This window comes from Orcinus orca, chromosome 1, assembly GCF_937001465.1.
Source record: "Orcinus orca chromosome 1, mOrcOrc1.1, whole genome shotgun sequence".
NCBI classification, from domain to species: Eukaryota; Metazoa; Chordata; class Mammalia; order Artiodactyla; family Delphinidae; genus Orcinus; species Orcinus orca.
Window position 1 is genome coordinate 39,500,252 of NC_064559.1, and position 256,560 is coordinate 39,756,811.

At 36.2% G+C, this 256,560-nt stretch overlaps 1 protein-coding gene across 1 annotated transcript; it reads left to right on the forward strand.

Moving 5' to 3' along the window:
- Window positions 1–86,850: 86,850 nt before the first annotated feature.
- On the forward strand, window positions 86,851–243,122 carry SYT14 (synaptotagmin 14). Its single transcript, XM_049701418.1, is given in 7 exon segments — window positions 86,851–87,637; window positions 87,640–87,777; window positions 91,366–91,581; window positions 161,311–161,582; window positions 166,116–166,565; window positions 229,516–229,705; window positions 233,548–243,122. Coding segments are annotated over 7 exon segments (2,367 nt in total). The 3' UTR covers window positions 233,862–243,122.
- Window positions 243,123–256,560: the final 13,438 nt, after the last annotated feature.

The window sequence follows — 256,560 nt, forward strand, 5'->3', positions numbered from 1 at the left end:
CTCCATACAGCAGGATAGATACACTTCTTATTGTACCACTATATCAGGTAGAGTATCCACAAATGGGAAGTTATTACTGTTCTCCTCCCACCAAAGACATTACAGTTTATCCCACCAAGTAAGTGCCTACTGAGCGATCTCTGGCAGTCCCTCCCTGAACCCCACCATGCCATTTCTGTAGCTCTAAGGCTGTGCTGTTTGATACAGTAGACACTAGCCACATATGGCTAGTAGCCAGTGTATTGCGTAGCACAAATATAGACAGTTTTCATTATCGCAGACAATTCTTTTGAACAGTTCTGCTCTAAGAGAACCTCAGGGAAGTGTGTTGAAGTACAGTACCCTTGCAGGCATCACTTAAGTTTTCTCTGTCCAAGAATCCCTTTCTGGGAACCATTTTCCTTTCTCCCCCGTTCATCCGTATAGGTCCCATGGGGGCCACTGTATTCCTCCATGACCCTCCCATTATGGCCACAGAGGTTTTGTCAGAGGTATGCACCCGACCCAAGCTAGGCTAATTTTAGTATCTGGCTTCCTAACTGGTATGGGGTAGGTTACCTTATTTAAGTAGAGCTAATGACATCCCACCTTTTTTGGAATTTATGGACTTCGGGCACAGAAATGTGGCAGAATCTGTGAGCTGTAAAGCTTGGAATTTCTCAGGAGTCATGTTTTCCACCATAGGGATAAAGTTAGCTTGTGGTGAGCAAGCAGAAAAACCAACATGCAGAACAGGTAGAGATAAGGAGCAGAAAATATTGTGATAGCGTTCAGATTCCCGAGATTGCTGATACTGAGGCCCAGCTTTATGTCTATACTTATACCTTTATAATTAACTTTCCAGTTTTCATAAGCTAGTTCAAGTTGAGTTGCTCTGATTGGAAAAAGTTCCTAGAATAAATAACTAATATATAAATGTTTCCATGACATTGTGATTCATGAAAGAAATGCAATATTAATGGTTTTAACTAGATTTTCATTAGATCCTTATATCTAGCCACATCTTCTCAGATAATTGCAACTGCTAATAAAGCTTAAAGTTTAAAAATGTCTCTCTTATGCAAACATTCAAAATCCCTGGATAACTAACACTTATTAAATTTTCCAAAATGTAATTTTTGGTATAGGTACTTGTTAAGACTCCATTTTTATATATGTAATATATAATACTAGAATTAAGCATATATTTAATTATATATACTAGAATAAAATATATATTACTAGATAGAATTTTTGCTCCATTCTTTTAATGGCTTTGGACTTTTTCAGTTGAATAGCTTAAATTAAATACAGGAAGTTTCCAAATTTAAAAATCATTTATTTCTTAAAAGTACATTGGGAACTTTTGTAACTTGGAACATACTCTTCCATAAAGATAGTATTGCTATTAATAGTGGTAGGTTATTTTGTTTGGCACATGAAAACTACTTAACTAATGTAGGTGCAGTTACCTTTCACTTTCCCTTTGAGCTGTTCTTTCCACATGATTCACCTTCAGTGCTTTCTTTTTCTGCCTTCTGATGTTTCAGCTATACCACTGGATAATTAAGCATTGTGTCCTCCTGTAAGTCAAACTATCATTTTAAACAATATGTCTATGAAATATTGAGTTGAAACTTAAAATACCAAAAGCACATTTCCATTTCCTAGTCATAAGAAAAGGAGTTACTTTGACTTCTTTTATTTTTCTTTTCCTGTCTCAGCCCCTAACTATCCACAGCACATGATGGGAAAATTGGGTAATTGCTTGAACTATATGTTTGGAAACTATTTTTCAAATAATTCATTAACAAGGAAGAATGAAGAATTTAAAATGAAGCATTTCTTGAACATCCCCTACAATGTAAAGTTGTATAGACTAAAGATTATTTAGAGGTATATGGTCAAAATTACAAAGACGTCTTGTCCTTAGGTGGGATGCATAACTGATAAAATTTAAAAATATTTAAATTATAAATAATTGACACTCCTCCAAATTCAAAGTATCAAACCCATGGCATACTTTAGAAATAAGAGTATATAAGAAGTTAAATCTCAATTCCAAGTGGCCCCTAAGCAAACTCAGAAGCCATATGAAATGTTGTAAAGTTACGTTAAGCCATATGATATCGTCCAACAGTAACCATAGAAATTTCCCAACTAGTATCTGGACAGCATTTTTTTTAAAAAAGGCAATATTGGTAGGGAGAATTATGCATTCTAATCTGGGGGGAAATGTCATCAGTATCGAGTAGCCTTGGCCTAAATTCCCAGATTTGACAAGTTTGAAGCTCATGTTCGCCACACACACACACACAAATTCATTTTCTGAGCAAACTGTGATATTAACCTGAGTTATGGGAGCTCAAATAACTTGGACCCATATATGATACTTAGGTAATTGATGATGTAAGTATGATTTTTTTCTTTTGGCTTTCAATATAAAATTCTTAAAAAGGCTGAGAAGAGCCAGCCAGAAAACACAAACCCAGAACTGTGGTTTCAAGTTCAAACCAATGTCTTGGAGTTCAAGACTATTTTAAGGGAGGTTGCTTGGAGAAAGTACCTTTGGCATTATACATATTTTACCTGAATCTCACGGGTATCTATGGTAAACATACACACACACAGAGCTTTCCTAAAACACAGACATTTTAATATTTTCCGGTAGGACAGCATTTTGTTTGATCTTTCAATATCAACTCTTGTTTGTAGCTAGCTTTTAGCACAGTTCCTGGTTTGATAAATCTTCACGGAACTAATGAAAATGGTAAAGAACGAATGTCTACTGAACATAAACTGTGACTGAGGGAGAGATTATATAAATGCAGTGAAAGACAATTTCTGCTCTAGATTTACAGTCCAATCTCACTTACATAAGTGCAAATTTTTCTTTGTGTCAGTCTCCAGTAGAGCTATTTTGCGCTAGGAGTAAGCATTTTCTCTGCAAGGAGAATCACCAACTCCCTATTCCTCCATGTTGTTTATGCCGTTCATTGTCAAGGTCCTCGAAGTACCAAATGAAGCTGAGAGTTGGGTAAATGTTGAGTGGCTCAAGTACCTCAGGTCCAAATTAAACGGCCAGTTGTTCTGTGTTCGACGTTGACCTGTGACGGTTCATAATGCTCATAGGTTTGCCAGTTAAAAGAACTTGAATGTCACTTGCTTTTTCAGGCCCTTTGTCAAAACGTCTGTCTCATCTCTACTTTTGTATACCTCAAATGCGTGGAGACAAATGCCAACGCATATCTCCGAGGGAAAACCAAGCTCAGGTTGATGGCAAGCTTTATCAGGAGTCTAAGGGGTGAAGTGCACGAGCACACGTGTGTGTGTGTGTGTGTGTGTGTTTGTGTATGAGAGAGAGAGGGGGAGAAGCAGCTGTCCTCAGGATCCCTCTGTCTCTCTCCCGTTTGCTCTTTGCCAGCTAGCCGTCTCTCAGCCCACAGCGGAGATCTGAGGCGAGTATCTGGTTGATTCAGGCAAAGCAAAACAAAAACAAAACAGACCTTCAGATTACCAAATCTGAGGGAGTCACTGGGTGGGGATTCTTGAGCCCAGTTTCAATTGAGACCTGTCCATGGTCCTGACCACATCCTTCCCCCATGCCCCTCCCTCATCGGTTTCGAAGGCCGCAAGCAAGGGAGGCGCAGACGTCTTCGCCGGGGTCCTGGGCCCAGAGAAGCCCCCGGCCGAGCGGGTGGAAGCCGTCCGTACATACTCAGTGCGCCTCGGGCTGGTCTTGTGCGCCGGTGCTGGGGCTCTTTGGACCCCGCACCTGTTTCGAATCCCGGCGCGAGGCGCGGTGGGGGAGGCGGGGTGGGGGCGAGGCGGCGTCACGTGCCGGCGGCAGTGGCGGCCGGGGAAGGTTCCATTTCTTCCGCGCGCTCGCGGCGCTCCGCCCCACCCCAGACCGCCCCGCCCGCGGCTCCCTCAGGCCGCGCAGCCCGGCGACTGCGGGGCTAACCCCGCCCAGCTCCACTCGCCGGCTGCCCCGGCGCGTCCTCCGTCCGCACGCCCGCTCGCCGCCCCCGCCATCCAGTTGGTGCGGTCCAGGGCGAGCACATCATGGCGATTGAAGGTAAGTGGAGGCCGTCCGTGGTTGGTGAGGAGGGGGGAAGCCCAGGTAGCGGGGGCTCGGAGGTGCACGAGAGGCCGAGGCGAGGATGGGGCTGGGAGGCGGCTGTGGAGGCGCAAGGTCCCCGAATGCGTCCCGGGAGGCGGGTGGGCGGAGCGGCGCCGCGGGTCCTCCCGACTCTCGCCGGCCCTGGCTGTTCCGTCGGCCTCGCTCCGTGGCCCGGCGCGGGGAGGAGCTGGTCCGGCTGACAGGTATGGTGCCAGGGCCGCTGCCTCCTCCTGGCTGCGCGGAGGGGCTCCGGTGCGGCCCTGCCGACCCGGCGGGACGGGCTGGGGGAGCGAGGGATCGCAGGGTGTACCCCCTTACATTGACCTCGCCTCAGCAAGCCATCCTCCCACAATACCCGCCTTCCTACCAAACTGGGAGTCCAGTTTTGCTGTCCCGGTCCTAACCCTTCTCAGTCCCTACTGTGGAGCCGATGCTGGGCTGTACTCTCTGTCCGTTCCCCTTTTGATTGCTGTTGTAGGGGACCAGGAAATTTGAAGTGAGGTTTATTTCCTTCTCAAGTGTTTTTTCCCCCTAACACTCAAAACTGGTTTTTCTCTACGAAGGAGGTATAAATACATCTTTACAACAAACGCACACGCTTAGAATCCTGCATATATGTAGGTCCTTTAAGTGTTATAGTGCCATGAATACTCATATTTTCAAAAATGTAGCTTAATAAATTAAGTTCCTAGATAAGGTACATAGTTGGCACTAGAGTGTATTTTTCTCTTCTTCCAAAAACATGTAACTGGGATGAAGTGTCTATATTTTGCCTTTTTGTTTTGTTTTGTTTTTAAGGAAGATATTTGAAAATTAATATAACTCGTCTAGGATTTATGTGAACGTCTGCATCATCTTTCAGCCCCTGTCTAACTCTTACCTTAATACAAACAATGAAAGTAGTTTGTATGCATCTATACAGATGTGCAAGGCCCCTACAGCAATACCATCACTAGGCTAAATTTTATGTGTTCCTCCTAAGTAAAACTTTTCAAAGCACTTCCCATCTTGGTGACCAATCCCTAGTGGCATACATCTTTGCCAGCTCCAGAATTGTTTTAGTTGTGTGTTTACATTTATCTTATTTAAGAGATTGATTACCTGTTATACGCAAGACACACATTCAAACAGTTTCAAGTGTCTGCTTTAGCTAAAGTGATAGAGGGCACTGGGAATAAGATCTACCAATAATCTTTGATATTCTTGTTATCCAGAGCGGTACTTTCAAACTTTTCCTTACTATGCTTTTTACTAGAGGTTTAAAATCAAGAAACCGAATACACTGATTTATGTTTTGTACTTTATTTCCGCAACCACTTTGTAGTAGAATTTCTTACGACTTGGTAAAGATAAAAACGTTATTGCAGAAGGCGAGGAAGAATCAGCCAGATAGTATCCAGATATGATCATATAACTTGTAATTTCTTTAAAAATTTTCCAGTTTCCCCCCTTTTTCTCGATTGATCCTTCCCTTCTCTCCCGCCTCCCTGTAGTTAAATGTGATCGATTCCTTTTTTAAGTCAGCTGATGGCATTTTGCTCTGCCTATTACTACTTGTATGTTTAAAGAACAAGATTTTTGCTTTCCCTATTCAAGAGATTCTTCTGTGCTTGAGATACTCTTGATTAATATTTTCATACTTAAGCATTTGTTTAAGGCTTCATAATATAAAGGTCAGGAATTGTCTTTTCTAGTTTGGCAAGGAAACTAGTTAATACTAGCATTTCAAATAAAGATGTCAGGTAAGGTGTGCTGTTTATCACATACTAAAGCAGATTACTTATACACATCACCCCATGCTATGTTATGAAATAGAATGAGCTCTGGATGAGGGCTTTATACTATGGACATCTTAGAATTTTAGGGGCCCAAGGGAGCATCTCATCCCACCTTCCCAAAGAAGTGGCTGTTAAAACATGCAGTGCCTTCATTCACCTGTTAATTCCATAGACTTATTGAGCCATAGCTGTACTCAGCATTCTGTGCTAGACTCTGTGGGGCCGTAAAGATGAATAAAACCACATTTCTTCCCTCAAGGAGTACGTGTTCTGTTGGGGGAGACAGATAATTTTAACCATGCGATTACAGTATAGTCTGAACACCAAGAGATGAATCATCCTTTTGTATAAAAATATTCAATGATAATGAGTTCATTGAACCAATATGCCAATGCGGAACTATAATTCTTATAGTTCATAAGGTCTTTGTTTTGACCAAAAATCTTCCATTTAGTAACTTCTATCTATCCACTCATCCTAGTTCTGCTTTCTAGAGCAATATATTAAAAGTTCACTATTCTCTGTGTATATGACATCACTTCTACCATTTGAAGACATCTCCTGAGCATTTTCTTTTCTAGACAAAATATTTAACTCTTCCTCTGGATGGTCTGTAGTTACATGTTTGAAATATGGTAGTGGGCCACTCCATTCCAGATGTTTTGTTGAATATCGTACATTAAAACTGTTGTATCACTCCTTGACTTGGGCATAATCCTATTAATGTAGCTTAATATTAGAATAGCCTTTTTGGAACTTCATGTTGACTCAGGATGAGGTTGTAATCAACCAAAATTACAGTCTCTTTCACCTGGACTACTTTCAAGTCATGTGTCTTCAGTCCCTTGCATGGCTAACCAGTGTTTTGATTTGAAGAACAGATTATTTGTATCTGTTAAGCATACTCTTATTTGTCCTGCTCCATCGTTTTAGCCCTTTAATTTTTTTTTTTGGTCGTGCCACATGGCATATGGGATCTTAGTTCCCCGACCAAGGATTGAACCCATGCCCCCTGCATTGGAAGTGCCGGAGTCTTAACCTCTGGACCGCCAGGGAAGTCCCTAGTTTAGACTTTTAAGTACTAAGGGTTACTTTTATTTCCTTCTTTTTGGAAAACCCTTATTTTACAATAGCAATTAATCATTTATTTCCTCTTTTTATCAATCAGACAGATAACTGCTAATCAGGACTTCAGACAAATATAACATGATGGTGTTACCCCTCTGAGCTAATATAATTCCAGTCAGAGGTGAAGAAGTTAGCCCTATCTTAGGTTAAGGTACAATTTTTAAAAAGCATATTGAAATATTGGGTAGTTTACAGATCCTTATTGTTACCCTAGAGGTTTGGTGGGTGATACCAGGTTGGGAATCATTGGTCCAGCCTCGCCTATCAAGATCTGTAATTGTTATCCGGCATATTAACTCTTCTAATGTTGGCCTCTGTCAGTCTGACATTGTTGACTATTTCCTGTTTTTCGAAGTTTTCTCTTCCTCTCTTGATTACTTACTTCTCAGCCTTCTGTTTATCTCCCTGATCTAATGTTTTCTGTGTTTCCATTCTCAACCCTATTCTCACTCTGCTTTATACACACTGCTGTAATTGCAATGTGTATAAAGAATAATGTTGGAATCACTTATTTATAAATTTGTCTCCCCAGTTTGACCGTAAATGCCTAGAGAAGAACGTTTATTTGGTTTTTATTCATTAGATTTTGTACAGTATCTGAAAATAGTATGTACTCAACACGTTTCTTGAGTTGTTATAATGGACTTCTCTGCATTATCTTCGTGGGTTGCATCCCTTGCCCAGATGTATTTGACCAAATATCTTCCATTTAGTAACTCCTATCTATCTCCTCATCCTAGTTCTGCTTTCTGGAGCAATACATTTAAAATCCACTATTAATAACTTAAAAGTACGTGTGGTTTTCCTAACATGTTTCCAGATAGTAGCTACATATCTGGGATGTTTCACAGCAATTCAGAATGTTTAGCTTGGGACATTCAAAATGTCCTAAACTAAAGTTGTCGTCACAGCTACTGAGTCCAGCCTCCATGCTCCCCACTCCATGCAAATTTACCATCTGAGTAGCATTCTTAAATAACCAGACACCTGAATTACAAAGCTGGAAATCAACCCTGTCTTATAATTCACTCCCCACATCCTGTTGATTACCAAGTCGTACCATGCCTACATCTCAAATTAACTGATGATGTTTAGTGCTTACATTTTAGGTTTTCCCTTATCTGTCATTAAGAGACTTGTATTAGTTTCCTCACTTGTCATCTCCAGTCTTTAAGATTCATTCCAATCCATTTTTCAAACAGTCGCTAGTTATCTTTGTAAACTTCGAATCTGAATTATTTAAAACCTCAAGATAAAGCTAGTCTTTAGTGATCTGGCCTATACCCTTCTTTCATCCAGTCCGTATTTTTCTGTCTCTTCCATAAGATTATCATAAGACTCCTTGCAGAATGTTTTGCTGAAGTAAAAATATTCACCTTTATTGTTAACTTGCTATATATTAACTTTAAGTACTTAACATCTGTGGGTAGCATTTTTAAAAATTGTGAAAGAAGGGTAAATTAGAGAATCTGTGTGTGTGTGTATACTCACGTTTTAATTTCATTTAATTTAATTTTTTTTTGCGGTACGCGGGCCTCTCACTGTTTTGGCTTCTCCCGTTGCGGAGCACAGGCTCCGGACGGGCAGGCTCAGCGGCCATGGCTCACGGGCCCAGCCGCTCTGCGGCATGTGGGATCTTCCCGGACCGGGGCATGAACCCGCGTCCCCTGCATCGGCAGGCGGACTCTCAACCACTGCGCCACCAGGGAAGCCCTATACTCATTTTTTGTTCATAATGCATCTTACAGTTTATCACACACTTTCACATATATTTTTTAAGTCATTAGTACAATTTTGAGATGCTCTTGAAGATTTGTTGTGACTCTTAAAATTTCCAAGACATAATTTGGACTTTCAAAAGCCATTTGAGGGCTTCCCTGGTGGCGCAGTGGTTGGGGGTCCGCCTGCCGATGCAGGGGGCGCGGGTTCGTGCCCCAGTCTGGGAGGATCCCACATGCCGCAGAGCGGCTGGGCGCGTGAGCCATGGCCGCTGAGCCTGCGCGTCCGGAGCCTGTGCGCCGCAACGGGAGAGGCCACAACAGTGAGAGGCCCGCGTACCGCAAAAAAAACACACAAAAATAAACAAAGCCATTTGAAATGTGGAATAAAAAAACCCAATACAGGACTTCCCTGGCAGTCCAGTGGTTAAGACTCCATGCTTCCACTTCAGGGGACATGGGTTCAATCCTTGGTCGGGGAGCTAAGATCCTGCATGCTGCACAGCCAAAAATAAATAAATAAATAAAATAAAGGACCAATTTTTAAAAAAACAATACAGACATGTATTATTAGTCTTGAGGGAGAACATCACACTCCTTTCCTTCTTTCCATTCTATTGTTAAAGCTATATCATTACAATGTATACAGGGGATAATATAATTAGAAAGTCCTACCTGTCAGTCTGTGGCTGACTAAGGCAATTTACTGAACAGTTTATATTTGGAAGATTTAGAGTTCAGTTTAATCAGTGATGTTCCTAGAAGAGATCCTTTGGTTTTCGGCAGGAATAAAATTTCTAATATTTCACAGAGATTTATGATGTGTTTGTATATTAGGTAAATTTGTTCACAGTACTTTTGAGTAATTTACAGTTTATTTTAGGTTCCTTTTCTAACTCATTAAACAAAATTAGAAAAAAGTAGGGAACACTAGAGAAATATTTGTATTAAGAAGCATTTCACTTTTTGAAATTTTAAGTAGTATTAGAATGCAACAGTGTAGAAAGCAGAGAGAATCAAGTATTGGCTTATTTATACAATTTGTTGAGTAATACTGTTGGCATTGTTGCTTTCTTTAAAATGACTATAATGTTTGTCCATAGTGTGTGTGTAGTAGTAGAGTAGATTGTCTTCATGGATTTGATTTCCATTCAGCTGACGTTCATTCCTACCTCCACCCTCCCCAGATCCTCACTTGTTAATACTTAATGTGAACATGCATATAGAGATAACATAAGGCTGATCAAACTACTGTAAATAAAAACATTCCACGTTTTTGAGTAAAATGAATATTCACATATTTTATATGTATATGTAGTAAAATTTTAATTGAAACCTAACAAATTGGAATCCCTGATTTTTCACTTTTTAGGAGGAAGAAATAGTGACAACACAGCAAGCTGTTATTAGGAATTTATTTAAAAACAAACTTTTAGGATCGATATGTGTATTCACTAGTTTCCTATTTTCACATTTTAGGGCTGTTATTAGAATTGATATTGAGTCGTCAAAAGATGGAGGATTTTAATGAAATATTAAATTATGTTCAGTATTCTGAGCTTACTGATGCAGTAATGAATATTAGTAGCTTTAAAAAATGATCTGGTGCAGTAGTGGAAAAAAAAGGTATTCTCAGTTAAATAGAAAATTAAATTAAGTAGACTACCTTCTTGTGAGCATATACTTCTTCAAGGTTTTATGGTAATAATGAGCTGCTAAGAGTCAAAAACATAATTAACAAAAAAACTGAATTGAGTGGTCAAAAGTGGGAAAAATGGATTACGTTGTGAACAGTAAATTTACTTTATAAGGTAAAACTTATACCTGTTAGAAAAATTATTGAATAAATTTATAGGAACTTGTATGGCTCAAAAGAAAAACTGTATTTACTATGCTGTGCAAACCATGATCTTTCAACAACACTGGGACAACACTGGGGACTAAAATTGGTGTTATTCCTTGAATGACTTAAATAGGGACAAATTAAAAAGTGTCTAGAGATTAGGGACTGTAGTCTAAATGGGTTAAGTTGGTTGGGAGGAGTTGGCAACATTAATAGGAAATATTTAAAGTTTTATGCCTATTATGGAAGTATAGGTATCTGCTGAAGAATTAGCTATAACAATTTATTAATGTGAGCTAGACATGAATTAAAAGGCTGTGGCTACTTTAATGCATGTTTTTTGGAGAGAAATCTTTAGATGAGAAGGAATTTAAGATAGTTCTAAAGTAGTCTTGCAGTGTTTGACTTAGAAGAAATTAATAGAAGAATAGAAGCTGTAAATTGTAGTGATTTAGGCTAATGGTCAAAGTAAAAGTGGCGGAAAAAATAAAGTCAGTTTTAAAAAGGTTTCATTTTAAAGGAACCAAATGTTTGGGTTTAATTTCGTTTTTGTATACCTGGGCGTATTTTGATGGGAATATAACATCACTACATATTTTCCTTCTGTAGACATGTGAAAAGTACATACATACTTTATAATATCTATCCCTTCCCCTCTAAAGCGAATTGCTGGTTCCCAGGCACACTTTTAAGTATGTGCACATTCATATACAAACATACACATGCACACATTCACAGCACACCTGTGTGAACCCACACACATCTATGTCCTCTTGTACCCTGACTTATTCCAATTGTAGAGGATTAGTTTATATTATGCTCCTACATGGGTTTGCCTGAGGGAAAAGATGGTAACTTTGACTAAGCTTGTCAATTTCTGTTTCTCATTTCCATGTTGCTGAGATGATTATTTCAAGACAATGCTAGTATTATCTCCAAAAATAGTTTTGAGAAATTCACTTTTATTTAAATTACCTTAAAGAATTAGAAAACAATATAATAATTTTCATAAAAATGAAGAAATATCAATGTTTACTTTTTCACTCTATTAAACTTAGTATTCCGATTACTTTTTTCTGACAATTAAATAGTGACAGTTAACTAGTGACTGGGCAACGTCACTTAACCTTTAGTGCCTTGGTTTGTTTATCTGTAATGAACTAGACAAATTTATTTCTGAATTTTAATCATTTTATATTCAGTCATTTTAATATGATTTCCAGGTCTTTATTATAATGTCTTTGAAGTAAATTTGGTATGTGAAAAATTATATGAGTTCATTTTGACTATTCATTTTAGTGGAAAACTCATCTTACTCTAAAGAGATTGACTAATTGATTACGTAAATAATCGTTCCTTCAAATTGGTTCAGCCATTACAGAAAACAATATGGAGTTTCCTCAGAAAATTACAAATAGAACTACTATATGATCCAGCAGTCCCTCTCCTGGGTAGATATCCAAAGGAAATGAAAACAGTATATCGAAGAAATGCATGCACTGCCATGTTTATTGTAGCATTATTCACAATAGCCAAGATTGGAAACAGCCTAAGTGTCTGTCAGCAGATGAATGGCTAAAGAAGATTTGAGATACACACGCACACATATGCACACACATGTATATGTATACATACAGTGGAATGTTATTTAGCTATGGGTAAGAAGGAAATCCTTCCATTTGTGACAAAATGAATGGACCTTACAGGCATTGTGCCAAGTCAGAGGAAGACAAACATATGATAACACTTATGTGTAGATTCTGAAAAAGCTGAACTCATAAAATAAAAACAGAATAGAAGGGTGGTTACCAGGGGCTGGAGGGTGGGGAAATGGGGAGATGTTGTATAAGGGCAACTCACAACCAGTTGATAAATAAGTCCTGGAGATCTAATGCACAGCATAGTGCAATAATGTGTATAAACTTCAAAGTCGCTAAGAGACTAGATCTTAATTGTTCCCACCACAAAAAAGAAAAGATAATCATGTGACACGATAGAGGTATTAGCTTACACTAAAGTCTTACGGCAGTATGTGAGAGTATCAGATCAACACGTTGTACACCTTAAACTGTGTTCTATGGCAGTTTATCTCAGTAAAAACAAAAAATAATGATTCCCCTGTGTATTGGATATACATACTTGATTATCACCATGATGTACACTTTACATATCTTAAAATTTTTTATGTCAGTTATACCTCAAAAAGCTGAAGTTTAAAAAGTCAGTAATCATTCCGCTTGTGCCTTATACTCTTAAAATCAGTAAACCACTTTCAGATTACCACCATATCTAAGTCAGGATATGCCTACTGTGACTTGCCTTTTGCTTACAAATCTGACGTTTCTCTTGTAAACTTTTCAGATTACTTTTAGAAAGTTTTGAAAAAGGCATAAAATTTGTACATAGTTCACTGTATCTCAGATTGAAGAAGTGTTGAAGCCTTTTGATTCCCAAACATGTACCTTAAAAATATACATTTAACCTATGCAATGCATATTTTTTTCCTTACTCTCTTTCTCATCTTAGGAAGGGTTGAGGATAAAAAGAATATTGATTTTATTGTTTGATAATAATGTTTATTTAACTTTTTGTGTTTCTTCTTTTGTACTTTTAAAAGTAAGTTTTCCCCTCCCAAATTTTACTTTATTGTCTGACATTTACCTATCTTTAATATTCCTTTTTATTTCAGTAATAAGAGTGATTGCTCTTGAGTTAGACATGTACATCAGTGAAATGTCACTTGTTGGTTAGAATTTTAAGAACAAATATCGAGAAGAGTAGAGCTCAATATTAGTTGCTTTTCCTAATTGTGTGATTTTTGTGCATACTTTGGCAAATGTAATTGTCAATTGACTATAAATTTAAAATATAGTAATTATTTGACTTTTTTTTTTTTTTTTTTTGCGGTACGCGGGCCTCTCACTGTTGTGGCCTCTCCCGTTGTGGAGCACAGGCTCCGGACGCACAGGCTCAGCGGCCATGGCTCACGGGCCCAGCCGCTCTGCGGCATGTGGGATCTTCCCAGACCGGGGCACGAACCTGTGTCCCCTGCATCGGCAGGCGGACTCTAAACCACTGCGCCACCAGGGAAGCCCTGACTTTTTATTTATAAAATTCTTTCATTTGATATAGATAAATTGAGTACTTTTAAAAGTGGGAGTTAGCTTTCATTGTCATTTGCAGTTTTGAGAAAAGTTTAGACTACAGTAGTTTTTGTTATTGTTAATGCTAAGCCTTGTAAAAATGATGCAGTTATAGTGAAGATTAGGTGTGTAGAGTAAAACCTAACAAATTTATATTACATATGCGGGAAGTCTAGTTTCAATTACAGGCTTTAAAAAGTGCAGGCTTGTTACATGAATTAAGTACATGACTCAAACTAAGTTATAAGTGTTACCATCTGGAGAATAGGTCTTAATGACTATATAAGAACTGTTTCTAAGTAGCCTATGAAAACATCAGTGATGGTGTCAATATACATTATAGTTCTGTTGTTATTATGTGGTTCTTCTAAATTTCTTGAAAGTAGTTTCTTCTTATAATTTGGTAAATATTCCCCTTCCTGCCATTTGACTAGTTTCTCACTTTAAAGATAAGGTGGTATATAGGTATAGTTCATTCTACCCCTTCAGCAACCGATCAGTGATTACTCATTGGTAATAGTCCAGTTGATAAGGTTTCACTGTGTTTATACTGAGGTTTGCTGAATAATAATTCTTTTATAGTCATAACTTTATGTTACGTGTTTCTTGCTAAGTCTGTCTTCCTGATAACAGTGATTAGTCTGTATTGTTGATAATAAAGAAGCAACGGCATTGTTACAGCCAAGTTAGAATGTAGCTCTAACCTACTTTAGTGATAGAAATACTGTTTTCTAGTTTTTTAGCTTGCTTCCTGGATGACCTACTTTTTTTTTAGTGGATATCATGGTTTTTATTTCTCATGTTATTGCTGTAAGCTATTTCTGTTTCTTATAAAGTAACTGTTCATAATAAGCTTCTATAATGAGGTAAGATGATGAAATTATTTAATATTTTTATTATGCAAAGCTTAAACATAATTTTCAGCATAATTATAAGGTTATGCATATATAGAACACTACAGAATTTTATTCAGCTTACATTCATTTCAGGTAGCGGCACTCTGTTTCAGAGTGAAGAAATACCTATTTTTATGGTAACAAGTAATATTACTCTTATGAAAGCGAATGTAATTTCTGATAATGATTAAGAATATTTTGGTTAAATTTGTCAGTTTTATCATCATAGTACTTATAAAATTTATCTTATAGATTTATAGGAGTGGGTAGGTGGAGAATGGGGAAAGATCACAATATGAGTATATGTGATGAAATGCAAATAGTGCCTTTAAGGAGTTGACCCTTCCATGATAACTTACCTGTATATATTAAGGCTCAGATACAAAAGTGGGTCTTCCTTGCATCGTTTCCTTCTAGATGATGTAAAGAGGTGCTTAGGAAATGGTGCTATGATTTCCACTCTTGAGAAGCTTGCCATTTGAAATAAAATACTCGAGTGGAGCTTCCTTATTCCAGGACTTTATAAGGCCTTGATTTATGGGTTCAGGAAGATTCTGCGTATCAGATTTATCATACTTGTATAGGTAAGTTTAAAGAGAAGAATTAGGAAATGTTTTTATGAGCCCATTTCTAGAAGCTAATTGAAAACCTTGTAACAGTCTTTGTAACAGTCAAACTCAGGTTATGATCTGGTTTTAATTTCTAACCAAAATTTTCTTAACAGGTGGAGAAAGAACCTGTGGAGTACATGAACTTATCTGTATTAGAAAAGGTGAGTCAGTGCTCTGCATGGATATTTAAATACAAAATGAACACTTCACAGTGTATGATACATTTCAGTACAATGGCAGATAATTTGGACTTACAGAGTATAAAATTTAATAAATATTAACATTTGTTATTTGTATGGTAGACTTAACCATTCATCAAGTACATACTGCTTATTATGTGGTTATCGAGAGTTGTTACTTTATATTTAGTTTTCATGGGCTGATAAAGCCTGGTTTCTAGCATATTGGTTATCAGATGTGGTGAAGAGGCAAAGAATGGAGGGTTTGATTTTTGTTCCCTTTCAGAATCTGGAATCTGAGTGCATGCTGATCTCCCATTGACTTCTGTTCTATTACTGTACCCCATCAGAGAGATGTGAGGAGTTGGTTGAAATTCAAATCGGGAACATGTCCAAAGACCACAACATCTTTTGACACCAACAACTGTCTATGCTTCCTTAGAAGGAGCCACCTGGCAACTGGGTGGTTGAACAAGGTGGCCCCAGGAAAGGTAATTCAGTTATTAGGTGGGAGGCAAGGAATCAGGTATTCTCTAGATTTGGAAGAATCAGGAAAACCTTGGGAGTCCCCACACTCCTAAGCAGTCACACCTGTGAAAGGGTGTGAAGAAAGGGGAGGTCAGTGGAAGAAATCTTCATAAATGTACTACTCTTTTCTCTTTTTAAACTTGGGGGACTTTCCTTTTCTTACGTCTTTCTTGAAAACCGAGTTGGCCCTCCTGAGTCTGGCCAGCTAGCAGCACTCCTTGCCCTAACATTTCACCCTAAGGAGGTTTGAGACGATGTCAGTATTTGTGGTACGTGGGTATGATTGACATACCAGGGAATGTCAAGCATACTTTTAGGAAGTCTTCAACAGGTCTGAAAAGCCTCAGCTTCTTTAGAGTTGAGTAAAAGGTTTTTAATTCTTTTTTAGGTGAATTTGGCATAATCATGCTAGTTTGTCTATGTGTCACTGCCTTTGATTGCTGTTCATTTAAAAATTGTCTCCTTCCTGTATTAAAGTGTAATCTATCTATATGTCTGGTACCACAAAAGAGAAAATTGAAGTCAGTTCCCTGAAATCTCAAATTTAGGATTGTGGAGATGGGGGAGAGAGGGGACAAATTATATGTTGTTTTCTTTGTCTATGTAAACATTTTTAGTCTTCAACTATAACATATTAATCCATATTTGCTCAAAATGTTTTAGATAATTTTATAGTTCCTACCTTGTCCCAGGAAAACTTTTTAAAACACAGAACTTACTTGGACAGGAAAAGGCACCGTACAAATCAGTTGAAATCAAAAACTATAAAACTGTGGTCAGATGAAGAGAGAATCAGGACAAGAGTAGAGATAGCTAGAGGGGAGGAAAATAAAATGTGTGGAGGGCTTTTCGTGGCTACAAGGGGAACAGAAAGCTACAATGGAGAAAATAGTGTAGGTAGTGACAGATGATGATCTGAACACACACCTTTTTATTATGGCTCTTCTTGCTGTTCTTTATTGCTATCTCCATTCGTATCCAGGTGGTTCTCCGACCATGCCTTGCCCAGATTTCTCTGTATTAGTCCAGCTTGTTCACTTGTTCCAATTTCCTAAAGAATTTAAAATCTATGATTAAAATTTTAAAAATCGTCACAGTGCAGCTATGCAATGGAAAAGTCTCTGAACCTATGTGTATCCCCTCAGCATTCAGTGTCCTCTTCTAGTGGAAGTTCCATAAGTATTTGAATATTTTAAAAATGAATGCTCAGAGCTAAAGCTTTTGCATTTTATTTTTTATTTAAAAAAATTAAAAAAAAATTTTTTTTTTTTGGCTGCACTGCGTGACATGTGGAATCTTAGTTCCTCAACTAGGTATTGAACCTGCGCCTCTGCAGTGGAAGCACGGAGTCTTAACCACTGGGCCACCAGGGAAGTCCCTAAAGCTTTTGCATTTTAAACTGGACTTTCAAAGAGTAGAGCCTATGAAGGTTATATCAAGTGGAATAATTGTAATTAGTATCAATGTTTCTGGCAAGATGACATCTCTAACATTATGTTCAACTTGTTTTTACCTGTTTGGCTGTTCTCTGTCTCCTTTGCTGGCTTCTCTCCTCCGTCAGACCTGTAAATGTTGGAACATACCAGAGTTGGGTCCTGGGCTTGCTTCGTCTTTCCATCTATTCTTTCTGTTTAATTTTATTTGGTTCTGTTGTTTTAAATGCCATACAGATTTATAAATCTGGCTCTGAGCTGTCCTTGAGCTTCCTGCTCTTATATCAAACTACTTACTTGATATTTCTATCTGGATGTCTGTTAGAATAAAAACTTGGCGTGTCTAAAATGCAAATCTCGATTTTCTCACGTGAATCTATACCTTCCTCACTCTTGTCCATCTCAGCTAATAAACAGAACAGTCTACCCAGTTGCTCAAGTCCCAACTTAAGAATCATCATATTTCTCTCTTTCTTTTATCTTCTGCATTTAATTTATTATTATTAGCAAGTTTTGTCAATTCTACTTTCAAAATATATTTTGAATCTATCCTCTTTTTTCCTTCCTGCTGTTATCATCATAGTCTGTGTCCTTACTTCTCTTGCTTACACTACTGTAATGGTTTTCTAACAGGTTCCCTTACTTACACTCTTATCTCCTTTCAGTGATCCTTTTAAATGTTTACATTTAAATGTTTACATTGAAATCAGGTCACATCACTTTGCTGATTGGAATTCTTCTGTGGATTCCCGCTATACCTAGAATAAAATCAGAGTGCCTTACCCTGATCTACAAAGCCTTACATTATAACATCAACTCAGAAGTCTCATCTGTAAATCCTCAAAATGTCATCTAAATTTCATCAACTCAGAAGTCACATCATCTAAATCATTTACATCAGGTATGGGTGAAATACTGGATATGATCCATCCTGGTTCAGAGTTCCTCTCCATCTCTAGACATGTGAAACTAGCAAATATGTTACCTGTACTTCAAATACAATGATGGAACAGGATAACAGTTACAGACATTTCCACCCCAAAGGTGGTAAAATGGGGAGAAGAGAGGAGTCACTGGTACCAAGCAGTTTTGAAATCCAATTGGGAAAAATATATTCGGTTTCAAGGCCTGGAAATAATACTCTGTTGCTCTTGGCCCTGATGTCTGAGGCTCCACTCTCAGAATTTAAGACTCTACCCTTGGAGTCATCCTTCCTTTTTCAGGAAAGGTGGTGTATATCTGCACCTGAGTATTTTTATCAGCCTGTTTCCTGTCTGTAGAATTTTGGTCTGTTTGTCTTCTTTCATTTTGTCCGCTCTTGTCCCTTTCAGTCTGAGGTGGTGGTGTTCTGCTGGTATAACAGTCTCAGGAAAGATTCTCGTGAGTCTTCTCTGTTCGTTATGTGGGTTCCTTCCATAAGACAAGACCCCCCTCCACATGTCTTTCCTGGATGATTCCATCTCTGTTTTTGGCTTCTGCCGGGACGGCTGAGGAGATCCATGAGTCACATGTCTAATCTCTTCCAAAAGCCCTCTGTGTCACTGAACGTTGTGACCTTTTGTTCATTTTGAGGCACGGGCAAAAGGTTGTCTAGCCACACTTTGGCTTTGTCTCCAGAACACACTTTCTTAACATTGAATCCCTGATTTTAGCATAATTTACAATCTGGGTAGGCTGAGGATTTTCCAAATCATCAAGTACTGGTTCCTTTTTGCTTAACAGTTCTTCCCTCACTTTATCTCGTTCCTCTCAAATTTAACCATAAGCAGCATGAAGAAACCCAGGCTGCACCTTCAGCACTTTGCTTGGAGATCTCCTCAGCTAAATATCCAAGTTTGTTGTTTACAAGTTCTACTTTCCATATAATTGTGGGACACGACTTAGCTAAGCTTTCTGTAACAAGCACCTCCTTTCCTCCAGTTTCCAATAACATGTTCTTATGTTCTTCATTTCCTTCTGCGCTCTCACCAGTAGCACCTTTAACATTTATATTTCTACCAGTGGTCTGTTTATGACTATTTAGGTATTCTAGATCTAATACGATATGAATTTTCTGTACCACGCTCCTCATTTTCTTCTGAGTCCTCACTACCAGGGTCATTAACATCCATATTTCTACTAAAAGTCCGTTCAAGGCAATTTAGGCTTTTTCAGTTGTGCCCCTCAAAATTCTTCAAACTTCTTCCCATTACTTAATTTCAATGACTTAATCATAACAAATACCTAACTTCCTCATGGTTAGGTATTTGTTTTAGTGGCACCCCACTTTCAGATACCGAAATCTGTGTTCGTTTCCTTCAGTTGCTGTAATATTTGGCCACAACTTTTGGTGGCTAAAACAACACAAATTTATGCTCTTACAGTTCTGGAGGTGAAAGTCCAAAGTCAGTTCCACTGGGCTGAGGGCAGACATTTCTTCTGGAGGCTTGAGGGGAGAATCTGCTTCCTCAACCTTTCCATCATCTTGGGACCATGATCTGCCTTCCTTGGCCTGTGGACCCTTCCTCCAGTTCAAGGCATTTCACTTTGAACTCTGCCTCTGTTGATCCATGTAATGTTCTCCCTCACCAGCTCTTTGAATGACTGATTCCTCTAGTTCTTTCCTTTGCAGTCACACATTCCCTACTGACATAAGTCTTAAGTCGCCCCCTCATCCTTTTTTATTCTTAATCTCAATGATATCACCCTCCTTATTTAATAACATCTATTTTAATTGGCAGTTATCACCTAAATAGTTATTAACTTTGGGGGGAGGAGCTGTATGTCTCCTCCATTACGATAAAAGCTCTAAGAGGGCATTAGTGTTGACGGACTTGTTCACTGCTCTATTCCCAGTGCCTGAAAGAGCACAGGACATATGATAGATGTTATTGGAGTTAATAAATGAATGATTGAAGTGCATTTGGCTGAATTGATCCTGAATAATTTAATCTGATGCCTACTAGTTAGTTACAAGGTATTTATTATATACTTTCTTTATGCAAGCAAAATTCTAAATGTAATGACTGGTTAAAGAAACAGGGATTTCTTTTTTTCAGCGATATTTTGAACTTGATAATATAAAAATTTCTGCTGTAAAACACCCGAAACTGCTAGAGAAAATATAGCAAACATACCTTTAAATGTGTTTTTGAGCCCACAGAAAAGTTAGGGAACCCTCAGGGTTTAACAGTGTAGAAGGTTATTAGGGAAATGCAAATAAAGAGCACACTGAGATGCCATTTCACCCCCACTAGGATGGCTAATACCAAAAAGACAATAATAAATGTTGAATTATTAATAATCATTAAATAAAATATTATTATTAATTTATTATAATGATTATTATGAGGTTATGGAACCTCATACATTACTGGTGGGATTGTAAAATGGTGCAGCCACTTTGGAAAACAGTTTGGCACTTCCTCAAAAAGTTAAAAATAGAGTTACCAGGGCTTCCCTGGTGGCACAGTGGTTGGGAGTCTGCCTGCCGATGCAGGGGACGCGGGTTCGTGCCCCGGTCCGGGAAGATCCCACGTGCCGCGAAGCAGCTGGGCCTGTGAGCCATGGCCGCTGAGCCTGCGCGTCTGGAGCCTGTGCTCCGCAACGGGAGAGGCCACAACAGTGAGAGGCCTGTGTACCGCAAAAAAAAAAAAATAGAGTTACCAGATAATCCAGAAATTTTATTTCTAGGTACATACCCAAGAGAATTGAGAACATGTTTACACAAAAACCTGTATAGTAATAGTCGTAATGTCATTATTCATAAGAATCAAACAGTAAACCAGCCTAAATGTCCATGAACTGATGAATGGATAAGCAAATGTGGTATATCCATACAATGGAATATTATTCAGCACTAAAAAGGAATGTGATATTGATTATGCTACAGCATGGATACACCTTGAAAACATTATAAGTAAAAGAAGATAGACATAAAATATGTATGATTCTATTTATGTGAATCACGTATTGTATGATTCAGTTTATATGAAGTGTCTAGAGTAGGTGAATCCAAAGAGACAGAAAGTAGATTAGTGGTTGCAAGGGGCTGGGGGAAAGAGGGAATGGAGTGACTATTGATGGGTACAGAGTTTCTTTTTGGAGTGATGAAAATGTTCTGAAATTAGACAGTAGTAATGGTTGCACAGCTCTATGAATATACTAAAAACCACTGAACTATACACTTTAAAAGGATATAATTTATGGTATGTGAACTTTATCTCAATAAAGTTGTTATTAAAAAATAGGAAGAACTGAAAATGAGAGCTGTAGATATATTTAGTGGCTTCTCACATGGTGGTCATAGATCTAACAGATAAGGTAGATGATGTATCACTTTTTTATGATCTAATCTTAGAAGTACGCACATGGTGCCACTTCTGCCACATTGGCATAAGCATTTACAAGCCTGCCAACATTTAAAGGGAGGAGACATAGGCCCTACTTCTTAATGGGAGTAGTGCCAAAGAATTTTGGGCCATTTTTAAGAAAATCAAAAAACCTTACATGCCTAAGTTAGAAGAGAATGAAAACTTATGAGATTAGTATTCAGTGTAAGAAGTTAGAGCTATCTCATAAGTTCAGAGAAAGTTGAAAGAAGGAAACACTAAGGGTAAAAGAAAATTAATGAAATAGAAACAGTTACAGTAAGAGGATCAAGAGAGCCAAAATGCTAGTACTTTCTTTTGTTTAGCTTTTAATATAAATTTATTTATTTACTTTTACATTCTTTTTTTGAATATTCTTTTCCATTATGGTTTATCACAGGATATTGAATATAGTTCCCTGTGGTATACATTAGGACCTTGTTGTTTATCCATTCTAAATGTAATAGTTTGCATCTACCAACCCCAAACTCCCAGTCCATTCCTCTCCCTTCCCCCCTCCCCCTTGGCAACCACAAGTCTGTTCTCTATGTCTATGAATCTGTTTTTGTTTTGTAGATACGTTCATTTGTGCCATATTTTGGATTCCACATATAAGTGATATCATATGGTATTTGTCTTTCTCTTTCTGACTGACTTCATTTTTAGTATGATAATCTCTGATTGCATCCATTTTGCTGCAAATGGCATTATTTCATTCTTTTTTATGGCTGAGTAGTATTCCATTGTATATATGTACCACATCTTCTTTATCCATTTGTCAATGGACATTTAGGTTGTTTCCATGTTTTGGCTATTGGGAATAGTGCTGCTGTGAACATAGGGGTGCATGTATCTTTTTGAATTATAGTTTTGTCCAGATATGTGCCCAGGAATGGGATTGCTGGATCATATGGTAATTCTATTTTTAGTTTTCTGAGGAACCTCCATACTGTTTTCCATAGTGGCTGTACCAGTTTACATTCCCACCAGCAGTATAGGAGGGTTCCCTTTTCTCCATACCCCCTCCACTATTTATTATTTGTAGTCTTTTTGATGCTAGCCATTTTGACAGGTGTGAGCTGATACCTCACTGTGGTTTTGATACGCATTTCTGTAATAATTAACAGTGTTGAGCATCTTTTCATGTGCCTACTGGCTATCTGTATGTCTTCTTTGGAGAAATGTCTGTTACGGTCTTCTGCCCATTTTTTGATTGGATTATTTGCTTTTTTGTTGTTGAGTTGTATGAGCTGTTTGTATATCTTGGAGATTAAGCCCCTGTCTGTCGCACCATTTGCAAATATTTTCTCCCATTCTGTAGGTTGTCTTTTCTTTTTTTTTTTTAATGGTTTCCTTTGCTGTGCAAAAGCTTGTAAGTTTGATTAGGTCCCATTTGTTTATTTTTGTTTTTATTTGGGAGACTGACCTAAGAAAACATTGGTATGCAAAATGCTAGTAATTTGAAAAGGCTTATGAAATAGAAATATCTCCAGCATTGATAATTAAAACAATCAGACAGAAGCAACATGTAAATAATATTAGGCTTGTAAGAGGGGCTATAATTGCAGTTACAAGTGAGCTTTCAAAAATCCTAAAAGTGTTAATGACTTTTTGATAGCAAAACTGAAGTCATAGATGAAATGGACAATTTCAGCGAAAAATATAATTTAAACTCATAGAGAAGGTGAATTAATCACTAATGATTTTTTCTGGCAACTACTTTCCAGCCTTCAAAGAAAAAAGGAACGCAGTCTTATTAAAACTGTTTCAGAGACTAAGAAAAATGGAACATTACCCCAGATTACTTCATGAGACTAGAATATAACCTCAATACTCATTCAGACTAGTACAGTGTGCAAGAGGGAAATACATGCTAATCTTACTTAGAAATATGAATATAAGAATTAGCAAACCAAACCCAGCAATGTTTTGAGGAAGAAAACATACAGATGTATGACAAGTTGGTTCATCTCAAAATGTTGCGTGGGAATCTACTGATACAGTTTACCATGTTAATCATGTGAGCACCTCAGTAGAAGCAGAAAAAGCATTTGATAAAATGTATTACTCATTTATAATAAAAGCTCTTAAACTAGGAATAGAAAGAAACTTCTTTAACCTAATGGAGGGTATCTGTCAAAAATAGATAATAAACTAAATATTAACGATGAAGCATTAGAAGCATGAATGTTGCTATCCAGCATCATGCTGGAGACCTTAGCCAGTATGGTAAGCCATGACGAAACACAAAGTATAAGATTAAAAAGGAAGGGATAATGCTAATAGTATTCATAGGTGATGTTGATAATCAGTATCGGAAATCCAGAAGACTCTATAATCAAATTAATAGAATAAGAGTTCAGTAAATTTGATCAGTACAAGATCATTATATAAAAATCAGTTACATACAAACAATTAGAAAATGCAACAAAAGATCTCTTTTAGAGTATTATGAAATCTCTAAATATCCAGGAACAAAATGAACAAAAGTTGTGTATGGCTTTTATGCAGAAAACTAAAAAGGTTTATATACAGACTTAAAAGAAGAAATGTAAATGAAGAGATAAATAATTTTTATGGGTAAAAATAAGCAGTATGTTTAAATTGGCAGTACTCCCCAAATTAATCTATGAATTCAGCGCAGTTCTAATCTAAATCCCATCAGGAATTTTCAGGGAGTGGACAAGTTAATTCTTAAATGTATATGATAGAGCAAATAGTCAAGAGGAACTAAGTTAGCTTTCAGGTAAGGAACGTGGGTGTGTGGTGGATATGTATTTATAAGATACTCATTTGGTTGCTTCTCAGCGACCAAGTGGCTAAACAAGAAAGGTTTACTTCTGTCTCATGTAAAAGTCCAAGCTGATAGGCAGGATGGAATTAGGTGATTATACTTGATGAGTTCCTTCTGTCTTGCTTTGATGTCTTTTAGATGTTGTCTTCTTTGGGATGTTTGAAGTTACCATGTCTACATGGCAATCCCCAGACAGGGAAAGGGAGAAGGTAGCTCTTTTTTAGGATGTGATTCAGGAGTTGCAAACACATAATTTTCACTCACATGTAAGTGGCCAGAACTTAGTCATGTGTTCATGTCTAGCTGCAAGGGAAGCTTAGAATAGTCCAGAGCAGAACAAGCAAAATCCAGAGGTTGATTCCATAACTAAAAGGAGGAGAGAGAGAATGGATATTGGAGGCAGTTAGCCATCTCTGCTTCAGGGATTTGTCCTGCTGATACCCAGAGCTGGTTGTAAAGTTACTGTAATTAAGATAGTATGGAATTGGCCCAGATACAGACAAATAGTCTAATCAGACACTATAGAGAGAACAGAAAGAGATACTCATTTACATGGAAATTTATGTAAAAGGTGATATCACAATTCAGTGGTGTAAGGTTGGATACTTATTAAATGATGCTGGGACAAATGGTTATCCATATGGGGGAAAAAAAAGTTGGTCTGTACCTCATGCTTTAAACTAAAGTTCTATTTGGATTAACTTTAAAACTTTTAGGAGAATATTTGGTATACAATATGATTTCAGTGTAGAAAACAAGTTCTTGAGTCACAGAAAGCAGAACCCAGAAGGAAAAGATTGATAAATTGTACCATTTTTAAATTTAAAACTTTTGTACCATAGGAGATACTGTAAGCAGAGGAAAAAAAAAACAAGCCACAAAATGGGAGATGTTGTTTGCACTGCATATGGGCAATGAAAGTTAGAATTCAAACTACATAATGACTTCTGATATATTTTTAAATTTTACTAATGTATGTGTGCCAGGTGCTGTTAAAGGTGCTGGGAGTAGAGAACATAGAAATGGCTGCCCTCATGGAGCTTATTTTCTAGGGGAAGGAGACTAATAATAATTAAGTAATGTGTACACTATATTAGGCAGTGATAAGTGATATGGAGAAAGATAAATCACGCAAAGGGAATAGGGCTTGCGGCTTATCTCTTCAGGAATTTAGGGTGTTCACGGAAGGCCTTATTGAGAAGATTGAGAATGATTAGAGTGAAAGAAGTAAGCCATGCCAATATCTGAGGGAAGAGCATTCCAGGCAGAAGGAACAAGTGTAAAGACCCTGAGGCAGGAGTGTGCTTGGCTTGCCTGAAGAACAGAAAGAAGGCCAGTGTGTGGCTGGAACAGAGTAACAGAGAAAGGAATAGATAAAGCCAGACAAGTAATAAATAGAGGTCTAGGTTGTATAGGGTCTTGTAGGTCATGAAAGTATTCTGACATTACTGTAAATGAAATGGGAAGCCATTAAGGGGTATTAATATATCTCAAGTTACATTTTTCTTTTTTTAATCATGAAAAATTTCAAACATACAGAAAAGGTAATAAAATAGTGAACCCATATAGACTCCTCACCTAAATTCAACAATTATATTCATTTTCTATGTTTGCTGCAGCTATGCATACTTTTTTTTTTTTTTTTTGCGGTACGCGGGCCTCTCACTGTTGTGGCCTCTCCCATTGCGGAGCACAGGCTCCGGACGCACAGGCTCAGGGGCCATGGCTCACGGGCCCAGCCGCTCCGCAGCACGTGGGATCCTCCCGGACCAGGGCACGAACCCGTGTCCCCCGCATCGGCAGGCGGACTTCCAACCACTGCGCCACCAGGGAAGCCCGCTATGCATACTTTTTAAGAGACCAACTTAGTAGATTTTAGAATGTCCCACATTCTGGATTTAATTGTCTATAAATAATATAGAAAAATATGTGATACATATATATGGTAAATGTAAGAAATGTATAACTTTTTTTCTACAAAAGGTGAAATATATGTATATTGTTTTATATCTTGCTTTTGTAAAAAAACCTAACTTTACATCATAGAGTTGAATTCAAATTAGTAGGTAGGGATCTCTCTTAGTCCTCTTCCTGGCTGCATTGTGCCCTATTCTATGAGCATACCATAATTTATTTAACTAATTTCCTACCAGTGGAAATTGCTTTGTTTTAATATTTTTGCTGTTGGCATAATGTCACAATGAATACTGTTGTACATTTGTTATTAGTGGTCTGTTTTTAAGTAGATTTATCTTAAAAATGTGATTGCTGAGTCAAAGAGTAATTCTTACACGATTGTATAGAAATTGCAAAATTCTTGTCCTTATGCATTGTACCATTTTGCATTCCCACCAGAAATATATGAATTCACAGCTCTGTCAACAGAGTGTATCTTAAACTTGTGGATTTTTTTGTTAATCTGGTAAGTAAAAAATTGTAGTTCTGCGTCATTCAGATTTTCATTTCTCCTATAAGAGAGGTTGAGTATCTCTTTAACTTGTGTCTATAAAGTATATAAATGTTTGCATGGTATGATTTAAAGGACACTGGAAGAACCTGCTTCATCTGAAATGTTTTTCCTATCAGTATCCCATGGTCTCTCATCTCCTGACATTTGCTATAATTAGAGTCTATCTGATCTTTAGAAATTCATTTCAAAATGTATTATGTGGGTAGAGAAGATGGAGAGTTATTCCTTGGTCCTCTAGCATTTGAATCTAAACATATTACCATAGTGTATCAGATATTTCACTTTAATTGTGGAAAGTGGGAAATTATGGACCTGAAGGCATGATACCCAGGACCTTGTGGAGAAGGGGTTGGGTAGATGGGTGAAAAGCAGAAGTGGGACAGTCTAGGACGTTGTCCAGGATGGGTAGGTCATAGATGCCAAGGGCAATCTAAATAGAGGACACTAAAGAAAAACTGCATCTGTACTATAGTTTTACTATAAGTTGCTTGGCATTGTCCCTATTTTTTCTCCATGTGTAGAAGAGACCCAAGCCTCCCTGGGTATTCTCATCCCTTTCTTGACTTAGGGTGAATAAAACAGTCTAAAATCTGAAGGGAGAGGCCATATTAGTAATATGGTCCTACCGGTTGTGTGGCACTGTAACCTCTCCGTCTCTGTCTCACCAACCCCTGAGTCTAAGGTCCTAGAGTTGCAGACAAGGGCTGGCCTTTCTTCCTTTCTTTTTTTCTTTTTCCTTTTTGAGTTGGCTTCTATCGCTATTTTATTATGTCTTCTAACCTCCAGTAGCATTTTACTCTTTGGTGGAAGAGATGGTGTGAGTTTATGGGTTGCAGTGCCATGAAAGAGGTAGCAGTGGCAGGCAGGGATCCAGTTTTAGAGGTCCACATGTCAGCTTTCTCCTTGTGTAGTTGATGGAAACCAAAAGCCTATAGAAGACCTGCTGGTTATGTAGGTAGGGGATTGAATTTCTTGTGTTACCTTCCTCTTGTGTGTCTATGTATTCTTGTATATTTAATTTGTTCAGCAAGTTGTTAAGTGCCAGGTCCTGTTCTAGGTACTGGAGATATTGTGGTGAATAAGACAACTTACCCGCTCTCCTGTAGCTTATATTCTTGGGGCTGATGGGAAACAGACAATAAACAAATAGGATTATTCTAGCTAACCATAAATGCTATTAAGACCAAAGAACAAACACAATGGTGAGTGAGTGAGAGAGAGAGAGAGAGAGAGAAAGTGTGTGCTTGTGTGTGTGTGTGTGTGTGTGTGTGTGTGTGTGTGTGGACAGGACTCTTTGAGGAGATAACGTTTAAGCTGATATCTACATGATGAGAAGGAGCTGGAGTGTGAAGGTCAGGGAAGGTCATAGCTAGAGAACAGGGAATGCAAGTGTTCTCAGGTGGAAACAAGGCTTGTCATGTCCAAGATGTTGAAAGAAGTATGGCTGGAAAAGTAGTGAGTGAGTAAGTGAGTGTGGAAAGTCTCACAAAATAAGATAGGAGAGATAGATGGTATCCAGATCCTGTATGGACTTATAGGCCATAGTAAGGGGTTTGTGCTTAGTTTGAAACACAATAGGGTGCTAAAAGAGGGTTTTAAGCAGGGGAGTGATGTGATTTGTTGGTAATACATGATCTGTAGGGGGTTAAACGTGGAAGTAAGGAGACCAGATAGGAAGCTATTGAAATAGTCTAGGTAAGAAATGATGGGGCTTGGGTTATGACATTAGTTGTGGAGAAGTTGAGAAATGCTTAGATTTAGGACGTGTTTTACAGGTAGAATTGACAAAACTTGAAAGATTAATATGGGCGGGGGGCGGAAGGGTAAGGGAGGAAGACTAAGGTTTTGGCATCACTTCTGAACGGTGGTGCTATTAAGTGAAATGGGAAAGACTGAGGGAGGAGCTGCTGGGGCAGGGGTGATGATGCACAGAAATCAGGAACTCTGTCTTGGGCATGTTAGCTCTGAGGTGCCTATTTATCATAGATATCAGGAAGGCAGTTAGTTGGATATCTGGAGATCAGGAGAAAGGTCAGAGTAGGAGATAAATTTGGGGGTACGTGGTATTTAAAGCAGTGAGGCTAGTTGAGATCACCCAGGAAGTGAGTTTAGATAGAGAAGAGAAGACCAAATACAGGATTAATGTTAATACAGATTTGCATGTAAACATTAAAAAGATGTTTATGTTGTAGTTGTTGAACATGAATAGTTTATTATCTTAATGAATTTGTTATCTTTGGAATTAATTTTAAAACACACACTTAATGGTTGTCTTGCATTCTGCCAGGGATAATTGTTTGATTTTCTCAACTAAAAGCATCATGCAGGAATAAATGTTCTCAGTCGGTTTTAATTTAGTGGTTCTTCTAGGGGTTGGGATTTTGACAATTAGAGAGTCGACAAGGTAACAAGCCATAGTTTGTATACTAAGTGAATAGAAATGGTATAGTTGAATTTCACCTTAAAGTGTTCTGTTACAAAGGAACTTGTGGTGTTGGTTTGTGTTAGATCCACTTTTAAAAGGGAAGCTGCAGCAAGTCTGAATTCAAGCAAAATTACGATGTATGTAACATTTGTCTTAATTATCTCTTTTCTTTAAAAGTTAAAGCTCTGATTATAAATCAAAGTAATGCTTCTTACATTGTTAATAAGAGCATTCTCTTAGCCCTTCCATCCTTTTCACCCAGCCTACTCTCAGAGGCAAAGGCTCTTAACCCTTTTAGCTGTCTTTTTTCCTGCTTACCTTCATATTCTGAATAAAGTGTCTCTGTTTCTTGTTTTTGAAAATATTTAGGCATCTGTTGTTTTCCTGCTCTTGTAGGTAAAGAGTTAGTTCTGGTGGATTAGCATATTGGTTAGGTATATGGTTCTAGAATCAAGACTCATGGGTTCTAATACTGTCTTTATGCCACTTATTAACTGTTTGACCTTAGGTGGGTAACCTTACGTATCTCACTGTCCTCATCTATGAAATGGGATAACAGTATTGTCTTCCTTGTGTGTTGTTGTGAGGATTAAACTAGTTAATACATGTTAAGTGAATGTGAGTACATTTATTGAGTAAAACCAATCAGTAAAAGTAAATAATAATAAATTCAATAATTTTAATCATTATGAAAATAATATTATTTCATCCTCTTCATGCAGTTGTCCACATCCCATTTCCGCTGTATAGTTGTATTTCAGTTTTAGTTTTCAGAATTTACATTTTTATGATCAATAATGTTTGCAGTAAAGGCTTATTACACAATAAAATTATATTTCCTTTTTTGTACAGCTTCACCTCTCCACTTAAGATACCCCTCTCTTTTTATTGTACACTTTTCAGGTATCCACCTCAACTCCTCATTAACCAGAGCTCAGAATCCTTGCTGATTTCTCTGTCATTAACATTTTACTTCTGCCACTACTCTTCCCTCCATGTTGACATATATCTCTTCTCTATCTTATGCCATTAGTTAATGTTTTTCTGCTTCCTTAGGAAGTAATTAGTCAGCATATTGTATTATTTAAGGTATTGTTAGCTGCTGTGTGAAGCAAACACGAACAAATAATGACTTGAATACGATAAAGGTTTATTTCTCACTTGTCTAAATCAGATGTACCAGATTGCTACATCACACTCTTGAGCAGTGATTCAGGGATCCAGTCTTCTGTCTTATGGCTCGGGCACCTTCATTGTGTAGTTTTGGAGGTTGCTGCATTCATCTGCATCAAGCAGGGGTTGTGGGAGAGGGAAGGGAAAGGAGGATTATGCCTAGGAGATGATTATGGACTAGGCCTGGCAGCAGTGCACATTCCCTCAGATTCATATCCCTTGTCAGTAATTCAGTCATGGCTACATCTAACCTCAAAACAGACTGGGAAATGTTAATGAACCAGTGAGCCCAAGAAGTACAGTGAGCTACATTCTCCCACTTATCAATGAATCCACTCTAATGTGCCTGTTTTTTCCAAGTCTTACATGTTCTGTTTATGTTAAAGGTAATCATCTGGGTAAATTCCCTCTAGATGTAGCTGTGTACTTTAAAGGTGTGACTTCAGTGAGAGAATTTCAGGCTAAGTAGAAGAGGAGATTGAAATGGACAGATAGAATAAGGGTCTTTTGTTGTATTTTGTTTTGGCAGAGAAGGGGTTCTGAATCCTCTGATTTTGTGATTCTTTGGTCTTTGCTGGACTCTATCCCATTTTGCTGCTTTTCCTCATCTCCACCCTGTTGCCAAAGGGCCTTCTCCCTTCTTGCCTTTTTCTGCTCCAGAAATTGAGTTACAAAGACCACCAGACCACCGGTTTAAATCATGCTTGCCTTGTCAGCTCCCATGTATTGATACTTTGAGGTTCCTTCCCTGTGCTCTAATCTACTCAATTATTTATTTATTTTTTATATTTTCAGATTTAGGGTGGGCTTATTTCTCTGACTGTAGTTTTAGGTCAGCCTTTGGCCCCCTTGTTGTCTTCTCCCTTCTGTCTTCTCAGCAGTTTTTCTTTTTCTTTGCTCATGACAAAGCCTTTCAGTGGGGTTGGAGCTGGGGTAGGGATGTGAGAGATTGTGCCCTATGATTTGTTAAGTTTTGTCTTTTTACTAACAGTTATTTTGAGGTTTCAGTATTCTCTGTATTCAAGTTATTCTGAGGACATGGCTTTTATATAGATTTACTTTTTACTTCCGGTTTTGTATAGTTTGGGGAGGACAAATTGGGAGGCATGGAGCTAGGCAACTTCCATTTTTTGCAGATACTCAGAAATGTCTATGGTCTTTGAGCAAAAATTTTAATATTAATTTAGTCTGACTTCTAAATATTCTTTTTTTCATTCTTTCTTTCTCCTTTTCTCTCTTTAGCACTCTTTGAGACTTTGGGGGGGAAATAATATATTACTTTTAGAAGTTTAAAGTCTTACCTTTTAAACCTTAAAGTCATATTTAAGTCATTAAAACAGATGAAATTAATGTTTTTACATGGTTGAGGTAGGAACCTAATTTCATTTTTTCTTTATAGAGTTCTAGCACAATTTACTAAGTGTTCCAAATATTTCCCACTGTTCCATTAATAAACACTTATCTATTCCTTTACTTCACTAATTATTAGAGCTTTGTGATTCTTATCTATTAGGGCAGATTCTTTTTCTTTTTCTTTTTCAGTGGTGTCATGATTATTGCTGGGCCCTTGATTTTTTTGTATAAATTTCAGAATCAGTTTGTCCAGTTTCTCAAAAAGCCCTTTTGAAATTTTAATGAGAATTACATTGAATTTTTACATAAATATGGAGTTTAACTTCTTGTCTTGAACATGGTGTATCTTTGCATTTGTTTAATTCCTTTCAATAAAGTTTTAAAAATTTCTCTATAAAGATCTTGCATAATTTTTGTTAGATTTATGTTTAGAAATCTCATATTTTTTTGTTGCTGTGGTAAAAGAAATCTGATAATAGAAATGCAATAAATTTTTGTATATTGATTTTATATCCAGTCTTATTGCTAAACTGTTTTAATATTTCTATAGATATTTTGGGTTTTCTATGTAGACAGTTATATCACCTGCAAATAATGACAGTTTTACTTACTCCTTTTCAGTTATACTTTTTATTTCTGTGGCAGCTTCTAGGGAAAAATAAGCAAAATAGAATTCTATAAGGATTCTCTGTTGTCCACTTCCAAATGCTTGACTAAGGATGATCTTAAAAATGGACAGTAGCAAGCGTTGGTCAGGATGTGGAGAAATTGGAATCTACATGTATTGCTGGTGAGAATGTCAGATGGTGGAACCACTTTAGAAAACAGTTTGAAATTCTTCAAAAAGTTAAAAATATATGGTTGATTGTTGAGCAACATGGGTTTGAACTGCACAGGTTCACTTATATGCAGATTTTTTCAATAAATGTACAGTCGACTCGACACCCCACATCTGTGGGTTCTGCATCTGTGGATTAAGCCAACTTCAGATGGTGAACTTAATACATGATTGATGGTTTTCTGAATCCATAGATGCAGAATTGTGGTTACAGTGGGCTCACTGTGGACTTCAGCATCATTGGATTTTGGCATTCACAGCAGGTCCTGAAACCAATCCCCCATGGATACTGAGGGACAACTGTAGTTATTAGATGACCTGGCAATTCCACTCCTAGGTGTATATTCAAGGGAATTGAAAATATATGTTCATATAAAACTTGTACATGAATGTTCATAGCAGCACTTTTCATAATAGCCAAAAGAGTAGAAACAACCCAAATATGCATCAACTGATGAATGGATTAAACAAAATTGGTATATCCATACAGTGGAATATTATTCACACATAAAAAGGAATGAAATATTGATGCAAGCCACAACATGGACACATCTTGAAAACATTATGCTAAGTGAAAAGAAGCCAGACACAAAAAGCCACGTATGATTCCATTCATATAAAATGTCCAGAATAGATAAATACATAGAAAAATATACAGAAAGTAGATCAGTGCTTGCCAGGGCTGGGAGGAAGGAGGAATGGGGAGGTATTACTAATGGGTATGGGGTTTTCTTGAGGAGTGATGAAAATGTTCTGGAATTAGATAGTGGTGATGATTACACAACTCTGTGAATATACTAGCAACCAATGAATTATACACTTTAAAATGGTTGCTTTTGTGATATTTGTATTTTATCTCAAAAAAATAAACTGCTTATATAGTGTAATTTTAGTCTTTTTTTAAACTAATTTTAGTCTTATTGGCCACTCTGTGCAAAAGTTTGCATCCCCTGAAATTATGTTCCTTTGATGTTTATTACTTTAGATCGTTTATGTCTTTTATGAACTCATAATTAAGAATGCTATGCCTTACACAGGTGAATATGTGTGTTAATATGTCCAAGTCATGTTAGCCTGGAAAGTGATATTTAGTTTTATGTTAAAGGACTCTCTCTATGGTCTTGAATATAGTATTTTCTATATATTAAATCTATCTTTATAGCATTACTGAGTTGAGTTTAATTAGTATTCACAAATCAACATATAATATCCTAACACAAATGACAACCTGTTTAGGAAATTGTAGAAAATAATTCTTGTATTAGTGGCTAGAGAATAGGAGGTATCAGTGGTGAATTTTTCTCTTTAAAAATGAAAATGACTTTATTTTCCATGGGGAAAATGTATAGATGTTCAGATTTATTATCTGCTATATTTTTCCTTAACTAGAAGAAGATCACTTAGGTAAGCCAGTAAAATGTAAACGACTGGTCACAGTTGAGAAATAGTAACAGAGATCAGCTTTCTAATCTTTTAACCCGTTTGAATCAAAGACTGTCTTGAAGCTAAGTGGTCACCTGTGTGGTTCTTTGTGTGCTGCTCATCACTAGTCTAGATGACCCCGACCTTTATGGTTTCTTCCAAATATGATCCTGAATAATAAAGTAAACCTCATCAGTTAACATCTTAGGGGGAGTAGTTATCACCCACCTGACAGAAGAGCCTTATATGAGTGTTGACAGGGTTGTGTTTGGTAATGGTAGAGTTACAAGTTATGGGGCTGGATTAGAGAATATCTTCTATCCATTCAATTTTGATAGTTTCTTGTCCTGATAACAGTTGTGAAGAGAGTACAAGGTATAAGAGAGAAAGAGAATTTGTAGACAATAGCTAGAGTGATTATAGTAAATAGAGCTAGGAGGGGAAGCTGGGCATGGTGCTGCCTTCCCCAGCTTTTTGACAATTAAAGGAGCGTTTCTGTATGTTCTGTGCTTTTTCCTTTGAGTTGGATGCTACTGCTTTGTGGATAAATGGTAATCCAATTAGGTTTCCATCCTTTCCTGCCTGTGCCCTCAGATCCTCCTTTTCAGCTGGTGGACAGATTTGTTCTCTTTCCTCCTCTTTCCCCTTCAGTGCAGTCTGAGCATTTCCATTTCCCTCTTTTACTGGTGTTTTTAGCTATCTCTTTTTGGGGAAACATTGGATAAGTATCTGAAAATGTAGATAATAATTTTGAATATAGAATTTGCAAAGTTATAGAACTGTATTGTGACTTTTGGGGTGCTGGAGTAGGGTAGGAATTTTTTTGGTTAGTGACCACACTTCAAACCTTTTGTAGTTCTAACGATCCAGAGTAAAAGAACAATAAAAAGTACTTTTTCTTCTTTCTAGTATTTAGAAGAGCTAGTGTTTAGTAGAAATAATCCACATTTTGGATTCAGGAGACATGGCTTAAATTTCCCAATTTGCTTTATCCAGGCTGGACAATTGAATAAGTCACTAATTTTTTTGAGTCTCAATTTCCTTATATATTAAATGGTGATACAATTAATGTTTTCTGAACTTAACTCACAAGACTTTTATGAGGACTGGATAAAACAAAGCACATGAAAGCATTTGTAGCCAGTGAGTTGGCATATGCATATTATTACCTTACTTAAGGGGGTAGTGACAGCTCTTGGAACTTGCAGACTCTTAGCAATGGGCCAGATGTATTCTGTGTGTATGAATCTGGAAGGTATGTTCTGATAGTTTCTACGGCTCATTCTTTTAGTGGTTTGACATTCAGCATTTTGAGCGTATGAGAGCTACTAGTGAGTTCACTAACATGAGTCTTCCAAAATGTTTCAGGAGTTCATTTAAATGATGGAATATGTATATAGGAAACACTTTGCTGATCTCTGAATAAGGAAGTGGCTCCTAGTATGGAAAATTCTGACCACTAATCTTGGATGTTGGCATATAAGCAGATCTCTATGTTCAATTTCTATGCAAATCCAGTAAAATCATCCTTCATATATTGTTAAATCAACCCTCAAATGTGAAATACTAAAAGTTACATAAAAATCGTAATTATGTTTTATTCCTCTGTTTCTTTATTGTGACTAAACAGTATGTTATAAATAATGTGCTCCTTTTCCCAGCATGTAATTTAGTTTGAATTTATCTTTTAAAAATATCTAGAGTCATAATATAGTTCTCCCTATTTATACTATTTTCATTTTTTCTGGCACCTAGGATAGCTGTCTTTCCCTTTCAGTACAGCTCAGTGACTTCTAGGTAGTGCTAATGAGAGATATTCTTTTTTTTTTTTTTTTTTCTTTTGCGGTACGCGGGCCTCTCACCGTTGTGGCCTCTCCTGTTGCGGAGCACAGGCTCCAGACGCGCAGGCTCAGTGGCCATGGCTCACGGGCCCAGCCACTCCGCGGCACGTGGGATCCTCCCGGACCGGGGCACAAACCCGTGTCCCCTTCATCGACAGGCAGACTCTCAACCACTGCGCCACCAGGGAAGCCCAAGAGATATTCTTGAGTTGAGGGGACGAATAGATTTTTGTAGCTATTGTGTTGAAGTACATTTTAAGGTTTAAGGTTTTTTTTTTTTCCTGGCTCAAGAATTTTCAATTAGGTTGTGAATTTATACAGCCTTGATGGTAACGAAGAATAGGGCTTTTGCTACTATAATTAAAATGACACTTTCACTTACAATTTAATAGAAGGTGGAAATCATGGAGCTGTATTTTCTTTGATTCATTCTCAGCTTCCTTGAACTTCTTAATGAGAGGTTTATGTGCACCCAGAGGGAAGAGAGCCTACTGCATTGACACATGCTTGCTATTTTTAGTTTTATATTCCAAATTGAGGCTGCTGTAAGTTAATATCAGCATTAAGTGAGTAAAGCAGCCCCTCAGCAGTTGAAGGGGGAGGTTGAAGTTCAGGACTTAAGGGGAAAGAATGTACTGTGAAGGTCACAGGAGTACAAGAATCTGGAGTCATTGTCATAAAAATGGAGAGCACACTCATGATGAACACTGTGTGAGAGCCAGTCCTGTACCTCACCAAGTCCTTTCTTTCTCTGAAATACTTCTGTCTGAAAGTACCACTTACTGTCTTATCCTCTTATTTCTTTTTCTAAAGCCTGTGTTAGTTGGAGTTTTGTAAGTATAAAACTAAGGTGTTTTGCAGAATGACATCTGTGGACCAACTTCATAAAGTTAAAGGCTCTTTCCATTTTTCCTAAGCCAATATGCATTATTCAGCTATGTTATATACACTCTTTGATAACTAACCCTGAAAAAGGAAAGGAAGTTATTTATAGGCACTAGGGCAGAAGAACCAGAATGTTTTTAACTGCCCAGCCCTTAGTCCAAGGGAAGAGTTCTAGGCATACTTTGGCTCAGGACAGATGTCTCACTGATTTGAAGTGGAGATGTCCAGGGTATACTACCCATCCTTTTTTTTTTTTTTTAACCCTTCAGAGAAGAGGATTAGGGATGGATTCTCGATGTCACCCTGACAATTGATGTCATACATACCAACCACTACTGCCATTATCAATAATAATAATGCTCCCATTATCAATTTAGTTTTGATTTCTCTCTCCTAAGGTTTTTTTTCCCATCAGAAGCAGGGTAGGGGAGAAGGGAGATTTTTGTTGTTGTTCTTATGGATCTATTTCATCCTAAGACCCAGACAGAAGAGTGGGATGTATACTAATTAACATTGGCTTAAGTACATTTTTATTTATATGAACTTCATATACAAAGAGATATATATGGCTGGGTTCTTTGAGCAATAAATTTAATTTTCCAGTTATTTATGCTGCCTTATGACCATTTTCAAGAGGAGGGAAAATATCTACAGAGGAAAGTTTCCATACATCAGCTGAAATATGCTTCATCTTTTCCACCTTTTTTTTTTAAAATTTATTTATTTTTGGCTGCGTTGGGTCTTCGTTGCTGCACTCAGGCTTTCTCTAGTTGTGGCGAGCGGGAGCTACCCTTCGTTGCCGTGCATGGGCTTCTCATTGTGGTGGCTTCTCTTGTTGCAGAGGACGGGTTCTAGGTGCTTGGGCTTCAGTAGTTGTGGCACGCTGGCTCAGTAGTTGTGGCTTGTGGGCTCCAGAGTGCAGGCTCAGTTGTTGTGGTGCACGGGCTTAGTTGCTCTGCGGCATGTGGGATGTTCCTGGACCAGGGCTCGAACCTGTGTCCCCTGCATTGACAGACGGATTCTTAACCACTGTGCCACCAGGGAAGTCCCTCTTTTCCACCTTTCAACCCCCAAAGTTAGATTACCACAAACAGACTTTTAAGAAATATGTCCACGGAGTGAGAGTGATACAGGTGGTGAATATGGCTTATGTTTGGAGATGATTTCCCTAAAGAATTCAGTTTTCAACTCAGTGAATCTCTAAGTACTGTAAAATGTGGGCATCTTTAAACATTTAAGTCTTTAATTAACTTGCAAGTTATTTTAGTGTGAAGGAAGGATCCAGCTTAACATTTATCTCTGATTAACTAACCAGTTATAAAAATACCAGTTGTTGAATAATTCATCCTTGCTAATATGATATACCTCTGTTATTATAAACTAAATTATATGTACATGGGTCAGTTTCTGTAGTTAGATTTTTAAATTTTCTTTTATTGATTTGTCTTTTCTGGAACCACAGTAGATTGCCTTGTGTAGTATGGACGTTTTAACAATATTCTTCTGATCCCTAAGCATGGTATATCTTTCCATTTGTTTGTGTCTTCTTCGGTTTCATTTGTCAGTGTCGTATAGTTTTCTGAGTAGATGTTTTTACCTTCTTGGTTTGATTTATTCCTAGGTATTTTATTCTTTTTGATGTAATTTTAAATGAGATTGTATTCTTAATTCCTCTTTCTGATACTTGTTAGTGTATAGAAATGCAACAGATTTCTGCATATTAATTTTGTATCCTGCAATTTTACTGAATTCATTTATTAGTTCTAATAGTTTTTTGGTGGCATCTTTAGGATTTTCTACATGTAGTATCATGCCGTCTGCAAACAGTGACAGTTTTACTTCTTTTTTTCCACTTTGGATTCCTTTTATTTCTTTTTGTCTGATTGCCGTGGCGAGGACTTCTACTACTATGTTGAATAAAAGTGGTGAGAGTGGGCATCCTTATCTTATTCCTGATCTTAGAAGAAATGCTTTCAGTTTTCCACTGTTGCATATGATGTTGGCTGTAGGTTTGTCATATATGGCCTCTATACCCACTTTCTTGAGTTTTTATCATGAATGGATGTTTAATTTTTTTTTTTTTTTTTTTTTTTTTTTTTGCGATACGTGAGCCTTTCACTGTTGTGGCCTCTCCCGTTGCGGAGCACAGGCTCCGGACGCGCAGGCTCAGCGGCCATGGCTCACGGGCCCAGCCGCTCCACGGCATGTGGGATCTTCCCGGACCGGGGCACGAACCCGTGTCCCCTGCATCAGCAGGCGGACTCTCAACCACTGCGCCACCAGGGGAGCCCCGGATGTTTAATTTTGTCACAACCTTTTTCTGCATCTATTGAGATGATCATGTGGTTTTTATTCTTCATTTTGTCAGTGTGTGTATCACACTGATTGATTTACAGAAAATGAATCATTCTTGCATCCCTGGGATAAATGCTACTTGATCATGGTGTGTGATCCTTTAAACTTATCGTTGAGTGTTGGTTTGCTAATATTTTGTTGAGGGTTGTTGCATCTGTGTTCATCAGTGATACTGGCCTATAATTTTCTTTTTTGTTGTGTCTTTGTTTCATTTTGGTATCACAGTGATGCTGGCCTTGTAGAATGAGTTTGGAAGCATTCCTTTCTCTGCATTTTTTGTAGTAGTTTCAGAAGAATAGGTGTTAACACTTCTTTATGTTTGGTAAAAGTCACCTGTGAATTTTTCTGCTCCTGGACTTTCGTTTCTTGGGTAAGTTTTGATTACCGATCTAATTTCATTACTGGTAATTGGCCTGTTCATATTATCTATTTCTTCCTGATTCAGTCTTGTAAGGTTATACATTTCTAGGAATTCATTTCTTTTAGGTTGTCCGATTGGTTGATGTATAATTGTTTTTAGTAATCTCTTATGATTCTTTGTATTTCTTTGCTGTCGGTTGTAACTTCTCTTCTTTTGTTTCTGATTTTATTGATTTGGGACCTCTCTCTTTTTTTTTTTTGATGAGTCTGGTTAAAGGTTTATCAGTTTCATTTATCTTTCAAAAAACCAGCTCTTAGTTTCATTGATCTTTTCTATTTTTTTTTTAGTCTCAATTTCATTTATTTATGCTTTGATCTTTAATATTTCCTTCCTTAGATTAACTTCAGGTTTATTTGTTCTTTTTCTAGTTCCTTTAGGTATAAGTTTAAGTTATTTGAGATTTTTCTTGGTTCCTGAGGTAGGCCTGTTTCACTATAAATTTCCCTTGTAGAACTGCTTTTGCTGTGTCCCATAGATTTTGGAATGTTGTGTTTCCATTTTCCTTTCTTTCCAGGTGTTTTTAAATTTCTTCTTTGATTTATTCAGTGACACACTGGTTGTTTAGTAGCATATTGTTTATATTCCTGGTGTGTGTTTTTGTTTCCAATGTTCTCCTTGTAGTTGATTTCTAGTTTCATAGTGTTGAAGTCAGAAAAGATAGTTGATATTATATCAATCATCTTAGATTTATTGAGACCTGTTTTGTGGCCTAGCATGTGATCTATCTTGGAGTGTGTTCCATATTCACACATTGAAAAGAATATGTATCCTATTGCTTTTGGATGGAATGTTCTATATATCTATCTGGTTTAAGGTGTCATTTAAGGCCAGTGGATTTTTATTGATTTTCTGTTCAGATGATCTGTCCATTGATTTAACTGGGATGTTAAAGTCCCCTACTATTATTGTGTTGCTGTCATTTTCTCCCTTTATATTTGTTAATATTTCCTCTATTTAAATACTCTTATGTTGGGAGCATATATATTTACAAGCGTTATATTTTGTTGGATTGATCCCATTATCATTATGTAAGGCCTTTCTTGTTTTTTTTTTTTTTGTTACAGTCTTTGTTTTAAAGACGGTATTTGTCTAAGTATTGCTACCTCATCTTTCTTTGTTTTTTTTTTTTTTGTGCGGTACGTGGACCTCTCACTGTTGTGGCCTCTCCCGTCGCGGAGCACAGGCTCCGGACGCTCAGGCTCAGCGGCCATGGCTCGTGGGCCTAGCCGCTCCGCGGCATGTGGGATCTTCCCAGACCAGGGCACAAACCCGTGTCCCCTGCATCGGCAGGCAGACTCTCAACCACTGCGCCACCAGGGAAGCCCTCATCTTTCTTTTTATTTCCATTTGCATAGAATGTGTTTTTCCATCCCCTCACTTTTATCTATGTGTGTTTTTAGATCTGAACTGAGTCTCCTGTAGACAGCATATATATGGGTCTTGTTTTTCTGTCCATTTAGCCACTCTTTGTCTTTTGATTGGAGCATTTAGTCCATTTACAACTAGCATAATTATTGATAGGTGTGTACTTAGTGCCCTTTTTTAAAAAAAATTATTTTATTTATTTTTGGCTGCGTTGGGTCTTCGTTGCTGTGCGTGGGCTTTCTCTAGTCGCAGCAAGCGGGGGCTACTCTTCGTTGCGGTGCGCGGGCTTCTCATTGCAGTGGCTTCTCTTGTTGCGGAGCACGGGCTCTAGGCGCATGGGCTTCAGTAGTTGCGGCACGCGGGCTTCAGTAGTTGTGGCTCGTGGGCTCTAGAGCGCAGGCTCAGTAGTTGTGGTGCACAGGCTTAGTTGCTCCATGGCATGTGGGATCTTCCCGGACCAGGGCTCAAACCCGTGTCCCCTGCATTGGCAGGTGGATTCTTAACCACTGCTCCACCAGGGAAGCCCTGCCCTTTTGTTAACTGCTTTCTCGTTGTTTTTATGCCTTTTCTTTATTTCATTCTTCTTGTCTTGCTCTCTTCCTTTGTAATTTGATGACTGTCTTTAGTGATATGTTTGGATTTCTTTCTCTTTATTTTTTGTTTATCTGTCATTGGTTTTAGGTTTGTGGTTGCCATGAGGCTCATATATAACACTCTATTTATCTATGGGTGTCTGTTTTAAGTTGATGATCTCTTAAGTTCAGATGCATTCTAACAGCCCTACGTTTTTACTCTCCCACCCCACTTTTTATGTTTTTGATGTCATATTTTACATCTTTTTATCAGGTGTATCCTTTGAATATTTATTGTATGTATAGATTATTTTACTACTTTTGTCTTTTAACCTTTCTTACTAGGTTTGTATGTGATTGATCAACTACCTTTACTGTATGTTTGCTTTTACCAGTGAGATTTTTCCTTCCATCATTTGTTTATTTGTAGTTGTGGACTTTTTTTATCCTGCTTAGAGAAGTCACTTTAGAATTTCTTGTAAGGCTGGTTTGGTGGTGATGAACTCTTTTAGCTTTTTGTTGTCTGTAAAACTCTTCATCGCTTCTTCAATTCTGAATGATAACAATGCCAGATAGAGTTTTCTTGGTTGTACGTTTTCTTCCTTTCAGCACTTTGAATATATCATGGCACTCCCTCTGGCCTATAAAGTTTCTGCTGAAAGTTAGCTGATATTCTTATATAAGTTCCCCTTGCATACAACTAGTTGCTTTTCTCTTACTGCTTTTAAGATTCTCTCTTTATTTTTAATTTTTGACATTTTAATTATAATGTGTCTTAGTGTGGACCTGTTTGTATTCATGCTGTTTGCAACTCTCTGTGCTTCCTGGACCTGATGTGTTTCACTCTCCAGTCTAGGGGAGTTTTTAGCTACTTTTTTTCTCAGGTGTGTTCTCGGTTCCTCCCACCTCCTTCTGGGACCTTATAATGTGAATGTTAATACACTTGATGTTGTCTCTAAGTTCTCTTAAGCTATCTTTCATTTCTTTTAATGTCTTTTTTTCTGTTCAGCTTGATTTCCAGTACTCTGACTTCCAGATTCCTGATCCATTCTTCTGTATCATCTAATCTACTGTTGATTCCTTCTAGTATATTTTTCATTTCAGTTATTATGTTCTTCAGCACTGATTGGTTCTTTTTTATATTTTCTAATTTTTTGTTGAAATTTTCTCTGTTCATCAGTTCTTCTCTCAAGGTTGACAAGTATCTTTATAATCATTACCTTGAACTCTTTATCAGGGAAATTGCTTATCTCCATTTCAGTTAGTTCTTTTCTTTGGAGTTTTTTTCTTATTTTTTCATTTGGAACATATTCCACTGTCTCCTCATTTTGCCTAATTCTCTGTGTTTATTTTTGTGTATCAGTAGTTGTTTTACATGTCCAGTTTTGGAGAAGTGGCATTATGTGGGAGTGTCCTATGGGGCTTAGCAATGTGCTCCCCTCTGGCCATCAGAGCTGGATTCTCCAGCGGTGTCCTCTGTGTGGGCAGCATGCACCCTTCTGTTGAAGCTGGACTGAGTATTGTTGGCCCCCTGGTAGGTTGAGCAGGCTCCCTGTGTGACTGGCTCTGCAGCCTGGCAGTGTGCAACTGTTTTGGGCCTGCTAGTGGGTAGAGCAGGCTCCCCTTGAGGCTGGCTGTGTGTCCTGGCAATGCATGACTGCTTTCAAAGATTAGCAAGTGGGTCTGATGCAGGTGCCTTTCAAACTACTGCTTCTGTGCCCTTTAAGAGTAGTCTCTGTTTTCTATAGCCCCCAGCTATCCTGAATGTGAGTCGTGCTGGGTTTCAAAACCAGATATTCTGAGGGCTCATTTTCTTGGTGCAGGACTCTGGGGCTGGCTCAGAACACTTGCTCCTCAGGGAGGACCTCTGCAGTTGTGATATCCTTTCTGTTTTGGGGTTGTCAGCCCTGATGTGTGGGTTCTGACTGGACTGTGTCTCTATCCCTCCTACCTGTCTTGTTGTAGCTCCTTGTTTATATCTTCAGTTGTGGAAAATCTTTTCTGCTTGTATTCAGGTCATTCTCATAGATAGTTGTTCTGTAAATAGTTGTAGTTTTGATGTGCTCATGGGGGGAGGGAGATGAGTTCAGGATCTTTCTACTCTACCATCTTGATCTCCCACCCCCTCCCAGTTGGGCTTTTGATAGAGATTTCATTGATTCTCTAGATTGCTTTATGTAGTATTGTTACCTCAATATTAACTTTCAATCCATGAACAATGGATGTCTTTCCATTTATTTCCATCTTTTAAAATTTCATTCACCAAAATTTTGTGGTTTTCAGTGTATACGTCCTGTGGTTTTTTGGTTAAATTTATTCCTAAGTGTTTTATTATTTTTGATGCTTTTCTAAATGGAATTATTTTCTTAACTTCCTTTTCAGGTTATTGATTCCTAATGTATAGAAATGCAGATGATTTTTTGCGTTAATTTGTACCCTTCAGCTTTGCTGAATTTATTTATTTTTTTGAATATTTATTTCTTTTTGGTTTGTGTGTGTTTGGTGTGTTTTTTAGGGTTTTATTCATATAAGATGATATTATCTGTGAACAGAGATAAGTTTTCTTCTTCCTTTCCAATTTGGATGCCTTTTATTTCTTTTTTCTTAGCTAATTGTTCTGGCTAGATGTTCCAGTATGATAATGAATTGAAGTGGCAAAAGCAGGCATCTTTGTCTTGTTCCTGATCTTAGAGAGTAAGCTCTCAGTCTTTTACCATTGACTATGATGCTAGCTGTGTGTTATTCATATATTGCTTTTGCCATTTTGAGAAAGATCCTTTCTATTCCTGGTTTATTGAGACTTTTTTTTAATTATGAAAGCATGTTGTATTATATCAAATGCTTTTTCTGCATCAACAGAGAGATGATCACTTTTTTTCCCTCCTTCGTTCTACAAATGACGCGTATTACATTGATGGATGTTGAACAACTCTTGCATTCCTGGAATAAATCCTACTTGGTTATAGTGCAGAATACTTTTAATATGCTGCTGAACTTAGTTTGCTAGTATATTGTTGAGGATTTTTGCATGTATATTTTTAAGGACTGTCTGCCTGTGGCTTTCTTTTATTGTAGTATGTTTGTGTCACTTTGGTATCAGGTTAATGCTGGCCTCATATAATGTGTTAGGAAGTGTTCCCTCCTTTTCTTTTTTTAAAAATTTATTTATTTATTTATTTATTTATTTTTGGCTGCACTGGGTCTTCGTTGCTGTGTGTGGGCTTTCTCTAGTTGTGGTGAGCGGGGGCTACTCTTTGTTGTGGTGCTTGGGCTTCTCATTGCAGTGGCTTCTCTTTGTTGTGGAGCACGGGCCTTAAGAGCCTGCGGGCTTCAGTAGTTGTGGCACACGGGCTCAGTAGTTGTGGCTCACGGGCTCTAGAGCACAGGCTCAGTAGTTGTGGCACACACGTTTAGTTGCTCCGCGGCATGTGGGATCTTCCTGGACCAGGGCTCGAACCTGTGTCCCCTGCATTGGCAGGCGGATTCTTAACCACTGGGCTACAAGGGAAGTCCCCCTCCTTTTCTGTTTTTTGTATAAGTGTGAGAAAGTTTGGTATTAATTCTTCTTTAAATGTTTGCTAGAATCCACCAGAGAAGCCATGTGGTCCTTGGTTTTTCTTTGTTAGGAGGCTTTTGAGTTACTGATTCACTCTCATAGATTTATTCACATTTTCTGTTTCTTTTTAAGTCAGGTAGTTTGTGTGTTTCTAGGAATTTATTCATTTCATCTACATTATGCAAGTTGATGTACAGTTGTTTCTAATATTTTCTTATAATTCTTTCTGTTTCTGTAATGTTGGTAGTAATGTCCCCACTCTCTGATTTTAGTAATTTGAGCCTTCTCTCCTTTTCTTTCTCAATCTAGTTAAAGGTATGTCAATTTCGTTGATGTTTGCAAGCAACCACCTTTTGGTTTCATTCATTTTTCTCTGTTGTTTTTCATTCTCTATTTTGTTTATCTCCACTGTAATCTTTATCATTTCATTTCTTCTGATAGCTTTGGGTTTAATTTGCTCTTCTTTTCCCAGTGTATTAAAATGGAAATTAAGGTTATTGATTTGAGATCTTTTTAATGTACGTGTTAGAACTTTTCCTCTTAGCACTGCTTTTGCTACATCCCATAAGTTTTGATATGTTGTATTTCTGTTTTTATTCATCTCAGGGTATTTTCTAATTTCCCTTTTGATTTCTTTTTTTTTTTAACATCTTTATTGGAGTATAATTGCTTTACAATGGTGTGTTAGTTTCTGCTTTACAACAAAATGAATCAGTTATATATATACATATGTTCCCATATCTCTTCCCTCTTGTGTCTCCCTCCCTCCCACCCTCCCTATCTCACCCCTCCAGGGGATCACAGAGCACTGAGCTAATCTCCCTGTGCTATGCGGCTGCTTCCCACTAGCCATCTACCTTACGTTTGGTAGCGTATATATGTCCATGCCTCTCTCTCGCTTTGACACAGCTTACCCTTCCCCCTCCCCATATCCTCAAGTTCATTCTCTAGTAGGTCTGTGTCTTTATTCCTGTCTTACCCCTAGGTTCTTCATGACATTTTTTTCCTTAAATTCCATATATATGTGTTAGCATACGGTATTTGTCTTTCTCTTTCTGACTTACTTCACTCTGTATGACAGACTCTAGGTCTATCCACCTCATTACAAATAGCTCAATTTCGTTTCTTTTTATGGCTGAGTAATATTCCATTGTATATATGTGCCACATCTTCCTTATCCATTCATCTGATGATGGACACTTAGGTTGTTTCCATCTCTGGGCTGTTGTAAATAGTGCTGCAGTGAACATTTTGGTACATGACTCTTTTTGAATTATGGTTTTCTCAGGGTATATGCCCAGTAGTGGGATTGCTGGGTCATATGGTAGATCTATTTGTAGTTTTTTAAGGAACCTCCATACTGTTCTCCATAGTGGCTGAACCAATTCACATTCCCACCAGCAGTGCAAGAGTGTTCCCTTTTCTCCACACCCTCTCCAGCATTTATTGTTTCTAGATTTTTTGATGATGGCCATTCTGACTGGTGTGAGATGATATCTCATTGTAGTTTTGATTTGCATTTCTCTAATGATTAGTGATGTTGAGCATTCTTTCATGTGTTTGTTGGCAGTCTGTATATCTTCTTTGGAGACATGTCTATTTAGGTCTTCTGCCCATTTTTGGATTGGGTTGTTTGTTTTTTTGTTATTAAGCTGCATGAGCTGCATATAAATTTTGGAGATTAATCCTTTGTCAGTTGCTTCATTTGCAAATATTTTCTCCCATTCTGAGGGTTGTCTTTTCGTCTTGTTTATGGTTTCCTTTGCTGTGCAAAAGGTTTGAAGTTTCATTAGGTCCCATTTGTTTATTTTTGTTTTTATTTCCATTTCTCTAGGAGGTGGGTCAAAAAGGATCTTGCTGTGATTTATGTCATAGAATGTCCTGCCTATGTTTTCCTCTAAGAGTTTGATAGTTTCTGGCCTTACGTTTAGGTCTCTAATCCATTTTGAGCTTATTTTTGTGTATGGTGTTAGGGAGTGATCTAATTTCATACTTTTACATGTACCTGTCCAGTTTTCCCGGCACCACTTATTGAAGAGGCTGTCCTTTCTCCACTGTACATTCCTGCCTCCTTTATCAAAGATAAGGTGACCATATGTGCATGGGTTTATCTGTGGGCTTTCTATCCGGTTCCATTGATTTATCTTTCTGTTTTTGTGCCAGTACCATACTGTCTTGATTACTGTAGCTTTGTAGTGTAGTCTGAAGTCAGGGAGCCTGATTCCTCCAGCTCCGTTTTTCGTTCTCAATATTGCTTTGGCTATTCGGGGTCTTTTGTGTTTCCATACAAATTGCGAAATTTTTTGTTCTAGTTCTGTGAAAAATGCCATTGGTAGTTTGATAGGGATTGCATTGAATCTGTAGATTGCTTTGGGTAGTAGAGTCATTTTCACAATGTTGATTCTTCCAATCCAAGAACATGGTATATCTCTCCATCTATTTGTATCATCTTTAATTTCTTTCATCAGTGCCTTATCATTTTCTGCATACAGGTCTTTTTTCTACTTAGGTAGGTTTATTCCTAGCCCTTTTGATTTCTTCTTAAACAATTGTTTGTTTAAAAGTGTGTTAATTTTCACTTATTTGTGTATTTTCCAGTTTTCCTTCTGTTTCTGATTTCTAGTTTCATTTCACTGTGGTCAAGAATAGATTGATTGTATGATTTCAGTCTTTTTAAATTTAATAAGACTTGATTTATGGCCTGTCATGGGGGACTATTATATATGCACTTGAAAAGAGTGTGTATTCTCCCATGTTGGGTAGAATATTCTATATAGGTTTGACAAGATAGGTCTAATTGGTTTATAGTGTTGTTCAAGTCCCTTATGTCCTTACTGATCTTCTCTCTAGATGTTCTATATTGCAAATGGTATATTGAAGTCTCCAACTCTTGTTGTAGAGTATTTCTCCCTTCAGTTATTTCAATTTTGTCTTCATATATTTAGAGACCCTGTTGTTAGGTGTGTATATGTTTCCAATTCTTACATATTTTTGTTCTATTCAATCTTTTATTTTAGTATAATATTTGTTTTTGTGACCCTTTTCTGTCTTAAGGTCTGTCTTTAATAATAATGTAGTCACCTCAGTTCTCTTCTGGTAACTATTGCATGAAATATCTTTTACAAATTTTTACCTTTGTGTGTTTGTATTTAAAGTAAGTCTGTTGTATATAGTTTCAGCATATAGATGGATTTTTTTGTTTGTTTTTTTTTGTTTTTTTGCGGTACGCGGGCCTCTCACTGTTGTGGCCTCTCCCGTTGTGGAGCACAGGCTCCGGACACGCAGGCTCAGTGGCCATGGCTCACAGGCCCAGCCGCTCCGCGGCATGTGGGATCTTCCCGGACCGGGGCACGAACCCATGTCCCCTGCATCAACAGGCAGACTCTCAACCACTGGGCCACCAGGGAAGCCCAAGATTTCATCTTAATAACTGTTTTTAAGCAATTTGAGTATCATACTCCTTTTTGTGGTTTTGTTCATGATTCTTATACTTGGGTTCAATCAGCTTCTTTAGTTTGTCATTTTCATTAAATTTGTAAACATTTTGAACTTCATACTTTCAAATGTTTTCTTAGTTCTCCCTTCTCTGGCCTCTTTTTTATGGACTCTAATTATATACGTATGTATTTGTGCACCTGAAGTTGTCTCACAGTTTACTGCCTTTCTGTTCATTTTCTCCATCTTTTTTCTTTCTGTTTTATTCAGATGCTTTCTATTGGTTTGTCTTCAAGTTGACTAATGTTTTATTTTGTTATATTTAATCTGCTGTTAATCTTTTTACCTCCGATCTTATAGTTTTCATCTTTAGAAGATTGATTTAGGTTTTTAAAAATGTATATCCATGCTTCTTAACACATTCAGTCTTTCCTCTAGCTTTTTGAACCCATGGGATACATCATAATAACTGTTAGTATCTGTGTCTGGTATTTTTGCTTTAACCATCTTTGCTGCAAGCATTTTCACCTAACTATTTGGGTGTAAGGCAGTTTTACCGTAAAAGATAAAATAACTCGTTGACAGTTTGGTTTCATTTCTCCATTGACACACTGCACCCATTTTTATATTACACAAATCTTAGCCCTCATAATGGTCTATACAGTGACCAGTAGGCATGTGGTCTTAAAATAGTGCATGATAACAACTACGTATATTGAGTTGATAGAAAATATGGTGATAAAACTTACTGGAAGTGTGAAATAAGAGAGTGTAAAGCCAGATTGCATACTATACTAGAAAATAATGTATTATTTCTCAAGTCCTTTAGCGATTTGAAGTTTCAGAGATGAACTCACATTTCCCATAGAAGTTTGCAGTGTCTATCAACAGACATGTGACAGCATACCAAGAACAAACAACAGTGTAGAACAGCGGTCCCCAACCTTTATGGCACCAGGGACCAGTTTCGTGGAAGACAGTTTTTCCACAGACAAGGGGTGGGGGGATGGTTCAGGTGGTAATGTGAGTGATGGGGAGCAATGGGGAGCGGCAGATGAAGCTTTGTTTGCCCACCCCCTACTCACCTCCTACTGTGTGGCCCGGGTTGGGGAGCCCTGGTGTAGAAGACTTTCACAGGAAATTCAAAGCTCAGTTTACAGGTTTGCATCCTAGTATTTGGAAACTGATATCTCTCTTAATGAGGAAAGAAATTGTATTGAAAAAGTACAAGTGCAGTGCCAAACAAGGAGGTGTATGTATTAAGAAGGAAAAAAATGTATAAAATGCTGTGAATGAAAGACTTGGAGACAGTGCTTGTTACAACTCATAAAATAAAATCAGTTTTTCATATAGTATTGCTATGAATTTTTTTTACACGTTTTAAATATATTCAACATTTTTATATTTTGCTATAGTCTTTTTAATTTATTAATTTTTATGTTTCATTATGTCCTTTTAAACGTCCTTTTTTGTTATTTTATCCTTTATGGCAAAATTACCTCATGACCAATTAGTTATATGGTGAAAATATTGATGTTGATATGTAGCAAAGACGTATACAGCAAAGATGCTTACGGCAAAATTACGTATAACCATGTATCCTTGTCTACTAATTCTGTCACCTTTCTGAGTCAGTTTTGATTGTTTTATTTTTTCTAATTTTCACCCCCCTTCTTTGCATGCCTAATTATTTTTTATTGGATTCCAGACGTTTTGAAGTTTTCCTTGTTATGTTGGCTATTTTGTTTATTTTTTGACCTTTGTTCTGTAATAGGTTGTTACTTGGAAACAGTTTGTTCCTTTTGGTCTTGCTTTTAATATTGTTTGGTGGAATCATACCCTGGTTTACTCTAGAGTTAACTTTTCCTCACTTTTGAGCAAGATATTGTAGTATTATAATCAGTGCCCCATAAGGTTCGGTATTTTTCATTTTGGACTTGAGAATAGACACTGTTTCTGTGCTGTGTGATATTTGATCACTCTTGTCTTTAATTCTTTTGCAGGATTCTTTTCCCAGACTCTGGTGGTTTTCTCACATGAATGTCTTGAGCAATACTCAGCTGTATACTCATGGGTGCCTTAGTGTGGCTTTCTGGACTTCTCTCTCTGCACAGCTTTCTATTCTCTGGTACTCAACCAGGCAAACTCTAGCCTCCTTAGCTTCCTTTTATCCCCATGTTCATCTCAGCTCAGGGAGACCACTGGGCTCTGCTTGGGTTCCCTTTCTCTTTGCTGCAGCCTGGAAACTTTCTCTAGGATAAGCTTGGAAAATAATAATCTCTTTTTTTTCCCCTCAGTGATCACTGCCCCTTCTTGCCTGTGTCCAGTATCTTGGTGCCATTATTTCATATATTTTGTCTCATGTTTTAGTGTTTTCAGGTAGTAGGATAAATCTTATCCCTGTTACTCTATCTTAAATTGGAATTTGAAAAAGTGATGATCAGAATAGGGCCATTTTTTGGTATCTAAATAGTTGATACATACATCTGGAGCAGAGGATATCAGGATAGAGACTAGGAAACTACACTTTTTTTTTTGCTGTGTTGGGTCTTTGTTGCTGTGCTGAGGCTTTCTCTAGTTGTGGTGAGCGGGGGCTCCTCTTTGTTGCAGTGTGCGAGCTGCTCATTGTGGTGGCTTCTCTTGTTGCGGAGCGTGGGCTCTAGGCGTGCGGGCTTCAGTAGTTGTGGCATGCAGGCTCAGTAGTTGTGGCTCATGGTCTCCAGAGCACAGGCTCAGTAGTTGTGGCGCACGGGCTTAGTTGCTCTGCGGCAGGTGGGATCTTCCCGGACCAGAGATTGAACCTGTGTCCCCTGTTTTGGCAGGTGGATTCTTAACCACTACGCCACCAGGGGAGTCCTGGAAGCTACACTTTATTTTATTTTATTATTTTTTAAATAAGCTCTTTCAATTTATTCAACTGTAACAATCCAGTAGTTCTGGTGAGATTCAATTATATAATGGCTTAATTGAAAGAAAATTAAACAAGTATATGTCTAAGTTCTTCCACACTAAATGAGATTTTAAATTACTCTAGGAACAGATATTTCAATTCTGATATGATGACTTTAAGCAGGGTGGTATTTGATATTCAGAACAATCAATAAGAATTTCATAAACATTTGAGAGATATCTTCTATTGATCTTGCACAAAATTAAATCAAATTCCACTTTATGCCCAGATGACCAAAGTAAAGAAAAAGAAGTTGAAAAGCCAATTCAGGCTTTGTTAAGTAATTTTAAAAAATGCCTTCCATGATAGTAGCAAGAATGGATTATCTTCCCTATCTTACCCCTAGTAACCAGGCAACCAGGAGTAGGCTGCACATGCTTATCATCTTACAAATGAGTTAGGTATTTATCGAAAAAGCCTGCTCTATAACCACACTTTCATACCCTTCATGTTTCTACATAAATATGGCTTCTTGGATTTTATATATATATATAAATATATAAATATATATATATTTAACATCTTTCTTGGAGTATAATCGCTTTACAATGGTGTGTTAGTTTCTGCTGTATAACAAAGTGAATCAGCTATACATATACATATATCCCCCATCCTCTCCCTCTTGTGTGTCCATCCCACCCTCCCTATCCCACCCCTCTAGGTGGTCACAAAGCACCGAGCTGATCTCCCTGTGCTATGCAGCTGCTTCCCACTAGCTATCTGTTTTACATTTGGTAGTGTATATGTGTCAGTGCCACTCTCTCACTCTGTCCTAGCTTACCCTTCCCCCTCCCTGTGTCCTCAAGTCCATTCTCTATGTCTGCGTCTTTATTCCTGTCCTGTCCCTAGGTTCTTCAGAACCATTTCTTTTTTTTAGATTCCATATATATGTGTTAGCATACGGTGTTTGTTTTTCTCTTTCTGACTTACTTCACCCTGTATGACAGACTCTAGGTCCATCCACCTCACTGTAAATAACTCAATTTCCTTTCTTTTTATGGCCGAGTAATATTTCATTGTATATATGTGCCACATCTTCTTTATCCATTCATCTGTCAGTGGACACTTAGGTTGCTTCCACGTCCTGGCTATTGTAAATAGTGCTGCAATGAACACTGTGGTACATGACTCTTTTTGAATTATGGTTTTCTCAGGGTATATGCCCAGTAGTGGGATTGCTGGGTTGTATGGAAGCTACACTTTAAATTGATATGCATTGAGAGAGTCCTGGATTAGAGAATAAGATATGAAATTTAGTTAAGAACAGTAGATAGAAATTTGATTATTGAGAAGAATTAGAAATTGGACAGTGTAGATTTATGAATGAAGAGAAGTAAAAAAATACTAAGGTAGACAATTAGTTTTATCTTCTATTTATCTTAAGGGAAGACATTCTCTAGCCACCTGACATTTAACTTTTGAACAGTTGTTTTAGAACATTCCAGCTTGATTTCTGAATGGAATTACTTATTTGTTTTATTATTTTTTTAATTTTAAAATTTGTGTATTTTCCAGTGTTATTACATAATGAAAAGAGAATATAACATGTCACATTTCTAATTCTTTTATTTTTATTTTTTAACATCTTTATTGGAGTATAATTGCTTTACAATGTTGTGTTAGTTTCTGCTGTATAACAAAGTGAATCAGTTATATGTATACATACATCCCCATATCCTGTATTACTTATTTTAAATTGTAATGTTCCAGAAAGGGTGATACCAAGGTAATTGCTTATATTAAAAATTTAACAATGATAGAAGATAACATGTATCATATTTACTTAAAAGTTAGATATATTTTATAATACTTTTTAAACACATGGGGGAAAATTAGAGTTTAGTGTACAGTTATGTTATCTCGTAGATATATGGTGCCATCTAATGGCTAATGTGAAAATCTGTTTGGTAAATAGCATAATGCTCAGCAGTTTGTTCTATGCTGAGTAAATTTAACACTGAAATCTTTGGTGCTTTTAATGTCCAAGGTACATTTTTTATTTAAACACTAAGGTATATGTGTATTTTCATTTCAGTTTATAGTATCTTTAAAATTCAACTACATCAGTATGATTTGTCATCACATATAAAAGCATATGTGTGCAAGTTACATATTTTAAAATTTATTCAGTATAAATTTTGCATGTAAAACCAATTTTAATAAGCATGTCAAGTTTGCAAATCTTTCCATCTGCTATCTTATATAGTTCTTGTTCCCTCTTCCTGGTCCCAATATGTACTTAGAAATTAACGCCTTGTGGAAGTTCACTACTATTGTAACATAATTCATTCTTCTTCCCTCCTTCACTCTCTATTTACATTTTATAAAATATATCCAGAATGTGAGAACGATAGAAGAGATTGGCAATTTTTAAGTGTTGCTCCAGATTCTTAGAGATTCTGTGGAGTCACTCCAGGGGCTGGCATGGAGGTGGCTAAGGTTGGAGAATTAGCATTTTGAGGGCTCTAGAAGTCCTAATCCAGTTTTTCCTAAATATATTTTATCATGGAACCGCTGTCTTCCTTATTTTGGAAATTGTTCTGTATTTCCTTTTATTAAAAAATTATTATTTTTTATTATTAATTAATTTATTTATTTTGGCTCTGCTGGGTCTTAGTTGCAGCACGTGGGATCTTCGTTGTGGCATACAGGATCTTTAGTTGCAGCACGCAAACTGTTAGCTGCGGCATGTATGCGGGATCTAGTTCCCCAACCAGGGTTTGAACCCAGGCCCCCTGCATTGGGAGTGTGGAGACTTACCCACTGGACCGCCAGGGAAGTCCCCTGTATTCCCTTTTTTTTTTTTTGCGGTATGCGGGCCTCTCACTGTTGTGGCCTCTCCCGTTGCGGAGCACAGGCTCTGGGCGCACAGGTTCAGCAGCCATGGCTCACGGGCCCAGCCGCTCCGCGGCATGTGGGATCTTCCCAGACCAGGGCACGAACCCGTGTCCCCTGCGTCGGCAGGCGGACTCTCAACCACTGCGCCACCAGGGAAGCCCTGTATGATCCTTTTAATGTGTTGTTGGATTCTGTTTGCTAGTATTTTGTTGAGGATTTTTGCATCTATATTCATCAGTGAAATTGGTCTGTAATTTTCTTTTTTTGTAGTATCTTTGTCTGGTTTTGGTATCAGGGTGATGGTGGCCTCATAGAATGAGTGTGGGAGTGTTCCTCCCTCTGCCGTATTTTGGAAGAGTTTGAGAGGGATAGGTGTTAGCTCTTCTCTAAATGTTTGATAGAATTCACCTGTGAAGCCATCTGGTCCTGGACTTTTACTTCTTGGAAGATTTTTTTTTTTTTTAATTTATTTATTTTTGGCTGCATTGGGTCTTCGCTGCTGCGTGTGGGCTTTCTCTAGTTGCGGAGAGCCGGGGCTACTCATCGTTGTGGTGCATGGGCTTCTCATTGCGGTGGCTTCTCTTGTTGCGGATCACAGGCTCTAGGTGCACAGGCTTCAGTAGTTATGGCAAGAGGGCTCAGTAGTTGTGGTTTGCGGGCTCTAGAGCGCAGGCTCAGTAGTTGTGGCGCACGAGCTTAGTTGCTCTGCGGCATGTGGGATCTTCCCGGACCAGGGCTCAAACGCATGTCCCCTGCATTGGCAGGTGGATTCTTAACCACTGCGCCACCAGGGAAGTCCCTCTTGGAAGATTTTTAATCACAGTTTCAATTTCATTACTTGTGATTGGTCTGTTCATATTTTCTGTTTCTTCCTGGTTCAGTCTTGGAAGGTTTTACCTTTCTAAGAATTTGTCCATTTCTTCCAGGTTGTCCATTTTATTGGGATAGAGTTGCTTGTAGTAGTCTCTTAGGATGCTTTGTATTTCTGTGGTGTCTGTTGTAACTTCTCCTTTTTCATTTCTAATTCTGATTATTTGAGTCTTCTCCCTTTTTTTCTTGATGAGTGTGGCTAAAGGTTTATCAATTTTGTTTATCTTCTCAAAGAACCAGCTTTTAGTTTTATTGATGTTTGCTATGATTTCCTTCATTTCTTTTCATTTTTTTCTGATCTGATCTTTATGATTTCTTTCCTTCTGCTAACTTTGGGGTATTTTTTTAATTCTTCTTTCTCTGACTAGTTTAGGTGTAAGGTTAGATTGTTTATTTGAGATGTTTGTTTTTTCTTGAGGTAGGACTGTATTGCTATAAACTTCCCTCTTAGAACTGCTTTTGCTGCATCCCATATGTTTTGGATCATCATGTTTTCATTGTCATTTGTCTCTAGATATTTTTTGATTTCCTCTTTGATTTATTCAGTGATCTCTTTGTTATTTAGTAACGTATTGTTTAGCCTCCATGTGTTTGTGTTTTTTACATTTTTTTCCCTGTAATTGATTTCTAACCTCATGACGTCGTGGTCAGAAAAGATGCTTGATATGATTTCACTTTTCTTAAATTTACTGAGGCTTGATTTGTGACCCAAGATGTGATCTATCCTGGAGAATATTCCATGCACACTTGAGAAGAAAGTGTAATCTGCTGTTTTTGGATGGAATGTCCTATAAATATCAATTAAATCTATCTAGTGTATTGTGTCATTTAAAGCTTGTGTTTCCTTATTAATTTTTTGTTTGGATGATCTGTTCATTGGTGTGAGGTGTTAAAGTCCCCCACTATTACTGTGTTACTGTCGATTTCCTCTTTTAGAGCTGTTAGCAGTTGCCTTATGTATTGAGGTGCTCCTTCCTGTGTTGGGTGCATATATATTTATAAATGTTATATCTTCTTCTTGGATTGATCCCTTGATCATTATGTAGTGTCCTTCCTTGTCTCTTGTAACATTCTTTATTTTAAAGTCTATTTTATCTCATATGAGTATTGCTACTCCAGCTTTCTTTGGATTTCCATTTGCATGGAATATTTCATTTCATTTTTCATTCCCTCACTTTCAGTCTGTATGTGTCCCTAGGTCTGAAGTGGGTCTCTTGTAGACAGCATATATATGGGTCTGGTTTTTGTATCCATTCAGTGAACCTGTGTCTTTTGGTTGGAGTGTTTTATCCATTCATGTTTAAGGAAATTATTGATACACATGTTCCTATTACCATTTTCTTAATTGTTTTGGGTTTGTTTTTGTAGGTCCTTTTGTTCTCTTGTGTTTCCCACTTAGAGAAGTTCCTTTAGCATTTGTTGTAGAGCTGGTTTGGTAGCGCTGAATTCTCTTAGCTTTTGCTTGTCTGTAAAGCTTTTGATTTCTCCATTGAATCCGAATGAGATCCTTGCCGGGTAGAGTAATCTTGGTTGTAGGTTCTTGCCTTTTATCACTTTAAATATGTCATGCCTCTCCCTTCTGGCTTGTAGAGTTTCTGCTGAGAAATCAGCTGTTAACCTTATGGGAGTTCCCTTGTATGTTATTTGTCATTTTTCCCTTGCTGCTTTCAATAAATTTCTTTGTCTTTAATTTTTGCCAATTTGATTACTATGTGTCTTGGCATGTTTCTTCTTGGGTTTATCCTGTATGGGGCTCTCTGCGCTTCCTGGGCTTGGGTGGCTATTTCCTTTCCCATGTTAACGAAGTTTTCGTCTATAATCTCTTCAAATATTTTCTCGGGTCCTTTCTCTCTCTCTTCTCCTCCTGGGACCCCTATAATGTGAATATTATTGCATTTAATGTTGTCCCAGAGGTCTCTTAGGCTGTCTTCATTTCTTTTCATTCTTTTTTCTTTATTCTGCTCTGCAATAGTTATTTCCACTATTTTATCTTCCAGGTCACTTATCCATTCTTCTGCCTCAGTTATTCTGCTATTGATCCCTTCTAGAGTATTTTTAATTTCATTTATTGTGTTGTTCATCATTGCTTGTTTCATCTTTATTTCTTCTAGGTCCCTGTTAAATGTTTTTTGCATTTTCTCTATTCTATTTCCAAGATTTTGGATCATCTTTACTATCATTATTCTGAATTCTTTTTCAGGTAGACTGCCTATTTCCTCTTCATTTGTTAGGTCTGGTGGGTTTTTATCTTGCTCTTTCATCTGCTGTGTGTTTTTCTGTCTTCTCATTTTGCTTATCTTACTGTGTTTGGGGTCTCCTTTTTGCAGGCTGCAGGTTCATAGTTCCCGTTGTTTTTGGTGTCTGTCCCCAGTGGCTAAAGTTGGTTCAGTGGGTTGTGTAGGCTTCCTGGTGGAGGGGACTAGTGCCTGTGTTCAGGTGGATGAGGCTGGATCTTGTCTTTCTGGTGGGCAGGTCCACATCTGGTGGTGTGTTTTGGGGTGTCTGTGGCCTTGTTATGATTTTAGGCAGCCTCTCTGCTAATGGGTGGGGTTGTGTTCCTGTCTTGCTAGTTGTTTGGCATAGGGTGTCCAGCACTGTAGCTTGCTGGTCGTTGAGTGAAGCTGGGTGCTGGTGTTGAGATGGAGATCTCTGGGAGATTTTCGCCGTTTGATATTATGTGGAGCTGGGAGGTCTTTTGTGGCCCATTGTCCTGAAGTTGGCTCTCCCACCTCAGAAGCACAGCACTGACTCCTGGCTGCAGCACCAAGAGCCTTTCATCCACACGGCTCCGAATAAAAGGGAGAAAAAGTGAAAGGAAGGAAGGAAGGAAGGAAGGAGGGGGATAAAATAAAGTTATTAAAATAAAAAATAATTATTAAGAAAAAAAATTTTTTTAAAGAAACAAAACAGACGGATAGAACCCTAGGACAAATGGTGAAAGCAAAGCTACACAGACAAAATCTCACACAGAAGCATACACATACACACTCACAAAAAGAGGAAAAGGGGAAAAAATAATAAATCTTGCTCTCAAAGTCCACCTCCTCAATTTGGGATGATTCGTTGTCTCTTCATGTATTCCACAGATGCAGGGTACATCAAGTTGATTGTGGAGATTTAATCCGCTGCTTCTGAGGCTGCTGGGAGAGATTTCCCTTTCTCTTCTTTGTTTGCACAGCTCCCGGGGCTCAACTTTGGATTTGGCCCCGCCTCTGCTTGTAGGATGCCGGAGGGCGTCTGTTCTTCACTCAGACAGGACAGGGTTAAAGGAGCAACTGCTTCTGGCTCACTCAGGCCATGGGGAGCGAGGGGTGCGGATGTGGGGCGAGCCTGCGGCGGCAGAGGCCGGCGGGACGTTGCACCAGCCTGAGGCGCACTGAGGTGCGTTCTCCCAGGGAAGTTGTCCCTGGATCCCAGGACCCTGGCAGTGGCGGGCTGCACAGGCTCCCCGGAAGGGAGGTGTGGATAGTGACCTGTGCTCGCACACAGGCTTCTTGGTGGCGGCAGCAGCAGCAGCCTTAGCGTCTCATGCCCGTCTCTGGGGTCTGCGCTGTTAGCCGCTGCTCGCGCCCGTCTCTGGAGCTCCTTCAAGCAGCGCTCTTAATCCCCTCTCCTCGCGCAACAGGAAACAAAGAGGGAAGAAAAAGTCTCTTGCCTCTTCGGCAGGTCCAGCCTTTTCCCTGGACTCCCTCCCAGCTAGCCGTGGTGCACTAACCCGCTGCAGGCTGTGTTCACGCTGCCAGCCCCAGTCCTCTCCCTGCTCTCCGACCGAAGCCTGAGCCTCAGCTCCCAGCCCCGCCTGCCCCGGCGGGTGAGCAGACAAGCCTCTTGGGCTGGTGAGTGCCGGTCGGCACCGATCCTCTCTGTGCGGGAATCTCTCTGCTTTGCCCTCCGCACCCCTGTTGCTGTGCTCTAGTCTGCGGCTCCGAAGCTTCCCCCCTCTGCCACCCGCGAAGGGGCTTCCTAGTGTGTGGAAACCTTTCCTCCTTCACAGCTCCCTCCCACTGGTGCAGGTCCCGTCCCTATTCTTTTGTCTCTGTTTTTTCTTTTTTCTTTTGCCCTACCCAGGTACGTGGGGAGTTTCTTGCCTTTTGGGAGGTCTGAGGTCTTCTGCCAGTGTTCAGTAGGTGTTCTATAGGAGTTGTTCCACGTGTAGATGTATTTCTGGTGTATCCAATGAGTAGCTATATCCTCATGGACAATTTTCTTTCTTTCTCATTAAGGTTTTTTCCCTAAGGTTTTATCTTGTTCTTTTGTTTGAAATGCATTCCTCTGTTTCTTCATTTTGCTTGATTCTCTGTGTTGGTTTCTATGCATTAGGTGGAACAGCCACCTCTCCCAGTCTTGAAGGAGTGGCCTCCTTTTTTTCCCTTTGTGTTTGGTCTGTTTTCACTTGCTCATAGCAGGGGTTGCGTGCTGAGGCCACACATCAGCCCTTCAGACCAGCGTTCCTCTTGTGAAAGGGCCGTGCGCCACACTTCAGCTTTGTGGACCCCGCACAGAAGCTCCGAGACGACCGGTAGAGTTTTCTATTCAAAGTTTTTCTGGGCCTGAAAATTTCTTTTTCAGTAGTTTTTAAATCATGAATCAAATTTTTTCATAGTTTTAGGGCTATTTAAATTATCTATTTTATATTGGATAGTTCATACAGTTTGAGGAATTGGTCCATTGCACCAAATTGTCAAATTTATGTGCGTAAGGTTGTTTGTGGCATGCCTTTATTATTCTTTTGATATCTGCAGGATACATAGTGATATTCTGTTTCATTCCTGATGCTGGTAATTTGAGTCTTCTCTATTTTTCTTTGTAATTCTTGCTAATCATAATCTTTTATCCAACTAGATTTACACATTTATTTTGCTTACTTAACTCTGAATGTATTTGAGTTTTCACCCCCTAATTTATAATTTGTTTCATACAAAATATTTTTTGTCAGATTTTGATGTCAGAATGATGCTAGCTTTGAAAAATGAACTTAAAGCTTTTTATCTTGTGTCCTAGAACATATTTGAAAACTTGCTTATAAATCTTTTTGGGCCTAGGAGTTTTACTTAAGGTAATTCTTTTGTACTTGCACATTTTTATTTTATGCTAATTTTGTAGCTGTTTGGGAATGTATCTGTGCTGAAGTGTACAAAGTATTTGCCTTTAAAAATTTAAATATCATCTCTACCTATGGTTATATCCCTGTTCTTGTATATAGTATTCTGTATTTGTAAATGATATATTGGTTCAGATGATGAGATCTGAGTTAAAAATATCTTTGTTTGAATCTTGACTCCGCCACTTACAACTCTGTGAATTTGAAATTATTCAGTTTATCAAGTTTCAGTTAACTTTTCTTCAAGGGTTATGGAATATGAATGAAATATTACCTGTAAAATATGGTATAGTAAGACTTAAATTAGTATTAGTTTTATTGTAATTATTGATTAGACTTGCTAAAGGTGTGTATATTTTATTTTAGTTCTCCTCCCCGCCACCAAATCTAAGAAAAAGTTCTTAGGTTCTTTTACTATTTTTACCTAATTTTAGTAATTGATGCTTTTATCTATTATTTCTTCCTACTGCTTTCTTTCTGGCTATTTTATGCCTTCTTTTAAAAACTTCTTCAATGGAATGCTTCATAATTTTCATCCTCTTGCGATTAAAAATACAGCATTTAAGACTGAATTATGTTTTCACTAGCCTCCAAGTAATGAAGTTTTATTTTCAAGATATTTGTGAACATACAGGAGATGAGATATCAGAAATTTAAGATCAGTGACTCTTGTTTTCATTGGGACTAGAAATCGAACATTGTTTTGAATCTGAGATAACCTAAGACCTGCATTTCAGTTATGAAAATTTGCAGTGATAAGTTGGCAGCTTTGCTGTCTTCCTCATTTTAAAGTGAGTGCTTTTGTGTTGTAATGTCTTACCTTTAATTTTGTTTTCTATTCATTTTTGGTAGATTCTCTTTGTCAAGCTAGGGAAGTTTCCCTCCATTCTGAATTTACTGAGTTTTTTCTTTTTTATGTTATAGACGGATGTTGGATTTTCTTAATGAATTTTTTACCTCTATTGAAATGATCTTGTGTTTTCTTTTTTACTTTGTTAGTGGGATGAATAATATCAGTTGATTTTCTAATGTTCCATCATGTTTGCATTTGGGGGATAAATCTAACTTTGTCTTGATATATTTCTCCAAGTCTTTCTGGATTTGGTTTTTGATAATCATTTTTTACATTTTATGTTCATGAACATGGAGATCAAGCTATCACTGCAGTAATGCTACAGAACAATCCATTCTAAATCTCTTATAAATATAAGCATTTATTTTCACATATCTGAAGGTCAGCCGGTTTCTTGCCTTTTTGGAGCTTGCATTCTAGTAGGGCAAGAGCAGTAATAAACAATTAACAAAATTAATAAATTATTTGGTACTTTTGAAAATAGATATGGAAAGTAGACTAGGGAAAAGGAGAGGAAAGTTTGGTAATGGGTTGCATTTTTAAGTAGGATGGACAAAATAGTTCTCATTAAGAAGGTAACATTGGAGCAAAGACTTGAAGGAGGTGAAAGAATTAGCTGTGTGACAATTTGGGAAAATGCCATCTAAGCAGAGGGAGCAACCAGGCAAAAACAACCTGGCTAATATTTGAGGAACATCATAGTGGCCTGTGTAGCTGGAGTAGAATGAGCTAGTCCGGAAGCGGTAGGAGATGAGATCAGAGGAGTAATAGAGAGCCAGATCAGGTAGGAGATGGGGAACCATGGGGACATTTTGAGCAGAGGATAGCTAGTTCCGATTTACATTTTGAAGGGCTCATTCTGGATCCTGTGGTGAGGATAGACTAAGAGGGACAGGATTGAAAGTAGGTAGTCCAGATAAGAGCTCTTGCAGAGCTGGAATGATTTATCAGGTATCACCATAACCTAGGTAAACTGCCCCTAAGGACTATCCATAATATTAATTCTTTTTTAATTTGAAGCATTATAAACATTAAAAAATAGTGTTTTAGAGCCAATACCTATGTAACTACTACCCAGGAAAGAAGTCGAATGCTGCTATTCTTTAGAAGTTCCCATGCACCTTTCCTGATTTTATGTATATATGAAATTAATTTATAGGCATTCTTTATATATTTTAGGTATGAGCCTTTTCCCCCTTATATGTGTTACAAATGTATTATCCCATTCTTTGGTGTGCTTATTCATTTTATGGTATCTACTGATGACAAGAAATTCTAATTTTTAATGTAGTCATTTTCTTCTTTGTAGTTTGTTCTTGCTGTGTCTTGTTAATAAGAAATCCTTCTTTACCCTGGTAAAGTACAAAGACTTGTCTTCTAATTGTGAAGACAAGTCTTTTTAATTAAAAAAAAAATACAAAGCTTTTCACATTTGGGTCTGTAATCCATGTGGAATTGGCTTGTATGTAAATTCATTTCCCCCTGTTCCTGGTTTTCCCAGCACAGTATATTGAGAAGATGTTCTCTCTCCACTGGTCTGCAGCCATCTTAGTCATACATCAGAATCCATATATGCATATGTCTATTTCTGGCCTATCTATCCTGTACTATTGGTCTATTGTCAATCCCTATGTCAGTATCACCTCATTTTAATTATTAAACTTTTAAAATAATTCTTGATGTCTGATAGAGCATCACCAGACAGGTTTTTATTCTGTGCCCATCAGGCAACTTTTTAATTACTGTTTCAGCTTTTCATGTACCCTAATACCAGGATGATGGTTGTCCTGTTATTGTAAAAGAGTTTTCTCCAGTGTAAATTTTAAAAGTGGTTCATATATCCTCTCCCATTTGAATGTGGCTACTGTGCAGCAGAATCTGAAAGATGGATTGATCATTTCTATGCCAAAATTTATTTTTATTCCTCATATAGATCTTCTAGGCCCTAATAAAGACAAGTCTTGGACTTCTAAAAGTGAAGACAAGACATTAGACAGTGATGAACTCGTCAAAGATAATGCTATTATGGAATGCTGCTTGCTGGCCAATCAGTTGCTAGCAAGTGCTTCTTAACTTGCTCCCTTTAATCCATTACATGATATGCCTTAGTGGTGTTAGAATTTGTAAGTAAAATGTGAATATTTTTGAGTGTAGATTATAAATTTTTTATGAAACAGTTATTCCTCATTCCTAAAACAAATGCTTAATGAATGCCTACCATATTCTAGGTCCTGTGCTAGGCATTAGGAAGGGAAACAGTGATGTATTTTAAAGTCCCTGTCTTTATGGAGCTATCTTTTGGCAGAGGTAGACAAATAAACTGGCAGTTACGATCCATTGTGATAAGTCCTATGAAAGAGACATGTTCAGGCACCATGGGAACATACATTTAGAGCCTCTTACTCATCCTTAAAGTCCTATTGGGTTTTCTGGAGAAGTCCACATCTGAGCAGGGTCGTGAAAGGTAAGAGATTTGAATTGGCAAGGTCAAGTGAAGAGAGAAGGGAGACAGAAGGGCGGTTCAACCAAGTATGTGGGAAAAACTGGAGTGAAAAAAAGGGCTGGGGCATATTGGAAACATAACACTTATTATGAATAAGCAACTCTGTCTTAGAAATTATCCTTCCTGATTTATAGGGAGTAATCGGCAATTTATCTTGACAGTTAGTAAAAGCTGTTTCTATTTCAGTGATTTGTAGGAGCTCTGATACCCCTCTTTTAAGTGTAAAAGGCTATTTGCATATAAAACATTCAAAGGAATTACCCCCATCGCCTTGATCTTTTGATATTTTCACTCTAAAAGATCTAGGGGAATGATGTAGTAAACCTCATTAATAATTGACTTAAGCCATCCATTTAACTAAAAGATGGTGATTTGTCCAAACGAATATTCTAATAAGTATCGAAGTTAATTGAAATCTAGTTCTCAGAAAATTTTTTTCCTTTAGGAATTTTTCACTGCTTTGAAACTAAAGGCTAAGTGGAAGAATATGTATGTTTTTATGTGTTGAGAGGAGTAAAAACATAGGAAGTAGTTTTCAAGCAATTTAAAGAGGCTTGGCTGTCACACTCACCAAGACTGAAGGTGGGAGACTTAATAAAAGAGGAAAGAATGTGAGACAGGAGGAGTTGATTCCCCTTCTTTAATGGTCAGAATCGTAATAGACTCTGACCTGACCTTTAGGTCTTTACTTGCACCAGCAAAGACTTTGCCTTCAAACATTTATTAAACATTGCCTGATCTTTACAAATATCACTTTTCTTTGTTAATACTGTTTTCTTAGTTTCATTTACAAGTGCTCTTTTTAAAATAATTTTTCAATATTTATTTTTATTTATCTATTATTTTTGGCCGTGTTAGGTCATTGTTGCTGTGCACGGGCTTTCTCTAGTTGGGGCGAGCAGGGGCTACTCTTTGTTGCGGTGCGCGGGCTTCTCATTGCGCTGGCTTCTCTTGTCGCAGAGCACGGGCTCTAGTTGCGCGGGCTTCAGTAGTTGTAGCACACGGGCTCAGTAGTTGTGGCTCACAGGCTCTAGAGCACAGGCTCCATAGTTGTGGCTCACGGGCTTAGTTGCTCGGCGGCATGTGGGGTCTTCCCGGACCAGGGCTCAAACCCGTGTCCCCTGCGTTGGCAGGCAGATTCTTAACCACTGCAGCACCAGGGAAGTCCCCCATTCATCTATTGATGGACACTTAGATTGTTTCTAACAAATGCTTTTTCTGTTTATTTTCTTCTGCTGTTTTGACTTAGTCCTTGCTGTAACATACTCTCCAAATCCATCCTTTACTCTTCTTTTACAACTTTTCTGAGTTTCTGGATCTACCTTAGCATTTTTATACAATTATATTCAGCATTATAATTATCATCTATCAATACTAATTTACATCCCTGTTTTTGAAAGGTCTCAAAATTCCTTTATGAATATGAACTTTCTAAATATCTTCATCACACTAACTTTAGCCATTTGGGACTTGTTTAAAACAGGATGTTCTTAGCCTTTCTCTCAAGCAAATTGCTAATCTCAATGCTCTAAATTTTATATTCCTCCAGCCTTTCTTGATAGCCTGTTTTAGTTCTTAATCCTCACAGTTAAATAGTTATTTCTCTAATCAAGTTTTTGAGTATCATTACACATCATTTTCTATATTTTCTGATCTTAGAGTTCTGTATTATGTGGTCTAACTGTTCTGTATATACTAAAACCTTCAACACCTTTTGTCATTTCTTCCACAGTGCAAAGTAATTTCACCTTTGGCATAAGAACTTTTAATAGATATTTAGTGAATTTAATTATTTCTCTGTGAACCTTTTTATTGTTCTCGGTTGTATTTTGAAATTGGAGACCATACTGCGTTAATAAGAATCTGATAGCATAACAGAAGACTTAAGTTTTCACTTGTTAGAAACTTTACACTGCTGATTTCTATCTTACTTGTGTTATACCGTTATTTTACATTTTTTCCTAGCACATTTTAAGCCAACTTTTTCATTAACCTTTATCAGCGTTTGGCCCCTGGTGGGATAGTAACTTGCCATTATCTGTATTGAACTTTGTTTTGTTTTGATGTCTTATTTCTTTAATATATTGAGGTTCCTCATGTATCTTTCTTTTAATGAATTAGCCACCATGCCCAACCTAGTGTTCCTAGCATCTTCTACAGAATTAATGACCATATTCTCAGTTCCTTCATTCAGGTTATTGGTAAAGGTATTAAGTTACAGTTTTATAGAATGATTCTTTTTAAGCTGATTATGAATCATTGAGTTTTAGATGTAATCTTACATCCTTTTGTGTAGATTCATTCTTTCTCTCTCTATCCATATCCATATCTCAACCCTCAGTCATGGCCACAGCTATTTGCTATTCCCTGACTTTAGTTTGCTGGGCCAGAAAAAGAGAATATTCAGTTAGGGAGGGAGTGACTTATATGGCCTCTTTGACATTAGACCTAGTCACCAATTAGGGCAATTATGATCAACTAGAGAGGTTGGCACAAGGCAAAACTGGCTCTAATATCAGTGCTCGCCTGAGAGATAGCCTAAGTGGTATGGCCTCCCATGAAGCCTAGTGACTTACTTGTTGGAGTTTCAGACCTTCATCTAGAATCTAGATCCTGTCTGTAAGTTTGTAGATGAAATTGAAATTTCATTTTAGAGAAAATTGTGAGCTTTTCCCAAGAAAGCTAGACATCGTATGTGTTTTCCTTGTCTACATAACTAGTCATTCTTTCACAGAAAGAAATTAACAAGTTATCCTGACATATTTCACTGAGACATAAAGATTGTTCCTTGGTGTCACATGTCTTTCTAGATAATTGAAACTTGGTATTTTGATAACTTGTACTAATAATTTCTCATGTATCTGCCATGGTTGTCTTTAAAAAATAATAGCATTTGGCATTTAACCCACAGACTATATTTCATTTACTTGAATATCAGTTGATATTCATAGAAGAAAGATCACTTGTCAAAGCATGTGAATGGATTGCCAACTTTTATATGCATTCACAAAATCTATAAGTAATTTATATTTTGTTAGATGAGTGTGATATAATGCCATGGATTGGACATTCTCTGTCATTGGAAATAGAAGCATTAATGGAGCAAGTATAGGAAAAGTATTTAAAAATTAATATAGGTCCTTATATTTGTGTTTTACCAGTTTATATATTTGAGACAGCCTGAAAGGTAGGCTCCAAGAAGTACCTCTTTCTTCTAGCCTGTTCAGTTGAGGCACCTAACATGTCAGGTATCACCATTTTTCGCTTGGATTACTGAAATTAAAAAATGTCTTTTACTAGTCCACTCCCATCTTTATTTCTACACTAGAGTGAACTTATCACTTCCATGCTTAAAATACTTTATAGAGCCCCTGTTGTTTTCAGGATAAAGTTCAAACTCCTCAACAGTCTTTACAAGGTCTTTCATGATTTTGCCCTTGCTTACTATCCAGCTTTATCTCTTAGTACTTTATACTTTTTATTCTGTTCTCTTAATATGTCATTATCTCTTTCCTGTGGGCTTTTTTTTTAATACTATAAATACTATTCTTTCTCTTTGCTTTGTTTCTTCTTTCTTACTCTAGAATCTTCATATTTCAGTTTAGGAGTCAGTTCCTTCGGGAAGTCTCTATCTCCCAAGCCAAGGTTAGGTGCCCCTGTAGTACTTTATTAAGCCTCTGGGTTCAGGGACCACATTTGTCTTATTCAGGCTTTCATTTCTATTTCTTAGTATTTATTGAATAAATTAAGATACAATTTAGTACTTCTCAGGCATTTACACTGACAGAAAAAAGAACATTTGCCCCCATGGGTACATAAAGATACCCACTAAAAGCATTAAAGTTTCATCATTTTGAATTTTATTTTTTAAATTTCTGCAAATTTTATTATTTAGTTTTGTATTTTGTTCATTTAAAATATAAAAAAGTTTACTTACTAGCTAAATTATATAATATCTCCCTAAATCTCTAACTAAAATAGACATTACTGAAAGATGTGTCATGGTACACCACCAGATTTTATTCCTCTTAGTTTCATCATTCCATTGCTTATCTCTTCTCTTTTTGATTGACATATTCTTTCTTCAGCTGTGTGATTAATGCTGATTTTGTTACAGGTGATTTGGTTAACTTACAGAACCATTCTTTATTTTTAAAACATTTTTAATTAGTCCCTATTTTAATATTTAAAAATCGTATTCACAGCCTCTAAGTACCAGGACTCAAACTGCTTCCTATTTGATTCTGCTCCAACACTACCTTGCTTGTTCAGTAATGCTAACTGTAGCTGAAATCAGAGGGGATGTATTAGAGCTGTTTGCAAAGCTCTCAGAGTAATTTTTCTTTAAAATGTCAAATATTTTAGCTTTCATTATATCTGGTATGTTATATCAACAAAAAAGGTAGAAAGGCATAACTTTGCAAATGGAGCTCCACATTTTTATTCAATATGTGTTGGGAATTCAGGTAAATAGTCTTTAAATTTCAAATTGCTGTATTGAAGTAGGAATGCAATATGATGTTGAGCTTTTATCACCACTAAATAAAGTGTGCTGGACCTGTTTAGTGGTAAGAAGAAAACATGATACGCTGTTAAGGTAGATGCACTTTTGATTGCACACATACATATTCAGACACGGTAAATCCATATGCCTTATTTTCAGCAAAGGTTGTGTCTTCCCAAAATGGATCAAGTTTAGTGCTAAAGAAAGATTTTTTTTTAGGGTGAGCAAAGGATGTTTTAGTCACTTCAGGAAGAGAAGTAGAGTGATGTCAGCAAGATAACAGATTAGGCGGTCCCAACACTTGTCCCCCGACAAAAACAATGAATAATCAACTAACTACCAATGAAAATAGCTCTAGGACAGCTCTGGAGTACAGTGAAGCAACTGGAGCTATCCAGTGGAACATAAAAACTGAGAACAGGGCTTCCCTGGTGGCGCAGTGGTTGAGAGTCCGCCTGCCGATGCAGGGGACATGGGTTCGTGCCCCGGTCTGGGAAGATCCCACATGCCGCGGAGTGGCTGGGCCCGTGAGCCATGGCCACTGAGCGTGTGCTTCTGGAGCCTGTGCTCCGCAACGGGAGAGGCCACAACAGTGAGAGGCCCGCGTACCGCAAAAAAAACACAAAAAACAAAACAGAATAGTTTCATAGAAAAGTATAAGAAGCATTTTACCTGAATCACTCCATCTCCAAGTCCACTACAGCTTGACACCAAGAAAGATACCATTGGCATGACCTCCCCTTGTGGGGAGAGACAAGCAGCAAGACTCTTCCAGCTGTTGCCACTGCCATTGAGGAGCCTAGTGGCCCTCCCCACTGCTGTGGACACCTGCAGCTTTCACCCACTGAGGACCTCCACGATCTTTGTCAAAACTGACCTCAGCTGATGGAGTTGCCTGGAATCCACCCACTGAATTTCCTTGGAGTCACCACCACTGTCTCCTTCACCCCACTGCCCAGGAGTAGAGTTGCTGCAACACCTGTATGGGGGCTAGAGCCACCTTTTTGCTCCTCCCCACTTCCAGGCTGGAGCTACCATATCCTCCCTCCACCCCTCCCCAGCCTGGTGCCACTGTCTTCATGCCTTAGATCCTGGCTCACAGTTTTTTCACATGCACTGGAACACTACCAATTGAGATTTATCCCTGGCACGCAGGGGTGATTTAACATACACAAATCAATCAATTTACTACAACACATTAACAAAATGGAAGGAAAGAACCATGTGATGATCTCAATAAATGCAGGAAAAGCATCTAACAAACTCAATATCCATTCATAATTAAAACTCTCAACAAAATTAGCGTAGAAGATACTTATTTCAATGTGATAAAGGCCATATATGAAAAGCCCACTTACTATGATAAGTGGGGGGAAAAAAATGAAAACTTTCCTCCTAAGATCTGGTGCAGGATACAAGGGAAGAACTCCCAATCCACCACTTCTTTTCAACATAGTAGTGGAAGCCCCAGCCATAGCAGTTAGGTAAGAAAAAGAAATAAAAGGCGTTCAAATTTGAAAGGAAGAAGTAAAATTATGTTTGTAGATGACATTGTCATGTTCATATACATAGAAAACCCTAAAGACAATCCTATTCACAATAGCAACTAAAATAATTAAAAACTTAGGAATAAAAGCCAAAGAGATGAAACACTGTACACTGAAAACAGAACATTGATGATGGAAATTGAAGAAGACACAGATAAATGGAAAGATTTCTTCTGTTCATGAATTAGAAAAATTAATATTGTTAAAATGCCCACGTTACCCAAAGTGAACTATAGGTTCAGTGCAATCCTTATCATGATCCCAATGGCATTCTTTACAGAAATAGAAAAAAAAACAGTCCTAAACTTTGTATGGAATCACAAAAAAAACTCAAATAGCTAAAGCAATTTTGAGTTAGAAGAACAAAGCTGGAAACATCACACTTCCTGATTTCAAAATACATTACAAAGCTACAGTAATCAAAAGACTATGGTACTAGCATAAAATAAGACATATAGACCAGTGGAAAGAACAGAGAACCCAGAAATAAATTCATGCATCTACAATTCTTCCACGAGGGTGCTGAGATCACACAGAGGTGAAGGATAATCTCTTCAGTAATGGTGTTAGGAAAACTGGATATCCATATGCAGAAGAATGAAATTAGGTTCTTATCTCACACCATATGCAAAAATCAACTTAAGATGGATTAAACACTTAAATGTAGGACTTGAAACAATAAAACTACTGGAAGAAAACATAGGGAAAAAGCTTCTTGACATTGGTCTGGGAAAGGATTTTTTGGATATGACACCAAAAGCACAAGCAGTGAAAACAAAAGTAGACCAGTGGGATCGCATCACATTTAAAAACTTCTGCATGGCAAGGAAACCATCAACAAAGTGAAAAGGCTTCCTATGGAGTGGGAGAAAATATTTGCAAACCATGTATCTGATAAAGAGTTAATAACTAATATAATACTGTATATCAACTATAGTTCAATTAAAAAATGAAATATATAAGGTACTTATACAACTCAATAGCAAAAAAAAAAAAATAACAAACAAGGACAAACAAAAGAAAACAAAGCAAATAACCTGCTTCAAAAATGTTCAAAAGAAAACATACAAATGGCCAACAGGTATATATGTAAAGATGCTCAACGTCATTAATGCAAATGAAAACAACAAGATATCAGTTCACACATATTAGAATGACCTTTATCAGAAAGACAAAAGATAACAAGTATTGAAGAGGATATGGAGAAAAGAGAACCCTTGCACACTGTTGGTGGGAATGTAAATTGGTACCGACATTATGGAAGAGTGAAAGTTCCTCAAAAAGTAAAAATACAACTACCATATGATCCACCATTTCTGGGTATATATACAAAGCAAGTGAAACCAAAATCTCTAAGAGGCATCTGCACTTCCATGTTCATTTCAGCCATTATTTACAACAGCCAAGATATAGAAACAACCTAAATGTCCATCAATGGGTGAATGGATAAATAAAATGTGTATATGTACAATGAGATATTTTTCACCCTTAACAAAGAAAGAAATCTTGCGATTTGTGACAATACGGATGAACCTGGAGGACATTATTATGCTAAGTAAAATAAGCCAGATGCAGAAGGACATATACTGCATGACCTCACTTAAATGTGCAGTCTAAAACACTTAAACTCATAGAGTAGAATGGTGGTTGCCAGGGCTGGGGGGGAGGAGGAAATGGGAAGATGTTGGTGGAGGGGGGTACAAAGTTTCATTTATACAAGATGAATCAGTTCTGGAGATCTAATATACAACAACGTGACTAAAATTAATGATGCTATATTGTATACCTGACATTTGCTAAGAGAATAATTCATAAGTGCTCTCACTACACACACCCACAAAAATGATAACTATGTGAGGTGATGGATATATTAATTAGCTTGATCCTGGTGATTATTTCACAATTCTACCTTAAATATATACAGTTTTCTGTTGTCAACTATGCCTCAGTAAAGTTGGAAAAGATATATAAAGCCAAAAGAATTTTTAAAGAAGAGAACTAGTTGGAAGAGATATGGGAACATATGTATATGTATAACTGATTCACTTTGTTATAAAGCAGAAACTAACACACATTGTAAAGCAATTATACCCCAATAAAGATTAAAAAAAAAAAAAGAAGAGAACTAGTTGACATAATATTAAAATATAGGAGGAAGGTCTTAGGTTTGAAAGAAACTTGTTTGTATTTATCAGAATTTAATGGTTCAGAATTAAAGTCTGAAAGAAGTATATCTGAAACTGTTTGACATCACAAATTGGCTTTAACTAGAAGATTCTCCTGCAGTTGGTGTTGAATTTTCAAAATCTTACTAATGAGGATCTTACTGAAAGGGATGGGCAAATAATCATTGGAAAAGTAAAGTAGAGGAATAAGTGGCCTCATCTTTTGCCCATACCATTTGACATTCAGATAATTTTGGAGAAATTCATATACATTGAATAGACAAAAAATTTGAAGCAGGGAACCCTAATTTGTTGTTTAAAAGAATGACTATGCTTTGCTATTGGGTGATTCACCAGGAAAAAAGTTTTCCTTAGTCTAAACTTCATTGGAATTATAATTCCGAAGCCTCAATCAGGACTGCCCTTGAGGACAAATCTCTCCCAGAGACAGAGCTTTATTAATTATTAATTAATAAGTATTTACTTTAAATATATTATCATAAGTGTAGTAAGTGTATTATTATCAAGTCTAAGTCTTAAGTGTAAGGTTTAAATATATATTTGGTGTTTCATACTTAATGTTTGAGGGTTTTTTTTTCAATTTTTTTCAAGATTTAGTATTTTCTGCTGTTACGATATTTGAATGAAATTTCAGTTTCAAGATTTAGTATTTTCTGCTGCTGTTACGATATTTGAATGAAATTTCAATTTACTACTTACTTATAGGAAACATAGGTTTAATTTATTGATGGTTTGACGTTTGAAACAAGTTGGGTAGCATCTATTTTATCAACCTTGTCAGGTAACTGTCTCCCAGGGGAGACAGACAGACACTGACTAAGACTAAGATCTTAGTGTCCCACATCACTGCCATCTGTGCCTCCTCCCCCACCCCATTGTCCCTTTAAATTACTCAGCAGTGAATTATATCACTTATGAGTAAACATTTTTTTTTACTGATTGTTTTTTAATAAAATCTAGTATTATACTGATAGATATGTATTATTCCTTTCTTTGATTTATATGTCATTCTTCCAGTTTTGCATCATTTACATTATAATATAAAAATTTCACGTAAGTTTTCATTTGTGGAAGTAACTGAGATGTTACAAAAGGAAATTTAAACATATCAAATTAATCTTTTATATTCCCACATTGTTTCTTGGAATCTCTGATAAATTCTGTATTTTATGTCTAAACCAGAGCAAAATAAATTGTGAATTTTTGCTGATTAAAATATGTGAAAAATATTTAGGCCTTATTAAATAGGAAGCAAGTATTTCTTTTAAAATGAAAGTTGACTTCTTTTGTAGTTCCCATTTTATTCAAGAGATAGAATTGCATCTATTAAATGAATTATTAAAGTCTCCATGACTTTAGAGGACTAGTGTTTCCTGCCCAGTAGAACAAATCAGCAATACAGACCTTATAATGCAAATTGTAAGTTGTTTCTTTTTATCCTTCTTTTTTAAAGAATTATAAGAATCATAGGTACTCCTTGTTTAATTTTGCATTTAAAATATAATGGATAAAATAGTTTTGTAATATTTATTTCGTAATTTATAGTTAATTTGTTTTGACACAAATTTTATTTAGAGAAGAATATTATTATATAAATAAGTTTATATTGAAAATATGTTGGCTTAATAAATAAATACCTTCCTTATAATTATATTTCTGTATATCTTTGTGTTTTTCTCATTAACTTTACATAGAAAATGTTCTTTTGTGACAACAGAAAGTAGAATTTAAGTAAATTCTACAATACTTTCAAAGTCAAAATAGATTTGATATTGCTTTTATTTTATAAGATTGTAATATTTTTGTTTCCATGACCATTTTATCAATAGAAATTAAAATGAATTTTACTATTATTATTGAAGCTTGAATTTTGACAAAAAGTGGTATTTTTTAGTTTATCTTTTATAAATATATATATTCATTTCTAAGTATATAGTACAGATAACTACTAAAGCCATTTCCATCTATATAGCATAAATAATTATTAATCTTGGACAAGCTAAACTGTATTTTCTGGTGAAATATATCTTGTATGCTTCTTGACTTTTCAGTGTAGTCTTTAGATACTTCATATAGAGAATCATATAGTTCACAGACACTTACCTTGTATTTTTATTGAGCATTACTAATACATATCAAGCTTATTGTTCTATAGAATACTTTTTGTTTTTAAATTTTTATTTATTTTATTAGCTTTTCAAACATGGCGTATAATAATAAGTATATAGTATTTATCTTGGCTTCTAAGCTGAGTTCTAAAGTTAATTTTAGAATATTTTGAAAAGTATCTTGAATAGAAAATATTATGATTCCAGTTTTATGATTTATATATGTATTTTGAGAAAGCTGAAATCAGTTGCTGTATTTCAATGTATATAAAAAGCTAAACCATGAAATGTTTTCTCATAATATATGTACTAAGCTATATTATTTGATCGCATGGCTTTCCCTTGTTTTTTATACTGCAGGTTGACATATAAGAAAGCAGTAGTATTACTTGGTGTTAAAGACCGTGGACTCTGGAGTCAAAATGTCAGGGTTTAAATCCAGGTTCTACCATTTCCTAGATTTGTGACTTTGGACAAATGTATTACTCTTTGGGCCTCAGTTTACTCATCTAAAGACTAAGATAATATATAGTATTTACCTATCACAGAATTGTTTTGAGCATTACATTTTAAAATAAAAGAGATTATAATAGTGCCTGGCAAAGAGGAAGCAGTAAGGATTAGTGTTTAACATTTTGGGAGCAGGAATCGGCATGCCTGTATTCATATCAAGATTTTATCACTGAATAATAATTTTAAGATCTGGAAAATTCTACTTATTCTTATTGAGCCTCAGTACCCATATCTGAAAAATTAGGTTGTAGTGAGGATTCAGTTAGATAATGCTCGTAGTGCACTTTCTAAAACAGCCCTTAGCAAATATTAAGCACTCTTTAAATGTTTGATATTGTTAATTTTGTTATTTGTTGGTCTTGGTTTTATTGTTTACATTAAAGTTTTAAAAATTTGGATATGAGAAAACAATACATCAGTGAATTTTGACTTACTAACTAACTCTAAATTTGATTCAACAAATTTATTTCTTCAAATCTGTAACATTAAGCTAAACAGTTTAACTGTGCGCTGTTAGAGATTTTGGAGGTTCTCCTTAAGAGGTAATATACATTTTTAAATAGCATTTACTTGCTTGCAGTGGATGATCTAGAATGTTTGAAAAGAGTAGATTTATCTATAGATAAATTAATCATAATCTTAGAAATATGTCAAATGGCTTTATAAGCAGATTTACAGTATAAGTAAGAGTTTGGAGTAAATTCCATCTTATACTGAATGAAAATATATTTTATATTTGTGAGATCTGAGTTAGTGTAATTTTATTTAACTTTTTTGATGGTGTATAGCATTCATATCTTTAGGGTAATTTTGGTGTATTTTTCTATTGTAGTTTCATGGACAGGTGGGGTTTATCAAATGTTTTTATACCTAGAACTGTTACTGATCAACTTCTGGTATTATCTCATTTGAAATCATAAATGCTATTTCAATCCTGAGATAAGGATGAAAAATAAAAGTCTGAAGCTTTTTAATATTTTCTATTAGAAAACTATTTCTTTTCTACAATTACATTACTGTTTTAATATTTTAAATACAAAATGTTTTCAATGAACTGTAGGTAATGGGCATTTAGTTAAGCAATGGATAAAAAAGGAGTTGTATAGTATATTTACCTTAGTAGTATATTTGCCTTGTAAGTATAAGGCATCTTTCACCTTTTCTTAGTGAGAAAGATTCTTTTCGTAGTTTGTTCAAATTTCACAGTATATATTTATCTAAAAACTTGTAAAGTAAGAGATTTACCATTAAAGCCTAGTACCTGTCATCTGCCAGTTCGGTTTGTAGTTAGTCAGTGATGTCTTTGACATGCAATTGGATGAGCAAAGGGGAAAACTCCCAACTCTTTTATAACGAACCTGACCTTCATCAGAGCATTATCCTCATGTTTCCCTCTGTTTACTAGGCATCCATAGTGAAGTAGTCCACTGACATTGCTAATATGTCAAAACCTAAACTCGGTACCTGCTTCTCTCCTACTACTCTCTTAGCTCCCATGCCCTAAACCACCTGCCTTTCCTCTCGTATTTTTTTCATTTTGGTAAATGCTGTTACTAATTAACCCATTCACTCAAGCCAGAAACTTTAGAATTATTTTCAACTTCTCTTTATCCTCATCTTCTACATTAATTGACTGGGTTATTATCAATTGTCCCTGAACAAAGTCACCCCTCTTCTCTGCCACCACTGCTACTGCTTAGTCCTCATATTTTGCCGCCATTCACTCCCTGCTATTTTCCAGGTTTTCTATTGTTTTAAGCAATATTGTTCTACAAGTACAAAATATGTAGGATGGTATTCAAGGTTCTTTGACAGTTTGGCCCTTCCTTTCATTTCCAGTCATAGCCGTTCTGGTATATTCTTGGTCTTTCCTGAACACACATTCATTCGTGCATTTACAAATATTTGTATAATGTCAGCTGGTGGTGCTAGGTGCTTGGAGGATACAGAGGTAAATAAGACAGCCAAGAATGTTGCCCATTAGTGCTGATAGAATTCCATGCACACTGTTTCTCGTTTTGGATCATGCTCTTTCATCTGCCCTTTACACTTTAAGAGTTTCTAGTAATCTTTCATACCCTACCCAAGTGTCATCTCCTTTCTGAAGTGTTACAAACTTTGCCAGGTAGTATTCCTTCTTGTGTTTCAGTAGTACTTTATATTCTATACTTCTGTTATAGTGCTTGCTATATTATACTTGTTTATAGTTGACCTTTCTCCCTAGGTTAAATTTAAAAGTGGGAGGGGAGGAGAGAAATGAAGGAGGAATACAGAAATAAGGATTAAGGCAAGGCATAGGAAGAGACAAGAAGGGAAAGAGAGAAGGAAAACAGGAGAAGCAGTATGAGCAGTAAAGACATAGACTCTGAGCGTGGCCTGTGCTTTTCATGCGTCGCCTCAGGGAGCGCTCGCCTCGTCAGGAAGCTCAGGGTAAAAGCACAGCTGCCAAAGCAGGAGTGAGAGCGACTTGACATTGGGAGGCAGCCCAAAGAGGCTGCAACCACAGGAGGCTGGAGTCCTGGCTGCTGTCGGACTTCCCCGAGGGCTTCAACTGGGCCCCTCAGGCTGCGTACCGGCTGAGCGCCGCCCGCCTCATTTACCCCGTCCTGCTTCATGTCACTGACCCAGTCGCCCTGTTGCCAGAATGAGCTGAGGTCTGAAAATTGCTCAGCAGGACCAGGCATAACACGGGCCTCTTCTCTTGCGGTTTCACTTGCCAATGACCACTATCTTGATAATTCCATGTAGCCAACAGGGTCTTGGTCCTCCCACCTGGTGTCAGGCCTGAGCCTCTGAGGTGGGAGAGCCAAGTTCAGGACATTGGACCACCGGAGACCTCCCAGCCCCACATAATATCAATTAGTGAGAGATCTCCCAGAGATCTCTGTCTCAGTGCTAAGACCCAGCTACACCCAATGGCCAGCAAGCTCCAGTGCTGGACGCCCCATGCCAAACAACTAGCAAGACAGGAACACAACCCCACCCATTAGCACAGAGGCTGCCTAAGATCATACTAAGTTCACAGGTATCCCAAAACACACCACCGGATGCGGCCCTGCCCACGCCAAAGACAAGATCCAGCCTGACACACCAGAACACAGGCCACAAGGAAACCTACACAAGCCACTGAACCAACCTCACCCACTGAGGGCAGACACCAAAAACAATGGGAACTATGAAACCGCAGCATGCACAAAGGAGACCCCAAACACAGTAAGTTAAACAAAATGAGAAGACAGAGAAATATGCAGCAGATGAAGGAGCAAGGTTAAAAACCCACCAGACCAAACAAATGAAGGGGAAATAAGCAGTCTACCTGAAAAAGAATTCAGAGTAATGATAGTAAAGATATCCAAAATCTTGGAAATAGAATGGAGGAAATACGAGAAACGTTTAACAAGGACCTAGAAGAACTAAAGAGCAAACAACCGATGATGAGCAGCACAATAAATGAAGTTAAAAATTCTCTAGAAGGAATCAATAGAAGAATAACTGAGGCAGAAGAATGGATAAGTGACCTGGAAGATAAAATAGTGGAAATAACTACTGCAGAGCAGAATATAGAAAAAGAATGAAAAGAATTGAGGACAGTCTTAGAGACCGCTGGGAAAACATTAAACGCACCAACATTCGAATTATAAGGGTGCCAGAAGAAGAAGAGAAAAAGGGTCTGAGAAAATATTTGAAGAGATAATAGTTGAAAACTTCCCTAACATGGGAGAGGAACAAGTCAATCAAATCCAGGAAGCACAGAGAGTCCCATACAGGATAAACCCAAGGAGAAAAACACCAAGACACATATTAATCAACCTATCAAAAATTAAATACAAAGAAAAAATACTAAAAGCAGCAAAGGAAAAGCAACAAATAACATACAAGGGAATCCCCATAAGGTTAACAGCTGATCTTTCAGCAGAAACTCTGCAAGCCAGAAGGGAGGGGCAGGACATATTTAAAGTGATGAAAGGGAAAAACCTACAACCAAGATTACTCTACCCAGCAAGGATCTCATTCAGATTTGACGGAGAAATTAAAACCTTTACAGACAAGCAAAAGCTAAGAGTTCAGCAACACCAAACCAGCATTACAACAAATGCTAGAGGAATTTCTGTAGGCAAGAAACACATGAGAAGGAAAAGACCTACAATAACAAACCCCAAACAATTAAGAAAATGGTAATAGGAACATACATATCAATAATTACCTTAAATGTAAATGAATTAAATGCTCTAACCAAAAGATATAGACTGGCTGAATGGATACAAAAACAAGACCCGTATATATGCTGTCTACAAGAGACCCACTTCAGACCTAGGGACACATACAGACTGAAAGTGAAGGGATGGAAAAAGATGTTCCATGCAAATGGCAATCAAAAGAAAGCTGGAGTAGCAATTCTCATATCAGATAAAATAGACCTTAAAATAGACTATTACAAGTACAAAGAAGGACACTACATAATGATCAAGGGATCAGTCCCAGAAGAAGATATAACAATTGTAAATATTTAAGCACCCAACATAGGAGCACCTCAATTAGGCAAATGCTAACAGCCATAAAAGGGGATATCAACAGTAACACAATCATAGCAGGTGACTTTAACACCCCACTTTTACCAATGGCCGGATCATCCAAAATGAAAATAAATAAGGAAACACAAGCTTTAAATGACACATTAGACAAGATGGACTTAATTGATATTTATAGGACGTTCCATCCAAAAACAAGAGCATATATTTGCTTCTCAAGTGCTCTTGGAACATTCTCCAGGATAGATCATATCTTGGGTCACAAATCAAGCCTTGGTAAATTTAAGAAAATTGAAATCATATCAAGCATCTTTTCTGAGCACAACACTATGAGACTAGATATCAATTACAGGAAAAGATCTGTAAAAAATACAAACACATGGAGGCTAAACAATATGCTGCTAAATAACCAAGAGGTCACTGAAGAAATCAAAGAGGAAATAAAAAAATATCTAGAAACAAATGACAATGAAAACACAACGATCCAAAACCTGTGGGATGCAGCAAAAGCAGTTCTAAGAGGGAATTTTATAGCAATACACTCCTACATCAAGAAACAGGAAAAATCTCAAATAAACAACCTAACCTTACACCTAAAGTAGTTAGAAAAAGAAGAATAAAAATACCCCAAAGTTAGCAGAAGGAAAGAAATCGTAAAGATCAGATCAGAAGAAAATGAAAAGAAATGAAGGAAATGATAGCAAAGATCAATAAAACTAAAAGCTGGTTCTTTGAGAAGATAAACAAAATTGATAAACCATTAGCCAGACTCATCAAGAAAAGGAGAAGACTCAAATCAACAGAATTAGAAATGAAAAAGGAGAAGTAACAACTGACACTGCAGAAATACAAAGGATCATGAGAGATTACTACAAGTAACTATATGCCAATAAAATGGACAACCTGGAAGAAATGGACAAATTCTTAGAAAATCACAACCTTCTGAGACTGAACCAGGAAGAAGTAGAAAATATAAACAGGCCAATCACAAGCACTAAAATTGAATCTGTGATTAAAAATCTTCCAACAAATAAAAGCCCAGGGCCAGACAGCTTCACAGGTGAATTCTGTCAAACAGAGAAGAGCTAACATCTATCCTTCTCATACTCTTCCAAATAGGTAGGAACACTCCCAAACTCATTCGTTGAGGCCACCATCACTCTGATAACAAAACCAGACAAAGATGTCACAAAAAAAGAAAACTACAGGCCAATATCATTGATGAACATAGATGCAAAAATCTTCAACAAAATACTAGCAAACAGATTCCAACAGTACATTAAAAGGATCATACACCATGATCAAGTGGGGTTTATCCCTGGAATGTAAGGATTCTTCAGTATACACAAATCAATCAATGTGATACACCATATTAAAAACTGAAGGATAAAAACCATATGATCATCTCAATAGATGCAGAAAAGGCTTTCGACAAAATTCAACACCCATTTATGATAAAAACTCTCCAGAAAGTAGGTAGAGAGGGAACCTACTTCAATATAATAAAGGCCACATATGACAAACCCACAGCAAATATCATTCTCAATGATGAAAAACTGAAAGCATTTCCTTTAAGATCAGGAACAAGGCAAGGATGTCCACTCTTGCCACTCTTATTCAACAGTTTTGGAAGTTTTAGCCACAGCAATCAGAAGAAAAAGAAATAAAAGGAATCCAAATTGGAAAAGAACAAGCAAAGCTGTCACTGTTTGCAGGTAACATGCCACTATACAGAGAATCCTAAAGATGCTACCAGAAAACTACTACAGCCAATCAATGAATTTGGTAAAGTAGCAGGATACAAAATTAATGCACAGAAATCTCTTTCATTCCTATACACTAATGATGAAAAATCTGAAAGAGAAATTAAGGAAACATTCCCATTTACCACTGCAACAGAAAGAATAAAATACCTAGGAGTAAACCTACCTAAGGAGACAAAAGACCTGTCTGCTGAAAACTATAAGACACTGATGAAAGAAATTAAAAGACAATACAAACAGATGGAGAGATATACCATGTTCTTGGATTGGAAGAATCAATATTGTGAAAATGACTATACTACCCAAAGCAATCTACAGATTCAGTGCAATCCCTATCAAACTACCAATGGCATTTTTCACAGAACTAGAACAAAAAGTTCACAATTTGTACGGAAACACAAAAGACCCCGAATAGCCAAAGCAATCTTGAGAAAGAAAAACGGAGCTGGAGGAATCAGGCTACCTGACTTAGACTATACTACAAAGCTACAGTAATCAAGACAGTGTGGTACTGGCACAAAAAGAGAAATATAGATCAATGGAACACGATAGAAAGCACAGAGATAAACCCACGCACATATGGTCACCTTATCTCTGATAAAGGAAGCAAGATTATACAGTGGAGAAAAGACAGCCTCTTCAATAAGTGGTGCTGGGAAAACTGGACAGCTACATGTAAAAGAATGAAATTAGAACACTACCTAACACCATACACAAAAATAAACTCAAAGTGGATTAAAGATCTAAATATAAGTTCAGACACTATAAAACTCTTAGAGGAAAACATAGGTAGAACAGTCTGTGACATAAATCACAGCAAAATCCTTTTTGACCCACCTCCTAGAGAAATGGAAATAAAAACAAAAATAAACAAATGGGACCTAATGAAACTTAAAAGCTTTTGCACAGCAAAGGAAACCATAAACAAGATGAAAAGACAACCCTCAGAATGGGAGAAAATATTTGCCAACGAAGCAACTGACAAAGGATTAATCTCCAAAATATACAAGCAGCTGAATATGAAAAAACAAACAAACCAATCCAAAAATGGACAGAAGACCTAGAAAGACATTTCTTCAAAGAAGATATACAGATTGCCAACAAACATATGCAAAGGATGCTCAACGTCACTGATCATTAGAGAAATGCAAATCTAAACTACAATGAAGTATCACCTCACACTCATCAGAATGGCCAGCATCAAAATATCTACAAACAATAAATGCTGGAGAGGGTGTGGAGAAAAGGGAACCCTCTTGCACTGTTGGTGGGAGTGTAAATTGATACAGCCTCTATGGAGAACAGCTCCTTAAAAACTACAAATAGAACTACCATATGACCCAGCAATCCCACTACTGGGCATATAACCCTGATAAAACCATAATTCAAAAAGAGACGTGTACCACGATGTTCATTGCAGCACTATTTACAATAGCCAGGACATGGAAGCAACCTAAGTGTCCACTGACAGATGAATGGATAAAGAAGATGTGGCACATATATACAATGGAATATTACTCAGCCATAAAAGGAAATGAAATTGAGTTATTTGTAGTGAGGTGGATGGACCTAGGGTCTGTCATGCAGAGTGAAGTAAATCAGAAAAGGAAAAACAAATACCGTAGGCTAACACATATATATGGAATCTAAAAAAAAAATGGTTCTGAACAACCTAGTGGCAGAACAGGAATAAAGATGCAGATGTAGAGAATGGACTTGAGGACGTGGGGAGGGGGAAGGGTAAGCTGGGAAGAAGTGAGAGAGTAGCACTGACGTATATACACTACCAAATGTAAAATAGATAGCTAGTGGGAAGCTGCTGCATAGCACAGGGAGATCAGGTCGGTGCTTTGTGACCACCTAGAAGGGTGGGATAGGGAGGGTGGGAGGGAGATGCAAAAGGAAGGGGATATGGGGATATATGTATACATATAGCTGATTCACTTTGTTATATAGCAGAAACTAATGCAACATTGTAAAGCAATTATACATGGCTAATGTCTGGGCATAACTTCTTGTTTTTGGTAGCAGGATCTGGTCCTCAACACCAGCTTCATATTCAGGCAGCACTCTTACCATTCCTGCCACCTTCTCCCTCACCCTCATCGCCCCTCCCTTACAATATCATTCTGTGCTCCATCCTCTGTGACAATATTACTGAGCCAGCTTTGAATAGGCTGTAATGTCATATCAGTTCTACACCTGGATGCCTGGCTTTCACAAATAACGAAGAGCTAGGAGATTAAAGCACTCATCATTGACTGGTGGGTGACTTCATTTTTAACAAATGAGTTAGATGCTAATTGTCATGGCTCTTCTGATTGAAAGAAAAATCTTGAAGGAGATGACATTTTAGTTGCTGCTTGAGCAGTGGGGGAAGAAAGAATAGGGGATATTTGAGGCTTAAGATTCATTCTCAACTAATAGTTGAGTATTATATGGAAGGCACTGGTGGTAGAAAAATTTAGTTCCTGTTTAACTCCGAATGACTGGTGTAGAGAGATAATGCAAAAGTTGAAAGAAAAGAGATTGCTGAGGATTGGAGAAGTTGGAGAAGGTTTTGTCTGTTCTCACTCTACCAAATCTCCCTGGATGATTTATGTATTCTCTTGAGATCAGATTCTCTTGAGAACCTGGTAGTTCATCATAACAAAGTTTCATGGAGTTTCTGGAATATATCATGATCTCCTGTCTCTATATGCACATGCTGTTTCTTCTGCCTGGAATAGTGTTAACTTGGCTAATTCTTAATAATGCTTAAAATATAATCACAGCAGCCATTACTTTCAGAAAAGCTTACTTGATCCTTCAACACTGAGTTAAGTATTTCTGTAGTTCTCGTAGTCCTTGTTCTTCCCCAGTCATAACCTTTATTGCACCATGTTGTAACTGCCTTCACTAGACTGTTCAAGGAAGACAGGAAATGGGTATGTGATAATGCCTGGTATATGGCTGCTGCTCCAAAAATATTTGTTGGTTGAATGAATGAGTGGGATTTGGTAGAGAGGACACTTGGTCACTCCAGGCAAGGGGAAGAGGGCAAACAAAAACAAGGCATGGGGTAATGCGTATAGCTGATTCTGAGGCAGTGAGTGGAATCATTTGATTGGAGTGTAATATTGAAAAGAGAGGCTGCAGCTTTCAACATGAGGAATTCCAGAGTTTGTTTAATAAAAAAAGGCCATTGAAGCTTTTAGAGATAAGAAGAATAATATACATTCTCATAAATTCGATTAAGTGATAGACCTGTGCTTGGGAAATAAGTTTTTCTAATTCTTGTTTTAAAATTTTTGTAATACTTTTCAATGGACTTAAACATATGATAACTGCCTCTTTTAAACATATGATAACTCCTCTTTTATAGACTCGTCTTTTAAGATTGTACCCACATAATTTATAGGGAAAGTTTTAGAAGATTTTAATACTCTTGAATAAATTGAACAACTCATTAAACTGTGCAATTTGTTTTTCTTATAAACTGAACTGTTGTGAACTATGAAAATTTTTAAATATAATTCAAATAAGGCAGTAATCTAACACATGTATAGGGGTTTCCTTCTTGTTTGTAACTTGAAGAAGAATAAATGCTTACAGCTGTGACTTTTTTTCCCCTCTAGTATCTCCAGAGGCAGTTGGATTTTTGTCAGCTGTTGGGGTGTTTATTATCTTGATGCTGCTCCTTTTTCTCTATATTAATAAGAAGTTCTGTTTTGAAAATGTTGGCGGGTTTCCAGATCTTGGTTCAGGATACAGTACAAAGAAGAATTCACAAGATAAAATTTGTAAGTATCATATCGCTGCTTTTCCTTGTTTGGTCTTTCTGTCTGTACTATTTATTACTTTCTTTAAAAAAAAAAATATATATATATATAATAAAAAGCTTGATTTTGACATGTAGTAAACTAACCTTGAGCCACTATTCTGAGAGTAAAAGATGTATTAAGTAAATTATGTTCAGTTATCTTTTTATTGCCCATGAATTGCTATCATAGTGCATAAAGATGAATTGTATACCATCATTGAATGACACTTTTATTTTTCAAATATAAGGTATGCTTTTGAGCCTGTTATATGAACACATATGCTTTAAGAAGAAGGATATATCTTATTACATTTTATGCTTTAATCCATTGTCCAGATAGTTCCCTAGAGAGCTTTTTTCCCGTGTCCCTAGAAGGCTTTTGAAAGTATTCACCCTTTATCTTTACATGCTGTTGAATTCTCAGTGATGGATAATTTTATTGTTTGGAGAATGTGGTTTTCCCTGGTAACTTAGTGTATAAAGTCTGATTATGAAAATTAGTGTTCCTCTCCCTCCCTTGGCACCACAGGCATATTATATGACTTAGTGTTACTAGATAGCAGGAAAGATGAGGGCTGTGAAACTGTTCTTTCTCTTATGAAAACATTTTATATTTTAAAATAATTACAAGAGTTCTTTATTTGCTATTTCCAAAGACTGGCTTACGTAAATGATAGCAGGAGTAAGTTGAAAATTGTAAAAGTAAGACATTAATTGAGAAGAATTGTAAGGAACAGTAGAAGAGAAACCTTGCTTTTCTTGTCCATGAAGATATGTTGAAGAGGTGCTTTTCTCTTATTTCTGATAACTTAAAAAGTGATAGCCTCATTGTTTATGAAAATCTTATTATCGAATTACATCACGCAGCTTTTGCATTAGGAAACTATAGTACTTTATGTGGTTTTGGTTTGATCAAGTTTAATGTTTCTCATACGTCACTTCAGTCCTGTTTTTTCATCATTTGTGTAGAATGAACTGGTTAAAGATACCTCTTTTAGCAGCCTCCAGTAATTCTGTGTTTTAGCATTTTTGGTAAAAATGCTTTTACCCTTTACACTCTTAAAAATTATTGAGGACCCCAAAGAGCTTTTGTTTATGTGAGTTATAGCTATTGGTATGTACCAAATTAGAAGTTAAAGGCTAAGAAAATTTTAAAATATTTTTTATCGATTTATTTTAAAATATCCAACAATAAGCCTATTACATGTTAATATAAATGTATTAATTTTAAAAACTATATATTTTCTAAAACCAAAAAAAAAAAGTTTGGTGAGAAGAGTGACATTGTTTTACATTGCAAATCTCTTTAATGACTGGCACAGAAGAAGGAAGCAACTGGATTCTCACATCTGCTTCTGCATTCAGTCTGTCATATGGCCTCTGGAAAATCCAAGTGCTCATTTGTGAGTGAATGAAAATGAAAAGTTACATATTCTCTTACTCTTACTGTAAAAATAGTTTTGACCTTGAGGATCCATTGGAAAGGTCTCGGGGACCTTATTAATTTTTCTGAGGCTGTTTCTTATTCACTTATTAAATAAGAATAATAATATTTACCTCCTAGAGTTATTGTAAGATCAAGTAAGATAAAATTTGTGAATCACAATGCCTTACATGTAATAGCAACTCTGCAAATGTTCACCCTCTGCTCTTCCCTATTCTAACCTCTATGCAAAATTGTTTAGATATGTAAACAAATATATATTTAGGGGAATATATAGGGGAAACCCTTAATATATTTTTTATTTTGAAATGATATTGGTACTTTGTTAATAAGATAGGGTAGTTCCCATACATAGACTATTAATAAATAAACTAAAAAGTACATAATAAAAATCCTTTTTATACTTCTTCTTGCAGGTATAGAATAAAAACTCAATAGTATTTGAGGGGAAAATATTGTCTTGCTGCTGTTATGATAGCTGTGGAGTGGGAAAAAGTCATTACGTTTAAACCAAGTGGTTTTTTTTTTTGAAGCGTCTTTACTTCAACATATTTCTTCCATTGCATAAGCATTTACAGAAAAATTAAAAGATACAATGTGAAATACTGATATTGGGCTAATGAATAGCACCATTTAAGTAAATGTTAAATTCAGACTTGAAAGTGGTTGATTTTTTGAGAAGAGAAAATTCCATTTTTGCACCTTTTAGGAACAAGGAGTTAGAAAATGGCATTTTTCAAAAATTTTCAGCAGAATCTGCCTTCAGTGTCCTCTCTGGTGGACACAATCAGTAATGCTGTGGAAGATTTGACCACTGCTGTGGGGGAAGTCAGCTATGCTTTCACTGACTCGGTTGCTGAACAGGTAGCAAGTATGATAAGCGGCTTCTGCCCAGAAGAGGAAAGCCCTGCAGCAACAGAAGCTGTAGATACTTCTAAACGAGAAAATACCACGTTACCAGAAGTCTCTAAAAACACTAATTGTCAGAAAACACAATTCGATTTAGAGCACCAAGCAAATCGAATAAATAGCTATAATACTTCAGTTTCACAAAAGCAAGATCAAGGAATGAATGAAGAAGGAGTATTTAAACATATTAATAATAGGCAACAGACACTATCAAAATATCAAGAAACCGATACTGCTGGTGATTCTTCTTTGAAAGGCCAGATGAGTGATGGTAGGATATCAGTTAGCAAGCAGTATGCAAGGGCTGGATCTACTTGTCAAGAACTTGAAAGTACTGACAGATGTAGAAAATATGGATTAGGAATTTCCAATAATGGTAAGCATGACCTAAAGGAGGTAAGATTTCAAGAAATGCAAGAAAATTATTTAAAGAAGGCTGAAAAACATATTAAAAGTAAAGGATCCAAAGGGAATAAGTGTTCAGGAAATGAATGTTCTCCAAAAGGTATTTTGGAAAGCAATAGACATATGATACAGAAATCCATTAAGAAAAAAGACATACATCCAGCAGCATCAACTAATTCTAAAGGTAAGTGTTATGGAAAATCAAAGAACAAATAAATCCAACAAAATACTACAAAGTGAAAGGAGACATAAAAACAAAGAAAAACGAAGCCATTTCTGCCAAAAAAGAAACAGCAAAGAGTAAAGATGAAAAATATTCTGAGATAATACCAGAAAAAGGTGAGGTCTCCTAATGTGAGTTTGAGTGATAAAATTTTCTCTTGATTTTTTACGTTAGGAAAGCATCCAAATTTCTAAATTTTTCTATACATGTCTGTATATCTAATTTAAGACTTTCTTGAATCCTCTTACTGGGAGACATTTTTAAAGTCATACAGTTTTTTCTCACAGTCATTTCAAAAGCATTCATGTTATTTGTATACCTCTAATTTAGTTACTGCCCCTGGTCCCTGCATTATTTGGCCAATTTTAAGGGCCTTAATTTTACTTAATGCCCATTTATTTTTCAATCAGAAGTTCTGTGGTTTTCTTAAGTAGTGTGCATACTTTAATTGGAATTTATTTGGTGTGCTACAGTTAGATTTAAAAATTTTATATTTTTGTAACCAACCCTTAAGCCCTTTATACCGTGTTGCTCTTCACATCTTTCCTAGTAAGAATGTACCAAACGTTTTATGTTTTTCCTTGAGAGCAATAGATTTTTATCTTATTGAATAACATGCTTCAGGATATGTATCTATTCATTTAGCCATACATTAAGAGTTTTATATGACATGTTTCCAATGTGTATACATGAACAATTTATTATTATTCATGAGTTCTCTATGTAGAATTAAGATTCCAACTAAGCAGTTATAGTTTTCATCCACAATATTTGTGACAATTTTTAAAACAATTAGCTGACAGTTACTTGGTTTTGGTTGCAGAATTGCTTCATATCGCTAGTTAGTACACCTGGTTATCCTTTAGTCATTTTCATTAATTGCTGATCTGATCACAAGGCCAGAAGTACACTGGCTTTTATTTATAAAAGATACAGAATTTTTATGTATATTTACATTCTCATAAAATAACCAAAATACTGAGTAGCAGTAGAAATGAAGAAGACTGTTTCAGTTCTGCTACATGACTTTGTGCATATTAGGGTCTGCTATTTATCAATTATATGAATGTTTTTTAAATGATATAATAGAGGCTGATCCAGGATGGATGAGCTGATTAAAAAGGAATGCCAATTTTTGGAAATACCTCCATTTTGAAGTCTATTCTTGTAGCAGTTTTTTGAATGTCAGATTCAGTGTTTTTTTGGTAGCCTTGGTTTAGTTTTGGTAGCCTTATTACTTGAAGTAGCAAAAATTAAAAGAGAAATAAAATTAAGAATAGTTTACATATTATTTTATTCATAAAATAACAGTAGAATGGATGCTAGTAATAAATACTGCAGTAGCAATACAGAATTTTAAATTTTGTTTTGTTTTCATTAAGAAACATGCTGCTACCTAAAAGAAATCAAGTATTTCTGAAGTATTCTAGATTATAGTCAGTACTAAACTGAAACATGTTATGTTCTAAAATCGTTTTGAAAATCATTTGACCCATATGGATTGTCCCTTCATTAGCTGAACTATAATGTTGCTAGTACCTGTGTCCTAGGTTCTGACAGCGCTTACAAGGTATAATAAGAGGAAGAAGAGTTTCCTTCTCTGTTCCTGAATGCAGGGCTACTTTAGGTAGTATTTTGTAGTAGGTGAATTTCTAGTTACCCTCCTCAGAACTCTCCTGCTGCCTTAAAGACCACCACCATGGTATCCCACAAGTGCTAAACCCTGGGAGTCAGAATGCCTAGGTTCTAGACTAGATCTGCCATCTCAGCAGATGCCATCTCTGTCCAATAGAACTTTCTGCAATGATGGAAAAGTTCTACATGTCTATATTGCTTCATACAGTAACCACTGTCTGCATGTAGCTATTGAGCACTTGAAACGTGGTTAGTAGCACTGGAGAACTAGATTTTAAATTTTATTATTTCTACTTAGTTTAAATAGCTGCATGTGGTTGGTGACTACTAAATTGGACAGTGCAGAATATAACATCAGTCATAGTTTCACCCTTTGATGGTTTTATTTTGCTGAATTAAAAAGCAGGACTTAGACTAGTGACGTCCAAGCTCCCTTACTTCTAACTGTAAACATGCAGTTTCTATCCCATATTTTAAAATTACTCATTCTGTGTCTCCCCACCTGAATTTCAAACATTGATTTGTCTCCTGCAGATGATCTTAGCTGAGTATAATGAGAGAAATATCTAGACTGAACTAATAAATTCTGACAGCTATGGTCTCTTTATCCTTCTAGAGTTGTTTTATAATTCTGAGAAGGTTGCATCATGGTCTAAATGAATCTCAACATGATGCAGTTTCAAAATTTTTACCTTAAAAAAATGGTAATAACTAGTGCTTTTTTTTTTTTTTTTTTTTTGCGGTACACGGGCCTCTCACCGCTGTGGCCTCTCCCACTGCGGAGCACAGGCTCCGGACGCGCAGGCTCAGCGGCCATGGCTCACGGGCCCAGCCGCTCCGCGGCACGTGGGATCCTCCCGGACCGGGGCACGAACCTGCGTCCCCTGCATCAGCAGGCGGACCCTCAACCACTGCGCCACCAGGGAAGCCCCACTAGTGCTTTTTAAAATAATATAAAATTAATTAATTTACCTTCTGAAAAATTTATTTGAAATTTGGGTATATTCAAGTAGAATTTTCATAGTAAGTCTGCCTTTCACAGATAATGTGTTAAGCTTGGTGTATATGCTTCCAGACGTTTTTGTATGTACGTGTAAACTTATACTGCATGTATGTGTGTATATGTTGCATGTAGGCATACGTATGTTAATCTCTTTTCTTCTCTTTTCTCTTAACATGAGAAAAGCTTCTCTTTTCTCTTAACATGATGTGGTAGTTATTCTTTCCCTGTGAGTACTTGTAAGTCCACCTCCTCATTTTTAATGACTGTATAGTATATCATTGCATAGATGTATCATAATTTACTTAACCAAGGCTCAGTGATGCACATTTAGCTCATATTTATTTTTGTTTTCCTTTGCTGTTAAACACAGTGCAGTAAATTGTCTCAAATACATATCATTGCTCACTTGTTAATTATTTTCTTAGGCTGAATTCTTAGAAATGGAATTGGTAAATTCCTAGAAATGGGTCAAAGACTATGCAGATTAGAAAGTTTGATATGTATAGCCAGATTGCTCTCTAGAAAAGTTGTACCACTTATAATTCCATCGATAGTGTATGTCTGTCCATTTCTTTGTTCTGCTTCTAACACTGAGCGTCATCAGTTACGAAAATTTTGACTAAGATGATAACCAAAAACATCTCTTGTAGCATGAATTATTTGAATCAGGTCCATATGTATTGGCAATACTTATAACTTCCTTTGTGTGCTACTGATGCTTTAAAAATAATTGTGTAAGATGGAGAGCCTTATTACTCTGTTTACCTGTACCGTGGTTGGAAAATCCCTATGACTAATATTATTTATATAATTCAAATATACAAGTCAGTTTTTTCTATTAAAACATAAAAATCTAAAGCTTGGGCTTCTTAAATGAAAAACTATTTTTCTAAAGCTGAAAATTCAGATTGTGTGTATGTGTATATATATGTTTATATATATATATTTGTGTGTGTATGAATATATGTGATACATATATAAGCATGTAACATGTATGTAACTATAGCAAATTAGCTACATTTTATTGCGTTATATTTTGATCTGCTCTCCTTGTCGTTCCAAATAGATAATTCCTACATTGACAAAGATGAGCATGGTTCGTCCTCTGAAAGTGAAGATGAAGCACTGGGTAAATATCATGAGGCCTTATCCAGAACACACAATTCCAGACTACCATTGGCAGATTCTAGACAAAAGAGCTATACTTGGGAAACAAGACAGAAATATAGCCCTCTCTCTGCAGAGTATGATGGATACAGTAGCGAAGCATCAATAGATGAAGGTAAGATAGGTTAAGCTGTTTTTTTTTTTTTACACTATAGTATTTGATTATTTGTTTCTAAAACTCTAGGTGTCTGTGGTTGTACAATAAATAAGAGATAGCATATATGGTAGGGTCACATTTCTGGGAATATAATTTATTCAAATTCAAATCTTTGGGCTCAAGCCAAAAACCAAAACTAAAACCAAAACACCCAAAAGCAAAACACCAAATAATTTAAATACAGTGGTAATTCTCTCTTTTCATAATGAACATATGCCTAGCAATCATGAGATGGGAAGTGTGAATCTGCTGTTGTCTCAGATGGAATCAGTTCCTAAATACCTGTTACAGGAACTGATATGGTCTAAGAATCTCACAGTGTTGAATATGATTCTAGTGTGTAAATGAATGCTTTTTCATTCAGTATGGGCCCTAACATGAGCCAGATACTTCATGTGGCATGAAGCAGAAGGAGTGGTGATCTCTTCCATGTAGGAGGAAAAACTGTCTGAGATAGATTTATTGAGAGCCAGTACTGTATAGTACGAGACTTTAAGGGAAATTTAAGGAATTTTCAAGGATTTTTTTGTCCCCTGTTAATTTTTGCCTCATGTGCTGACATTGACATTAGAAGTCAACCTATGTAGAAGATACAGGTCCACTCTCAAGTGTTTTTATATCTTTCTAAAAGAGAAATAAAAAAGGTTTTACCATTACCTAAAGCATTTTTATTTCCACATCTAAGTAAGTTGTTTGTGTGATTGATACAATGTGTGACTACTCCTAGTAATTATTATATTTATGCCCAGATATGAAGAAAAGGGCAATATATTTTAAATAGCATTTTTATTATTATATCAAACACAAACTAACCTTAATATTGTAGCTGTGGTTTGTGTTTTGGGGCCTGTTACTATTGATGACTTACTCTGGCACATACAGTTGTCAAAGGAGTTAAATTTTTGTATTTGGCTTCATGCTAACTAAAGATTGATATACCTCCCTTTTATTTCTGCTAGTACATAGTACAGTAAGAAATTAATCAAATATGGAAGGCTTATTATGAGATGCTAGGAAAGAAATAAAAAATATTAGACATGGACTCTACCCTCAAAATTACCTTTCTTAGTACTAGAGAAAATAAGACATGTGCTTACAAAGATAACTAAATAATGTAAACCCTGGCTCATGAATAGTAGAGCAGAAAGAGAATGGGTCTTGAAGCCTGATCCTTGTTCACATTCTGGCCCTGTGACTTACCATATTAGCAGCGAAACCTTGGGCAGTGTACTTGATAGTTTCTAGGTTTGTTTCATTGTCTCTAAGTGTGAATAATACCTTGCTGATAGGGTTGTCATGGACGTTAAATGGTATGTGTGGTGTTTTTAGCATAGTGTCTGGTGCGTGATAGGTAAGTGATCAGTAAATGGTAGTCATAGTAATGGGTGGTGAAGCATTGATGGTGATGATAGTGAGTAGCTGCTAGCAAGCCCTGAGTGTGTAGTCTGTGACCCTAGACACTTCCCTTTCTGCAGCTTCAGTTTAGGGTTTTATTTTTCCCTGCTCACTCCTTCTTCTGCCTCTCTGCTGGCCTGATTGCTTCTTCCTTGTAGTCCTATTATTCTCGCGTGGCTCAACAATCTGTGGGAAAAGGGGTGAAGAGAGAAGCATAATCTCAGTGGCTCTTCTGTTCCTGCCCTCACCTCTGGAATCACCCTCTCATTTCATTTCACCTATATATTTAGGACCCACTTGTACTTTTCTACCATTTCTACCCTAAATCATTTGATAAAGCACCCAGGGTAGATTGATTTTAGGCATTCTGAAATTATTTATTTCATAAACATTTGTTGAAAGTTTTTTTATGTGCCATACTAGATCCTGTGGATGTAAAGATGAATAAAAACAAGCTTGTTTTAAAGAGCCCACAGACTGGAGGAGGATGACCAGTGAGTACATGTGTAATGTAGTGTGTTAAGAGGTCTGCTAGTTACGTGAACAACGTAATGTAGAAATACAGAGGAGGACTGAGACTTTGTTTGGGAGGTGGCGAAAGGGGAAGTCTGATGTATGATGCAGCCTTCACAGGATAGGTGAACTAGACTTGAGGGAGAACTGTTCAACCACCATGTAATAGTGATTGCAGGAAAGCAGAAGACAGTGTGTTTCAGTGTCTTTAACCTAGGATCTGTGCTGAATGCCATGCTCAGGAGTTTGGATGTTGTCTTATAGGGAATGTAGAACCCTGGAAGGTTTTCAAGGTGGATAGTGTGGCACTTTTAGGTCAGTGTGTTTAAGAAGGATTATTTAACTACTGTAATAGAAGATGAATTGGAGGTAGGAACTACTGGAGGCAAAAGGACTGGTTAGATAAACAGTGATGAGATCCTCATTAGCAATGTTAATTGAGGGACAAAGAATTTGTAGATTGAGGGATGGTCTCAGTATATCCTGGTGAGTGACTGAACATATGCAATGAGTAAGGAATTAAGATTGTTTAATTAGTTTAGAAAGCATGTGGGAGGGAGATAATTTAGTTTCAGTCATGCTGAATTTGAGGTGTCTGTGGAATATCCAGGTAGAGGTGGATATCCTTGTTGGTAAAATACTGTCATTGGGATTTAGGATGGGGAGATGAACAAGTGGTAATGTAAGATAACAGTAGACTAGGAGGATAGTTTTTTGTATCATAGATTATTGCTAATTGAAAAATCAAAGATTGCTGTGAGTGCAAAATACACTCAACAGCAACCAGTGGAGTCAGGGAAGAATAGGAAAACTTGATTAGAGAGGGAGATTTCAGAGCTCCAGATTTTAGAGAAAAGCAATTTCAAGTGATAGTAAGTTCTGAACATGCCCACAGGCAAAGATGCAGAAGTACGTATAAAATGCTAAAAGGTTTTAAGGAAGGGAGTGAATTACCATCCATTGGGGAAGATGTGAGAGAACATCCATGAAAATGGCAATTGGGTTCAGCTTTGAAGAATGGGTATAAAGTTGAAAAGAATAAGCAGAGGTATTTTAGATAGAGGGAAGTTCATAAATGCCAGAGTACGCAGTGGTAAAATGTAGGGACTATTTCAGGACAAGAGAAAAGTCCTCTTGGCTCTAACATAGGTGTATGTATGTATATGTATGTGTGTGTGTGTATGTGTGTATATAAGTATATATATGTATATGTATCAGTATATCAGTATATATACTGTATATTAGTATATACACACATATATACACACACACACACACACACACACACACACATATATATATGTAAAATAAAAAGGAAAGAGGTGAGGTCTAAAGCCTGGAGTGCCTCACTGAGTAGAAGTTTGGATTTAATTTGTTAACCAGTGAAAACTCACTAAAAGTTTTTCACCAAGGAACCATGACCAGAGATGTGCTTTAGAAACAGTAATGTAGCAACAGGAAGGCTATAGGAAAAGACACCAATTAAGGAGGTCTTTGGAGTCATCTGTGTGGGAAATGGTAAAAATCTGAATTGAAATAGTGGCAAGAGGAATATAGGAGGATAGGAGAGACATTACAGAGGTGCAATTTACTGGATTTAGGAACTAAATGTATTTGGAACATTAGAAAGAAGGAAGGAAGTGTCAAAGATGACACTAGTTTCCAGCAAGTATGACTAGGAAAATGATGAGGTCATTAATATAAATAAGAAATCCAGAGAGGGATGGTTTTTTCTTGGATGGTGGGTTGGGGTGGAAGATAAAAGTGGTTTTGTGTATATGGTAAGGCAGAATATTTAGGCAACTGGAAATGGCTGTGGATCTTGAAATCATGAGTGGAGTTTGGGAGAAGGTTTTTTTTCAGATTGTATATACTTAGAGAATAGGAACCAAGGGAAGGGATTAAATTGTTGAGGGAGAATGTATGGAGAGAAAAGATAAGAGAGTCATTTCCTTTCATTAACAGAGAATTAAGGGTGTCACTTAAACAGAGAAGAGAAAGTAACAACCATAAAGTGGGGAACCAGGAGAATGTTGCATTTCATCAGACACGGAAGGAGAGTTTTGAATGCTACACCACAGAGAAACTGGGGAGGATGAGAATTCAGACAAGCCCCTTTGTCCAGTAGAAGATGATCAGTTACTTTCAGTGTACATTTTAGTAGTGTAGAATCATACATGAGATTGAAGGTGGTTAGGAGAGAATAAGTGGAAGAGAGTGTACATTTGCTGCCTGCACTTTCATACCACTTGTTCTCTATCAACTTTCAGAGTCAAGAATCTTGAGAGGTAGTTGAAGGGGTTCACCTTCTCCCTCCAACCCAACAATAGTAACCCTCCTCTGGTATATATTTGGGAAGGATGGGGATTTGTTTCTAATACACATTTGAGTCTCTGCCAGGTGGTTGTGCCTCTGCATAGTTGACTCAGGAGAAGTACTGCTCACTTCATGTCTGGTCACCTAAGAGGGCTACTGAGTATAGTTCTCTTATAGGATTTGGTTCATTCTCCTGAGGTACAAGGAAGGGGATCGGTAGAGTAGGTTATGCTTCTCTTTACTGCTCTGACCCTTTGTTCTGCATACTATTCTGCAGGTTTATGGAGGTAACACTTGACTAATGTGGGTTGAGGTGACTAAAGGGAATTATAAGGTAGAAGGAAAAATATTTTTAAATGTACATTTTTTACATGACATATTGTTACCTCATTAGGGCTGGTAAAGAACCATTACCCCATTTCTCAATCTCTGAATAATTCCAGTAGAGAAGCTTTGGAACAGCCAATATTGGAAATATCTAAAGAGTAGAGAGGGTCAGGGAGGGCCTGGATAGGGATTAGGAGGACCAGTGCAAGAGAACTTTCTGATCAAGTAGGGAGAACTACCATTCATTGAGCTCCTACTGTGTGCCTGACTCTGATAGTTTCTGTACACATTGTTATACTTAGGCTTCACTGCAACACATTGTGGTAGATAAGATTATTTCCATTTTACAGAAGTGAGAGGAGATTTTAGATCAAATAAGTAATTTTTAACCCAAGGTCACACAGTAAGTTTATAAAGGCTGTACTTGTCAAGTCCACTGCAAAAATGAATGATGCTTTAGCTTCTGTTTGGTCATCACTGCTGCTTTAGTGTCCTCCCTAAGTCTCTTTCATTCATAATTAACCCCTTCAGTTGGGTCCTTTAGAGCAGTTTATATATTATAAATCTGAAATACAGATACTGTAGAAAAAGTAAGAAAATATTATGGCCTCTATTTGTTGATCATATTTTCTCCTCTAGGTGGCCATGTTAATCTTCCATTTTTTTGGAATACAAAAGGGGATAATATCTATAAGAAATTTTTCTAGGAAAAATAAACATTAAAATAATTTATCAAATTTCTTTGTTCACAATTTTAATTTATTTTACTTTGTTGTTCTTAAAATTAAGCAGATTTTCTGATAATCCTCTTATTTTAAAAAGGCCTAAGAGTTAGATAGTAGGTTGTGATATCTTGTTTAAGTTGGTAAGATAGAACAACCTTTGAAATTCCATTCATGCTATTTAGTACTTCCCATTTTTATATTAGATAGGAGAAGCCTATTAGATTTTATATAAACAAACTTAGTGTAAAATTATTAGAATGTCTCTGTTATTTATAGATTTGCATTCTCAGTTCACCATAGAGATTACCAAGCTATATTTACATATGGCGGAATAGCTATATTATTAAAAATCATATGATGTTATTTTTTTTGGTGAGTTAATTTTAAATGCTATTAAAAATAATTTCCAGCATCACTTATGTCTTAAGGGTACATGTAACCCATATATATACACACGCACACACTTGCCACTCTCTTTCTATGGCTGCTTCACAAGCTCCATGCTATTGATTTTGATGTTTTCTTAAAATTAGGGTCATTAAAACACATTTCTTTATTCCTTTTATTTAAATGTTACTTTTAAAATAATTTAGTACTTAAGAGTAATAAATTCTTTGTTTATATTTTCTTTAAGTGTATTTTAACTGCTTTATATTGTTCTGTTGATTTTCACAATTTCTGTGTGAAGAGGGTAAGTATAAAAAAATTGTGTCTGTGTTTTCCAGATGCCTTTGACACAAAAATTTTTAGTCTTAAAATAGTAAAAGTTATTTATATTACATGGTTTATTTAGATTTTTGATAAGCCTTTTCTTTGACTTCAGGTTTTTGTTCGTGAACATTTCTCCTCTGAAGAATTCTTTATTTTGTGTGTGTGTGTGTGTGTGTGTGTGTGTGTGTGTGTCTGCACTCTAAGTATGACCAATTTGGGGAGAAATTGATCTTGAAGACTTTTCCTGCATCTTTGTGTTTTGGAGATCTTTTTATGTGATGAGATCAATTGTTACTAGTAGTGTAGAATTCTTTTATAGTTCTACTTTTGCAGGCCACCTGTGACCTGTAAAATGAGATGTCTTTGTGCAATTTAGGTAAAGGCATAGCCTGCTGGGTGGATGAATTAGAAAGCAGTACCACCTTTGAGCAAACAGTTCATCATGAGAATATAGCTCAGTTAGCAGATACCACCTATGTAAGAAGAAAAAGGCATTCCTTCCTCTAGGTGTAAGCTTTGGTGGACCCAACGCACACTGTACTTAAGCACCCCCCTCAGCCAGGTACTTATTGCAGTGCACAGCCTACACAGCCATACACAGTGGTCCTAAAAACCTATTTTTATACACTTCCAGTCTTAAAATAAGCTGGTGGGATTGCTGTGTTTTCCATGGTAAATCTATATATATCTTTCATAATTTTTTTTGTCTGAGATACTTATCTAGTAGTGGAATGATAGAAATTAAATCATAGACATTAAAGATATCCTTAATTGACTGATTACAAAACTGACACCTAGAGACGTGCAACTTTACTAAGATCATACAGTTCATTAGCAGCAAAACTGAGGCTCTAAGTGTTTGTAACCAGAGAACAGGTCAGTGCTTTTAAAAAGAACTATTCAGTAACCAAGCGAGTAAATAAGAGAGATACACTATAAATCGAACATGGCCTGTGTCCATTGCTAGGGGTTGAGGTATGTCTGGGAAGTGGAGGAATAATGCTAATGGCAATCTGACAGTTAATAGGACCTGACACTTTACAGGTTTCTGTTAGCAAATCCTATAGGAACTCAGTCTCAGATACATTTAGGGAGCGTTACATAGAGTCACAAATGGACTGACAATAATCTTATTACCTGAGGGCAATAATGGGTGGTTTAAACTGACTAGAACATCTGTATTTGCCGTAAGTTTAAGCTTACCAACAAGGTACATCTCCTAGGAAACTGTCCCTAATGAGGGAGGCAAGTGTGTTTGTACTTTGTGAGGTAATCTCTTTAAGGAAATGGAACACTCAAAGCTATTTCTGAAGACTAGGCCCAACATGGCTGTCAACTTTGGAGCCCAGGGAAGAAACCCTCACTGTTTTAGAGTATAGTAGAAATCTGGAGGATAGCATGGTGGGAAGGCCCTATGGTAAAGGAGCCCTCCAGCCAGAGGGATGTTTATTAATGTGTCTACAGTAATATATATGTTTATTGTGTTTCAAGCTCTGCTGAAGTCTTTGTATAGAACTTAATTTTATCTTCACAGAAATATTTTAATTTTATTACTTACTTATCTGTTTAATTAATTAACTTTGAAAAAGCAGCAGCTTAGAGAGGTACATTAACATGCCCAAGATTGCTATCTCATTGTTCTAAGAGAATTTCATGAAGACTTTGGACACCTAGGAAAATCAAGAACCATACAACTGGGAAATATCTGGGGTTTTGGTCTCAAACTTAGATATGAAGCATATTATGCCTGCTGTATTTAGCAGAAAACTTGAGCAGCCCTTAAGGAAATACTGGTGATTTATTACTTTACCTGCTAGGCTTATTCCAAAAAGCCAGAGCTGTTTTTTTGAGATACTATAAAACTTCATGATGGACTATTGTGGGAAATCACTTAGATAAGGGGAAGGATTTTGGGAGTTGGTTCCTATGGGAAGTATTCCAATTATCTTGGGTACAGAAATCTAGAACTAGTCTCCTGTCACCTGCAGATGTGATTGTATTAAGCATACCACAGCAAAGAGCATAAGGGTCTATGCAGGTGGCACACTACCTGTGCCTGCAGTGTTACACCTTAGTTTTATTATTATTTTTTAATGTTTGGCAGAAATCTTGACTCTAGACCTTTGCTTTAGAATATGTGATAGGAGATTTAGGAAGCTCCATCTAATATTGTCTTTGTAACAGTCTCAACAGTAATAAAGGTAACACTATCACTATGATACTTAGGTATAGTTCTAGGAACTGTGAGAAGGCAACTGTTGTTAATATGGGCATCTCTGATAATAATAATAAACTAATCAACCAATAAAATGCTACAGCTTCCCTTGTGATGGACTGGTAGGAACTTAAATGGTAAATACTAAGAAGTTAATGTCTTTCACTCATGTTCATACCACCCAGAATCAAGCACCATTAGTACTTTAGCATATTTTTTCCAGAAATTTTTTATGGCTATATTTTTAAAAACTTTATGTAGTAATACATTGGATACATTTTGCTTTTAAAAATTTAACCTGTTAGGGTGGAGAGGGATGGGTACTATTGGCTGCCACCTCATCACACTTCCAAGCTGGAAACATGCACTGTGGGGAGGGAGGCTGCTAGTACATGCAGTAGCTAGGCACTGAAACTCGTGTGGTTAGCCCTGGGAGAGGGCTCCATCTAGGTGCATGGAGACAGCCCTGAGGGCCTGGGATGTGGTCTGGACCGAACCCAATGTCAGGATGTGCATAGCGGGACATGGCCATCAGAAAATACCTCGAGACAAACAATAATGACAGCACATATTGGGATGCAGCAATTGCAGTTCTAAGAGGGAAGTTCCTCAAGAAACAAGAAAAATCCCAAACAACCTAACCTACCACCTAAAAGAATTAGAAAAATAAGAACAACGAAACCAAATGTCAGCAGAAGGAAGGAAATAAAGATCAGAGAGGAAATAAATAAAATAGAGATTAAAAAAACAATAGAAGAGATCAACAAAACCAAGAGCTGTTTTTTTGAAAAGATAAAATTGACAAACCTCTAGTCAGGCTCACTAAGAAGAAAAGAGATAGGACTCAAAAAAACAAAATAAGGAATGAAAGAGGAAAAATAAATGATACTGCAGAAATACAAAATATATATAAAAAATATTATGAACAGTTATATGCCAACTAATTGGACAACTTAGAAGAAATGGACAAATTTCTAGAAACATACAGCCTGCCAAAACTGAGTCAAGAAGAAACAGATAATTTTAACAGATCAATCACTAGAAGTGACATAGAATCTGTAATAAAAAAAACTTCCTGCAAAGAAAAATCCAGGATCAGATGGCTTCAATGGGGAAATCTACCAAACATAAAAAGGAGAACTTACACCTATCCTTCTCAAACTATTCCAAAAGATTGAAGAGGAGGGAAAACTCCCAAATTCATTCTGTGAAGCCACCATCACCCTGATATTAAAACCAGACAAAGACACTACAAAAAAAAGAAAATTACAGGCCAGTATCTTTGATGAGCATAGACGAAAAATCCTCAACAAAATATTAACAAACCAAATCCAACAGTACATAAAAAGGATCATACACTATGATCAGGGTGGATTCATTCCAGGTTTGCAAGGATGATTCAACGTATGCAAAGAAATCAGTGTGATACACCACATTAACAAAAGAAAAGACAAAAACCATATGATCATCTCCATAGATGCAGACAAAGCAGTTGATAAAATTCAACATCCATGCATGACAAAAACTTTCACCAAAGTGGGTATAGAGGGAACATATCTCAACATAATAAAGCCATTTACAGCAAACCCAACAGCCAACATAATACTCAGTGGTGAAAAGCTGCAAGCCTTCCTGCTGAATTCTGGAACAAGTCAAGGATGCCCACTCTCACCACTTCTATTCAACATAGTATTGGAAATCCTAGCCACAGCGATCAGACAAAAAAAAAGAAGTAAAAGGTATCCAAATTGGAAGGGAGGAGGTAAAACTGTCACTATGTGCAGACGATATGATACTCTATATAGAGAATCCTAAAGACTTCATACAGAAACTATTAGAACTAATAAATGGATTCAGCAAGGTAGCAGGATACAAGATTAACATACAGAAATCTGTTGCGTTTCTTTAACAATGAAATATCAAAAAGAAAGTAAAAAACCAATCCAGTTTAAAATCATGTCAGAAAAAATACCTAGGAGTAAACTTAACCAAGGAGGTGAGAGACCTATATGCTGAAAACTATAAAACATTGATAAAGGAAACTGAAGAGGATTCAAAGGAATGGAAAGATATCCCATGCTTTTGGATTGGAAGAATTAATATTGTTAAAATGGCCATACTACCCAAAGCAATCTACAGATTTAATGCGATCCCTATCAAATTACCCATAACATTTTTCACAGAACTGGAACAAATAATCCTAAAATTTATATGGAATCACAAAAGACCCAGAATTGCCAAAGCAATCCTGAGGAAAAAGAACAAAGCTGGAGGCATAGCCTTCTCAGACTTCAGACAAGACTACAAAGCTACAGTAATCAAAACAGTGTGATATTGGCCCCCAAACAGACATATATTATAGATCAGTGGAACAGAATAGAGAGCCCAGAAATAAACCCAAACACCTGTGGTCAGTTAATCTACAACAAAGGAGACAAGAATATGCAATGGAGAAAAGACAGTCTCTTCAGCAAGTGGTGTTGGGAAAGCTGGGCAGCTACATGTAAATCAATAAAATTAGACCACTCCCTCACACCATATACAAAAATAAACTCAAAATTGTTTAAAGACCTATATATAAGATATGACACCATAAAACACCTAGAAGAGAACATAGGGGAAACATTCTCTGACATAAATTGTAGCAATATTTTCTTAGATCAATCTTGCAAGCAACTGAAATAAAAGCAAAAATAAATGGGACCTAATCAAACTTAAAAGCTTTTGCATAGCAAAGGAAATGATCAACAATACAAAAAGACAAACCTATGGAATGGGAGAAAATATTTTCAAGTAATACAACCAACAAGGGCTTAATTTCCAAAATATATAAACGGCTCATACAACTCAATATCAGAAAAACAATCTAATCAAAAAATGGGCAGAAGACCTAAATAGACTTCTCTCCAAAGAAGACATACAGAATGGCCCACAGGCGCATGAAAAGATGCTCAGCATTGTTAATTATTAGAGAAATGCAAATCAAAACCACAATGAGGTATCACTTCACACCTGTCAGAATGGCTAGCATCAAAAAGTCTACAAATGGGGAATTCCCTGGTGGTCCAGTGGTTAGGACTCCACACTTTCACTGCCGAGGGCCTGGGTTCAATCCTTGGTTGGGGAATTAAGATTCCGCAAGCCTGTGCAGCACAGCCAAAAAAAAAAAAGAGGGGTTTGTAAAGCACCTATACTCCGATAAAAAAAAGGGGGGGAACTCTCCTATACTGCTGGTGGGAATGTAAATTGGTACAGCCACTATGGAAAACAGTATGGAGGTTTCTTTTTTTTTTAATTGTTTTTTTAAAAATTAGTTATCTGTTTTATACATACTAGTGTATATATGTCAGTCCCAACGGAGGTTTCTTAAAAAACTAAAAATAGAGCTACCATATGATCCAGCAATCCTATTTCTGGGCATATATCTGGAAAAGACAAAAACTAATTTGAAAATATACGGGCACCCCAGTGTTCATAGCAGCACTGTTTACAATAGCCACGACATGGAAACAACCCAAGAACCTATCAGTATAGCTAGTGGGAAGCAGCCGCATAGCACAGGGAGATCAGCTCAGTGCTTTGTGACCACCTAGAGGGGTGGGATAGGGAGGGTGGGAGGGAGGGAGACGCAAGAGGGAAGAGATATGGGAACATATATATATGTATAACTGATTCACTTTGTTATAAAGCAGAAACTAACACACCATTGTAAAGCAATTATATTCCAATAAAGATGTCAAAAAAAAAAAACAACCTATCAATAGACGATTGGCTTACGAAGATGTGGTATCTGTCTGTCTGTCTGTCTATCACATGGAGTATTACTTAGCCATAATAAAGAATGAAATACTGCCATTTGTAGCAACATGGATGAATCTAGAGAATATCATACTGAGTGAAGTAAGTCAGACAAAGACAAATATGATATCATTTATATTTCAGAATCTAAAAAATAATACAAATGAATCTGTATACAAAACAGAAAGAGACCCACAGACATAGAAAACTAACTTATGGTTACCAAAGGGGAAAGGGAGCGTGGTGGGGAGGGATAAATTAGCGGTTTGGGATTAACAGATACAAACCACTATTCGTAAAATAGATAAGCAATAAGGATATAAATAGGGAGCTATGTTCGATATCTTTTAATAACCTATAATGGAAAAGAATCTGAAAAAAATATATGTGTATATAACTGAATCACTCTGCTGTACATGTGGAACTGACAAAATATTGTAAATCAACTATAATTTAAAAAAATTTAACCTGAAAGCTAAATATTCCCTTGATCCCTTCACCCTTTCTCAGAGGCAACCATTATAACTGGTATATATGCTTCTGGTCCTTGTTTTCATACTTTACATATACATATAAACTGTTCGAAGAAAGTATACTTTTGTGTGTTTTTAAACTTACATTAATGTACCTTTTTCCTTGTGGGAAGAGGAGTAAAGTAGATAGTAAAAGGAAGTCAGGAAATATCAGTTAATGGAACAGCTGGATAAGATCAGAATTTTTCCTCATTAGACTCTGAACTTCTTTAGACCAGGGACTGAGTCTTCTGTTTTTGTTTTGTTTTTTTTAAAGAATCAATTTTATTTATTTATTCATTTTTGGTTGCGTTGGGTCTTTGTTGCTGCACACGGGCAACGTGTAGTTTCTGTAGTTGTGGCAAGCGGGGCAACTCTTCACTGTGGTGCGCAGGGTTCTCCTTACGGTGGGCTCTCCTGTTGTGGAGCACGGGCTCCAGGCACACGGGCTTCAGTAGTTGTGGCACACAGGCTCAGCAGTTGTGGCTCACGGGCTTAGTTCCGCGTCATGTGGGATCTTCCTGGACCAGGGATCCAACCCGTGTCCCCTGCATTGGTAGGCGGATTCTTAACTACTGCACCACTAGGGAAGTCCCGAATCTTCTGGTTTTAAATACACCTTTCCTCCTATCCCTTCGTGCCTAATGTAATCTGATTAAAGCCATTAAGTAATTTTCTTAGGGTGGGTTTATATCTCAAAGAGTTAATCTAAATTAATTTACAGTTAGTGCACCCGTGGAAGATTCATTATAGGTAGAAGTTTCTAAATTATCACTTGTCTATCTAAAACAAAAGAAGTTAAACAGGAAAAAGGGGGAAAGGAAAACCTAATCAGAGCATTAAAACATGAAATCATAATTGTCTATTTATGATGTTAACTCCTCATATATCTTTCTCTCATTTTTTCAGAAGTGATTCTGACTCTGTACTGCTTAGTTAAAAATCCATCACTGAGAAAGAATGTAAATAGTTACAAATGAATACTGGAACTGAAGAATATATCGGTGTTGTGTTGGTTTCTTATTAAAAACTTTATCGTGAAGACAATAATTAGAAATTGATTGATTTCCCTATACTGTTTTCCCAGTTTGCTCTTCCAAGTTTCTCATTCTGCACTTTGAGTGTGGTACAGACTTAACTAGGCATTTGCACTAAATTTATTTACATGTCCTCTAAACTTGTTCACAACACTTCTGAAATTTTAGCACTTTTTTTTTTAAAGAGTTTGTCTTGAAACTAAACCTCAGTGTGAGGAGAGATCATTCAAATATCCTTTCTTTCCAGTTTCTGCTATAACAAAAGATAGAATATGAAGTTAAGGGAAGAATAAGGAAGACAGTTATGACCACGAAAGCGTGAACCAAATTGTTTATATGATAATGTCAGAAGGCTATGTCTTACCTGTCCCATGTTTGGGCAGATATTAATCATGGTTTGAATTTCAGAAGGAAAGGGAAAAGAGACCTGAGTGAATGCAAACTTTTATTGGGCAATGGGGATAGACTGTGAAAGTGGAATCAGACATATAACTATACAAATCATACATCATGGCATACTCCTGCTCCATTCATGTTGAATAATTACTGAGCTGTTTCAAAGAGGAAAATATCAACTTAATTATCAGTTTTTGGTGAAATGAAATTGAGGTTCTATTTTAATTTTAAAATTCTGAAAAATCTCTCATCTAAGCAGTCTTGATGTGGGGCTCTCCTTTGGAGACTTGCTGCCTTTGAGAAAATAAATTACATTGAAATCTCTGATGCGTGAATTCAAAATTACATTGAGAAGCTGAGAGGTGTTTTGATGCTTTGGCATATCTCTTTCCTTTTGCTTGATATCTACTCAAAGGATAACGATTTTCTTAGAACATATGGTTATATTTAAGTCTCTGAGGTGTTCAGAAATACCGTCAACTGAAACTAAGGTAATTTAAATGGATTTTGAGAATTCGTATGGTAGTTATTTAAGGCCTAGACAGTTACGAAGAAAGTTCTTTTCTTTTTACAATTTAAACCATCTTTTAGTTATTGTGCCTTGTCTTAGTAGTTAAGAGAAAAACATACTATGGGATTTTGGTCATTGGTAACTTTGGAAATGCTTCTTTAAGTATAAATTTAATTAAGCATCAATTATGAGGAAAATATTTATAAACTAAATCTTTTAAAATTTCATAATGAACAGCTTTTTCAAGATGATAGATTAAAGTATTTTTGAAGTCTAAAAAATCTGTATTTTTACTACATTGACAAAAGATTAATTGCAGTTCCATAAATTACATTAGTTATAATATGTTGAATGATTACACTATAGTAAACACTATTCTAAACACTTTACATAAATTAACTCTCTTAATTTTCACAATAATCCTAAGAGACAAATGCCGTCAGTGTCCATATTTTGCAGATGAGGACACTAAGCACAGTGAGGCCGAGTAACTTGTCTGAGGTTGTACAGCAACTGTGTGAGGGAGCCAGGATTCAAATACAGTCATCTGTCCTCAGATCTGATGCCCTGAACCTCTCCACTGAAATACCTCTGTCTTTTTACATAACTTTTACACCTAAATAAGTTCTTAATATTGCTGTTTTTATTATGTAAGTAATACATGTTCATTATTGAAAAAATCAGAAGTTACAGATGAACGAATAGAAGTTACTCATATTCCCACCATCACAAAACTATTACTTTCATTTTCATGTATCCTTTTATAGATATTTCTCTTTGCATGTGTATTTTTAAATCAAAATGGCTTCTATTTTACACAGTGTGTAGTAATCTGCTTTTGTTCGACTCAAAAATATAGTTTTCCTTGCCAATATGTATACTTCTATGACATCAAATATACAAATTGTATAATATATTACTACATGGATGTACCATATTTATTTAGTAATTTCCAATTACTGACATTTAGTCTGTTTCTTATTTTTCCTTATGAATAAGGTTGTTCTTAATAATTCCTAAAATTTGACTTCTTTTCTACCGTGTTCTTTGACATTCTCTGTTCCTTCAAGATACTGACTTGAATTGCACTGCTCAGAGGAGCTTTTTTCACTCTGTGATTATGTTTTCTGTGTGTTGTTTTTTTTTTTGCGGTACACGGGCCTCTCACTGTTGTGGCCTCTCCCGTTGCGGAGCACAGGCTCCAGACGCGCAGGCTCAGCGGCCATGGCTCACGGGCCCAGCCGCTCCGCGGCATGTGGGATCTTCCTGGACCGGGGCACGAACCCGTGTCCCCTGCATCGGCAGGCGGACTCTCAAACACTGCGCCACCAGGGAAGCCCTGTGCTTATGTTTTTAATAAGGCATCTGGATGTGATTTGTGCATGTTCATGTTTTGTATAGTGCCAAAAACAATTCAAGGTGCAGTACATTTGTGAGGGCATTGTAGTGACTCAGAAATGGTGATGTTAAAAATATTTAACAACTGGTATGGTAATATAAACTAATATATTAATCAAGAGGAAATAAAAATTGAATATAGTCATTTTATTCTCTACCTAAATTAAAGTTTTTCTATTATAAAACTAATTACCAAAGGGTATAAGTTATAGGAAAAACTATCAAGTTATTCTAGTAATTTCATACTCATTTAATTGTTTTTAGATATTGTTGCTATGATCTTCTGTTTGCTGCTATTACCAGCTAAATGATATGCTTTTCTGAGCCATTATTTGACATTGGGAACTATCTCAAACTCTTCCAGTTATTTTCCCATTAAATTTGTAGTCATTAGTTGATTTGTCTTAATAACTAGAAACTTTCTCTTAATAGTAATGTTATTTATGATACAGAATCCTATATCAGTTTCTGCTGAACTAAAAAATTATATGAAAATGTTTTCTAGTCTGCATAATACTGACATATTTTTAATATATTCACTATCTCTAGAAACACTAAATGCACAAAAATAATTTATTGGAATGCTATATTTAATAAAGTTGAATTTAATCCATCAAGATAGATGAGAGAGAAAGAAAAAGAAAGAGGTGAACTTGGGCGCTTTGTTTCTGAGCTGCCCAGGTTTGAATCCTGACTCTGCCATCTTCCTCTCTGTGCTAATATTTTCTTATCTGGTAAACAGATGTGATGCTAATAAATATAATACCAAAACAAGCTAATATTTGTTTATAACAGTGCCAGTCACTGGACAACTGATAGGTAAAGGTTAACTCTCATTTTTAGTAATGAAATTAATATTATTATGCCACTGTTGGGTAGGCATTCAATGAGTGTGTGAAACTCAGAAGAATATTAGGAAGGGGTTCCCTGTCCTGGGCATCTCCCCAGCTTCATATTGCCAGCCTACCGTGATCTCTGTCCCATTACAGGAATGTTTGCAGTGCAATACCAAGATGATGCCTGCAGTGACTTCCATTACCACCTACTCCTCTGCCATCCTTAGATCTTTCAGAGCCAGTCCTATAGCGGCTGTAGTTACCATAAGGAGCTGCATGAGGGGATGTAGACAGGCAGCAGGTAGCTATAACTTGGGTAGACCAGATGGACATTGAGCATTCGTTTGCTGGAGGGCCAGTGCCAATAGTGTCTCCTCCTGTAGTGTCTGTGGGAACATGTCAGGATAGGGCCTGGATCACTGCTGGGTGGGTGCTAAGGCATCCTTTACCCAGGGCTTCTGAGGTAGCCAGATAGGAGGCCTTAGGTTAACCTTCTAGAGTCCCTGTGGTGTCCAGGAGATGGAACTTGGGGTGGCTACTTGCTAGACAACAACCAGCCTAAAGGAAGTTTCCAGATGACGAAACTGAAGCTATACTAGTACTATATGGTGAATGTCAGCCCTGAGCTGATCGCTGATCATGGTTTGATTACTAGTGAAATAGGTAAAGCCCAATAATTTACCAAAAATTATTTCCTAGGGGTAGTATATGTGTGTAGGCAATATATGAATGCTTAATATTTACACTGCTATTGAGAGATCTCCAGCATATATTAAGTGGGGAAAAAAAGCAAGGTCCAGAAAAATGTGTGTACTATACTACCCTTAATGTGAGAAAGGGAGAATATGTTTGTATTTGCTTATATTTAAAAATAATGGAAGGGAAAACAAGAACTTTAACAAATAGTTCCCTGCAAGGAAGGGAGGGATGGAAGGAGGGAATGGGGTAGAGGGGACAGGGATGGAAACTAGACTTCTCTGGAAAGCCTTGTTTTACATAATTATAAAACAGAATTAAATTTAAAAACACACCCTAAAAACCAAAAGTACAGTAAAACAAAGGAACTTAGTTGTGTATTCAGTTAGCTTAACCATACAGAGAGGGATGTTTAATTTTTTTTTTAAGTGAAAGTTAGGTTGGTAGGAAGATGTTACTGTAATCCAAAGGGCATATCATAGTTATCACCTGCAGTAGTAGCAGTGGGGATAGAAATAGGGAGATTTGAGACATATTTTGTTATGAAGATCGACGAACTTTCAATTCAATATGGGGGGGTGACAGAAAGTGAGAAATCTAGGGTAGATTCTTGGGTTTTCGGTTGATCAGTGAGGATGGTATGAGAAAAACTAGGATAAAAATTAGGATTTTGTGGACATGTTAAGACAATTTGAGATATCCACTTAAAATATCAATTTTATAGTTCACTGTATGTATCTGAATACATACATTTCCTTTCTGCAAGGAAAGATCTGGGCTAGAAATATGAATTTGGGAATCATAACTGTATACATGGTATTTAAAACAAGTAGCAGGATACAAAATTAATGCACAGAAATCTCTGGCATTCCTATACACCAATGATGAAAAATCTGAAAGTGAAATCAAGAAAACACTCCCGTTTACCATTGCAACAAAAAGAATAAATTATCTAGGAATAAACGTACCTAAGGAGACAAAAGACCTGTATGCAGAAAATTATAAGACACTGATGAAAGAAATTAAAGACAAATACAAATAGATGGAGAGATATACCATGTTCTTGGATTGGAAGAATCAACATTGTGAAAATGACTCTACTACCCAAAGCAATCTACAGATTCAGTGCAATCCCTATCAAACTACCACTGGCATTTTTCACATAACTAGAACAGAAAATTTCACAATTTGTATGGAAACACAAAAGACCCCAAATAGCCAAAGCAATCTTGAGAACGAAAAACGGAGCTGGAGGAATCAGGCTCCCTGACTTCAGACTATACTACAAAGCTACAGTAATCAAGACAGTATGGTACTGGCACAAAAAACAGAAATATAGATCAATGGAATAGGATAGAAAGCCCAGAGATAAACCCACACACATATGGTCACCTTATCTTTGATAAAGGAGGCAGGAATGTACAGTGGAGAAAGGACAGCCTCTCCAATAAGTGGTGCTGGGCAAACTGGACAGGTACATGTAAAAGTATGAGATTAGATCACTCCCTAACACCATACACAAAAATAAGCTCAAAATGGATTAAAGACCTAAATGTAAGGCCAGAAATTATCAAACTCTTAGAGGAAAACATAGGCAGGACACTCTATGACATAAATCACAGCAAGATCCTTTTTGACCCACCTCCTAGAGAAATGGAAAGAAAAACAAAAATAAACAAATGGGACCTAATGAAACTTCAAACCTTTTGCACAGCAAAGGAAACCATAAACAAGACGAAAAGACAACCCTTACAATGGGAGAAAATATTTGCAAATGAAGCAACTGACAAAGGATTAATCTCCAAAATTTATAAGCAGCTCATGCAGCTTAATAACAAAAAACAAACAACCCAGTCCAAAAATGGGCAGAAGACGTAAATAGACATTTCTCCAAAGAAGATATATGGACTGCCAACAAACACATGAAAGAATGCTCAACATCATTAATCATTAGAGAAATGCAAATCAAAACTACAATGAGATATCATCTCACACCAGTCAGAATGGCCATCATCAAAAAATCTAGAAACAATAAATGCTGGAGAGGGTGTGGAGAAAAGGGAACCCTCTTGCACTGTTGGTGGGAATGTAAATTGATACAGCCACTATGGAGAACAGTATGGAGGTTCCTTAAAAAACTACAAATAGAACTACCATATGACCCAGCAATCCCACTACTGGGCATATACCCTGAGAAAACCATAATTCAAAAAGAGTCATGTATCAAGTTCATTGCAGCTCTCATGTTCATTTCATAGCCCGGAGATGGAAACAACCTAAGTGCCCATCATCGGATGAATGGATAAAGAAGATGTGGCACATATATACAATGGATATTACTCAGCCAAAGAAAGAAACGAAATTGAACTATTTGTAGTGAGGTGGATAGAACTAGAGTCTGTCATACAGAGTGAAGTAAGTCAGAAAGAGAAAGACAAATACTGTATGCTAACACATATATATGGAATTTAAGAAAAAATGTCATGAAGAACCTAGGGGAAAGACAGGAATAAAGACACAGACCTATTGGAGAACGGACTTGAGGATATGGGGAGGGGGAAGGGTAAGCTGTGATAGGGCTAGAGAGAGGCATGGACATATATACACTACCAAACATAAGGTAGATAGCTAGTGGGAAGCAGCCGCATAGCACAGGCAGATCAGCTCGGTGCTTTGTGACCGCCTGGAGGGGTGGGATAGGGAGGGTGGGAGGGAGGGAGACACAAGAGAGAAGAGATATGGGAACATAGGCATATATATAACTGATTCATTTTGTTGTAAAGCAGAAACTAACACACCATTGTAAAGCAATTATACTCCAATAAAGATGTTAAAAAAAAAAAACCAAGGGACTCTATTTTAATGATGCCTATTTATTATATACTACACTATAATCAAATCTGCCTCGCAGACTATTCCAGATTTTTGATTAGGATAATATTGACACAGTGAATTTCAATAATGTGGACAAATGGAGTATGCTTTTTAAAAAAAAATCATGTAAAATATTATACTCCTTTGTATTGGCATCTCAGTTTAAAACAGTTCCCCCTTCTCTGAGGACTATCTCTAATTTCTAGGGGTGGAGCCCCAGCAGTTACATCTGTATTTCATGACCTTACCCCTGTGGCTGTGGTTGATTGATCCAGCGTTCTAAAGAGAAGGTGCGTCAACTTCCACTTTTGGGTCCCTAGAGGGATCCTGGTTCATGCCCCATTTTAAAGGCTTAGTTTTTCAGTCGTTTCTTGGATCATGTGACATATATCCTTTTTCATATACATTTATATCTCTAGCCTACGGTAGCTCTAGTTGGTTTCTGTTGCTAACTAATACAGAAATGTATGTGGAGACCCTTGTGTTTTACTATCTGAGGCTCTGTATTGAGTTTCGTTAAATTTTGAGAACCTTTAGAAATTTCACCTCATTTTTTCCCCCATTTAAGCCATTGCTGGCATCTATCCTTTTGTGGAAAACTTCTATTGCTTGAGACAATGTTTTAGTGAATCAAGGCCATAAGAATCTTTTGTTTCAGTTTCAGAACTTGTCAGGGTGCTTCCTCCAGCAAATGTGATAGATTTATTCTTTTTGGATCTAATAGTGTTGATATTAAAGATATCTTCCTGCTCAGACATTTTTATTCAAAGGATAAAAGTGTCTTAAAAGTTTTCCCCTTCCTTGGAATGTTCAGAAAGTGATTCTCTTTATTTTTTGATTTTTATTTTGTTCATAAATTTATTTTTGGCTGCGTTGGGTCTTTGTTGCTGCACGCGGGCTTTCTCTAGTCGTGGCAGATGGGGGCTACTCTTCGTTGCAGTGCGCGGGCTTCTCATCGTGGTGGCTTCTCGTTGCGGAGCACGGGCTCTAGGCACACAGGCTTCAGTAGTTGCGGCACACGGGCTCAGTAGTTGTGGCTCACGGGCTCTAGAGGGCAGGCTCAGTAGTTGTGACTCACAGGCTTAGTTGCTCCACAGCATGTGGGATGTTCCCGGACCAGGGCTGAAACCCCTGCAATGGCAGGTGGATTCTTAACCAGTGTGCCACCAGGGAAGTCCTAAGTCTCTTTAATAATATTATATATTCTTATTGAATATATATATGTATAAAATTTTCACATGTATTTAGATTTTAAAATAATAGAAGCATTCAGTGCTGCACACATTCAGTTGAAAGTTTCTAATACAGTGAAAATTGTGGAAGTTAATTTCATCAGTGTGAATTAATCCACAAAATATTTTCCTAATGTATTTGACAAAACCTTGTCAAATGAAGATCTGTTTATTCAGAATAATGCTAAATATAAAGTAAATGCTTTTCCCAAATTAATAAGATTTCTGTACATATGAGGTGCTTTGAATGCGTTTAATTTGAAGTTTATTTATTTCAGAATGTTACATTTCCAATTAATACATTTGAAATTTTTTAAGTTTAGCATACTTTAAGGGAGGACATATTCTGTGTGTTTTTGTATGTGTGGGTTTTTTTGCATTCAGATAAAATAAACTTTAAAAACAGAATAATGCTACCAGCATCTGTGAAGGAATATTCCTTCCTATGAGATGAAGGCTTGGAAGAAACCTTCCCCTAGCCATTTCATGTCTCTGATGTAATTGTAGTTACATGAATAAACAAGAAGGGTTTTTACCAAATGAAACAAAACTCCTCATCTTTCTGAACTCTGGTTTAGGATAGCATTTGGATGAGATCTACCCTTGTAATAAAAATTTAAGATCTCCTATTGTGTTCTCACCAGTCACACACACACAAAAAAACCCCACATTTTTTAAAAACGGAGAGCACAAAGAAACATCTGGAGGTGATGGATATGTTTATTTCCTTGATTATGGCGATGGTTTCATGGGTGAATGCACATGTCCAAACTCATCAAATTGTGTATGTTGAATATGTGCAGTTTTTGTGTATCAGTTATACCTCAATGAAGCTGTTAAAAGAAGGAAAACTTTTAAATAGAATAGCACTTGGAGATAACATTTTGGAGGTGCATTTATCAGTAATAACTAGTAGACTGTGTATATGAAATCAAATGAAATATTAATAATAAATAAGTAAAATCATTATATTAAAACAGAAACTAGGGCTTCCCTGGTGGCGCAGTGGTTGAGAGTCCGCCTGCCGATGCAGGGGACAGAGGTTCGTGCCCTGGTCTGGGAAGATCCCACATGCCGCGGAGCGGCTGGGCCCGTGAGCCATGGCCGCTGAGCCTGCGCGTCCGGAGCCTGTGCTCCGCAACGGGAGAGGCCACAACAGTGAGAGGCCCGCGTACCGCAAAAAGAAGAAAAACAAAAAAACCCAGAAACTAGATTTTCTAAGTCTTTACGGGAATATTTTTCTTTGTTTGTATTATAGGTAGAACATTTTCCAGTGACTTTAGAACTTCTAAATTTTTAGAAAATTATCATCTTATAATTAATCCTCAAATATTTTGCAAATTTTATTGTATGGTCTATTTGTCCTTGGGAAATATATTCTTTTGTGTCTTATTTGATAATATAAATTACACAGTAAAAAAAAAATTACTTGATTTATTTTAATAGTAATTATTTATTGAATACATTGTTTAGTATTTTTTAAAATCAGCTTTATTGAGATTATTTTACATATAAAATTTACTCATTTCAAGTGTGTAATTCAGTGATTTTTAAAGTAACTTTATACCGAATGGTACAGCTATCACCTTAAATTATTTCTGGAACATTTTTATTCTCCAAAAAGATCTCTCATGCACTCTTACAGTTAATCACTATTCTCACCCTTAGTCTCAGGCAATTGCTAATCTACTTTCTATAAGTTTGCCTATTCTGGACGTTACATATAAATGAAAGCATACAACGTGTAGTCTCTTGTGTCTGGCTTCTTTCACTTAACATAATGTTTTTGAGTTTTATCTCTTGATGTAGATGTGTCGGTAGTTTGTTCCTTTCTATTACTGAGTCCTGTTTCATTGTATAGATATACCACATATTCTGTATACATTCATTGGTTGATGAACATTTAGTGCATTTTCAGTTTTTGACTATTGCAAATAATGCTATTATGAAGTCACATGCAAGTCTTCGTGTGGTTTCCAGTAAGTAAGCTAAGATCTTTATGTTTAATGCATTTAATCTTCTCAACATCTCTATATGTTAAATAGTAACATCATCCCCATTTTACAGATGAGGAAGCTGTAAAATTACGTTAACATCGTACACCTAGTAAGTGGTGGGCCCAAGTATGTAACCACTTTCATTAGTTTCTAGTATATCCTTCCTATGGTTTTGTTTTTGTTTTTGCAGAAATAAGAGTGTGTATTTTATTATTTCCCCATTGTTATGTAAAAGGTAGTATACATATATATACATACGCACGTGTGTGTATGTATATGTATGTATATATATAAAATTTTTTATTTTGCATCTTCCTCTTGTTACTTAGTATATCTAGGAAATTACTAGGTCATAGAGATCATCTTCCTTCTTTTTACACCTGCAGAGTACACCTAAATAAGTATATAGCATAGTCAACCAGTCTCCTACATAGTCAACCAGTCTCCTACATATCTCCTACATATAGTCTGAAATATCTTTCAGACTACTTTTTAAAAATTTTTTTATTTAAAAAAAATTTTTTTTAATTGAAGTATGGTTGACTTACAATGTTATGTTAGTTTCAAGTATACAGCAAAGTTATTCAGTATTTATATATATATACACACACACACACACACACACACACACACACACACATATATTCTTTTTCTGATTCTTTTCCCTTATAGTTTATTACAAAATATTGAGTACAGTTTCCTGTGCTACAGTAGGTCCTTGTTGGTTATCTATTTTATATATAGTAGTGTTTATATGTTAATCCCAAACTCCTAATTTATCCCTTCCTCCCTTTCCCCTTTGGTAACCATAAGTTTGTTTTCTATGTCTGTGGGTCAGACTACTGTCTATACAATATTAATATCAAGTTTCTTTGAAGACTAATCAGCCTTATATCTGTTACTTTGTTTCCTTTATACTTAATATGGTTGAGACTACTAAGTATATTTTAGTTGTTTTTAACAGATTATTGAACTTTCTTATTGGCTGTTATATATGGTAACTTTTGGGCCTTTTTTCACACACACACACACGTATATATATATATATATATATATACACAGTCAAATTTCTTGGTTTGTATTCTGAACTGAAATCTATCAGGAATACTCAAAGTACTAACAATGACTTATTGAATTCTTTTCAAGCTCTTATCTGTTAAGTTACTCTTTAAGAGCAGTTTATTTGAACTCTTAATTACAGAACTTTTAGTATATTCAGGCTCTTGGGTGTTTTTTCCCCCATGGTAAACTGTTTAGAACCAATTTTAGATATTAAAAGCTTCCTAAGCACAGAAACAATGGCATTCGTAGGCAATTTAATAAATAATAAAGAGTTACCAGGCAGGAAGCATTGTGAATGGTTAGGGGTCCATTCAACAGATTGCTCACAGGAAATTAAAGAGGTATATTAATTAATAAAAAGTTCCACCTGTCTATTAAAAGTTTATAAGTTTTCCTTTTAAAAAATCTCAATCCATAATGTGTTACCTTTAAGTTTTAGGTGTGACATTAAATGCCAAGGTCATTCTGCTGTATTCTCTACATTTTTTTACAACTTCCAGTATTATAATTTTATACAGAATCTGCTACATGGCTGCAGACTTTCTCCCTTCATTTATTTACACATAAAGACATAGTCCAGATCAAAGAAGGCCAAATTATACCAAAACATGGAAATTTGGTATCCATACATATAATCCATTATTTACTTAATTCTTCTTTGCTCTTTTACTACTGATTTATGCCACGGTATTTTTTTGAATGCCTGCTGTGCTATGCATATGTAGAAAAATAGTTTTTAAGAGAAAATGAACTTCTTTCTCCTGAGTCTGAGCAGCGGCAAATGGTCATGAGTTGCTGGTAGTAGTAAAATATGACACTGAAAAGTTGTTGGTATAGGTCATTTAGGTCTTCGCTGCTGGGCTAAGCAACTTAAACTTTCTTTTCAGTGATGAAGAGCCATTGTAAGATTTTTAAATAGGAGCATTACATGACCTGACATTTGTTCTAGGAAGAAAGCACTGCAAAGTCTATGAAGAATGGATTAGAGATCTGAGAAATTAGAGGTAGGAAGATAAGTTAACTGTTCAGGCAAGAAATTTTTATGGTTTACTTCAGCAACAATAGGAATCTTGTCAAGTAGCTAAATGTAACAATTTCTAGCGTTCATTAGGCAATTTTGTGGATTATGTCTACAGAATGAGTACTTAAATGTTCAACTTCTGGTATCAAACTCATTAAAACCTAAAGCCATTAGCCCTTATTCTAACCCTGGTCTTACTTCAGAACACCTTTTAGTTTTTATAAAACTAATTCATGTAGATAAGTACATAAAAAATCAGCAGTCTTCTGGTTTACTTTCTCATTTTGGTGTAGAATATATCTTCCAGTAGCTTCCAGAGAAATGTTGTATTGAATGTGAGCTTTTTGAAATGTTGCACTTATCTTTATTTTAACTTCCTAAGTGATGGATGGTTTGGCCAGATATTTATTGCTACTTTAGAAATCATTTTCCCTTAGGATTTTGAAGACATTGCTCTATTGTCTTCACATTTACAATGTTGCTGTAAGAAGCCTATTCCATTTTGATTCTCAGTCATTTTTCGATGACTTATTTTCTCTGGAAATTTCAGCATATTCTCTTTCTCTTATATTGTACAATTTTATAATGATGTACCTTGAACACAACTTAATTATAACTAGTTTCTGATGCCATTCAGGTTTCTTTTTTAATAATAACTTTTATTTTTTTTAATTAATTAATTTATTTAGTTTTGGCTGCATTGGGTCTTCGTTGCTGCTCACGGCCTTTCTCTAGTTGCGGCGAGAGGGGGCTACTCTTTGTTGCGGTGTGTGGGCTTCTTATTGTGGTGGCTTCTCTTGTGGAGCACGGGCTCTAGAGCGCAGGCTCAGTAGTTGTGGCTCGCGGGCTCAGGAGTTGTGGTGCATGGGCTTAGTTGCTCCGTGGCATGTGGGATCTTCCCGGACCAGGACTTGAACCTGTGTCCCCTGCGTTGACAGGCTGATTCTTAACCACTGTGCCACCAGGGAAGTCCTGGCCATTCAGTTTTTCAGAAGAATCCTCCATCACCCTTCTTTTGGTAGGCATGTGGTAGATGCTTGACTGCCAGCTCTCTAGGAACTGAGTAATAATAGGCAGCTAAGTGTCTTGCCAATCATCGTACAGATTTTCACTTATTCTCTGTTTTCAGTATGATGACTCTCCCTCTTCTTCCTGTGCCTATGTCGATGTCCCTTAATTGGATACGTGGATGCTTAGTATGGAGGATGCAGTTTGAGGTCGGGATGCTAATTCCTTATCATGAAGCTTTTATCTGCCTTTCTTTGTTTTTGGCAAACACCTCCCCTACCACCTTCCATAGTACCTGAGCCTTTCTGGAGTTCTGTGGAGTGAATTGGTTTGTTTCTCATCATATTCTAACTTAGTCATATGAGTCAGGAAATGAATACAGGGTGGACAAACTTAATTCGAATCCGTCTTTGATTATTATTATCGGTGTAACACAGCTTTTGTGAGTATAATTTATTGAAAAAAACTGAGTTCCTAAACTTGGAACTATCTACAGAAATGGGAACAGCTGGCTTTTCACTGATGTTTTATTAGTCAAGAAAGCAAAAGTATCCCATTTTTTTCCTATCAGAATGTTACTCTTAGAAACTGAGTTATCTCCCATCCAAAAAGTTAATTCCAGTTATAGTTACTGGTTAGATAGTTAAAATTTAAATTAATTTTAAATTAATTCTCAGTTACCATTTTCACTTCACCTCTGACAAACCTTTTAGAAACTACCTCTAAACAAGGATGTCTCTCTTCTTAGAGAACATTTAGAAACACCATGTAATTAAGATTTTTGATGCTATATTTTAAAAGGACTTTGCTCTTTTGCCTATAACTAACCAGGATTTTGGTGAAAGTTCTTTAATTATACAGGTAGACGCAAAGTTTGCCTATTTTAAAATCACTTAAAATATTGATATAAATTAGTCCCAAAGCCTTATTTTCATAAGTTTATGTTCTTTCAAGTACATTCAATGACAGTGTTAACAAAAGCTGTACTGACTTAAATATTTCCAACATTTAGACTAATGGAGCTGATGTCTCTCAAGAGCTTGCAGTGAAACCATGTATAAAGGAGTCTAAGGGGTGTGAAATCAGATGAGAATTGGACCAACTAACGCTAGTTGAGACCCCCAAAATATTCCACAATAATTTTAAACTTGTGCCCCTTGGATGGGTCCTGTGGATCCTTAGGAGTAGCTTGCTCTAGGAGTGAGATCAAACGAGGGGTGGGAAATGAAAATGGGTAGATGGAGATCTAGCTCCTCATCTCTTATTGGTTTAAATAAGTTAGATTTTATTTGAGCATAGGTTTCTGTACCTAGAAGGTTTTTTTCTGAAAGGCATTAGTTAGTAGTACTGATAGTTGAAATCAAAAGATTGAAGACAAATTTGAGCATGAGGTAGTATCAATATCTAAATCAGGCTTTCCTTGTTCTCCTGTTGCTAAACACCTCCTTTCGTTGGTTATTGTTTCCTGTGGTCATCATGCTTTTTCCTGACTTTGTACCTTTGTTGATATTGTACCCAAATTTGGAATATCATAGTCTCTTTCTACCTAGTTAGCTCTATATTTCAAAGCAAAAGTTAAGGCCAGCTCCTGCCATGAAGCTTTCATACTAACACTCCCACACATCGATCTTTTATTCTCAGAATTTCTGTAGCTCTTGATTATATTACTTTGGGTTGTTCTTTTGTTACATACGATAATTTATTTCACTTCACTACAGTGTGAATTCCAGTTTGTCACATAGCGCTCACAGGGTCCAAATTTAATAAATCAGTAATTTTTTTTATTTAACTGAAACAAAATCATGAACCTGATTTTCCCAATTAAAATCTTTTTCCCTCATTACCATGAAACATTAATTTCGTTAATTATTTGCATATTTGGACTTGTGAGTGTGATGCTTTAATGTGCTTTATGCTCTTTCTCCTTTTGCATTCATCTTGATTTGCCCACAGAATGGAATGATAAATCATTCATATTTGACAGCTATGCTCCTACTTCCCTCTACCTTGGCAACAGAATTCTCCTTTGTATATGTAGATTCCTTTTGACTGTTTAGGGGTAAAGAGGATCATCCTTCAGAATATATAGAATATGTGTACTTTGTGTCCCTGTCTGCTCTCACATAGGCATTTAATCTTCTTAGTTTGTATATCAGGACCTATGCTGCAACAAGTTACAGTGATGTTTGGGGATGATAGTTTATCCCTAGATCAGGATGTTTAATGGGACGTTTATTGAGACATCTGTTATACTGTAATTGGTAAGTCAGGGCCCAAAGATGGATTGAGGACATGATACGACTACATTCCGCACACCCTGTCCTAAATCTAGAGCCAACTGACAGTCTGAGTCAGAAACTCCCCTGAGTATTTATTACGAGGTAAGCCCAGACTGATTCTATTACCCCCAAATATTCCAACTCCCACATCTCCACTCCCATTCCGTATCAGATAGAAGACTGAGAAAGGAAAAGAGAGAGTTGGAGTTTGAAAGTTTGAAGATGGTATATTAACAGCTCTTTTCCCATTCCACCTCTCACTGGGCACTTAAAATTCTTGGAAGGCATGGAGATGTCTTCAAAGTTTCATGAGAAGGAGCATGGAAAGTCAGAGAGAGCATAGTCATGGGACTGATCAGGCAACCAACAAGCTAGAAGTTGCCCTACCTAATAAGGGGACTAGGGGCATGGGCTGCTGACCACAGGGGAGGGAAGACACGGCTGCCCTATTCTGGGGAGGCTGAGGTGAGGCTGAACATCACCCAAGTGAATTATGTGCATCACCTAGGAAGAAACCACCACATCAGCAAAAGCTGCCACAGCTGGTCAGAACTCCAGTGAGGTTTGGGGTTCCCTACCACCTACAGGCAGCCAGTAAGGCAGTCCTAGCAATTTCTGCCATTTTCCCTCTTCAACACATCATAGTAATTAGAGTTGGGAGAATAAGGGGAAGAACATGTCCCAGACTTAAGGTACCAAAGTGCTGGAGTAGAAGGAGGATTGAAAGTGCAGACTATCCTTTGTCCCCCACTCAAGGTTCTGTGAGCACAAGCTTAGTCAACATCTGTGGGAGGGAGTAATAAAAGCTAATACTTGTGTAGTGCTTTGTAAAAGGTGCTGTTTTAAGCTCTTTACTTGTATTAATTCATTTAATCTTTTAACAGCTCTATGAGCTGTTAACTATTAACTGTTATTAACTATTTTACAAATTAGAAAACTTATAGAGATTAGATTAGATTTGAGTTAGACCTGGGAATGGAGTTTTTAAATTCTACTAGCTTGAGATTTCTTAAAAGCAGAAAGTGACTGGGAATGTATGAACTTTGCCCTAAGACCAAATTAAGGTCAGTCTGGGGAAATTCAGTATCATACCACTGAAAGATAGAGGTCAGAGAAAAAAAATGTGCTACTTCATGCTATGGTCTACTGAATTGAGAATTTTTAAAACACTGCTTACATATTTAAAGTCAGTTGGACTCAGCTTTCATGTATTTAAAACATATATAATAAATACAAATGTATATAGTATATAATGAAAACCCAGCTTTTTATGTTTTTCTGTAATTAGTGAAATCCAATATTAGAGTTATAGAGTATATAATATTTAGTAACTTGGCAATGAATTTAGTATTTAAGTGTTGATAAACTCATTCCTGCTAACCTGAATGAGAGAATGTGTGTGTGTGTATGTGTGTATCCATCTCAAATATTGCCAAGTTTCTCTGTCATGTGGACATGAATAGGATCACATTAGCATTAATGGTCAAATTTTAGTAATACCAGCTTTACCTGTGCATGCAGACACTCTAATCTCTTGCATTTCCCATTCCTTCAACTATTTTAGGGCGTTCTCAAGGGGTGCCATTTGCTACTCCCTTTTTACCTCCGTTGCTCTAAACCGATCTTCTTTCTTCTGCCCCCCAAAACACATTGTCAGCACTGCTTTTTAACTGTACTAGTTGGTCTCTACCACCATGACACTCAGTAATCCCTGAGACATGACGGCTCAGCATTCTTTTGCAAGCGAGAAAAAGAATTATCTTTTTGCATTATGCTTAGTTTGGGGAATCCTGGCCAAGTTGTGAGCTCCAAAGTGTTAACAGGGTCTAAAGAGGCTCTTCTTTCAGTTCATGCACAGCATGTTTTCTTCCCAGAGTGTGAATACCTGGCCACAGTAGTTTGGCCTGATGGGTTCATCGCCTTGCATGGGGGTCTCCTCTTTTCTCTAACTCCAGGCTCTAAAGCTTAGAGTGATTTTCTGTGACAGGTATCTCCTTCCCATTGCTCCTCTCAGAAATTTGGATTGTCTCATTCACTTCACTCTCTAATAGCCCAGACACACTGGCATGTAGTCTTAGCTTAAGATGTTTTCCGGGAGGCTTCTCGTCCCTGAATATAAATCAGTGGGTGCAGGTAGCTCAACAGGGAGTGGAGAGTGGAGAAATGTGGGGATGTGAAGTGGGAGGTGGGAAGTTGGGGGATAAGCGTGTCATCTAATTCCATATATGAGCTGTATCTGCATCTTAGCTCTAGTCTAGCTTTGGCCTTTGCCATATCTATATTACTGTTAAAACTTCGTATGCAACTTCATTATTATTTTGTTTTTTGCTTAAACCTACTTAAGATAAATGGTTCGAGCCACCATGTATGGTTGTACAGGTGTGTACTCAGCAGCCCTTAAGTGGTAGATATGGCTTCTCACCCTACCCTTCCTATAAACTGTTACTTTGGGCATGTCACAGGCTCTCTCTGCTTCCTTTTGCGGAAATGATAGGGTTGAGCAATATGACCTAAGGTTCATTCCATTTCTCGCATTCTGAGGTCCTGTGTTCCTAAGTAGAACTGTTAAAATTTCGTTTTATTGCCCTCATAATTTCCAGTATAATAGGTAAAGTGAGTTGTGAAAAATAAATTATTTATGTATGCAGTTTATAGTCTGTAATCATTCTTTTAGTTCTTGTTTGTTGACTAGTAGCCACTGTGTCCAAATTAATATGAAAATACTCTGCTCTTTGGTGCTATACGACAAATATTGTCCAAAGTAGGTTTGTAAATAAAGGAAGAAAACTCTGAGCTAATAATTTATCTTTGGAGAGCTTTAAAAACATTACATGGTTGTAGTTGTGGGCAAGAAATACAGAAATTTAAAGGGAAATATCCTCTAAAGGGAGGAAAAAAAATTTTGGTCCATGGTCCATGCCACTGTTCTGGCTAGGTGATAGCGAACTTCCATCTTTTTAGGGCAGTTTTCCACTTGCTATTGCCATTGTAATTTTGAATTTCTGTGCATCAGTTTCTCTAGCGTTAATTGGTTGTTGAACTACTCTAAAACTTTTTTCCTGCTACTTTCTTACAGAATAGTTCTTGGACTGGTGTGGCTAATAGTGCTATCTATAAGCTCCTAATTAAATTCAGGTCTTAATCAATGAGGATATCTTTGATTTATCCACTCTGTCATCTGAACTTTTGTTTAAATTTTCCATCTCTGCAGGAAAACTGAAAAGATATATTCTGTGTAAGTGAACTAGATTCTCTGTCTTCATTGAAAGGACTTCCATGCCTTTACTGTATTTCCCAAAGGCCTGCCATTTAATCTTTTTTTTCATTATCTCAGATACCATTGAATCCTTTCTCACCATCCCATTAATTTCATCCTTCATATTACTGTACCTTGATATTAATGGACTGTCATGGTAGAGGATATTGTGTTTGGTATGTCTGTAATACTGAATAGCACTAATAGGAAATTTTTATAATTAAGTTGAGTTGCCCAAGCAAGGTTGTCGTTCATATCTGGAGGGTTTCTTTAAATGACGAGTCAAATTTGAAGCTTCGAGGAGGAAAAACTATCAAAATATATACATTTATTCTTGTTTATGAGAATTTTAGTCCAGAAGCGCATCAATTATGTGTCACATTTCAAGTTATTGTTAGATACAGTTATGTTTTTAGTAGCCTCAAAACTAGACCTTTATAGATTAAGACCCAGTTATCTTTCGTATTTTATTTTTTAAAAGCAAATAGCCACTGTGAGGTGACAGAGACTAGAGTCTGGTATTGTAGATATTCAGGGCTATCTCTTGACATACTTAGCTGATAAACCTCAATTTAAATTCTTAAATAGAATCAAGCCTTTCTAGACCTAGGCCATTTCTAGACATATTACTAGTTATAGAAATTTAGTAGTTTTTATTTAAGAAATTTAAATGAAATCAACTTTACTGATATTAAAACCATAATCTGAATTTAAGTGTAAAAAGAACTCCCAATTCACAGTATAACTTAGATCCCTGATTTTGTAATTTTATGTATGTTCTGGTTGTTGGCAAAACTTCATATAATCTATTGTTATATTGTGAGCTTTGCTATTTGACTCGTGTTCAGCTTTATCTCTTTCACTATTTAGAATTAATTTTCTAAGACTACTGTAGTGCCTTATTTATTTTTTCAATTATCTCTTTATTCAATAGTGTAAAGATCTATTATACAGTGGCTTTGCATTTTTGGCATTCCATTGCAGAAAGTATCAATTTGTCACATAAAAAGAAAAATTAGATATACTTTATTCATGTTAAAGTCACACCCTAGCTTTTTTAAAGGCAGCTTTGACTTAGATTTGCAAGCCTGAGGATATTGATTTGAATTATGCATGACTGTCTGGTGTGCGGTTGCATTAGCCTGCTGGATGGATAATGTAAACATGTTCTGAATTTTAAGTACATGACAGTATATGAGTGGCAGGTTAAAAATAGAACTAATAACCAAGTGCATATTTGGATATTTGATTTTTACAGTGTAAAACTATACAGGGATGATCTCTGCAAATGGTTGACTGCCAATATAATAACTTGTTTTGTATTTTATAAATATAAAATATGTTATCTGATAAGTGTACTAGGTCAGTAATTTTTTTTCTAATTTGTTGAACTTTTGACAGTAGAAAACAAAAACGCAGTAAAGTGCAAGTGAATAAGGATTACCTTTCACAGATTATGAGTTGATTGCTTAGGCATGCCATTTCCTACATGTGTGGGGTTTTTTTTTTTTTGACTCTTTGAAGGGTTTTTTTTTTTTTTAATTGGGGTATAGGTGCTTTACAATGTTGTGTCTGTGTGTGTGTGTGTGTGTGTGTGTGTGTGTGTGTGTGTGTGCTTTAAAAGAAAAAGTCAGGAGGCTTTTTGTTGCTAGTTATAGCACTTTACCACAAGCATGTGCATTTTGAATTCTGGAATTGCAATGGGTATAACTAAACGTTGTAGTTTACAAATGAAATTTGACATTCTAGCCTCTTAAAATCCTGTATGTTTCATTTCCATGGAAATTGGGAAAAAACAGTCAATTCTAATTATGGTCCATATCTTTGACACCTATATTTTATTTTACATTTCTAAATATAAATTTCCTCTAAAGCTATAATCGCTCTTAAATTGTGAAAAGAATTGCTAGTTCTAGAGTTTGATAGTAAATGTTTTCACTTCTGAAGTTTATGTGCTTGTATTACATATGTATGTATTAATATATTTGTTTGTGAGTTAGTGTTGGTAAATTTGACCCATTTTTCTTTTGCATGAATATTATTGATAAGAACCTATGGATATTAAGAAAATTAGCCCTAGTTGTTTGTTAATAAATATTTTTGTAGTTGGTTTTTTTAATATTATTGATACTGATTTTCTAACCCAGAATTTTAATGTTATATTAAGATTTTTTAGTCTTTTTACTTTTGGCTTCTGGATTTTATGTTAGGTTTAGAAAGACCTTTCATATTTTGAGGTTTGGAAATTTTTTGTATGTTTTCTTCTAGTATTTTTATGGTGTCACTTATTACCTGTAAATCTTTGATCCAGCTGGGATTTCTTTTGATATAATGACTGAAGTGGAGATCTAGCTTTTTTCTTTTCCAAATTACTAGCCATTTATTATTACGTTATTTACTGAAAAATACAATATTTTAACTACTGATTTGACATACACTAAATTTCTTTTTGGACTTGTGTCTATTTCTGAACTTTATTCTGTTTAATTACTTCCTCTATTACAGTGTCTAATGATATTCTGTAACATTATATTATTCTTTGTCAAATTTTTTTCTGGTTATTCTTGTACATTAATTTTTCCAGATGAACTTTAGAACAATTCACATGCTATTTTGATTGGGTTTCTTTTTAACACTGATTTTAATTACCAATGTGAAGTTTTTCAGTGCCCCTTCTTTCCACTTCAAAATCTTTTTATTTTTTCTATCATCTCTACTACAGGTCAAATTTTCCTGTGCTTTTGCTACTTTCTGCGTATGACCTCAGCTAGAATCAGTTATCAGCAATCACTTATCGTTTTTTATTATACAACTTAATTCTTTCCATGATTCACTTCCTTCTGTTCTTAAGCATTCCTAGGTCTTCCTACATAAATGGTGTCCATCCTTCTAATTTTCTTCTTCTGTGTTTTTTCTTAAAGTATTTTTTAAAAATCAACTTAAGATAATATCTTTCTAATCTTTTGAGTTACTCTGTGCTAACACCCTCTTTCCTTTCCTTATAAATTCTCTTTAAAAGCTAGTTAACAATGTGTTCATATCTTTACCAGCTATTATTTCTAGTCACTTGAAAGCTGGATTTTAACTCTCTCACTCTAGTGAAATTTTTTTTTTTTTTTTTTTGCGGTACGCGGGCCTCTCACTGTTGTGGCCTCTCCCGTTGCAGAGCATAGACTCCGGACGCGCAGGCTCAGCGGCCATGGCTCACGGGCCCAGCCGCTCCGCGGCATGTGGGATCTTCCTGGACCGGGGCACGAACCCGTGTCCCCTGCATCGGCAGGCGGACTCTCAACCACTGCGCCACCAGGGAAGCCCTAGTGAAATATTTTTAAATTAATTTTGTTATTATGGTAAAACATACATAGCAGAAAATTTACCCCATAGGAGTAGAACCATAAAATATTACTATTTTTGTGTCTGGCTTATTTCACTTAGCCTAGTGTTTTTGAGATTCTCCCATGTTGTATTATGTATCAGAACTTCATTCCTTTTTATGGCTGAATAGCATTCCACTGTGTATATGTGTGTGTGTGTGTGTGTGTGTGTGTACACCACTTTTGTTTATTAGTTCATTCATCAGTGGACACCTGGGTTGCTTCTACTTTTTGGCTACTGTGAATAATACTGCTGGTGAACATTGGTGTACCAATACCTGTTTGAGTCCTTGCTTTCAATTCTTCTGGATATATACCTAGAAGTAAAATTACTTGGTTCTGTCAGTTTTTACTTCATTTATTTTGGTGCTCTGTCATTACTAGGTGCTTCTATGTATATAATTTGTTATATATTTCTGCTGGATTGACCCTTTTATTATTATAAAATGTCCTTCTTTATCTCTAGTTAACAATTTTTTTTGTTTGTTTTAAAGACTATTTTTCTGCTATCGGGATAGCCACTCCTGCTTTCTTGTGGTTTGTTTTGCAAAATATATCTTTTTCTAACTCTTTAATTTCATTTTGTTTATATCTTTTAATCTAACGTGTGTCTTCTGTAGACAGCATATAGTTGATCATGTTTTTCTAAATCCAGACTAACAATCTGTACCTTTTGATGGGATTGTTTAATCCATTCACACTTAATATTATTTGATACAGTTAGAATTATATCTGCCATTTTATTTTGTTTTCCTTCGTACCTCAAGTCTTTTTTGTTTCTCTGCTCCTCCTTTAATACTTTCTTTTGCCTGATGGGGATGTTTATTATGTAGCATTTTAATTTCTTTAATTACTTTTTCATTGTATTATTTGAGGTTGTTTTGTTTGTTTGTTTGCCTAAGGGTTTACCATATACCTCTTAACTTTTCCAAATCAGCTTCAAATTTGTTAGCTTAACTCCAGTGATATATAGAAACATTACTCTTAGCTCTGTTCCTTTTCCCCTTTTATGTTGCATTATTATTATACATATTATACCATTAATTTTACAACTTGAAGAATGCATTGTTAACAGATTATTACTTTACCATTGTAGTCATTTCCTTAGCCAATATAGTTTTACTTCCACCTACCACACTTTGTGCTGTTACTAGCAAATATATTACATACATATTACATTTCTATGTATTATAGGCCCAACAATATACTATATACATATTATTTCATACAATTGCTTTTTAAATAAGTTAAGAGAATAAGGAGAAAATACACATTTCTATTGTCTTTTATAATTAATTACCTTTACCATCATATATTTCCTTATGGATTGGAATTACCACCTGGGGTCACTGGCTTTCAGCCTGAAGAACTTCCTTTAGTATTTTTTTATAAGGTGAATCTGCCAGCAGCATTATCAGTTTCTGTTTATCTGGAAAAGTCTTTATTTTGCCTTCATTTTTAAAAGCTAACTTTGTTGGATATAGAATTCCTGGTTGACAGTTTTTTCTTTCTTTTTTTTTTTTTTGATCGTTTTGAATATTTTATCCCATTGCCTTCCATGTTATTGCTGAGAAGTCAGCTGTTAATTTTATTGGATTCCTTTATATGTGAGGAGTCATTTTTCTTGGGCTAGCTTGCAAGATTTTCTCCTTGTTTTTGACTTTCAGCATTTTTACTATGATATGTCTGTGTTTCTCTGCCTTTATCCTGTTTGGAGTTTGTTGTACTTCCTGAATGTGTAAGTTATTGTTTTTCAGTAAATGTGGGGAGTTCTTTGACATTAAATCTTTGACTATTTTTCTGCTTTCTTTTTGCTCTCCTTCTGATATTCACATTTCTTGTAGTTGGTGTGCTTAATGGTGATCCACTTTAAAACTTCATTTTTCTACATTCTTTTTTCTCCTGGTTCCTGGGCTTGTAAAATCCGTATGTATATAGCTCACGTTCACTTATTCTTTCTTCTGCCAGTTCATATCTACTGTGGAACCCTTCCAATGCAATGTTTATTTCAGTTACTGTAATTTTCAGCTCCATAATTTCCATTTGGTTGTTTTTTATAATTTCTCCTCTTTAATGATATTCTCTATTAGATGCAACATTCTGATCATACCTTCCTTTATTTCTTTAATCATGGTTTCCTTCAATTCTGTGACTTTTTAATGGCTACTTTAACATCTTTGTGATAAATGGTGTTTCTCATGGACAGTTTCGGTTGCTTTTTTTTTTTTCTTTTTTTCTAGTGTGTGATTCATACTTTCCTGTTTCTTTGAATGCCTCATAACTTTCTGTTGTTGAAAACGGGGCATTTTATATAACATAACAACTCTATGTACTGATGCCCCCCATGCTGGGGGCTTGTTATTGCTATTTGCTTATTTTCTTGTTTAGTGACTGCCTGGGTTGTTTTCATGAAGTTTGTTTCTCTACCACGGGGTTCAGCTCTGATGTTAAACCACAGCTTTGGGGAAGGCCCACAGTCACCCTGGGTTAACAGTGGTTTCAGTAAGGCTCTCTTTCTCTCTTTCCCTGGCCACACCCAGCTGTTACACTCCATTAACTTCCAGCTGATTGCTCTGGTACTTTTAAAAATGCCCTGAGTCGGGGCTTCCCTCGTGGCGCAGTGGTTGAGAGTCCGCCTGCCGATGCAGGGCACACGGGTTCGTGCCCCGGTCCGGGAGGATCCCACATGCTGCGAAGCGGCTAGGCCCGTGAGCCATGGCCGCTGAGCCTGCGCATCCGGAGCCTGTGCTCTGCAACGGGAGAGGCCACAACAATGAGAAGCCCGCGTACTGCCAAAAAAAAGGATCTGCTTGTTCAAAAATGCCCTGAGTCATAAATCGCTCTGTAAACTAATCCGGTCAATGTCTACCTCCTTTGAAGGAACAGTTTCTGAGGTCAGTGTTTGATTTTTTTTTTCTGACCTTAGGAAGGCTTCTCTCAGTTGTCTCAGTCCCCTGTTCCCGCCTGCAAAATAGCTGGCCTACAGTTTAGCCTGCATCCTTATTGAATCTAAACCTCCTCATTGTCTTTTACCACAGCCTCCTCTATTTTTGAGAGCACCTTTAGGCTTGAAGTTCTTCACTCTTTGTTGCAAAGAAGTCAGGTCTTTTGAGATTAGATTAGGAGCTAGGTAGATTTTATGACCTGTTTCAACCCCTGGCTGTACTCTGAGCCAGGACTCGGGAAATGGAGAATGGGGGTGGGGACAATGGCAGGCTTCTCTCTGACTGACACTTCTGCTCTAGGAGCTGAGTGCTCACTGTGGGGAGGCAGCAGCCTGAAGTTCTTTTTGACTTCTCTCTCCTGGTGTGGAACTCTGCCTCACCTGCCTGGACAAAGGTGATGAGAGCTGCAGTATTCTCAGCATGCCATGGCCAGGGTTAGAACCCTGCATTCCACGGTTGGGGGCTGGGCAGAAGAAGGGAGCCCCATCTCTCAGTTGCACTTGCTTGGGACTTAGCCACAGCAACACTGGAAGCAGGATGAAAAATGCTGATACTTTGCTCCTCCTTGGCAAGAGCCCTCCATCTGGGGCTGAGGGGAGATGGAACCTTTGTTCTTGGCTGCAGCTATCTGGAGTAGTCTCTGCCTCGCTAAACTGGGAGGGGTAAGGGAGGGGAGCAGTCTTGGATCAAGTACTACAGACTCTTGTCTTTCTTTGTGAATTTTCATAGATATTCTTGAATAGATGTTTCTTCATTTGCTGTTTGTTTCCAGAGATTAAAATAAAAATTTTTTTTTATAGTTTTCGCCAGTTTCGCTGGAGAGCAGATGAGTAGAGCTCCTTATATTGTCAACCAGAAGTTGGTCTCCTAATAATTTATTTTTAAATTAAATATTTTAAGCATACAAATAAGTACAGATAATTTCATAATGATGCACACATTCTCTAGTTTTTTTAGATTCTAACATTTTATTATATTCCAAGAATTTTTTTTAAAGAGATGAAACCTTGGATAGATTTGAAGACTTCTGTATATATACCTTTGTAGTCTATAACTTGGTATTTATCATTCCCATGCATTTTTGACATATTTTAAAAATTTACCCTCCGTTCACAGTGTGTAAGCCTTGCAGCTGATCTTTTATATGTTCAGCAACACTTGTACTTGCCAGACTTCTGCATTTTTGGCAGTCTAGTAGATGGCATTCAGCATTGTGGTGGAGTTCCTAGAAAGAACAGATAGGACAGAAAAAGAAATGAAATTTGTAAAAATTTGAAAGGAAGAAATAAGATAGGCATTTCTGGGAAGTACGATTGTTTGCCTAGAAGAGGAACAAGACTGTATAGGCAATTATTAGAAAAGATATTTTATCCAGCATCTTTGTTCATTGCTTCTAATAATTGGTAATAATTTGCCTCTAGCTCTGGCTAGGAACTCCTGTACAGTGTTGAATGCTAACAAATGCTTCTCGATCCTGTTTTCAAGGGATTTCTTCTAATGTTTTCCTTTTGTTATATTTGCTGTAGGTATATAGAAGATATTATTTACTGAGTTAAGTATAACTTAAGGATAACCCTTCTGTTCCTAGTTTTCTAAGACTAATTATTTAGTCATAAATTGATGTTTAACTTTATCAGTTGCATTTTCTGATTTTACAAGGTTACATAGTTTTTAACTTTTAATCTGTTTATGTTATAAATTATATTTAAAAGGTATTCCTATGATAAACCAACCTTGCATTCTTGAGATAGAATCAAATTGTCATACTATATTTGGTTTATTGTTGTTTTGTTCCCCTTAGGATTTTTACAGCTATATTCCTAAAGGAACTTACTATAAACTTTTCCCTTCTCATATTGCCCTTTGTTGAGTTCTAGAATCAAGGTTTTACTAAAATCACGAAATGAATTTTAAGTTATTTCCTCTTTCCCATTTCCTTAGAACATTATATAAAATTGAGTATCTGTTCTTTAAATGTTTGGTAGAATCAATCTGTAAAAATCATTTGTACCTTATAATTTTTTTGTGGGTAGATTTTTTATTGATTCAATACTTAAATGTTGTAGGCATAATTGGGTTCTTTTTTCTTCAATCAGTTTTGGTAAATTATATTTTCCCAGGAATTCTGTTTTATTTTTATACATTTTCAAATTATGCTTATAAAGTTATTCATAGTATTCTTATTTTGGCCCAAAGCGTTATTTTTTTCCTTAGTTTTTTCAAGGAACTTGGTTTGGGTTTTTAGCAATCTTCTCTGTTGAATATATTTTAAAATTTTATTTATTCTGTGTTTTTTACTATTTCCTTTTTTTCCCTATTTTCTTTGGACTTAATCCTTTCTTTAACTTCTTGAGCTGAAAACTTTATTATCCTTGTCTTTTTTGTTTTCTAACATATTGCAATTAAGGATATACATCTCTTTACTACTTTAACTGTATCACACATTTTAGTACATAATATATTCATTTACATTTGTTTCTATGATTTCCTTAATTTCTGTCATGATTTCTGTTTTAGTTCATACGTTATTTTGAAGTTTAAAAAAATATTCAAACTTACAGAAGATTTTGTATGGATACCAAGGGGGAAAGCGGCAGGTGGGAGGAATTGGGAGATTGGGATTGACACATATACACTATTGATACTATGTATAAAATAGGTAGTTAATGAGAACATACTGTATAGCACAGGGAACTCTACATAATGCACTGTGGTGACCTGAATGGGAAGGAAGTCCAAAAGGGAGGGTATATATGTATATGTAGGTGGCTGATTCATTTTGCTGTACAGTAGAAACTAACACAACATTGTAAAGCAACTATATTCCAACAAAAATTAATTTTTTAAAAAAAGAGGATTTCCAAATATATTGAACTTTTAAAAAATCTCTTTGTGAGTTCTAAGTAATTACGTTGTGATCAGATAACAGAATCTATGTGATATTGACTCTTGCAATTTGTTAAGACTTGCTTTTTATGGTTAATATTTTTTTTTTTGGAGGAGGGGAAAGGTTGTCAATGTTCAGTATCTCCATCAAAGGAATATGTATTCTTTAATTCTTGGCTGCAAGTTTCTATGAGTGTCCTCTAGTCAAACTTACTGTGTTCAAAATGCTGTATCCTTCCTAAATATTTTTCTGCTTTACCTTTTTTGTAAATTGAAGTATAGTTCATTTTCAATATTATGTTAGTTTCAGCCGTACAACATAATGATTCAGTATTTTTATAGGTTATACTCCATTTAACATTATTACAAAACAATGGCTGTTTTTCCCTGTGATGTACAATATATCTTTGTTGCTTATCTATTTTATACATAGTAGTTTGTATCTCTTAATCTTGTACTCCTAACTTGACCTTACCCCCTTCCCACTCCCGCTGGTAACCAATAATTTGTACTCTATATTTGTGAGTCTGTTTCCATTTTGTTATATACGTTTGTTTATTTTATTTTTTAGATTCCACATGTAAGTGATAACATACAGTATTTGTCTTTCTCTGTCTGACTTATTTCATTAGCATAATATTCTCTAGGTCCATCCATCTTGTTGCAAATAGTTGTTTTTTAGGGCTGAGTAATATTCTGTTATATAAAATATCATATAAAATAAAATATATATATACATATAAAACAAAAATATATATTTATATATATATAAATAAAACATCTTCTTAAGCCAGTCATCTGTTGATGGATGGCTTGAGTTGCTCCCATATCTTGGCTATTGTAAATAATGCTGCTATGAACATTGGGCTGCATGTATCTTTTTGAATGAGTGTTTTCATTTTCTTTGGATATATACCCAGGAGTAGAATTGCTGCATCATATGGTATTTCTCTTTTTAGTTTTTTGAGGAATATCTGTAGTGTTTTCCATCATGGCTGCACCAGTTGACATTCCCACCAACAGTGTGCCGGGGTTCCCTTTTCTCCACATCCTCACTAGCAATTGTAATTTGTGGTCTTTTCCATGATAGCCATTCTGACAGATGTGAGGTAATATCTTATCTCACTGTGGTTTTGATTTTTCATTTATCTAATGTGTATCTGCTTTACCTTTCAATCATTGAGAGAGATGTGTTATATCTTTCACTATTACTGTGAATTTATCCGTTTTTTCTCTTGGAATTCTGTCAGTTTTTCCTTAATTATTTTAAAGTTATGTTTTCAGGGACTTATGTTTATAAATTTATATGTTCTGGTAAATCATCCCATCTATCATTATGTTGTATTAACTATCTTTATCTTTTTATTTTTATACCTTTTGGAGGAGGGGCTCAAAAACTATTATGTTACATATATTATATATAGTATTATATATTTCCTATATATTTATTGCAAAACTTATTACAGTTATTCACATGTTTGAATTTATTTCCGCTATGTTATTTTGCTCTATTCACTCCACTTTTTCTATGCTGCTCTTTTTTTTTTTAAGATTTCTTTATTATTTATTTAATTTATTTTTGGCTGTGTCTGCACTTAGTTGTGGTATGAGGGATCTTCATAGAGCCATGCTGGATCTTTTGTTGCAGCGTGGGTTCTTCGTTGTGGCGTGCGGGCTTACTTCTAGTTGTGACGTGCGGGTTTTCTCTCTCTAGTTGTGGCATGTGGGCGCCAGGGTGCGTGGGCTCTGTAGTTGTGGTGCGCGGGTTCCAGAGAGCGTGGGCTCTGTAGTTTGCAACACATGGGCTCAAGTTGAGGCACGCGAGCTCAGTAGTTGTGGCGCGTGGGCTTAGTTGCCCCGTGGCATGTGGGATATTAGTTCCCTGACAAGAGATCGAACCCTCATCCCCCCTGCATTGTAAGGCGGATTCTTTACCACTGGGCCACCAGGGAAGTCCCTCTATGCTGCTTTTTCTTCTCCTTTTTGCCTTTATCCTGATATGATTTTTATTGGATGGCATCTGTGTCTATAGAAATATCCTCAAAAAAGAGGATATTGCTTCTGAGATCTAGCATAATATTAATGTAAAATGTCTGAAAGATGTAACAGTCACTTATATTACTTGGTATAAACGTCTTCTTCTCAGGAGGGCAAAGCGTTTTTTATTCTTTTCCTCTTTTAATCTTTACCTGTAACCTTTCTTGACATGCTTTCCATCTCCTTTTGCATTGTGCAATCACCATCCATTTATTTGTAGAATCGCGAAGCCAGATAGGATCTTGAGAGCTATGGAGTTATGCAGGAAGGTCTACATATCAAATATCAAAAGCAAAAAGTAGTTTTGAGCAAATAGACTTCAAGAAAGTAGAAGTCTAGTCTAGTTCTCTCTTATAATTCATCACATCTGTAGTAATTTTCACTTTAATTAATTTCTTATTTTATTCCAATTCCAAAATGGAACTGTTAAATATTATGGATTCATAATAGTTAAAATTGCAAGGATCGTTTTTTTTTAATTGTAAAGATCTTTTAAATTATAAACTCATTTTCTTCATTTTATGCACACAGGCCCAGAGTTTATATGCTTACTTAGCTTCTTAGTAGCATAGTTTCAAACCCAGATTTCCTCCCTCCCTGTTCAATGTTCTTTATCTTTTCTTCTTATCTCTGACATAAAAGCAAATTAGGTTTTCTTCTGGGGGCCAATGGAGTTTCAGTACCTTGCGTAGTGCCTAGCACAAAATAGGTACCAAAATAAACACATTTACCTTTTTCTGAAAGAGAAAGATAGGTAAACTTGGAATTGCTCTGTTTTAAGTTATATGTGAGCACAGAAGAGGCCCGCTGAAATCAGGTGGGTGCTTTTCAGTATGGGTCTGCATGTTATTTCTCCAAACCACTCTTAACGGAACACGGCTTTGGGTCTCCTGTGGCAATCATGAGAGAAGCTGATTCAGGTGGTTACATTTTCTCTGGTATTCAGCTAAATTCAACAAGGATAGTTTGAGTATAATTTTTTGCACAAACTTTTGCTGCAGTCATTAGTGGTAAAGAAAACAGATATTAAATATTTCCTGTGAGTCCTTATAAGAATTTCAGAGATGTATTATTTTTCCCTCAGCCAATTCTGATTTAAACCAAGTAATCCCATTTCCTTTAACCGTTCTTATGGTTTCTATTTAGAAACTTTCATAGTCTTTCAGTAACTACAAAAGATGCTTTCCCCCTCTACAGATGGAGAAACTGAAGCAGTATGAGGTTTGACTTGGAACTTGTGTGTAGAATTCACTGTATTAGACTGAATTTGTGTATTATATGTGCTGCTTATAAATTCAAGAGCTTTCCTTAAGTAAATCAGTGTTTGTGTTTACTTAATCTATATGATCTCTAGATCACAAGTCCTTATAGATGGAATAATATGTATTACCAGGTTGATGTTTCTTAATCATAAAATTTAGAATAATTAAACGTTAACTGAAGGACATATCTGTCCACTGAAGGACATATCTGTCCATAATAAAGTAATTCTTGCAAATTATTATGTCATGTGAAGAGAAGGAAACTGTGTATGTACATTTGTCTTTAAAAGTAAAATTATATAACTCTATAGGAAGTCTACCTCACCACCCCTTACGTATTTATATTATTTTTTAAAAATATAGGTCACAAAAGGAGATACTGAAATTATTTCTTGTTAGAAGTAGAGTTTGATCTTAAATTCCTGATTTTTTTAAAAAAATGTTTTATGTAGTGAAAAGTTTTAACTTATTAAGAAAATTAGATTGCTACAGTAAGGAAGAAAAAAATGTAGATAGAATGAGATGATTTCTGAAATTGTCCAAATAATTTTTTCTGGTAATTTTGCCTAATAATACAGATTCTATTCTATTTTGCAATGGTGTTTTTGGTACAAGGCAGCAGTTAACTTTGGCATTGTATATGTTCTCATAAATGAGTTCTTCTGAAAACTTTTATTGTGGGCTATATGATATGAACGTCCCTGTGAGATATTTTCTTTAACATAATTAGAAGTGTTCAATACTAATGATCTCAAAACCTAAGTCTAAGTTTCACTTTGGACCCTATGAATTACTGATGGACTGTTGTACTAGTTTATTTTAGTATTTGAACCTTTTCTTTTATAATACCTTTTTTTTTTTGCCCAGTGATTTGTTGTCTACTCAGATTTTTAAAATAATTTGCTGGTCAGCTGGTTTGTTTACTTAAATTTTTTTTTCTTTTTTTTAAAACACCATGAATAATGGTACAAACAGTTAGAAATTCATGGTATCTAGATGGCTTCATTCCTGCCATGTCAGTTTTCTTGTGTTTGATGAGACACATAAAGCAGTTGTAGGAGAATGCTTGTCACTGGTATCCATGGTAACTCCAAAGATACTTTGTTACTCAGATGGATAGAGTAAGCCACAGTAATAGGTCTCATTATAAGGGCAAAATACATAAAAGGTTCAGGCATATGCTTTTAATTAGTTTCCAAAAATAGCTAGGACTGGAAAAGATGCAGTGAAGTAATATTTTTCAGTGTTGGAAATAGTATGGGCAGCATTTGAATATGATGATTTTTTTTTTCTTACTAAAGTAAGGGAAATGTACACTCTGAATACTTATGGTAGTATAGTTTCTTAATCATAATTTGATCATGAGAGTGCACATTGATAAAAGGTAGGCTTAGTTTCATATTGATACAAATGTGGAGTTTGCTTATCATTCTTAGTTCTTATCCCTACAACATAGTTTATTCAAAACAGCACTATTTAGGCTTTTTCTTATAGATTCTAGTGTACATAGGAAACATACTTTCTATCTACACAATGTGCAAGAATGAGTCCATGCATTTTTATTTTAAAATGCAAATAAGACAGTAGCCAAAATTCTTATTGTTCAGGTATATTAAATTTTCAGTCTTCTTTGGAACATATTACATTTGAATGAGTTCAGATAGGATTCTGGAAAACTAGACTAGAATAATTAAGTATTTTCTGTTAGAGAATTATGGTGGATAAAAGATTAATAACTCTTTTAAGACAAAATTCTTTAAAGATTTCCTTTTGAATTGCAATCTGTAAAGAATAATCTTGTATTGCATTGCAGTTGAACACATTATTTCTTCCTGTTGCTATAGAAACTAATTCTAGTGCAGCTGTGATTGCTAATCAAAATTCTAACATTATACAACCTTTTTTCCCCTTAGTGCTTCATTTTATTTTTAGTTACAAAATAATAAATTTCAAATGGTGAGTTCATAACAATGGTCAAAACATTAATGGAAATTTTTTTTAAAAAATGAGCCCTTTTCTATGAAAATAGAGGTATTCTTATTGTATAGTTTCAATATGAATAAAAAGAAAACAAAACCTTTTAGCTGAATTACAAAGGTCTGTAATTGCCATATTACATCAACATTGTGAAGCACTTAACTGCTTCATAATCCTAAATTGCTACTATTTCAACCATTTATTTTTGAAGTGTCTGGTTACTTGGTATTACAAAAAATGAAAAAATAAAAATCCTTGGAATGCCTGAAGTCTTTTTACACAAAATGGTAATGAAATCTGCCTTATTGTTTCATTCTCAGAGAATTGAGATCACATCCCCAGTTTATGTCAGAAGGAAAAGCTAATTAGTTCTCATTCTTGCCTTATTAGTATATAACCACCCCGCTCCCAACCCCACCCCAAACTATACTGTTAACATCACCCAGTATAAATCTGTGCATATTTTACAGGCCAGAACTGAACTCCTTTTTTGTCTCTAAGAATATTGGGGTTTCTTTTCCGTTTCATAAAACAATTACTCACCAAATGATTCATAGCAAAAAATGTAGTATATAAACTCAACAAGACTTAAGCTCGATTTTAAAATTAAATCTTTGGTATGTGTTCTAGTATTATTTGCATATATGGTACTTAAAATTTTTATTTTCTGATTTGATACATTAAATAAGGCGAACAGCTAAAAGTTATTACTTCAGATTATTGATTGATTTAAATTAAAACACGTGAAAAAAACTGTTATCTTCTTTTATATGAATAAAATAAAGCACAATGGGAATGTGGCAGATAGGATTTTTTTAATGTGTATTTATTTTCTTATTAGTCATCCATTTTATACACATCAGTGTGTGCGTGTCAATCCCAATCTCCCAAATCATCACACCACCACCCCTACCCCCCCATCACTTTCCTCCCTTGGTGTCTATACGTTTGTTCTCTACATCTGTGTCTCAATTTCTGCTCTGCAAACTGGTTCATCTGTACCATTTTCTAGGTTCCACATATATGCATTAATATACAATATTTATTTTTCTCTTTCTGACTTACTTCACTCTGTATGACAGTCTCTACATGCATCCACATCTCTACAAATGACCCAATTTCGTTCCTTTTTATGGCTGAGTAATATTCCATTGTATATATGTACTACATCTTCTTTATCCATTTGTCTGTCGATAGGCATTTAGGTTGCTTCCATGACCCGGCTGTTGTAAATAGTGCTGCAGTGAACATTGGGGTGCATGTGTCTTTTTGAATTATGGTTTTCTCTGGGAATATGCCCAGTAGTGGGATTGCTGGGTCATATGGTAATTCTATTTTTAGTTTTTTAAGGAACCTCCATACTGTTCTCCATAGTGGCTGTATCAATTTACATTCCCACCAACAGTGCAAGAGGGGTCCCTTTTCTCCACACCCTCTCCAGCATCTGTTGTTTGTAGATTTTCTGATGATGGCCATTCTGACTGGTGTGAGGTGATACCTCATTATAGTTTTGATTTGCATTTCTTTAATAATTAGTGATGTTGAGCAGCTTTTCATGTGCTTCCTGGCCATCTCTGTGTCTTCTTTGGAGGACTGTCTATTTAGGTCTTCTGCCCATTTTTGGATTGGGTTGTTTGTTTCTTTAATATTGAGCTGCATGAGCTGTTTATATATTTTGGAGATTTCTGTGCATTAATTTTGTATCCTGCAACTTTACCAAATTCATTGATTAGCTCTAGTAGTTTTCTGGTGGCATCTTTAGGATTCTCTATGTATAGTATCATGGCATCTGCAAACAGTGACAGTTTTACTTCTTCTTTTCCAATTTGGATTCCTTTTATTTCTTTTTCTTCTCTGATTGCCGTGGCTAGGACTTCCAAAACTCTGTTGAATAATAGTGGTGAGAGTGGACATCCTTGTCTTGTTCCTGATCAAGAGGAAATGCGTTCAGTTTTTCACCATTGAGAATGATGTTTGCTGTGGGTTTGTCATATATGGCCTTTATTATGTTGAGGTAGGTTCCCTCTATGTCTGCTTTCAGGAGGTTTTTTTTTAATCATAAATGGGTGTTGAATTTTATCAAAAGCTTTTTCTGCCTCTATTGAGATGATCATATGGTTTTTATTCTTCAGTTTGTTAATATAGTGTATCATGTTGATTGATTTGTATATATTGAAGAATCCTTGCATCCCTGGAGTAAATCCCACTTGATCATGGTGTATGATCCTTTTAATGTGTTGTTGGATTCTGTTTGCTGGTATTTTGTTGAGGACTTTTACATCTATATTCATCAGTGATATTGGTCTGTAATTTTCTGTTTTTATAGTATCTTTGTCTGGTTTTGGTATCAGGGAGATGGTGGCCTCATAGAATGAGTTTGGGAGTTTTCCTTCCTTTGCAATTTTTTGGAAGAGTTTGAGAAGGATGGGTGTTAGCTCTTCTGTAAATGTTTGGTAGAGTTCGCCTGTGAAGCCATCTGGTCCTGGACTTTTGTTTGTTGGAAGATTTTTAATCACAGTTTCCATTTTATTATTTGAGATTGGTCTGTTCATATTTTCTATTTCTTCCTGGTTCAGTCTTGGAAGGTTATACCTTTCTAAGAATTTGTCCATTTCTTCCAGGTTGTCCATTTTATTGGCATAGAGTTGCTTAGGATGCTTTGTATTTCTGCAGTGTCTGTTGTAACTTCTCCTTTTTCATTTCTAATTTTATTGATTTCAGTCCTCTCCCTCTTTTTCTCGATGAGTCTGGCTAATGGTTTATCAATTTTGTTTATCTTCTCAAAGAACCAGCTTTTAGTTTTATTGATCTTTGCTATTGTTTTCTTGTTTCTATTTCATTTATTTGTGCTCTGATCTTTATGATTTCTTTCCTTCTACTAACTTTGGGTTTTGTTTGTTCTTCATTCTCTAGTTCCTTTAGGTGTAATGTTAGATTGTTTATTTGAGATTTTTCTTGTTTCTTGAGGTAGGCTTGTATAGCTATAGACTTCCCTCTTAGAACTGCTTTTGCTGCACCCCATAGGTTTTAGATCAACGTGTTTTCATTGTCATTTGTCTGTAGGTATTTTTGATTTCCTCTTTGATTTCTTCAGTGATCTCTGGGTTATTTAGTAACACATTGCTTAGCTTCCATGTGTTTGTGTTTTTTACGTTTTTTTCCCTGTAATTGATTTCTAATCTCATAGCATGGTGGTCAGAAAAGATGCTTGATATGATTTCAATTTTCTTAAATTTACTGTGGCTTGATTTGTGACCCAAGATGTGATCTATCCTGGAAAATGTTCTGTGTGCACTTGAGAAGAAAGGGTAATCTGCTGTTTTGGGGATGGAATGTCCTATAAGTATCAATTAAATCTATCTGGTCTATTGTGTCATTTAAAACTTGTGTTTCCTTATTAATTTTCTGTTTGGATGATCTGTCCATTGGTGTAAATGAGGTGTTAAAAGTCCTCCACTATTATTGTGTTACTGTCAATTTCCTCTTTTAGAGCTGTTAGCAGTTGCCTTATGTATTGAGGTGCTCCTATGTTGGGTGCGTATATATTTATAATTGTTATATCTTCTTCTTGGACTGATCCCTTGATCATTTTGTAGTGTCCTTCCTTGTCTCTTGTAACATTCTTTATTTTAAAGTCTATTTTATCTGATAGGAGTATTGCTGCTCCAGCTTTCTTGTGATTTCCATTTGCATGGAATATCTTTTTCCATCCCCTCACTTTCAGTCTGTATGTGTCCCTAGGTCTGAAAGTGGGTCTCTTATAGACAGCATATATATGGGTCTGGTTTTTGTATCTATTCAGCAAGCCTGTGTCTTTTGGTTGGAGCATTTAATCCATTCACATTTAAGGTAATTGTATGTATGTTCCTGTTACCATTTTCTTAATTGTTTGGGGTTTGTTTTTGTACGTCCTTTTGTTCTCTTGTGTTTCCCACTTAGAGAAGTTCTTTTAGCATTTGTTGTAGAGCTGGTTTGGTGGTGCTGAATTCTCTTAGTTTTGCTTGTCTGTAAAACTTTTGATTTCTCCATCGAATCTGAATGAGATCCATGCTGGGTAGAATAATCTTGGTTGTACGTTCTTCCCTTTCATCACTTTAAGTATATCATGCCACTCCCTTCTGGCTTGTAGAGTTTCTGCTGAGAAATCACCTGTTAACCTTATGGGAGTTCCCTTGTATGTTATTTGTTGTTTTCGCCTTGCTGCTTTCAGTAATTTTTCTTTGTCTTTAATTTTTGCCAATTTGATTACTATGTGTCTCGGCGTGTTTCTCCTTGGTTTTATCCTGTATGGCACTCTCTGCGCTTCCTGGGCTTGGGTGGCTATTTCCTTTCCCATGTTAGGGAAGTTTTCGACTATAATCTCTTCAAATATTTTCTCGGGTCCTTTCTCTCTCTCGCTTCTCCTTGTGGGACTGCTATAATGCGAATGTTGTCGCGTTTAATGTTGTCCCACAGGTCTCTTAGGCTGTCTTCATTTGTTTTCATTCTTTTTTCTTTGTTCCACAGCAGTGAATTCCACTATTCTGTCTTCCAGGTCACTTATCCGTTCTTCTGCCTCAGTTATTCTGCTATTGATTCCTTCTAGTGTATTTTTCATTTCAGTTATTGTATTGTTCATCTCTGTTTGTTCTTTAATTCTTCTAGGTCTTCGTTAAACATTTCTTACATCTTCTCAATCTTTGCCTCCATTGTTTTTCCGAGGTTCTGGATCATCTTCACTATCATTATTTTGAATTCTTTTTCTGGAAGGTTGCCTACCTCCACTTCATTTAGTTGTTTTTCTGGGGTTTTATCTTGTTGCTTCATCTGGGACATAGCGCTCTGCCTTTTCATCTTGTCTGTCTTTCTCTGAATGTGGTTTTTGTTCCACAGGCTGCAGCATTGTAGTTCTTCTTGCTTCTCCTGTCTGCCCTCTGGTGGATGAGGCTATCTAAGAGGCTTGTGGAGGTTTCTTGATGGGAGGGACTGCCAGATAGGATTTTATAATACAGTTGTATTAATTTTTTACTTCCATTTACTGATAATCATATTTTTTGTGCTGATTGACATGAACATATAAAATTTTAGGAGCATATAATATGCTGGACACTTGAGAAAGTACTGAATGTCTAAACTTTGCACTTGGAAATAAAGTCAGCTCTACTCTAATAGATTTGTTGCATCTCTGATGTAATATAAATACTATGTAATCTGATGTAATATAAATAGTATGTGTCCCAAGCTATCTATATTCCTCAAAGATAGCTGGGAATTCTTTCCTTAAGCATGATAATTCTTTAATTTTTTTAATGGAAATCTTTCTGATTTGTATTTTATATGTAGTTTAATTGAATCTTTAATGGTAACTTAGGGCCTTCATTAATATTGATTACTAGGTAAAACCAAAGTATGTATGTAGAAGTAAAAATATATGAAAATAGCACAAAAAGTGGGAGGAAAAGTATTCTGTTGTAAGATTTTTATGTTATATATGAAATTATTTGAAGATAGATTGTGATAAGTTAAAGATATATATTGTATAAATCCTAGAAGAACCACTGGAAAATAAAGCAAAACTTAAGGCTAATAAGCTAATAGTGGTGAGAGAGTTGAATTATAAAAGTACTCAATCTAAAAGAAGTCAGAAAAGGAAGAAAAACCAACAAAGAATAGTTAGGGCAAATAAAAAACAAATTACAGGAGGGTAGATTTGTACTTAACTATATAGATGAGGTATTGACAAACTATTCCCCATGAACCAAATTTGGCATGCAGCCTGTTTTTGTATGGCCTGTAAGCTAAAAATGACTTTTACATTTTTCTTAATTATGAAAAATATATGTAATAAAATTTACCATTTTAAACGTTTTAAGCGTACAGTTCAGTGACACTAAGTAAATTCACATCACCATCACCACCATCCATACCTTTTCATCTTCCCAAACTGAAACTCTGTACCCATTAAACTGTAACTCTCCATTGCCCATCCCCCAAGATCCTGCCAATCACCATTATCTTTTCTGTCTCTATGAGCTGACAACTGTAAGTAACTCATAAAAGTGGAAACATACAATATTTGTCCTTCTTTTGTCTGGTTTATTTCACTTAACATAATGTCTTCAAGATTCTTTCATGTTGTAGCAAATATCAGAATTTCATCCCTTTTTTAAAAATATTTTTAGATTTATAGAATAATTGAGCTGATAGCACATAGAAATCCATATACTTACCCACTCCCACCCCTTAACCCTTTATTCCCACACAAAGTTTGACCTATTATTAATATCTTATATTAGTGTGGTGCATTTGTTAAAATAAATGAGCCAATATTGAAACATTATTATTAATTATAGTCAATAATTACATTGTTTTGTTCTTTGTGTTGTACAGTTATAGGGGTTTTGAAAAATGCATAATAACATGTATCCACCATTAGTTTTACACAGAATAGTGTCAGCACCCTGAAAATTCTGTGTTCAACCTATTCGTGTCATACCTCCCTCCCTTGGAATCCTTGGCAACCAATGATATTTTTATTGTCTCTATAGTTTTGTCTGTTCCAAAATGTCATAAAGTTGAAATCAACAGTATGTAGCCTTTTCAGACTGGCTTCTTTCACTTACCAATATGCATTTCAGGTTCCTCCATGTCTTTTCATGGCTTGATAGCTCCTTTCTTTTTATAACTAAATAATATTACATTGTATAGATGTACCATAGTTTGTTTATCCATTCACTTATTGAAGACATATTGATGGCTTCCAGTTTTGGGTGATTATGAATAAAGCTGATATAAACATTCACGCACAGATTTTTGCACAGAGATACATTTTCAACTCAATTGAGTAACTATCTAGGAGCGCAGTTGCTGGATTGTAAGGTAAGACTATGTTCAGCTTTGTAAGGAATTGTCAACTAAAACGATTGTAGCCATTTTGCAGTCCCAGCAGCAATGAATGAGAGTTCTTGTTGCTCCACATCCTCACCAGCATTTGGTATTATCAGGTTTTTTTAAATTAATTTTTACTGGAGTATAGTTGCTTTACAATGTTGTGTTAGTTTCTGCTGTACATCATCCCTTTTTATGGCTGAATAATATTCTCTTGTATGTATATACCAGATTTTTCCAGTTTTAAAGTATTATTAAACACACACAGAGAATGTGTGGTAGACACTATATGTGGCCTACAAAGTCTAAAATATTTATTTTGTGTGTCTGTTAGAGAAAGCTTGTTAGTCCTTGATTTTGATAATTACGCTAAATCTAAATGATTTAAATATGCCAATTAAAAGGCAAATATTGTCAGATGAGTTTTTTTAAAGCAATATTCAAACATATATTGTGTATGAGAAACCTAATGTAAATATAAAGGCATAGATAATTTAAAAGTTAAAGGATAGAAAAAAATGATATACCTACCATGCAAACATGAATTCAGAGGAAGCTGAGAAGGCTGTATTAATATCAAAGACTTTAGAATAAGTATTATTATCAGGGATAAAAGGGACATTTCCACAAGAATTTGAGTCAATTCATCAAGAAGACATAATAATCCTAAATAACAGCTTCAATAAACTTGAAGCAAAGGAGAAACAGAAATTCACAATTATATTATATTCAGAGATTCAGTACTTCTCTCGGTAATGAATAAGAGAAGTAGACTGAAAATCAATAAGGATGCAGAAGACTTCAGCCACAAAATCAACCAGTTCTTTTTTGTTGTTGACATTGATAGAACGAACACTTCACTTAGAAGTAGCCAAATACACTTGATGGAGAAATGTTTTTGACTATATTCAACTTCGATTCATGATAAAAACCTTCCATCAAACTTTTTCAATCTCTGATTACAGGCTCTAAAAAATAACAAAATTTTAAAATCCCACAAGGCTAATAGTATTTAGTGGTGAAATATTGAATGCTTTTTTTTTTTTTTTGGTAAAATCCAGTATATGACAAGAATTTCCACTCTCACTACTTCTATTTAGTGTTTTTAATTGAGAGTCTAGCTAGAACAATAAGGCAAGGGGAAAAAAAGTCATAGAGCTTGGAAAGGAAGAAGTCGTCAAACTATCTTTACTTGCAGATGATATGATTATATAGAAATTTCTAAGAAATTTACAAGGAATTTTTAGGATAGCAGGTCAATATACAAATATCAAATGTATTTCTCTATATTAGCAAAAACAATTGGGAAATATGATTTTTAAAACAATATCATTTATAGTAGTATCATAAAACCGAATCCTTAGGAATAAGAGTAATAAGCAAGACACTGAAAACTACAAAACATTGTGAAGAGACTGTAAACAAGAATTAAATGTAGTGGTATAGCATGTTAATTGATTGGAAGATTCAATATTGTGAAGATGTTTATTCTCCCCAAATTGATCTGTAGATTAAATATGATCTCCATTAAAATTCCACCAGGCCTTTTTTTATTTGTAGCATATGACAGACTAAAATATTTATGGAGATGAAAGGGGCATAGAATAGTCAAAACTGTTGTGGAAAAGAAGAGCAAAGTTAAAGGGCTTACACTACCTGATCTCAGGATTTAGTGTAAAGCCACAGTAATCAAGGAAGTGTGGTATTGGCACAAGGATAGACATATAATTAAGTGAAACAGAAGAGTCTAGAATGCAGACTCACACATATATGACAATTATTTTCAACAAGGTGCCCAGGTAATTCAATGAGGAAAAAAGTCTTTCAGTAAGTCGTTTAGGAACAACTGGATATCCATATGGAAAAAATAATAAACACCAATCCTTGCTTCACACCATACACAAAAATTAATTCTAGATAGGTCATAAATGTAAATGGTAAAACTTATTTAATTACTAGAGAAGACATAGATAATCTTTGTGACTTTGCATTATGCAAAGATTTCATTGATAGGAATCAAAAGGCATGAATCATAGAAGAAAATTGCAATGACTGTGACTACATTAAAACTTTTGCTCTTCAAAAGATACTATTAATAAAATGAAGAGGCAAGCCACAGACTTGGACAAAATATTTTAAATGTATTGCAAAGGAGAAATAGATATTCACAATTATATTCAGAGATTCAGTACTTTTTCTCTCTTGGTAATGAATTTCTCGTTTGCAGTAAATGCATGAAAAGATGCTCAAATCATTAGTCATTTAGGGAAACACAAACTAAAACCACAATGAGATATCACTGCACAGCCAGTGAAATGCTTAAAATTTAAAAGACTATCAGTACCAAATATTGGTGAGGATGTGGAATAAATGGAACTCTTATGCATTGCAGTTTGAATGCAAAATGGTAGAGCCAATTGGGAAACAGTTTGGAAAGATAAATTGTATCCCTACAGTAGAATACATATTAACAAAAAGTAACAAACTTCTGATAGACGCAAAAACATAGTTGAACCTCAGAAGCATTTACCGGAAGTAAAAGATGCCAGATACAAAGGACTATATACTGTGAGTCTATTTATATGATACCCTGTAAAAGGCATAACTATAGTGAAGGAAAGCAGATCAGTGGTTGGCCTGTGGCAAAACTTGTGGGAGACCAAGGGACATGAGAAAACTTTAGGGGAATGGAGACATTCTATATCTCCTTTGTGGTGGTGCTTACAGAACTATATGCATTTGTCAAAAATGGCTGGATTTTATTGTCTACAAATTATACCACAATAAAGAGGATTTTTTAAATGGAGGACTTAATTGTAATCCTCTAACTAACCATTATGGGAAGGCACTCTGAATTCCCCCTAGCACTGATTGACTTCTAATACCTCTGTTACTGCTACCTGGTAAGCCTTGGGTGGTCCGTCTTTGCACATGTACAGCTAACTCTTGGTCACAGACTCATTGGGGTCCTCCACACAGACTTTGGAGGCCCCGTTCTCTGCACAGCTTTCTCCTTTTCAGTGCCCTGCCCCACAATTTCCAGCCACTTCAGCTGCTCAAATCCTTCACTTCAAACTTCACACTTCAGCTGCCTCCTCAGCTCAGATGACTGTTTTGGCCTGCTTAGACTCTAGTTCTTGTTCACAGAAATAATGTGACATGCTTTAATTAGAAGAGTTCTAAAATGTTGGACAGTTAGTGACATCTTGTAACATCAGCAATTCTTTTATTTCCTTAATGTTAAAACAGAAAATACAGTTTGAGTTCATGGTCTGTAAACCCAGAAGTCTCACTGCCTTGCCAGTTAGGTTTGGGTCACATTGATATCCCTCTGCAACAATTATTTTGCCCATTAATCAACAAAAATGTTTAAGGTAATATACTGCGTTTCAAGCTTTGTGTTGCTACGCACTGTAGGTACAAAGGTAAAAGAGACAGTACCTGCTCTCTCAGGGAGCTCACAGTTCATAATATCTGAACAGAGAAATACAATACAGTGTACACGATAGAAGCAAAGTGTGTTGTAGAAATATTTAGTAGGAACACTTAGGCTAATCTACATGCATGGATGTGTGTATTTGGGGGGAGGGTGGATACATTTGGGGGGTAGGTGATGAATACAACTGAGAAGGCTAGGAGAGAGTTAATGTGAAATGTTTATATTTTAAATCCTATTGGATGAAACTAGGAATTCCAATCTAAGGAGCAGAGCAAAAAAGTAAAGTAATGCAGTTGTTATACAACTTAGAAACTTGTAAGTTGTAAGTTCTTTCAATCTGGGAAAGAATTTGTAAGTTCTTGTAAGTTCTTTCAATCTGGGAAAGAATTTGAATGTGTGAGGTTAAATTTTAGAAATCATGTTATCTGCTGCATATTTGTGTTTTAAACTATATTGGAAATGTAAATATTTTCAGGCACAAGAGCCATTCTAGGTCTGCCAGTCTTTCTTCTCCCAAGTTCTTACATCCGGCCGGACCCACTAATTGAGGCCAACTCTTATTCTAAGCAAAGTTGAAAACCAAACGGACTGCTACAAATTCTATCCACTGAGAAGAGTTTCCTTTTTTCTTATCTTTCAGGGCCACCTCTGAAGGATTATAAAGATTATAATCCTATATAAAACCAGAAAATTCCAGTTCTGCTGGTTTGGGGCATATCATTAGACATAATTTTTTAACCCTCAGTTAAGTAGTCATAGCATACTTTGAGACTGTGCATGCAAGTGAAGCAAGCTATGGCAGGAATAACTATCATACCTCCCTGTGCCTTCAGAGCCTACTTAGTCCTCATGCAAGATCTGCCAATTCCCCTTGATGGTGGAGTACAGCTTGACATTCGTAACTCAATAGCTAGGTGATCACATGCGATCTGCTTCATACTGGACAGGTTGGATCACGTTGCTACCTGGTGTCCCTTGATCTTCCAGTTAGTCTCTGTTTGACACTAATATTTGGTCAGGAGCTGTTTCTCAACAGCAAACCACTTTTCATTTCACTTGTGGAAGTGAGTATGATCTTTTATCAAAACCTAAGAGTCAAGAAATGAGAGGCACTGAATTGATTTTTGACTCAGAAAGTAGATGTGCTGAGTAAGATTGTACTGTTAGAAAGTCAGTAGCTACATGCGAAGTATGGTTTGAATCAGGAATTATTTCAAGCTACCAGGGAAATAAAGTAAGAAAGATTAGGGTTTCAAGGCATGGTGCAAAAATAATCTGAACTCTGTCGTCTAATAAAATGTGTTTGGAGGTACGAAAACATCATAATTAAAAATATCTAAAGGCCTCCAATGCAATTCTACCATCAGAACTTCTCAATGATACTTTTAAGCATCATGACCTACTGCAGACATTTGAAGACCATTTGGTTTGCTGAGTCTTAAAGGTCACGTGTAGAGCTTATGCTACTGTACCCGGATCATCTGGAGAGACTTAACTTGCTCTGGGTGCTACTCAAAGCTAATAGCTTTTTATTTTACCTTATAAATGGATCAGAGCTATACACTCAATTATGGAACATGCTGCTCTCAAAGTTTAAAGCGGCCAACCAAACTTTTTGTCTCCTTCTTAGTGGGAGGCAGACAAGGGGTAGCAAATTCTCTTTGACTTTGGTAGGAATATTCTAGCATACCCTGGATCCTCAAGAACTTCATTGAGGAGGCAAACCCTGTGTTTTCTTAAGATTTAGTCCTCACTTCTGTTACACATGTATATTTACCAAGAAACTTCATCTGTCAACTCTTCTACTCTTACAAATCCTAATAGATTGCTGTCTTCTAGAGCAGGATCAAGGAGATGGAGCGTGGAATGTGGAGGCAGCCAAAGTCTCTGCAAAAGCGGATCACGGCATAGAGCAAGAATATTTTATTATGTTTCCCTGAAACAGGGCAGTAGACGTATCTGTCCTTCCCACATGTAAATAACCTGTTGCTTTTGCTCTCTCTGGATTATTATGAAGGGAAAAGCATTTGCTAAATTAAAGCTACATATCAAATACCAAGGCTGTGTTAATTTGCTCAGTAAGGAGGCTCCATCTGGAGTGGCAGCTCCAGCTAAGTCATCCTCTAATTAACTTTATGATAATCTGCCATTAATTTTCAAGCCTGTTAATTTTTGTAGAGGCCAAACTAGTGAAGGCAGTCACCAAACCTGCAATTCTCAAGTCTCTGACTGAGACTAATCTCTGCTTTTCCCTTGGGATGTCTTGTTGCTGGAGAAAGGAAACTGCAGTGTTTCCAATTGTCCCTTCCTGTAACATATAGACGCTGCTTGGAAAGCCAAAGTGTGGATTCTGCCAATTGCTCAGAGTACACATTCTAACTGTAAACCCAAGAACTGGAAAAAGAGAAGCAAGGTGATTTCTGAAATTTACTCTTAGATATTTGATATTATCTGATGCTATTATATGTGGAATTGGTTTTAAATTTCACTTTCTAATTGTTCATTGTGTGTATGTAGAGATTCAATTGATTTTTTAAATATTAATCTTGTATCCAGTGTCCTTACTAAATATGCTTACTAACTCTAATAGCTTATCTCTAAATTATTTTGTGATTTCTATATCACAGTCATCATCTACGAGTAGTGACAGTTTTATTTCTTTCTTTCCAATCCCTTTACATCTTCTTTTTCTCACCTTATTACACTGGCTAGGACCTCCAGTACATTGTTGAATAGAGGTGGTGATAAAAGGCATCTTTGTCTCATTCCTGATCTCAGAGGTAAAGTTTTCAACGTTTCACCAGTAAATTTGTTGTTTGCTATAAGACTTTCAAAGATACCCTTTATGAGTTAAAAGAAATTGCCTTCTATTCCTTGTTTGCACAGAGATTTTTTATCATGAATGGATAATTAATTTCATCAAATGCTTTTTAAAATCTTTACTTTAAAATAATCCAGAAAGGATGTGTGTGGAAAATGGAAGGTGTAAATGAAATACAGTGGTACAATTTTTAATAATTATTAAAGCTGGATAAGTAAAAAAAACAAAATCTGTTACAATTATCACATTACTTTTAACTTTTATTCTTTAAATGCAGTGAATTTGATAGATTAATTTTCTAATGTTAAATTCATCTCGCATTTATAGAACAACTTTACAGTCCTTTTTACCACCTTGAGTCATTTGAGGGTAAATGGCTTGCTGATCTGATGCTTCTTGACCGCTAAATACATTAGTGTATATTTTTTACAAGTAGGAATATTCTCTTACATAACTGTAATCCAACCATCAAAAGTAAGACATTAATACTGATATATTTTTAACATTTAATTCTCGGAACCCACTCAAGGTCAACAGTTGTCCAAATAATGTGCATTATAAAAGGATCTAGTTCAAAATCATGCCTTGCATTTAGTTACCATGTCTTGTTAGTCTCCCTCGGTCTAGCACAGTTCTTTGGTCATTCCCTTTTGGAGATTACACTTGTTTTTTAGAATATCTGAGTTTGTCTGATATTCATCACAACTAGATTCAGGTTATGCATCTCTAGCTGGAAGTGGTACCATATTCCTCTCATTGCGTCTTATCAGGTAATGCACAATTTTGATTTATCCCGTTACTCAGAATGTTCAGTTTGATCTCGTCATTAAGGAGGTGTGTACCAGGCTTCTTTCCTAAGTTACTCTTGATAATTAAGTCCTTTGTCAGAATGTATTTCTAACTACATAAATGACGTATTTCTCAAAATTCTTTCAGTTTATTCTTATATTTATATCTAGATGGATTCATGGTTTCCTCTTTTTCTCAATGTCTTATAATCGGTTACTATTATTTATTTTGAAGCTCAAATTGTTAGTGGGATTTAGTCAGTGTGAACCCCTTCAAGCTGGTTTCTTTGTCCTTTTGACACGACCCCATCATTCTTTGAGTGTGTCCTTAACTCTCAACACAAGAAGCTTGTCTAGGCTTGTCTTGTATTTTCCTTTTCTCAGCCCTGGAATTAGCCATTTCTTCATGGAGTCATGGTTCCTTTTAGTGAAGAACTGATTGAAAAGCCAAGATCTGGGCAATAGGTATGCTCATTGCTATCAAAGTGTTGTTCTTAAGCCCTCTCAGTGGATAGAGCTAGTATACTCAGGAATGTGTGTGTGTGTACACACATTATATGCATATTTACACTATAGTTCTACCTATTACTAACAACCTGAGTTCACACTGATATCTTTTCATTCTAATCCAACACCACAGAGTTTATTCTAGTGTCTTCCCTTTCCATATTTGTAACTCCCTTTTCAAACACTGAAAGAACTGGCTCGCATTAACCATTATATATTGTTTAATCAGCACCACACCACTCCCCATTACTCTGCACACATCCCCCCCTTTCACCCCATTTACGTTCCAGTATCACATACAGCCTTTTCTACTCCTGGATGTCCTTGTAACCCTCAGAACATGGACTCTGACAGCCCAGGCCAGCTTGCCTGACATTGAATGTCCTCATCATCCTACCTAAGCTCTGACTTCCTGCTTGGGTTCTGACCCCATACTGCAGGACTTCCCCTTTTCCCACTTGGACTCAGACAGCACACTCTAGGCTCTCCTCCCACGTGGATACCCTCCCCATCCAGCTGAGGTTCTGGTTTGCCTGTGTCAGGCCACCTGTTTGTGTGGATGCCCTCCTCAGCCTTCCTGGGCTTGGCAGCCCACACCAGTGCCCCATCCGTGGCTCTGATCCTACTCAGGCTCTGGCTCCCCTTCCCTCGGTGTAGACACACTCCTCACTCTGTTTGGGCTCTGTTGCCCCAGACTAGGCTTCCTGTCCATGGGGAACCTTCTTATCCTGCTGAGGCTCTGGTTCCCTATGCTGGGCCTTTCTCATCCAGATTGGGTTCCATCATGCTGCATGGTGCTGCCCGATGTATGGATGTCCTCTTTGCCCTCCTTGTGCTCTGACATCTCACTTCTGGCCTCTCCCTGAATGAAGGCCCTCCTCACCCGACTTGTGCTCTGACATACGGCTCCGGGCCACTGCGGCTTCTTGTGCCACCACCAGGGCAGACCACTGCCTGCCTCTGCCCCACTGAAGAGCTTTAGAACTGATAAATTTCCAAAAAGGGAAGAACAAAGGGAAAGCTTGCTATCTTTTTAATGTCTAAAGGATTTGAAATGATGTCTTCCGTTTTACTCTTGATATTAATAATTTATGCTATCTCTCTTTTGTTCCTGACTAGTCTCTTCTAGCAGCTTATTAATTTTATTAGTGTTCTCAGTGAATTTTATTTTGGTTTGCTGATGCTTTCTATTGTATGCGTGTTTTCTCTTTTTGATTTCTTCTCCTAATTTCATTCCTCCTACTTTGTTTGAGTTTCACTTGTATGTTTTTTAAATTTTTAACGTCTTGAAATGGGTACTTAGATCATTGTTTTCAGCCTTCCTCTCTCCCCTGCCCTCCCTGGCATATGCATTTAAGCCTGTAAATATCCTTCTTAGCCACATTCCACAAGTATTTCTTTTTTTGTTGTTGTTAGTTTCTGCTTTATAACAAAGTGAATCAGTTATACATATACATATGTTCCCATACCTCTTCCCTCTTGCATCTCCCTCCCTCCCACCCTCCCTATCCTACCCTTCTAGCTGGTCACAAAACACTGAGCTGATCTCCCTGTGCTACGCGACTGCTTCCCACTAGCTATCTATTTTACATTTGGTAGTGTTTATATGTCTATATATACACTACTGCTTTCTCACTTTTCCACAAGTATTTCTGTGGATTATTTTTAATATCATTATTTTCAATATGTTTTCTAATTTCTATTATGATTTCTTTTTTAATCCATGGGCAATTTAGAAGTTCATCTTAATTTCTTGTTATTTTATCTAGATATCTATAGATTTTTTAGTTATATTTTTGATTGTGATTTCTAGTTTAATTCCACTGTGGTTAGATAACATCCTTTTTACACTTCCAGTTTTGAGAAGTGTGTTGAGCCTTAATTTATTACCCAGTATATGATCAATTTTGGCAAGTTTCCCCAGGCATTTGAAAAGAAATATGAATTCTACAGATGTTGAACATTCACCACTTTTTAGAGTTGCAGTTCCCAAACTCTGAAAACCACTGTCTTAAAACATGATGTTAAGAACTATAGGTCATATTCCTGATATGCATGCATCCTGTTTTTTTCTAGAGTAGGAAGATACTTTGTCTTGTTTTGTAGGTACCGTGCAATATGCAAATGGAAAATTAAAATGCTTAAAATATATTCATGCATGAACCCTTTTATGGATATATCATTTCCATAAAATAGGGTATGAAATTTGGTTGTAAAATGAGGAATAAAGTAATAGTAGGGCATCATCATCATTTTGGTGTTTGATAGTCCCACAAAAAATTTCTTCCCAAGGCTGGATGTTTACAGTATAATTTAACAACTCCGACATAACTTGTGTTATTTTATAAAAACAATTGTCTTAAAATGTTTGCAATAGCAATTCATTTTAAGCCAACTCTTAGTTATTACACAGTATAGACAATATAAAGCAGTTATCAACTAGAGAAAAAAGATATTATTGCAAAAGTTAAAAAAGGAGAAATCCTCATAACTATCTTTTTTATGAAATTTAGATTCCATATACATTTGGTGTTCTTCACTTTGAAAAGTAAAGTGCAAGAGTAAACTGAAAAGGAAAGAGAAAAGTGTGTTAATATTATTTTCAAAGCTTTGAGGATTTATACAATAATATATAATTATACAAACTTACATATATACAATTTATATATTCCAATGTTTATGTATATTATATATATATCTCATTTATATGTTCCAAAATATTTTATATATTCCAATTCACAGCTTTAAAATTGTCTCTCTCAAATCCAGAAACAATATTGAAGTCTACCCATGGAACCTACTTAGCACCTTTAAATATCACTAAACTTCTTTGTAGTAACTTGTGCCTTGGTCTTTGGAGCACATTTACACTAAATCTAAGTAAGAGCCAGACGACTGGAGCTCAGCTGTGTAAGTCCCATAGTTGGTGGCAACTAGGCAGGGACCTGATATATTAAAAGTAAACCAAAGGAAGTAAGGTATAACATAATCACCAGACAGAAATTGTATCGTGCTATCCATATAAAAAGTTCAGAGAAGGATTATTAAAGTGGAAAAAGAGCTACAGAAAGAGAAGATATTTTAATAAAAATGAAAACTGAAATCAACTGCCAGACTGATGTATAAGGAGGGCAAGGATCCTTTATCTTTCTCCTTCCTGGAATCTTTAGGCATCTACTTTTTTGTTTTGTTTTGTTTAATGTGTGTGTATTTTTATACTCCCATTAGTGTATTTTGGAACGGAAATATTGAGTCATTTTTTACTTTTCCCAGTTTTATTGAGGTTTAATTGACATACAACTTTGTATTATTCCAAGGTGTACAACATACTGGTTTGATATATGTAAATATTGCAAAATGATTATCACAGTAAGTTTAGTTAACATCAGTCACTTCACATAGTTACAGATTTTTTCTTCTGATAAGAACTTTTATCTACTTTTATTCTACTCTCAACAAATTTTAAATATACAATACAGTAGTAGTAACTGTAGTCCCTGTGCTATACATTACATCCCCAGGACTTATTTATCTTATAACTGGAAGTTTGTACCTTTTGACCACCTTCACCCTTTCCCCCCCACCCTCATCCCTGCCTTTTTTTGCCAACCACCACTGTTCTCCGTATCTATGAATTCGTTTTTTTTAGATATAAGTGACATCATACAGTATTTATCTTTCTCTTTCTGACTTATTTCACTTAGCACAATGTCCTCAAGGTCCATCCCTGTTGTCACAAATGGTAGGATTTCCTTCATTTTTATGGCTGAATAATAGTCTGTTGTGTGTATATACCACATTATCTTTATCCATTCATTCGCTGATGGACACTTAAGTTGTTTCCATGTCTTAGCTATTATAAATAATACTTCAGTGAATATGGGAGTGCACATATCTTTTCAAGATAGTGATTTCATTTCCTTCAGATAAATACCCAGAAGTGGAAATGCTGGATCATATGGTAGTTCTATTTTTAATTTTTCTGAGGAATCTCCATATTGTTTTCCATAGTAGCTTCAACAGTTCACACTCCTACCAACAGTGCACAAGGATTCCCTTTTCTCCACATCCTAGCCAGCACTTGTTATCTCTTGTCTTTTTGATAATAACCATTCTGACAGGTGTGAGTTGATATCTCATTGTGGTTGATTTGCATTTCTCTGATGATTAGTGGTTTGAACACGTTTTCATGTACCTATTGGCCATTTGGATATCTTCTTTGGAAAAAGAAGGTTTTTTTTTTTGGTTTTTTTGTTTTTGTTTTGTTTTGCGGTACGCGGGCCTCTCACTGTTGTGGCCTCTCCCGTCGCGGAGCACAGGCTCCGGACGTGCAGGCTCAGCGGCCCCGGCTCACGGGCCCAGCCGCTCCGCCGCATGCGGGATCCTCCCGCACCGGGGCACGAACCCGTGTCCCCTGCATCGGCAGGCGGACTCTCAACCACTGCGCCACCAGGGAAGCCCGGAAAAAGAAGGTTTTTACCAAAGACATTTTTTAGTTTCTCAACCCATTTTTTAATCAGATTGTTTTTTCACTGAGTTGTGTGAGTTCTTTATGTATTTTGGATATTAACACCTTATCAGATACATGATTTGCAAATATTTTCCACCATTCTGTAGGTCGCCTTTTAATTTTGTTGATTGTTTGCAGTGCAGAAGCTGTTTAGTTTGACGTAATCCTACTTGTTTATTTTTGCTTTTGTTGCCTTTGCTTTTGGTGTCAGATCTAAAATATTAAGAACAATGTCAAGGAGCTTACCCACAATGTTTTCTTCTAGGAGTTTTATGGTTTCAGGTCTTATGTTTTAAGTTGATTTATGTATATGAGGTCAGACAGTAGTTCAATTTCATTATTTTGCATGTGGCCATTCAGTTTTCCCACCACCATATATTGAAGAGACTGTCCTCTCCCCATTGTAAATTCTTGGCTCCTATGTCATAAATTAATTGACCATACATGTGTGGGTTTATTTATGGGCTCTCTATTCTGTTCTCTTTATCTATGTGTCTGCTCTTTTGCCAATACCATACTGTTTTGATTACTATAGCTTTGTAATACACTTTCAAATCAGAATGTGTGATACCGCCAGCTTTCTTCTTCTTTTTCAAAATTGCTTTGGCTATTTGGAATCTTCTGTGTTTCCATACAAATTTTAGAATTTTTTATTCTATTTCTATGAAAAAAATGCCATTGGAATATTGATAGCGATTGCATTGAATCTGTAGATTGCTTTGGGTAGTATGAACATTTTAACAATACTCTTCCAATCCATGAGCACAGAATATCTTTCCATTTTTATTTGTGTCTTCAACTCCTTTCATCAGTGTCTTACGGTTTTTAGTGTACAGGTCTTTTCACCTCCTTGGTTAAATTTATTCCTTGGTATTTTATTCTTTTTAATGCAATTATAAATGGGATTTTTTCCCCTTAATTTCTTTTTATGATAATTCATTGTTAGTTGATAAAAACACAACTGATTTTTTTATATTGATTTTGTATCCACCAACTTTACTGATTATGTTTATTAGCTCTAACAGTTTTTTGGTGGACTCCTGATGGTTTTCTATATATAATATTATGTCATCTGCAAATAGAGACAGTTTTACTTCTTCCTTTCCAATTTGGATGTCTTTTTTTTTTCTGGCCTAATTGCTGTAGCTAGGACTTCCAGGACCATGTTGAATAAAAGCAGTGAGAATCAGCATCCTTGTCTTGTTCCCAGTCTTAGAGGAAAAGCTTTCAGCTTTTCACTGTTGAGTATGATGTTAGCTGTGGGCTTTTCATATATGGATTTTATTACGTTGATGTATGTTCCCTCTGTACCCAGTTTGTTGAGGGTTTTTATCATGAATGGATGTTGAATTTTACCAAATGCTTTTTCTGTATCTATTGAAATGATCATATTATTTTTATATTTCATTTTGTTAATGTTTTTTATTACATTGATTGGTTTCCATATATTGAACCATCCCCTGGAATAACTCCTACTTGATTATGATGTATGATCCTCCTAATATATTCTTGAATTCAGTTTGTTAATATTTTGTTGAGGACTTTTGCGTCTGTATTCATCAGGAATAGTGGCCTGTAATTTTCTTTGTTTGTAGTGTCCTTGTCTGGCTTTAGGTAATGCTGGCCTCGTAAAACGAGTTTGCCAGTGTTCCCTCCTCACCTGTGTTTTATAAGAGTTTGAGAAGGACTGGTATTAATTCTTCTTTAAGTGTTTGATAGAATTCACCAGCGAAGCCATCTGATCCTGGACTTTTGTTTGTTGGGAAGTTGATTACTGATTCAATATCCTTACTAGTAATTGGTTTGTTCAGATTTTCTATTTCTTCATGATTTGGTCTTGGTAGATTGTATGTTTCTTGGAATTTATCCATTTCTTCCAGGTTGTCCAATTTGTTGGTATATAATTTTTCATACTAATCTCTTATGATCCTTTTTATATGTATCAATTGTAATTTCTCTTCTTTCATTTCTAATTTGAGTCTTCTCTCTTTTTTTTTCTTGGTGAGTGGCATCTACTCTTTTCCATATAGATATGAACAGTGAAATGGATCCCATCCCCAGCTTCAATTTGATGGCTTCTGATTAATCTAAACCATTTATGGTAATCACATTCCCCCTACCACAGATGGGTTTAGAAATAGACATGTGACCCAGTTCTGTCCAGTGAGATCTGTGGGGTAATACGCTGAGAGACTTCTTGGAAAGATCATCTCTCTTTTTGAAAAAATTAAGGTAAAGGAAAAGATGGCATGCTGATTCTTAGAACCACTACGTTGGGAATTATTTGATTGACTTCATGGTACAGTAAGTATTTAGATATTACAATTTAACTTATAATTCAATGGCTGATTAAATATACATTTTAAAGGGAGAGAAGATGTTGTTTTAGTGATTTAAGAACTATCAGTAGAGAATATATTTAGAAACAACAGAAAATTCAAATATCAGGTTTTGTTGTGTTTTTTGTTTTTTGGCCATGCTGCGAGGCACGTGGGATCTTAGTTCCCAGACCAGGGATCGAATCCATGCCCCCTGCAGTGGAAGCGCAGAGTCTTAACCACTGGACTGCCAGGGAAGTCCCTGTTTTTGTTAACAAAGAGGGATTTATTTGTCTCAGGCATCCAGAAGTTTGGAGATAGCTACTTAGTGATTTTTCAGATGCTTCTTCATTATTCTTAGTTTTCATTCTTATGCTTGTTACTTCATGGTTACAAGATGAGTGCAGCACCTCCAAGCAGGAGGAGGGGGAAAGGCCAGTGGACAAAAGGGGCATGCCAGTTGAGTCTGCCTGCTTTTGTCAGGAAAACAAAAGTTTTCCTGGAAGCCCTGTTCTGAAATCTGGTTTATTGTGTTTTATTAGCTACTATTTGCAATCCATCTAGTTAATCTATTCTATCTTCTCCAATTTAGCTTCAACTATATTAACTCATTAACTTTTCTACTTTGTGCTTATGTTTTCTAAAGTGGGTATGTTAGACTCAGTAGGTGAGACATTTAATTTCTTTTTACAAAATTAGGGCTTCTGAGCAAATATGTAAATCTATGCTAAGTTCAATATTTTTCATTTGAACCAGACATTGTAGTAATTTTTCAATGAGTTTTATAGTTCTTATGTAAAGTTTTTCTAAGGAAGAACAGAAGACCTATTGAACATTTGAACTGAACTCCATTATAAGAATTACAATACAAACTACCTTTTTTCAGAGTCCATTTTGAGAAACGAGAGTCACAGTCCATTAAAGTAAGAAATGAGCAGTGTTTAAATTTAATATCTGTTATTGTGTCCAGGATTTATCTACACAGACTTAGCTATTCCTCAGTTGTATACTGAACTCTATTTCCTTACATACCCTCCTGTCCCCACCTCTATCCTGTTCACAGACATGTTTATTCTCAGTTACTTAGATACATCATTACGGTAAAAGTTAAAAGCATAATTTAAGAGAGAAAGAAAATGTAGTTTCAGATTAACTGCTGGAGGGGGAGATGCGTGCTATGGACAAGGTGGAGCCGTACTTTAGAAGGAATACAGATTCAGGGTGTGGTGGGGCAGGGTGTGGCCTCTTTATAATGCAGGCGGGGTGGAATGCAGACTCCAGGCTTTGCTGGGGATGGGGAAATTAGGCCTCCATTCAGAGTGCACCCATTCCAGGATTCTGGATCTAGGATAGATGTGGAAAAATAGTTTCCGACTCTGCTAAGATGAATGCTAGTTTAAGTTCATCTCAGTAACTGAAGACAATAAATGAGGTTTATATTTGTTTCACCTACCATACTTTTACTGTTGTGGCTAGAGAGGTCACAGATCATAAGGGAATAAATGAAGTTTGTATGCTCTAGGATTGTTTTGAAAGAAAGACCTAAGTAAATCATCAATTTCACTAGTATTTTTTGCTCTCCCATTTTTATAGTATAAAACAGGGTCTCGTTATATAACTTTTATTTTTCCTGATCTTATTATGCAGGAGGAGAGGAATGGGAAACCAGATTATTTGATTTCTGCATCTGAACTAGGGAAGAAGACAACTCATTAGTAAATCTAGTAGTTACTTTGCCACAGAATCTTAATCCAGTTTTTTTAAGTTATTACAATTATTGTGGACTGTACTGCATGTCGAGGCTAATTGGAAACAGTGACCAGATTCTTAATCATTATCAGGAAACTGCATTCAGAGAATGAGAAGAACACCCCCACTGGATGAATTGCAGCCACCACCATATCAGGATGACAGTGGTTCTCCCCATCTCTCATGTACACCCTCAGAAATTGGGGACAGTAAATGTGAATTTTCCCACTGCAGCAACAGTCCAAGATGCTCATATAACAAGTGTCCAAGTGAAGGAAGCACAGGTCATGAAATAGAAAGTTTTCATAATAAAGGATATGAAGAAGATGTTCCAAGTGACAGCACTGCAGTCCTGAGCCCTGAAGTAAGTAAAAGCACATAGAATTTTTTAAATGAATGTTATTTGGAAGATAATAATAATCCTGTGCTTATCCTCTTGGTCAGAAGGTTTTATCACTATCTTGTCCTTTATGGCTTATGGTACCAGTTTCTGTTTTTATCCAGCAGACTTTTCAGGGCTGTCCCAACCTTCAACTCCCTTTCAAAAGAGGACAGGTAGATAAAAATGAGAGCAATATGCAAGATATTGAGAAGTATCTTGCCTCAGGGTTCAACCTCAGTAGGGGTTTAAAAAAAATTTTTTTTAACATTTTACATAAAACATTCTGGAATTACCCATTTCTTTTATCTTAAGGTTCCTATTTATGTTTGTGTTTATTTTTTAAATTATTTTATTTGGATATTTTTACTATTGGGAGGTGGCCCTTTAATGTTTTACAAGTCTTTCAGAATAATGTCTGCATTTCCATACCATGGAATATGGAGGGATAAGTGATGCTCAGCTTTACTAATGAAATTTGAATTCATGGCATCATGCATTCAGAGAGGTTGGTTGGTTGTGTTTTAAGTTATTTCCTTTTTTTGGAGCAAAAAATGTGAAAACAACAACAAAAATAAGTGTGTTATACTTTTGAAGTCTTTCCATGTTGTAAAAGGGATTTGTTTTAATCTTTCAATGATGATAAAATCTATAAAGGTAATCTAGAGGTTTTCATTAGGCAGTATTTACTTTTAGGTTTCCTTTTTTTCCAGATGGCAAGTTTTTACAACTTTTGTCCCAGACAACATTTCATGATACTGCAGTGTGTCAGTGTTCTTACTAGGTGAATTTTTATCTACTGCCAAAATTAAATAATGAAAGTACAGCTCTGAATAGAATTTCCTCAAAGTTTTTCTTATATAATTTCTAGGAACACTTTTTATCTGTTACTACTCTTCTACTATTCCTAATATTATTATATAGTATCTAACTTAGAAGGAAATTCTGCATTGGTATTATAAATTTAACATAGTAGTATTTCATCATTTTCCACAAAGAATATTTCTCCTTGTTTTATACCTGAGCAAATTTGAGATAACTATTTTATAGATTTGCAAACTATATAGATAGCCAGCACATAAACAGTGAAACCTGGATTGTGGAACTAACAACAATGGTAATAGCTATCACCAATTGTGCCAATAACTTTTCTATAAGCTTTACATAGCTCATTTAACTCTAACAACCTCATCTTCAGAAAGTTGTTATTTCCATTTTAGGAATGAAAACATTAAGACTCAGAGAATTAAGCAAGTTGCCCAGGTGTAAGTAGCTCTTAAACAGTAGAACTGTAATTCAAAGCCAGGTCTGCCTGACTGCAAAAACAGTGGTCTTAACAACTCCGCTCTATTGCCCCTCTTGACTTGAATCATTGTGTGCGAAATTACTTTGAAGTATTGGTACCCTCCAAGTACACCACCAGGCAAGCTATCCCAGAGGACTCACAGACCAAATTAAGATGCTCAGGTTACACTTGTGTGTGTGTGTGCATGCATGTGTGTATGTGTGTTTTAAGCTATTTCAAATATAAAGCAAGAAGGAAGAGGAGCAAGATAAGGTAGGAGAACACACTTAGGATAGGATGCCCTTAGGTACAGGTGGCAAGACAACAAACACTGTGTGAATCCTGGTTTATATAATGTCCTTATGTTCAGTCTTACTCTTTCTGCTCCATCAGCATTCCCTAATTACGGCATGGTAACAAGGACAAAAGTTGAGATTTGAACAAGGGTGCCAGGGGCCAAAAACACATACTTGTTTTATGGGAGAGATGCAGGGGCAAGTACTCCTGGCCACAAGTAAAACTTGCAGTTAGTCTACTAAATAGACATAGATTTTATCTGCATTTCTTAAATAGAACATGTGGGTGACAGAGCTGTCAGCCCAGAGGTGACATGATCATAGCTTGGCCTTTCCATCCCTTTCCATAGGTAATAGTCATTTGTTCTATCTTATTTTCTGTTTATTCTGTCTTTGACATATCTTAACAAGTTATTAACTTAGTTATTATATATATTTACCACATCTTCTGAATTCTGCCTGTGTCTCCCAAGTTACTTCCTTACTTATTATCTGTAGTTAACAGAACCTGTGAGTTTTGCCCATATTTCAGAAGCTTGCTGTGTTAACACTTCTTATTGAGTCTCCTCCATCCTGCTTGTTTTTGTGTCTTCTACAGTGAAACAGTATGTTCAAACTACAGCAAATGCATGTCACATAAATATTTAGGTGCTGATAGCCTGTGTTTGTGTAAAACTCATTCTTGTGTTTTTTCAAGTTTACTTTGCTTCCTACCATTCCTTTAATAGATATTATTTATCAAATAGAAAATTCTTACCTTCCTATTGGTTTAATCCAGGATCCAGCTATTTTAGAACCTATCTTCCTACACAGTTGAACTGGGAGAGGAGTGAGGAGGGTTCAGAAGGATTCCCTGGCAAGGAGTTCATTAACTGTATTGATGACCTGTTGCTGGCTAAAGATTATTGAAAACTTTGACTCAGAACCTTGAAAAGAGGGATTATTTTCTAATTATCTGTTTGTAGAATACAAATAGTAGCTTTTATCTGTAAAAGTCCCACCCTTTTAACCCTCAGTTTCACAAGGAATGCCCAGGGGAAAAAAAAAAGGGAGGCACCAAGAGAAATAAAATTCAGAAATAGTTATCTGAGACCATATAAAAATCTTTATTACCTTGAAAATCTTAGCTGTCGTGACACTGTTTTAGAAAATATTTAATTGAAAAATAAATTAATGTAATTAATCATTTAATTAGCAATTATGAAGTAGCATGCAGTAAAACATTTTGTTCTAAACTGTCAATTTAACAGAGTAAGAATATTTTTACCCTGATCTAATCATATTGCATAAAAAACTGAATTATTCTATGAGAGTTTGTTCCTACTCGTAAAGTATTCTTCACTTGTCATCTTTTCTTCCATACACCATACAAAACTGAGTCATTGTAGGTAGACATGTAAGATCTATGAGGTCAAAGACTTGTGTCTTTTTGGTTCTCTGCTGCATCCCCCACCCAAAATATGTCCTGGCACATAGTAGGTGCAATAGTTAGGCACATGTTAAGCTGCTGTAACAAGGAGACAAGTACAATGGCAAATACAGATACAAAACCACAGAAGATTGTTTGTCTTTCATTTAACAATACTCCTGGGTGAGTAGGTGACTTTGCTCTACAACATCATCCAGGGGCCCAGTTCCTGCTTTTTAGTCACTCTTCTGTCCCCTAGGGTGTTGTCCTAATCCACATGGTCCAAGCTGACCCACACATCCTATCTGTATATCTGCTTGTGGGAAGAGTGAGAGATAGAGAGTGAAGAGCACGTAATTTTTTCTACAAACCAGATCTGGATGTTTCATACTGAACTCTGTTTCTCTCCCTTTGGCTAGAGCAGAGTTTCATTGCTATATCAGTTGTAAGGAAGACTTCAAAGTAAAGTTTCTTGCCAGACAATGTGTTTCTGGCTAAAACCCAGGTAGTTTTTTTGAGGCATGCGAAAAGGGAAGACCAAGAGTCAGTAGTAGTGCCTACTACAGTACGCATTAAATAAAAGTTCAGAAAAATTCAGAAAATTATAAAATTGGCCCACATTTTAAAATGAAAAACACTTAATATTTATTAAAATATTTGAAGGGGTGAGGTGGTATAGCTGAAAAGTCAGAGAGCTGAATTTGGCACTGTTAGTCACTAGCTGAAACTCCTGTTACATTCCAGATAGTTAGACTAGCAGGAACTTTAGACAATTCCAGGCAAAAGAGATACAGTTTCTTTTAACCTTACAATTAAAATATATAGTTTCATGCTTTCTTGAACTTTTGGAATATGTATTCTGCCATTTTCAACAGTAATTAGTATTAGAAAATAATACGTAGTTTTAAATTCTGGTTAAAAATTGAAGTAGTGTGTGTGTGTGTTATGGAAAATAAATATTTGGCTGCAAGTATTTTGAGGCCTTTGTGTTTATACTTTCATATTTCACATTTCCATTGATTTTCAAGCCTAAGTGTGTTAACATTCTATTACAGATGGGGACATTTGAAACAAATCTGAAAATGGTACCAAATTTTTCAGTAGCATTATACTTTCATTTATGTTCTCTTTCTCTCCAGCCTAATATTGAGCTGTCAGTTGTTTTGTTTATAATGTTACAAATTTAGTAATTTTTTTTTACAAAAGGAGCAGAAATATACATGGAAGTATATATTTTCGTTTCTCATGATAAAAGCGTATATCCAACTTTCTCAAAATTGTGATGGTGGGTATTAAATTCTATGTCTTTATTATAATAAGTTTTTGAGTTTAACTTACCACTTACATTACTTTGTCCCCATAGAGTAGCTTTTGATTGTAGTTGGCTGTTAATTATTATTACTTTCTTTATGATAGCAAATAAAAACAGTTTTCATATCATTCTTCTAAAGAAATATCAGGTACTTATTTACATGCTAGATTAAATAATAGAGTTAAAAATTGAAAACATTTAAATTTGCTTTTCTTAGGATATGTCAGCTCAAGGATCATCTTCACAGCTTCCTAAACCTTTTGATCCTGAGCCAGAAGCTAAATATGGCACGCTGGATGTGACTTTTGACTATGACTCACAAGAACAGAAGCTGCTGGTAACAGTGACAGCTGTCACAGATATCCCAACATATAACAGGACAGGTGGCAACTCATGGCAAGTACACCTTGTTCTTCTACCTATAAAGAAACAGAGAGCAAAAACCAGCATCCAAAGAGGACCATGCCCTGTCTTCACAGAAACATTCAAATTTAATCATGTTGAATCTGAGATGATTGGAAATTATGCAGTTCGGTTTAGACTGTATGGTATACATCGCATGAAAAAAGAAAAGATTGTGGGGGAAAAGATTTTTTATTTAACAAAACTGAATCTTCAAGGGAAAATGTCATTACCTGTGATATTGGAACCTTCTTACAATCATTCTGTGAGTATCTGATCAAATAGCCCAAATACAGTTTATGTCATGGTATATAATATACACAATTTTTAAAATCTGTCATCAACCCAACAACTTTCTCAGCCTATTTTTTACATAGTAATCATACCTACAAAATATCTACGTCCTAAATAGGTAGGTATAACTTTCTGTCATCTGTAAAAGTAGCCCTTGAAGATTATGTATGATTTATTTTATGTATTTTATTTTATCTTCACAGAGTCTGGCCTGATGTCTTACATATCTATTCCTTTGTTAAACATTTATTACAGGATTGCTTATGACATCATCTGAACTCCTTATAGAATTTATTGTTTTCTTTCCAGGTTAAAACTAGGTGATACTTTAACAGCTATCTAGCCCATATCTTATTTGATATACTGCAGAAATTATTTGCTTTTATAGAATTTGTGCTGCTGCCTAGGTCATAACTGATTATCCTTCCAGAACTGCTATGAAATTATTTTTAAAGGTTCAGAAAAAACTCTGCCCTTGTTATACTTTCCACTCTTTTTTTTTTCAAACAAAGATTTTGCAGTGTTTCTGAGAGAATACTTCCATTTAGTACTATGAGCTCTTCTCCCTTTTCTCTTTTTTCCTCCAGGTACTGATCACACACAAGTGTCTCTCCCTCACCGTCCGTCTGTCATCTCTCTCTCCATGTTTTTAACTAAAGTCCTGCAAGGCATTGCAAATCGCAGGAGAGTTGCACTCTTTATTTAAACCAGGGAGATACACTATGCCACATAGTTATTTAGATTATGAGAAAATCTGTGATATGCTGGAAATACAAATTTTGAATTATATTTATTCCTCTCATAATTGAATAAGAAGCATTTTTACACATAAATATACAGATTTGGAGTAGACTTATATATTAACATAAAGGTATAATATTTTAGAGTTGTTTTTAAGCCTTTAAGTGTATTAAGCATAAGTGCAAGGTTAGAGTCTCACTGAATTTATAGCAGGCAGCATTTGATCTTATAGGACCTTCATTCCCAATAGAACCATACCATTTTAGCTAGATGATTTCAGCATCTTTAAAAACCAAAAGGTGATAATAAATATAGTATATCCCTATGGGTTTTTAATATAATATTTATCCTTTATTGGGTAAATTGATAACTTGTTTTAATTTTACATTTTAGAATTACTGTTTGGGGAAAATGTCTTTTTTAAATGATATCAGCAGTTTATCAGAGGAGAGGCAAAAAAAGTGCAAGCACTATTTCAGAGGGAAGAAGATAACTTAATAAAATTGAATATTCTATAATTCTTGCTATGATTTTTAAACTTTCTCATTATTTGGTTTGAGTGATCACTAGTTAATCTGTGGAAAATGCATCCTTGTATATAGAAATACCTGATTTATATTAGAAGAGAATGACTGTATCATCAAGAGGTATGTATTTTGTGTTTCTTTATTTGCTCTGAGTTATCTGTTCCCAATTCTGTATTAATTATCTTCTTTTCACAAAGAAAATGAAGCCATACAAAATAATATGTTTTTTTCCTCTGGTCAAACTAAATGATTTCTATCCACACCTACATCACATGTGTTGGCTTATGGGGTTTTTTTCGTTTTTTTTTAACATCTTTATTGGAGTATAATTGCTTTACTATGGTGTGTTAGTTTCTGCTTTATAACAGAGTGAATCAGCTATACATATACCCCCTTATCCCCTCCCTCTTGCGTCTCCCTCCCACCCTCCCTATCCCACCCCTCTAGGTGGTCACAAAGCACCGAGCTGATCTCCCTGTGCTATGCAGCTGCTTCCCACTAGCTATCTGTTTTACATTTTGCAGTGTATGTATGTCCATGCCACTCTCTCACTTTGTCCCAGCTTACCCTTCCCCCTCCCTGTGTCCTCAAGTCCATTCTCTGCATCTGCGTCTTTATTCCTGTCCTGCCCCTAGATTCTTCAGAACCATTTATTTCATTTTATTTTTTTTAGATTCCATATATATGTGTTAGCATACGGTATTTGTTTTTCTCTTTCTGACTTACTTCACTCTGTATGACAGACTCTAGGTCCATCCACCTCACTACAAATAACTCAATTTTGTTTCTTTTTATGGATGAATAATATTCCATTGTATATATGTGCCACATCTTCTTTATCCATTCATCTGTCGATGGACCATGTGTTGGCTTATGTTTGATTCTGTATTTCTATATGTCTGACAACCAGTACAATAAATTTCTGTGGAGTGTTCAGAAAAAGAAAAAAGTGCTAAATAGATAGCTTCTAAGACAACATTTAAATCTGAACAAAACTATTTATCTTCTGCTCTTAGAGAATTTTTTCTCTGTATTACCATGCTTCTCAAAGTTAGTGTCTGTGTTGAATTGTTGCTCTGTCTTGGCCTTCTTTCTTTCTCCACCTGCTCAAAATCTCATTGCTTGTTTTTGGCTTCTGTTTCAAAAACAACTAGTGTCAAAAACAGCTAGTGTATGACAGTTGTGAGGTTAAGACTCATAATTCTGTCTATCATCTGTCTTGTCGTAAAAATAAAATACTAAAAGAATGTATGTGTTCTGTCTGTGCTGTAGTGTTAATGTTCTCTTTGCTTAGGTGTTGATATTAACTGTATAGAGAAATCATGTGATTGTGGATTACTTAGGTGATTTTAGCTCTAATTTTGTAAGATGTAATAATATATGAGTGAGAGGTACTTTCATAATTAAACATTTATTCTTATAGCTTTTGAATAATTACTACTTCTTCTTGCAAGAATATTAGCCTTTTGGCAAGGGAAAGTTTTAATCCAGTTAAAAAATTTACAGACTATGGTTAAAACATATTCAAAGCTTAATTACAGTTCATTTTCATGGGTAATAATAGAAAATTAGAATTCTGCATATAGAATTTAGTTTCACAGCTAGTTTTTCAGAAACTGATCAAATCAATACATTGAGAGAAAAATGACCAGTATCACCAAACTGACTTTCTGAGAACTAAGCCCTGAGTTTCCTTGAGGGTAAAATTTAAGTTTGATATTAAGATAAGCATATAGTTTGATCAGTGAACAGTGGAAAATATATGAAGGGTTGAAAAGCATGAGTTCTTTCTACTAACTAGTTGTGTCAGTTTGGATAAATTATCTAATCATTTTGAGCATCAGGTTTCTTGTTTGTAAGATGAGAGAATTAAAACAAATGATCTCTAAGGTTCTACCCAGCACTATATTCTCTGATTCTACTAATATATATTGGGAGAAAAGTTAATGGATTTTAGGTGAGTTTTGTATGCTTAGCATATGACATTTTGTTGTGGGCATTTATTATGTTTTCTCACTCCTTCGTACTTTTTTCAGCAACCTTCTAATGTCTGAGGAAGTCCCAACTAAGTCCCACCTCCCTAAGTTAAGCTGTATAATTCACTTCCCTAGTTTCACTGGTAGCTAGAGCACGAGCCATGTTACCTAGACGCTCCACTCATATTCATCTCTAGGAAACCTCAGCACAGACTGAACAGAGAAGCAGATGCTGCACTCAAATTATGTTCTCATCAGGTTGAAGGAATCTGATATCGAGTCATCAGTAATTCTGAAATAGATTTGCTGGTACAGAAATTGTATTGGTGCTGAACGATAATAAATAATAATTACAGGAAAGAAAAGACCTTGGCATAGAAGTGTCCAGTAGAAGCAGTAGCAGATTTCCTCACAAGGTCAGTTCTGCAGTATGGTTTTAGGGTTTTTTCTTGAGAAGCTTAGCCATAAACCTGGTTCTCTAGTCATACCACTCCCTTTAATAAATTGCTGTTCCGCTTAGACAGTTAGCTTCCAATGATTTCAAATAAGAACCCTGACTGGTAAATGTTGAAATAGCCATATGGTTTAGTATTTACTTGCTTTAGTCAGTTCTTAAGTTATACTCAATAGTTAGAATGTTGTCAGTTACCCTTCCTACCATGGTATATCCCTCTCATAAGCTGAATTTTTCTCATACACTCAACTTGTTCGTATGGCATTCTTTCCTAGTGTATAACCCCAGTTACTTTCTTCACTTGCATTTTTGGTACCATATAGTAATCTCTCTATTACAGTTATCTGGAATAGCCTCTCGCCTTTTCCTCCCTCAAGTTTTATTTCTTATTAAATTTATTAATAATATTATATGTAGTCATTATGATTTATTAATAATGAAACTTTATTCTTTCTCTCATAAACATAGAACCCTTCCTGTACAGACAGTACTTAATTAGTATAATCTATGCAAAGTAGTCTGTCTAGCTAGAAAATGGGGACTTCAGTCCTACAATTGCAAAGCACTGAATTTGGCTAACAACTTGAATGAGCTTGGAAGTAGATTTCTTCATCAGAGCCTCCAGATAATATCCCAGCCCAGCTGAAACTTTTATTCAGTCTTGTGAGACCCTAAGTGGGACATCCACCTGAGCTCATTTGGACCCCTGACCTACAGAAAATGTGTTGCAACTTAAGTTTTAGTGATAGAGGGTACTTAATATGTGCCTAGATGTCTATAGTTCATTAAATCTGGCTCCATATTTCATTTCTGTTTGAACACATAAGAGTTATAGGAAATAGACATGGGAGTGGGTGGGATTGTCTTGGGTGAGAAGAGAAAATCCTCAGGAATTCCTAGATGTAAAGATTGGAGAAAGGTGGGGTAGAGTAGGAAGAAAGAGATAGTAAAATATCACAAAATCCAAGAATGACGTTTTTAAGGAAGGAATACTCAACTTCGTCAAATGCTCCAGATGGAACCAATAATCTGAGTGCTGAAAACTGTCCACTGAATTTAGGATATGCAAGTAATGGGTAGCCTTAGAGAGACCTGTTTTGGTGGGGTAGAGGGGTCAGAATCCAAACTAGAGTGGCAATCATGTAGACAACTCTTCCACCAAGTTTGCCTGTGAAAATAGAGAGGGGGGGTGTTCAGGAAAGATGTTTCTGAGGTTAGGGGAGATTTGGGCATGCTTAAATACTAATGCAAATGGTAAAATATGGAGTGTAAGATATAGGAGAGCTAATTGAAGACAGCTATTAATTGAGGTCTGGGATGAACAGAGAGGCAAAAATGTTACGAGTATTTTCAAGCCATTTATTTTAATTGTAGACCATGACATCTAAGTGGAATAAAGAGAGAAGTGAAACTAGAAGGGGACTAATAGGCAGGGGAAAGTAGAAAGGTTAGTGGACTGAAAGTTCCAAGGATATCAAGGAACAGATGTGAGGGTAGTAGTTGAGCAGGAATTATGGAAAGATAAGGGGCTGTGGTTAGAGAGGAGAATGTTTTCAGTTAATGTGATGTGATGAGAAGGGTTCAGAGTATGATGGTGGGAGTGGGCAGCTGAGATGGAATAAAAGGTAAAGACACTGGAGATGGATAAGTGGTCAAGAGAGACCAGGTTCTTGGATAGGTTATCCATATGGACATTGATTGAAGTCACAAAAGATGGTGGCAGCAATTGAAATGTGAGAAAAGATAGAATCAAGGATCGTTGTTCTCAAGAAATGAAGAAAAAATGTTCAGGGAATGAAGAGGAAATGTCTAGGAGAGAATATCTATGAAGACAGGACAACAAGAGCCTTAACGGAAATTAGTTATTCTTTTCCACAATTTTAGGGAAGCAGTGTTTGACAAAGTAGCAGAGAACTTTGCTTCTTGACTGAGACACTTTGGGTATGAGAGAATAACCAGGATGAAAAGTCTACAGAGGGTGATATATCCTCAGGGAAGAATTGGAATTCAAGTAAAGCAAGGTATTGAGGGTTCAGGGAAGAAACTCAAGCTCTGGACGAGTCTGTCATAGATCAGGAGGGCCAGAAGGCATAGTGAAAAGATTCTGAAAAGGAGGAGCATGATGGAAGTTTGTGTTACATAAGGGAAATTGATTCATCAACACGTTCAGATAAACCTAATCATTTAAAAATTCTTAGTAAGTTCCATATAACATTATTCCCTGATAGGTATCACCATGCTTAAAACAGCTCTATTAGGAATATTTTACAACCTGGTATTCAATAAGCATGCGTCTCAGGGTAATTAAATAGGAACACATCAGGATTTGCTTTATTTTTAACTCATAATTGACTAATTAGGGACATACATACTTATATAATTCTCATTCAAGAGTACAATGCCACAGTTTCCTAAGAGTGATCACCCTTCCTCATGACTTACAGCAATGATGGGCTTATTTTAGACTCTTGTATTTTCTACCTTTAATTTCTAAAATCCCTGTATCTCAAATACAGCCTGTCTTTATATTAATGGATTGAATTAATTTAGTTTGATATTTGTACTATTACTTTTATTTTTAAGAGAGGTAAATTATTGCTCAGACATAATTGAAATATGTGCTCCTCTAAGAATCATACTTTAGTCTCTATTATTAGCAAGTGGGTTTTATTTCTTTATTTTTAAAGTGGAATATAGTTGCTTTACACTGCTGTGTCAGTTTCTGCTGTACGGCAAAGTGAATCAGCCATACATATACATATATCGCCTCTTTTTTTGGATTTCCTTCCAATTTAGGTCACCACAGAGCACTGAGTAGAGTTCCCTATGCTATACAGTAGGTTCTCATTAATTACCTATTTTATACATAGTGTATACATGTCAGTCCCAGTCTCCCAATTCATCTCACCCACCCCCTTTCCCCCTTGGTATCCATATGTTTGTTCTCTACGTCTGTGTCTCTATTTCTGCTTTGCAAATAAGATCATCTTTACGATTTTTCTAGGTTCCACATATATGCATTAATAGACGATATTTGTTTTTCTCTTTCTGACTTATTTCACTCTGTATGACAGTCTCTAGGTCCATCTATGTCTCAGCAAATGACACAATTTTGTTCCTTTTTATGGCTGAATAATATTCCATTGTATAGATGTACCACGTCTTCTTTATCCATTCCTCTGTCAATAGACATTTAGGTTGGTTCCATGTTCTGGCTATTGTAAATAATGCTGCAGTAAACACTGGGGTGCGTGTGTCTTTTTGAATTATCGATTTCTCTGGGTATATGCCCAGTAGTGGGATTGCTGGATCATATGCTAGTTCTATTTTTAGTTTTTTAAGGAAACTCCATACTGTTCTCCATAGTGGCTGTATCAATTTACATTCCCACCAACAGTGTAAGAGGGGTTCCCTTTTCTCCACACCCTCTCCAGCATTTATTGTTTGTAGATTTTGTGATGATGGCCATTCTGACTGGTGTGAGGTGATACCTCATTGTAGTTTTGATTTGCATTTCTCTAATAGTTAGTGACGTTGAGCATCTTTTCATGTGTTTGTTGGCCATCTGTGTATCTTTTTTGGAGAAATGTCTATGTAGTTCTTCCACTCATGTTTTGATTGGGTTGTTTGGGGTTTTTTTGATATTGATCTGTATGAGTTGTTTGTATATTTTGGAGATTAATCTTTTGTGAGTTACTTCGTTTGCAAATATTTTCTCCCGTTCTGAGGGCTTTTTGTCTTGTTTATGGTTTCCTCTGCTGTGCAAAAGCTTTTAAGTTTAATTTGGTCCCATTCATTTATTTTTGTTTTAATTTGCATTACTCTAGGAGGTGGGTCAAAAAAGGCGTTGCTGTGATTTACGTCAAAGAGTGTTCTGCCTATGTTTTCCTCTAAGAATTTTATAGTGTTCGGTCTTACATTTAGATCTTTAATCCATTTTGAGTTTATTTTTGTGTATGGTGTTAGAGAGTGTTTTAATTTCATTCTTTTACATGTAGCTGTCCAGTTTTCCCAGCACCACTTATTGAAGAGGCTTTTTCTCCATTGTATATTTTTGCCCCTTTGTCATAGATTAGGTGACCATAGGTGCGTGGGTTTATCTCTGGGCTTTCTATCCTGTTCTGTTGATCTATATTTCTGTTTTTGTGCCAGTACCATACTGTCTTGATTACTGTAGCTTTGTAGTATAATCTGAAGTCAGGGAGCCTGATTCGTCCAGCTCCATTTTTCTTTCTCCAGATTGCTTTGGCTATTTGGGGTATTTTGTGTTTTTTTACAAATTGTACGATTTTTTGTTCTAGTTCTGTGAAAAATGCCATTGGTAATTTGATAGGGATTGCATTGAATCTGTAGATTGCTTTGGGTAGTATAGTCATTTTCACAATAGTGATTCTTCCAATCTAAAAATATGGTATATCTCTCCATCTGTTTATTTCTTCTTTGATTTCTTTCATCAGTGTTTTATAGTTTTCTGAGTACAGGTCTTTTGCCTCCTCAGGTAGGTTTGTTCCTAGGTATTTTATTCTTTTTTGTTGCAATGGTAAATGGGATTGTTTCCTTAATTTTTCTTTCTGCCCTTTCATTGTTAATATATAGGAATGCAAGAGATTTCTCTGTATAGTTTTGTATCCTGCAACTTTACCAAATTCATTGATTAGCTCTAGTAGTTTTCTGGTGGCATCTTGAAGATTTTCTATGTATAGTATCATGTCATCTGCAAACAGTGACAGTTTTACTTCTTCTTTTCCAATTTGTATTCCTTTTATTTCTTTTTCTTCTCTGATTGCCATGGCTAGGACTTCCAAAGCTATGTTGAATAATAGTGACGAGAGTGGACACCCTTGTCTTGTTCCTGATCTTAGAGGAAATACTTTCAGTTTTTCACTATTGAGAATAATGTTTGCTGTGGGTTTGTCATATATGGCCTTTATTATGTTGTGGTAAGTTCCCTCTATGCCTACTTTCTGGAGAGTTTTTATCATAAATTGGTGTTGAATTTTGTCAAAAGCTTTCTCTGCATCTATTGAGATGATCATATGGTTTCTATCCTTTAATTTATTAATATGGTGTATCACATTGATTGATTTGCATATATTGAAGAATCCTTGCATCCCTGGAGTAAATCCCACTTGATCATGGTGTATGATCCTTTTAATGTGTTGTTGGATTCTGTTTGCTAGTATTTTGTTGAGCATTTTTGTGTCTATGTTCGTCAGTGATACTGGCCTGTAATTTTTTTTTTTTGAATTTTATTTTTATACAGCAGGTTCTTATTAGTTATCTATTTTATACATATTAGTGTATATATGTCAATCCCAATCTCCCAATTAATCTCACCACCACCCCCAACTCTCCCCCCTTGGTGTCCATATGTTTGTTCTTTACATCTGTGTCTTTATTTCTGCCTTGCAAACTGGTTCATTTGTACCATTTTTCTAGTTTCCACATACATGCGTTAATATACGATATTTGTTTTTCTCTTTCTGACTTACTTCACTCTGTATGACAGCGTCTAGGTCCATCCACATCTTTACAAATGACCCAATTTCGTTCCTCTTCATGGCTCAATAATATTCCATTGTATATATGTACCACATCTTCTTAATCCATTCATCTGTCGATGGGCATTTAGGTTGCTTCTGTGACCTGGTTATTGTAAATAGTGTTGCAGTGAACATTGGGGTGCATGTGTCTTTTTGTGTAATTTTCTTTTTTTGTGATATCTTTGTCTGGTTTTGGTATCAGGGTGGTGGTAGCCTTGTAGAATGAGTTTGGGTGTGTTCCATCCTCTGCAATTTTTGGGAAGATTTTGAGAGGGATAGGTGTTAGCTCTGCTCTAAATGTTTGCTAGAATTCGCCTCTGAAGCCATCTGGTCCTGGACTTCTGTTTGTTGGAAGATTTTTAATCACAGTTTCAATTTAATTGCTTGTGATTGGTCTGTTCATATTTTCTGTTTCTTCTTGGTTCAGTCTTGGAAGGTTGTACTTTTCTAAGGAGTTATCCATTTCTTCCAGGTTGTCCATTTTATTGGCATAGAGTTGCTTATAGTAGTCTCTTATGATCATTTGTGTTCTGCAGTGTCAATTGTAACTTGTCCTTTTTCATTTCTAACTTTATTGATTTGAGTCCTCTCCCTTTTTTTCTTGTTGAGTCTGGCTAATGGTTTATCAATTTTGTTTATCTTCTCAAAGAACCAGCTTTTAGTTTATTGATATTTGCTATTGTTTTCTTTGTTTGTATTTCATTTATTTCTGCTCTGATCTTTTGATTTCCTTCCTTCTGCTAACTTTGGGTTTTGTTTGTTCTTCTTTCTCTAGTTCCTTTAGGTATAAGGTTAGATTATTTATTTGAGATTTTTCTTGTTTCTTGAGGTAGGCTTGTATAGCTATAAACTTCCCTCTTATAACTGCTTTTGCTGCATCCCATAGGTTTTGGATCGTCGTGTTTTCATTGTCATTTTCCTCTAGGTATTTTTTGATTTCCTCTTTGATTTCTTCAGTGATCTCTCGGTTATTTAGTAACATATTGTTTATCTTCCATGTGTTTGTGTTTTTTACATTTTTTTCCTGTAATTGATTTCTGCTCTCATAGCATTTTGCTTGGAAAAGATTCTTGATATGCTTTCAGTTTTCTTAAATTTACCAAGGCTTGTTTTGTGGCCCACGATGTGATCTGTCCTGGAGAATGTTCCATGTGCGCTTGAGAGGAAAGTGTTTTCTGCTTCTTTCAGATGAAATGTCCTATAAATATTAATTAAGTCTGTCTTTTCTAATGTGTCATTAAAGGCTTGTGTGTCCTTATTTATTTTCTGTCTACATGGTCTATCCATTGGTGTATGTGGAGTGTTAAATTCCCCCATTATCGTGTCACTGTCGCTTTCCCCTTTTTTGCCTGTTAGCATTTGCCTATGTGTTGAGGTGCTCCTGTGTTGGATGCCTAAATATTTACAATTGTTATATCTTCTTCTTGGATTGATCCCTTGATCATTATATAGTGTCCTTCCTTGTCTCTTGTAATACTTTTTATTTTAAAGTCTATTTTGTCTGATATGAGTATTGCTACTCCAGCTTTCTTTTGATTTCCATTTGCATGGAATATCTTTTTCCATCCCCTCACTTTCAGTCTGTATGTGTCCTTAGGTCTGAAGTGGTTCTCTTGTAGACAGCATATATATGGGTCTTGTTTTTGTATCCATTCAGCTAGTCTGTGTCTTTTGGTTGAAGCATTTAATCCATTTACATTTAAGGTCATTATTGATATATATGTTCCTATTACCATTTTCTTAATTGTTTAGGTTTGTTTTTTTAGGTCTTTTTCTTCTCTTATGTTTCCTGCCTAGAGAATTTCCTTTAGCATTTGTTGTAAAGCTGGTTTGGTGGTGCTGAATTCTCTTAGCTTTTGCTTGTCTGTAAAGCTTTTGCTTTCTCCGTCAAATCTGAATGAGATCCTTGATGGGTAGAGTAATCTTGGTTGTAGGTTTTTTCTTTTCATCTTTAAGTATGTCCTGCCACTCCCTTCTGGCCTGCAGCATTCCTACTGAAAAATCAGCTGATAACCTCATGGGGATTCCTTTGTATGATATTTGTTGCTCTTCCTTTGCTGCTTTTAACATTTTTTCTATGTATTTAATATTTTTTAGTTTGACTAATATGTGTTTCAGCATGTTTCTCCTTGGATTTATCCCATATGAGACTCTCTGTGCTTCCTGGACTTGGTTGACTATTTCCTTCCCCATGTTAGGGAAGTTTTCAAATATAATCTCTTGAAATATTTTCTCTGACCCTGTGTCTTTCTCTTCTTCTTCTGGGACCCCTATAATTCAAATGTTGTTGCATTTAATGTTGGACCAGAGGTCTCTGAGACTATCCTCATTTCTTTTCATTCTTTTTTCTTTATTCTGTTCCATGGCAGTGATTTCCACCATTCTGTCTTCCATCTCACTTAATCCGTTCTTCTGCCTCAGTTATTCTGCTACTGATTCCTTCTAGTGTATTTTTCATTTCAGTTATTGTGTTGTTCATTACTGACTGTTTGTTCTTCAGTTCTTCTAGGTCCTTGTTAAACATTTCTTTTATCTTCTTGATCCGTGCCTCCATTCTGTTTCAGAGATCTTGGATCATCTTTGCTATCATTACTCTGAATTCTTTTTCTGGTTGATTGCCTATTTCCTCTTCATTTATTTGGTCTTGTGGGTTTTCACCTTGCTTCTTTGTCTGCAACATATTTCGACATATTACATATTACGGTCTCCTTTCCACGGGCTCCAGGGTCGTAGTTCCTCTTGCTTCTCTTGTGTGCCACTTGGTTGGTGAGATTGGTCCAGGGGCTTGTTTAGGCTTCCTGGTGAGGGACTGGTACCTGTGCTCTGGTGCCTGGAGCTGAGTCTTTTCCCTCTGATGGGCAGGGCCATGTCTGGTGGCTTGTTTTGGGGTGTCTTTGAGCTTAGTATGATTCTAGGCAGCCTGTCTGCTGATGGGCGAGGCTGTGTTCCTGTCTTGCTAGTCATTTAGCATGAGGTGTCCAGCACTGGAGCCTGCAGGCAGTTGGGTGGAGCATGGTCTTGGCGTCAAGATAGAGTCTTCATCCTGCCTTCCACAGACTGTGTGCTGTATTCTCCTTCGATCCCCCAAAGGTCGCTTTCTGTCCCAGCTGATTTCGCACTGTGGGGTTTTTTTCTGATTCCAGGAACCTCTCCTCACCTTCAGCTTCCTGCCAGGGTTGGTGGTCCCTTTATTGATTCCTCGTTTCTTTTTTTCTTTCTTTCATTCTACCCAGTTGTGAGGAGATTTTTCTTGTCCTTTTAGGTATCCAAATTCTTCCACTAATATTCAGCAGGTGCTCTGTGAGAATTGTTCCATTTGAATGGAAACAGCCGAAAATAAATAAATAAATATATATATTAAAAAAAAAAGAAAAAAACTTACACCTAAAACTAAGACAACACTGTTAAACAACTATACTGTGCTATAAAATAAAAGTCTTTTAAAAAACTAATCTTCATCTATTTTCATATTCGCTACAAATCACATACTACCATTGTCAATAAAAATCTACATTTTCTAAATGTAGATTACACTTCTTCATCATAAAGCAATTTAAAATTAATACTTCATGATAAATTAATGATCACAGTTAAAAATGACTATATCAAAGAGAAAGCTGCATGTATGTAATTCAGTTTCCTAGACAATAACAGTAATGTGAGTCATGGCTCACTTTAGTATAAAACTAAATAGTTATAGGCCTATTTAGAGGCAGTTATTCAAAGAGAAAGTAAGTGAACATATATCACTGGTAGAGGGGAATAACTAATCTCACACGAAGAACTGTTAATCAGATAAATCAGTGAAAGGGAGAAGCTAAATTACAGCATAGAAGGATGCTTTTTGTTTAAATCAGAGTCTTAGTTTAAATGTTAAGTTTAAACTTAGTTTAAAAAGAAGTCAAGTTTAAATGTTAAGTCTCAAGAAGTTTTGAACATGCAGAAGAATTGAGTGGGAGAAACTAAAATTTCAGTGACTAAAATCATTTGTTTTTTATATCTAGTCTGGGGAACGAAAAACATCAAACATCTTAACTGGCGTTCATTTAGTTGAACCATCCAAGTGCTAAACTATAAACTACCAAGGACCAACTCATACTTCATTTTTTTTGTATTATTTTTTCAAAAAAAGCCAGAAAAGTAAAGTATAAGTGTAATAAATATTACAGGTAATATTTTCCTTTTCTGCTCTATTTTATTTTATGCAATTAATTTTTCCAAGATACTGATATCAATTGTTTATAATACTAATGAGAGAAATTAAATGTTTTTTGGAAAGAGAGTACTATTTGATCATTTTAGTGGAGTAAAGATTATGATAGGTAAATTTGGGTCCAGGTGAGCAACATATTCTATAATTAAGAACATTAAAATGCATTAAATGGAGCAAGAGGGGATAAAATAGTGTTTTCTAAAGAAACACCGTGGAGAGAGATGTAACATTCAAATTCTAAATATTGACCACGATTTTTTTTTTAATTTATTTATTGGCTGTGTTGGGTCTTCGTTGCTGCACGCGGGCTTTCTCTAGTTGCGGCGAGCAAGGGCTCCTCTTCATTGTGGTGCACGGGCTTCTCACTGCAGTGGCTTCTCTTGTTGCAGAGCACAGGCTCTAGGTGTGCAGGCTTCAGTAGTTGTGGCTCGTGGGCTCTAGATGTGTGGGCTTCAGTAGTTGTGGCTCACGGGCTGTAGAGCGCAGGCTCAGTAGTTGTGGCGCACAGGCTTAGTTGCTCTGCGGCATGTGGGATCTTCCTGGACCAGGGCTCGAACCTGTGTGCCCTGCATTGGCAGGCGGATTCTTAACCACTGCGCCACCCAGGAAGCCCTTGACCACTATTTTTAAAAATTCTTTTGGAGCATCTATAAGGTGGACATCCTGAACACATGCCTTCTTCATCATTACCAACAGCTGTGAAATATATATATTTTACCTTAAAGAAGCACTTTATTACATTACCGCAAGCAATTCCCTTTCTTCTGGATTGTTTCACAGTAATAAAATAGTTGTATCCACTGTGCCTCTTGTTCATTATCTTAGGCTTTTCGTAAGTGGATGATAATTAATGAACAATACCATTGAGTGAGCTTGTCCTTGAGGCCTTCCCTTTAGAAATAAAAGAAATACCAAACAGAAGCAACATTTTTTTTTTCCTAGTCATTCTCCTCATCGTGTTAATATTAAATAGCAGGGTAGTATCCAATGGGCAACTGTATTTCGAAACCAAAATCCTTAATTCTAGGATTTTCACATTTAAAGTCTTGACAGATAATTTAAAATAGTAGGTTCTTCATTGGAAAAACAACATTAAAGTTCTAGATATTAATTTTGAAAAATCGTAGATATGAAAATCTATTTTATCAGAATATATTTTATAAAACAACCAGTAGTATTGGTATTGATTAAAGTTTTTTCATCTGAATTAGGAGTATTGAGGATGTTCCTTCCTAAAGAGTTGGTTTTATCTGCTGTGACATTTATTTTGAGGTTGATGGGGTTTAATGCTGCTTTTCCAGGGTGATGCCTATTTAGGCATACAGTGGGAATTTAAAGAGAACTGATAAATACTAATTACAAAAACATTTTTCTTTCTGGAAAATTTGAAATTTAATTTTAAAAAGAAGCAGTTTTTACATTTGATGCATTTATGTTCTTATGGTAGAATATGAGCTTAAGACATACTGCATTCAGGTCTAGGACAGAGGAACTTTATTTTAAAAAAATTATACTTGAAGGAAACCTTTTATTAGTGGGTTTTCTGTTTCATCATCACATTTGTTTTATGGACTCTGTAGGGACATGTAATGAGCCAGAAAAAATATCTATTTGACAGTTACATTTTCTTTTATTCTCTTCAAGGCAAGGAACAACTCTGGTCAAAAATGATTGTACATTTAAGCTTATATATAAATTCCTGATGCTATTTATATGAAGCAGATATATTTAAGTGATTTCTATCCCTGAAAATTAGCATGGCTCTGCAAGTACACTGTGTGCTCATTCATTACTGGGAACTCCTATTTGAGTGAAATACACATTTTTAGGTGTTGAGCATGCAAAGCTGTTGTTGTAAAAAAGGCTGATTCTGCATAGTACACATGTTAGCAATTGGGATACTATTGGGATACGTGACCTAAGTACTTCCCAAGGTCGTGATGATTAAATGAGATGAGGTATGTGAAAACCTTCATAGACTAGCAATATTAGTTGTGAACCTGAAATAAAATATGTATTCTTTTGTTTTTTTCCTTGGCTGTGTCGGGTCTTAGTTGCAGCATGCGGAATGTTTTTGTTGCGGCGCGCAGGCTTCTTTCTAGTTGTGGCCTGCGGGTTTTCTCTCTCTACTTGTGGCATGCAAGCTCCAGAGCGCGTGGGCTCTGTAGTTGTGGCACGCAGGCTCCAGGGCCTGTGGGCTCCATAGTTTGTGGCATGCGGGCTCTCTCATTGAGGCGTGCGAGCTCAGTTGTTGTGGCACACGGGCTTAGTTGCCCCGCGACACGTGGGATCCTAGTTCCCTGACCAGGGATCGAACCTGCGTCCCCTGCATTGGTGGGCAGATTCTTTACCACTGGACCACCAGGGAAGTCCCAAAATACGTATTCTTAATATATTTTAATCATTCTGCCATTATTTATTGTTTTATAGTTTAAAGATATCCTCTGGTCTTACAAAAAATAATGACTTTTGTCTTCCCTTTTCCTCTTAGACCTAGAATTGTTTATATAGGCTATATCTTACCTACTTACAGTGTTGATTTTATAGTCTGTCACTTTGGGGCAACTGATAATTAGTGTAGTACTAATTACATTCTTTTGAAGCAGAAAAAAGCTAGTAGAGCTAATTGGAAGTGAAGACAAGTCTGGTACACATAGATTTTTAATTATCTCATGTTACATAATCAAAGTATATAATTTATATAATCGAAGTTATATATCTCTTAATATTTCCGTATTCTACAATAATAAAATAAACTGAACTTTAATTTGGCTCATTTTTAAAGGAATACGATAGCATTTAGTTGATAGAAAATATCATGTATTATAAGTACATTTTTCATATTAGCTTACCCGGGGGGGGGGTATATTCTTCTTTGAAATGAAAGCTGTCATTGTCCCTTAAGCTATATTCAAGTTCTAAAACTGTATTCTTTATACTAACTCACTTGTGGTTTGTCATAAAAGGTTTAAAATTACTTGATAGTGGAAATTTATAATTTTAATACTGAAATTGTTAGATTTTCAAGATCAAGTTTATATTTGCATTTAGGAGGGTTGGTATAGCACAGAGGTTGGGAGCATAGAGGTTCTGAGGTCCCTGGTTCCACGTCTTGGTTCCCCACTTCTTCTTAACTATGTGTTCTTGGGTGAATACTCAACCTCTGTGTGTCTCATTTTTTTCATTTGTAAAAAGGAATGATAAAAAAAAGAGTTAATCCATGTAAAGAACATCATCTGGCACAGAGCAGGAACTCTAAATGTTATAAATTAAATAACATTAGACAAATGTTAACTAATGTTGTTTATTGGGTCTTATTCATGTGTGAATAAATTTGATCTGAATTAAGTGCTAGTTCTTAAGTAAAAATTTACATTGTCTTTTTCAAGTTTCAAAATCAGAAGGAACATTGCAGTCTGGAAAAGAGGAAAATAAAAGTGCTTTTTTTAAATTAATTTTTATTGAAGTATAGTTGCTTTACAATGTTGTTAGTTTCTGCTGTACAGTAAAGTTAATCAGCCATATGTATACATATATATCCCCATTTTTTTTAGATTTCCTTCCCATTTAGGTCACCACAGAGCACTGAGTAGAGTTCCCTGTGCTATACAGTGGGTTCTTACTAGTTATCTATTTTATACACAGTAGTGTATATATTGTCAATCCCAGTCTCCCAACTGATCCCACCCTCCCTTCCCCCCTTGGTATCCATAAGTTTGCTGTCTACATCTGTGTCTCTATTTCTGCTTTGCAAATAAGTTCATCTGTACCAAAAGTGCTCTGATCCAACAATACAAAGAATGCTTAGTCCAACAATACAAGTAGCTGGTAAAATAACTTTTTTAGGAACTAAATATAATTCAATCCTTGAATGTTTTTAAGATACAGCTTTTTAGAAATATATTTTGAGTAATTGTTAAGAACTCTGAATTATAAATATTATTTAAATACACTTTTATTATTTTCAGTCATATAGAGAACTGCATATTACATTAGCAAAATGTATAAGGCAGTAGGCTAGGTTATTCTGAGATAACAAACCCTGAAACTTCTAATGCCTTATAAACAACAAAGGTTTCTTTCTCACTTGTGCTGCATGTCCATATTATGGGTCAGTTATGGCTCTATTCCTTGTCGTCTTCATTCTGTGATCCAGAATGATAGGGGAGGATCTTTCTGAAACTTTGCTGGTTGTCAGATAGAGGACATGGCAAACTAATCCTTATCTTTTAAAGCTTCTGCCCAAAACTGACACATGCTACTTCCACTGACATTTCAAGGGTCTAAAGCAGAGGTTGGCAAACTTTTTCTATAAAGTGCCAGAAAGTTAACTTTTTTTAGCCTTCACAGGCCACATATGGTCTCTGTCACATGTTCTTTTTATTCTTTCACCCTTACCTAACTTATTTTATTTGTTTATTTTCTTCCAGTTTTATTGAAATACAATGGACATACAGCGCTATATTAAGTTTAAGGTGTACAGCATAATGATTTGACTTACATACATTGTGAAATGATTATCATAGTAGGTTTATTGAACATCCATCATCTTATATAGATACAAAATAAAAGTAATAGAAAAAAATTACTTTTTTCTTGTGATGAGAACTCTTTTAGGGTTTACTCTCTTAACAACTTTCATACATAACATACAGCAGTGTTCATTATATTTATCATGTTGTACATTACACCCTAGTACTTATTTATCTTATAACTGGAAGTTTGTACCTTTCAACTGCCTTCATCCAGTTCCCCCTCCCTCTAACCCCCACCTCTGATAACCACAAATCTGATCTCTTTTTCTATGGTTTGCTTGTTTGTTTGTTTTTAAAATATAACTGACCTATAATACTATGTTAGTTCCTGGTATACAACATAGTGATTCAATATTTCTGTACATTTCAAAATGATAACCAGGGTAAGTCTAGTTACCGTCTGTCACCATACAAAACTGTTACATAATTATTGACTGTATTCCCCACACTGTACATTTTATACCCCTAACTCATTTCTTTTGTAACTGAAGGTTTGTACTTCTTAATCTTCCTCACTGATATCTCTTCTCCCTTCACTTCACTTCCCTCTGGCAACGACCTGTTTGTTCTCTGTATCTATGACTATGTTTCTGTTTAGTTACGTTTGTTCATTTGTTTTGTTTTTTAGGTTTCACATATAAGTGAAATCATACAGTATTTGTCTTTGTCTAACTTATTTCACTAAGCATAATACCTTTAGGTCTATCCATGTTTTGCAAATGGCAAGATTTCATCCTTTTTTATGGCTGAGTAATGTTCCATTGTATATGTACCACATCCTCTTTATCCATTCATCTACTGATGGGCACTTAGGTTGCTTCCATATCTTTGCTATTGTAAATAATGCTGCAGTGAACATAGGGATGCATATATCTTTTTGAGTTAGGGATCCTAGAGCTAGTGTTAGTCTGGTAGTGGGCAGGGCCATTCCTGACATGACTGGCTTCGGGATACAGGGTTTTCTAGAGCTGGTGGTACCTACTGGTGGTTAGGTCCAGATCTCAGGGCAGCTGGCTAAGGGGCCCAAAGTGTCCCAGAGCTCGTGTTGGCCAGCTGGTGGTCAGGGTTGGGGCCCAGGGCATCCCAGGGTATTGCCAGCCTGCTAGTGGGTGGACTGCATCTTGACATGGCTGGCTGAAGGGCCATGGTGTTGGCCCACTGATGGGTGGGGCTGAGGCCTAGGGAGTCCTGGGGAATGCTGCCCAACCCTTCGTGGGCGATTCTAGGTCCCTGAGTGGCTGGAGGCTCGTGGTGTCCTGTGGCAACTGGCCTGCTGATAGGTAGGGTTGTGTCCCCACCCAGCTAGCTGCTTGGCCTGGGAAGACCCAGGACTGGTGCTGACCAGCTGGTGGACAGGGCCGGGTCTCAGCACTTACAGGCTAGAGGGGGAATTCCAGAATGGTGCTTGCCAGCACCGGTGTCCACATGGTAGAAAAGGCTCCCAAAAATGGCTGCAGCCAGGGTCTCTGTCCCCAGAGTGAGTCCCAAAGGCATCCTGCCTCTCTACGAGGCTTGCCAAAACCAGCAGGTGGGTCTGACCCAGGCTCCTTTCATATTACTTCTTCTGCCCAGGGTCTCAGAGTGTGTGAGATTTTGTGTGTGCCCTTTAAGAGTGGAGTCTCTAATCCCCACGGCCCTCTAGGTCTCTCAAAAGTAAAGCCCCACTGGCCTTCAAAACCAAATTTCCTGGGGGCTTATCTTCCCAGTGCAGAACCCCTGGGCTGGGGGCCAGATGTGGGTCTCAGACCCCTTGCTTCTTGGGGAGAACCTCTGCAGTTTTAATTGTTCTCTTGTTTGTGGGTCGCTTACCCAGGGGTATGGGTCTTGATGATACCACATGTCTCCACTCCTCTTACCTGTGTCATTGTGGTTCCTTTATTATATCTTTAGTTATGGAGAATCTTTTCTGCTAGTCTTTTGGTTGTTCTCATTGATAGTTGCTTTTTAAATAGTTGTAATTTTTCTGTGCCCGTGGGAGGAGGTGAGCTCAAGATCTTTCAGCTCTGCCATCTTGGTCACTCCCCCTAGAACCTTTTTTTTTTTTTTTTTTTGCGGTACGCGGGCCTCTCACTGTTGTGGCCTCTCCCGTTGCAGAGCACAGGCTCTGGACGCGCAGGCTCAGCGGCCATGGCTCACGGGCCCAGGCGCTCCACGGCATGTGGGATCTTCCCGGACTGGGGCACGAACCCGTGTCCCCTGCATCGGCAGGCGGACTCTCAACCACTGCGCCACCAGGGAAGCCCTAGAACCATTTTTAAAAATATAAAACCACTCTTAGCATGCCGGCTGCATAAAAACAAGAGGCCACAGGCAGCATTCATTTTAAACCTGTAGTTTGCTGACCTCTGGTCTAAAACAAGTCATGTGATATCAACAGTGAGGGGCAGTGAATAATTGTGAACAATAGTCCATACAAAGAATTAACTAATATTATTTATAATTTGCATGTCAGTAGCTTGTACATAAAGTTTTGCGTTTATAGTGTAAAAATTTGCTCTCTTGGGACATTCTCTCTCTTTTTTTAATTAATTTATTTATTTTTGGCTGTGTTGGGTCTTCATTGCTATGTGCGGGCTTTCTCTAGTTGCGGCGAGCAGGGGCTATGCTTTGCGGTGCGTGGGCTTCTCATTGCAGTGGCTTCTCTTGTTGTGGAGCATGGGCTCTGGGCACACGGGCTCCAGTAGTTGTGGCTCGCGGGCTCTAGAGCGCAGGCTTAGTAGTTGTGGCGCACGGGCTTAGTTACTCCGTGGCATGTGGGATATTCCTGGACCAGGGCTCGAACCCATGTCCCCTGCATTGGCCAGGTGGGTTCTTAACCACAGTGCCGCCAGGGAAGTCCAAGACGTTCTTTTAAATCTTATTTAGGTAATAACTTTGCATAGCAAAGTCTTTCCTAAATACTTAGCCTTGTCCAGTTATCACAGTTTCTGAATCCAGGTTCTTAATTTATAAACATATTATTGAACTTGAAAAAATTAAATATATGACAAGTCCTAGTATATATTAAACATGTTTGCATAAACTGACACTACCAGAAGAAAATGTAGGGTTTGTTTATTCTTACAGTTAAACATAGTGGATTAACCACATACGTTTATTCCCTTTTCTTATTCCCTTTTCTTTCTGTGATCCACTAAACTGATAGTATCTTGGTTAAAGAATTAAATACACACACACATACACATTCACATTTATACCCACAAGGTCAAAGAGAAATGGAATGAGGGCATCAGCAGATGTGAGAGATTAGTGTCTGGAAGACAGTGTGGGTGGAGGAACCTAGTGAAAAGTGAACATAGAAGCAGGAGAGAACTAATCTGACCCACAAAACCATAAATACTAGGTACAGCGGAGGATAGTGTGAGTCTGGGAATTAAAAATGAGAATCTCTCAAAGTCTATAAAATGAGCTGTTGTATCTCCATCTGGCATGAAGAATAGTGGCAGACTTGTGCCTAGAGCTGGGCAATACATATCATATCATTACTTCTCAGGGAAAACTCAGTGGTCCAAGCTAAGACCACCTCATGCTGATACTTAGGGGTCCCCCACACATTTATGATGGTCAGTGAACAAATTATGTTTAAAAGTATAGAGTTTTCGATCAGCTCTTTGGTGATGCATTCTTAAATATGAACAGGCAATCATAGCTCAGGAGACACCAAGGGAAAAACTCTACCAGGAAAGAGAAAACCAAAGATAAACATTTTTTTAAAAATTAGCCTCAGGGAAGAGTACATAATGTAGAGATGAGAAGAAAATTAAAAACTAATTCAAATTAGAATTTTCAGAAAGATTTGATAAGATATTATATACATATACACTTTTTTAAAAGAGGACGAATACTCTGAAAAAGGAACAATCGTAGAAGAAAGGGCTTTTGTGAATTACAAATATGATTGCCAAAATAAAGCATGTTCTGGACGGGTCAGTACAAGGATTGGAAGATTGGCAGACTTTGGCCCGTGGGTCAAATCCAGCTCACCAGCTGTTTTTGTAAATAAAGGTTTCTTGCAGAGCTATGCCCATATGCTTACATACTGTGTATGGCTGCTTTTGCACTACAGCAGCAGAGTGAGTAGTTGTGACTGAGATCATACAGCTCATGAAGCCAAAATTATTTACTCTCAGGCTCTTTACAGAAAAATTCTGCTGATCCATTATTCAGAAGATAGAAATGAAAAGAAATCTCCAGAAATAGAAAAGAAAAATAGAGTACAAAAGGTAAATGTAAAGACAAAAAATAGAGACTTAGACAATCTAAGAGGATTTAACATATGACTAAATAGTGAATCATAAAAAAAACCCCAAAAACAGTGGAGAGGAAGTTGTGTTAAAATACAAGAAGATTTGCCAAAGCTGAAGGACTTGAGTTTCCAATAAAGAACCTGAACAATAAATGAAAAAGTCCAGACTAGGCGCATCATTGTGAAATTTCAGAACACCACGGGTAAAGAGAAGATCCTAAATGGGCCCAGGTCACATAAAAATGAATGAAGATCAGAATGGCGTCAGACTTCTCAGCTACAATGCTAGATGCTAGAAGCTTAAGCCTTCAAAATTGCAAAGGAAAGTAATTTTCACTGTATTAAGTGTTTTGTATGTATTAGCTCCTTAAACCTTCATCATAACTCTATTATGGGTATCATTATTTATCCCCATTTTACAGATGAGAAGAATGTACTTTAGTGACTGACTATTCCAGTGTCACTGTGTTACATTTGATTGCTTGGCAATCTGTAAATATTCCCAACCTTTTCTAGTTTCTTTCCTGTGCTTCAGAGGAATACACTTCCCAGATTCCCTGGAGTTCTGAATGCTAATCAGGTTCCCCCAATTAAACGCATTCACGCAAGATTTGCAAGGTGAAAGTGAGACAGAGGCCACCTTCCTGCTGCCCCAGGCAGGCACGTTCAAGGGAAGGTGTTTTTCTACCTCTAGCAACATTCTAATGCTAGTTTTCAGCTTCATGGATGCTAAGAAGTAATTGCAATGGCAGTGATGACTTCCTGATCCCTTGATGAAGCTAAAATAGTTATGTTTTTTAACTCATACTGTATCTCCCCACCTTCTTGGTAAGTACAGTAGATTCTTTGGTGAGTCAGATTTTCCGTGTTCTAGGAGTCATTCCTGCAGGACCAGCCTGGACCCTGCTGCTCCAGCTCTCCCCACAATTCTGTACGCACCTAATTTCCTGAATTAAATCTTCTTCTTAAAATACCTGAAGTGATTTCTGTTTCCTTCACTGAACCCTGACTGACACAGTTCACAGTAAAGGCTTATTGTTAATGTTGGAATAAGAGGTCTGAGATTTTAGATTTTAAATTTTCAGGTTTTAAAATTTGTATCTAGGTAGTCCGTGCTGTACCAGGACACTGTCAATTGTAACTAGGGTTTGATTCTAGTTAAAATAATTTTTAACATATAATTTCTGAAAATAATTACACCAGTAAAAGAGGTTAAAGAAAAGGAACATTCATTTACTTTCTTCAACTTGAATAGTGCTTCCATGTGCTGGGTACAGTTTTAAGCACTTGATGTCATTTAATCCTGACAATTACCCTTTGAAATAGGCAATAGGTGCTGTTAGCCTCAGTTTACAGCAAACAGGCATAGATAGGTTAACTGAACTGCCCAGGGTCACACACTTAGTAAATTACAGAGTGGGGATTTCAGTACATCTCTCCACAGTCTGTGTTTTTAGTTATTCTGTATTTTATCCTAAGTACATCATAAGACTAAATTTTACCTAGAAGAGGGTTGGATTTGTCTTGGAATGTTGATAGAACCAACTTTAAATTATGAATGTCTTTACTCCCGTGAAATTTGTTTTTATTAGATGTAATCATTAGAATCTCTAAAATGTCAAGATTGTGATTTTTAGGGAAAAAATGTAATATAAAATAGATCCAGAAATGAAAACTAAAAACGCTTTTTCATAATTAACACTGGTATCCTACTGAGAAAATATAACCAAAATAATTTCATGAAAAAGTGCAGGATTCCCTCTTTGTTACTCTGTACCATGTCTTTTCAAACTTGGGTCCTCTTGGAACTGTTAGATTTCTTGGATATTTCTCGTCATTTACTTCTGAATCTTTCATGATCCTGTACCCTAGAATATATTGAAAAATGTGTTACCTCATTATCCTAAAATCTCACAGCTCAGATCAATTTAACAGTTTATTAAATTGTGTTACATATATAAAAGTAGAGACATTTGATGATGTATGTTCCTTGGTGAATGGGTTCTCAGAACAGGGGTTTGAATGTTTAAAATGGGAAAGGTGATAAGGTGTGTGTTTACTGGTAGTCTTCCCACACCCCACACACACACCTCTAATGAATGCACTGTGTTCCTGTATGCATTTATAAGTCAAAAGTTCATTTACTGGTCAGTGTTTAGACAGTGTTTAGAAGTTTGGATTAAGGCTAATAAATATTACAAAAGATTCTAGAGGAACTTAAGTACCACTTAGACTTTATTTCCATTGGATAATAAGACAGATATATTTCCCATTCTCAGCCTCACACCCATGGCAGTGGCTCTAGCAGTCTAGAAATGGAGATCCTCTATTGAGAAATCCAGCAGAGAAGGCAACAGTGTAAGTGAGGCTGTGTTGGCAATGCTAAGTGGAGGCCCTCAGCAGACTTCCTCTTAGATACCATTGACCAGGATTTGGTCACAGGCCCATGGCCTCTGCAAGAGAGACTAGAAATGCAAGTGCCTGGCATTTTAGTCTTTGGAGTGAGAGGTGAGCTCTCCCAGCAAGAAGTGAAAAGATTGGGAATGGCTGTTGAGTGGGCAACCGACAGGATTCACTGTGGCTTACAACCAGGGATTTTGGTAGCAGGCTTCAAGTTTATATGTTCATGAGTTCACATTTATGCTTTTAACATAAATGTACATTTTTGGAAGAATATATGTAAAATGAAAGATTTCTCCTTTCAATTTCTCCCCTCTTTCCAAGTATACAGTATTTCATATTTAAAATCTGATGATCAGATCCTATATATGAGCACTAATTATTTTCAAGGTGGATTTATAAATGTAGTTTATGCACTGGTGAACAGCTGTCTTATACTGTTAAAGCAAGCAACAGTTTATACCTCATATGAAGTATTTCTTCCCTTCACCCTAATTGTTCTTTTAATAAGAACTCAAGACTTTTTTACCTGTGGGTTTGTTTCATATTTTTACATACATATTATAAATGCCACTCCAAACAATGAATATTTAAAATGCAAAATTAATACCTAAAATGTTTGTTCTGAAACGAATCTAATACCTAACGCTCTTCTCTCATGTAGTTTAAAAGCAATTTCTCACAGTGAGCTCTCTCAGTCATTTACATCAATCTGGGGGCTCAACACCAGATCCACAAAATCAGAATCACTAGGAAGCAGCCTAGCAATCTTTATCTTAAACAAATTCCCCAAGTGGTCATTAAATACATTAAAATTTCAAGGCCACTGGTATAGAAAATGTTAATAATAAAATATATAAGGTTTATACTTTGGGGTAACTTCAGAGGATATATTTTTATTTGTTTTCTGTATTTCATTAGATCTCTTCATCTATTATTGCCTTTGGTTTCATTTTCAAATATTTAGCAGTGTATGTTCTTTGGACATTCAAAAATAATTAAGGGAAATAGAATTATAAAGAAATGTCAGTGAAATGATAGTAAAAATATGAAGAAAAGGTTCATCTTTGGAAAATCCCACACCTTCATTTAATTAACTGAAATTACCCATGAAGAGCCAGTGATTACATTGAGTAAATACATCAGTTAAGATTCTATCAGTTTCAAGAGAATGCAAACCAACTCAAAATGGCTTGAGCAATAAGGGAAGGTTCAGATAGTAGGTCTGCTTTCAGGCATGGCTTGATCCAGTGATTCAAATATCACTAAGGTCCTGGTTTCTTTCTCTTTCTCCTCCCCTACTACCCTGTCTTCCATGTGTCAACTTTATAATCAGGTTTCATATAGTGGCCCTGTTGAAACTTCTTGTGTCTCACTAGGTTACATGCCCATTCAGAACCAATCACTATGGCTACAGGGGTGGGCTGCACTGATTAGCTTTAGCCCTAGAGCTGAGCAGTGGGTCACTTCCCAAACCACATTTGATAAGAAATGAAAAGGAGTTCATTCACTACTGGAAGGAAGTGGTGAATGGATGCTAGGGAGATAACTGACTCATGTCCGATATAATGTTTATTTCAATTCCTTGAAAATAAAATTCACCAAAACTTTAGTGATTGGACATACCATCCATGAAATCCTATTTCAGAAAATTTGATAATACCTCAGAATTAGGCATACTTTTCTGCGTGTCGCTTCAGGAATCTTGAGTTCTGTGTTTCACACAGTGTCTTTCTGATATGCTTAACTGACTATGTACCAAATCCTAAAAATTGTGCTTCTCAATCCTGATTACACTAGTATGACTTGGGGAGTTTTTAAACGAAAGATGAATAGGCCCCCATGTAGACCTGTTGAATCAAACACTTAAAGGAGTGGGACCAGAGTATCTGCATCTTTAAAAGAGTCTACAGGAGACCCAGATGCCTGAGCAGCATTGATTATCGTTGCCCTATAGAACCTATCTTATCTCCACATCTTATTCTTCACTATCATTTCCTGGATGGCCAGAGGACTAAAACAAGTCATTGCCAAGTTCTGAAACATCTGTTGCATCTGACTATAAGATTTAATGTGAAACTAACCATATCATTCAGAAAACTCTACTGTAAGACTTGTTAATACTACATTTTTCCAAAACAATCTGCTCAAATTGTAACCATTAAAAATCACCTTTAACACAAAGAGTTTTATTTTAAATACTTGTAAAGAGAATTAGATTTTTATAAATTATTTTGAAATAGGCTGAATAGGAAGAAATGGTTATGCATACTAGTAACTGTTAGGTTTCATTGCCTTTGGTTTCTTTAAAAACTTTGTATTTCAGATGTATTATAAATTATTAAAATTATCTCCTTGACTCATTAGAAGCTTGACATATTTTGAGAACAGAAAAAGATGAAAAACATTTTGAAGGGAATTAAAGTCCTTATGGCCATAAGAAAAATTGTGTCACCAAAAATATTCACTATATATAAAACCTAGAATATTATAGATTAGATTTTGTTTGGATTCAATTTATTTAAACAAAGTTTATTGAGGCACTGAAGATATTAGAACTAAATTTTTCAGAAATTGACAAATTCAGCATTTCCTGGGTTTCAGTGGTCTTTTAGGAACATGAATTTGGGAAAATACGCCAAGGGCCCAGTAACTGTCCTCAAGGCCATCTTTATAGTGTAGTGCCACCTGGACTATTCTGAAATTCAGACTGTAAAATTACATAGGTAGGGAATGAGAATAGCGTTACAAATTTTATTCCAAAATAGTACACATCGTGAAAAAGTGAAATAAAAGGCATTGCTATTTCTGCTAACATTTCATTTCCTGGGAACTGCTTTGAATGCTCTATGAGGATATGTACAAAAGCAACAGTAATCATGTGAAATAACTCTGATAGCTAGGGAATTCATTATGAATGAAGTTCCATTAAGACTCTCAGAAATATCCTTCTATATTCATATTTTAATGAACATATAAAATCGTATTTTGCTATTTCATTTGTCACTAAATTATTCATAACATTCAAATTTTGAATCAGAGCTAATCTTCAAATAGTCTGTTTTGTGGCATAAGAGAATTGTTATTACCATTTTAAAGTTTAAGAAAGGAAATTTGAAGTTCAAGGTGTTTATAAATTTAAACTGAAATCATCATTGTTCTAATGCATTAGTGAGAGTGTCATTAAGATTTGTGCAAAGTAGCTACACAGTACCTGGGACTTAGTAAGCCCTCAGTAAATATTAGTTATGCCAATATCATCATCATCACTGCATTGCTACTACCATCACACTACTACTCTCAGCTTTTACCTATTTTTTGCATAAGAGTAGTTTAGTTTCGTTTTCTTTTGGTAGGAACCCACAGTTCATTATCTTCACGATTCATTTGGTCCCTGTTAACATTCTACGTGGATAATTTTTAAAAATATTTCCCTTTTGATATGGATAGTCTCATTAATATAGAAGTAGGACTTATAAAATATGAAAGAAAATGTAAATTTGGGAAGCTTTAATTTTACACTAGTACCATATAAACTATCCTAAATATCTTTCATGGCTTTTTCATAGATACAAGACATGAAATATTTATTCTGTTTTTAAGCAGTAGTATTCTATTAATATATATGTGTATATATACATATTTATATTTATTTCTGTGTCTATAGTGAAAGCCATGCATTCACACTGAGATGACCAGTTTCAGTTCAGCACCACAGGGTTCATTCTAATTTGTAAGTACCTTCTTCGATAGTGAGAAGCCTCCTACTATCCTTAACGTATTAACTTCATTTGATCAGTCTTCTTATATGTAACCAGTATTCCACTGCAGCCATCACATCCTCCATACCCTTACCCTCCTCCCCAGACTCAGGCTTCAAATCCCTGTGTCTCTTTGCTCCTCCTGCATGGAAGTCCTCATCACGCTTGTCCTCTGACATCCCTACCAGTCTGCGTCCCCACCGCACCACTGCATAGAGGATCTCTCAGCCTGCCTACGCTTGGCTCTGGCACCCTGCGTTGCATCACCCTTCTGTGGAAACAGCCTCCCTACCCTGTGTGGCATCTGACAGCCCATACTGACCCATCCTATTAATGGGTGCCCTCACCCTGCTAAGTCTCTGACAGCCCATTCTATTTCACACCTCAGTGCCCTCAGCAGGATGTCTTCCTGACCCTGCTGGGGCCTCTGCACCCCAGGCTAGGCCACACCTCCTCATCCTGCTCAGGATCTGATAGCCACCATCAGGCTGCCCACCTGGATTCTTTCTCCCCACGCTAAGTGACCACTTCATACCTTCTGCCCCACCCCAGCATGGACATGCTCGTCATCCTGCCTGGGCTGCTGGCCCACTCCTCTGCGGATGCCCTCCTCAGCCTGCTTGGACTCAATAGGTTTTCTTAAAGTTAATGACACTTTACCAGGCCCTCGGTGAGGTCAAGAATAATGACGATGATAATGATTATGCTTGTGCTGATCATAGCAACTAACTTATATTGGCCACTAAGACAGAATATATGGCTATACTCTATGTCACAAATCATTGAGATATTTATCTTGTCTAGGTGTCTATAAAATGGCCATCAGGTATAAACTTAAGAATATTGCAACTAGATATAAATTTTGGCCTCCTGGGATTAAAGCCTAAGAGAAACTGGTTCAGCATGGAACTGTCCGTGGTACTGACAAGTCCCTGGTGTCTCTTGGATTCTCATGTAACTGGCCTGAATCTTCCCTACTGTTATAGGTCTGACTATACCTCTTAACTGTTCCTGAGATTTCCACGCCCCCCCCCGCCCAGCTTTATTGAGATATAATTTCCATATAACATTGTGTAACTTTAAGGTGTTTTAAATTTTAATGATTTAATACACATGTATAGTATGAAATGCTTACCACAATAAGGTTAGTTAGTACATCCTTTACCTCACTTACTTACCATTTTGTTGTTGTTATGGTGAGAACTTTAAAGCTTTACTCCCATAGCAATTTTCAAGTACACAATACAGTATTATTAATTATAGTCACCATGCTATACATTAGATTTATGGAACTTACTCATTTTATAACTGAAACTTTGTACCCTCTGGCCAACATCTCCCCATTTCCCCCACCTCTCAGCCCCTGGCAGCCACCATTCTACTCTCTTGTTTCTTCGAATTTTATGTTTTTAGGTTCCACATAAAAGTGAGATTGTACAGTGCTTGTCTATCTGACTTCTGCTTCATTTTTTTCCCTTTTATAAAAAATTGAAATATAGTTAATAAAATATTATGTTTGGTGATTTGACATTTGCATACATTATGAAATGATCACGATAAGCCTAATAACCATCTGTCCCCATACAAAGTTACTATAATATTATTGACCATATTTCTTATACTGTATATTACATCCCTGTGGCTTCTTTATTTTACAACAGGATGTTTATATCTCTTAATCCCCCTCGCCTATTTCACCCCACACCTCCCTCCCTTCTGTCAACCACTCATTTGTTCTTCGAATCAATGAGTCTGTTTTCATTTTTGTTAGAATTTTCTTCATTTTCAAAGCTGTGTGTGTGTATCAAATTTTATTTATCTGTTCATCAGTTGATGGACACTTAGATTGTTTCCATATCTTGGCATTGTGAATAGTGCTGCAGTGAACATGGGTGTGCAAATATATCTTCAAGATAGTGATTTCAGAAGTGGAATTGGTGGATCACATGATAGTTCTATTTTTAATTTTTTGAGGAACCTCCATACCGTTGTCCATGGTGGCTGCACCAGTTTACATTCCCACCAGCAACACAGTAGGTTTCCCTTTTCCTCCGTATCCTTGCCAGTGTTTGTTATCTCTTGTCTTTTTTAAAATATCTATTCTAAAATGTGTGAGGTGATATCTCATTGTAGTTTTTTTTTAAAAACAAAGGCAGCTACTGTTTATTAAGAGCTTCCTGTATGTCTACATATATTGTCTATTTCAATTCCTACAATAATCGTACAAGTTCGAAATTTTTGAGCCCTTTTTATAGAAGAGGAAACAGAAGCTCAGGGAGGCTGCATGACACACTCAAGGACATGGTTAATAACCTGGACCCTGATACTTCTGACTCAAATTTCCATAGTTTTTTCCAGACACGCAGGCTCAGCGGCCATGGCTCACGGGCCCAGATGCTCCGCGGCATGTGGGATCTTCCCGGACCAGGGCACGAACCCGTGTCCCCTGCATCAGCAGGCGGACTCCCAACCACTGTGCCACCAGGGAAGCCCTCTCATTGTAGTTTTGATTTGCATTTCCTTGATGATTAGTGATTTTGAGCACTTTTTCATGTGCTTGTTGGCCATTTGTGTATCTTCTTTGGGAAATGGTCTATTCAGGTCCTCTGCCCATTTTTATTTATTTATTTATTTATTTTTTAACATCTTTATTGGGGTATAATTGCTTTACAATGGTGTGTTAGTTTCTGCTTTATAACAAAGTGAATCAGTCATCCTCTGCCCATTTTTAAATTGGATTGTTTGGTTTTTTGCTGTTGAGTTGTGTGAGTTTTTTATATGTTTTGCATATTAATCCATTATCAGATATGTGGTTTGCAAATATTTTCTCCCGTTTTATAATTGTCATTTCATTTTGTTGCTCTGGAGAAGCTATTTAGTTTGATATAGTCCCACTTGTTGATTTTTGCTTTTGTTGCCTGTGCTTTGCTGTCAAACCCAAAAAATCATTGCCAAGACTGATGTCAAGGAACTTTTCCCCTATGTTTTCATCAAGGTGTTTTACAGTTTCACATTTTACATTTAAGTTGTAATATATTTTGAGTTAATTTTTGTGAGTAGTGTAAGACAGGGGTCAAATATCATTCGTTTGCATGTGAATAACCAGTTTTCATGACACTGTTTATTGAAAAGACTATCTTTTCCTCATTGAATATTCATAGCTCCCTTTTCAAATATTAGTATATACTTGGGTTTATTTCTGGGCTCTCAATTCTGTTCCATTGATCTGTTTGTCTATTTTTATGCCAGTACCTTACGGTTTTAATTATTATAGCTATATAGTATATTTTGAAATCAAGAAGTGTGATGCCTCCTATTTTATTATTCTTTCTCAGGATTTCTTTCAATATTCATGGTCTTTCGTAATTCCACAGAAATTTTAGGAATGTTTTTTCTATTTCTGTAAAAAATGCCATTGGAATCTTGATAGGGTTTGCATTGATTCTATAGATGGCTTTTGGTAGTATTGATATTTTAACAACATTAATTCTTTCAGTCCATGAACGCAGGATACCTTTTTATTTATTTGTATTGTCTTTGATTTCTTTGGTCAGTGTCTTGCAGTTTTCAGAGTAGAGATCTTTCACCTCCTTGTTCAAATTTATTTTTGATGCTATATAAATGGGATCAATTTCTTTATTTCTTTTTCAGAATATTTGTTTGTCGTGTACAGAAATGCTACTGATTTTTATATGTTAATGTTGTATCCTGCAACTTCACCAGATGCCTTGATTAGTTCTAAATGTTTTTTGATTGAGTCTTTAGGATTTTCTCTATATAAAGTTATATCATCTGTAAATAGAGACAGTTTTATTTCTTCTGTTCCAATTCTGATGCTTTTTATTTCTTTTTGTTCCCCGATTGCTCTAGCTAGGACTTTCATTACTATGTTGAATAGAAGTGGTGAGAGTGGCTACCTTGTCTTGTTACTGATCTTAAAGGAAAAGCTTTCAACTTCCACTGTTGAGTGTGATATTAGCCATGGATTTGTCTTCTATGGCCTTTATTATGTTGAGATATGTTCCTCCTTTGCCTAATTGGTTGAGAGTCTTTACCATGAATTGATGTTTGATTTTGTCAGATGCTTTTCCTGCGTATATTGAGACAATCATATGATTGTTGTCTTTCATTCTGTTAATATGATGTAGCACATTGACTGATTTGCATACGTTAAACCATCCTTGCATCCCAGGGTAAATTCCACTTGATCATGGTGAATGATTCTTTTAATGTGCTACTGAATTTGATTTGCGAGTATTTTGTTGAGAATTTTCGCATCTGTACTCATCAAGAATATTGCCCTGTAGTTTCCTTTTCTAGTAGTGTCCTCATCTAACTTTGGTATCAGGATGATGCTGACCTCGTAAAATGAGTTTGGAAATAGTCTTTCCTTTTAATTTTTTTGGAAGAATTTGAGAAGTATTGGTGTTAATTCTTCTTTAAGTGTTTGGTAAAATTCACCAGTGAAGCTATCTGGTTCTGGGTTTTCTTCATGGGGAGATTTTTGGTTACTGATTCAATCCCCTAACTAGTAATTGGTCTGTTCAAACTTTCTATTTCTTCCTGATTCAATCTTGGTAAGTTGTCTGTTTTCCATTTCTTCTAGGTGCCCAGTGTGTCCTCTTTTTTTTTCATTTGGTTAGTGTAGCTAAGTGTTTGTCAACTTTGTTTTTTCTTTTCACAGAACCAACTCCTAGTTTGGTTGATCTTTTCTATTACTTTTCTGTTCTCTATTTCATTTATTTCTGCTTTAATCTTTATTATTTCCTCCCTTATGCTAACTTTGGGCTCAGTGCTACTTTTTCTAGCTCCTTAAGACATAGAATTAGGTTGTCTATATATGATTTTTCTTGCTTCTTAATGTAGATGTTTATTGCTATGAACTGTGATTTTAGAACTGATTTTGCTACATCCCATAAGTTCTGGTATGTTGTATTTTCATTTGTCTCAAGAAACTTCTTTATTTCACCTTTAATTTCTTCTTTGATCCATTGATTGTTCAAGAGAATGTTGTTTAATTTCTGTGTAGTTGTGAATTTAGTTTTCCTCCTGTTATTGATTTCTACTTTCATACCATTGTGGTCAGAGAAGATACTTGGTATGATTTCAATCTTCTTGAATTTGATAAGACTTGTTTGGGGGCCTAACCTATGGTCTATCCTATAAAATGTTCCGTGTGCACTTGAGAAGATTGTATATTCTGCAGTTGTTAGATAGAATGGTCCCTATATGTCTCTTAGGTCCGTATGGTCTGTAATGTGGTTCAGATCTGCTGTTTCCTTGCTGATTCTCTGACTGGATGATTTGTCCATTGTTGAGAGTGGGGTATGAAAGTCCCCAGCTATTATTGTATTGCTGTTTATTTCTTCTTTTAGCTCTGTTTTTGCTGTATATATTTAGGTGCTGTAATGTTGGGTGTATAGATATTTACAATTGTTACATCTTTTTGATGGACTGACCCCTTTATCATTATATGAGGATCTTCTTTGTCTCTTTTAATCATTCAGTTTTTGAAGACCATACCAATTACATCCAGTTCTAGGATTATCTCATTATTAATATCATGATTAATTTTATAAATAATATTGTCTAACTTTTATCCAGCAGACATGTCTTTTCTTGAAAACTTAGCAAACACTTTTTAAAGGTACCTTTAGGATGCTTGAAAATTTTGCAGTTCTGCTATGGGTATGTTACAAGTAAGATTAATTTCTATTCTAGGCTTTAATTTCTTTTGAATTTACAAATCCTGAAATTTTAAACATCAGGCTCTTTTGCACATTTATATTTCATGGGATATTTAAAAGTATTGTTAGACTGTAAATTAGAAGGGTAATCGTGGCTGGTAATGGTGGGCTAGGATAACTAGATTAACCCTTTCGCTAAATGTAACTGAATAAAGCTGGATGAAACATGGAAAAATATCTTAAGCACGTAAGAGGTAATAAGATGTTGAAGAATTACCAGGTTCAAATATAGGGAAAAGACTGGAACCCAAAAAGATAAGCATAGCCCTAAAGCCACTTCTGCCTTGAAGTCATTTGTCAAACCAGATGATAAATAAGTAAATATTACGATCACTTATTTGGCTCTGTTTAAGTCTGTCATCTTGCTATTTGTTGCCTATTGGTTCTGTGTTCCCCTTTCCTCATTTGTTCTTTCTTCTTTTGGAATAATTTAATATTTTGTTATTTCACTCTATCTCCTTTATTGGCTTAATTACCTGTATCTCTTTATTTTGATTTTGATGTTGTTACTGTGTTGTTTTAGTGGCTGATGTAGTCATTATGGTGTACATATTTAACTTATACTGTACCAGCAGTAATATTTTTCACTTCATGTACAGGCTGATAGCCATATAATAATATAATTTTATTTTTCTTCTTTTAGTCTCTGTTACTGTTGTCATACATTATGCTTCTGTGCTGTGAATCCCACAGTACATTGTTATTATGTTTTGCTTTAAAAAATCAATTACATTTTAAAGAGATTTAAAACATGGGAAAAAAGTCTTTTATGTTTACCTACATAATTTACCATTTCTGGTGCTCTTTATGTTCCTTTGTGTAGATCCAGATTTCCATATGGTATCATTTTCTTTCTGCCTGAAGACATCTTTTAAATTTCTTATAGTGATGGTTTGCTGGTGACAAACTCTTTCACTTTCTGTGCATCTCAAAAAAGTCTGTTTTGCCTGTGTTTTGGAAAGATATTTTGCTGGGTGTAGACATTTAAGTTGATAGTTATTTTTTTTCCTTTCAGTCCTTAGAAATGTTGCTCCATTTTTTTCTGGCTTACATTGTTTTTGACAAAAAGCCGCCTTAATTCTTATCTTTGTTTCTCTGTATATATAATGTCATTTTTTCCCTCTGGCTACTTTAAAGATTGTCTCTTTTTATTTAAGCAACCTAATTGTTATATTACTTGGTATAACTTTATTCATTATTCTTTTGCTCAGTATTTGTTAAACTCCTTGGAGCTATATGGAGGTTTTTAGTTTTAATTTAATTTTAATTTGGATTTTTTGCGATTATTTCTTCAAATATTAATTTGGGCCCATGTACATATGTATTAGACCATTTGAAGTTATCCCACAGCTTGCTGATTGATACTCTGTTCTTTTTTATTTTTATTTTTTCTCTCTGGTTTGCTTTTGGGTAGCTTCTATTGCTATTTCTTCAGGTTCATTAATCTTTTCTTCTGCAGTGTTGTCTATGTTGGTAATATAGTTTGGTGTATTTTTCATCTCAGATGTATTTTTCCATCTCTAGGAGTTAAATTTGGGTCTCTTTTTTATCTTCTTTATCTCTCCTTAACATGCTCACGCATTCTTCTATTGTCTTGAATGCTGGGAGTATATTTATAATAGCCATTTTAATGTCCTTTTTTAGAAATTCTATCAACTCTGTAATTTCTAGGTCTGTCACTTGGTTGTTTTCCCTTATTATGGATTATATTTTCCTTCTTTTTTGCATGCTGATAAATTTTTTATTAAATGCCAGACATCGTGGATTTTCCGTTGTTGCATGCTGAATTTCTTTGCCTTTAATATTTTTGAGCTTTGTTCTTGGATGCAGTCAGGTTACTTGAAAACAGTTTGATCCTTTTAAGTTTTGTTTTACAAAGCCAGAGATTCTTTAGTCTAGGGCTAGTTTAACCCCACAACTCAGGCATCATCCTTCTAATTACTCAACTTGATGCCCCACATGTTACGAGTTTTCTCCATTTGGCTGTTCAGAGTGTGAATTATTCCCAGGCTTATGTGAGTTCTGAGAATTGTTCTGCCTGGTTCTTTTCATTGCTTCTCTCCTTGGCTATAAGTCGTTTCCTCACATGCATGTACACTAATCAAAACTCAGCTGAAGATTCAAGGTGTATCTTTTGAAAACTTCTGGATCTTTGATGACCTCTTTTTGCTGCTGTCTACGCTCTAAACTTTGCCCTGTTAAATCTTAGTTACCTTGGCCTCCCCAAATTTTCCATACTGTGTCCCCAACTCACGGAGACCCCAGTCTCTGATTTCTCCCTACCTACGTTGCAGCTTAGAAACTCTCTCCAAGCAGTAAACTAGACTGTCCTGCACTGCCTGTTGCCCATTATATAAAAACTATTTTTACATTCATTTTGTCTGTTATTTTACTTTTTTAAAACGAGAGTAAATCTAGTTCCTGTTACTCCATCATGGCTGAAAATAGAAGTGACAAATTTATTTTAAAATGTGCAGGACAGGGGCTTCCCTGGTGGCGCAGTGGTTGAGAGTCCACCTGCCGATGCAGGGGACGCGGGTTCGTGCCCCGGTCTGGGAAGATCCCACATGCCGCGGAGCGGCTGGGCCCGTGAGCCATGGCCGCTGAGCCTGCGCGTCGGGAGCCTGTGCTCCGCAACGGGAGAGGCCACGACAGTGAGAGGCCCGCGTACCGCAAAAAAAAAAAAAAAAAAAAAAAAAAAAATGTGCAGGACATAAAATGGACAAAACAATTTTGCAAGAAAAAAAGGATGGAATATTTATGTTCCTGATCTCAAGATTTACTACCAGAGCCACAGTAATTAGGATGGTATGATATTAGTATAAGGATAGACTAATTCTTGGTTAATATTAATAAAACTTCTATGAAAATTCAGGTACAAATCTTTGTTGAAATGTTTTTATTTCTCTTGGCTAAATACCCAGATAGATCAATAGAAAGTCCATAAATAGACTTATACAACTGATTTTCAACTAAGTTGTCAAAGTAATGCAATAGGTAATGATTGTTTTTCAGCCAGTGGCTTTGTAACACCTGACTGTGTCAGAAACAAAATGAACTTCCACCATATGTAAAAATTAAGCTGAAATGGATCATAGTCCTAAATGTAAAATCTAAAACCTATAAAACTTCCAGAAGAGAACAGTAGAAAATCTTCAGCACCTTGGAGTAAGCAAAGATTTCTTGAGTCAGAGAAAGCACTATCATAAACAATTGTGCTTTATCAAATATTTTTAAAACTTCTGCTCTTCAAAGACACTGTTAATGAAAGACAAAAAGGCAATTCATAGAGTAGAAGAGAATATTCCTAATACAATAACACTTGTATCAAGAATATATATTTTTTTAACTCTTAAAATAATAAAAAGATAAACAGCATGATAATTTACAGGCATCAGATTTGAACAGACACTTTTCTAAAGAAAATAATGCAGTTGACCAATAAGCATATGAAAGAAGTTCTTAGTATCATTAACTGTCTTCGAAAATGCAAATTAAAGCCAAAGAGATATTATTACACAATCACTAGAATATCTAAAATTGAAAAGACTAACGTTACTAACCGTTGCTAAGGCTGTGTTGGACCTGGAACTTTCATACACTGCTGGTGGAATGTAAAATAGTACAATCACTTTGTTTCTTATTAAGCTTCCACTTAACATATATCCCAGCAATTCCTAGCAATTCATTTCATCCAAGAGAGATGAAAACATTTCAACAAAGATTTGTACCTGATTTTTCATAGAAGCTTTATCAATATTAGCCAAGAATTAGAAACATCTCGGATGCCCATCAACAGATGAATACACAAAATATTGACTAGTCATGCCATGAAATACAAATAAATAATAGAAATTAATGAACACTGATAGGGCAGTATGGTTGGATCTCAAAAACATACTGAGCAAAAGAAGACAGATATATACCATATGATTACATGTATATAAAGTTTTAAAAAAGGAAACTAGTCTATAGTGGTAGAAACAAGATCAGCGGTTGTCAGGGATGGGAGATTTGATTGAGAAAAGGCACAGTAGAACACTTTCTGATTACTTAAGTGTTCTGCATATTGGTTGGGAAGTGGTTACACAAAAATGTATACAATTATCAAATTTTATTAAACTGTACACTTAAAATTGCTACATTAATCTCATATCTGAAATGATCGTTCAGTAAAGTTGATTTTTAAAAATCAAAAAAATATAGGAAGGAAAGAACAGAACAGTTAGTAAAAATAGAAAGCACAAAGGAACATGATAGATGTGTCAGTAATAACATTACGTGTAATTGACTACTCTAGTGAAAGATAAAGATTCTCATATGGATTTTTTTAACCTGTATGTTGTTTAAAAGAAAAATCTTTAAACAAGGTTACTGTTAACTGTGAAGAGGCTGAGAATTTAACCTCCTTCTAGTTGACAAGTTAGGCTGCCACAGTTTAGTGGATGCTGGCAGTAAAGGACTTTACTGTGCTTGCCATTGTAAGCAGCATTGTCATCAACATGTTTGCATCAGTTCCCCTGCCCTCGAGTTCCATAGGGGCAATACAGGTGGACCCAGATGGATGCCTGCAAATCAGATCCCATAAAGGGGAAACCTCCGCTCTAGGTGGTGCCTCAGGGGTCCATGTTTCTTTCATTGTGTTGCTCTGTCACATATCCCCTAGCACAGGAGGTCAGTAGACTTTTTCTATGAAGGGCCAGATTGTCAGTATTTTAGGCTTTGCCAGCCATGTATGGTCTCTGTCACATACTCTTCTTCTTCTTCCTCTTCTTTTATTTATTTATTTGCAATCCTTAAAAAATATAAAGTCCATTTTTAGCTTGTAGGATATAGAAAAACAGATTTCAGGCCAGATTTTGCCCACAAACTGTTCTTTACCAACTCCTACTCTAGAACAGTGTCATCATTGTGATTGTTCAAAGCTTGGTCTGAGTTGCATCCAGATTCCAAGTGATGAGAAAGGGGAAAAGAGGATAGAGAAGAGGCATGTCCAATGTCTTAAGGCCTGGGCTTAGGAGTAGCATGCATCTCTTCTACTTACATTCCATTTTCAAGAGGTCTGTCACATGTCCGTACATAACTCCAAAAGAAGCTGAAAAAATGTGGCAGCCGCTTGCCCAAAAGGAAGTGAAGAACAGATTCTTGTGGACAATTAGCAGTCTCTGTCTGAGAGAAAAAGATAGGAAAAGAAAACAAAAAAGAAAAGAACAAAAGAAACAAAAGAAAACAAAAGGAAACAAAAACAAAGAGAGGGAGGTATCACAGAAGCAAAGGATTGCGTTTTAAACAAGAAAGGGTAGTTGGCTGTACTGAATGTTACCTATTAGATTTAACATGCAGGTCTCACTAGTGACCTTAATGAAAGTAGTTTTGGTGGAGTGGTAGGAACATGAGCTCAGGGGTGAGTGAGAGCTGAGGATATGGGTAATGTAGACAAACTCTTTAACCAGGTTTGACACTGAATGAGGAAAACATAGAAGAAAAAGGGGGAAAGAGAGAATAGGGTATCTGGAGGAGGGGTTGGGATCCAAATAGAGTTTTTTAAAAATAGTAGTGAGACTTGGGCATATTTAAATATGGTGAGAAGAATCCAGTGAAGAGAGATATTTAGGATATGAGAGGAAAAGAGACATACACTATTTTTAAGAAGGTTTGAGGAAATAGAATCTAGACAACATGTGGAGAAATCGGTCTGAAATAGAGATTCCTCCTCATAACAATGATAAGAAGGGAGGAGAGGATCCAGATGTAAGAAAGTTTGTAGATATTTTGGCAGGAAATTGAAGATTCCACATGGTGTGTGTGTGTGTGTGTGTGTGTGTGTGTGTGTGTGTGTGTGTGTGTGTGTGTGTGTGTGTGTGTGTGTGTGTGTGTGTGTGTGTGTGTGTGTGTGTGTGTGTGTGTGTGTGTGTGTGTGTGTGTGTGTGTAGCAGGAAGCAAGGATAAGTACGGAGGAAAAAAAATGGTGTCGAGTTATTTTAGGAGAATGAATGATTTATAATCATTGAGAAAAAGGAAAAATACATTTACTAGGGAAGTATAACAAGACTGTAAGTATAACCAGACAATGACCCAGGCAAGGTTCTAATCCACTCCATTGTGTGATAACTTCCCCAGTACAATGAAGGAGTTACTAAATTCATCCATGGTTAGTATTTTGCCAGCCTATTAAGTATGTTGAATAGAGAGAGAAGCAAGGAAGTTTAAGGCAAGAGAATGATTGAAATGGTGAATCTTGATGGAGGAGGAAGTGCAGACAGGAACGGGCTGATGAACAAAATTCTAGCATCAAGGGAAATGGAGGTCCAGTCAAAGTAGTGGTATTGTGAGAGTAGTAGTTGAATGAGCAAATTAGATGACTAAGAGGATGTGCTTAGCAGCTGGGATTTTTACTTAGTAACTTTGGTGAAAAGCTAACAGAGCCTCTGATGATGCTGAGATCCAAGAAATAATGAGATTGGGAGGAAGAAATCATTAGAGGTGAGAAAATCAAATACCTTAGTGCCCATGGGTGTTAGAAGGACCTTTGTGTAGAAATTTGATTCCCCTTAAGTCAGAAAGTTGTTAGGGGAAAGGGTAAGTCTGGGAGCCCAGTGGGAATCTTCAATAAATGAGCAGGACTTACTAGATGATGAGTAGTTGAAAACATGGCTGAGAGGGAAGAGGATGGTGCAGTCAGATGGCGGGAGCTTCAGACAGAACTGTGTTGCACAAAAATGCTTCAGGGTTTTTGAAAATATATGCCTCAAATTTTATAAAAGGAAATTTTTTTCAGTGTTATGGGCAGGTTTGAGGGCTTACTCCATAATTTTGTATCAGCCCCCACCAAAAGCACCTCAAATAATAATGTGAACTCTCAAGGAAGAGGGTGTGAGCCCCATGTTTGAGAGGGAATTGCGTAAGACACAACCTCCAGCTCCTGTGTTCATTTTCTTGATAAGCTGTTGATACTCTCCCACCAGCATCCCCATCACCATCCCACCAGTGCTCTTCCAATAATTGCTTTCCCCAGTCTTCCTCGGCAGAAATTTTGGGACCTCGTTGATGTTACAAACTGTGCAGGAAAAAAAGTATAACATTGAATATTAAGATGAAGCCAAATTATAGAGATTTTTGAAAATCAGAATGGGAATTTAGGTTTATTAGTAGTAAATGACTATTGGACTAAGAATAGTGAGTTCAGAATCCTGAGTCCTGGTACATTGTCTTTTTTATTGAAGTATAGTTGATTTAAATATTATCTTAGTTTCAGGTATAAAGCATAGTGATTCAGTATTTTTGCAGATTATACTTCTTTATAGTATATTACAAGATAATGGCTATAATTCCCTGTGCTATACAGTATATCCTTGTTGCTTATCTATTTTATACATAGTAGTTTGTATCTGTTGATCTTGTACCCCTAGTTTATCTCTCCCCACTTCTCTCTCCCCTTTGGCAACCACAAGTTTGTTTTCTATATCTGTGGATCTGTTTTGCATATACATTCATTTGTATTATTTTTTAGGTTCCACATATAAGTGATATCATACAGTATTTGTCTTTCTCTGTCTGGCTTATTTCACTAAGCACAATATTCTCTAGGTCCATCCACATTGCTGCAAATGGCAAGATTTCATTCTTTTTTATGGCTAATATTCCAGTGTGTGTGTGTGTGTGTATGTGTGTGTGTGTGTGTGTATACCACATCTTCTTAATCCAGTCATCTGTTGATGAGCACTTGGGTTGCTTCCATGTCTTGGCTATTTTAAAGAGTGCTGCTATGAACATTGGGGTGCATGTTATCTTTTCAAATTAGTGTTTTTGTTTTTTCCATATATATCCACACCCAGGAGTGGAAGTGCTGGATCATCATATGGTAGTTCTATTTTTAGTTTTTTGAGGAACCTCCATACTGCTTTCTGTAGTGGCTGTACCAATTTACAATCCCACCAACAGTGCTACAAGGGTTCCCTTTTTCTCCACATCCTCACCAACATTTGTTATTTGTAGACATTTGATGATGGCCATTCTGACAGGTATGAGGTGATACCTCATTGTAGTTTTGATTTGCCTTTTTCTAATAATTATCAATGTTGAGCATCTTTTCATGTGCCTGTTAGCCCTCTGTATGTCTTTGGAAAAATGTCTTTTCAAGTCTTCTGCCCATTTTTTGATGGAGTTGTTTGGTTTTTTGATACTGAGTTGTATGTGCTGTCTGTATATGTTGGATATTAACCCCTTGTTGGTCATATTTACACATGAATTTTAGAATCAGCTTCTCCATTTCTGAGAAAAATGCCTTTGGAATTTTGATAAGGATTGCATAGAATCTGTTGATTGCTTTGGGAGGTATTAGCATATTAACAGTGTTAAGTCTTCCAATCCATTAATATGAGATGTCTTTCCATTTATTTAGGTCTTCTTTAAATTTCTTTCAAAAGAATGTTTTACTGCTTTTGGTATACAAGTTTTACACTTCTTTTCTTAAATTTATTCCTAAGTTTTCTATTCTTATTGATGGTTTTGTGAATGGAATTATTTCTTAATTTTGTTTTCAGAGCGTTCATTGCTAGTGTATAAAAATACAGTTGATTTTTTTTTTATTGAAGTATAGTTGATTTACAGTGTTCTGTTAATTTCTGCTATACAGCAAAGTGATTCAGTTATACATATATATACCTTCTTTTTTATATTCTTTTCCATTATGGTGTATCACAGAATATTGAATATAGTTCCCTGTAGGAACTATACAGTAGGTCCTTGTTGTTTATCCATCCTATATATAATAGTTTGCATCTGCTAACCCCAAACCCCCAATCCATCCCCCCTCACCACCTACCCTCCTCCTTGGCAACCACAATCTATTCTCTATGTCAAACTACACTTGATTTGTGTATGTTGATCACACATTCTGCAGCCTTGCTTAGGCACACTCATTAGTTCTAATGTTTTGTGTGTGTGTTTGTGTGTGTGTGTGTGTTTGTAACATGTATGTTAGGATTTACTGTATTCAAGACCGTGTCATCTGTGAATAGAAATAATTTTATTTCTTTTTTTTCCCCCAATCTGAATGCTTTAACAGAGACTCTCACCTTGACCAAATTTTAATCAGGTTCCCCTGAGCCCTCTTTTTGACTAGGACTCTGCCTTGATCATGGTCTTGTCTTTAACCAGCTCAGCCCAGGCCAGTCTTAGCAAAGAATCCTGCTAAGTCAGTTTAGGGAGAATCCCCCCACTTTGATATCTGATCAAGTTCTTCATCCCCCCACTTTTGATATGTAAGTCTTTGGCCTGCCTTTAGCAGTAGTGCTGTTAAGTCAGTTTAAGAAGAATTTCCCTACCCTTGACGTCTCTTCTTAGAAATTTTCCATTCACTGACCCCCTCACTCTGCTCATTGGCTACAAATCCATAGTTGTCTTTGCTACATTTGGAGGTGAGCCTTATCTCTCTCCCCAGTTATGATAATCTTGACACCTATTGCAGTAGTCCTGAATAAAGTTTTCCTTACTATATTAACAAGTGTCAGAATAATTTTTAACAGCCTTTTATTTGTTTTTCTTACTAATTGCCCTGACTAGATCCTCTAGTACAATGTTGAATTGAAATGTTGAAAGCAAACGCCCTTGTCTTATTCCTGTTCTTAGGGGAAAGCTTTCAGTCTTTGACACCTAGGCATGGTATTATCTATAGGTTTTTCATATATGTGCTTTATGAAGTTGAGAAAGTTCCCTTCTCTTCGTAGCTTTGTTTACTGTTTTTATCATGAAAGGATGTTGGATTTTGTCCCATGTTTTCTCTGCATCTGTTGAGATGACCATGTGGTTGTTGTCCTTTATTCTGTTACTATGATGTATTGCACTGGCTGATTTTCATATGTTAAATAATGTTACAGTCCTAGGATAAATTCCACTCAGTCATGGTGTATAATCCTTTTTATATGTTTCAGATTTGGTTTGGTAGTATTTTAGTGAACTGAGGGTGTTTGTGATATGCATAAGAGAAATATACCTGTAGCTTCTTTCCTTGTGATGTCTGTGCCTGGCTTTGGTATTACTGGCCTCAAGGAATGAAATGGGAAGTGTTCCCTCCTTTTCTATTTTTTTTTTTTAGGTTTTTTTTTAATGTAGACCATTTTTAAAGTCTTTATTGAATTTGTTCCAATACTGCTTCTGTTTTATGTCTTGGTTCTTTGGCCAGGAGGCATGTGGGATCTTAGTTCTCTGACCAGGGATCGAACGCGCATCCCCTGCATTGGAGGCGAAGTCTTAACCACTGGACTGCCAGGGAAGTCCCCCTCTTTTTCTGTTATGTGGAATGGTTTTTAAACATTTGGCAGTGTATTTGTTTCCTAAGCCTGCCGTAACAAACTGTGTGGCTTAAAACAACAGAAATTTATTCTGTCACAGATCTGGGGGCTAAGAAGTTTGAAATCAAGATGTTAGCAGGGTTGGTTCCTTCTGAGGGCTCTGCAGGAGAATTTGTTCCATGCTTCTCTTTTACCTCATCTTAACGTACATCTTAATAAATCTGCAAAGACCCTGATTCCAAATAACTTTACATTCATAGGTAACAAGTGTTAGGACTTATACATATCTTTTGGAGGGCACATTCAATCCACAACAGGTAGAATTTACCAGTGAAGCCATTCTGGCCTGGGCTTTCCTTTGTGGGAAGTTTTTTTTTTTGTTGTTTTATTACTAATTCAGTCTTTACTTGTTATAGATGTTCAGATTTTCCATTTCTCTTTGAGTCAGTTTCAATAGTTTATGTCTTTCTAGGAATTTTTCCGTTTCATTTAGATTATCTAACTTGTTGAATTGTAGATAATATTTCCTTATAATCTTCTGGAAGTTCAGTAATGATGACCCCTCTTTCATCCCTTCTTCAGTAATTTGAGTGCTCTTTTTTCTTGGTTACTCTAGCTAAAAGTTGGTCAGTTTCATTGATCTTTTTGAAGAATCAGTTTTCAGTTTTTTGCTTTACTCTGTTGTTTTTTGTAGTCTTTCTACTCCAGTCTTTATCATTTTTCTTTTCTTTGCTTCAGGTTTAGTTTGCTTTTCTTTTCTAGTTTCTTAAGGTAGAAAGTTAGGTTATTGATTTGAAATATTTCTTCTTTTTTTTTTAATATAGACATTGTCTGCTGCAATTTCCCTCTAAGCTAGTTTTCACTGCATCCCATGTGATTTGATATGGTATGTTTCTCTTCTTATTCATCTCAAACTTTTTTTCTAATTTCCTTCATAGTTTTATCTTTGGCCCATTGGGTATTTATGAAAATGTTGTTTAATTTGCATATTATGAACTTCCAAAAAAATCTTTCTGTCAGTGGTTTCTAATTTAATTCTGTTGTCATTGGAGAACATAATTTGTATGATTTTCAGTCTTTCTGAATTTATTGAGACTTGTTTTTAACCTAATATATGGTCTATCCTGGTCTATTCATAGAGAAATGTTCCATGTGCACTTGAAATGAATGTGTGTTCTATTGTTGGGTAGGATGTCCTGTAGATATCTTTTAGATATAGTTGGTTTATAATGTTCATGTCTTTTATTTCCTTATTGATCTATCTAGTTGTTCTACCCAGTATTGAAAATGAGGTATTGAAGGCTCCAACTATTACAGTTGAATTGTCTGTTTCTCTTTTTAATCTGTTACTTTTTGCTTTATATTTTAGACTTCTGTTATTAGGTGTATATATACTTTTATTGTTATATCTTCTTGATAGATTGACTTTTTTATAATTATGAAGTGTTATTTGTCTCTGGTATCAATTTTGTCTTAATAGCTATTTTGTCTGATGTTAATATAGCCACTCCAGCTCTTTCTTGGTTTCTGTTTGCATGGTATATCTTTTTTCAGTCATTTTACTTTCCATCTATTTGTATCTTTGACTCTAACTTATGATTCTTGTAGACAGCATATATTTTGTGTTATTTTCTAGTATACCATTTTAATTGCCTTGTTGTTTCTTTCACTCTATTTTTTAAGTTATATTCTTAGTGGTTTCCCTGGGGATTACAATTCGCATCTTAATATAAAATAATCTAATTCAAATTAATGCCAACTTAATTTCAATAGTATACAGAAACTTTGCTCTGTTCCGTTCCCCTCTCCTTTATGTTATTATTGTCATACAAATTACATCTTTATACATTATAAGTTCATCAACAAATTTTATAGTTATTCCATGTCTTTTAAATTAGATAGTGAATAAGTTATGAATAAGTTATGTATTATATTCCTGTTGCTGCTGTAACAAATTACCACAAACTTAATACAACACAAATATATTATCTTACAGTTCTGGAGGTCAGAAGTCCAAAATGTATCAGCAGGGCTGTGTTCTTTCTGGAAGCACCAGAGAAGGATCCTTTTTGCTTTTTATTTTTTTCCTTTTTTCAATTTCTAGAGGCCATCTGCATTCTTGGCTCATGGCCCCTCCCTTCATTTTCAAAGCCAGCAGCATAGCATCTTCATATAGCTCACTCTCTCTTTGCCTCTTGTTCTTCTGCCTCCCTATTATAAGGGCCCTTGTGATTACATTGGGTACATTCAGATAATCCAGGATAATAACCTATCTCAAGATCCTTAACTTAATCACATCTACAGTCTCTTTTGCCATATAAGGTAAAATATAGGTTCTGGAGATTAGGATGTGGACCTTTTAGGGCCAGGGGAAGCATTATATCAGCCTACCACAAGTTACAAACTAAAATACATTTATTCTGACTTCTGTATTTACGTATGTAGTTACGTTTACTGATGCTCTTTGTTTCTTTGTGTGGCTCAAGTTACTGTCTAGTGTCCCTTCATTTCAGCCTAATGGACTCCTGTTAGTATTTCTTTTAGTCAGGTGTATTAGTAGTGAATTCTCTCCGTTTTTGTTTATCTGGAAATTTGATTTCTCCATCATTTTTGAAGGGTAGTTTTACTGGATTTTCAGTTCAGCACTTTGAATATGTAATTATACTTTCTCCTGGCCTCCGTGATTTCTGATAAGAAGTCAGCTATTAATCTCATTGAGGATACCTTGTACGAGATGAATTGTTTTTTTTTTTTACTGCTTTCAAGGTTCTCTCTACTTCACTTTCTACAGTTTGACTCTACGTGTCTTGGTGTGAATATCTTTTAGTTTATCCTACTTGGAATTTGTTGAGCTTCTTGGATGTGTATATTAATGTTTTTCAACACATTTGGGAAGTCTTCAGTCATTATTTCTTCAAATGTTTTCTGTACCTTTCTGTCTTCTCTCCTCCTGGAACTCCCATTATGCATATGCTGGAATACTTGATGGTGTCTGACAGGTCTTTGAGGCTCTCTTCCTTCTCTTGATTATTTTATTTTTCCTTCCACTCAGACTGGATAAAAACTGGATAATCTCAGTTGACTTATCTTCAAATCTGCTAATTCAAATCTGCTGTTGACCCCTCTTTTGAATTTCTTATTTCAGTTATGCTTTTCAACTCCAAAATTTCTTTAAAATTTTATATCTCATTATGGATATTCTCTATTTGGTGAGACATTGTTCTCATACTTTAATTCTTTAGACATAGTTTTCTTTAGTTCTTTGAATATATTTAAAAGAGCTGATTTAAAATCTTATCTGTGAAGTCCAACATCTGGGATTCCTCAGGACAGTTTCTATTGACTGCTTTTTCTCCTGTGTATGAGCCATATTTTCCTCATTTCTTTGCATGGCTTGTAATTTTTTCTGAAAACTGGACATTTAAAAATAATTTAATGTTTCAACTTTGGAAGTTGCTGCTGCTGCTGCTGTTGCTGTTGTTGTTTTTTTGTTTCTTTTTGTTTGCTCTTGGGGCATGCTTTCAGTGCTCCAGTGTTAAGTTTACAACTGTGTCTTAGCTTTCACTCCATGCACGCACAAAGCCTCAAGGTCAGCTAGACATGAGAGTTTATGACCTTCTTAGGTCTTTCTTAGGCATATGCATAGTCTTACACATGTGCATGGATTTTAGATTCCTAGGGATGTGTTGGAATTTATTGAATCCCCCTATGAACCTCTCATTCCCAAGATTTTCCTTGTAAGTTTTTCTGTCAACCTCTTGTTAGCCCTAGTTGATACTGCTTTCTTGTGAGGCTGTGATGTTAAACAATTGCCACTGATTGTTTCCAACAAACATCCTAAGGATACAGCTGTACTGTACACCTATATCAGGCTCTAAGTAAGGTGAAATCAAAACAAAGCCTGAGAATGGAGCTTTTCAGGGACTTGAAAGACAACTCAAGTAATGATAATTCTCTGGGAATCAGACTTTGGAGAAGCTCCAAACCTTTTCTTACCCTTCCAGTGTCAGCTAGACTGCTCGTTTTCACAGCTACCATAGTTGTGAGGCTGTTGGTTTTCAAGGCTATCATGGAACTGGGGAGAGGGAGATGGGAATAGGGTAAATTTAAAATGCCCCAAAGCTTGGTTTTCAGCCACTTTTCTTGAATAAATACTTTTTGGATCATTGCAAACGTTTGCTTAATTTACAGTTCTGAAAACATTGATTTTAACAATTTTTGCCAGTATTCTTATTGCTTTTATGGAGGAACAGATTGTCAGAGGTCCTTACTTCACCATTCTCCTCTTAAGTATTTTTGAGTAGAAGTATGTCACTGTCAAAGCTAATTTTATGGACATCTAGTTTACCAGTGTCTCATGTCTTTCCCCTGGCATGGAGATTGGTGACACAGAGTGCAGTAAGTGGACTCAAAATGGTCATCCAATTAAGTAAAATCTAATAACATTATCAGAAGAGAGCTACAAGGCCAAAAGTTCAAAGAATCAAAAGTAAGTAACAGACTGAGTGGACCAGAAGGATGACCTAACTGAACATGGAGACTTCTCCTTTGCCTGCTCTCTCCCCATCCTTCACATCCCCCATTTCTCACTCCCATGTACCCATGACAGAGTGCATAGATCATGGTGTACAGGAAGCGTCAGAATGGGGGAAAGCTAACTAAGATGCTATTGCATTGTAGACAAAGTTTTCTTCTAGTGGTCTATTTTCAAAACACTTATCAGATGTTAGCTCATATAACCTTATAACTGGACAGACCATGAACAAGAATCTGTATTTTATAATGGAGAAGAGTGAGACTCTGGATAGGTAAGTTACCCAGAGTTTTAGAGCTAGTAACAGGTAGCATTGCTCTCAGCTCTTTTGATTTTTTGTCAAGTATTCTTTGCATTACTAGGTGATAACACTCTCTTAGAGAAGTTTTTATAGTAAGGATGAACCAATTTTGAGATGATTTCTGGAAGAAAAACCACTAAGATGTGTCTGGTTGGATATGTGAGATTTAAAAGAGAGAAGATGCCTAAGATTTCTAGCATAGAAAGTATAATTTCTGTGCATTGCAACTATCCAGAATATAAATTCTATTCTAACATGGGCAAATAAAGATCAAATTGCTAATTCAAATTGTTAATTCAGTGAAAGAATCAGGGAAGTAATTACTGAAGATTTAATTTAAGCCAAAATTACCAATTTTACTAATTTTCCACAAGGTGTCAGCAGCACTTTAAACAATAGCAATTGTAGAGGTTACTTGGAATGCGATATCTAAATTTGTTAAATATTATGCAAATTGGGAGTCTGTTATTTGTTCCCACTATCAGATTGTTTGTACTTAAGTAATTGAAAATTTTCATATATTATTTAGTGCTACATTCACTATTTTACCATCTGCATTATTATAGCCTTCCAGCCTACTGTAGGGTTACCTAACTATAATACTAAAGTATAAGTTTAGACTTCTCAGAAGATTCAAAATATTACATATTGGAGAAACTGGGTCAGCAGGGGGCAGCACAGTCTTATAATGTTTAAAATTTGGTCATTTGAAAGGACCATTCAGAAACAGAAGGATATAAAGACAGTGTGGTACATGGTTTTTCAAGTTTTTCAAGCATTCACATCCTTTATTTCTAATGAAATATTATTCGTAACCCAAATATATAAAGTAATTTTACTAACAGAAATCTTACCTTATAATATTTATTTATAACATCAAACACCAAAAATAATGGAGCTGTTTCTTGAACAAAAAATTCAGAATAACATTTTTGAGATAGTACTATTTCTGTCTTCCTTTTATAAATAAGGAAATTGAGTATCAAGGAAATTTTAAAACATGTCCAAGGTCATACAGATGGCAAAATGTCATAGTTTACATGCAAACCAACTGTCTTACTTCAAAGCACAGATACTTACAATTATACAATTGCTGATAATATGTTTTAACCTTGCTTCAGCTCTGAAATTAAATCCATATTATTTCTTTCTTAAATATTACACAACAAAAAAATAAGTCTGATTCACAGATAAGGAGTTACAAATGGTAACTTTTTAAAAACAGCTTGCTCTGCAATCTTCAAATACTTCTCAGTAAACAGAAATGGCAGGTGAATCTTTAGTCCAAAATACAAAATTAAATCTCCAATCCAGAAATGCACTGGTGTTCTCTAATATGTTAACAATTGGTGTAACTACTAAGAAAGTTGACGGTTATTCCGTGTTTTTTAGGTAAAGAAACTAAAGCATGGAGATGCTAAGTACCTTGCCTAAAGTCACATTCCATAACTGACAGACCCTGGTAGTCTGACTCCAAGGTTTGCTTTCCTTACAAGTACACTGTATCACCTATCTTAATACTCATTTATGTGCATCTATAGCTATTATTTTAGTTTTGAAATAGTTAAAAATATATTTTAAAAATGAAATTCAATAGATTCCATTAACCACAGTTATAAAACCAGTAGCCTTTGGATAACAGAATATAACCCAAAACTTAGGAGGCATTTTGTAATAATTTTCGGCTGTTGTTTTACAATTATCATTCTATTTCAGTTTCCAGTAGTAAAAAGAAAAAATTATATTTCTATTAAAAACACAGATTCAGATCATCTCATTCAAAACAAATTATTTAAAGGGAAGCTTTAATACATTTGGAACACACTGACCTGCATAGGGAATAACTGTGATTCTAGCACTCTGTTAGGTTAGTGTCCAATTTTAAAAAGCTCACACCTCCCCTGGGTATGTATGTGAGGGCATTTCTGGGGTGCAGAGTCTGTACTACATTAGCAATACAATATATGTTTCCATGACTCAGATACCTTAGAGAAAGAAAGCTTTTGCAGTTTTCAGAAATATGATAGATCAGTAAGAAGACAGAGAAGTCAGCTACATTAATTTTGAAACAAAAGCCCTAGGTTTTAACATGTGCTAAAGCTGTCAGGTTACAAAAATCTTACATGATTACGCCCACTCTAACATGTTTCTAGATCTCCAGTAATAATTATAATAAATTTATTTCTAAATAAATTATAATCATAATAAATCAGATATTTTTAAAGTCTGTGTTTTCCTCCAGGGTAAAAAATTGCAATTTTTTGCCCAAGAGGTAAAGTATACACAAAGACAGACTACAAGTGCTTCTCAAGGAAAGACCTTTCTCAACAAAGTAAATTGTGACTTCTGCCCAAGCACTCAGTCATGTGCGTGCTTGGCCTTACATTATTTTTCTGAGCTGCAGACCTGAGATGTTGCCCCCCGGTCACTGTGCCTCTCTTCCTCTCCACTGCTTGTAGAGCAGGTCCAGTTTTTCTCACCCCCGCATTTCATGTTTTTCACAACTTATTCTTTTCCTTAAACAATCTTTATTAAGTGCTTGCTGAGCAAGAGGTACTGTACTAATTTGGGGACATAAGAGATGAATAAAACAAAGGTTCTACCCTCAACAGACTTACAGTCTAGTAGGAAAGACAGAGCAACAGTTACAGTGCAGTATAGTAAGTTTATGATGGACATGTTCACCTAGTTAGGTGAGTAAAATTTGGCTTCAACCTTACTTCCTAGAGCTACATTTTCTACCCCTCTCCCCACATGCATCAGCTACACCAGATCAATTTATTTACCAAACGTGCTATCAACTTTTGGGCCTTAGCTCATCACACTGTCTAGAATGCCCGTCCTTCCCTGTGCCTTTTGAAATCCTTTTGGGGCCTACTTCAAAATCTCTTCTCAGGAATATAGTTTCTGATATCCCAGAGTTTATCACATCTACCTGTATTCTCGCATAAACCTTTCAAGACATCATAGTCTGCCTTAAAATCAATTCATCTCTCCCCTAGAACAGTGCTTAGTGCAGAGTAGACATTCAATAAACTCTTATACTGCTGACTTCCAAAACTGTTTTGTTTCTATTCAATACTGTTTCCTTCAGTAAGATAAAACAGTATTTGGTCTATTGATTACTTTTTTGCGAGTAGCCTAAAGTCTGGTCACAAATAAATTAAATCAAAATTGTGAGATGAATAAGAGTGTTTCTAAAAGTTATTACACAAATGAGAATATAAATATTAGATATGAAGGTGTGATAGATACTGTTGATTTTCTACCAGTCTACAGTCCCCATTACTTCTTAGTTCTTTCCTTACATAACATCCTATTTTGTTCAAGTAGCCAAACCTAGGTAATACATAATTCCCACAGAAAAAAACAATCCCCCTTGAAGATGAACTCACATTAAGAAAGAGTATAAGCAAAAAGAAGTGATCCATCATGAATGACAGCAGACCCAAAAGATAGGTTGGCATCTCTAGGACATGAACTAATAGAACACTGTGAAAGAGGTTATAAAATAAATATGCTTAAAATGAATAAAGAGCTAAAAGAAGTAACAGAAACCACAAGGAAAGAACAAGACAATACTAGAAAAGAGGCAGATTTAAATAATGACCATATGGAACTTCTGGAATGAAAAAATAGAGTCATTAAAAATAGAATCAATGAAAAATATGAATAACAGGGTAAGGAGAATGAAGGGTAGAATGAGAATGTTAAGTACATTTTCTTATAAAAACTCCAGAGTGAGAGACTAGAAAAAGTGAGAGGCAACATTTGAAGTACATAGATCATCAGGTTGAAAAAGTGCAGGTGCTCATAGCAGGATTATCAAAAATGAATCCACACCTTTAAAGATTACAGTGATAGGATGAAACACCAAAGACAAAATGATAAAAGTAACTAGAGAAAAGATAAGGAAAGGGAACAGCAACTGTCTAACAGAAAGCTTCTCAACAGCCCTAAATACCAAACGGCATTGGTATAATATCTGTAAGGTGCCAAGGCAAATAAACTATGAACTTAGAATATTATAGCCACCTAAATTATTGCTAAGGAAGGCGGTAACCTCCAGATATTTTCAGTCAAAGAACAGGAGAGTTTAGCACTCATAGCTCATTGCTGGGATAATTACTAAAGCATATACTTGTGTATGAAGAGCACTGAATTCAAAAGGAAGAAATAAGATGGAAGAAGTGATGGTGAGCTGAGAGATTATTGAGTATGTAGAATATCTAAATAAGCAGAGATAGATCGAGCAGAAAACTACTAGCAAAGATATGAAAGATTTGAGTAACACTTTAATTTAATGTTATGTATGTGGGACCTCTACTTAATAAACGTAAGCCTATGTAGAACAGTTACAAATGTCAACCATATATATGCCAGGCCACAAAGGAAGTCTCCACAAATATCAAGGAGTCAATATCATATCAACTTTGTTCTTTGACCACATTGGATTGAAATTAAAAATTCATTCAAAAATATCTGTGGCACACACACATACCACATGCTGGACATCGTTCTAGTTATTTGGTGTACATTAGTGAAAAGCAGAAATAAATTTTGACCTGCATGGAATTTAATTCATTACGGGGGAGGGGAGACTTGAGATACAGTAAAGGTAATAAATATAGTAAATATATAGTATGTGAGAAGGTTATAAGTATTATGAGTAAAAGAAACAGAGTGAACAGGATCAAGAATGCTAGTTGGAAAGGAGTTGTAATTTAAATAAGAGGTCATTGGAGACAATGTAACATGTGGGCAAAGACTTGGAAGAGAGGAAGGCTTAGTCGTTTGCATATCTGGAGAAAGAACATTGCAAGCAGATGGAACAGCCAGTTCCCAGAGCCCAGAGTACATGTGTTGTCTTCAGGAAAGAGCAAGGAGGCCCATTTAGCTAGAAGTCCAAGACTGAGGAGTAGAATAGCAGGAGGTAAGGTCAAAGAGGCAGTTCTCCTCCCACCCCTCAAATCTATATATCTAGATATGCAAACAAACAAAAAACTCTCTAAATGAACTCAGGGTCAGAGAAGAAAGCATAATGGAAATTAGAAATATTTAGAATCAGACAAAACGAGAACACTATTAAATTTATGGTGTACAGATAAAACAATATTATAGGGAAATGTATAGCCTTAAAGATATTTGTAGGAAGATAAGAGTGCAAATCGATGAGCTAAATATTCTTCAACTCAGGAAGTTACAAAAGGAAAACAAGGAGAAATTAATGAAAGAAAAAAAGTAAAGAGGTCTAAAAAACAAAAGCTGGGTTTTTTAAATTGCTGCTAAGTAAGCCTCTGGAGGTAGATCAGGAAAGAAAAACATTACATTAAATGAAAGGGAGGACATAATCATCAATTCAGTGGAAATTTCAGAATCATAAAGAGAATAAGTCTAGAAAAACAAGTTTGGAAACTTAGATGAAATGAGCAATTTTTTTGGAAATATAAATTTCTAAAAACTGATTTAGGAATAATAGAAAACATGAAATGACTTATTACCATTAAGAAATTCAATCAGTAGTCAAAAAGATTCTCATAGAAGAAAGAGAAAGAAAAAAAGATAGTTGAGTTTCAAAGGCAAGTTTTACCCAACTTCAATGAACAAATAACTTTCCTGGAATAATATCTGTTTGATGAAATGTGTATATATATACATACACATACATATATATATGTGCATTTTTTTCTGAATTCAATTTAACATTGTTTAACTTGAGGTTTCTGCCTATGTTTCTAAGTGAGATTGGTTTATAATTTTATGTTCTTCTTGTCTAGTTAGTGTCAAAATTATACATCTCAAAAGAGAAGCTGGGTACTTTTCCTTTTCATCCTCTGAAATAGTTTATATAGCACAGTAGTTGTTTGAGAGCATGGGGAAAATTTTATAAACTTTTTAAACCAATTTTATAAACTTTAATAAACCAATCTCACAAGCATGTGTGCAGAAATGCCAATTTAAATATGTTCATATTGAATGTAGCAAAAAATAATATGTGCATGTAAAATGCAAAATTTCTGATAAGAGCAGGAGTTTTTATGACCATTTTGATAAGCTGGAGTTTTTATGACCATTTCTCCATGATGATATATTCAAACATTAGTAATAGAAAAGATTTTGTTTTTGTTTTACAATTTTTGCTGTATTTTAAATCTTATCAATAAGTTTTCAGTGTTAACATGAAACAACTTTCTGTATGAAAGAGAAAGTGAGAATTTTCTACTTTTTTTCCCACTCTTCATTAGCTAACCTGTATATCAGGTATACTGTGTTCCCTGAGTGTAGTAACATTCCCTTTTGCTGACCCATCTTTTCCTCTTCCTTGGTTCTTGCAAGGCTAAGGCCCTCAGACCAAACCCAGCAAAGAGACAGAGGGAAGTAGTCACAGTTGGTGCAACCCCTCAGTAGCAGGGTTGATAGTCCTTACTGAAGACCAAGGGGGAAAAAAGCAGGGCAAACAAGTCAGTTGAATAGGCTCTGTAGTAGACATCTGTTTTTTCTGCCTAGCATCCATGTCTTCTGTGGCCACAGTGTCCAGATTTTGCTTGGGAGACCAACTTGCTCCTGTACTTTGGATGAAGTGACTTCATTCCAAAGCCCAGAATTAGATCTCACGTGTCTTAACTGGTGAGTTCTAGGGTTTTGGTGAGAGCAATCAGGATGATGTCTTCCTCTTTCCCACAACACTCAGAGCCACTGAAAACTCTGGCAACTTGGAGCGAAGAGTCTACCTGAGAATAAAGCCAAATTTGGGAAACAAGCCTAAGGAATGGAGGAGAACTGTTTTCTAGTGACATGGGTTGAAGCCTGCATCAGTGAGCACCTGAAGCTACCCTTGTATTAACTTTTATATTACAGAAGCTAGTAAATTCCCTGTGTCTTGTAAGCCAGTTAAATTTGGTAGCAGTTTGGTGGTTAAGTGCCTGAAGCTTCTCAGCACCAGGCTTCCCTGGAGGGAGGGAGACAGACTGATGTTCTGCAGGCTGAATCCTAGTGGAAGTACAGGGGCCCATAGACGGCAGGAGGGCTTGCTGCTGCCATCCAGCTCTCTGTCCGTCCTTTTGGATGCTTTCTGTTTCTGTCCCTCCTGTGTTTTTGGTTGGGAGCTGTTGATGGCCTCTGTACCCTGTTGCTTTGGGGCAGACTCTTCCTGGGAGGGCCACTTCTTCCCCCCCCGCCAGTGGCCATTGTCTGTCACTTGCAACCAAAAGCATCCTGATTCCAACACCACTCTGAAATGTAAACTATCCACCCATCCACTGCTCATCCCAGTAAGTTATCCTTTAGAGTCAATGGGTGTGTTTTTACCGCTACCAAAATACAGAATGGCTGTCCTTTACACTGGATTGGGGAGGGCGTGGAAGTGGAAGGGGGGTAAGATTTGGAGCAGCTGTGCTGTTCTTGCTTTCTCCTTCCTTAAATTGCCTCTGGTTATCTCCTCCTTACCTTGTCTGATAGGCACTCAGTGCCTTGGGGCTAGGGAAGGGCCCCCGAGGAGCGAGCACCGCTATTGGAGATGCAGCTCACCAGGTTTGCAGCAGGTGGCTGCCCTCTGGTTACACTTCAGTGCCCTCATCGCTCCATTTCCAGGAAAGTATAATGGAAGCATTTTGGGTCAAATTACCTTAAAAAGCAGAAAATTTCTTCTAGCCACAGTGAAAAATAAATTCAACAGAAAATATTCAAATTCATAATAATTATCATTGTAGAGTTCATCACTTTTACCTTAAAAGTACTGAGTAGAAGTGGTTACAAGTAAGGTGGAGTCAGTTTAGTATTAATAAAAAGCCCCATACATTTACTTAATAGGAGTTCTGTTGTATTTTCAATCTTACTTTTTTCTCTCTATATTTACAAGTTCCTACCTGATTTTAACCTATTAACACCATTAAAGACATGTAATGTCTGCCATAAGTACTAATTCTGCTTATGGTAAACATTATATAGAGTTTATTCACTTTTCTGAAAAATTAAATATTTTTTTTTCTACTTTTACAGAATTGCTTATAATCCTTCACCCTAGGGCAGAGGACTCAGGCGGAAAGAGAAGAAGTATTAAAAAAGAAATAAAGTATTATGTTAGATGGGAGGAAGTTATACTTTTACTTTAGGGAGCCTATGGGACGATTCCTTTAAGTAGACCCAATTATGATTGGGATTTGTTTGACTTTGGGTTAATCACCTGCAGTTACTGCCACCTAGGGAAGCCTCAATTATAAATTAATGATGGAGTCTGCAGTGAGAGTAGGTAGAGATTCCTGAATACACACTGAATGGAGCAGCATGCCCTGAGGAATAGTTGGAGGAAAGATGCCATTTGAGTATATAGTATCTGTATTTAATTTGTCTTTACTGCAGTTGCTCTATTTATATAGTTATTCTATACTGCTTTTGCTGTAATCAGTGATCCCCTTGGATTGCCACACCTATACCAACCCTGGAATAGGCAGTTACACTGATGGCAATAGAAAGACCATGAGATTAGCACTTTTTCTAAGGTATAAATTCAGAATGAACTCTTCAGACAATAGTTTTTTGTTTTTTCTGTTAAATACTACTGTATTTCAGCTGGGCTTACTAAAATAGAATGTGATCACCAAGAATCTTATCACTCTTGCTTTTTTTTTGTTGGGCTTAGAGACAAGGACATTTTTGCAGCAGTAAAGCAGGGAGATAAGTTAGCTGTTTTTCTCAGGAGCAAGAAAGACCTTTCCCAAGACTTTCTCGGGCCATCACTTTGTTGCGCAAAATCGGCAATATGACCTCTGTGTTGATAAGAAAATATTAGATTCACATCTTATTATCTGACAGTAGGTTAATATGAAAAATGCTATACTATGAAAAATGTATTTCACAGTATTCTAACAGATGCTGCTAGTATAATAGCCTAATGTAGCAAATGCACCAAATGTGCTTGAGCATGTTTTTGACACTATTTTCATAAGTGATGATATATCCTAATTGAAACTTACTAAAATTATGTTTTCTCCTCCAACTGTCATGAAAACATACCAAACTATGTGTTTTGTGTACCCATGATTTAGGAATATAAGATTTATCTTCCTTTTGGTTTTCTGCTCTACGGTTTAGAGTTAGATTTGAAAATATGAGATTTTTATCCCTCTGAATATTAGTCCCGTGAGCTAATTCAGTCACCAAGTATGTATTAATTCTCCTTGATTACTTGTATAGGCCAACCTAGATTCAAACTTGAAGACTTGTATAAGACATTTTTAGATTTTTTAAATCTAAAAATCTAAATCCGTGATTTTTAAATCTAAAAACTTGTTATAGAAAATAGTATTATAGTCTTTTTTTTTTAACTCATGGAGTGAATCCCTTTAGGAATGTTCAAAGAAAGTCCTAAACATTTTTATTATTGTTAATTTGTATATGTTGTATCCTTGTGTCATGTAATTCTTTCATTAAATCTTTTTTCTTGTGAAACCAAACACATAGTAGAAAAGTGTAAAAGGCAGAAATGTACAACCCATCTAACTACCATCCAGGTCAAGAAATAAAACATTACCAGTACCCCTCAGAAGCCCCCATGTCCTTCCTAATCACTGTTTCTTCTCTCTCCACCCCTAGAGTTAACCAAAATTTTGACTTTTAAATTAATCACCTTCTTGCTCTCTTTATAGTTTTACCACCTATTCATACATCTGAAATACTATGGTTTAGTTTTGCCTGGTCTTTATTTGGTTTTTGTTTTGGTTTTTTGTTGTTGAAATTTACATAAATGGAACCGTACAGCTAAATATCCTTTTAGGTTCAGCATTTTGCACTCAAAATCATGTTTGTAAATGTAGTTATAATTAGTTTCATTGCTGTATAGTGTATATATACTGTATGTACAGTATAGTTGCTGAATTATATGAAGTCACCACAAATTGTTTATCCATTCCACTCTTTGAGGTCATTATAAATAATGCTACTATGGACGTACTTTCATATGTCTCTTGGTAAACATTGCACATATTCCTTATCGAGATGTATATATATGGAATTGACAGATATTATGGTATGTGTATTTTTAACATCTTAAAAGAACATATCACTTTACAGTATAACCATTGGAATATGAGACTTCCCATTTCTCTGTGTCCTCACCACACTATTGTTTTAGCCCAGATATTTGTTGTGTAGTGTTAGCTCATGGTTTTAATTTCCTTTTCCTTGATTAGTAATGAGGTTGAACATCATTTCACATATTTATTGACCATTCTTTTGTGAAAGTGCTGATTCAAGTATCTGTCAAGTGTTTTTATATTGTGTTGTCTTTTTCTTATTGATTTATAGGTATTCTTTACATATTTGGGATTTGAGCTAATTGTGAAGTATATGTGTTTCAGAGGTGTTCCACCTTTGTTGTAAATTAACTGTCTATTATGCATGGATTACTTAGTGGACTTTCTATTTAACAGTCTCTTAGACATTGTTTTATCACATTGTCTTAAATAATGTACCTTTATTATAAATTTTGATACTCAGTAGAGCAGAGCCCCCTATCTTGTAATTTATTTTATTATTTTTATTCTGGTAAGAACATCTAACATGATATCTACCCTTTAACAAATTTTAAGTGTACAATATTGTTTACTGTAGATATAATATTGTACAGCAGATCTCTGGAACTTAATCATCTTGCAGAACTGAAACTTTATACCCATTGAACAGTAACCCTCCATTTCCCCCTCCTCCAGCCCCTAGCAACCCCCATTCTACTCTCTGCTCCTATGACTGACTATTTTAGATATCACATATAAATGGAACCACACAGTATTTGTCTGTGACTGACTTATTTCACTTAGCATAATGTCCTCCAGGTTCATCCATGTTCTCACATATGGCAGATTTCCTTCTTTTTTAAGACTAAATGATATTTCATTGTATATATATACCGCATACATTTTAGAATTAGCTTGTCAAGTTCCACAAAGAAACCTGTTGAGATCTTGATTATGATTGCATTTATTCCATCAATTTGGAGACAGTATTGCAAAATTGAACCTCATAATTCGTTAACATAGTATATATAGCACTTCTAAATTTCTCTCAATAATAGTCATAGTTTTCTGTATAGAGTCCTTGCATGTCATTTGTACATTTATTCCTAGATATTTTATATTTTATGTTGTAATAAATGTTATTTTGAAATAAATGTTATTTTCGGATTTGTTCCTGGTATATAGGAATATATGGATTCTTAAATTTTACCTTTGCAGGTGACTGTAATACCTCTGTGGAGTTGATTAGATTTCACATGTGCATAACTATATAGTATGCATATAAGGACAGTCCAAGTCATTATACCTTTTATTTCATTTTATTGCCTTTCATAAGGCTAGGACCTTCACTGGCTGGAATCTCCAGTGCAGTGCTGATTAGAAGTGGTAATAGTTGACATCATTGTCACATCCCCAATTTCAAAGGGGAAACATTAAAAAAAAATTAAGTATGATGTTACATGTTGCTCGATTTGGTTTGCTCAGCATTTATTTAGAGTTTTAAATCTAAGTTTATGAATGAGAAAATCCTGTAATTTTTTAATAATGTCCTTGTCGGATTTTGGTTTTAAGGTTTTGCTAGTTTCTTACAGGAAACTGGGGAGTGTTTCCTCTTTTCCTGTTATCTGAAAGAGTTTGCATAAGACTAATATTATTAATTAGAAGTCACTATTGTAGCCATCCGGCTAAAGTTTTTGAGTTTTATTTTGTTGGTTTTGGAAAGGTTTTTAATTGCAAATTCAATTTCTTCAGTAAGACTGTTCAGATAGTCTATTTCTTCTTGTGTCCACTTTGCTTAGTTGTACTATTCTAGGAATATGTCCATTTCGTCAAAATTTAAAATTTGTTGGAAGAAAGCTGTTCTTACTCATTTTTTTAAAATCTTTTCATGGCCTATAGAATATGTAGTAGTGTCTTTTTTCATTCCTGATATTTTTTCATTTGTGCCTTGTCTCTTTTATTTCTTAATTGGACTAACATTTATCTATTTTTATTAATCTTTTCAAATAATTTATTTTCATTATCATTTAGTTACCCATGGATTATTTATATTTGTTTCCTTAATTTCCAAATTTATAGGAATTTTCTTCACTAGAACTTAGTTTGGATTTCTAGCTGATTCAAAAAACATTCTGAATGATTTCCATCATTGAAATTCATTTTTGAAATTCGTTTGCTTTTTTAAATTTATTTATTTATTTGTTTGTTTGTTTTTGGCTGCATTGGGTCTCTGTTGCTGCACGCGGGCTTTCTCTAGTTGCAGCAAGTGGGGGCCACTCTTCATTGCGGTGCGCTCCTCTTGTTGTGGAGCACAGGCTCTAGGCACGTGGGCTTCAGTAGTTGTGGTTCACAGGCTTAGTTGCTCTGTGGCATGTGGGATCTTCTTAAACCAGGGATCAAACCTGTGTCCCCTGCATTGGCAGGCGGATTCGTAACCACTGTGGCACCAGGGAAGTTCCCGTTTGCTTTTTTTTTTTTTTTTTTTTTTTTGCGGTACACGGGCCTCCCACCGTTGTGGCCCCTCCCGTTGCGGAGCACAGGCTCCAGACGCGCAGGCTCAGTGGCCATGGCTCACGGGCCCAGCCTCTCCGCGGCATGTGAGATCTTCCCGGACCGGGGCACGAACCCGTGTCCCCTGCAACGGCAGGCGGACTCTCAACCACTGCGCCACCAGGGAAGCCCCTGTTTGCTTTTTTAATAAGTATTTTTGTAAAAACTCCACTGCATGCTTGAGAAAATGTATGCTTTATAGTTGTAGGATGGAGTGTTCTGCATATTACCATTAGGTCAGTTTTACTTACTGTGATATTCGAATCTTCTACATCATTACTGTATCTATTTGCCTGCTTGTTTGGTCAGTTACTGAAAGGAGTATGTGGACAACCCCACCGGTTATGGATTTGCCTATTTCTCTTTCTAGTTCTGGCAATTTTTGCTTCTTTTATTTTGAGCCCATGTTATTAAATAATGCAAATTTGGAATTACTTTATCTTCCTGGTAAGTTTGCAGTTTTATCATTATTGAGTGTACCTCTTTATCTCTAGTAATAGTTACTGCCTTAAAGCTAACCTTGGCTGGTACTAATATAGTTACACCGATTTTCTTTTGGTTATTATTTGCATGGTAAATATTTTCCCACCCTCTTTTTTTCAATTTCTGTATATCAGTGTTTTACATATTGACTTACAAGTAGCAGATTTTGTGTTTATTTAATCAAAGTCTGCCAATCTTTGTCTTTAAAGGACACTTAAGACATTTACATTTAATGTAATTGAGTCTGAATCTGTGTCGGTCTTTTAAGGTCAATACATCTTTTAAACAATTTTTTTACATTCAGGAAAGAGTTCATTGACACCTATGAGTTTAAGAAATTTATCTTCTCTGATTTGTATCCAAACATGCAAGAATTTATGAGACCTTCTCATCTCCTGTCATTCCTTTGACTGCTGTATAATGAAAAGAGATCCAGAAACTAAAATATGCTAAGAACATTTCTAATCTAGTGTTTTGGGAATTTTGCTTACAACTCTTGCTTTTTTCATGACTTATCTACCTAATTCCAATAAACAGGGCATTACCAATGTAGCTATTAATATATCTTTTTTTACAAAATACTATAAAGATTTCATTTTTGATTGCAGGGCTGTAACTCCCAAATGAGCGCGTCAGAAGTCTCCTGTAGTGAAAGTACATCCTCCTGTCAGTCTCTTGAACATGGCTCAGTTCCAGAAATTCTCATTGGCCTGCTTTATAATGCCACAACTGGGAGACTATCAGCAGAAGTGATAAAAGGCAGCCACTTCAAAAACTTGGCAGCAAACAGACCACCCAGTGAGTGAAAAATATTTTTCTTAATTCTAGTGTTTTCTGTACTTATGAGACTCGCAGTGTAGGGGCTTCAGTCCTATCATTTAGTCTTAACCAATCAATGATGGTTTAATCATCAGCTAATCTGTTTCATGTTTTCTATTTCCAGCCATTTGGGAAGTAGAAAGATCTGAAATTCAAAATATTAATTGTAAGGTGGCAAGACTTTAACTTTTTCTGTGTCTGCAGAATGAATTAGCCCCATCATAGCCATTATCTTCTAATGCCAGAAAAAGTTACAGGTTTTTTTTAAAAGGTAGTAACACTCCACAAATATGATGACGAATGCTTATAGCTGTTGTTTTTAACTGAAGATCGATGTCATGTTTCCTGTCTGCATGCAGTACTATGAACTAATGTGTGTACTTCTATATTTTTCCTTCTTTTCTCCCTTAACAATTTAAGAAAAAACTGTTTCTTCACATTTTTCCTCCTTTAAAATTATCAATCAGTACTGCCAGCAGAATCTTTTCTTAAATGGAATGTGCTTTGCTTTTACCAGGACAAACAGAATAAGGAATAGTTTGATATTTATGCTCGATGCTAGGAAAGGAAGGCTAGATGGTGTAGATACCTCTGCCCTGTCTATATGCCTCTCACTCTTCTCTCTCCTGTCTCTCTCCCAGCTCAGGAGGCTGGGGATAGGTTATGCACAGAGAAATTGTCATGCAGTATACCTCCAAAATTGTTTATTGTGATCTGTGGAAATAAACTGGGAAAGTAGCAGCCTCTTTATATTTCTCTAAAATTAAAGCTGTTAATAACGGCCTAAACTCAAAATTTGAAAGGAAATCTTGAATAATAATGCGAACCTTAAATTTGTTTAACAATTTCTTACAGACTTGCTTGAAGCAATATTTCACTCCAAGTATCAAATAACTGTTGGAGGGGAAACTTTTTCCACCCTTGAATTAACTTTACTTCTAAATATCCTAAAAATTATTTTTTCAATCAAAGTGAAAAGTCATAAAAATATATTTAGTGTGCCCTCAGTAGTATTGGAAACCTCACTTCTTACATACATCATGCAATGTATCTGTGCCTTCATTAAACGTCAGAAGGCCAAAGTTAGATTTCTATTTCTACCCTTGGACGAGTGACCTAACTTCCCTAAGCCTGTTTCCTTATGTGTAAAATTAAGGTTGTGTTTCTCACAGGGTAACTGTGATACTCAAATCAGATAAAGGCACGTAAAAAGGATGGAATTATTATTTGTCCCCTTTTTCCTTTCAGAAGGAAACATTCAGAGGGTGGAAAAAAGCAATTACTAGAGTAAAGAGCTTTGGAAGTGTGACTTGGTTATCGTCATTAATCCACACTAGGAATGCAAACTCAAGTGGCCTGGGAAGTAACTTAAATGAGCAGAATTTGTAGATGAGAGAGAAGGAGCATGGAGAGGCCTGTGATAAATGCAGGGGTGCACACCCTGCCTTAAGACATTCAGATTCAAAATTTTTGAACATGGTCTATTATTTGGGGTTACATTTAGCCACAAGCTGTCAGTTTGCAATTCCTGCTTAGCTAATAGTTTAATTTTTTGACAAATCTTTAACTCGAAATGCTAGAAAGCAGCAGAATGAAATGACAGATTTGCCTTTCTGTCCTTGTTGCTGAACCCACTCTGATAGAAACAGAGAAACACTAATCAGAACTAAAATGAAGCAGGGGGTGGGTGGAGGTAGGGATGGACAATAAACAAGTTAAGAGAGATTTGCATCCACAACATAGAGTAGATCTATCAGGTTAAAGAATAGGTTATAGCAATTTCCATTATTTTAGAATTAGATCTTCAGTAGTAGGACAGTTCATGGTATTAGCTGGGAAGTAACTAGTAGGTAAATATAAGTCAACATTAAAACTAATTATATGAAGTAGAGTATTAATAAAGTAAAATATGACAATTTTATCAGTTTGTCTATTGTATATAAGATTGTGACCCTTCATATATACCTAGGTTCTAAATTTTGAACTATGTTATAGACTGACTAATCCAATTTTTATCCCAAAGGAACAGTGGTAACATTCAAGAACAAAAATTTTGGTAGTTCTATTTTATTTTGCATAACTTAATTTTATATTACATTGGGAGTAAAAAAAAAGTGTTTGAAGTGTTAAATATTGCATGGATAAACTTAAAAATTTAGAAAAATAATGATCCTTTAATGACTTTTATTCAGTCTTTTATGGTCCGATAATTTGCATGATTCTATGTTCAATGTGCTTTAGACCAAGAAAATGTCCTTATAAAGGTGTCCCCCTTTAAAACAGTGTAATTTTTGTTTAAGATGACACAATGACCTTAAAAATTCTCATTCCATGAAATTTACCCAACATACCCTTTTTTCAACCCTCTACCTGAATTAAAATGCTAAAGTTTTGTGTTCTTCCACTCCAGTGAACAGTGTTTCCTCTTTAATTCTAACCTTTGACCCTCTTTCACCCAACAATTGACATCTGGTCATTATTTCTTTTACTGCTTTCCACCCCCTGTTGTCAGATGGACTGTTCTGTTGTCTAAAACACTTGATAGGTGGACAGGTTTATATAATCCGAGGTGAGTTCCTGTAGAGGCTAATTGGATGTTGTCTTTTCATGCAAAAACAAAATACCCTAAAACTTGCCAGCAGTGAAGCTGTCCACCATGTTGATTTCCAAAAAAAATGCACATTTATTATCTGTGGTACTTTAAAGAAAACTAACTTAGAATTTATCTCTGATTATGGATGATGGTATTCAGAGTATCTATAAAACTAGCAAAACTTTTTAAATTAAAGGTTTATTTTTTCATTCATTATATTTTGACTCATAAGTAGAAATAGATATTTCATGAGAAATATTGCAATTTTCATTAAAATTAATTGAAATTTTGATACGAAGTACACATGATGGATCTACATGCTGAAGATAATTTGCATGAGTCTAAAGAACTTGAAAACACAGTTGTTTGAAAAGAGGGTTTATCTCCCAAGTAACCAGGTAATGAACTGTTATGTTTCACTTGGTACACTAAACATCACATCAATTTTTTTTTTTATAATTCATGAAAATAGTTAAAATACCATACCTAAAATTTCACATTAAATTGTGCCAAAAAGGAATCCTGTAGTATTTAACTATCCAAAAAGCACATTAAATGTATTCTTGCATGAAACCAGGAGAAAGTTTTACTTGATTTGCTAAACTTTGAGCCCTTAGTGCATTTGGCTTCATTTTGGCCCTTAAATGTTTTAAAAATATATTTAAAAACCACATCCATGCAGAGATTTTTTTGACATTTCATCCTAAGCTGTTTTGATGTCATCTTTGCATTCTTGTCTTTCTCTTTCCCTCCTTACCATTTGCCTTCATTTCTATTCGTTTGTTTATTCTTACACTCTGAAAGCACAGTGGAATGCTTTACAGTGTTGTGGCTAATTGAGCTTGCTAAGTGTTTATTAATGCTATGATGTCCTGCTTAGTGAAGCTAAATGGGGGTGGGGATGGGAAGGGCGGGTAGTGGGAGGTCAAGGATGGGGGTGGGAGGGTGGAGGAAGGATTATGAGGTATACCTTTAAATTCTAACTCTAATGTAGAAATAGTGAGGTTAAGATATTATTACCCCCAAAAGATTTGATGCCTACTTAGCATTCTCTGTACTTGTCACATTTTATTATCATTTAATCAAAATGGAATTATTGGATTTCTACTAAACATGGTATACACCATATCCTTATAAAGTATAAACACTTAATCTTCTCAGCAAGTGTTACAAGAAAGATGTTTTGAGTTTGTTTCAAATATCTGTGGTATGTTGTTTTTTTCTATAGATACATATGTTAAATTAACTCTACTGAATTCCATGGGTCAAGAGATGTCCAAATGCAAGACATCCATCCGCAGAGGGCAGCCAAATCCAGTATACAAGGAAACGTTTGTTTTTCAAGTGGCCCTATTTCAACTCTCTGATGTGACACTCATACTGTCTGTGTATAACAAACGCAGCATGAAAAGAAAAGAGATGATAGGCTGGATTTCTTTAGGTCTGAACAGCTCTGGAGAAGAGGAACTCAATCACTGGACTGAAATGAAAGAGTCGAAAGGACAGCAAGTATGTAGATGGCACGCGTTGCTAGAGTCGTGATGACTAGGATTAATGAGCAATTGCAGTTCAAGGCAGGGTCATTTCTGAGTACAACATTACTCTTCTTACCTAGTCACCATGGGAAGATCTATTCTTTGAAGAATCGTCTTTAACATTCTACCCAAATGCTTTAAATTCTGTGGAAAGAACATCTAATACGGACATAAATGAAGAAAAGAAGTGTCTCTAGTAGAGCTTGTTTGAGAAAATGAGAAACTTTCATCTTTCTTAAACTGACAATCCTCCAGAACTTTAAGAGCATCGTTTTGGTTTGAAGTTAATTTTACTCTAGCAAAAGAGCCAATAATTTTATGAAAAATCAAAATTATAAATGATTTTGAAAATCAGAATTTTTAGTTACAGCACCCTTTTAGGTCACCCTACATATACACAGGACAAATTTTGACTGGCTCATCCCTGGTGTTCGTAATGTTCTTTAATATGCGAAAGTCATTCTCCAGCGTTGTCAGTCAGATCTAATGGTGAAAGGTTTCAATCACATTGAAAATCATTTTATTTCAGATATTTTCCCTTTGTGCACTTAGTTTTGTTGTGCCTCAGTTCTTCTCAATAGCACTAAATCTAAGTGCAAGCAAGTATTCATTTTCATAAGGGAATGTTTTTTATGTGTTATTTTAAGAAAAGCTCACTTCTTCATTTGCCTCTGATTTTGCCTGATCCAAAGAGACCAAGTTACGGTACTGGTCCCTTGCAAGTCTTCTAGACAGGTTGTACTGTAGACCATGTAACTTTCTGTTGAAAGCACTTCCTGTATTCTTGTATTCCAATGTAGGAAGCTAATAGAGCAGGACTTCACTTTAAAATCTCTTTCAATGGTTGACTCTTTAAAATTGTAATAACGTGAAAATACATTTTTTACAAACTAAAAAAATATAGTGAATAAGCTGTTGAAAATTGAAAACAATTCAAGTTAAAGAAAATTTTAATCATCTGCTCTGAGTATTTAGTAACCAACACTGCATAAAGCAGGTAGCATTCAAATAAGAAACAGTTCTCTTCACTCTTACTTCAATTTGTATTTGTGATCTAAAGACTCTCCAGTTCTAAGTGTGAATCAGAACATCATGTTAAAAACAGTTCTGAGATTCCTTAAGAAGTTTCTAGTGACTTGTGACTAGATTTTTTGAGATTTACAGGTACGTTCTTCAGCGTGATGTCATCCTGTGCCTTCCATGTAAGTTAAATTTGCTCATACAGCTTGAAAGTTGTATTTGCAAAATTAGGCCTTCAATTTTTATAAATGTGAAGATTAGATTCCTCAAAACAGTGTCACAAGATCTTTATTTCCTCAGAAGTATGTAAAAGTTGTATAATGTGCTAATTTTTTTAAATGGCAAGGCATTTGTTGTTTTTATATTTAGGAACTCTGATTACCAGGAATATTATAAGCTGTTTTCTTTTTAATTTTGCTTCTTATCCAATATATAATTTTATGCATATACTTTATTAAATAGAATATGTTTTTTATATATGAGAAATATTTTTTTTCTCTTTCTAATTTCTAGTTAAATTAGAAACATACTATTTACCAATTACTAAAAAGCGGTATATCATTGTTCCTAGTCCCAACTAAGTACTATGTATTATTATAAGCTAGAACTTGTTATTACCATAATAACAAAACCATGCATAGATATTATTACTTCAGCTTGGCTGTACTGAAAGGCCTTAAAAGAAACCCAAAAGGACAGTGAACTCCTAATATTTTTTAGTTTAAAAAATGGCAGCTCTATGCATTCATACATATGAGTTATATGATAAAATACAAATGCCGTATCAGGTGACATGGGGTTTAAGAATGTGTGTTAGAGAGTTGCATTAAAGGGAAAAATCTATTCTTTTATTATTACATTAATGAGCATTTTCCAGGGTTTTATAAATGAGTTAGGTTATAAAGTTAAAACAAGAATAAAATGACAGAATATCGCATGAAAGTATTTTTAGCAACAGTTATGCAAAGAGATTGGAAGGGGGGCAGTAGATTTTACTGCGAAATTGGTTTTAGGCATTTGATGCTGCAAGTATCTTTTCTGGCTTTGAAACAACTAACTGCATTGCTAACAACTGGGATCGCCCTAATAATAAAAAGAGTCTTATCTGTAGCTGTAACAAAGCCTAATCAAATACATATGAGACCAGCTTGGTGCTTTCTCCTACAGCAAGGAAAAGAACACTAACTAAATGTTATTTGTTAAATCTGTCTTTCTTCAGACTATGCCCAGAATTGTGTGTGTGTGCTTGGATACATCCTTAGGGGTTTATCTGGTCTGAGTATATCAAATCCGGTATGGCCTAAAATTTAATCAACAATTTTTAAATATTTCAAGAAAGACCCTACCTCCACCCCAGCTGCCAAGTCCTCAAAGATTATGAAGTGTATGTATGTGTATCTGTATACACACACACACATGCCTATACACACAACATATATATACAATATGTATATGTGTGTGTGTGTGTATATATACATATATATATGTATTTGTATAGGTGAAGGTGCCCTGGCTTTCTCAGCTAACTAAATAGAAAAGCATTTATCAAGTTTATGGATTATTTTTCTCCTCCGTATGTTTACGAGAAATTATATTTGGTTTTGGGTGCTATTTGCTGCCATTCTCCTCCACACACAGCAAAATATATATCTTTTTATCCTTTGGATTGACACAGCTTAGAGTAATTACTCCCCCAAATTTGTCTCTTATTTTAGAAAAAGATTAAATAGGGCTTAAGAGACCCACTCACTCTACTGAATCTAACGTACGAGACAGTACTACTGCTCTTTTGTGTGCTTGGATTTGCATGAAAGCTTAAAGGCAAAATATTGTATCTTAGCAATTAAAGCAAATAGGGGCCCACTGGTGGGCAGCAGGTGTTGTCTGAGAAACTTGAGAAAGATAACCCACTTTCTTATTTTCCTCTTAAAATCCCCTAAGTTTTATAATAAAATGAGATAGTCCAAATACAGCGACTGACTGGCATTCATGGGAGCTCCTGAGCATGGAATTACAAGTTTTATTTGTCTCCCAAATGAGCTGCAACATGTAGTTGTTTATTACTGCCCAGGAAGCAAAGTATATTTTATTTTAGTTTTATTTTTTATTTATTTATTTTTTGCGGTACGCGGGCCTCTCACTGTTGTGGCCTCTCCCGTTGCGGAGCACAGGCTCCGGACGCGCAGGCTCAGCGGCCATGGCTCAAGGGCCCAGCCGCTCCGCGGCATGTGGGATCTTCCCGGACCGGGGCCCGAACCCGCCTCCCCTGCATCGGCAGGCGGACTGTCAGCCACTGCGCCACCAGGGAAGCCCGCAAAGTGTATTTTAAATCAGAAAAGAATTTGTTTAGTATATCCTCTTACCTTTAAGAAGTTTTCTTCCGTAATCTTATGCCTTCTTTACTATTCGCATTTTGTGTGAAATCTCTTTGCGTATTTTCTTACTGTGCATTCAGTGAATTCTCAATAATGTTGTATTTAGTGACAAAAATAATAAACTGAATCACAATTTTTAAAAAAGAAAAACCAGTGAGAAAATATCTAAACTACCCTTATTAATACATACATGTTTAAGTGTAGGGCCTGGTAGGGCACTTTCATCTAGTCTAGTTCAGAAGCCCAGGGCTATATGTTAAATCATTTTCTTCATACCATCATCATTTTCACTTATCTAGTGAATCAGAAGCATAATCAATGCTTGCAAAAGGAAGGTAGAACCAGTGGGGCAAGAGTTCATAGAACTGAGGGTGTTCTTTAAGATGGAGATAGAGATCAAATGATATCATAGTTTTTCAAGTGAACGGAGAGATAGGCTATTTGAAAGTGTAAACTTTAGATGAAACTACAACAGCAGTCACCAACAAATTTTTCAAGGTCTCTATCCAGCTGTTAATGGCGATAACACAAATTCACTTCCATGAAATTGCCATTTGCCTACATAAACTAGATAGTCTACTCATAGAGATTTTTCTCATTGATAGCTATTATTCGGAAGTTTTCATTTTTTTTTCCATTTTACTGTCCCCAGTTCACCCATGACCTACACTGGAGGTGGCCATCAGTATCATCGTCACCAACCAAACTCAATATTGAGCACAAGGTTAAACGTACTATGGAGCACTTTTCTTAAATTCACTTTAAAACATCATCTGTATCCACCAAAATGTCTAATAATGATGATGGTAACCGCTATAATTTAGTAAGGTCTAGCACAATAATTTATTATTTTGATTCTCACAACAGTGGTATGAGGTAAATGATATTATCAACATTTTATAGATGAAGAAACTGCAGGATAGAGGTTAAACAGACTTGCCTAAGGTCATCCAGTAAGTAAATAATAGAACTGGGATTAGAGCCCACATATACATTACTCTAAAACCTATATTATACATATTGCAATTGCATCCCTCTTTACTAGTTGCAAGAAAAAACAGGACAACATTATATTCATCAGTAATCCCACCCACTTTAATTGGATGGCAGCACTAGAAAAAGAGAAGGAAAAAACAGAGCTTGGGAAAGAGAAATACCAGGCAAAGAAGAAAAGAAGATTAGAGGGGTTTTTTGTCTTCTGGGGACACAGATGGTACTTTTGTGTCATACTTTGTAGATGACATATTTTCAAAGGCTTGGGGATTAATTTACTTCTGCCAGTTTACCCTATACTTACTTATATTCTGAAAGTGTATTAATCAATTTGTTCTCTTCCTTGTCCACTGTTGGGAATCCAAAATACTTTAATTGTACATGATCCCCTTTCTGCCCTACGAAGTGGATAGCCTGTGTCCATGAACACGTATCTTGCCCATACCAGTGGTGAAAGGAAAGACTTGTCTTCCTCTGCACTCTGATTGCAATTTAAATTGCTTCTCTACCCTTTCTTAAGGTTTAACTGGATTACAGCTAATTTTATTACATATGTCTCTCCCCTCGGTAGTACTTAATGCTTTATCTTGTTATCTTTATGTGCCCCTTGTTCATAGTAGGCACACTATAAATATTGACTAAACTAAATTCCCTACGGAGGAAATCAATAATACTGTTATATGGCTCAATATTTATGAATCTTATGCATGGATTTATTTATGTCTTCATTAGTACCTACTATGTACCATGTATTTTTCTAAGTGCTACAAATGCAGAGATAACAAATTGGGTAGACAAAGTCTTTGCCCTAATGGAGCTTGCATGCTAAGGTGGGGATAGCCACAGAATGATGTAACTTTAGCACAGGAGTACAATGTGGAGTTCAGAAAAATCTTCCTGGAGAAAATAACCCCTGGGTTGGGTCTTAGAGAATAAATACAGATTAGACTCCCATCAAGGAACTTATTCTCTCCAAGGGCAAAATTTAAAACAGTGGTTCCCAAATTATAGTGTGTTTAAGAATTATTTTGAGAGCTTAATTTGTATTCCAAAGCCCCACCTCCAGAGATTCTATTTCATTTGGTCTGGAGTGGAGCCCAAGAATCTACATTTTATTAAGCTCCCCAGGAAATTCTGTCTGTGAGGCACTGGTACAGAATATTGAGCTCATTATATAGAATTATTGGCAGCTGTCTAACCATAGATTAGTTCTTCAAGTGTGATAGTGATAAAGAAGAGCAAGATTAAGACTAGGATTAGTGCTGTTGATGTGTGTGTGTGTGTGTGTGTGTGTGTGTGTGTGTGTATGTGCGCTGCCTTAAAGAGAAAGATATTTAATGAGAAATTAAAAGTGATACTTAATTATGAGCTCCTGTGCATTCACATTCAAGATAACTTTTTCAAAGTGTTTCATGGTATAATAAATTCTATTGTGTTAGTTTTATGATTCCTGAAAATTACTTTGGATTATTTTCAAATATTTCCTTCCAAACTGTCTTTACAATGATAGACACAAGGCAAAGAGAGAGTCTGAGGAAGGTGTTTACCTAGTACATCTGTCAATATTCTAAATGAAATAAGGCTGACCTTTAAGTATGTATAGTGGCAGCCATAAGTGGTGGCGTTTTTCATTCTTGTGTATAGTAAGCTTTCTTGTCTTTTGTCATCATCCTGCATGGCTTCATTGTCATTACACTCAGCAGACGAACCTCATTCCTGTACTCATTCCTGGATTCTTCACTAGAAATAGCAATGTTTCTATCACTTCTGCTCTGATCTCTATTTCCTTGATTGCTTGGCTCTTTCTTAGGGTCTTTTATTTCAAGTAACAAGTTCATACAGCAGCCTCAAGTCCTCCTTTTTCTCTAAAAATAAATGCCGTATATAGGTTCATCTGAGTTCCTATTTCCCCTCATTTATAATGTAGGCATACCTCCTTCTCTGGTGTAATATTTTGCATGAATGTATTTTACATTTTGAAAGTATTTTTCCCAACAAATATCTGTGATTAACCCACTGAAAAATGAGGTTATTTGAATTTTGAAATAATATGGTATGGAATTAGGCTGTTTCGTGACTGCTGCTGTATCATTGTGTTTGGTCCGATTATAGCTTGAAATCTGGTTAACATAATCTTAACGTGAAAGAGTTTGATAAACTTGAATTATTAGTCCATTATCAAAAATGAATGTAAGAATCTTGCTTTATTTTCCTCCTAATAGACAAGTATGTATCTTGCTTAAAATGTTCCTTCTTTCTTCCTCCCACACTTTTTTCCCCAGTCCTATTCATGTACATTCACACTGGAATTCTGAGTTCATCACAGCTGCATAATTCCTAACAAAAAGTGATACCCTGACTTTTTTCATTTTAATCACATGTGCTGGATACTAGAGAGGACTGGATAGGTTTTCTCAGAGACTAGAGAGAGAGCAAAGCATGACCCTCTTTAGTCATTAAGTTTCTTGTATCTCTTGTGATGGTTGCTGTTGTTGCTGTGCACCTAATCTTGAATAGTGTGAAGTTCCCTAATATCATGCTGTATGGGTTGGGAGCAGAGAAGGAAATTTGATTATTAATCTAACAAAAATATGGCATAATTTTATTGTACATAAAATTAGTACATAAAAATTTCTAAATAATTATGAGAACAAAGTCACTGATGTGGCAGTAGTTTTGCAAGATGTTTGACGTTATTTCAATGTCATTTTGACAGTCTGCATCTCAAATTGTCCTATTATTTCAGGATCCTTTTTCACTCTTTTTTTATTATTCTGATGACTGTTTGATATTTGAGTTTGTCTTTTAAATATTCAAGACTATTTTTAAAAGAAAAAACCTAACACCTTTCTGTTTCTTCCTTTAACATGTGATCTCTCACCTGACACTTTTTGTGATTAAAATGAATACCCAACAGATGAAATATAATACTCTATTATACACTGAAAAAATAATTATCTGAAATTTGTTTATATATTCAGGTATTGCTTGAATGCTTATTTCCATAAATCTAAGCGGTTAATATTAAATATGGCTATTGTATTCAATGAGAAAATAGGGATTTTTCCCTTATCTCTGAGATTTATTGTCTCTCTTGGCTTTTACATCTGGTTGAAGGCTGTGAACCTCTTGCCAGCACTTCATTTGTCAATTTCTGAGTGTGCTCACCTCCTCCAGATGGTATTATTTTTGGTAACAACCAAACCTTTTATACCCTCAGGGTTGGTCCTTACCAGTGATTCCTGTTCATAACCCCCATTAATGTTGATGAAAGTAATACATAAGCACCAGTAGAAGAAAAGACCCCTAAAGTGTAAAGGATCAATATCTTAGCACTCTGGTATAAGATGACCCCGTTAATACCTCAGTATGATTTCAGTCGTAATGGAGTGGAAGCCAACTTCTTGGAAATGAGATTTTCGATCATTATATCGTAAATTCTCTCCTTTTGGTCTTCTCTCTTCCTCCTCTAGCTTGAACATTCTTTTTATTTTAAATTTTGTGAGAAAGCCTTTTCTAAATTCCTGGTTTTAAAATTGTTCATGTTGACTTAACTGGGCACTTTCATAATTAAAAAGGAAAACTGAAGTAGATAGTGTCATTGGAAGGCTTTGGGCAGGGAGGGTGCTTGTTCTTGTTGGGGCATTCTGTTTGCATAAATATTGAGAATATTTACAACATTCTATAATTATGTCGCATTTGTTTTGTGAGGGGAGACCAGGGTAGCTTTTACATATAAATTGGCTCTCTTAGTATTTACGTATATTTTAACAGTCATTTGAAACACAGCTAGGAAATAATGGTGACATTTCCAACAGTATTTTGCAATTATAAATATTACTTTAAATTTACTCAGAGAAAATTTCCAGTAGTAGCTTGCATTACAAAGTTAATTTATAATGTTTCTACATAATTTTATTGAGATGAGTTTTCTTTTTGTGGTGAAAATAATATAGTGGCAACAATTTTGAGGAATCTTTAAAGCTGTCACAGAGGGGATAGCCAAACTTTGGCTGGATTTTTACTAGAATTTTGAAATAAGAAAATGTATCAATATTACTTTTCAGTTCAATTAGTCTTGATGAGAAACAGTTATTATATGGGCTTTAAGGGTCTTGATAAATGTTGGCATCTGTTCTTTTTCTAAAACTCATGATGGTCATCACTGCTCAGTACTCTTACATTGTGTTTTATTTGTCAAAATAATGTAATTTTTATGGAAAACTCAATTAGTGGAATCTTTTATTCAGTATTCCCTTATTTTCTTTCCTTCTTCCTTTCCTCTTTCATTCTTTCTTTCTTTTTGAGGCAAGAAGCTTAATAGTATAGTTTCTACAGAGCTTTCTTACTTATTTTTCTAATAATGTATATAACAGCGTGATGAAGTTTTAATGCTCTATGAGCAAAATACTCTATTAAACAACCTGAAGAAATGCACTGCTGATTAACATTTCCTTTGGTCTTAAATTGTCTCCAAATATTTTCTAGTGATTCTATACCATGAATGGATCTTACTAATATAGCGTCTGTGTGGTTATCAACAGTGTTGTATAATTGTCACATATTAATTTGCATTTTTGATTAAAAATATAAACAGATGTGTGTGTGAAACAACCCATTTTATAGAATGAGCATATATCTAACCATTTTCATGTAATTGAAAATGTGCTGTATGTTGCATTTTTTTTCTCATGTCAACTTTTCTACTATCTATACACCGATTGTCTCGGTGCCTTTTTCCTTTTGTATAATTGTATTACTTAAAGAAATTGCTGACGTCTGTGTAAACAATGTAAAAACTGTTAAAATTATTAATCCAAGGAGATTTTAATGGCAGTTTAATTTTCCAGAGAATAAATTTTTGTGTGGGTTACAAGTTACTTTTCTTCACCTTTCTGTAAGAAATCTCTTTACATTTTAGTGCTCGTTTGGAATTAGTAAGCATCTGACTTCTCTGATGATGATACACAAAAATCAGCCTGAATTCTTATCGACAAATAAGTGTTACTGTGACTGTTACACAAAATAAAATGTCAGTTCCATAAGCAGATATCAAGTGGATATATGTAGATGTTATTCAGATCTTGAGTTTGAAAGGAATCTTATTTAAATGTGCTATAAAATATTGCTATCAAAATGTTTGGGTCATATTATTTTCTTTAATTCTAAGTCAAATCTGACATGCAAAGAAAATAGACTACAAACAAATTTAAACATTTTAAAATAAACTCCTTTAAAGTTTTCAAATCAGGAATAAAACTAAGTAGCTTTAAAGTGATCATAGTGTCTTTAGCTGCAGTATGCATACATATACACTGTTATCTAGCCTCCTCTTTCATTTAATGTGAACTTGTCATAATTCATATGAGTATTGTCATTCTGTTTAACAAAATCATTTTCTATTTGGCAAGAATAGTTTCTTGATTTTTAATTCTTTTTTAATTAGGTAGTTATTGTATGTTTCCCAAAGACCTTGAATTTAGATGTTTTTCATATTTCATTCCCTTGTCCATTTTATTTCCAGCAAGAAAGACTTATAAGAACAGACTTAACAAGTACTATTTTCCATATTCAAAAGAGTTTAAACTTCTAGTGCTCTAAAACTGACAGAAATTAAAGTTGCTACATTAACCTCTGAGTGTCTTTGAATCCTTAGTTCCATAACTTAACCAGAAGCCTTTTAAGTTAATTTTTTAAAGAGTAGAACACCAGTGCCCAATTGGTCTGGTTTAGGGTTTTTCTTTTTAAAAGAGTCATCGTTACTTAAACACAAGGAAAACATGAAACACTTCTGCTTAAAATAAATGGACTCATGATCTCCAACTAAGTTTACAGAATTTGTATCCCTCCCCAGTACGTGCTGCTGCATTCCCCCCTTCCCCCATGTTGGGCTTCCATTATTAAGACATTGAAGGTTGAAGAAGGAAAAATAATAGACTTGCTTATGAGTTTACCACAAAAAAAGTCATATTCGTCTGGGTCATGGCTTGTCTTTCACAGAATTACAATTGATATAAAATGAAATTCCAGCAGAAAATAGGCACATCGGCATTACAACAAGCAAATCGATAAACTATCATTTTTTATTGTTACAGAGAGATTTAGTTATTCATCATACCATGTTACATACTTAAGATTAAGTTTTAATTGTAAATTGACTATAACTCCTTTGATCTTCAATATACAAAGTAATATTTAAGTCAATTTTTTCTTTCCATAGGTTATCAAAATATTCCATGATGTTTCCCATTTGAAAATAGTCATTTCCAATTCAAAAATAGAAGGTCTCAGTAAAATATGTGAAGTATTTTGTTTGAATAGTACTTTATAATGAAATATACCTATTTGTAGGGCAGGAATAGAGACGTAGAGGTGGAGAACGGACATGTGGACACGGCGGGAAGGGGAGGGTGGGACGAACAGGGAGATTAGGTTTGACATAAACACACCATGTGTAAAATAGATAGCTAGTGGGAACCTGCTGTATAGCACAGGGAGCTCAGCTCGGTGCTCTGTGACGACCTAGATGTGGGGGGAGGAGGGGAGTGGGGGGCCCAAAGGGAGGGGATATATGTAGACATACAGCTGATTAACTTCATCGTACAGCAGAAACTAGCACAACATTGTAAAGCAATTTTACTCCAATAAAAAGAAATTAATGCATATATTAGAAAAAATAGTAATAGTATAATACACTAAAGGCTTCTACATAAGTAAATGCCAAATAAATGGGAACAAATTTTAGAAGGATCTCACAAACTCAATGAGTAAAAGGAAAAAAATGAGAGCATATTCTCGGTTGACGTAAGGAAATATATCTAAGGGGAAACTTTCCAAACAGTACTTTTAATACTTTTAATATACCCACTCTACCGAAATTCATGTTTTCTCTTCTTCTTGGTCATATGGCTAGCTTACTTTTTCTTGGCCTCCCTTGAAGTTAGGTATGGCCGTTTGACTGAGCTCAACCAATGGAATATGAGCAGAAGGTGATGTGCACCAATTTCGAGGAGGCTTTTTAAGAAACAATTTTGTGCTCTCCATGCCTTCTTTCCCTTTCCACTGGCTGGAAGCGGAGGAAAATGAAAGCCGAGGGAATGGCAGAACCATGAGTTGGAAAGATCCTGGGTCACTGAGTCACATCACAGAAAAGAGACAACCAGATATATTTGCCTTGGAACATTAACATAAATGAGAAGAAAAACTTCTATTGTATTTGAGCCATACACGTTTTAGACTCATTTGTTACTGCAAACAATTGAAACTAAAACAAATATTGGGACCTTACAGTGGGTGTTGTGTGAGGATGAAAACCTTCAGTATGGTACATTGGTTTAGCAGCCAAGCAGCCAGCAGAGAGGAAATAGATACAGCAGGCTGAAAAACTGTAATTCATTATGCAGCGGCAGTATGAGTTTTACTTGGAAGGGGGGGTCTGTGTGACTGCTGAACCTGTAGTTTAGGGGAATTGGACAGAAGAGACAGAGTAACAGTGTGTTTGAGATTTTTTTGTTGTTGTTAAAAGATATTACAAGAAAGCAGTCAACTCAGGCTATAAATAAATGGTCTTCCAGCAGAGACTGAAGGGCATGGAGAGGGCCCGGAGATAAAGTCCCTTAGGGGTTTGAAAAGTCTGCTGCTTCTGAACCCCAAATGTTAAGATTAGACTAAAACGGGTCTTGAGTTAAAAAGACCCATTAAATCTGCACAAGAAAACAAAAGGACTCAACCATGTGGCAAAGTTCAAAATTTTCAAAGCGATGCCTCATTTCAAAGAAAAGGTAAACTTACATGCTCATGAAGCAATCTATGAAAGTTGTATAACCCCCAAGAAGGAAATAATTCTCAATGCCTACTTCCAACGAAACCATAGCATGAGAGGGAAAAGGAAAACCTTCCCAGAAGTCAAAGCAGGGAACCACTGAGAATGATGGATGAGGGAGTTTCTCTTAGAGAAGAAGCCCAGAGCAAATCACAACTCCTCTACCAGGAGGGAAGTAGGTGTTTTCACTGCTATGAATCAATGACTGCTGTATGTTTCTCATTGTTACCCTTTTCAAATGAGAATTTTAATTGCAGTTATCCACTTCCAGCTCCACATTGTATATTTGGTAGAAGTTGGGGGTGGGTAACTTGTCTTTAAATTCCCAGATCCCTGGATTTGATGGGAAGGAGAGCACATCACCAGAGATATGGGACTTTCAAAGGACGGCAGTAACTGGGTGGAACTTGAGGTTGTCTCCCTTAGGGAGAATGTAAGCTATTTAAAAAAACTCTTTGTTCTCCTCTTCCTCAACACACACTAGACTACATTTTCAGCCTCTCTTGCAAATGTTTGTGGCTATGTGACTGAGTTCTAGCCACCTGGAATTTGAGGGGAAGTGTACATGTCATTTCTAGGCCGAATGCCTCCTTCATCATCTCTTTCCCCATCCATTAGCTGATTACGAGTGCCCAAGGGGATGGTGGAGCGCAGGACGAAAGGAGCCTAGGTTCCTGAACCACTGCTTGGAGATTGTCTTCCTACCAGCCATCTTCCCGTGTTACATGAGCAAGAAATAAACATCTGTGTTTGTGAGCTGTTATATCAATTACGTTTCAGGCCTATTTTGTTCCTGCAGCACCTACCTTACACTAATAGGTAAGCTCATGGGTTCCAAGCTAGCAACTGAGAGAAGTCTGGATGTCACCATTGCCAAAAAGACAAAACTTCCATACGATGTGAGGAAGGACAGTATCTGACAGATTGTTCAGGGGCCAAAGCCAAGGAATGAGGTAGGTCTCAGGAGCACTGACTGCCAGCACTACCTGAAGAGATTATTTTGAGGAACAGGTTTTAAGGCTACTGGAGTGATTCAAATTACTTGCCTCTCCAGCTTGACCAGAGAAGCGGGTTTAAACTATGACCCAAGAGATGAGATGAGGTGATGGGTGGAAAGCCTAAAACCTAGGCATCAAACCTAGAGACAGAACTGAGGCAGTAAGAACATTGGAGGACCACAGGGTAAGGGAGAGGAGGAAATCGAGCTGGAACAGATAACTCAGCAGAGTTAAGGCAAGGACACCAGAAAACATGACGGACGAGATGAGAGCCAGATTGTTAAAAACAACCAAACAAACAAAAAAACAACTTGAATCCAGTTCAGAGACTATTGGACTTGAGATAAGGTTTAGAGTAGATGAGTGAGTTTTAAGAACTGTCATCGAATAGGGGGTCAGTTAGGAAGCTATTCTTAGAATCCAGATGTTTTACAAATGTTAAATAACTAGACATGAGGTGATACCAGCAGTTTAGCTTAGGGGGATGGAGAATGTTTTTTAAAAATGAAGTTGAAAAAAATGTGTTTTTTTTTTCAGTGAGGTTGGTGGGACTTCCCTGGTGGTCCAGTGGTTAAGACTCGGAGCTCCCAATGCAGGGGACCCAGGTTTGATCCCTGGTCAGGGAACTAGATCCCATGTGCGTGCCCGCAACTAAGAGTTCGCATGTCTCAACTAAGAGTCCACATGCCTCAACTAAGACCTGGCATGCCGCAACTAAAAACCCCAGGCAGCCGCTAAGGATCCCGCGTGCCGCAACTAGGACCCGGCGGAGCCAAATAAATATTTTTTTAAACATGAGATTGGTGAGGGAATTCCCTGGCGGTCCAGTGGTTAGGACTCGGTGCTTTCATTTCCTAGGGCCTGGGTTCAATCCCCGGTCGGGGAACTAAGGTCCTGTAAGCCACAGGGCGTGGCCAAAAAAATAATAATAATAAAATTGGTAAGACACTGTTGTTTAAGGAAAAGTCTCTGGGACTTGATGACTAATTGAAAGTGGTGATGGGGTAGTGCTTGAGAGAGGATGGAATTAAATAGAGTGATTTTTGAGGAGCAGGTGAGTGAGGAATGGAACCACCAAATAAAGGAGTCCAGAAAAGAAGCTGGGTTTATAAGGGTTGGTTTCAGCTATGTTGACTTTCAAATGACATTCTGTGGGAAATGTCCATGAATTGGAAATGAAGGACTGAAATTTAGGAAAAAGATACAGATTAAAATGTGTCTTGGGTCTCGTGCAAAGCTGTAAAGTGATTAAGTCACAGGAGTCAAGAGCCGACACATCCTCTCACTAGAATGTGAGTCCTGTGGTGACAGAAACTATTCATTTGGTTCACAACTGTATTCCCGGTGCCTAGAACAGTGTCTAGGGCATAACTGATATTAATGAACCTCTGACTGAGGTTTGAAATCTTGAGAGGTATGGGTGGGAGGATTCTTTGGTGTTTTCTTTTTTTGTTTTTTGTCTCTTTTTTTTTTGGTAATTATTTCAGTTGAATAGAATTATCCAGAAAGGTGCTATTTAATGTGTGAAATTTACCAAAGCTAGAAAAATATACAGGGCTTCCCTGGTGGTGCAGTGGTTGAGAGTCCGCCTGCCGATGCAGGGGACACGGGTTTGTGCCCCGGTCCGGGAAGATCCCACATGCCACAGAGCAGCTGGGCCCGTGAGCCATGGCTGCTGAGCCTGCGTGTCCAGAGCCTGTGCTCCGCAACGGGAGAGGCCACAACAGTGAGAGGCCTGCGTACCGCAAAAAAAAAAAAAAAAAAAAAAATACAAATACATTTTAGAAATATTTCCTAGTACCTGAAATGAAAAAATTTCTTGTCTAACCATGAAATTTGATTTATGAAGCCCCATGCCATCTGTGATCTCTGGTTCATTAGTTGATAAAAATTCCATTTCTGACATAGTTATAATTGTTAATGGGAAAACAATATTAAGCTAATACTAAGCTTATTAATATTTTAAATACACTTTATTTTAAGACAGTTTTATGGGGAGGATAAATAAGGAATTTGGGGTTAACATATACACACCACTATATACAAAATAGATAATCAACAAGGACTAACTGTATAGCACAGGGAACTCTACTCAATATTCTGTAATAACCTATATGGGAAAAGAATCTGAAAACAGAATGGCTATATGTATAATTGAATCACTTAGCTGCATACCTGGAACTAACACAACACTGTAAATCAACTATAATCCAATATAAAATAAAAATTAAATTTAAAAAAGAAAAATTAAAGAGACAACCAAAAAAAAAAACAGTTTTAGATTTACAGAAAAAGAATAACACGATAATACAGAGTTCCCACATACCCTGCACCCTGTTTCCCCTATTACTAACATCTTACATCAGTGTGGCACCTTTGTTACAATTAATGAACCCATATTGATACATTACAGTTAACTGGAGTTCATCATTTAATCAGATTTCCTTAGTTTCCACTTAATGTCCTTTCCTGATCCAGGATACCACACTACATTTAGTCATCCTGTCAGTTTCTCAGACTTCCCTTGTTTTTGACGACCTTGACAGTTTCAGGTAGTACTGGTGAGGTATTGTGTAGAATGTCCCTCAGTCTGGGCATTGTCGAATGTTTTTCTTGCGAGTAAACTGAGAGTATGGGTTTTCGGGAGGAAGACCACAGAGGAAAAGTGCCATTTTCAGGGCATCTTATCAAGGGTGCATACTATCCACACGCGTTATCACTGTTGATGCTGACTTTTGATCACCTGGCCAAGGTAGTGTTGGTCAGATTTCTCCAATGTAATTCTCCAGTGTAAAGTTATTCTTTTTTCCCTTTGTATACTGTACTCTTCGGAAGGAAGTCACTATGCACCAACACTTAAGGAGTTGTGCTCCACCTTCCTGAAGGCAGAGTGTCTACCTAAATTAGTTGGAATTCTGCACAGGAGATTTGTCTCTTCTCCCATTTATTCAATCATTTAATATCAGTATAGACTCATAGATATACTCTGGGTATATACTACTCTATTTATTGTGTTGTTCAAAATGTTCTAGCTTTGGCAATTGGGAACTCTTTCATTTGGCTCCGGTGTCCTTTTGACATACCTCCTTCATTGTAGGTGCATTATTTGCTTCCCTTCCCTTCCTTCCTTCCTTCCTTCTTTCCTTTCGTTCTTTCTTTCATCCTCTTGTCCTCTCTTTCTTTCTAGTACTTCCTTACTTTCTGGCACTGTAGAGATGCTTCAAGCTCAGCTCATCTTGTACATTTCTGGCCCCAGTCCTAGAATCAGCCATTTCTCCAAGAAGTCTCTGTTCCTGTTATTAGGGAAAGGTATCAGAAACCAATATCTGAGCACTAGGTATGCTTGTTGCTCCTGGGGTATCATTGGTTCCAAGCCCTCTCAGCTGGCAGGAAATATATAATGTGTATACTAACCTGTGTATACATATATCTACAAATGTGTATATTTAACAATCTGTATCTATATTAAGCTAAACATGAGTTCATACTGTCTTCAACTCTAACCCATTACCACATGGATCATTCTAGCCTCCTCTCCTTGCTTGTCTGTAAAATCCCACTCCAGCAGTGAGCATTCGCCACCCCTTTGCGGGATCTTTTCTATTCCAGTATACGTGTACAGCGTTAAACCATACCCCATGAGTAACAACTGTATCAACTAGGGAATAGTACAGTTTCTTTTGCCTTTATTCTTTCTTACAAATTCCTCCCATTTTCAAAGCTGCTAAGGTGAGCACCTTTCCCTACTCCCTTCAGTGAGGTTGTCTTATATATTCATAATACAGTTGGATCATTTTATTACATCTTGCATTCCATCCTGGGGTTCCTTGACTTCCTAAATAATTTTTAAATATTTTCATACATTAAGGTTCATTCTTTGTATTTTAAACTTCTTTAGGTTTTAATAAATGCAGTGTCATGTATCCACCATTATGGTACCATAGAGAATAGTTTCACCACCCTAAATGAACACAAATTCTGTGTTTATTCAACCCTCTCCTTCAAGCTCAAGCAATTATTGATCCTTTTACAATCATTTTGGAGGGGGGCCTCTTTTTAGAGTGTCATATAATTGAAATAATATTGTATATATCCTCTTCAAACTGGCTTCTTTCACTTAGCAATATGCGTTAAAAAACCATCCATGTCTTGTCATGACTTGATAGCTCGTTTTTTTGTTTGTTTTTTTTTTTTTGCGGTACGCGGGCCTCTCACTGTTGTGGCCTCTCTCGTTGCGGAGCACAGGCTCCGGACGCGCAGGCTCAGTGGCCATGGCTCACGGGCCCAGCCGCTCCGCGGCATGTGGGATCTTCCCGGACCGGGGCACGAACCCGTGTCCCCTGCATCAGCAGGCGGACTCTCAACGGCTGCGCCACCAGGGAAGCCCAATAGCTCGTATTTTTTTTATCATTGGCTATTATTTCATTGTATGGATATACTATTGTTTATACATTCACCTTTTGAAACACATCTTGGTTTCTTCCAGTTTTTATCAACTTTAAATAAGCCTGCTACAAACGTTTATGTGCAGGTTTTTGTGTGGACATAAATTTTCAAACTAAAATTGCGTAAATATCTAAGCATACAATTGCTGGACTGTATGTTAACACTATGTTTGGCTTTGTAAGAAACCGCCAAACTGTCTTCCAAAGTGTCTGTAGCATTTTGCATTCCCACCAGCAGTGAATGAGAGTTCCTGTTGCTCCACACCATTGCAAGCAATTGGTAGTTTTTTGGATTTTAGTCATTCTGATAGGTATGGAGTGGTATCTCACTGTTGTTTTAATTTGCAATTCCCTACAGATGGGGTATATGGTTTCCATCTGTACATTTTCTTTGATGAAGTATCTGTTCAGATCTTTGCCCATTTTTAAACTGGTTGGTTTGTTTTCTTAATGCTGAATTTTAAGGGTTCTGTGTATATTTTGCATACAAATCCTTTATCAGATAATAAGTTTTGCAAATTTTTTCTGCCAGTCTGTGGCATGCCTTTTCATTCTCTTCACATTGTCTTTCACAGAGCAGAAGTATTTAATTTTAAAAAGTTAAACTTATCTATTATTTTCTTCATGGATTATGCTTTCAGTTTTGTATCTAAAAACTTTTTGCCAAATCCATGGTTACCTTGATTTTCTCCTTTATTTTCTTCTAGAAGTTTTATAGTTTTGCATTTTACATTTGTATCTATGATGCATTTTGAGTAAAAACAATTTGAAAGGTATATGATAAGTGTTTTTTGTTTGTTTTTGCATTTGGGTGTACAATTATTCTACCACCATTTGTGGAAAAGTCTATCCTGTCTCCATTGAATTGCCTTTGCTCCTTTGTCAAAGATGAGTTGACTGTATTAGTATGGGCTTATTTCTGGGCTCTGTTCTTTTCCATTGATCTGTGTGTCCATTCTTTCACAAATACCATGCTGTCTTGATTAGTGTAGACTTGTAATAAGTCTTGATAATTGGCTATTGTGAGTACTCTTATCTTTGTTCTTCTTTAGTACTGTGTTGGTTATTCTAGGTATTTTTGCCTTTCAATATAAACTTTAATGTTAGTTTGTCGATATCTACAAAATAGTTCATTGCAATTTTGATTGGAATTGGGTTGAATCCTAAGATCAACTTGGGAAAAATTGACATCTTCATAATATTGAATCTTTTAATTCAGGAAGACAAAATATTTCTTCATTTATTTAGATCTTTAGATGATTTCTTTCATCAGAACTTTATAACTTACCATATACAGCTCCTGTACATACTTTGGTAGGTTTATACCTAATTTTTTTTTTTTTTTGCCACACCATGCGACATGCAGGATCTTAATTCCCCGACCAGGGATCAAACCACTGCCCCCTGCACTGGAAGCATGACTTCTTAACCTCTGAACTGCCAGGGAAGTCCCTAATACTTCTTTTCTTTTTAGTGCTATTATAAATGGCATTGTCTTTTTAATTTCAAATTCCAGTTGTTCATTATTCATATGTTGGAAAGCAATTGACTTGTATATTAATCTTGTGCCCTGTGACCTTTCTATACTCACTTAGTAGTTTCAAGAGTTTTTGTTGTTGTTAATTCTTTGGGATTTTCTACATAGACAATCATGTCATCTGCAAACAAAGGCAGTTTTCTTTCTTTCTTCCCAATGTGTATATCTTATTTCTTTTTCTTTACATATTGTCTGGGACTTCCAGTAAAATGTAGAGTAGGAGTGGTGACAGAGGACACCATTGCCTTGATCTCAGTCTTAGGGAGGCATTGGTCTCTCATCATTAAGGATGTTAGGCTGTAGGGTTTTTGTAGATATTCTTTATCAGTTTGAGGAAGTTCTCCTTTGCCCCTAGTATGCTGAGAGTTTTTATCATGAATAGGTTTGAATTTTGTCGAATGCTTTTTCTGCATTAATTGATACTGATCACATGATTCTTCCTTAGCCTGTTTAAGTAGTAGATTACATTGGTTAATTTTCTAATGTTGATCCAGCCTTGCATTTCTGGAACAAATATCACTTGGGCATGGTGTATAATTCTTGTCATATATTGTTGTATTCAATTTGCTAAGATTTTGTTGAGCATTTTTGCATCTATGTTATAACAAATATTGGTCTGTAGATTCCTTCTTTGTAATGTCCTTATCTAGTTTTTGTATTGGGGTAATGTCAGGTTCATAAATGTTTGTTAAAGTTCATCTGTGAAACCATCTGCGCCTGGTGCTTTCTTTTTTGAAGGTTATAAGTTACTGCTTTGATTTTTTAACAGATTAAGCCCTATTCAGATCATCACAGAAACACACATCTTTTTGTGTGTTTTGGTACTTTGTGTCTTTCAAGGAATTTGCCCATTTCATCTAAATTATCACATTTGTGGGCACAGAGTTGTTAATAATATTCCATTATTATCCATTTAATGTGCATGCGATCTATAGGGATATCCCTTCTTTCATTTCTGGTATTAGTAATTTGTGTCTTCTTTTTTGTTGTTCCTGTACTAGCCTGGCCTAGAAGTGTATCAACGTCATTAACATTTTATGAGACCATCTTCTGGTTTTGTTGATTTTCTCTGTTGATTTCTTGTTTTCAGTTTCCTAGGTTTCAGCTCAATTTTTATTGTTTCTTTTATTCTGCCTGCTTTAATTTTAAATTGGTCTTTTTTCTCTAGTTTCCTGAGGTCCACTTAGATGACTGGTTTTAGAACTGTCTTCTTTTCTAATATATGCATTTAAAGCTGTAAATTTTCCTTTAAGCAATGCTTTTGCTGTACCCCACAAATTTTGATAAATTATATTTTTTATTTTCATTTAGTTTCAATATTTTTAAAATTTCTCTTGAGATGTCTCCTTTGTCGTATGTGTTATTTAGAAGCATGTTATTTAATTTCCAAATCAAGAAATGTAGTTGATTTTTACTTTGTTCAGCTTTTTCTTATTTTAAGGATATGTGACAATTTCCAAGCTCTATATGTTAAAGCTGAAACCAGAAGTCCTTGGAAAGGTTTGTAACCACTTGAGCTTATTTTCTCATTTGGAGATATGACTTACTGTTGGGCTACACCCCACAGGCCTATAAGGCCTGTGCTTGCCCCGCTTTGAGACCAAAGAAAGAGCCCAGAGTCAGCAACAGAGATATCAGTGGTTTAATGGATGGAGGAGCTTACACTTCTGAGGACAGGCAGGAGGGCGTGGTGGCAGTCTTTCCTCCCAGGAGGGGGGGGGAGGGGGCGAAGTGGGTGGGGGGAAGATGAGTGGTGGAGGGAGATTATAAGGGAATTGACATCGGCATGAGGTGGGCTCATTAGTTACTAAGGAAACCAGTAGAGGGGCACGCCCCTCACCACCCCTTTGATAAGAACAGTCACTAGCTGGGGCAGGGGCAGGTATGTAGGAAGGTCAGTCATGTGAGTCATGTGAGTAGGGTACAGGTGAGACAGGCACTGGTCGGGCAGGGGAGGTACAGAGAACAAGAGAACAGCCGTCTTGAGTGGCCAGACCATACACTTACTCAGCACAGAGCTATGAGCTTTAAGCAGCTTGCCTGGGATTATCCAGCACTTACTTATTAAGTGTTTAGGTACTTTTATTTCTTTATTTCCATCTTTTCACGCTTAATGAAAAGAAACTCATGAGCTTTAGAATAGTAACTTCATATGCTTAAGAAACATTATTAAATTGACCATCTTTATTCTAAATAATACTAATACCTTCCATAAATTCTATTTTCCAGCTTTTCCAACCTCTAGACCTTTTTGAACTACTATTTTAACATCCTCTTAATCTGTGAAATCTAAACCACTACTTAATTATCTATCAAGGGTCAGAACATGATAAGGGCTTACTTTATGACCCTACATTTTACACCACTCATCTTATTTTCTTTATTTTTGAATCACATATGAGGATTCAATTTTAATTATTTACAGACTTTTTAAGCAAAAGTTTTGTTTAAACAAAACAAAAATTTTGAGATTATTTTTAACTACTAGGCAGTATTTTGCTATATTTGTTCTTAAACTATGCAATGCAGATGTTCACCCAAATTACTTTCACATTTTGTTAACTGGAAGCTGCCATGTATTGCATATCATACACACATATAGATATCCAGAGAATTCGAAAGCAACAAAAATATGTTAAACTTCAGTGGAGATGTTTTAATGAATCAGAAACAGAACCCTAGAATATTTATTATGAATCCCAGCTTTACAAGGGATAGGATTTCAGACTACATGTGTGAGTATGTGAGAGAGAGGGACAGATTGAATGTGTGTAAAATTTTCTTTGTAGAACTATCCATACTTGTCAAAGGACTTTAACCATTTATAATCTGAATCTATCCTATAGATTTTATGATATTAGTTTTTTCTTATTATTTGATAAAAGTAGAACATCAAAAAAAGCCACTTTTACTTGGGCCTGAAACCCAAACAAGGCAAAAATTGTTAAAGTGCAATGCTATAAGTCTATAAATGGTACCCAGGCTTACAACTGCTATATTGGTTGGTTCTTCTTTGGGATCTGGGGAGGGGGGCATTTCAACAAGGATCTAACAATCTAAAAAGAGAAGTACATATTTTCTAGGGAATTGGAATGAAGAGGTAGCAGATTGAACACAGGCACGAAGACAGAGGCAGCGTGCTTCTTCATGAGTACCATACATCATTGATCATGGCTGGAGCATAACATGTGAGGATGATAGGATGAAAGATAATGCTGGAGAGACAGGCAAGTACTGGATCATAGAGGTCTCTGTTTGCCTTGCTAAGAGTTTCAGTTATCGATAGGCAGTGGAGAATCCCTGAAGAATGTTAAGCTAGATAGTAACACGATGAGATTTTCATATTCTTAAGACCATTCTTGCAGCTATTTGGAGGATGCATCTGAGCAAAGGGAAAAACTAGAAGCACAACCTCCTATAAATAGGTCATTGCAGTAATCTAGGTAAGAAATGTTGGGGGCTTGAACTAGGATAATAGCAGGGGGAAAAAAGAGAAAATACTCAAAAAGACAGAAC